Genomic DNA, 239,571 nt, shown 5'->3' with positions numbered 1-239,571 from the left:
CATTTTTAAGATAATTGTACTTACAGAAAACCTGCCATTTAAGAATGCAGGATGGCGATCACATGGCTAAAGGTGGGACCCCATCAAAAAGTCCCTGCTTGTGGAAAGTTAAAATTTCAGAATCAGTGTTTCCAACCTGTCCTTTTTCAATATATATGATTTCACTCTGTGCAGAGAGGTTGTTGCTGTTGTTTTTTTTGTTCTTTTATACATAGCAGTGCAACCTCCCCACAAGAAATCTGAAGTAGTACAGTCCTATTAAGCAATCAATTATGTGTAATTTGGCCTTACGTACTTTTTCTGTGGAGGATGGGAGGGATGCAGGCGATACATTCATGCCATGTTCACATGATCATCTGCCAATCACACCCGTCACTAAGAAATCTAGGACAGCAGGAATTTCTGACAAGGTTACAAGTCATTTCAGCTGTCCAGTGAAAATGATGGTTATGAAAATACACCCCCAGCTTGAACTGTACATTACTGAACATTACTCATTACTGTACATTACTGAACATACTCATAGCATCACTAAAAAGATATGTTTCTGCTATAACTGCCAAGCCTTTGTACACTTAATGATACTACAGTCCTGTAATAATAAAATAAATCTTAATGATAAAAAAATTTGAAGCTCAGTTAAAAAAATTGAAACCACATTCCCACCCCAACCCCAGATGCCAATAATTTATTCAGGTGTATCAAAAAATCAGTACACATCCTTCTTACATTTCCTGGTTTAAAAAGAGGGTAACAATAGTGGTGCATGAAACTGTTCCAGTGTGTAGTTCAATAACTGGAATAATGTAATATCTAATTTTTAAAGACATACTGCGGGAGCAGGTTTAGGGGTATGGGGTTGCAAGGGGGAGGCGGGCTCCATTCACCTTACATGCAGGCTCTGTGCATGGCCCCCTTGTTCGCGCCCCCATACCAACTGCCCAGTCCACCAGGGACTTGGCCTGCCCTGGGTGCCAGCAACCCACGCTACACTGCTGATCGCCAGCATCTCCAGTTCGGACTGAGAATGTGAAACCCTGGAGACCCATTGCCAGTCAGTGTTGATAAAAAGGCAGACCAATGGATTGAATTGGTATAAGGCAGTTTCCTATGTTCCAATGACATTAAGGTTTTTCAGAGATACACAAATGGCACATCGTAAGAGAACGCTGTGAACTGCAATCATATGTGGTCTTCAGCCAGCATCTTCCCTATAGTTGAGATCATGCTCTGCCACCAGAGGGAAGAAGGAAAAACCGATTGTATCCTCCACACCAAAGTTCGGGATATCATTCAAGAGCTGGCTAACATACAAATACAGTTAAATGGCATAGCAGGAAGATGGTGATGCAAATCCTGTTAGTGTTTATAGGAGACCATTTCTGCACATGTTCATTTCCTATCACTTCCCTTTGCCTCTCTCTCCTACCTACATGCTTTCTGTCATATTTGCATCAAACTCTTCCTGGTATTCAACTGGGTGTCTCCCTGTCCTTTGATTTCATCCTCCAGACCATCTTCTTTAACCTAGCCATACCTTGCTTCTGCTTCTACTGATACATGCAAAACTACTCCTTCCCTATGATGTGGTCCCTGTAAAGTCTTCTTGGCAGGGACTAGAACAGGTCTGTATTCTAAGGTGTTCCCAACATGTTGCAAGCGCCAAATACACATCAAGACATTCAACATGGTGTCCTGCTAGTACAGAGATCAGAACAACAGTCTTTTTGACCCATCCTAAATCAAAAAGTTATCAACCTGCTTGGAATAGACAACTTCTGTTGCTCTCCTGCCATTGGAAAATGACATAAATTCACAACGGAGAGCGTTGTTATATTTAGAAGTATGTCTCTTACTTAAGAACCCAAGGCTTTTTAGCCTCACTACAGCTATAAATAGAGAGTTCAGCAATATTCTCACATCTTTCTCACTTCAAAAAAAGAGAAAAAATTCCTTTGACCAGTAATAAATTAATCCCTTGCTTATATAGTGGTGTGGTTTTTTAAAAAAATGGATCTCGTATCAAGATTTCAGATCTTACAGAATCTAAGGAATGTAGCGATTTCAAAGCAAACGCTCAAAGTGACACACAAAATTGTTCTTTCTTTGACTTTTACATTATTCAGGTCCTCTATTAATATAGAGAACCCTGTTGTATCAAGCAGTATTCTCAGCTCAATTAACAACTTTGACTTACCAAATGAGATTTACAATTAACAAACTATTTTGACCCGTTAGTTTAAATGCCATTTCATTATACCACTGGGTGATTGCCAAAATATAAATTTCATGAAACGTATGAGAGGCAAAGTAGATTCTTCCTTCTCCCTTCTACCCCATGAAATTGCTCATAGGTCCCCACTCTTTTACCAATATTATCCATTCACCAAATTTAATGTTTGAGGGACAACAATGAGACATTCTTGCTAGCTCCTCTGCATTTATTGAACTCACCTCCACACAGTCCAAGTATACTGCCTACTATCTTAATTCACTGAGGACTATTTTGAATTATACGTTATCTTCCATGAAGTTCTGAAACTTAAACAAAGACTGAGAAATCTTATTTCAGTGAAGCTATTTGCCAAGTTCCCCATGACTACACTGAATTTCAATAGTTGAAAAACTTGGAAAGGTAGGTGCCACTCGCTGTTCCTGGACAAAATTCAACACAGCTTCCACAACAGAACATTTCCCCTCTTCTCCATGAAATCTGTTGTAGGGATTCCTCCAACCCTTTGGAACAGATCTGAGGAATGGTGTGGGGTGCCTGCCGGGGGAGATGGGGTGGAAGTCTAATTGTGAAAGCCTAAATCTTTGCGTTGATGGGACTCATTGGGAGCATACTGCCCACTGTCACTAATATATGAACTTCCTCTAAGAATTATATTATAGGTTGGTATTCTGAGTGCCCACACAACATTCTGCTTTCTTAGTTGATCTGCAGTGAGTCTCCAATGTTACCAAATTATTGCTGTCTGGAGGGGCACATACCAGGTGCTTCCACATCAGCCACATTCTCTGAATGCTTACTCACTTTTCCCAGAATACCCAGAAGACATCATCTGCAAAACATTGCCTTTCAGTGTTTATTCACCTCCTATCTTCACCCCTACTGACCTAATTTGTGATCATTCTTCTATAATAAAATGCAATTGATGTTCCAGCTCATCCAGTGTGAATAGACAAAGTCTCATCAAGGGTATTTTTATTTGTAGGCGGGGGCTCCTGTGCCTTCAAATGCAACATTTCCTTTTTTGCAAGGTCAGATGCCTTCATTTGTTCCTGTTCATTCTGGTTGGGGGATTAGTTGAGTAGATTATATGTGAATTGCCTCAGTTTATTTTTTCGTGGGGTGTTTAGTTACTGATTTTGATCATCATCATCCCCTCCCTGGAAATAAAATTACACGGGGCAATTTATAGAGAGGCTATTCAACGCTATTCACGAATCCTCCTGCGATTAATAAAGGTAAAGGTAAAGGTACCCCTGCCCGTACGGGCCAGTCTTGACAGACTCTGGGGTTGTGCGCCCATCTCACTTAAGAGGCCAGGGGCCAGCGCTGTCCGGAGACACTTCCGGGTCACGTGGCCAGCGTGACATCGCTGCTCTGGCAAGCCAGAGCCGCACACGGAAACGCCGTTTACCTTCCCGCTGGTAAGCGGTCCCTATTTATCTACTTGCACCCGGAGGTGCTTTCGAACTGCTAGGTTGGCAGGCGCTGGGACCGAGCAGCGGGAGCGCACCCCGCTGCAGGGATTCGAACCGCCGACCTTTCGATCGGCAAGTCCTAGGCGCTGAGGCTTTAACCCACAGTGCCACCTGCGTCCCTTCCTGCGATTAATAGGGAGCAATAAAACTGGCTGACCAAGCAAACAACAAACATTTATTTAAATTTGCTTTGCAGGCTACTTTTGAGTAGACATGAGTGATAGGCTTTGGCCATAGGGAAGAATAATGCTGCTAGTTAATATAGTTGTAATATACTATACTACATGCTGTGTGGAACCTCCATTCTAATTCCACCTCCACATAATTACAAAAAAACATTGCCTCCAGAGCACTCAGGGGCTGCAGTCTCAATCAGATCATCAGGAGTGGCACTGGTTATCTGTTCAGATGCTGAGAGTAGAGAGGTGGTGCTGAATCTAGTCTTTCACATTCTGCCTCCTCACAAATCAGTTAATAGCACTACCACCAATGGACATGGACATGGAGTCCTTTTCTAGAGAGTGTTTTTAAGGACTAGGAAATGAGTAGGAAGAGCCATGCTAAAGCCTGTCTGCCTCATACATAGGACACATGAAAAGCCATGGTGGCTGAAGGCCCATCTAGTCCAGCATCTTGTGGTCACATTGGCCAACCAAATGCCCATGGGGAGTCCACAAGATTGCAGCAGTACTCTTCCAACCCGCGATTACCAGCAGCTGGCATTCAGAGGCATACTGCCTCCAACAGTGGAGGCAGACACAGCCATTCTGGCTAGTAGCAAGCACATATGTCCTGACTGGATAGAGCAGTTATGTTCTGTATTTTATTATATTTTATCACAAATCTGAGTGAAAGGTTATGGAATGGAAAACAGTACAGATATGGAAATCAAATGGGGCCTCAGCCCTGTATACCTGAAGAAGTATCTCCACCCCCATCATTCAGCCCAGACACTGAGATCCAGCTCTGAGCACCTTCTGGCAGTTCCCTCACTGTGAGGTTACAGGGAACTAGACAGAGGACCTTCTGGGCAGTTGCACCCGCCCTGTAGAACACCTTCCCATCATAAGCAGATAAGTAACTACACAACCTTTAGATGACATCTGAAGGCAGCTCTGAAGAGGGGAGGTTTTTGGGGTTTTTTGTTTTTTAAAAAAAACAGTTTAATGATTTTTTTATGTTTTATATGTGTTGGATGCCACCCAAAGCATACCATCCAACAATTCTCTGGTGAAAATGGGGACATCCTATTTAACTACAGCAACAACTTTACTATTTATACCCCACCCATCTGACTGGGTTGCCACTCTAGGTGGCTTCCAACATATATAACACATAATAAAACATTAAAGCACTTCCCTATATAGGGCTGCCTTCAGATGGCTCAGGGGTCAGATAACTCCATGTCAGTATATGGAAACATCACCGCTGCAGACAGCCAGTTTGTTGACATCACATGATGCGCCTATCTGTGGGACAGAATAATTTCACAGGCTGGAGAAGTCTTTGTGAAGAGTGTAATTTGAAACCTTCCGTTTGCGCATGTTCAGGAAGTTTGTTACACGTGCTAGAAGAACTGAACTGAAAGGACGTGTTTTCCTCTAGTGCTGTAATGTCAGAAATAAACATCATGTAAATAGATTTCTGACTACTTTTCTTTCCCCTGCGGAAGCAGGAGGAGGGGTTGTGCATTTTACCCACGCTTGGGAAAATGTCGCCTATCAAAATCTCCCTGGTCTGTCTGGATATCAGCCAGAGGAGGTTACCGATAAGCAAGCTCCGAGGACAGTGAGAGGGGCCAGCCTCTATGGAGGGGGCTTGCAAACCAACACTCCATACCCTTCAACATTTCTCTGATGAAAATAGGGATGTCCTAAGGAAAAGTGGGACATTCTGGGATCAAATCAGAAACCGGGTTGGCTTCTCTAAATCAGGGGTGTCCTTGGGAAATAGGGACCCTTGTAGGGTCTGCCAATAATAAAATTGTTGCTGTTGTTGTTACAGCCCTGCCATTCATTATAAGTATAACAAACATAAAACAACAGTATTAATGTATGTTAAACACACAGACACATCTGATAAACATCTGATAAATACATCTTTGTATTTTGTCTTATGTAATCACAATCATAACTTTCTGGTTTTTGAAAACAACAAGAACAACTTTATCACACTGAGAATTGTGCACCATTCTGAACGTTTATGAAAAACTGGATTAGTTTTGTCACTTCAGCTATCCAAGGGAGATGCTGTTTTTCAGAGCCACAACACAATGTAAGGGGAGGTGGAAATGTATGTGCTAGAATGGCAGAGCTCTTACACAAGACTACAAAATAGATTTCATTATTCCCTTGTTAAGGTGTTTTGCAATGAGCTCCAAAAAAATAAAGTAAAAAGTACACACATTGAATTGCTTTATAAATCTCTCATAAAAGCACCTCTGGTTACTACTGTTATTGTCATGTTGCTCTTTTGCAGACTGGCTTAAGATGCCCTCAGGGCTTTGTCAGCAGCAAAAAAATCAAGAAGCTCCACAAAACGAAAAGAAAACCAATTATTACTCCACAGAAATTCTTCCCTGCTACAGAAAACACTGTCACGAAACAGAGAATGTTGACGGTGAGGCCTCATGAAGCATGGCATTGACAACTTGCGGTTCACATATCTGGGGACTATCTTCCTGATGAACTGGGGCTGGAATCAGAGGACAGTCGTCATGAGAACAGAAAGTGGTGAAACAAAGGCATTATTGTGTAGTGCACACACACATTTCTTTTGTCCAGCTCCAAGTACAAGTCCCTTGTGCTGCAAACTTAAGGAGAGAAGGAGGTAGTGGTTGTATTAACAAAAGTGGAGGTGTGCTAAGTAAAGGTGGATAGTGTTACTTAGTGATCAGAGGGTATGAAATCACCAAATATCAAGTCCCATCTTTAGATGGTGGAAGAACATTCATCTCTGGCTTTAAGTTCTATCTCATGGGAAAAGCTGAGGCTGAACTGGTGAAGTTGTGAGGGCCCCATTCTTTTCACCAGGGGTGGGGGAACTTTTTCAATCCAAGGGCCACATTCCAGGCAACCTTCCAGGGGCCACATGGTGGGCGGGCCAGAAGAAAAAGTGGGTGGAGTAATGAATATTCATTACTCCACCCAATGAATGAATATTCATTTTACTTTTGTGCAGTACCCTTTAGCACCTTGAATGGTAGATGGTAGAAAGGTAGTACCTATGGCCTTTGTAAAGAAACCAATGGATTGGGTGGGTGTTTCTGGGCTGGGAACACATAAAAGTTATGAGACAAACATTTAATGAAATTAGCCCACAAAGACTTCTGCATGGGGCATGCAGATGTGGTAATGATGATGATGATGATGATAATTAATAATAATATTCCATCCTTTCTCCCAAAGGACTGTAGAGTGACAAACACATCAACAGTAAAACAAGACAATTAAAAGCATCTTTAAAACATCTTAAAACTATGACAGAAGTAACCACCCATTCTCTCTATCCAACTGAATTACTTCAAAGCTGCTTTGGAATAATTGAATTGAGAATTGTTAATACCCAACATAAATCATCATAGCCACATATGATGGAATCAGTAATCTACAGAAAAATTGGCTTTGTTGACAGTGAATTTTGTGCTGATTAATTCACACAGTTCACTTGCTTTCAAGCAAACCAAGATCTCTTTCCAGTAGCACCTTAAAGACCAACTAAGTTAGTTCTTGGTATGAGCTTTCGTGTGCATGCACACTTCTTCAGATATACACGTGTGCATGCACACTTCTTCAGATACACACTTCTTCAGATACACACGTGCATGCACACGAAAGCTCATACCAAGAACTAACTTAGTTGGTCTTTAAGGTGCTACTGGAAGGAATTTTTTTTGTTTTGACTATGGCAGACCAACACGGCTACCTATCTGTAACAAGATCTCTTTGACAACCCAACATTAGCAAAACATATACCTCGCTCTGCAATTCTGTATGCTTTCTTCACCTGCTAATAAAAAAAATCCCTTTGTTTATTTTATTTTTTTACCAAAAGACAGAAGAAACTTAGACTGATATCACTGCCAACATTTTCAAAATGGAACAAAATCAGGAGATTTTGATTTCCAAGTTCAATTTCAGTCTACTGAACTATGTTGCATTTGAGCATTTATATTTCATTAGGTACCTTGGCTAGGCATGTATACAGCCCAGGAAGTAATTTGATGTATTTGGATGGAGAAGCAAAGGCTCTCTACATTCAGTAGATTCCTCATCCTTGCCAAAAGGACAGATAGACTCCTCAACCTCCCCCAACCTCTCCTGTAACAAGGGAATTAATCTCAAAACACCAGGAGTTTCCTAAGAGATAAGGTTAGTATCATTCTGCTAGCCTTTCTGAATAGGAAGCATAATGTGATAACCTATTGAAACCAATTTTGTATGCAGAATGAATAGCATTTAAGCTCATGAATCGTGCTCAAAGAGTTTAATTTACATGTTACATACACATGTAGGTAACAAAATAATAAAGTTGTTTATTGTAGGAAATACATAACTTGAATAGGAGTTTCCAGTTCTAGTCTAACTAGAGAAGAACAAGGCACTTATGCCTGCTCCTTTTGTTCTCTCAGAGGATTGTTAAAGGTGACCTCTCGTCTTGAGGTCCAAGAAAGAAGTGTGACAAGGAGGGATGCAATCTGAGGGATGCAATCTGAGGACAAGGAGGGATGCAATCTGAGGGATGCAATCTGAGAGTATCAGTCTAAACAACAAGGAGATAGAGAAGTAAGCTGACTGGGACCTTCAGATTCCCAGACTAACCTAACTCTGTCTATTTCAAACCATGCAACACCCTTCTTCTATAAGCTGAGTTGCACTCAAACATCCAACAGTTTGGTTTGAGAAGTTCCTGGGTACTTGTGCTCACCTGTAGAGGGAGATGAGAACTGCATACACAACACCAGCCAGTTCCAGAATCTCACAAGCCTGGGCAACCCTGAGGCAATAGGAGGCACCCTATCCACCTACTACCCAACGCCACAGAGATGGCAAGCAGAAGCACCATGTTTGTTCAGGCTTCAGATCTCCCAGGGCCAAGCATCTTTGTGGCTGAAGCCCAAGAACATAAGAAGATCCTGCTGACTCCTATCAAGTCCAGCATCCTCCTGCAGCTTCTGCCTCTAAGAGTAAAGACAGGACATAGACATTAGTCTATGGGCGCTTCTGCAATCTGATGGAAATTTTATTAAACCCCTGTATTTCAGTTCAAAACCCAGACTTTATGTATTCGCTCCCATATAGAGAGAGAGAGCGGGACCATAAAGAAGGCTGATCGCCGCAGAATTGATGCTTTTGAATTATGGTGCTGGAGGAGACTCTTGAGAGTCCCATGGACTGCAAGAAGATCAAACCTACCCATTCTTAAAGAAATCAGCCCTGAGTGCTCACTGGAAGGACAGATCATGAAGCTGAGGCTCTAATACTTTGGCCACCTCATGAGAAGAGAAGACTCCCTGGAGAAGACCCTGATGTTGGGAAAGATGGAGGGCACAAGGAGAAGGGGACGACAGAGGACGAGATGGTTGGACAGTGTTCTCAAAGCTACCAGCATGAGTCTGACCAAACTGCGGGAGTGCCTGGCATGCTCTGGTCCATGGAGTCACAAAGAGTCAGACACAACTAAATGACTAAACAACAACATATATATATAGATATCCTTATAAAGTGAAACTACCAATGAATCTGACTTTCCCCCCTCTCCATTATAGGCTTCCCGCAGCAACTCTTTTTGATCCTTCTTGCTATCCAAAAGTTGCATACAGGCCTCCCCTCTCTTTAACAATGCAACAGGACATCATGTTACAGGATGCTACTGGCTACTGCTAGCCAAAGCTTTAATCTCATTTGGTAGGCCTCCCATTTCGGAACACACTAATGTGCTAATCCCACTGCTCAGCTGTTTGAGCTGCAGATGGACAGGCATCTGATCTCATCCATTAGCCTTGCGCCAAGGAGTCATACAAAGCAGACATGCCTTGGTGCCTTGATCACAAATCAGGTGTAAGAGAGACAGGAGGTTGGCAGCAAGAGTATTTCAGTCCCCACAGCCTAATTACGCAGGAAAGGTTTTGCATAGTTAGCATCTAGTCTTATTGTGGATGCTTATTGTGTTTCACTAAAGGGAATCAACAATGACATAGGTCTGCTAATAAGTCAGCTTGTAAGGAAACTATAACATTGATTTTATTGGGTCAGGCTTAGTACAGCAGATCCAGCAAAAGCAGAGCTGCTTCTAATACAGTGCCTTTGCACCTGCAGATTTTTTGGGGGGGAGAATACTAGAACAAGTTCAAAATGAAAATAGCAGCTTCAGAGGGGGAGACAATTGGGGGGAAAGGGTTAAATCCCCTTCTCCTTGCATCAAAGTCCCACAGCTTCTTTTTCTAAGAAAAACACACTGCAGGTCCCAAGCATGTATCTATTTTGGATTTGCTTTGAGCAAGGTGTTATTGGAAAGTAACAGGGAAAGCCACATTGACTTAAGCAGTATGATAGCCCATAGCAGCAGCTACACATTGGACTGAGCAGTCACATGGACTACGGACTTGGTAGAAACCACTTAGTGGGCAGTATGTATGAACCAAGAGATTCACGGGCGGTCTTCTCCTTGCCCAGCTAGTACTCAGGTAGCAGTCTCAAACCTGGTGGGCTACTGACAGTTGAGAACGCATTTACAAGCAGAGCATGTGAGCTTCCTTTGAAGAATACTCAGAAACTTCAAGTGACTCAGAATGGCAGCTGTTAGATCGCTGACCAGAACTGGCCACACAAAACGTATCTTCTCACTTCTTAAGCAGCTTTGCTGGCTGCAACAACTGTTTTGAGGAACTATTCAAAGTACCATCTTTAACCTTTTAAAGCCATTGACTGTTTGGGTTTCTTAGGGGCCACCTTCACCCATATGAACTTGACCTGAACATTGCCTTTCTGAGGTCCCTCTCAGGCCGCCTCTGCCTTTTGATAGTTGGATGGGGACAAAGGAAAGGGGCTTCTCTGTTGTGTGCCCCAGTTATGCAACACACTATGGAAGGAACCTTACCCGGTGCTGAATTTGGCAGCAGTTGAGGAACTTTTTAAAAAAATTCATTGGCTAACTTTGTTTTAGGCTGCAACCTTTTATCCCTTTGCCTGTAACTAAGGCCCACTGAACTTAAAGAGGCTAACTTCTGAACAGACTCACAGCAGCACACTGTTAGTTGACATGTATGTTCCAGTTTCTCTCTGTTCCTTTTACCAATGCTTTATTTTTTAATCCTTTTTCATCTCTGGATTGTTAGCTGCCTTGGGACTTGTAAGACTGAAGGGCAGGGTAAATAATGTTTTTTTTAAAAAAATAATAATAACAAAGTTGTGGCTGACTTTTGGCTATTTGTTTTTCTGCAAAGTACACCCTTTATGCTAAGTCGACATTCACCAAGTTTCCAATCCTCCCAAGTTGCCCCATATGCCCATTGTTCTCTGGATAGAAGGAGGATCAAATGATGTAGCCCCATGCTGAGCATCTTGAGAGATGTGTTTCCTTGTTAAAAATTATGAATGTTTTGTGGTGTGGTGTGATTCACTGCAGGGGGGAGCAGAAAGTAGACTGGAATCTACTGGTAGATCTCTTGGTGATCTGCAAGCAGATTGTCAAGGGTTGTTGTTTTTTACTCCCAGTGGTTGAATGGTAGCAAACACAAACCAACTTTCCTCAGCTAAACTAGAACGCTAAGCAGGAATGGAGTTTTGTGTGAAAGGACTGTGATCCTAGTTTACTTCTGATCCTGGAAACAAATTGATAGGCTCAGAATGTGCTTCAGAGGCACTCTGTTATTTAATTCTAATTATATGTCATGTGTACTTGGCTCCGGTGGGTAGATCTTAAGAGTTGTAGTAAAAAAAGGAAAGAAAACTAAGCAGATCCAGCAAGCCTTGGATGACAGTCAGTTAGAATTCTAACTTATGTGTTGGTGTAGAGGAAAAAGCAGAAGGGAAGGAAGCTGAGGCAGTCATGTGGGGCTCAAGTCCAGTGTTTTAAACTGCCACCACCCCTTTTGCCATTTGGGTGTCCTTTGCTATTTTGCGTTATACCATGCCTCCATGGCAGCCATTTTGTGACTGGTGACCACAGCACCTTCTCAAAATTTAAAAGCTGCCGACTGGTCCATAAAGGCCAGTGCCCCCACTCCAGATGTTGTTGGACTCTTGCCTATCATCAGCCTCGGCCTGCAAAGCCAATGATAAGGAATGATGGGAGTTGTAGTCCAGCAATATCTGGAAGCCCACAGGCTCCCTGTTCCTGAGTTACAAATAGATAACCTGGAGAATTACTCCTCAGAGTGCCTACCTGACCAGTATTTTGACTCTCCTATTTATTGGCCCAAAACACAGATTTTTTTTTGGGGGGGGAACACTGGCTTTCTTGGCAACTTCCCATAGCCAAGTTATATATTCCTGACTCGACAGCTCAGTCGGTAGAGCATGAGAGTCTTAATCTCAGGGTTGTGGGTTCAAGCCCCACATTGGGCAAAAGATTCCAGCATGGCAGAGGTTGGGACTAGATGACCCCTGTGATCCTTCCAACTACAGTTTTATGATTCTATGATTTATAAGACCTTCATCATTCAACTTAACTTGGATAGAATCATCACCATAACTTGGACTTTGAACCTGAGTATGATTTCATATGGGATGGTAAACTGAGCAGAAGACAGCTTTCTGTCCTTCCTTTTGATTAGTATATCAATTGCAAATAGGAGTTTGTGATAAGAGTGACACATACAATACTTTCCTCCCCCGACACACTTATTTGGGAGTGTCCCATTGAAATCAGTAGCACTTACTTCTTAGTAGACGTATATAGGATTTGCTGTTAATATAATGTATGAAAAGGGCTGGTCACCAAAATCCACAGAACAGCTCCCTCACAACTACATTATGCCTTACTGAATTCAATGGGATTTCAGAATAGCATTCTGTGGATTGGGGGCCACTATTTTCTTTTTAGAGTTGCCACCTTTTTCATGACTTTTTTAATAGCAACCAGACGTACAGAAATTTAAGCCAATGAAACTTTTCTTGGCATAGAAATAAAGTGATGTGTCACTTTAATTCATGAGGAGTATCCAATATTATTTTCCATTCTCTCCTGAAACTGAGAATTGAGTGTAATGAGAGACTGATAAGAGTTAGCCAAATCTTCATATTGCCAGTATTTAAGTTCTACACTTCAAACTTTGAATACATTTTTGGTATACATGAAGGATTTCAGGACTGAGTCAGTAAATGCTTATGACAGTTCAGTAACAAGACAAAAGATGCATTTGAAGTATAGGATTCAAATGAAGCATAACTTTTTTTAAAGAAGTCAGTTTTTTTTATAAATGTTCACTTTAATTGGTTCTAAGTTCCATTTTAAAAATTAACTTTATTAATTAAAATAATTGAGGGTTTTTCTTTTATCAATGCAAAATCACTAAACATAGCTGTTTGTCAGGCACATTACATATGCACATGGATTCAGTGCTTTTTTTCTGGGGGGGAAGAATGCCCCTAAACATTTTGTGAATCTAAGTTTGGCCTCATTGCGGGGCAGTATTTCTTTTTTTCTTTATTCAAAATTAAAACAAAACATATTAACCAGAAACATATCATCCTTATCTTTCCCCCATTTCCCCCCACCCTCCCACACAAAACCCACCCACCCCCACCTCCCGACTTCCCATGATTTTAGTATGAGTAGAAAAATGAGAGTTTAACAATGTTTAGATTAACAATGTTTAGAAAAATAAGGATATGACAAGAATTTGTTTGTCTTTTCTGTTTGTGTTTTTTATGTGTTATAAAATGAATAAAAAAAAATTGAAAAGAAAAAAGAAAAGAAAAATGAGAGTACCCCTAAACATTTTTTTAGAAAAAAAGCACTGCATGGATTCATCCCCTTTCAGAGGAATTCATGTAAAAGAGAAATGGCAATGTATACAGGTCAGTGGCGGAGGAAGGGGATGCGGGGAGTGTGGACCGCCCCGGGTGTCATCACTGGGGGGGGGCGGTGTTGTGACAAAATGACAAAAATATGAGTTGTTTAAAAATGGGCTCACAAAACTTTTTAGTTCAGTCAACAAACATAATGAAATGCGGCTGGCACTGACCGTGGGGCCTGCAGCATGCCTAAGCCACGCATCTCTCCTGGGAGTGATGTTGTGGCTTGGGCGCCTGCAGGTTCCGCGCTGCCTGAAATGGCAGCATGGGGCTTGTGTCTGCCCACTGCCTCTCCCTCAGCCGCCCTACAGCTGAGGGGGAGGCTGCAGAGAGGCTCCACACAGTGTGCCCCGCCCCCATGGACGGCTCACCCTGCCCCTGGCTGCAGGCCGCACGGGCCGCACCCGGCACCCGAGTGGCTAGCTACTCCACTGATACAGGTTAGGGTGTAGCTCACAGGTGTGGCCGAACTACAGTGATAACTTCCTACCAATATAGTTGCTTCTGCTTACCAGCAGGAAGAAGAGTAAGGCAACAGCAGTATCAGGCCTATGTGGTGCATTGGCATGACTAGTGCAGCATGGAGCCCCCAAATGGCCACTACCTTCCCCCCCACACCCTGTTAAGTGGCGGTGCCACTGCTTCTGGGAAGCAATTGCCAAGGCTCTGCCTCATGGCTGCTCCTGGTAACATTTGCGTATGTTGATTTATAAGTATAGATGCAAATTTAGAAATTATGACTACAGTTTAAAACATAAAAATACAATGCATCTCGCTATAGTGGGGGAAGACTGTGATCGACTGACCTTCGTATCTCCTCAGTCTGCTGCCCAGGTGTTATCAGTGCGTAACTTCAAGGCCTCTGCACTCCCTTGTTAATTCTTTATTTTTAAACAGAGCTTGGAGCTAAGAAAGAGGACTTTGTCAAATAGAGGACTGTCCTCAGTAAAGCTAAACACATGACACTAAAATGCACTGAGCGAGACAGACCGGCACACGCACACACTCCTTTTCATCCCCAAATCCCATGAGAAGCAGAAGTGTTAAGTCTCATAAGGTATGAATGCCAAAAGCCCTTACTCTTTCATCATCGGGAGGCATTTTTAGCTGTCCACTCTACTGTCTGAGCTCCCTGCCGTCATCCCTCCACGCTCCCTCCCCCCACCTTGTTGTAGAGGTGCTTGGTAGGTCATTCCTTGCTTATGTCTACAGCACAGGGGAAAATAACAGGCATGCCACCCACTCACGGTGGAATGATCAGCTTCCCTTTCACAGTCAAGCTTCAGAGGGTGAGAAGAGAAGGGTGTGGCCAGCCTGTGGGTGTATTACTACTAGACTGCTGGTTCGAGGATTTTGGCCTGTCTCTATTTACGGCCCGGGCAGCCAGGAACACCTGCTACTCCCCTCCTTTCCCCAAAAAAAGAAAGACAAATTCTACACAATTATTATCCAAAAAGCAGCAGGCTGGATTGGACGAATGAGAGCCAGCCTCTCCTTCCCCTTCCCCTACCTCAGTAATCATAAGATTCACTACACAAGTTAGCCCTTTCACTGAGAATTTGGTTTCCCAGGGCCGCTCACACTTCTTCATACTGGCATTGAACACAGGTCAGGACCAAATGGATACATCCCTTAAGCCAGGGGTAAGGACCAAATGGATACGTCCCTTAAGCCAGGGGTAAGGGCCCTCAGGCCTGGGGGCTGAATGTAGCTATCCAGGCTTCTCTGTTCTCAGGATTCCCCCAATGCCATGCCCCTTCTCCTCTGGGCACACTCGACACCAGTCCTCCATGGGGTGCTCTGCTGTCCCTTGGGAGTACAGCAGTGCCAAGGAAACCATTGAGGAGCCTTGCAAGAAGAGGTAAGAGTAAAGATACCACTTCTCTCCAGCATCCCAAAGCCTGAGATTCAAAGGCTGCATGACATGACAGAATGACCAGCAGCAAAAGGCTAGTGTCAAAGCTGTGTCAAAGGCCCAGAAAATGGAGTGGGGGAAAAATACAACAGGAAAAAAATACCCACTTTTTAACAGATGGTAGGCAGAGTGGCAGCAACAACAAACAGGGTGTTGACAGGAGGTCTGGCTTGATACTTCAACTGGCTGAACTTGCCCCTTTGCCATTTTGAACCCTGCACAGTTCAGTGCCATATATACTGCTGTCAGGCAGGTGGCTTTCTGGGCTCTAAGAGCTGCCAGAATTGAGTGGCCCAACTGTGCTGCGGACAGGAGCACCAGACTCCCACTTGAATACCCTCACAATGGGTTATACTGTGGGGAAATTCAAATTGTGTGTGGTGGAGTGCAGCTGTACAAGCCCATTCCTCCCGTCAGTGCTGGGCAAAAAAGAAGAAGAGGGGAACAGATTTGTTGTCAATAGCAGAGGGCCCCAGGGCCCCAGCATTTACCTGAGGGTGCCATATTAGCTTTCAGCTGAGGGCACCAGGACTGCCTGGGAATCATATTTTTTGCTGGCATAATTTTCTCGGCATTCTCAAACACTGTTCTTCTCAGGGTTCCTGATTGCTGCTCTGACAAATATTATTTAAAATTGATCTACACCAGTACAGTATTATGAAGGTATTTTTATCAAATCCTATGTGACATGGTCAGAGTAGAGCCATTGATTCCAATGGACTTGTTACTTTACTTTATTGCTCTCAGTGAGTCATACTCTGAGTATGACCAACAATGATATCACCCTATTTAATGTTAGTTTTTAATTTCCCAGGAGACTTGATTAGGTCACTGTTGGGCCATTAGAAATTTGCATCACGAGTCTAGATCTTCCTAATTCAATCTAGGGCCAGCTAAAATTGTTTTGCTATACAGGCAGGGAAAGGTGTGAGCATGAACTGAGAGAGCAATGCAGAACCCTAAGCAATGTCACAGAAAATTCTGAGGCACACTTGGAATTTGTGTGCAGAAGTGGCAGTTCTGAAAGGCAAGAGTGGCATGCTGAAAATTCTGTCTGCATCTTCAAGCTGACCATGATTCTATCCTAAAAAGGAGAGGAAAAAAATACTCCAAGGCAAGGCCAGCCCTACTATTAGGCAGACAGTGCAGGCTGTTCCTAGCCATTCTCCTTCATTGTAGGAAAGGCATGTCTGCCATGAGGCCTTTCCTGGGACACCTAAACGTGCCTGTTGCCTCAGTAGAGAATGCTATCCCATTACTAGTGCTGAAGTAGGTTCCAATTCCCAGTCAGGGGAGGCAGCACCAACTTTTCTTCATCTCAAGCAGCAAATCATCCCTACTCCAAGCATACCTAACCTTCAGTCTTAAGGAGCAGCAAGATACCAAACATGACATGGAAATCAGCTAAGATACAGAAAGCACCAAGATACAGGTGCAGCTTGCCTTGAGAGAAAGGCAGCTTGGTTTCTTGTTCTTTTGTGAAAAGACCCACAGAATCAAGGCCGGTCATGTTTAGCCTGGCTTCTGACCTTTCTGAATGTGTCTTTTCATGCTCAGGCAATGCTGCAATGCAGGGGTGGGGAGCTTGTGGCCCTCTGGACTCCAACTCCCATCAAGCTCAGCCAACAGGGCCAATGGTCAGGGATGATGGGAGCTGTAGTCTGGCAACATTGAGGACCAATACGCTCAGAGCAGCTTACTGAGACACACTTACAATTTATTATTTATACCCCACCCATTTGGCTGGGTTTCCCTAGCCACTCTGGGCGGCTCCCAACAGAATATTTAAACACGATAAAATATCAAACATTAAAAACTTCCCTAAACAGGGCTGCCTTCAGATGTCTTCTAAAAGTAAGATAATTGTTTATTTCCTTGGCATCTGATGGGAGGGTGTTCCATAGGGTGGCGCCACCACCAAAAAGGCCCTGGTTCCCTGTAACCTCACTTCTCGCAGTGAGGGAACCACCAGAAGGCCCTCGGAGCTGGACCTCAATGTCTGGGCAGAACAATGTGGGTGCAGATGCTCCACAGTCATTGGACTGTGTTTTGCTTGATGGGTCCCAACTTGTGCAGGCTTGGTGGGGTAGCCTCTGCCTCATGCCGAGCCACAAGTGCTGGCAGGCCAAACTGAGTGCAATCCTCTAGTGGGCAAACGTGACATTTGACTGGAGCTCCCCTGTTAGCTTTTGCGCACATGTTGCAGCTATCAGGTTGCAGATGAGACAAATGGTGGCTCGGGGACTCCGTACTGGAATGCTTTTGTATCTCAGCCTCTCAGGGCTGCATCCAGGATTCCCACGCAGAATGCTCAGCGGAGATATTTTATGCAAAGCATAAAGCAAAGCTTGTTTCTGCCCTGATTGCTTTTGACACTATCTTGCAGGCGACTAAAGTTCAAACGAGAAACAAATTGGCTTGGGAAACAGGTGGTGGAGGAAGACAGTTTAGAGAAAGAAAGCCATAAACAAAGGTTGATTAGCGGGGAGGGAGGGATGGAGCCAGCACATCACAACAAGGTTACAGCCTCGCTCAAAATGTTTGGATTAAAAGGCTATCAAGCGCACAAGCAGAACAATTGCTGTGAAACGCGCCCTCATTCAGCAGCACTTGACAGCATCCATTATATTAGTAACAGAATTGCTCCCATTATTTAACGTCTATTTAGCTCTAATAAGGGTCAACGCGGCAGAGTCTCGGGGCTTTCGACAGAGGAGACACATAGACAGCAGAAAGAGAGAAGCAAACCAGCAAAGGCCAGACATCTGCCCCACCCTATCTGAATTACATACTATCTCCACGTGACAAGGATAGGGCAACCTGGGCAGAAAGCCCCAGGTGGGGGTTTAAAACTTTTTTCCCCAGCTCAGTATCTGGCATTTTCTAGAACAGAGATGAGGGGAGAAGCTGCCTCTGCCCTAGCATGAATACACAGGTGCTCTGTTCATGGTGATGTGGTGAACTATGAGGGCAATGAATCTCTTTATTTGCCTTTCATGCCACTGTTAAAGGTTGAGTCCTTTAAGCACAGTTGAAGTAAGTGTAAATATAATGGATAAATATAATGGATAAATATAGCCTTATAGTACACATTTGAATGTGTGCTATAAGGTTATACCGGTAAAAAAACAAAACACCCACAGATACACATCCAAAGTTACACCCATCTCCTTGCTTGTAGGCATTAAAAATACAGAGTTTGCTGAATTATATACTTAAGTCTCCATGTTTCAGAAATATACCTGTAGGCCCAATCTGAAGACAATATGGGGGCTCCAGAATCAGAAGTCAGTTATCAAATCTGCTGTGGGTGTGAAAGAGGAAAACTCCCATTTTGCTTTCTGATGACTTTGCAGATCTGCAGGTGTAAGAAAGTATTTTTGTCCCTCTGTATAGAAAGCCATTTTTATTAGGGTCCTTCTCTTAGTGTAGGCATAGTCTTTGATCAGGAGCCAAAGCTTTTGACTTACAGAGGAGGCAGGGGTGGTGGTAATCCTGTCTACATATCTGTGATTTGGATCACGCCCTTGAGAAAGGAGTAGCGTTAGGTGGGGGTGAATGGCAAAGAATACAAAATACTGAGCCTCCCTTTATAGAGCTTTGGGGAAGCTTCTGCAGGGTATTAAGTCCTCCGTGTTTCTGATCCAAAACAGTGATTGGGACATATTTATTTGGTAGACCTAGCCCCGGGTTCTGATATGATTCATGCTTTTAAGGTTAGGGTGTACAGAGCATGACTGTGGCAGAAAACATACACAAACTTTGGCAAAGACCCCATCCTTTTCTTCTCAACATGGCCAGGCTTGCCTCAAACATAAGAAGCCTGTTTTGTGCATCTTCTAATGGCCAGCAGGTGTTCCGTGGCTGCTTGTATGCCGAGCAGAACACAGTGTACAAAATGAAGTGCTTCCAGTAATGGATATCCCCACTGCAGTCTGGAAGACTCCAAGTTGAACTTTTAACAGAGCGTGGAATTGTCTGTTTGACAGGAGTCCTAATCAAGGTAGCAGAAAAATAAGAACAAGAAGGACTTTGACGGATCAGGCCAAAGGCCCGTCTGGTCCAGCAGCCTGTTCTCACAGTGGCCCATCAGGTGCCCATGGGAAACCTGCAAGTGGGACGTACTGCAAGTATCCTGAGACGTACTTCCTCTGACAGTAGAGGCAGTGCAGAGCCATCATGGCTAGTTGATAGTCTTTTCCTCTCTGAATAGGCAGCCTTTGGATAGCAACGCCACTTGTGTTTGATAAAAAGCCAAGGAAGCTGTATTCGTTTGTAAGAAGACTTCCAAAATCTAGAGCTGGGCAGTACCTGTATTAGGACCAACCAAAATGTCACAATATTGTGAGCAAGGTTCTGAGTTCTTTGAATTTATTTATTACTTGGTTGCTTACTACCCTGAAAAAGGCTTGCTACGGACAAAAAGGGTAGTATAGTATCATTTTATTTTATTTTTGCTATTTTCAGAATATGGATAGGTATCTTTTCAAGAGAGCAAGAGCATCAAGTGACACTGAGGACAACCCTAGTTTTCATCCAGAATCGCTGTTCAAACAGAGTACAGGAGAAGACTCATTTATTGTTATATTTTGGGAATGATTTGAGTTCTTATGTAGCTGCATTGTTTTGTACTTTCTCGTGATCATATTATAAAGTAGTTGTGTTTTATGTTATAAATCAAATCTTGCTAGGAGTTGTTTATTTTTGTTTTGTCCAATGTATTTCTTACCAATAAAAAATTCAGTGTGGCAATTTTTATTCTGAAAGTGTGACACAGAGAAAAATATATGAGAACCACTGACCTAGAGCATTGCTTCAGCTCTTTACGAAAGAGATTGCAAAATAAATATTTAATCAAATGAGCATGTCAGACACCTGAAGAAAGTAAGAAAAAAGCTAGAGGCCTGCCTGAAGCATGAAGAAAAGGGTGAAAACAGACACTGCATTCAGTGCCAGATCTATGTTTCCTGCAGCAGGAAAAACCCCATCTGGCTCCTGTAGTTAGTTAGGTACACCTGCACACACCCTAATGTTTGTTTCCTGAAGGCTATAGGAATTTCACCATTCCGCTTAAAATCAATTTCCAATTGTATAGCATATGAATCACATAAACATGCAAAAGGAACCCAAAAAAGTGCCCTCTGGCGAGAAAGGAGTGGACATTCATATGCAAAGAACACATGTATGGCCAGGTTCCATGGGGCTGTTTTACATAAGCCAAAGGCTATGTGCATGCCTAGAGGAATGTTTTCGTTTGAACAGCAGTGCATTTGCACACCTCACACATGCACGCTTGCATGCACGCAGCCTGCTCTTGGATCACAAGCCATTTTTCAAAGCGTGTCACCTTCAAAAGCACTTTGCCATGAGACATGCAGGACTGCTCTTTGGAAACACAGCTCCAAAATTTGCACCATGGGTGGACTTTGAAAGCAGAACTGGACTGCACTTGAAAGACAATTATACATTGACATTTTTTGCATTGTTTTTAACCACACAAGTCCAATTCAGTATACAGTACTGATGTATTTTTGCATTACTCTTAGAGTCACAGAATCATAGAATTGTAGAGTTGGAAGGGACCCCAAGGGTCATCTAGAACAACCTCCTGCAGTGCAGGAATCTCAGTTAGAGCATCTATGACAGATGGCCACAGTGGCGTAGCGCGGGGGGGACGTGCAGGGGGGCCCGGCTGCACTGGGCGCAACATCTGGGGGTTAGGGTTAGGGGCGCAAATCCACGGGTTAGGGGGCGCAAATCCACGGGTTAGGGGGCGCAAATCCACGGGTTAGGGGGCGCAAATTACTTGCCTTGCCCCGGGTGCTGACAACCCATGCTACGCCACTGGATGGCCATCCAACCTCTGCTTAAAATCCTCCAAGGAAGGAGAGCCCACCACCTTCTGAGGGAGTTGATTGCACTATCAAGCAGCTCTTACCATCAGAAAGGCTGAAAAATACATGCCAAAAGAAAACAGAGGGGAAAAATAAGGAGGAACAAATAGGTTACAGGTTCCCCATTCTTGGTTTAAAGAGCTCCTTTGAGTTCTCCCTGGAAAAAAGCCCTGCTTTTAACCCAATACAGTGGTACCTCAGGTTAAGAACTTAATTCATTCCGGAGGTCTGTTCTTAACCTGAAACTGTTCTTAACCTGAAGCACCACTTTAGCTAATGGGGCCTCCCGCTGCCACGATTTCTGTTCTCATCCTGAAGCAAAGTTCCTAACCCAAGGTAATATTTCTGGGTTAGCAGAGTCTGTAACCTGAAGCGTATGTAACCTGAGGTACCACTGTACTCTTCTTCTTGGGTCACCCTTCTGAAAAGAGTTTCAGGTTCATGTCGGGAAGACGTGCCGCTGTATTATTAATGAATAAATACGGACATATACAATATGTGGAAGAGCCACCTACAGAGATTCACTTTTGCTAGAGGCGTTTTTGCAGTGTGCTTACTCCCAAGTAAGAGTGCGTGAAGTTGCAGCCTGTGGATGCACGCAAATTCAGCAGGATATGCCACTAGCCAATCCATAATATATAGATGGGGGTTGGGGGAAATACACAGTTTCTTCCCCCACCCGTGAAGTTTTTACTGTGCACATCCATTAATTCATTATTGTAAATTATTTTTGAGCACAGAAAGTTCATTATTTGAAGCAGCTTGTTGCTTCTACACACAAGTCCATTAAGAAGCTTTTATTATGCTGCATCAATGATCTCCTTTAAGATGATCTATGATGGGTGAAAATGAAATCTGTGTCTTGCATAAATACCAGTAAATCGTTTGAGCTATGGGAAAAGAACAGGAAGCACCGTTGGCGTGTACTAAAATAAAGCTTACTCTCTTTGATTTCCTCATTATTTGCTCCTTGTGAGACTCAAGCATTACTTTATTTATTCCTATGTGTGATTTTATTTATAATTTATTTGGAAGCATTTACCCAAGTGCTTTGCAATATTGTGGCTCCTACTAACTATTCTGTATTGCTGCATTTTTGCTATTCAAAAAAAACCCACACAAATTCTACATGCTGCAGATCACTCACAAATCAAGCAGATATGAGCAGATGGAGCTACAGAAATATAACCTTTTCCCTTTAAAAAGAGAAAAGAAAAGAAAGGAAAATAAAAATTAACAGCCACCAAAACATCAGGTCAAACCTCCCTTGTGTTAATAATTCTAATATTCTGCTCAAAACTGGGACCATGGATTTTCTCTGCATCTTGGAGTGAATACAAATCGGAGCAGGTTTCACAATGCATAAGCCAGAACACATGTGAGTGGGCTCTATGATGCAGCATCACACCCCATGGAGTTGTTAGGCAAGGCAGAACACGATGCAAGATCATAGAATCATACTGTAGAGTCTTAAGAGTTGGAATGGACCCCAAGGGTCATCTAGTCCAGCCCCCTGCAATGCAGGAATCTCAGCTAAAGCAACCATGACAGATGGCCATCCAACCTCTGCTTAAAAACCTCCAAGGAAAAAGATCACTTTTGCATTTGGAGGCACAGCTCCTAGTAAGTGTGATGAGGGAAATATTTTCAGTGGTCTCTCCAGTGTGATATGTTTGAGCAGCTTTCCATAGGTAGAACAATAGACTGTATTCAAGCAGTCTTAAATACATTTCAGTTTTAAGTTCACTGCTATAATCTGCAGCCCAAGACTCAGCAAGTGTTTACTTCCTGTGGTGCTGGGGGGGCGGGGCGGGATGTGACATGTGAGCAAATCCTGAACCTTGAGCCATGTGTGTGTTTCCCTCTGATTAGATATATGGACTCCATTACGTAAAAATAACTGTGATTCATTTGTTCTGAGTTGTATGATTTCAAGTTGACTAGTCATAGTGAACCAACCAAGTTCCACGTTAGGAACTTGAAGACCTGTCTGTAGCACATGCCCATAGGTTAAATTGCCACTTAAATCTGGGAGCACCCTTTTCAGCCCAGCAGGCCAAATCCTAAACTCCTGACAACCCACTTTGACAAGTGGGTGGGGCTACCCACCTATCAGTCACCTGACATCATCATGACATCAGGTGACTCGTTTTTCCTTTTCAGTGTAGCCCAGAAATTCCAGAGTGTTGCAACGTCTTTACCTGCCCCACACCTGCTGGACCTAATTAGGCCCACAGGCCTGATGACGTCTTAGAGCATCTTCTCTTGCCTACCTGATGTAAGCTGTCTGTCATTTTACCATTCAGAATTAAGCATGTCAGTTAAAAGCTGCCTGCTATTATCACTTTAAATTCATCTATCAGTCCATAAGATGGCCAACCTAAACAGGTCTGAAAGCATCTATAGCCCTACTTACAGCCTGAACCCAACCATATTCACTCAGAAGAAAGTCTCCTTGATTTCTTTGGGCAAGTAAGTTTAGCACTACAGCTTTCCCAGCTTTAGACGGCTGGGAAAGTGATATCTGACAATCCAATCTAGTGATCTGATTATAAATGAGTGAAATCATTACTGGACCACTTTATCCCAGAATGGTAAAAGGATAGTTACAACAGACAGGTTTGTTTTAAGTTAAGGAATCATGGAAATATTGACCTGCGAGTTGCTCAGTATTTAAAAATATTCCCATCCCATTAGATCAGGGGTTGTCAACCTGGTCCCTATCACTCACTAGTGGGCATTTCAGGAGTCTAGATGGGCGGTAGGGGGTTCTACAGCACAAGCTGAATCCTCCTTCCACCGAGCACTGGTGGGTGGTAAGGAAATTTTACCATCAAGAAAGATGCATTAGTGGGCGGTAGGTATAAAAACATTGACTACCCCTGCATTAGATCAAATAGTAGTTTGCAGGACTGAGTTGGGTGCCAGAGATAGCCTGGAAAATCTGTGGATGTGGCTTTGCTTACATCACTTCAAATTGCAAGCAACGGTAACCCTCTCTTTTATCTGCTTATATGTTGATGCAAAATTCCACAGCCAGATAATTAGGATAAAATTTCAGAATCTATTATCAGCACCCACGTGGTGTCCAGAATTTAACTGGAAGATGGATTATTCACTAGATCTAAGTCCTACTATTCTGGGGTCTCCAACAAATAGTTAACCAGCCCTGATAGTCTACAGTCAAACAGTAGAATTTTGGTACTTGTTTGTTCACTTTAAAGGCCTGGAAACTGGGTTATATAAATAACCCAGAAATGGGTATATAAATAAATATATTTATTTATATACCCATTTCTGCATGGGTATAATCCAAAGCAGTTTACAACTAATAATAGCTACATTATTACAACAACACTTCTATCAATAGCAATCCATTGCAAAATATAAATAATAAACAAAAATGATCAAAGAAATCACAAAACAGTCAGTTTCAATAATCTGTGCAATACAAAATTTTTCTTCCTAAAAGGACACAAAATATTTTACTAGTAAAGGTCCCAACAGTAAAACAACATTAAATGAAAAATAAAACTTATACAAACTAGCAAAAAGAAGACTCTGGCACAAACACTGAGAGAAAATATACAAATATCCCTAGAGATCCAACAGAAATGTATTTTGCAAACTGATTGTTATTGCAATTGATCAAATACACTGCTTGTTTTTTTAGAGGTATTACAGACTCCCCCAGTGGCCAAGTTTCATATACTTTCACTGAAGCTACTATTTCAATACTGATTGCTGCAAAAGTGACTGTCAGTGAGTCTGTGTCTGCTCAGCAGGCTTTCTTGCACTAACAGACCCACCAGTAAGAATAGGCAATTTAAAATGGAGTACAAATTTAAGATTAGATTACAAATATCATAAATGTATATGAAGTATTTACACAATGTGACACCCTCCAGCTGATTACAGTAACAGGTATGTATGAGAGAGAGAGAGAGAATGAGCACATGGACACACTGAAATTTGGGTTGAAGCCTAGGGACTGCCAAAGTAGATACAGTATCTGGGGAGCTGCATTATAGGAATACCTATTTACTTCTACTTCCACTCTGCTTTAATAATTGTCAATCAATAAAATATGACAAAGCAGCCATGTCTTCAATAAGTTTTCATTCAAAGGAAACTAAACTCAGAAGTGTGGTCCCTAGAGCATCTTACCCAGGCTTCCTCAACCTCGGCCCTCCAGATGTTTTGAAACTACAGTTCCCATCATCCCTGACCACTGGTCCTGCTAGCTAGGGATCATGGGAGTTGTAGGCCAAAAACATCTGGAGGGCCAAGTTTGAAGAAGCCTGATCTCACCAATCAAAGAAGTGCACAACAATATCAAATTAAATAGAGTTGTAATAATGGCAGGAGCCTGTCTTGACTCCCAATATCAGCTGAAGTGTCACTGACCCAATTAAGTCCTTTTTTCTGCATTTTTTTTTTAAAAAAGAGTCAACATACATATACAAAAAGAAAAAGAAAAAAATGAGATGACACTACAAATACCACTACCAATAGCAATAATCAAAAGTTATAATAAAGTTATACCCAGCTCTCCCACCCCGTGTGTCTTCCCTCTACCAGTTCTCATCTGTACCTTATCCCATAAACTACGTTCTACGTTGCATATATTCCAATTCGAATCTATGAACTTAATTATCCGATCTTTACTCCTCTTCTCATTTGGGTTTGATTATACTGTGCAAACTTATTCCAAGCATATCAGCATGTTATTGTTTGAACAATGTTTATCGATATACTCCTCATAGTATTTCCATTGAGATCTTAGTTTCTGATTTGATTGATATCTTATTATCGCTGTTAGTCTTGCCAGTTCTATAAAATCTGATCACTTATTTAACCAGTCCTCTTTCGAGGGTATGTGAGCACTCATCCAATTTTTCACTAACGGTAACCTTGCCGCTGCTGTTGCGTAAAGCAATAAATTTCTTCTGTCTTGCGGGATCTCTTTGCCCAGCAAGTTTAGTAAATATATTTCTGGGGTTTTTCCCCCTCAAAGGAATTTTAAACTTTTTTTCCAACTCCTCATGCACACTATTCCAAGACACTTTCACTCTCCCTCAACCTCACCACATATGAATTAGTATGCCCTCAGCATATTTACATTTCCACCAGGGACTGGAGTTTGATTTATATACCTTGGAAAGTTTTACTGGCATTATATGCCATCTATGAAACATTGTCACAATATTCTCTTTAATTGCATTGGATGTTGTAAATCTGATATCAATCTTTAATCATCTTTCCCATGGTTCAAGTTGAATTTCATGCCCGATATCCTGTGCCCATCCCAATTAAGTCCTGATATACAGGGTAAGCTACTTGCATGACATCAGGAAAGGTAGGGGAGGGGGAAAGGCCAATAAAGGTGAACATCAGCAAGGGCCTTGGCTGGTCATAGTCTGGCCACAGTTACCTATTCTTCAGATTAGATTATTGTAATACGCTTCCTGTAGGGCTACCCTTGAAGACAGTCCAGAAGCTGCAACTAGTGCTCGATGCAGCTGCTTGGATATTAACTGGTACTTCTAGATGAGCCTACATAACACAGGTATTGAGGGAACTGCGTTGGCAGACTATATGCTTTGGAGGCCAAGTCACAGTGTTAATTTGACTTAGGTAAAAGGTAAAGGTACCCCTGCCCGTACGGGCCAGTCTTGACAGACTCTGGGGTTGTGCGCCCATCTCACTTAAGAGGCCAGGGGCCAGCGCTGTCCGGAGACACTTCCGGGTCACGTGGCCAGCGTGACATCGCTGCTCTGGCCAGAGCCAGAGCCAGAGCCGCACACGGAAACGCCGTTTACCTTCCCGCTGGTAAGCGGTCCCTATTTATCTACTTGCACCCGGAGGTGCTTTCGAACTGCTAGGTTGGCAGGCGCTGGGACCGAGCAGCGGGAGCGCACCCCGCCGCAGGGATTCGAACTGCCGACCTTTCGATCGGCAAGCCCTAGGCGCTGAGGCTTTAACCCACAGCGCCACCTGCGCTAAATGACTTGGGGCTGAAGGAATGCCTCACCCCATATCATGCTGCTCAGGAGGGGTTCTTACGGGTCACAGCCCCAGTTGAGGTACAAGGGAGAGAAAATTATCGATGGTGGCAACCCATCTCTGGAATAATCTAGCCCTAGAGGCACATCTTTCACTTCCTGATGGAAGCTGGGGGGGGGGGAGGTCTTTCTTTGCACAGGCATTCAGAAATGCTTAGTTTTATGCTGTTGCTATGTTCATGTTTATCTTTTATTGAAGCTCCTGGTTTATAGTGAAATTTTGATACCAGATTTTTCCTTCCAGGGACATTTCAAGGAAAGGTAGGGCCTATAAATGACGATTCAGGTTTAAGATACCCTGCTTCAGAGTGAATCTGGAGGGACATTGGCTTTGATTATCCACTGGCAGCCTCACAACTCTATGATCCTATAAATAAAGAGTTAAGAAACTACATGGTTGAAAGTGAAAGTTAATTAACATTCCCATCCAAAGTCTTTTAGAACCTTCTCCAAGGAATCGGCAAGTTCTTCTGTGTCAGTATTATCATACCAGTCATTTATCATATCAATCAGAGTTTTCATGTGCACAGAAGGGAGAAAAGCATCATAATGACATAAATTCCAACAGCTGATGCACAAAAAGGTCCTTCCATATGTCCGCTGTGCACTCCCACACTTGCCAGAAGTGAATGTGAAAACTCTCTAAATGAGCTTGTGCCAGTCAATCTCTGTGCAAAATTAATCAAGAGAAGCATTCTGTGGCATATAACAAAATGCTGGGTTCTTCTTACATGCAAATCAGTCGGCACTTCAGATTAATCATAAGGCATTTTCTCTGATGTGTACCAGTGCAGAAATCTGCTATGTGACGTGAGGCCAGGTGTCCACATGAACATATGCATGACAAATCCTTAAACACTTCCCAAAGCATGCACAAAACGGTGGCCTCTACTATGGGGTGTCATCAATTCATCTATGAGACTGTGCAAGCAAAGCGAGTGCTGAAACTTATTCTGGGTTCTGCCAATAAGTAAGGTTGTAAACAAAAACTGGGACCAAATTCCCAGAAGCCTGAGTTTGACTATGCTGTAGTAATTGTAAGACAGCTAAAAATAATAAAAAAGTGGGCTAAGCCGGGACAAAAATGAGTTGTAATGTAGGCAGGTTTTTAATTTTTTTAAAATAGCATTCATATCCACATACCCAAGATGGTATAAAAAAACAAAAAAACCTACCCCAAGATATCCCATCCAGTTCCCAACCATTTTCACCTGCCTGAATGAGCATTCTGCCAAACTTGAGTACAATGCCAACATTTCTTCTACATCAGGGGTGTCAAACTCAAATTCATCGGGGGCTGCATCCGCGATTCTCTTCGTCTAGCGGTTTTTTCGTCTTGCAAAGCAAGCCCATTGACCATTTTTTCGTCTTGCGAAGCAAGCCCATTTTAGCGGCTTATCAGCTTAGCGGATAAGCAGATAAGCAGCTTAGCGGCTTAGAAAAAGGGGGGGAAAGGAAAAAAAAGTCGGAAAAACTCACAAGACATTTCGTCTTGCGAAGCAAGCCCATAGGGAAATTCATTTTGCAAAGTGCCTCCAAAACGGAAAACCCTTTCGTCTAGCGGGTTTTTCGTCTTGCGAGGCATTCGTCTTGCGGGGCACCACTGTATTGCCAAACACTGTTTATTACACATATGGCAAACACAAGGCATTAACATCATATGTACTTACAGTACAGGAGAGAAGGGTTCAGGCAGCCGTTGGATCTGTCACATCACAGGATGGCATGCACTCAATATAAAAACAAGTGGAGGTTTCCTGAATGCATGTAAAGTGGAGGTTTCCTGTGTAGAACGGCCGGCGCCGCTAGAGGGCAGACGGTCTCTGGCTTGTAGGCTGCCGCGCATACGCTGAAGAGGCCACTTTCTTGTGTCAAAAAAAAAGAGCGAGAATAAAAGGTGAAGGCTGGCGGCCGGCGGCGGCTACACAGGCCACATGACGAGGTCTGGCGGGCCGGATCCGGCCCGCGGGCCTTGTGTTTGACACCCGTGTTCTACATTCTTTTACTCAGATCAGTGTATTCTGCTGGGGCATATGGAAGACTCCCTCTGTACTGGGGACGATCCCACAAAACTCTTGATTAACATTTCTGGAGGCACAGGATGACCTTTCAAGATCAATTAAATGTGTTTCAATCTAGTGAGAAGAGGCTCAAAATTTCTTCTTGGCATGACGCAAGCAAGTTGTAACTTCGGAAGAGTTCTTAACAGATTTAGCTGCATGTGCCTATGTGCCTCTTAACGAACAGTATGTTTTGTTTTCAACTCAAACCTGCATTGCTTCTGTTGTCTCAGAGCTGCCCCAAGTTGCTCAAGAGGCAGCACATTAAGGCTACACTCCTAAACACACTTACTAAGGAGTCCCTTTGAACTCAGTGGGATTTACTTTTGAGTAAACATACTGAATAAACATTCAGTATTTATTGCAATGTTCAGTATGGGTTCAGTTGCAAGATGACTGAATCAAGACACAATAACAGTAAGGTAAAAGTAAAGGACCCCTGACAGTTGAGTCCAGTCGCGAATGACTCTGGGGTTGTGGCGCTCATCTCGCTTTACCGGCTGAGGGAGCCGGCATTTGTCCACAGACAGTTTTTCCGGGTCACATGGCCAGCATGACTAAGCCACTTCTGGGGAAACCAGAGCAGTGCACGGAAACGCCGTTTACCTTCCTGCTGGAGTGGTACCTATTTATCTACTTGCACTTTGACATGCTTTTGAACTGCTAGGTTGGCAGAAGCTGGGACCAAGCAACGGGAGCTCATCCCATCGCGGGGATTCAAACTGCTGACCACCTGCTTGGTTTAGACCACAGTGCCACCCCCATGGCTGTATTATACAGTTATTTCTACATGAGTCAACTCAACATATATTTTTATCATACAGTTACCAGTATAGGTTATGGGGGCCACAGGAAAGAGGTAGAGAATCAAGCACCTGATTAATCTCAGCCATGTCAGCACAGAGAGATCATGTAGATCAGGCATAGGTAAACTCGGCCCTCCAGATGTTTTGGGACTACAACTCCCATCATCCCTAGCTAACAGGACCAGTGGTCAGGGATGATGGGAGTTGTAGTCCCAAAACATCTGGAGAGCCGAGTTTGCCTATGCCTGATGTAGATCACCTTAGAACACAGGAAGCTGCCTTCTACTGAGTCAGACCATTGGTCCATCTTGCTGGGCGTTGTTAACACTAACTCATAGCAGCTTTCTGCAGTTTCAGGCAGAAGTCCTCAGTCCTACCTGAAGATGTCAAGATCCAACCTGGGGCCTTTTGTATGCAAACTCTTCAAGCCCTTCCCCACTTTTTGACATGACAATACAAATATAGCTGCTGAAGCGCTTGCAGTAGCTTGTTAAAAGAGAACCTGTACTGAATTCAGCCCAGGATGGCATAGGAGCACACCTGCCTTGCTACTATGTGTTGCAGAGGTAGGGAGAACACTAAAGCGTTCATGAGAATGAATTCCTTGGTCATAAATTGGTCCTGTTGTAGCTTGTACTGTGATCTGCAGGAAACTACTCTGGCTTTGGTGGTTTGTGGATCACAATCCACACCATACATTTAAAGCACATCAAATGGACATTAAAATCACATGATTCCTGCACAGAATCCTGGGGACTGTAGTTTGCCCCTCACAGAGCTACAATTCCTAGTGCCAAACTACAGTGCCTAGGATCTGGGGAGGGGGGACCATGTGCTTTAAATATACATTGGAAGTGCTTTAAATGAGATGGCTCAGTTGGTAGAGCATGAGTCTCTTAATCTTAGGGGCGTGGGTTCGAACCCCAGATTGGGAAAAGATTCCTGCATTGCAGGTGGATAGACTAAATGACCCTCCTGGTCCCTTCCAACTCTACAGTTCTATGATTTTATGAAATGTATGGTGTAGAGGATGTACATATCTGGATTTTATACTACCAGCTAATTTTGTATGTCCACACATCAGCTGCAGGTTCCTAAAAAGGACACCATTGCCAAAGCAAACTGGCAGTTAGCTCATGGAACACCATAAAGTGCAAACATCTGGATTATATTACAGAAACATTTTATAGTGTTTTCAGCCCCAGCATGTCCCTGGCCGAAAACATGTTTGTGATTTGACTTTTGACATAAATTCCTTCACATTTGAATGTCTCATTGAAAGGCACATAGCAGAATGCTCCATCACACAACTGAAGGAGTGACAACCTTAAAATGAATCCCAGAAGCTGGGAATCCTCTGGGTGTATAAGGGCTAGTAGTGGGCATCTTGGTCGTGTCATTTATTAAGCCAAAGCATGTGCTTTCAAACAAGAGTTCAAATACTTTGGGATGAAATTAACAACACATAAGCACATGCCCTCCAGGCAGACCCTAGTCCACACCCATTTCTGGAAAGAAAGAAAAAAAGCTTTGGCATGCAATGGGTTTGTCCTTCTTGCACCCAATGCTTTGATCACTTTAACAACACAGAAGAAACTCGCCCCACACACTAAGATTAAATTGACGACAGATGAAGCACTCAGGGAAAAGTGCATCACACATACAGCCAACAGGCATAGTACTAAGGACATAGCCATGTGCATCAAGGAGGGATTGATTCAGTATTAGCAAAAAGCATCCCTTGTACAGGCAGCAGATGTGTAGCCAATCTTATGCACATTTACTCAGAACTTAGTCCAACAGAACTCAGTTCCAAGGACTTGGAAGGCTAATATGGTGACCTCCAGATGTTGTTGGACTCTACTTCCCATCATGCCCAACCACTGGCCAGGCTGGTGGAGGCTGATGTCAGCTTGAGTCCAGCAACATTGGGCAGTGGAGCCAGGCACCACATTGGCTACCCAGCTTCAGGAAGTAGGCATAGGATTGCCACTTTAAACATTCAGTATTTTTCGATAGTATGGTGATTTTTACTCCTGAAGAAAAATAGTTGAAAGGCATGGGGCGTATTGTGGAATATGAACTCAGATTACTCAAAGTTTAACTAATTCTCCACCCACAAGACCACACTGATCACATTTTTAGGATAGGCTGCACTTTGCAAATGTTATCTGGGCTGCCCTCACAACATCCTTGTGTTGTGTGTTAGGGCTTGGCACCATAATCCGTACTGAAGTTTACCTGTGTCATTATATTAGGGGCATGACATTTGCATGTTCCAAAAGCTAGTTTTATAGATGTCATTTATGTTGATTTTATGTAGATTTTTTGGATAAGAAATAAAGCTCCCTTTTCACACATCACACAGATGTTGGGGGCAAATAGAACACATGGCCACTTAATGGTGGGGCCAGCAAATGAGGTTCCCATCTCCATTCCACAAATTTACTGTACACAAGGATGTGACCCTCTGAACATGACTATTATCTCTAGGATGATGATTCCACTACTTTGGTTTCACAGGGAGAGGATGGCACTATAGTCTAAACCACTGAGTCTCTTGGGCTTGCTGATCAGAAGGTCAGCAGTTTGAATCCGTGTGACAAGGTGATCTGTTCCAGCTTCGGCCAACCTAGAAACGGCGTTTCCGTGCACTCTGGCTTCTGCCACAGTGTTCAGTTGCACTAGAAGCAGTTTAGTCATGCTGGCCACATGACCTGGAAAGCTGTCTGTGGACAAACACCAGCTCCCTCGGCCTGAAGCAAGATGAGTGCCACACTCCAGTCGCCTTTGACTGAACTGTCCAGGGGTCCTTTACCTTTTACTTTACCTCCACACTGAGACAGACATGCTGAAGGGGCACACACCTAGTGAGTCTAAAGACCTTTTGAAACCAGTATTTCAGTTTTCCAGGAAACAAAGAGTTCAAAGTTACCAAAGATTTCAAAGCGAGGCTGTGGAATAGAGTTGCTGGGTTGGACTTCACGGACAAGTTCCACACTATCATTTTGGGCAGGGGTACCAACTCGAATAAAATATAGGGGGGGCAGCCAGGGGGGCAACTGCCCCCCAAATCAAGTAAATAAATAAAAATACTTAATCAACTGACCAACTGCATTGCTGATAGTTCTGATCTGCTCCCCTAACATAAATACTGGCTATGCCCATGGGCCCTGGAAAGGTCCACCCTGCATCATCGATCACACTTTTTGAATGGCAAGGTCCATCAAATTTGGGGGCCCTCAAATATTTTACCGGGGGGCCAAAGGGACCTAAACCCCTAGGAGTTGGCTCCTCTGGTCTTGGGACTCGCCATGCAAAGCGTCGCCCTCAGCATACCAGTCTTGCACTCATGCCCTAAAGGCATCTGGCTCGAAACTGCGGGAGCCGAATTCTCTTTGCGTTGCCTGCCTATCTCACCCGGCAAGCGCGTCGCACCCGCCCTGGGAGGACCTCTCTGCTCTTCGGAGGGCACCTCCGTTTCCATCCGTGCTGGGCAAACATCTTGCTCGCACTTTCTCGGCCTTTGGACCCCACCTGGTAACCATTAACACACGCGCCCCATTTACTTCTCTCTCTCTCTCAGGCAGCTACCATTCCGCCCACTTGGGCTCCGGAATCCCGCCCGCCTACCTAAGAGGCAGAACGAGAGCACCCGACGCGCCACCCCCTCGCGCGCCTCGCTAGTTCCGGCGAGAGCCGGGGAAAGCCGCGGCCTTCGCCCCTCCTTCGCCTCGGCGCGTCCTGAAAGCAGCGCCGCCTCTTGCCCGGCGTCACTTCCCCGAGAGCAGCTGGAGAAGGAGAAGATGGCGGCGCTGGGGGAGCCGGTGCGGCTGGAGAGAGGTGAGAGCAAAGGCAGGCAGGCGGGCGGGGAACGGCTGCCCTCGGCTGCAGCCACTGGAGAGCCGGATCTACTGAGCGATGCCCTGCAGGGGCGAGGTGTGTCTTCGCCTTGGGGAGCAGGCAGGCTAAGCCCCAAAGCATTATTAGGTCCCGAGGCTGGTCAGGGTAGGCGCAACTACTTGCCCGCAGCAAGAGCCTCCGCCAGGAGTGGGGCGAGGGGGTGCCCTTGCCTCTCCCCTCCCCCCGCCGCTCCCACACCCAGAGATCCTCCGCAGCAGGGCTCCAGCTTAGGTGGCTTAAGAAGAGGATTAGAGAAGTGCCAGGCTTACTAGCTGGGATGGCCGGCGCCAGTGGGGAGCGCGCGGCTGCCGAGAGAGAACCAGATGGGGGCGTGGCGTCCGGCCCGGCGGGGATCTTCTTCGGTTCTTGGCTCCCTCCCTCCCTCCGCCCGTCTGTCAAAGCAGCCTCGGCTTCTTCTTTCTCTGCCTGGTCCGGGTCAGCTGGTGCTGAGCCCAGACCGTGGCTTGCGCGCTCCCCTGTGGGTCGGGGCGCGCGAGGAGGCTAATGGACAACACAAGGCCCCTGTGGAAGTTCAGGTTGGGCTGCTGCTCTCGGAAGGAGCCAGCCGGTTCTCTGGGTGACAATATTGGGTGTAAAGTTATGGAAGTTTTAAATCGGAGTTCTTAGGCCTCGGTGGAAAATGCACTGTGAGCTGCTACTAGGTATAGTTAGTTGGGAGGGTCTAATTTATGAGCCTAGAAGCATCTAGGCCTCCATCTGCACTATACATTTAAAGAGCATCATACTGCTTTAAACGATCATAAAGGTAAAGGTACCCCTGCCCGTACGGGCCAGTCTTGACAGACTCTGGGGTTGTGCGCCCATCTCACTTAAGAGGCCAGGGGCCAGCGCTGTCCGGAGACACTTCCGGGTCACGTGGCCAGCGTGACATCGCTGCTCTGGCGAGCCAGAGCCGCACACGGAAACGCCGTTTACCTTCCCGCTGGTAAGCGGTCCCTATTTATCTACTTGCACCCGGAGGTGCTTTCGAACTGCTAGGTTGGCAGGCGCTGGGACCGAGCAGCGGGAGCGCACCCCACTGCAGGGATTCGAACCGCCGACCTTTCGATCGGCAAGTCCTAGGCGCTGAGGCTTTAACCCACAGCGCCACCTGCGTCCCTGCTTAAACGATCATGGTTTCCCCCAAAGAATCCTGGGACTGGGAAGTGTCGTGGGCTAAGAGTGCTGAGTGCTTTTCGGATACCTCCTCTTCTCCTGAGGGACGTGCAGTTCTCAGAGTGGTTTAACAGTCAGTATGTCTTCCCTGGGAACTCGGGGAACTGTTGCTCTGTGAGGGGGAGAGGGTTCTCTGTGGCTGCATAATGCTAATGCAGACTGAAATAACAGATTCCTAGACACAGAATCAAATTTAGCGGGTTAAGTTTTTTACAGCGCTGCAGCAAAATGTTGTCACATTGAGTGCTCATAGCAAGGGGTTCTAGGAACCAGCCAGCTATACTCTGCTCCTACACACACACACACACCCTGCCTCCATTTGGTCAACATTCTGTGGTCACTGAATATGCTCATTCCTCACTGAGCTGAGTTTTACAGGAAAGGCTAGGTACTGAATCTTAAGAACTGCTGCATGTCCCCAAACTTTTAGGTGAACTGGTGTGATTAAACAGGATTTAGGCTTTTAGCTCTGAGTTATCCTGAACTGTAATGCACATATGTTACTTATAAATATATGGTATTTTGTGTGTGTGTATTCCTTAGAACTTGTGTGGTTCTTTAACTTGCACCTGGTAGATGAAGGTTCAAATATCTCATTAGGCATTAAATCACTGTTGGCCTTGTTGCCTTAGAAACTCAGATATATAAGCTAATCACTAAATGACACCTTAAACCTAGTTACGGCCACCAAAACAGAATACCTAGGTGTCTTTTTTTTGTTTACAATGATTTTTATTATTATTATCAGCAGCAGCAGCATTAGTCATTTCTATATCACTTTATATTTTAAAGAAAAAATCTCAAAGCACATTACAATATATTAAAACATCAAATAAAACAATCCAGAATAAAGCAAATTCAAGCTTCAGGGAAAATATTTCAAATCCTTCTCCAAATAACATTTTGCTTTCCTATATTTATTTACCCACTTAATTTGTATAGCTGCCTCATAGCAGAAGTACTTTAGGAAGCCAGTGTAGTGGTTAGATAGTCAGATTGGGAGATCAGGGTTCAAATCCCCTCTCAGTCATGAAGCTCACTGGGTGACCCTGGGCCGGTCACAGGCTCTTAACATACCTCCCAGGATTGTTGTGGGGATTAACTGAGGGGGTGAACCATGTACTCCTTAGAGAGAAAGGTGGGATATAAATGCAATTAAGTTTTTCTGCCTACCTGCTTAAGAAAGCTGGAGTGGGCAGCCAGATGGAGATGTCATTCGCCAACTTGGCATTCAGATATCCCCACATGGTCACATTTGGAGTTGCAAACATGCCTGACGCTTGGCGAATTTCTAGCACTGCTCATGAAGAAGGGTCTCAGTTGTTGATCACAGGGTTTGGGCAGGTTCGTAGAATTGCTGATACAAAGTTTTCATAGAATTGCTGATACAAATGATTACATTTTTAAGAAAACAGAATGATTGTTACTTTGCTGTTGAACAAATGTACATCGTATCTTAACAGTATTTCAGTAGAAACTAAACTTAGCAAATAATGACCAAGTCGGCTATTTTTGAGTCAATTGTCAAAGTCTCAAGCTCCCGGGGGTGGGGGGAATCCTGTGTTTTATGAGGGAACAGTTCAGATAAAGAAAAAGGAAATAGCAGGTTAAAATGTAGTGTCTGTGTAAAGCTATGACAGAGGACAAGATTTAGTATCACTGATGACTGACCTCTTCATTAGTTATGGAATGAAGTCAAACAGCATCACCCATGTAGCTTGCTGTATGTGCAACTTTAAGCACTGCACCCTGCATGACTTTGCTGCTCAAGCCCACCCCAAAAGTAGTGTTCGACATATGATGTTCAGCCTTTAAATCTCTTGCCACTCCCAGAAACATTTCCCCCCTTTGTACATGCATGATTCCAAACAGAACTGGGTCACCAGCTCACACTGAAAAAAGGATAGGGAATGTGCAAACACCTCTGGGAAATTCTTCTTGCCTAATTGAAATTCTTTTACTATCTTGGAGAGTACTGTTTTCAAAACGTCCATGCTAGGCAAAATTCAATAGGAACTCTTAAGTAACAATTGACCTTTTGGGTCTAACAACCCAGGAATTCTCAGAAATAGAAGGGAGGGTGTAATGAGCCTGTTAAAGTCATGATGATATTCTCCCATGAATGGATGTTGTGTAACCCATATAACTGACAATCAGTTGTCATGTTTTAGTTTTCCAAATATGGCTGGGTTTGTTTGTTTTCGAAACTTCTAACATTCATTATACAGTAGTGGCTTATTGTAACCATATTTGTTTTGAACAACATTTTATCCTTTGCTCCTCAGTCATTCAAGGAAAATTAAGTAATATTTGCAAATAAAAATAAAAATCGGATGCTTGGACTCAGCTGCTGGCTCTGCTCTTTGTCATGCAAAGGCTGTGTTTTTATTTCTAATCTTCAAAGACTAAGCTTTGGGAAGTACATTTTTTTTGCTAAGTTGTTGTTTTGATGGGTAACAGAGGCAACAACAGATGACTTAATTTTTTCATGCTCCGTAGTGAGTGAGTGCTTGGTTGTGGAAGCAAATATTTAAGGAAGATGTTAGAATTGATAGTGGAGAAAAAGTTAAAATGCCATGTGTTTCCATGAAGTTGAGATGGCAGATGTATCCGGCAGCAATAACATTTGTACTTAGCTTCCTGTCAACAGTTCATTGCATAATGGTCAGTGCCTGACTCTGTGTTCCAATGATCATCCTATGGAAATGTACTCTTTCAGAGGCTCTGGTTTCTATTCAAATGCAAGGGTATTATCAGTGCCGTCTGCTCCGTGAGCCACCCTTTAACTTAATCATTTGGGTAAAATGTTCTCTGTGGTCTTTCCCTCTACTCAAGCAGTTTCAAGTGTGTTTTGCTTGCAGGAGAGGGGCCCCAAGCTTGTTACAGCAACCATATTCACATTTTCTTCCCCGAGGGAACATTTTGCACAGAGCTCTCTGCTTTGGGAACCATGTGCATTGTCTGTTAGCGACTTCAGGAGTATGTTCTAATCTGGAGCATAGACGGTTCATGTATTAGACCTTGTCATCTAAGCATGTGAACATTGAACAGAGCCTAGAACAATATTTATTCTGCTGCTTTGGGATGGCATTTAATTCTCCATCTGCATATTACAAAGGAAGAATGGTAGAGGGAGTCCAGATTGTTTTTCATGAACGTTTGTCTGCCACTGAAATATTTGTAATAAAGAATCCCTAATAGGTATACATTGCAAGGAACAAGGTTTGCCTGAAACAGGAGAGCTGATGATCATCGGGATTCTGTCCTTGGGATTTTGTTGACAAGTATATTGGTCTGGTGCTCATTAGTCACAGAACAAACATTGAAGAGCAAGTTGGTACAAGATCTGTACTGGGTTTTTCCTGCTCCAGATGAATGGGAAGGAGTGCTTTCGAATGTTACTCTAGCTACGTGGGAGCCACATTTCTATGAGTGGCTCCCACACAGTTGAGGTATATAGGCTGATCACATGGTCTGATTCACTAGCCCAATTCAATGGTCAGAACCAATATCATTACCCTCTGAGTAGATTTTAGTAGTTCATATTCTTTCCTTGCCTTTCTTTTTGCAGACATCTGTCGGGCTATTGAGTTGTTGGAAAAGTTGCAAAGGAGCGGAGAAGTGCCCCCACAAAAACTACAGGCTTTGCAGAGGGTCCTTCAAAGTGAATTCTGTAATGCTGTGCGGGAGGTATGTTTTTGAGGAGTGTGTGGAGAAGGTATAGATCAGTGCCTTCTCATTAATATTTGGGAGCTACACTGGGAATTGCCTTCTGTTGAAGTGCAATTACAAGAAAAAAGATAATACAGTGGTATCTCTGGTTGCGAACGGGATCTGTTCTGGAGGACCGTTCGCAACATGAAAAGCCCGCAACCTGAAGTACTGTATCTGCACAGGTGCGCAGTGCAATTTGGCACTTGTGCGTATGCGCGAAGCATGATTTAGAGCTACTGCGCATGCGCGAGTGGTAAAACCTGGAAGTAACCCTTTCCGGTACTTCCGGGTCGCCGCGGGACGCAACCTGAAAAAACATAACATGAAGCAAACATAACATGAGGTATGACTGTAGTGAATGACAAACCAAGTTTCCTAATTCACAACTCAATGCATGCATGCAAAATTATAGTTAATCCGCACAGTTCATTTGGAAATATTATTAATGTGGTTTGATTTAGTCATCCCCTATCCAATAAACCACATACCTGATTTTTTTTCTTTCTAAAGGTATATGAGCATGTGTATGAGACTGTGGACATCAGCAGTAGCCCAGAAGTGAGAGCTAATGCCACAGCCAAGGTAAGACTCCTATTTAGGAAGGATTAATATGTGCCAGCTCAACTGGCAGCTCCGATCTATAAAAGCTGAAGTATTAGGCTATGAAAATATTGCAGTGAGCTGTGCTTTTGAGCTCAGTGGGTACATCCATGAAACAAACACTTTAAACAATTGTAGGCTTAAGATAAACTGGGAAGAATGAAAGAGCTCCTTACCAAAGACAAAGTTTTCCTATAGCAGTTCCCTATTTTAAAGTTGTTGTTTTTCTGTTAATGCACTGAAGCAGTTAATGTTCACTAATGCACTCTCATGCGGATGCTTTTTACATGTTTATTGACTGCCTTCCTACCCCAATGCATGGGATGCTAAAATAGCATTCTTGCTGAATAGTCAGTGCGTTGGATAAATACCTGGTGTCCCACAGTACAAGAATGTGGAGGGTTGGGATTGTCAGCACCTGTTACTATAAGGATGTTGAAGGGGGTTCAGGACAGGGTGATGAATACTGCCTCTGCTTAGAGAGCATTCTGTTGTGTAATATGACTCTCATTTGTACATTTGTTTACTTGATTCCAGTGACCAAGTTAAAAATGCATAGTAGTGCATCTGTTATGAGGAACTTGTGTGTATTTTCAAAATACTCACAAGGGGGAACGGAGGTCCTTTGGCTGGGTCGAGACGATATGGGATTGGGGGGGGGGTAACTCCCATCTCTTGCGGGGGCACAATTAGTGCCAGCGACATCCGTTAAGAGTTTGAGTGTAATCTTTGACACCTCCCTTTCCATGGAGGCACAGATTGCAGCTATAACAAAGGTGGCATTTTTTCATCTCCACCAAGCTAAGCAGTTGGCTCCTTACCTCTCTCACCCTGACCTAGCCACTGTGATCCACACGACGGTCACCTCCAGACTTGGTTATTGTAACTCACTCTAGGTGGGGCTGCCCTTGAGACTGACCCAGAAACTCCAGTGGGTGCAGAATGCCACGGCGAGACTCCTTGCAGGGTCCTTGTCGTGGGATCACATTCACCCGGTGCTATACCAGCTGCACTGGCTCCCGGTGGAGTACAGGATCAGGTTTAAGGTGCTGGTTTTAACCTTTAAAGCCCTATATGGCCTAGGACCCTCGTACCTACGGGACCGCCTCTCCTGGTATGTCCCACGGAGGACCTTACAGTCTTCAAATAAAAACATCTTGGAGATCCTGGGCCACAGGGAGGTTAGGCTGGCCTCAACCAGAGCCAGGGCTTTTTCAGCCGTGGCCCCGATCTGGTGGAACGCTCTGTCACAACAAACTAGGGCCCTGCGGGACTTGACATCTTTCTGCAGGGCCTGCAAGACGGAGCTGTCCCACCAGGCCTTTGGCCAAGGCACAGTCTGACCCCCTCCTTCTGTAATCCTCATAGAACTCTATCCCAATGGTTGCCATTAATTTGACTCTGAATTGATTTTAGAATGAATTGATTTTAGAATGTATTTCAATTAATTGATTGTGATTTTATGTAAACTGTGTTATTTTTACTGTTGTTAGCCGCTCTGAGCCTGGCTTCGGCTGGGGAGGGCAGGATATAAAAATATTATTATTATTATTATTATTATTATTATTATTCAGCTTTGTCCATGTATCATCAAAGAAAATGCAGTTATAAGTGAAACATTGAATATGTTTGGTTTATTTGCCTTTTGTTTTCCCATGGTTTGGAGTAAAAACCGTCTTCAGAACAGCAGCCCAGAGATTGAAAATACTCTGAAGTACATTTGCAGGGGATGTACTTGTATTGGCAGTATTTAGCTAGATGCTTTGAAATATTTGCCTTTGAGATAATACAGTGAATAAGATTCCAGACCTTGTGAACTATGGGGAGAAAAATGAGATTTCCATGTTTTGCAGGCCACTGTTGCTGCCTTTGCTGCCAGTGAGGGTCATTCCCATCCCAGAGTCGTTGAACTACCAAAAACAGAAGAAGGGCTCGGATTCAACATCATGGGCGGCAAAGAGCAAAATTCTCCAATCTATATATCCCGAATTATCCCAGGTGGTATTGCTGATAGACACGGGGGATTGAAGCGTGGAGACCAGCTTCTTTCTGTAAACGGAGTGGTAGGGATGGAATTTAACTTCCACTTGTAGTAGCTACCTGTGACCGCTTGAGGGCATTGAGGGGATGTTGATTGCTTGGTCTTGTGTGTATTATGCAGTATGAAAAAAACAGGTTTATATTTTCCTTTTGCAAATCATAATGGAGAGTAAAATATTATGGAGTATGTTTGAGATTTGCAATTCTAAGTTCACTAGCACTGATAGAAACCTGCTGTTATGCGAGGAAACATTTTTAATTAATAAAGCAGGGGGATACACATTTTAGAATTGGATCCCAAGTTTGTTGAAATAACATTAGCAAGATGTTAGTAAAATAGTTTATTACTAATAGTCTGTTAGTAAAATAGACATTGATGAGAAACTGCCCATATGCAGTTTCTCATCAATGACTATTTTACATACTATGCAACTTTAAATGAAAAAATATTTTCTACTCTTGAGACCTGTCAGCTATATTTTGGCTTAACCTACCTCACAGGATTTGTGAGGATAAAATGAGATAGCCTCATGCATACTACTTTGAGGTCCTTGCAGTCTAGGCAAGATACAAAAAAATTAATGAAGGCTGAAGGTATAGGGGCAAAATCCTGAAAGGATGAGGCTGTGCTTCAGTAATTTGATTTTGTGTGTGTGTGTGTGTGTGTGTGTGTGTGTGAGTGAATGAATTTGGATAGGAAAGGACCTAATCCACTGTGCTGAGTAGACTTCACCTCCCAGTTTTCACACTTCCCAAACGTGCCAAAAAATGTATCAAAATGCATTTTGAAATAATCTGTTTTTGGAGGGAACAGCATGATAAGCATGGATTGAATGAACCCATGTAAAAACGACACAGACTGGAACTAGAGATTCATCCCTTTCTAGTTGTGACTCCTTGAGTTCTCTCTGTCAAGTTACCTCAGAACACCTGAGGTAAAGCAGTTCTCCCCATACAACGCTACTTTGCATGCACATTTATTTTTTTCCTAAATGCGGTTAAAATGTAGCAACGGCCAGCAGCTCCTTGTTCCATTTTCCTAATAGGTAGCCACTGGAATAGCTCACAGCAACTCAAGTCCTCCCACAATGAACTGTTTTGGCGGCTGACTAAAGGAGTCATTGACACTCAGCTGACCAGTCCCCACACAGCCTTCTAGTTGGTGGGTGGCACTGAGACAATCCTTACCTTTCTATAGACTCATTCATTTGTCCTGGTAACTTCAGTTGGGGGAACTAACTTTGCCAGGCAATCTGGCTGTGGGAAAATCTTGGGAGTCTAGCAGTCTACCTAGGAACAAATCAGGACCCATTTACACACCATGACTGACATTTTGAGAAGCACTGTTGTAAGTGAAACCTAGAGCAACTGCCCTTTTCTTTCCCCCACCCTTAAATATGTGCTTAATTTTGAAAGCCACAAATTACCTAGAACAGATAACGTTATGATACAGCCAACATAAAATCTAGCTCTTCTGTGTGAGGTCATTCAGCTAGCCTTATAAATAACAATGTTGGAATATTAGAGTGCTTTTTTATATATATTTACTAACAGAATGGTTAATTTTTGAAATATTTGTTTCAGAGTGTTGAAGGGGAGCACCACGAGAAAGCCGTGGAACTGCTAAAAGCTGCTCAAGGAAAAGTTAAGCTGGTTGTACGATACACACCCAAAGTCCTGGAAGAGATGGAGTCACGATTTGAGAAAATGAGATCGGCAAAACGCAGGCAACAGAATTAATGTATTACATGTAACTTAAGGAAAAGCATGAACTTTGCTTGTCTGGAAACGTCAGACAAGCAACGTTAGAAAAGGATGTTAATTTTGTTAATGCTTTGTCTTTTACAAATAACTCTTGAACATCTTAATGCTTCTGAGAAGAAAAGTTTACATAGGCGTTTGTAGCTATGTGGTTTTACAGATCCTTTCTTTAAAATTCAAACCTGTAACCATCAGAACAAATTTGTAAAGTGTTTTTAAAATACATTTTAATAAGCTTTTTTCAGCATTTGTAACATCTGTTTTCTAGTACTTTTTTCCCATTTGGCATTACTTAAATTTGGAAATCTTTATTTTGGATACAGATATAAAACAAGTCTTACTCTTTTTGGCACTAAATTTAGTCTTCTACATACAGGTAGTCATAATTATGTGGTCAAGTACAATTAGTGCTTTTGATGAACAAGTTTCTATGCATGTTCTCAATCATAACTTTATATGGTTAATGACATCTTGGACACTTTCTTACCTCTTTTGTGAATAATTTGTAACAGGCAGTCTCTTATATTTAATGTTTCAGTGATTGACATCACTAGCAGCAATCATTCCTATAATTTAGATACTTTTGTACTAATTTCTGAATACTTGGAGAAAGTGGAAAGCATACCTGACTGTAGTTGTGTATTTATATTCAGTAAGGTAAAATTGCATGCAGTGCAGAAAAGATTGTATATGTACTCAAGACTTTCTTCTATTGTAAGTTACTTCTGCAACTGTGTCTACTTGTTCTCTTAACAGTGATGGATGTAACCCACATCAGGTACCTAAGTGGGTGGTGCGCTCTTCTTTCCTAGAGCATCAGAGTTCTTTCAGTATGCTGTTTGCAGTTGTCATAGTGACACAGAAAAGCTAACAGATACCGCAAATTCTATCAGAAAAGGCATTCCTTGCTTGTGTAAATCCATTGGGCATGCTTCCAACCCAAAGTGGTTGGTACATCACATATAGTTTCCCCACCCACCCACCCACCCAAAGTTGTCTATGAAGTAAGTACAAATCCACAACTGAAGTTTCAGCAGATGGCTTGTGCTAAGAGAGAGCTAGTATGTCTGGGGTGCTTAGAAAATATCCACATGGAGTGCAAAGAATCCTTTTCTAGAGTCTGGGAATCTCTATAAAGAGATTCATTTGGCTGGTGGTCTGCCAAAGTTATACTGTGGTGGGCTGTGCTTTGCAACTAAAGATTCCTGTTTATCCCTTACTACTGTGGATGAAAATGCCTGACCAACATAGTTCCTTCATCCAGATGCTCTACCTCAAAACTGCAAATCCTTGAAGCTCTGTTTAAGTTTAAAGTTGCCTCACTCTTTTAGCATAAGCTGCCAAGCCAAAACAAAGAACTTGCAGCAGCTGGATACACGTTATTTTCAGCCTAGCCCCACAACTGTACAAGTTCATCTTTCTGGGGTTTAGAAGATCAGTTAGCAAAGAGACTCTTTGCTTTTGCAAATGTTTTTTTTTTAAAAAATCTTCTCGTTGGTAGTGATGTGGTCACTAAGCTTGCTAGACCTGTGTGATAACTGTAGTGGCAGTGGAGAATGAGTTCCTGCAGACATTACTGACTTGCATCATAGATGCTTTCATTGCTGCTCATGTTACTGTACTGGGTTAAACCTTCCAACTTTATTTAAACAGAGCACTACTTAAACTTGCTTATAGACTGTATAGTTTAATCCTGGAAGCATTTGCACCACTTTCAGCTGTTCAGAAAGATGACACAAAGGACCAGTCTCTGATTCTCAAGTTAAATTTTTTGAGCCAAGAAACTATCTTGCTAATGCTTATCCAGAGAGAGAAAGTAGTTTGATCGATGGACATTGAAAACTACACTGAACCGTGTTGCTTCAGGAATAAGGATTTTATTGGGATTTATTTCTGAGTAAGCATGCCCAGGATGGCAAACCTTTTCTTGTTGAATTTCAGTGTGTTGCCTTCCCTCAATCACTTTGATTGAGCTTCAAGCCATTATGTTGACATCTTCAGCCTAGCAACGTTGCAGGAAAATCATTTTTGTGAGGGGTGTATGTAACAGAGAGTTATTCTGCTTTTCTTAGAACCCCTGTCTTGAAAGCTTCAGTTGTACAAGAGATGCATGGCGCCCTGCTTCCACCCTTTTCTCACTAATCTGCTGTCACTATTCCCTACTCTGCCTGAGATGAAAATAGCCAGTGGTTCAATCTCCTCCCTTAATAACGAACTAAAAAGGGGGTTACCTTGATGAAACTTGAACATTCCTGGCTTGGTATATCTAGCATTAGCCTGGTTATCCACTGGATGTCAGTGTTCAGCTGTAAATGCATCCAAGTGGATAGGAGTAAGTGTTCTGCAACATGTCTCCTCTGCGTGAACTACATGCAGTCAAATATAACTAGAGTGCCAATATAAAAGGTCAGGAGAGTAGATTTTTCATTCTAACGACAGCGTAAATCTTACACTTGTTTGGATGACCAGGGCGGGGGGTAGTCTAGCAAAATTGATTCAAGTAACCTTAAATCCTTTGAGCGTTTAGACAGCATAAGCCTACAGTAAATTGAAGATTTAGTGACTGAAGCCATGAAGCATGTATTATTATTATTATTATTTTGTCGTCTTTTTTGTCACTTTGGGCTTATCCACACTTACCTTTCCTCTGCTCTTCTCAGGCACGGTCCGCACTTTAAAGCTCCATGTATGAGCACCTTTTTTCCTTTTTGCCCCAAAGGTTTCCCTGTGAAAACCTGCTCTTTAAAGCTCAATCGGCGCAAACAGCAATCTGCAGGAAACACAAACTGACGTTTGATCCAATTGAGCACTAAAGAGCGGGTTTTTGCGGGGAAAGCTCTGGGGTAAAACAAACAAACATTTGGACACAGAGCTTTTATAAGCACGGATCTGTGCCTGGAAACTGCAGGGCAAAAGCTAAGTGTGGGTGAGCCTTTAGATAAGTGAGCACTGAATTGCACGGTTTAAATATGTAGCCAGCTGCAGAAGGCAACCAGCTGTACCATGTTGGTGGACTGTATATTTTTTATGGAGCAATTAATATTTAAAATAATGAGACCAAAAGAAGTAGTTGGGCCAATCAGGAAGTATTTTATTTTAATTATATATAATACTAGATTTGTGTTGGAGGTTTCTATAGTAAAAAGAATAGGGTCAAACAAATACTATAATAAAAATAGTTTAATCTACTTTTACTGAATATAGACATGTGTTTTGTTACTCTAGAAAGGGTTAGCTTGGGGTAGCCTGGGCTGCTGTTGAAAAGTGCTTATGGCTATAATCCTTTTGCCCACTTGCCTGGGATTGATTACCATTGAATTTGATGGGACTTGCTTCTAAGTAGACATGTATATGGTCGCACTGCTAGGGGGTTTCATTATCAAGCCTGGCATATGGATTCAGTAGGCTCCAGGCCTTTTGGATTAAAGTCTGGTGTGTAGCAAATAAGGGCCAGACAGTGGCAATATATATATTTGCCTCTTGTCTTTATTGGAATCAAAAGCACTGTGTAAAAGATGTGCTGCTAAACCCATCTCATATCCAAAATTTGGATCAGTAGAAACTGTGAAAGACGCACAAAGCCAGATAGATGTGTGTGTCTACTTAAAACTGGTCTCTCTTTTTCTTAGTCGCTGCAATACAAATGGGATCCTGAGCCCAGGTTGAAAGCCGGTTTTTAAAGTAAAGTTAGATTCGTTGGAGAATCAAGAAATGAACATATAAGATACTACTGAACAGGTGCAATGACTACATTGTATTGGTGTGTGCACATATGCAATAATTTAATAGCCAGCAAAAATTTAAACATAGACAATACTGTGTGTGTAGTCTTTATGTACTTAATTGCTGCTTGAGGGCCCTGTACATTTTTTAGGAACATGAAAATAAAGAATTGAAATTTCATATTTCTTGCTGTGTGAGTACTCTCTCTATTTCCTTATTGTCTTACTGATACAAATGAAACAAAGTTCATACTATCCTTATAAGACAGCCACCATGTTAGAGTATATTTATTTGGGAGACTCTTTTCAACACTCCTGGCTTCCCCCACAAAATACACTTCAGGGTTTATCCTTGCAAGTTCAGTAATACCTAGAGGACATGGGTGGCGCTGTGGGTTAAACCAGAGAGCCTAGGGCTTGCCGATCAGAAGGTCGGCGGTTCGAATCCCCACAAAGGGGTGAGCTCCCGTTGCTCTGTCCCTGCTCCTGCCAACCTAACAGTTTGAAAGTACGTCAAAGCAAGTAGATATATAGGTACCGCTCCGGCGGGAAGGTAAATGGTGTTTCCGTGTGCTGCTCTGGTTTGCCAGAAGTGGCTTAGTCATGCTGGCCACATGACCCAGAAGCTGTACGCCAGCTCCCTTAGCCATGAGGAGATGAGCACCCTCAGCCATGAGATGAGCGCCACAACCCCAGAGTCGTCCACGTCCCTTTACCCTTTACCTTACTAAGAAAGTATTAGGACTTCAAATTACAGTGGTTTTCTACTGAGATCATCTAATGCTCCTGTGATAATGACATGATTGGCAGCCATTATTTTTTCAGGTTTATTATGCTGAAGAGTGAAAGAACCAGATCCCGTTATGTGAGAAATGGGGTATGTTTGTCCTAAGCAAGCTTTTCTGTTTTGATTGAAGTGTACCTGGGAATACATGCCACGCAGTACTCAAGGTCTCCTCCTCATAAAAACAAATAACAGCCCAACAATTAAAATGGCATCAATAATAGTTTGTGTAGATGTGCATAGTGTGGCCTTTCTTTGCACAGTGGAAGTGAGTAAAGTGTGAAAGAAAGAAATTTGTAAAGACATACAACTCATTGAATGTGAGCAAGCTGACCAGGAAGGGGGGATGGGATTAAGACAACCTACATCTTTTACAGAGATTTTATAAGTCTCCAGTATGGTTTTTCATAGCAAGTGTGGCTAACCTGTGACCCTCCAAATTTGACTCCCAATTCCCATCATTCCCAGCTGGCATGACCAGCGGTAAGAAATGATGGAACAACAACTGGTCTCCCCTGTTTTCTAGGAGGCTGCCTTTTATAGAATCAGAGCATTGGTCCATCTAGTTGACTGGTACCTGTGTTGACAGGAGGCAGCTTTCCAAGGTTATAAACAAGAGTCTTGACTCTGCCTGGAGTTGAACTGTTGATCTTCTGCAGGCAACTCATTCTGCCACTGAGTTAAGCCCCTTCTCTTCTGAAGCTAAACTTCTGACTGATTGCTGCTGGCTAAGCAGGGCAGGTACAGGAAAGTACTTCTAGGAAGGAAAACATTAAGAACTGCAAGTGGCTACTTTTAAAAAAAGTTTTTAATTGGCTATAAAAGAGAAATATGGAGAGTAACAATAATACAAAAGTCCGTATGACCCTGCCAGTGGTGGGATATAGTATCCATAACTGTCTTCCTTGTTCCTCACAGGAAAAGAGTATACACCGAACACATCATCTGGCTGATATTTTTCTTAAAGATTTACCTTTATTTTCAAATCATTGTGGAACCACAGAGATAAATAAACAATAGCAAAAATTCAACCACATATCCAGCTAAAAGCAGGGCATACAAAACCTAAAGATATTAAATAACATCTGTTCTAAAACCATGGCAACTATATTTCTCCTGATGGTGTGGGAAGAGATGCCTGTAAATCTGAAACTAAACTACAGTATATGAAATAAAATCCCACCATACTGAATAGAAATGATCAGGATCTTCCTCTGTCCCTTAGTGACTCATAACGTGTGTGTGTTTGCTGAAAAAAAGTAACTAAATTCCAGATATTTTTATGCCATAAGGATATAATCAGATAAAAAAGAAAAAGAAAAAAAGATTTCCACTGTTGTACTATAGAGATCATGTCGTATGTTCCTTTTGGCAAAATGTCTTATTAGTATCTGCCCACACATTTAGTAGGGATAACTGGGGAGACATTTGAATAATCTTTGATATCTGCTGATAAATTTCATTCTAGAATAAAGCAACCGGTGAACATTCACACTATGGATGTGGAAAAGCCCCTTTATTCCTACAACCTCTCCAACAGTTCTGGACTGCATTGGAAGTAATATGAGATAGCTGAATGGGTATGCAGTACAATGCCATCAGTGTTGAATTTTTAAGGAACATTCTCACATGTGCAGATAATGATTTGCATAGCTTAGAAGTCCAAAGTGCTTTTCAGTCCATGTCCTCCTCTATACAAATATTTAAATCCTTTTCCTAAGAGGATTTTAAACCTGATAAACTGGCTGATAATTGCGTTATAATCCAGATAATGGCTTCTGCCTCACAGAGAACGAGACCTACTATGTCTGAGAACCATAATATCCAGATTTTTAGTGATGCCATGGGCAGCTTGTTCTTCAGCCCAATTTTGTCAGTACTTAATTTGCCACCATACTGCATAGAATGTGACTTTCTTCATTGCCTTTCAATACCTTAACATCATGTGTCTCTCCCCCCCCCCCCCGCTACAGCTAGTCGCAAGCCATTTTTGAAACATAAATCTAAGTTTTAAACTATGCAATTCCCTCCATATTTGGACATTGGAGAACCTTGTTGCAACTAATAGGAAAATTGGGGGGTGGGGGGTTGTCTTCATCTGTTTATCCCTTTAGTGACTGATAGAAAAGACAACTGAGGTGTGAAATCTATTGGTGCATGTATAATTCTTTTTACTATTGCAAGTGTTTATCTCCCCAGAAGGTCTGTGCTACTGAGCAACCCCACCATAAATGATGGCATGTCCCACTAGGATTGTAATCTTTCCAGGTAAACAATTCTGGAGATATCAGATGCCACCTAGGAAAGTTGGAATGGTGTCCTATGATTTGGATTGTATTTTCCCTAATATATGGAGAGATAGATCTGGCAAGTTTGGTTCACCAGACAGTTTCCCAATCTTGCTCACGTACATTGTGACGCAGTTCATTCTTCCATGTTTGCATCAGTCCTGACAAATTTCCCCCTAGTTCTCCATTATTTTGTTAAATCATCATTTAGCAACTGGGGCCAGTTGATCATACCATTTCTTCATACTGTGTGAAAGGCATACATGCATACCTTTTAATGGCTGGATCTTTCAGTAAGTGACAGAATTGGTATATTTGTACCTATGCTAATCCTAGGGCTCCTGTGTCTGCTTGAAGTTTTTCTTAGGAGGAACAGGACATAATTCTACAAAAGCCCACCACCTAACAACTAAAGTTAGCACACCAGAATCCTTGCTGGGATGACAACATATTACCCACATAAGCCTTTCCTGGAGATCCATTGTCTTCTTTCCACCCCCACCCCTGAACTTATTATTCCTATTGCACCCACCACAAAACAGTAAAACTCTATGAACCACTGCCAACTATCATTCAGAAATTTGACAGGTTTTGTCTATTCAGAAGGAATCACCATGCCTGGAAATTACATCAAAGTCTTGCAGAAAATAGTATACAAACCAACCACCAAACTTTAAAGGTGAATTGCAGGAAAACCCCTGGATGTATCTGCCTACAATTTGGCAGGAGGAGCTGCTATGCCTGCAAATTTCACCTACCTCTGTGGAAAGAGGAGGGGAATTTATAAACATTTTAAGGCTCTCCCATTATAGTGAAAACAGAGCAGCTCCGAAACAGATCAAGCTGCTGGTACACATCAGTATAATATACCACTAGGTGGTGTTAAAGTGCTTTTGTTTCATACAGAGTAGTTTCTTACAGAAGCAACAGCTCTAATGTACACAAAAGCTACCCCATTCATTCATTCATTCATTCCCATGTGGAATGAATTCCCAGTTGCCTCCACTGAAATGCACTAAGCAGCACCAAATCCTGCCCTTTGCCTAGCCTGGCTGTATTGGGTTTCCTTCCTCCACCTCTGAGGACTGCTTCTAGGAACATATCATCAGATGACTGGTCCGTCTAGTTCTGTACTGTATCTACTGACTGGCAGGATTTCATATAGGATTCTTTCCAGCCCAACCTGAAATGGGGGCGACTGAACCTGGGACATTTTGTAGACATACCGTAGCTCTTTCCACCTGAGCTACAGCCCTTCCAGGTGTTCTGAAGTAAGAGTGTTTCGTTTTGAAAACGTGTGCAGCTAAAAGTCCTTTCCATGCCAGATAGTTCAGATGTGAAAAAGCACTTCCACGATGGGAGGGAAATTCTATGTGAAATTTCCGTGATGTGACATAATGAATAAACAGTGGTTTAAGAATGTATGCTCCACTTTTCCCAAGCAAATCACCCAAGGTAGCTCATAGCAACAGCTGGATATAAAACAATTAAAACCCAGATGCATGAGAAACCACACAAATGGAAATGCATACAATAATTGCACATGATGACCTATAGTTTTGAGAACTTTTACAGATTTATGAGCCACCTCACGGCTTGAAGTTATTGACCAGACAGAACACATAAGGTACAAACTAAAACAAGAAGTGGTGACTTTAGGGTGACGTGTGGTTTAATCATCGTCGTCGTCGTCATCATCTGCAGTTTGGCATATAGCTTGAAGCCCAGAGTGCCTCTGTACACAATAATTTGCATGGTTGAAATTTCCCATCCCAATAATTAGGGTTTGTTTGTCTCCATTGAAACCAACTCTCTCTCTCCCCCGCCCCGTCTGCCAGGCTTAATGATGGGATGGAGGGAGTTGTCCTGGAATGCTGGGGAGGCAGAGCTTGCTTGATGGATGGAATGCCTGGGAAAGGTTTTTAGCTGGGCAAGAGAATTCCTGTGGGGTAATGTCAGGTGAGGGAGAACCCACAGGGGGCTTGTTCAGATAGAAGGAGGCTGCTAGGGAAAGAATATTCTCAAGGGTAAAGAACAGAGGGATAACCAGGGCTTTTTTCCCCCAGCCAAAACTTGGTGGAACTCAGTTCCAACACCTCTCAAGTGGGTGCCATCGCCATTCTAAGAGAATGAGAAAGGCATTCATGGTAAGTTCCAGCACCTCTTTTTCTAGAAAAATAGCACTGGGGGGAGCCATATTAATCTGTTAGAAAACCCAGAAATCTTTTGTGGCACCTTAAAGATTAACAGAAGAGATAGATTTTTGGGGGTGGGGTGTAGGGAGAAATGGAAAGACAACAGGAGTAGGGAGAGAGAGGGCAAAAGCAATTGTCCCACTGGCTCTTCTAAACGGTTCTTTCCCAAAGAGACCTCTCTAGGCTTATGTGGAGAGGCGCCTGAAGTAATACCAAATTTTAAATAAATCAAGCAGTACCAACCCTGTGCATTTTCAGCATTGTTTAGCTTATTAGAGGAGCAATTTTTAATTTCCAGAAATGTAATAAAATGTTGGCACTGAAGTAAAATCCCGCTTCTCTTTTTGTCGGCTACCATGATGCTGGTTTCTGTTTCCCTTCCGCTTCCTGGAGTGGAGCCTCTGTGTCTGCACTGCATAATTTCCTCTGTTCTTTAGACCTCCAGGTGATGTCTCCCCACCCCTTCTTTAGTCAAACTGATCTTTCATTTCACTCACAGAAACAGCAATGTACGGACCCACTTGTAAAAACATGCCATAAAACATATGGGTGAGTTCAGTATTTCCACAGCCTGGACAGAATTATTCTATGCTGCTGTTGAGGAGCTCATTGGTGTAACGGTCACAAACTATCGTAGCCCACGGGACTGCCAGCTTTCTAACCAGTGGACTTTCTGGTTCATTTGTTTCCTGGTTCTCAGCATCCCCTCCTGCCATCTAGATGAAGTTCTGGCAGGAAGCAGGACGTGTCTGGTTAGTTTAATAGTGCCCTAGGAAGAATGTGTTTCCAGTCCGTGGTGAAGGGTGTTCTAGCTTACCTCCTCTCTTCCTGCCTTGTTCATGCTGCAGACATTACCTTTCTGTCTGGCTCAGGCCTTCTGGCTGTTGACATGACTTCCTGACCTAATTACTGGCTCCGCTCCGCTTTCAATTCACGATGCTTTCCTAACTTTCAGCGTGCTGTGGCTCTTGGACACTGACTACAAGCCTGCCCTTTGCTCCTGTGCTGAGCCTGATCTCCTGTTTACTTCACTGGCTTCACCCCAACTTTGGCTGCAGACCCAGTTGAAGCCCTTCCTTATTTTTAAACCTCTGTAACATAATATGCTTTTAGCAGAAGTCTCTTTGCGCTTACCGCTTTGGTGATGTTTATGCTTCCAATAATGTTGCTTTTTCATCATTCTCTGCAAAGAAAAAATATTTCTCCCTCTACGTATTGTCTGGATTCAGTATTAGCATTGCTAGTGTCTAAAGTTAATAGGTTTCTTTCGGATATCTAAAACTGCAAATGCGTCTTTCTGTGCTCTCAGAATGAAGTGCTCTTTTAATAGATGTTGGGCACTTGCCCTGGCCAGTATTAAAACTAAGCTTGCTGAAAGACCTATGCTGAACATGACTCCTAGGGCTTTTTGATAGTACTTTTGAGCCAAGGAATTGGGGCAGGTTGTGGGGTTTTCCAAGGTGAGAGGGAGAGTAGTCTCACCATCTCCCTCTTCTGGGTTGTCAAAAGTTGATAGTTAAACAAAATGCTGAATAGTTGATCTCAGATGACACATTTATACTTTGCAAGGAAGAATGCCTCAGGAAGATTTTCACATTAAAGCAGGTATATGGAAACCAATAGAAATGCTTTTTGTGGCACTGGTAGTGGCCAGAAGGTGCAAAAAAAGCTTTACCACATGGAGAACTCCTTTTGAGAGCTTCTGTGCCAGCTACTGCTGTGGGAGATATTTAACAAGAGACGAATGGCTCCACCAGGGGAAATAATTTCCAAATGTGACAAGTGGGGTCTGCAGCAAGAGGCTGCAATTTGAAATGCTCCTGTGTAGTGATATGAGGTGAGAATATTCTATGCTAGAAAATTCTCCGGATAATATTCTCCACAAACTGTAAATTCTGTGTCGTCTACATGGCTGCTTTAAATGTACACACCTCATTAGAAGAAGAAGAGTTTGGATTCGATATCCCGCTTTATCACTACCCAAAGGAGTCTCAAAGGAGGCTAACATTCTCCTTTCCCTTCCTCCCCCACAACAAACACTCTGTGAGGTGAGTGAGGCTGAGAGACTTCAAAGAAGTGTGACTAGCCCATGGTCACCCAGCAGCTGCATGTGGAGGAGCGGAGACGCAAACCCGGTTCCCCAGATTATGAGTCTATCACTCTTAACCACTACACCACACCAGCTCTCTGCAAGAATATTCTCAAGAATATTCTCGAAAAGATTATTCTCAAGAATTTAACATCACTACTCCTGTGCAAAGATTCCAGCCAGCCAGTCATAGCCTCCCAAGCTGCTCAGTTTTGATTTTTTTTTATTGATTTCCCCGTCTAAAAACTAGGTGCGCCCTATGGTCCGGTGCGCCCTATGGTGCAAAAAATACGGTATGTGTGCAATTTTAACAGATTTAGTCAAGGTTCTTCTAGGAGGAAGCGACAGAGAAAATAACAACACCTGAGCCTGCTATCCCATTATTACGGTACTTTGTAGGCACAATCCAGTCAAACTTAAGCAGCTTTATTTCAGTGGGACAAAGTTAAGCATGTGTTTAACCCTTTCCTTGATGTGAATAGCTAGATCACATCCTGTGCGCTCACGCTGTGTGTGTGTGTGTGTGTGTGTGTGTGTTTGTGAGGCTGCAATTAACAGATGTACCATATCAATTTAAAGCTTTTTTCGAACATTTAAATTTGCTCATCTATTTATTTCATAGAATTGGTGCTGGATTTTAGGCTTCCTCAAGGACTTGCAACTGAGGTCTTACAGGTGTTATGATTTCCTTCTTCTGGCATCAGATTTGGCGAAAGAGAAACTGTTAGGTGGCTTCCTCACTCTCAATTTGCATCCCAAGTTAGTAGACCTTTGGGGAGGCAAAGCTATTGCAGGGTTCTGTCTGACAAAAGGAACTACAAGGAATTATGTATTTTATGAAGTTGCTTTAGTTCCATGTTTTAGGCTGCGATCTTAACCACACTTGTTAAGGAATGAGACCCACTGAACATAGTAGGAGTCATTTCTGAGTAGTGTTGGAGGAGACGTTCAATTCAGGGTGCATTTAAAGCCAAATCTGTCAAATTCCCACTTCTGAAACAATATGCAATCCAAAACACTACTAACTTCCAAAATTTGCAATTATCTGAAATTTGTGATGCAGTTCTCCATTCAAACAACGCTTACAAAAATACATATATTAGGGGAGAGTGTATTTAAGAATGAAGGAATTAGTGAAAGTAGCATACAAAGATGCATTATGTTAGGGGAAACTGCTTGCGAAAAATGTATGCATTAGCCAGAGCTGCATATAAAAATGATGAATACTAAAATGATGACTCTCCATGAGGATCTTAAAACTGGAAAAATGAGACATTGGGAGAACCAAAATTGGCAGTTCCTTCCATCCCTACTTCTGAGTAAACATGTGCAGGAAATATGGTGATGATTTAATAGTGAATGGCTCATATGTGTTGAAAAATAAAATATGTGGATTTTTCTTCTTATAATTTATGAAAAGCAGCTACTACTTATTCTAAGCCACTCACTTAAGAGAAACACTACCACTCCTTTAGGGAACTACCTTAACATAAGTTTTGCAATATGTGATCTTAAATTTAATAAAGTGCAATCTGATCCTCATTTGTATTTCCTTAGATGTAATAAAATGAGGGTTTCCAGAATTGAAAGCTATGAAAACAAAACTATTTAGAGGCAGTCACAACCTACGGCCACAACACATTACTAACTTGAAACACAGCTAGGCCATTCCTTTTCTCAAATAGGAAGCTAGTTTTGTGGGGATGCAGTATTTCATAAGGAACAACAGGATGGATGGAAAATAGATATGAATTGTGGTTACACCAATTCCCGAACCAGTGGTGAGAGTGTGTACACAGCTGAAGCGCAAAATCCAGCTAAACATAGGCACTTTAAAGTCCAATTTGATTTCAGCAGAATAAGCATGTGCTTAGATCAGTTACAACGTTTTTATCACTCACAAAAACCTTTTCGTTTTGTTACAATGCAACCAACTCAAAACCACACCCATTACTATCTGCACAGCCATGTCAACTGCATTCCTCATTAGCATCATTTTCTTTTTAATTATCTTTTTTGCAATATGCACAATATAAGACAAAGCAGGAAATAGTATGTGAGCACAATTATAAAATTGCAAGTGCCATTAGCCTATATTATTTAAAACATTCTGCTTAACTCAGGATAGTAAGTGAATGCTTATTCAGCAGTGAAAGTTTTCCATACCTCGCAATATGTGATTCTAAAAGAACAATTAAATTTAAAATGTTTTGCTCTGTTGTAGTTTCCAGGTATGGAATTCCTTTCCCTGAGAGTTAATCTATAGGCCCAAAGCCTATCTACATTATCTAACACTAAGGGATATACAAAATTAGCTGTGTATCAATTAAATGTTCAAAAGGGCAAAAGGAATAGCCACTTGTATTTTGGCAGACTGTTGACTTTGGGAGGTGAGGAGTCAATCCTGTGATGACATTATACTCACTGCTTTTTGTTTGTTAAATGGCTAGAGGTTCATCTATGCTTTGTATGAAAGTGAGCTCTAGAAGCCAAACAAAAGAACCTTTGGGATGATTGCAACAAACCACTTGGTGGTGAAGCTTATAAAAAACCTCTGTACTGCACACTTCATGGAAAAGATTCACAGTACGGAACATGCTTATGAGGGATTTGAAAGTGTTTGGGTGTCCCACCACAATGCTTCCAGACAGGTTTCAGAACTTACCTTTGTTGCTATTTGGTAGCTGGCTGGTTTGGCATGTCTTGAATCTTCCCAGAATGTTCCAGCAATACCTTCACAAAGTGATGTTACTACCCAAAGTAGTAGGGTTCAGCTACTTCTATTTGGAGAGCCACTGCCTTTCTTGAAATAAAGCTCAAAGGTCTGAAGGTCACCAAGGTAGAAAAATAATATTCTTGGGGGTAATGCATTTTGTGAACATCTAATAGCCAAGGCAAAAATATGGATCTAGTCTCTCTGAGTAAAATACTTTCCTGAATCATTCTGCTTCCAGGAATCCAGGTTAGCAACTTCCATATAATTTTTACAATAGTAAACAGGACTATAGTAAGGACTGAGTTAACTCTTTAATAACTACCCAGGTTGAAGCCACATCCAAGTTCCAATGCAAACCATTAGCTGGAGCAGCACACAGCCTTGATAAAACAAATATTTAACATTTGTATAGCCCTTTCAAGTGTTCAAAGCATGTCACATGCATTACTAGAGGTAATCCTTACAACAACTGTGTAAGGCAGGAGAGGGGAACTGGATCTGGCTTGCAGGCAAGCTCCTTTTATCCCCTTACACCAGGCCAAATTTGACAGGTGGGCTCGGCCGCCCTGCATGCTGCTTGGAGACATTGCTGATCACTTGGTCACTGGCACTTCAAAGCACTGAGCAGGGCTTTTTGCAAGGAGCAAGAGTCTTGCAAAGGGCCTTGCTTGGCTCTTGGTTTGTGGGAAATGAACTTGCAGGATAAATTGGGATCTGTGGCAGACCAAATGAGGCCCATGGGTCAGAGGTTCCCCACCCCTGCTGTAAGTTAAGTCTGTATTATTATCCTCTCTGTTGCAGATGGGGAAATGAGGCCAAGAGAGAAGTCATGGCAGGGTCAACTGAGGACTGCCTGAAGTACCAATAGCCACTATGTTAGTGTTATGATGTACCTAGTGTGGGATTCTCACACTAGAGAGTCCTCCCAGAGGCCCACACTGTTTCTAGAAGTTTCCTCACAACCTTTTTGTTTAAGTAGGGTTTCAGGGTTATTTCAGATGGAGGACCTTATATCTCGAACAGGTCTTGAAGATCCATTTATTCCTGTGTGTGGCAAGTTAACTGCTGAACATGCTCTCTTTTTCAGTCATAATATTCATTGCCATTTGTTCCTTTGCTATCCACACTAGTGGGTGGAGCTGGACAGAAAGCATCAGGACTGTTCTTTTCTGTCCTCACCTCGATCATTCCTCCCAGGTTCTCCATTAAGTTTGCCAGTTCTGCACACATTTTGTACCTGTGCACACACACTTCCAGGAAGTATGCAAGAGCAAAGGTTACCAGCTTTATCCAGCCAGTTAACCTGTTGCAAAATGAAGGCTTGTGTTTTTTGAGGGGGAGCGGGTGGGCAATATTCATCTTCTCTTTGTTTTGTAAGAGGTTTCGTGAAAGACCTTCATCATTAGCACCACCACCATCTTGTTTTAAAAGCCTGGTGTAGGTACTGTGATTTTGATCTCCCTAGAAATTTCCCACATATATCATGTGGAGATTTTGAAAGAACAGTTTTTCCCCCCTTTTTTTTGCTGGGCATGTGGCAATAAGTGGAAATAGGGTTCTTTCCTTTAATAATGGGAGCTGCTGGAAACAAAAGGGCCAGACCGAGCATATGAAAGTCAAGGCAAGCCCACTGAAACATATCCACACACCACACCCTCCCCCACCCCCAGCACTAATGACCTTCCGCACTAGCAGCCACTGCAAGTGTTCAGTGTGCTGCTTTTACTTCCCTGAGTATTTCACAATATGGAAAAGCTAGATTCAACATAAAAAAAAAAAATTAAAAGGCAGTGTTGGTGCTGCAGAAAGAAAATAAAACATCGGCGGGGAAACACCTATTTCACAATAAGCTTCCATCCAGAAGTGTCTGCAAACATTGTTTTATGCGTTGTACTTTTAATCGGATATACAATAGTCCGGAGAAAGCAGCCCATGCAGCACAAGCCCCTTTCCAATGAACCGGACAGCAGCTGCAGCTAACTTGGGCACCCCACTCCTCAGGAGGTGTCTGCCTTGGCAATGGGCAATGCCTGTCTTTCTCGGGATTGGGGCCATTCCGACGACTGCAGCTTCCGGGCCCTCCAGCTTGGACTCGGCCACTGGCGCGCCTTCTTAACTCCCCCAGCCTCCTTGCTGGACGTGGAGCCGCCGCTCTGCTCACCCGGAGCCTGCAGCCCAGGCCCGGGCGCAAGAGCAACCCTCTCCTCCTCGCGCCTCTCCCGGCGGAATCCCGGGCCAGCCGGAAGCTTCCGCGAGCAGCCGTGCGTCACGCAATGCGCACGCAGCGCACGGCTCTACCGTGGATCGAAGAAACCTAGCCTCCCCCCACCGGCTAGCCGGGGCAGCCCCGCTCTCTTCCCGAAGCCGCCCTCCGCCCCGCCTTCCTTGTCACTCAGCGCCTCTTTCCCCGCCCACCCACTGCTCCGCTTGCCAATGAAGGCCCGGTTTTTCCCCTCCCGGAGGACGTTGCCGAGATTTTTTTTTTTGGAAACGTGCGTGGAAATATTTGCATATTTATCAGGCCGAAGTTCTCTCTGCACCAATGCGGGCGGGCGGCAGCGTCCTCCTCATTAGCATACACACCTCGTCGTTCTGCATAGCGCAGCAGCAAGCAGCGGCAGGCGCCGGCGCCGGGGTTGGCGAGGAGCGCACGCAGTAGCCGTCCGCATTGTGTGCAACCCTAGAAGGCGAAAGAAGGCAGGCGGGCTGCTGGCCAGGCGAAGCGCAGCGCAGCGGGCGAGCGCTGGAATGGCTGCAAGGTCCACTTCCTAGCGGGGAGGCTGCGCTACACGCGGCGGCGGCGGCGGCGTCAGGAGGGGAGCTCGGCGAGGCTGCCATGGCAGAGCCCAGCGGGGCGCGTCCTTACCTGCTCGCTTGAGAAATGATTGACGACGAGCTGCCGCCTCTCCATGGAGCGGGAAGGAAGGGGAGCCGCTGAAGCGTCGGGGGGATTTTGCTGAGGGGAGGAGGAAGGGGAAAGGAAAGAAGACTCGGCTGCTGCTGACGCGGAGCGCTGAGGTGGGCAGCCAGGCAGCCAGCCGGCCGCGATAGCAAGGACTCGGCTCAGGCGAAGAAGGGCCGAGCGAGCGAGCGAGCGAGCGACTGACTGGACTTGGCCCTTTCGCCCTCGACGGGGAGACCCCATCTCGGCGGCTCCCCGGGTTGCCCGCGGGCAGGTCTTGGCGCCGAGGGCGGCTCTCGCGATGCGCTGCCTGCCGCTGCTCGGCTTCTTCGCCTGGGGCTTCGCGAGCTTGCCTGGGCCCAGCCGAGGAGCTTCCCCTCCTCCCTGCCCGCTTTCCTGCAGCTGCGATGGGGACGGCGGGGTGGACTGCTCCGGGAAAGGGCTGGCCGCCGTGCCCGAGAGACTCAGCGCCTTCACCCACACCTTGTAAGTCGGACGGGGAAGGCGACGGGGGGGGGGGAGTTGGTGGTTGCGCTTGCCTTCACCTTGCCAAACAGGTTGTGTGCGCTTTCGCAGCCTGGCCTGAGGGGGGGGGGCGGAGGCGGGAAGGAGCCTCTTTCTTTCTTCTTTGCCCCAGGCCTGGCTGCGAAGCTTTACCTGCGTGGAGATCGGCCCCGCTGCAGCGAACCGAGAGCTGCTGCGCGTACCCTTCGCCTACCTGGGAAGCGAGTCCCATTGAGTTCAACGGGACTTGCTTTCGCGGAAGCGCGCATGGTGTCGTGCAGATTAGATATGGGTTTCTTCCTTTCTTCTTTTTTTACACAGCCCTTTTCCTGTGAGTGCTCCTTCAAAGTAAATTAAGTGGGGCATCCTCGGAAGTAAGTGTACTTAGGATGCCAGTGCTTAAATTGTAATCCGGATTCCGATGTCCACTTTACTTGGTGTCAGGCAGCCTCCCTGAACACCTCGAGACTTAAAATCGGGGTGTCCTTTTCAGGATGGCTAAAAGGCTATTAAAAAAAAGTCAAACTTTTTCTACCACATCCGTGGGTATTCAGGTGGTAACGTTTCTGAGTGCTAAAGGGAAACGGTTGGTAGTTCACTAATTTTGCATTCATGAACATAGGCTACAAGGATGTCGTAACAAACACCTAGCGTAACTCAAATGTGTGTGTATGTGTGGTGTCAATCCTAGGCATCCTCTCTTATTGAACTTCCAAGTAAACATAGATATGACTGGGCTGTAAATTCCAAGCCCTGTTTTACAAACCAGCAGGGAAGTTTTAATTGAATTGAGCCTAGCTACTGATTTGCCACATTGCCCCCCTTTATTTTATTTTATTTTATTTTGAGGCTGTGTACACAATACTGACTTAAAGCGCAGGTGGGTCATTTTCTCTCTCAATTCAAATGGAATCTGTCACTTGGGGGGGGGGAATGCATCAAAACACAGTATTTCATAGGGAACCATAAGACTGATACTGGATAGATATGGATCATGGAGAACGTGTCGGGTGGGAGCACACTGTGGATGCAGAATGAGCGGGAGTGTAACCACAGCCTTAGCCTGATTCTCCAATTCTCATCCTTTTAGTTTTTCTAGCAGAACATAGGAAGTAGCCTTGTACAGACTCTGACCATTGGTCATTGAGTTTAGTATTCTCTACACTGACAGGCAGCAGCTCTCTGGGCTTTCAGACAGTTCTCTCAGCCTTACTTGGAGACACCAGGGATTTGACCTGGGGCCTTCATGCAAAGCAGATGCTCTACCACTGTGCTGTGGCTCTTGTGGAAAAGAGGGATGGCCCTTGCAGCAGTCCTTGTTGTTCTTCTGGTTAAGATCTATGTCCTGAAAAAAAAAAAGGGGGGGGGACAATAGCTCCTAGCTGCTAACTTTCTCACCCTCATATCTCTTGGAGAAAGGAAATACCAAGGGATTTATGGAGAGGTAAAAGTAGAGCTTAAGCACCTGATAGTGTCTGTGTCGCATGAACAAAAGCAGTCTGCTAAATTTACAGGTATGCTCCCAAGCAGACCTGGTTTGGTTAAGGCAGAGCCAACATACAAATATTTTGGTGCTGCAATATTCAGGCATGTTGACTAATGACACCTGCCTTTCTGTATAAATCAGTTGATCTTGACATGTTACTGGGGCTTGGATTTGAAAACAGATGCAGTAAAACTGAGATTCCAGTACAAATAATCCCAGCCTTTCTATCTAACAATGCCTTTATAAGAAAAACTAAATACCTCAGAAAACAATGCTAGGTGTGTACTGCATCTAGGATTTCAAGGGTGTGGTGTTCTAAGGTGTGTGTGTGTGTGTGGTTAATCACACCTGGTGCTGTGTATGCAGACTTGTCTTAAAAGCTCTGAGGAATTTCCTAAATTTTTTACGCTTTTGGTCCTAAAGCTTGCTTGAGCATTCAAGTATCCAGTGCTTTAAAGGAAATTATAAGATATTCAGGGAGCCCTGAAGCAAAGTCCTGTTTGGTTTCAAAGATAGTTGGAGGCTATATGCTGAATTTGTCAGATGAGAAGATTTGAGGCAGACAAGAAGAATCAATAATTAATTTTGAAATGGATTATGTAGCAGAGTTGCATTGTTTAAAGGCCAAGAGAAGGTGGTGGGGATTAACATTAAAAATAGCTGTGTATATGAAACCAAAGAGGATTAGGTAGGAGTGCATAAAATAAGGATTATAAATATGAGAATAGGTTTGGAGTAAGATGAGGTAGCTAGCGCAGGGCTGTGTCATTTTTAAAAAATCAGGAGTACTGTGTACTTTAAACATGGAGAGAGGGTACAGGTACTTGTGCAGATACTCTCCTTTTTCGTTATAATTATTACGGTTTTTCACTTAGTCACTGACTGCTATTTCCACAAAATAGAACAGATTAGGATAGGAAATCTAGGCAGGGATGCTTCAAGCATAAACACTTTTCCAACTGGATATTGGTGAAATATTAAAGGATAAGTATATGCTTGCTTAGTTTGGCTTGTGCATTTGAGATGTTGTGAGAGAGCTTGGATCTGTAATCCTATATACTAAGACAAAACTCATTCTGTGAGTGCCAGGTGATTTGAGTTATGCAGACCCAACAGTGCTACCCATAGGGGAAAATGTACACAAAAAGTTGGGGGAGGGAAAAACCCTAAAAGGGTGTTGGGATGGCAGAGCAGCTCAGTGGGGAGTGAGCATTCTCAGTTACTATGGAATATTTTTTGTCTATTGAATAAAAACAGAAAACTTGGACAGGAGGACAAAGTCCCGAGAATGGACATGTCTGGGTGGGTGGCATGCTGCAGAGGAGCACTCCACACTGTTGCATTTTGTTGTAGGTGCTGCTTGTACAGTTTGACACTGAAGTACTTGCAGCATGCAAGGGTCTCACAATCTGATGGTTTCAGAGTGATAGTATCTTGAAATGTCTGGCTTAGAAAGTTGCAGTGCTAAGCAAGGCTTCCCACAAATCTCATAATAGGGCATGTTGGGTGTGCCTCACCTTTCCATGAGGGGTTAACAGTGAAAAGCTATAATGAACGCTTGCTTTGAGCTGCAGTCAGGTCTCGTATTACTGAAATTTCACTTCTTTCCCCCCAAAGAATATTGTGGTATATACATTTAGATGTTGTCCGCACCAAGCAGGCAGTATAAACGTCGCTGCCCCATGGGAATTTTAAAATACTAATTTTCTTAGCAGCATATCCTTATCAATTTCTGGATTAATTTCTTTTCTAGCCCACTGCCACAGATTATTACTATTACAGTGGTACCTTGGGTTACATACGCTTCAGGTTACAGACGCTTCAAGTTACAGACTCCGCTAACCCAGAAATAGTACCGCGGGTTAAGAACTTTGCTTCAGGATGAGAACAAAGTCCGGTGGCATGACGGCAGTGCGAGGCCCCATTAGCTAAAGTGATGCTTCAGGTTAAGAACAATTTCAGGTTAAGAACAGACCCCCGGAACGAATTAACCCGAGGTACCACTGTATAACCCTTTTGCAGTGTTAGAACATTGACATTCACTTTTAGAAGTTTCACTAGGCCAGGTGTGATGCAACAGACTATATCCAAACCATGATTTGGAGATTCATGAGTGTGTCACAAGTTTGTGTTGTTTACTCGCCTACTTTCTTTTGTGAACTCCAGTTCCTTCTTGACATCCTCCTATTTAATCCCCTTTCCCCCACCAGCATAATGTTTGCCAAACTAACTATAGGTAGTACAAACTATAGCTATGGAAAACCAAGAAGTGGAGAAGGCGATCCTTAGGAGAGAGTGTAAGATCCTGCAGAACATGCCAGAGCCTTTAAAATATGGGTTTGAGGGGAAGGTTGCATTGTGTTTATGACATCTGAACTGGGCCAAACATTTATGTTGTGTTCAGAATGTATGCTGAACTTCGAACAAACATGGACACACATTGTTTTCTTTTTCTCTCTAGTCATAGGAATAACTTAAATGGCTGCAAAGGGAAATGAGGGAAAGTGAATTGCATGTTAAGGTTATTCTGAGCAAGTTGAGGGATTGAAAACCATTACATATTTAAATTAGCCTTGGAAATAAGGTCACAAAATTGCTACCAGCAAGAATTTTACCAGCCCATCTGCCCACACACATACGTTAATCATTTGTAGCATATCAGTGACCTAAAATAACAACTCTGATATTGCAATTGCTTATCTCCCAATTTACAAATGGCTCCCTGCCTTGAGGTGTTCCTTACTGGCCACAAATAACCAGGCAAATGGCTGTTTATAAACTGAATTATCTTAATATCTTATTGTAAATGAAGTTATTTTGTGATAATATAAATTAATATTTGAAAATCAGTATAAAGAAGGGAAGCATAATAGTTAAGATAGATAAAAGTCTTACAGGCTGGCTGGCACTGGTGTGGTAGGAAAGAGAACAGTTTAATGGGACATGAAGATGCATGACTGGCAGTTATAGCAGTTACTAAAAATACTGTATGTACCGAAGAATCTCCTGGATTGCATGGTTGCAGGAAACCTGGTTTCATTACCCAGAGTTTGTTCAGATTATGACATTGCATTGTTGCAAGATAGGTGATGTCCAGCACATTGACTATGCTAACACAGTCAATTGTGTCTTTTGCCACAATTTCGCTAGCTTATACTAATGAGCATGCTTGTTTTCTCTTGCTCTTGAGGGTAGGACTCGAGGCAAAGGCTTCAAGTTACAAGAAAGGAGATTCCAGCTAAACATTCAAAAAAACTTTCTGACATTCAGAGCTGTTTGGCAGTCGAACAGACTCCCATGAGATATGGTGGACTCTCCTTCTTTGGAGGTTTTAAAGCAGAGCTTGGATAGCCATCCGTCATGGATGCTGTAGCTGAGATTTCTGCATTGCAAGGGGTTGGACTAGATGAGCCTTGGGTCCCTTCCAACTCTTAGATTCTATAATTCTATTATCATAACTCAGTTGAATTGATCACTATGATCATAACTATTACCTAAGGCAAGGAAAGCTTCTCTTACTGTCTTTGTTTATTTTCTCCATGCTTTGCCTTGACCATGTTTTCCTTTTTATTCAGGTGAAAGGACAGAGTAATGGCTTAAAATATCACAGTTCTTTGATGCTCAGTTGATATAAAAAGGAGGTTGCCAACAATCTGATGTGCTTCACTGCAGGCACTTAGTGTTTATTGGTGTGTATTCACCATGCCATTGCTTGAAGTCCACCTAAAGAGAGTCAAATACATGGGAGACACCATAGCGAGAGAGCATCACCCAACAAGAGTTTTAGAGCCTTAGTGGAATTGATCCAATTCAACCTAGCATCTAGATACATTAGTTACCCTTTGAATAATAATAATAAAAAAAACAGGCGTGAGTAGCCTCATCTGGAAGCAAGGAATAAAATAATCCAGTTCTAGTAGACATTTTTCCTTGATAAGCATTATAGTAGGCTGCAGTTCTTTAACATTGTTCTTGCTTTCTTTAGTTTTTAGGATTCCTGTCAAACAAGATGTCCTGTGTGGTACTTCTAGTGCAGCTGTACAGGGCCTGGCCATGTTTATTTACATTGGTTTATATTTTCTCTCTCCTCATCCTATGTATAGTAAAACCACAATTGCTGTGTTCCATTTGGTTTGCTTCTTTCATACCAGTTGTCTTCATTTAGCTTCCCTCACTCTAGCCTCCATAATTTTCTTTCCGAAAATTGTACAAGAGGTTTATCTTTCAGAACATGGAAATCCAGAGTGCTATGCTCAGTTAAAATAGGTTAAATGCCAATTAGAAATGTTGGCTACTGCTTAATATAAAATAAGTGAAGTCTTCATGCTTGGTTTCTAATAATAGAAGAGACACTAACTTTGGGCAAAAGTGTTATTCTAAAGCAGCAATGCAGCAGCAAGCAAAGGCTATAGCAGCCAAGTCTGCTGCTTGTGGCTGCAAAGCCAGACAGGATGTATGTGACTGTTGCCATGGAAACAAAGGGGCAGTCCATTCTGTACTGAGCACCGGATGTTAGCTCAGTGTGTGTGTCATATGACCTGTACAGGATGTACATAGGTGGAGTTTGGAGTTTCACCTGAAATTAATTAGGCTTCCATTTAAACATTATTTGAAATAGAGTGGAAAAATTCTTCCTCCAATGAGACCTGTTTGTACAAGTTTTGTGTGTATTTGTTCTAGAGGGAATCTTAGTGGAGTATCTTCTTTGTAGAATGTCTTTCATCAAGCATTTTTGTAGATGCCCACTTAAATGAAAAGGAGTGTGCAAAAGAGAATGACATCTGTTTCATGATGTTGCACAAGAACAGAATTAAAAAGCCTTCTAGTGCAATATTTTTTCAATAAGGGAAGACTGGAGACTAAAACTGCCTCACTCTAGTCTTGGTTTGTGAAAAGGGTGGCATTACAGCCTTTATTTTCAGTAGATAAGCTTTAGAAAAGACTCATTAGCTGCGCTTTTTAATATGACCATTAATGTTTATATTGATTCTGAGGTTTGTTTATGTTTGAAATGTGTTTTTCAGTAACATGCAAGGCACTCTATCTTTAATAAATATTCTGTGTATTTCCAACATAGAACCATAAAGTTAGAGGGGTCCTGAGGATCATCTAGTCCAACCCCCTGCAATGCAAGAATATGCAGCTGTCCCATATGGGGATCAAACCTGTGATCATGGTGTTATCAGCAGCATGCTTTAACCAACTGCTTTAGTTCATGTGGGTCTCGGATCTTTTTTAACAAAACGGTAAGAATTTTCAAGTGATTTGCAGTTGAAGAAAACCTGTGGGTGTGGTTTGACGATTGCAGATCAGTGAGCAAATTAAATGAACAAACAGAACCCTTAATTTAGAATGGATTTGACACTTAGTTTTGCTTTCTTTCGGAGCTCATTTCTGCAGGAAAGTTTTCTTTCTGTTTGCTATGCGGAGGGTGTACTGAGACTGGTTTGCAGTGTGGAGTGGTCGTGTATTACATCTAGCATTCATCAGTCTTCTAGGAAGTACCTGTTGTAAAATAATCAGGTTTAGCATATCTAACTTGGGGCTTCATGACTGTTTTGGATAATAGAATAGGGATCCTTTCAGAAGAATAAAAGTGTGTGCTGACAAAGTTAGGAGAGGGCATTGGTCTGTACTTCAGAGATGGTGGTTGGTGGCTTTAGTTTTTAGGGGGAAAGCCCATGAAAGATGTTTGACAAGTTCACTAGTCCAATGACAGTCTGCAAGTGTTTTGTGCTCCTCGGCCAGCTTGGTCACCGCTGTGGCATTTGCTGCAAGAAAACTCTTGTTGCAGATATTCAACAATATTCTTGTTAGTTTCTCTGTAGCTAAATAGAACTCTGTAAAACCATGCCACTTCTACATTGTTACAGGGTATTAGATAAATGTTTTCCTAACCTGTGCCATTTCTGATCAGATATATTCATGGCAGCCTTCCTCAACTTGTTGCCCTTCACATGCTGTGGGACTCAATTAACTGTATTCTGCATGGCTAACGTCAGAGTCCAAAACATTTGGAGGATACTTGGTTGGGGTGAATTGATTTGTGGTATAAGTAAGTCTTGCTATAGTGTAGGGAGGGGTAGCGTGTGGGACTACAACTTACATCATCCTTGACCATTTACCATGCTGGCTGGGGCTGGTGGGATTTAGTCCAACATCAACAACATCTGGAGAGTCAGTTTAGTCACCCCACTTCTGTTATAGTGAGGAACTGTCTTGGTCTTTTTAGGGTGGCTTTACTACCTTTTTGTTTTTGTTTTGGAAAGACTTTAATATCTGAAGTGGCAGAATGATAGATATATTCTGCTTCCTTGCCTCCCACTATGCCCAAGGCTGAGCCAAACAGGTGAGGATTAATTATTCCTTAGTCTGTTCATCCAGGCAATATAAACTGCACTTCAGTCACCTTACTTTTGCTGAGTTGCCTGTGAATTCCTATTCAAAAGTAAGAAAACTATGTCTAGTCTGGATATGAGGGTGTCTTCGTTTCACTGCAGGAAAAATAGCCTTGTGTGTGGTGGTAAACGTGTGGTTGTGACCTGAAGAAAAAGTGCTTGGATGGCAAAGAATGGAAAAACATATCCCCAGTATATCTTTTAAATGGCAAAAGTTCCTGAAATGTTGAGTATTGGTGTAAGAAGTGGAGGGGTGAGGTGAGGTCCAAGTGGTTTCTAGTCAGTATATGCTTAGGTGGAATGGAGATTCTTACATGTTTAAATGCTTACATGTACATAAAGAAGAGGTAGTTTATTCTGTGATAAGCCATTTTAGCATATAAGCAGCATACAAATTAATAAATAACATTGCAAAAATTACAATCCATACAGAGTAACTGTACTCCAGTTTATGTAACTTGAGGACCTAGCTTTAATAGGGTTGCCATATTTCAAAAAGTTGTTGAGCTTTTTTTTTTTTTTTTGCTATTTCAGCTATTTCCAATGACCGAATTGCAGTCCACAGGATTCACGAATGTGCCTAGTTCTGTTATATTATATAGTTCAGCTAAAACATTTCAGTTCCTTTCATTCATGCATGCAGATGAAACTGGTTACTGATCAAGGAAGTATTTCTGATGGGTTGCCTTGGCATTTTGCATTTGAACATAGTTTGGTTTGTCATGTTGTTGGAGGTAGTAATTCTTGAATTGCACACTAGTTTGCATTAATTCAGTGACATGTACAGTGTGACTTGACAAAAGTTAATGTGAAAGTAGTTGGCAAAAGTCCGTGAAGTCCAGGCTGATTAAAAGTAGGTGCTATCTTGTGAACTATGCAATCACTAGGGATGTTTCATTAAGCAGCTATGTGAATTTAGTAATGAATAAAGGCCAGAGGTTAATGACCCATGACATGGCTTGTTTACTAATGTTGTTCTCGTTATGAAAATGTGTGAAACTGCCTGTTAGGAGAGCCTGATGCAGCTCTTGTTGGGTCATTGACCACACTTCTGAATCATCCTTATGTGGCTTAAGTTACGGTTCATTAAGTATATTAACATCTGACTGGAATAATTAAAACATGCTGAGATGGCCTGTGGTGTACATGGTAAATCAGCTGATGTGAGGTTTCATATGTGCTTGGATCCTACAACAAATATTAATTTATGTGGAAGTTACATATAACTCAACACTTTTGAACATCAGGCCTTCTGTGATGTTACAATTTGGTTATAGTATTTACACAGTTATGCGATCTCATCTGACAATTGGCTCACATTCAGTTCTCGCTGTGTTGATGCATGCACACTTAGACAGATCCTTTTGACAATAAGCTTTCCCTCTACTTTTAGTTGCCTTTGAAATAATGATATTTAAAAAACCTGAGGAAAATAATAGGAAAGATGCATGGTATTCCAGAATTCAAAACCACTTCTTATTTAGAACAACAACAAAACCCCATATTTTAAAAAGAACATAGCTTTAAATTGTTATGGTGTCATGGTAACATTGCAATATATAGTACAGACTACAGATGCATATCTGTGAGGCACATAACTTTGCTTTGACATATGTTTAAGGAAACAAAAAGAAAGGATCTGTTTTTGAACAGGTGATAGTGTCAGCATATTTCTCCCATTGATCTGAGCAAGGCATCTATGAAAGATGAACTTGTGTTTTTATTTTAATTTTTAAAAAAGTTGATCCCTTTTTGGAAATTTCCATTTGGTGTCTGTGTTTGTCTGCTGTGGATTATAGATCAATACCAGTTTGTTTTTAGTTGTGTCACAGTTGGCATGTCTTTGGTTATTCTGCATTCTGGTACTTAAGCAAACTCAAGTTATTCATGAACATTAATGGGCTACCGCGGAGCAATATTGTTTAATACATTTCAGCAGCTGAAATTCTAGCTGAACTGTTAAACATGACACTTAAAATGTTGTGGGCATTTTTTGATTTATAGACATGGTTGCATTTGGAAGCGAAAACGCTTTAAGCTTGTTAAGCACATCAGAGTATTTTTTATGTTGAGTCTGTGTAGATTTGTGCAAGGAATTATATATGCCACTTTAAAAATTGATTTTTGAGGTTGCGGTCTTGACATTAATGGCAAATTGATTTCACTGAACTCAGTGAAATTATGCACACTGGTTGCATGGTAACCCAAATATCCTTGTATGTATAATTATAAATCTGGGAATTAACTATTTTGAAATGTGCTTAAATAAGTATTTGGCTGAACTCTGATTTCACAGAGGGACAGGGCAAGCAGAAATGCCATTGGCTGAGCTGCTCCATTGTGGCTTGTATAAAAGATATTCCATATCTTTCTTCAGTCTAATACATCAACATGGCATCTTTTAAATTATGATTCAGTATTGGGAATGAATGGTTTTTGGAAGGAATGATCATACTTGGACAAAGACTCCCAAGATGGATATGCACCCAGGAACGAGGGGAATGAATTAACAAGGAGTCTTGAGAATGGGCAAAGGACTGGAGAAGTGGATGGATAGAGTGGTGATATATACATTATTTAGGAGCTCCATAAGAGGATAAGAGTTGGCATTGGGGTGAGATAACTAGCCAAAACAATGGCCATAGGCCTCTACTCTTGCTGTAGCATATTATTATTTGAATGATGCAATTTCTACAACTGTTTTGAGGAGCTCAGTATTTAATGCTCTGTACATTTTATCAGTAATGCTGATCTGCAGTTTGGATTTAAAGACAATGGATGAGCTGAAGTTTTTCATTTACTTCTGAAATGGTTTGTTTTAAAGGACTACAGTTGACTTAGGGGTTGGGTTTTTTTGTTGCATTCTGTGTCTAGAGAAATATTTCATAGTGTGAAAACTTGTGGACTTGTGTCTCCATGGGGGCTACAGAAAGGAAGCCAACCAATATTGTTATTGGGGAATTAATTTATATTGCCTTTCCATTAACACACACAAAGGGGCTAAGTAGGTATTGCACAATAGAAAATGGAAAGTGCAATACCTCCTCCTTGCTAACGTGCTTCCTTCTTGCTAATGCAACAAAATGGCATTGCTACCATAAACCCTTAACAAAATATTTGACCTGTCAAGATCCTTGTTGTTTCTTGTATAGGTTTTGTTTTGTTGTTTAACAAACTCATGAAGCAGGCCGAAACACGAGCATCATAGAACCAGAATTTTAACAGGTATAAATGGTATTTAATTATGTTTAGGATATATGTATACTTATTAAAGTTTAGCAATGTAAACATATGGTATAGGATCTGAAACGTATTCATGTACCTTGCTGATATAGATTTAAAGGTAAAGGTAAAGGTACCCTTGCCCGTACGGGCCAGTCTTGACAGACTCTAGGGTTGTGCGCTCATCTCATTCTATAGGCTGGGAGCCAGCGCTGTCCGTAGACACTTCCGGGTCACGTGGCCAGCATGACGAAGCTGCTGTGGCGAGCCAGAGCCACACACGGAAACGCCATTTACCTTCCCGCTAGTAAGCGGTCCCTATCTATCTACTTGCACCCGAGGGTGCTTTCGAACTGCTAGGTTGGCAGGCGCTGGGACCGAGCAATGGGACCGCACCCTGCCGCAGGGATTCGAACTGCTGACCATGCGATCGGCAAGTCCTAGGCACTGAGGTTTTACCCACAGCGCCACCCGCATCCCAATATAGATTTAAGTGCATATAAACCTGGAACTCTGCAGGCCAGATGTTTGGTACCAGAGTGAGATTTCTGTAGTTCACATCCTGCATTAATTGCAGAAAACGGGTCCACATGTTGAAAGACACCACCTCCCTGTGCCCCCCAGGATGTCTACATGTAAAGGTGTGGATGCTTTGAGCTGGGGAAGCCTGCAACAGCCCTGTATGGGAGCTGGAACCATGCACAATTGGGATCCCAACTTCCCTGGCTTAGGCATCCACACTCAATGGATGCATGTAAAAAGGTGCAATCATGGAGGTGGACCATGTGCATGGGTTCCTTTCACATGATTTAATGAATAAGGTGAACCTATGGGAAAGAAAGATGTATAATGAGCCACTGTGGTGCATTGGCTCCTATGTTAGGTTTCTTTGTGAGATACCAGATTCAAATCTCCCTTCATTCAGCTGTGAAACTCATTGTATGGTGAATGGAAAGTCTTCCAGTTTATCCATGCGTGTGAGGGACTAAGACTACTTACTAAGCTCCTTGGTAGAAGAGTATATGACAACGTAATAAATACAAATTTGTTCAAGACAGAACAGCTCTTAACTTTGCCTTTTGCATTTTGAAATATAAGCATGAGCATATGTGTGTGTGTGTGTGTGTGTGTGTGTGCGCGCGCGCACACACACACACACACACAAATAAAATGATATTGAATAAAAATAAATACAGCAAATACAGCAGGCGATATAAACCTGCAATGTATTCGCATTTTAGAAAATGCTGTGAAAAGATTGCATGATCATATAGTTAATATGTTCTCCATTATAACCAGAATGTACTCAGTGGGAGTTGGAATGGCACAGTACAGTTCTGGGCATTTGAGACTTGTGTTCTTTGAATTAATTTCAAATTCCTATGACCTCTATGGAGAATCTTGCCTGTTGAGATCATAATCTCATGCTTGGGTATTATGACGTGAAGTGAGGACACTATTCTAACTGAAGAATGCAGCAGCTGGCAACTTGGATGTGTTTCCTATCTCCCTTTATTTGGTCTCACTCCTGTTGGTGTTAACAAGTTTGATTTATTTTTTTATTAAGCTTGTGCTAATGTTGACTAAACTGTTAATATTTTACAGAACTAGCATTATGAGAGAGTTATGTTTGTACTAATCTGCTGATGTAACAGTGTTGAACATTGGTTCTAGATTCAAGTAGGTAGCCGTGTTGGTCTGACGCAGTTGAAATAATAATAATAAATGTCCAGTAGCACCTTAGAGACCAACTAAGTTTGTTCTGGGTATAAGCTTTCATGTGCATGCACACTTCTTCAGATACACTGAAACAGAAGTCACCAGACCCTTATATATAGTGGGAGGGTGCGGTGGAGTTTTTCTCAGAAAGGTAGTAGGAGATGGGTGATTGACTCAATGGGTATGGTAAACCTGTGACTGTTAACAACTGCAATTAGTCCTACAGTAAAAAGCAATGGATAGTATGCAGATGACCAAACACAGGTTTACCATGTGTAGTGAGACAAGTATCCAGTATCTCTATTAAAACCAGGTCTCTCCATACTTTTCAGTTTAGTAATAAGTTGTAATTCAGCAATGTTCAGTATTGCCCTGCTCCTGCCAACCTCGCAGTTCAAAAGCACGTCAAAGTGCAAGTAGATAAATTGTTTTACTTTTTACAGTGCATAGACCTGTTTTTTGAGCAGAAACCAGAAGATAAACTTGAGCCATCTCAAGATTCTTTTTGAATGGTATCTGGACACAGAACTAATGCGTGAACATTGCTCAATATACCTTTTAAAATTCTAGCTTTGCATCTGTGCACTTTTTGTTTGAAATCTTTCCTTTGACTTTAATGACAAATTAAGTTCCATCAACTAAAGACAATGAATACTAATAACTGAAAGAATAAAATGGGTGAAGGGGTTAAATTATTAACTATAATGCTACTAGCAGAAGACCTTCTTATAGACCTAATATTTTACAAGTTCAACTATAAAATATGAATTACTGCCCCTGAAATTAATCCGGTGGTGGAGGAGGATCTAAACTAGCAGTGACGGAGTAGGAATTGTCATCTCTGTGTTTGACAGTGGTGGAGAAGGCAAGGGAGTGAACCGGAAATTAAACAGCCAGCCTCACAGTGCCTTTGGACAGACCTATGGAGGAGCTACTCTGGATAAAATGTCACCCTGTCTCAAAAAGGATGTGTTAGAGCTGTGAAAGGCAGATTAAAATGGTGAAGGTGCTGTTGCTCCTTCCTTATAAACAAAACAAAAAGCTAAAGGATCTAGCTTTTTGTTTAGGGGAAAAAAAGACGAGTCCAGAGGTTTATAAAATTAGTGTGGAGTGAGCTGCCTCTCCCAGTGAGTTGTAACTTGAGGTCACTCAGTGAAACTGATTGGCAGTAGACTGAGGGCCATCAAAGCACTTCACACAAGACCTAACTCAGGTATTAAATTAGATGCTGCAATATGAGATTGCTGCTCACATTAGGTGATTTTAAAGAATGTTAGGACAAATTCATGGAGGATAGCTCTAATAGCTGGGAGAGTAAATAGAGAGAGCCTCCCTATTAAGAGGCAGTGAACTTCAGATTTTCAGTTAGCAGCAGTGGGGAGTAGAAAATAGTGGAAGATGGTTGGTGGCACTCATGTCCAGCTTGTGGAGAGGCTTATTGTTGGGGCACTGTTGGAAATAAGCTGCTGGACCCTTAAATTCTTAATCAGATGAATAAATATATGTTATTGTGAGTGTGAGAATTCTCTTCTGATCAGATTCCATGTCCTTTATTGGAGAAGAGTGCTTATGAGAAGGAATTGAAGTACTTAGAAAAAAATCAGGAAATCTGATGGAGTTCGTTCAGATGTGGTGGCAGTAAGGAAATAGGCAAATATTCATGCACTCTCACTGTAAAAACATAAAATGGTCTTTGTGGTTATTCGAACATTTGTTAGGGATACATCATTTCAGTGTTTCTGTTATCTGCATGTTTGGGTTATTTTTCTCTTGTGATAATGGTCCTCTTCTTGTTTTAATGTTCCACATGCATTTATCTGTGATACTGTATTCAGTGTTGCCCTTGTAGCCACTGAACATGCAGTTTACCTGCCATTGAAACAACAAAATGTATAAGCATAGGTTAGGAATTGGAAGGACAGGGAACCTAATTCCACGAGCCTGAAAGTGCATTAACTTGGTTTGTGTTCAACTACTCACTCCCCCATTGTCATGGCAAACCAATATTGAAACAGCGGAGTTTCAAGAGCCAGTTTGTGATATGTCATCGGAATTCAAAGAAAACAAAAATGTTGAGATGGCAGAAGTTCCCATTTAAAGCAGCACTTGGAATCCCAGCAATAGGTTTAAAACAAATTTTGAAGCCTGACCCTCCTCTTAGTAAAAGGCTATCTATTCATGCACTAAAATCTAAACTCCAGACATATTACTGTTAGCAATCTTTTAAGACCTGGCATTTTGCACTTTTCAGCTAGAGTTTGTCATATTTTATGTTATAAAAATTCCTTAGTGTCTGCACCACTAATGTGTATGTTTGTGTGCCAAATAAGGTTTCTCCTCAGGAGACCATAACAAGATTCTTCTCTCTCTCTCTCTCTTTCTCTCTCTTGTGTGTGTGTGTGTATAAACTTGCAGTGCATGTTCCTCTTGCTTTCAGCTTTGAGGTGAGCAGGCATTCTGATTATTTTCCGTTTCCTGTGACTGTGTGCCATTTTTCTTCTCAGCACTGCACTTAATATAAGATGCAGTGTACTTGGAATAGCTCTACACTCACTCTGATGATGATTTTCAGGAGCTAAAATGTAACAGTATTCCAGTTGCAAATACGTACACAAAAATAGTGTGTGCCAGTTTCAGAAATGTAGGCTTCTTTCCCCCTTTTAAATACAAGAAAACAGGCATGTAATGCCTCATTGAAAGATGCCAGTGGGGGGTGCTTTGTGTAGGTCTTAATTAAGGGCTTTGAAAGTTCCAACAAAAGGAAAAAGAAAATGCTGCAGGTTATTGTTATTCCACCCCATTGGCTCGGCTAGCTGACTACCCATTGGTGCATTTTGTCCATTTTGAAACCGAATGGCACTTTTGTTCATGGTTAACAGAGGTGAAAGAAGCCAATTATTGGCAGTCTTTTCCACAGGGAAGCTGCAGACTGATTTAACCAAAGGCAAGTATGCACTTTTCCACAAACCAGGCTGCTTGTCTTTCTTTGGCACTGGATGAAATGGGAGCTTTCCCTTAACTTACATGCAGCTATAGCTGGGTAAAACCATTTCAGTATTTCAGGTACCACTTTTTGTTCAGATAGAAACTGCTTGTTTTCCACTTGCTGCAGGTGCTTAGATAAACGCAGTTGGTTTTACCATAGGAGTCACACGATACATTCCACTCAATCTTTGCCCCTCCTGGCTCGTAACAGCTAGTCACAAGAGACTAACTGACTTTTATCAACAGGAATGTCAGTGCCATTTTGGGGGTCATGGTTTGGGGAAGTGATCATGTGGTCTCTGTTGAAGATGCTACCTTTAGACCCAGTTGAGTTTAATGCTAATAGGGGACTTTGTGGATCAGCTAGTTGCTGAAATGCCGTGTTGGCTGGGATCTCATATATTTCCCTACCCACTATAGTAGATTTGTAGCTTCGGGGTCCTCTTGGCCCCACAGCATTGATGCTATATCTTTGGTGGCAACTGCAGCCTGGAGTGCCTTCTGTCTGCTCTGTTGCTTCACCAGCAGTACCAACTAGTGGAAGTTATCCATGGTATTGTCATTTATGCCATGATAACCTCCAGATTGAATTACTGGAATGCATTGTATATGTACTGCCTTGAAAATGGTCCAGAAGCTTCAAAGGGCACAGAATGTCATCACACCATTCTAGGTAGTGTCCTAGGAAGAAAGGAAGGTCAACTGAAGCCAAATTGGGGGGTAGCATTACTTAACAGTTTGAATCCCTCAAAGAATAAAGTCCCATCTTCATTGATATAAGATCCTATGCCTCCGGTTTAGGAGCAACTTAAATCAACCATAATTAATCTCCAGCTTTAAGAAATACTAGGCAGTTTTTGTATTTATTCTTGTTTTTCACCTACTAAGAGACTTGTGCTTTTTGCCTAAGACTGAAGAGAGATCCTGGGCATCAGCTGGTCTTTATATTCCCATAGATGGTTGCAACCATGGCATGTTCCTGCTTCCTAACCTGAAACTTGCATAGCACATGACAGAGCCTCATTTGAATGCTCTGCCTCCTTCCACATTCTGTCTTCAGATTTTGATGAGATGCATACAGCATGGTTTCACCACTCACTAGGTCCCCTCACCCCATCTTACATTGGAGCGCCAGTGTGTTTATCTTTGGGGGGGGGGCAATAGGTGGAAGGGACCAAAGCCTATCAGAACAGTCCTAACCTCAGATGGGCAGCAGTGGGGTATGGTTGAATGGCACAGCCTCCAAAGCCTTGCTGCTCAAACCAGGTGGGTAAAACTCTGCTCCATGCTACACCAGCCTGCAACTGGACCTGATCCAGCAGATCCAATAACAGCATCCATACCCCTGCTTCTCTCATGGATCCAGGTATCTCCTTAGTTTATTAGGCATCTACTGAATGGGCATTTCTGAGTGCAACTTTTCAAGATGAGATATTGCTGCAGCTGCTTCAAACATGACTGTGGATTATTGGTTTGTGTTTAAGAGCAGCATTCAATGTTGGCCATATACTTCATTTTAGCTTGCTGTACTTTAGGCAGAAGGTGATTAATGTGTTGTTGTTGTTTGTTAGTAATGTACCTCAAAATAATCAGTGTAAAATTGTTAATTTGAGGTACATTGAGATTATATTCTAGTCTTTTGAGGCCTATCAAGTGCTTCAATGGGATCTATTTACTTCTTGGCATGTGGTTGCATGTTTTCAAGCTTGCACCCAACTATGTAATTATTTTTCAATTGTTGCTGCAAGAACAACATTTTGTCCTTGTTAGAAACTGTTTAGTAAGTTTAAAAAAATACTTTGGTATAAAATGTGCAGTAATACTTGAAACTATTTTTATGTAGAATTAGACAGTTTTGAACATGCTATTCTTGTTGGCTTAGTTACAGCTAAGGCTATATTTATAGTCCAATTTTGCTTTGGTTTTATTGCACTTTTTAAATATTAGCTTTCGAAATGTTAGGCTTACTTTAACTTTTAAGGCTCATATTGCTTTCTAAATATTGGGTGTGGCCAACAAGAGATCCAAAATAAACTGGATGAAAACTGAAGGAAATCTGAAATACTTAGTGTTTCTAAACTAGGCATTTGAAACTGGATTGTAGCTGTTGAAAACCCCCTGTGGAGGAGTTACTTAACAGAGTGAAGATGGTGACTTTATTTTGTGTGTGTGTTCAAAAATGCTGTGACTTTAGGTTGCATTCCTAGTCATACTTACTGATGAGTAAACTCCATCAAATTTAGTCAGCTTGCTTCTGAGTAGACATGCATAAGGAATATACTGTTAGGCATGTAAATATATAGTTTTTCTTTAGGGAATGAACACATTCTCAGTGGCTTCAGAGTTTCTATCTGTGAAGAAGGTTATTTACTTATGACGGGGTGGAGAAGCTATAGCTCTCCAACTCTAGTCAGCCCTGAGCCATCCTGACTTATGGCTGGGGATAATGAGAACTGTAGTTCAGCAACAGCTAGAGGGTCCTAGATTAGCAACACATAACTCAGAGATTTGTGTTCATCTTCATAACTGAGTGCTATTTCATTGTCCCTCCTCCAGTATGGGCTGGCTCCTAGGTTACAAGTCCCCATAGGATTCTATTGATACAATACCAGTTCTAGGGTACAAAAGATGAGTTGCTTTTGCCTTTCTTCACTTTTTGTACTTGATGACGGTAAAGGACTCAATCTTTGTTCCAACCATACATTTGCATTTCTCTGTATGTTTTGGCAACCCAGTACTGTTGTCCTTTCATGATTTAAATCTTAGGGTTGTATATGGGCTCTAGTGGAGCTCCAAAAAAGCATTCCAGGGTGTGGAGATAGTATGCCCATGCCTGTTAACAGCCCATCTAAAGCACACACATATTCATCAATAGATACCATAGTTACTGTTTATTTAAGACTTATTCAGACAATAGATGACTTCCTGTCATAGGGTGATGCAATGCAATACACTGAATGTGCTCACACTTCTTGTGTGTTGCTGGCTTACCATAGTTTATGCTAATGGTCCAGTGTTGGACCATTTCGATCGGATACTCCCTACTGATGTGGATAGATTCCTCCAAATTGGTAGGCCCACCACCTGCCTCCTTGATCCGTGCCCATCTTGGCTGATTAGGGAGTGTCCAGATGTTGTGCGGACCCCCCTGGTTGAAATTATCAATTTGTCCCTTGACACGGGGACATTCCCAGGGGAACTGAAGGAAGCAGTGGCGTGTCCACTCTTAAAGAAAACTTCATTAGATCCCTTAGACCTATCCAATTACCGCCCAGTTTCAAATCTTCCATACCTGGATAAGGTAATTGAGAGAGTGGTTGCTGAACAGCTTGGTAGGTTTCTGGAGGAAACATCGGCATTAGATCCATTTCAGTCCGGTTTCCGTCCTGGTTTTGGGACGGAGACGGCTCTGGTTGCCCTAAAAGATGATCTCCGTAGACAACTGGATCGAGGCGGGTCAGGACTGCTGATCCTTTTAGATTTGTCAGCAGCCTTTGACATGGTTGATCATGATCTTCTGGGCCACCGCCTCGCAGACGTGGGGATACAGGGCATAGCCCGTAACTGGTTGTGCTCTTTTATCTCTGGTCGGGGACAGAGGGTGGCACTAGGGAGGCAAATGTCGTTGCGCCACTCCTTGGTGTGTGGAGTGCCGCAGGGCGCAATTCTCTCCCCGATGCTTTTTAACATCTTTATGCGCCCCCTTGCCCAGATTATCCGGAGCTTTGGGCTGGGCTGTCATCAATATGCTGATGACACTCAGCTCTATCTGCTGATGGATGGCCACACCGACTTGGCCCCGAACACACTGACCAGATGCTTGGAAGCTGTGGCTGGATGGTTTCGTGGGAGCCGATTGAAACTAAATCCTTCGAAGACAGAGGTCCTATGGCTAGGTCGGGATGGCATGGGGATGAGGGACCAACTCCCTTCTCTTGTGGGGGCCCAATTAGTGCCATTGCCTTCCGTTAAGAGTTTGGGTGTAATCCTTGACGCCTCCGTTTCCATGGAGGCGCAAGTTACAGCAACAGCCAAGGCGACATTTTTTCACCTTTGCCGCATCAAGCAGTTGGTCCCTTACCTTTCCCGCCCCGACCTGGCCACAGTGATCCATGCGACGGTCATCTCCAGGCTTGACTACTGTAATTCGCTCTACGCGGGGCTGCCCTTGAAGCTGTCCCAGAAACTCCAGCGGGTACAGAATGCTGCAGCGAGGCTCCTCACGGCGTCTCTGCCATGGGAGCATATTCACCCAGTGCTTTTCAAGCTGCACTGGCTCCCGGTGGAGTACAGGGTCAGATTTAAGGTGCTGCTTTTGACCTTTAAAGCCCTTCACGGCCTAGGACCCTCGTACCTATGGGACCGCCTCTCCTGGTATGCCCCACGGAGAGCCTCAAGGTCCATAAATAACACCCTAGTGGTGCCGGGCCCTAAGGAAGTTAGATTGGCTTCAACCAGAGCCAGGGCCTTTTCAGCTCTGGCTCCGGCCTGGTGGAACGCTCTGCCTCATGAGACTAGGGCCCTGCAGGATCTGATTTCTTTCCGCAGGGCCTGTACGACAGAGCTGTTCCGCCTGGCTTTTGGCTTGGAGCCAATTTGATTCCCTACCTCCCTTTCTTTTTTCTTTACCTTCTCCTCCTGCGATGAGGCTACATTTTAATATTTTAATGTTCCATTATTTTAATGTTGTATTTTATTTTTGTTTTTAAGTTGTAATCATTCATCTTGTTTTTATTATTGCTTGTAAGCCGCTCTGAGCCCGGCCTTGGCTGGGGAGGGCGGGGTATAAATAAAAAAATTATTATTATTATTATTATTATTATTATTATTATTATTAATGCGTGCTGCCCAATTGTTCTCACTTCATTTTCCTCTGGGATAAACAAACCATGACACCACAGTTAAGCTTGGTTGCTTGTGACATCTGAATTCAGGATCCTGGCTTTTTGCTTCATAAGAAGCAGGTCTCATTAGCCATCTGTAAACCATAGTTTTGTTATTGGTTTATGAAACATGGCTTTTGAGGGATCAGTAAACCAGGTTTCTAGGCTCAGATGTTCTAGGAAGCACTGCATTGCGCAGAAATATAATACCACAACAGTCCCCCACTTACTGTATTGCACATTTCTTAGGTTCAAACTCTGGTGTTTTGAAGGAATGCTAGTTTTAAAATGTAAAACTGCCTAGTAGAATATATTTTTCTACTAGTACTAAGCAAGTGGAACCTCCAACTAAAAGGGGCACTGTGGGCTGCTCCTGTTCGGTGTTTATGCATATTGTTTTATTTTTTTTAATTGTGGATACTGTATGTCAGGGAACTGCCATCGGAGAGTCAGATGGTGGAGGGGCTCACGGAGGCTAGGAGACCCTCGGATGCAGAGGAAGGAACCAGCAGGGGGAGAGAGAGAGTTAATGGAGAAACTCAGTCGGAGGGATGGCTCCAGGAGACTTCCAGTGAGAACAGCGGGGAGGTCTCAGGGCCTCCTCTGGGTACACCTACCCCTCGCAGGAAGCTGTCACGCCGAGAATCCCGAAGGAGAGTTTCCGTTAAGGAACTCTGATGTTGGCGCAAATTCCGGAAACGCCCACTGACAGATTCTGCCAGCGATTGAGGGAGTCATGCTTTGAGGGCTCCCGTTAAGGCAGAGCTTTGAAACCTTGGCAAAGCTCTGAGGGATTCAGCTTTTACGCACAAGCAGCTCATTATCCCATCACACTGTATTTCCATTAATTAATTCCTTGAACATCTTTCATTTCTGTCCCTCGGGATGGTTGAAAATAGTTATTCGATATGAACCAAGAAGTGACCTGTCCTGGAAATTTGATGTTTCTCTCTACCCTCTTTATAGCTATGTGTGTCTTCTTCCATCCCACTTTTTGTTCCCTTCTTTCCATTCCACATGGTTTTCTGCCACCCCCATGCATGTTCTCTGTCCACTGAGGATACTCAGAACTTATTGAGCTAATGGGTAGGTGGGTATTTTATCCTGTTTCGGATTCTTTCCTAAATATTTTTTTTTGTACTTCTGCAAACCTTCGTGTGCGTGGCTGGCTTTCATTCGGGTTTACATAACTGTGAGCGCTGAATAGTCATTGGCCCGTGGCCTGTTTTTCCCTCCCCCCCCCTTTTTTGTTTCACTAGAAGGTCATGGCCCAAGTCTTCTGTAGGACTGTGTGTGTATATTCAAGAACTGGGCCCCAAGTTTCAAACTTAGCATGGGAAGAAAAGCTGCATATGCCACTGAATTTTCTCAGGAACATTGGCATCAGCCCCAAACCTCGAATGTATAATGCCCATGTTGTTTCCCTTCCCTAATGATCTGGCTTAATTTCAAGGTTTTTCCATGCATAATCAATGGAAAGAGAGATTTTCCACTTTGTTTTGGCACCTTTTTTTCTCTCTCTCTCCAAATGATCTCAAGCCTTCATACAAATGTTACAGATAACCTAGTACACCTGTTTGCTTGACACTCCAAACTTGGCTTGCAGAGTGTTCTGTTTTTCAGCACTTGTCCTAAGGAGCTGATATCCCAGCCAATATTTTAGTCCTGTTGGCAAGTAGGCATTAGTGTAAAAGAAACATGTGCATGAATACACACTGTTTAATTATCAATACAGTTGCAATTGGGACATAAAAACCCCCCTTCCATTTAAGTGTGCTGCTTGTTCCCATCTGTAGAACTCATGGTTCTCAGTGCGCATTTAAATCTAACGGTGAAATTGGCAAGAATTCTAGCAATATACTTTCCCAACAAGAGCGAGTTGCAAGACAGTTGTTATTCCAGAGATTTCTTTAAACATATTGGTGTTTCATATGTCTGTTTCAAAAAAGGAGGAAATGCTAGTCAGTTATATGAACTAGGCTGATGGTTCATGGGCTGCTCATGGTGTAAAATGTAGGCAGACAACCAGAAAACTACTGTGTAAATATATTACTATTACTATTATTATTACTATTATTGTTATGTATTTATTTATACCTGCCTTTTTCCCTGATGGGATTCAAAGTGGCTTATAGCTGCCGCGCCACCGGAGCATGATTTCTGTTCTCATCCTGAAGCAAAGTTCTTAACCTGAGGTACTATTTCTGGGTTAGCGGAGTCTGTAATCTGAAGCGTATGCAACCTGAAGCGTATGTAACCTGAGGTACCACTGCATTAATATAATATTCACATTGTTCACTTCTTCAGCATAAATAGGGGGGGGGGGGAGAGAGAAATCCCTGTGAAATACCAAACTCATTTCAACCCTTAGGTCATCATGCTCAATGCCTAGTAGTAAGAAATCACAAATCCTCAAAATTGCAACAAGTTCCTTTGAAGCATCCCAAATCTTCATACATACTAGAGCTTCCTGGGGATTTTGATGTGCGTTCAGTCATAGTGTCCAGATTACTTCTCCCTTTGCATAGGACAAACTTTGAAGCCACAGAGGCTGTTTCTTAGATGGTGTTAGATGAATTATGGCGCAGACGGGAGTGCCTCTTTCAGTTTTCCTGCAGTGCTCTCCTGTTGCAGCAGTTGGGATGATTGCAGGATACAGATTATGGCGTTTTGCACAAACCAAAATGTCTCCGTGGGTTTGTGGGATGCAGATTTTGAATGTTATGACTGAAATGCATTGTAATCCAGTGGGAGTTGTTGAGGTGGGGCATGGTAAATATCCAGATTAAATAAAATGATTTAATTAGGAATCAAATTTTGTGACATATGCAAATTTCTTCCTTTGGTTTCACCCCCCTCCTTGCAATTATAGCTACATGCTATGTAGTAACCTTAGGGTCAATGAGATGTGATATTAAATGAGACAGATGGATGCCAACAAGGCACAGAAAGCAGGGGCCCAAATTGGGAACTTGGTCAAGCTTTTAACACTTTCCCCCCTGCTTGCAAACTTGGTTTGAGGCCCATGGGCCTGATAACTACTTAAAAAAAATATCATGAAAATACTAATTCCATTAATGGCACCACATCTTGTTAGGCTTTTGCATCTCCTACTGGGAGAAAAGAGAAGTTGTTTCAGGAGTTGTGAGAAAAAGGTTCAGATAACCCCTTTGCTACCTTCCCCTTCTGATGCTTTCACCGCACATTCCTCTATACATGTCCAACAGTGTTTCTCAACCTTGGGTCCCCAGATGTTGAACTACAACTGCCATCATCCCTAGCCAGCAAGGCCAGAGCTCAGGGATGATGGGAGTTGTAGTCCAACAAAGGCTGGCTTAGAAGTACCGGTAAGTCCCATTGAGCTAAAATTGGTACAGGATTGTAACAATGATTTCTTTCATGCTTTATTGGAATTCTAATAAATGATTATTCATGTTTAGGCTGTCCAAATACACACAAAAATTACATTAACCTGATCTTGGCAATCTGTGTGCTATTGGTTTTTTTTGTTTTTGTTTTTTAACAAGATCTTTTTGAAATATTGGAGAGTTTGAAGTATTCTTTAAAACAACAAGACCACAGCTCAGTGCAGCTCATGGGAACTAGTGAACAGACCTTGTAAACAGGGACAAGGATTGCTGAAGGAGACGGAAGATAGTGAGCTTGTGTCTTTTGGAGTAAGGCTGCTTGCTTGCTTGCTTGCTTGCTTGCTTTTCTGAGCTTCTTAAAAGTTTGATAGATTGATAGCAGGCCTCAGGGACTGGCTGAGTGCTCTGTTAGAGGCTTGATTACTTTTCCTGATTACTTTTCTTTCATTGCAGACCTGAGGGAGTGTGTGGCTGATTGCTCTGTGGGAACTCAGGATCTGAGGGGGAGGAGTTATAGCGGAGAGGAAACCAGGCTGAGGGAGGAGTTAGCAACCAGCAGCAGTCAAACTTAGCTCAGTGCAGATCCTGGGAGCTCGTGAACAGACCTCACAAGCAGGGGCGTTTGCGAGGGAGTTTAAGGGAGAGTCCCAGAGTTCTGTCTCTTGGTGTGCATAGGACCAGTGACATGGAGGGTGAGGGAGCTACTGCAGTGACCTGTAACACCTGTGCCATGTTTATCATTCTGCCAGAGAACAAGCAACAGTACACTTGTAGCAAGTTCAAGCTGGTTGTCTTGCTGGAAGAGAAGGTGCAGCAACTTGAGGCCCACCTAGCCACAGGACAGAGTTAGTTGATAGAACTGAGTTGACTGAGATTGAGCACCAGATAGATGGGGTGCCTCCAGGGTGGAGAAATATTGTACATTGCAAGAGTCTAACCCCTGGAGGAATGTGACACATAAAAGTAGGACAGTCACAAACCACACTTCATCATTAGAGTTGCAAAATCGCTTCCACGCTCTCACCTTGGACACTGATTCTGGGCCAGAGAAGCTAAGACAGCAGTTGCCAACCTCAGAAGAGATGAAGGTGGCTGTGAAAGGTACAGTGCACAGAATGATTATTTCCACACACACCCCTCTCCCCCCCCCCAGGAGAAAGAGACAGGAGGAGATGGATTTGGAGGAGTCTTTTTCCATTCTTGATCTAACCCCATCAAATCCAAGGCTTCTGACCATGGATGAGTATGCTGATAATGTACTTGCTACATGGAGACATGGAGTACTCATTAATGGTTCATTGCCAAGTGACAAGTGGGATGCCGCAGGGTTCTGTCCTGGGCCCAGTGTTGTTCAATGTCTTTATAAATGACTTGGATGAAGGAATTGAGGGGATGCTCATCAAATTTGCAAATGACACCAAACTCTGAGGGGTTGCTAATGCCATAGAAAACAGAATCAGAATTCAAAATGGCCTTAACAGATTGGAGAACTGGGCACAAGCTAACAAAATGAATTTCAATAGGGACACCGGTAAGGTTTGCACTTAGGCAGAAAGAACCAGATAAAAAAATATAGGATGGGGGACACCTGTCTTACATGTGAAAAGGATCTCAGGGTCTTGGTGGACCACAAGCTTAACATGAGTCAACAGTGTGATGCAGCATAAAAAAAAGCTAATGTTATTCTAGGCTGCATCAACAGAAGTATAGTGTCCACATCAAGGGAAGTAATACCACCACTCTATTCTGCTTAGTCAGACCACACTTGGAATCCTGTGTCCAATTCTGGGCACCACGATTTAAGAAGGATGTTGACAAGCTGGAACATGTGCAGAGCAGGGCAACCAAGGTGATCAAGGGTCTGGAAACTAAGCCTTATGAGGAGCACCTGAAGGAGCTGGGCTTGTTTAGCCTGGAAAAGAGGATACTGAGAGGGGATCTGATAGCCATCTTCAAATATTTTAAGAGCTGTCACATGGCGGAGGCAGCATGTTTCCTTTCTCCTGCTCTGGAGGGTAGGATTCAAACCAATAGCTTCAATTTGCAAGAAAGGAGATTCTAACTAAACATTCGGAAAAAAAACTTTCTGGCAGTAAGAGCATCCTCTTCCTCAGGATGCTTATACAGAGAAGGCATCATTTGGTGGTCAATATACTGTGTAGTTAGAGTTCCAGTTCATTTACTGGAGATGTAGAGGATGAAAAATGATCCCATTGTTCAGATGAGAGAAATAGGCAGGATTCTTAACCTTTATCTAATTTTGTGTTGTGGATCTGTGGAAAGTTTGTTTATCGAATTCCAGGCTTTTATGTTTTCAAAGCCCTTTCAAAGCCCTGTTGTAAATTACTTCCGTAGTTACTGCTCTGAAAACCCTTATAAACTTGCAGTATATCTTTTGTGCAGTGATTCCTAAGGTCATGCAACTGATGTCTCCTCTTCCCCCTCCACAGCCTACTGTTTCTTATGCCATGCTATACTCTGCATCAGTGGAACGTTGAGCACATATGTGATTGCTAAATGGCTGGCATGCAGTAACACAAATACTAATAAGTCCTTTCACAATAGTGTTGCTCTGTGATCTTGTTGACGGCTTGACTGACACATGAATAGGGTACATTAGAGCTGGTTACTGTGTCCAAATGCAAGCTAAGACATTATGGCAGATAATAAAGAAGAATTGCATGGCATGTGAGTGAGGGGAAGCTGACATGTACCAAGAAACTTACTTCCTTTTGCATGAACAGACCTGAACTGTTTTTCTAAAGAAGCACACACCCTGCAAACCTTTCCAATGCTGTCTTAGTGATTCAGTAGACTATGAAAAGGAAGACTTTGCAGGCCTGGTGGTGCAATATTTGAATATACAAAGGCATTTATTATCATTGACAATGCATTGGTTTTGGAGAGCGGTGCCCTCAAAATGTTGGTGGACTACAGCTCCCATTATCCCTGACCCATTGGTAGTGCTAGCAAGGACTGGAGGGATCTGAGCAACTTCTGGAGGGCACGACATTGACTCAGAATGTGGTGTAATGGGTTACTGGACAGGGATTCATGAAAGGGGGCATGTCAGGGTGTCTTGGTGCTCAGTTCCTCTGAGTCCTCAGTTGCATTGTGGGAGCCCAAGCCTCTTAGAATAGTTCTTCCCAGGGTCTTGGTCAGGTGGGATCCTGAGAATAAAATGGCCTTTCCTCAGTGGAGAGACACCATTGGACCCAACACAGTGATAGGTAAAAGGTTTTTGGATTTTTTTCCTGGAGTGAGTGGTAGGTGAATTGGAAAGCAGATTTATTTAAAATATTTATAACCCACTTCTCCTAAAGAATAATCAAAGGTCATTAACAATATGATTATTAAAACAATGAAACATTAAAATCTGAATTACAAAGCCTGAGCGGCATAAAACAAGAAACCCAGAACATAATCAATAAAAAAGCAGGCTGCAGAGAGCAAAACAAATGCTATTCAATGCTGTTTGTATAAAAAAACACACCTTTAAAGTGATATTGCAGTATTTAAAAATAAATCTCATGGGTTTTCTTCTGCTTTGGATTTGTCCCTCATTCTTGTTTATAATTCCACCCCAGGGTTGGCGTCCTTGTGCTGGAACACACCCTCTCATTTTTGCTATATAACTTGCTTCACAGCCAAGGCAATTATGGCATAAAACAATAGCTTTGGAAGTGAAGTAATGTGTCTCTTAAAAGATAATTGCTGACCTCTTACTATCCAGAATGTAATACTTGTCTGCAGCCGGGGTTTTTTGTTTTGTTTTTAAGATGCTTGGCTGAAAACTTTGTCAGTATGTCTTGCAAGAAAATATTATTACAAGTGAGAAGTTTGGAGGCCGTGGTTGAAATGGGCACCAAATACTCCCTGTGTTCCCTTTATTACAGTTGCCTTATCCAGATGGAAGATGCATGGGAAAAGATTGTCTTTGAGATGGCATCAAAATGTTTGTGTGTATTTCATATTTATTAATTTATTCTGTTCCAATTTGCCCATCATTCTAATCCCTGGACAGTTCACCCCCCCCCAATGATTAAAGCAATAAAAATACTAATTTTTTTTACTATATATTAAATACAATGCGATATAGCCAATGAACTATCTTCAGTATTGATGGTGTTCATTGGGTAGGAAATCTTTTTGGCCTGGTGGGCAAGATCTGTATCTGTTTCCATCACTGTGGGCTAACTTTGACAGGTCAGCAAGACAACCCATCTTGATGTCAGGTGATTGACATGTGGGCTGTCCCAGTTGCTTGTGAAAGTTTCTTGCCCAGCACTTTTAAAGTGACTGACAAACCAGCTGGATGTCACGCACTTGGGAACCAATTTACAAGGGGCTTTGCCAGCCCTTTGCTTTCCAACTACCAAGCATAGGGTTGGCAAAGCGGCCGCCTTCTGTCCTCCCATGGGGAACTTGGAATCACAGTTGATCCATCAAGTTTACACTTCATCCCTGCGTTTCTGTACAGATCAGGTGCACAAGGAACCAGGTTGCGTAACTGATCACATACGAATCAGCTGTGAAGCAGGTGGCTGTGGTTTGCAGAAAATGGTCCGCAGCTCAGATGTTCCACATCCCTGCATTAATAGGTGGAGAGGTATATTTTTGTCAGCATTAAGAGGTTAATATCATTGGTGCTAGTCATATACCTTTGAGGGTAGGGATTTCCACTGACCAGGCACCACCACAGAGGTCTTGTTTGTTGTCGGATGAGAACAACTTTCTCAAATAAATTTTCTGTTCAGGCAATGCTTAATCAACATCTGATTTCTTTGCATGGTGTCTGCAATTGTTGATTTAGTCCACAGTTGGTACTGAGCAACAAGTTAAGTTAACCCACTATAAAGATCACGTTTGTGCTGTAAGTGACCTTATGGCTGTACAAATAGGACCTCAACAGTTGGTGATATGTGTCTCTTCCTGTTATTGTTGTCGTTTAGTCGTGTCCGACTCTTCGTGACCCCATGGACCAGAGCACGCCAGGCACTCCTGTCTTCCACTGCCGCCCGCCGTTTGGTCAAACTCATGTTCATAGCTTCAAGAACACTGTCCAACCATCTCGTCCCCTTCTCCTTGTGCCCTCAATCTTTCCCAACACCAGGGTCTTTTCCAGGGAGTCTTCTCTTCTCACAAGGTGGCCAAAGTATTGGAGCCTCAGCTTCACGATCTGTCCTTCCAGTGAGCACTCAGGGCTGATTTCCTTCAGAATGGAGAGGTTTGAGCTTCTTGCAGTTCATGGGATTCTCAAGAGTCTCCTCCAGTAGCATAATTCAAAAGCATCAATTCTTTGGCGATCAGCCTTCTTTATGGTCCAGCTCTCACTTCCATACATCACTAATGGGAAAACCATAGCTTTAACTATACAGACCTTTGTCGGCAAGGTAATGTCTCTGCTTTTTAAGATGCTGTCTAGGTTTGTCATTGCTTTTCTCCCAAGAAGCAGGCATCTTTTAGTTTCGTGACTGCTGTCACCATCTGCAGTGATCATGGAACCCAAGAAAGTAAAATCTCTCACTGCCTCCATTTCTTCCCCTTCTATTTCCCAGGAGGTGATGGCGCCAGTGGCCATGATCATAGTTTTTTTCATGATGAATTCTGCATATAAGTTAGATAAGCAGGGAGACAATATACATGTCGTACTCCTTTCCCAATTTTGAACCAATCAGTTATTCCATATCCAGTTCTAACTGTAGCTCCTTGTCCCACATAGAGATTTCTCAGGAGACAGATGAGGTGATCAGGCACTCCCGTTTCTTTAAGAAATTGCCCTAGTTTGCTGTTTCCTGTTATTAGAATGATTAATTTGATGCCGTGTGCAAATGGTTAATTTTACATGGGATAGATTCTGCCCAGAACTGTTAACTGTATTAATGTGTGACAGGCATATTTGACCTAATTTCATTCCAAATGGAAAGCACCTTAGATAGATTTGCTCCATTAAGTTTTGTAAAGTTTTGTTAGCATCATAACATCATAACAGAAATAGCAGCTTGTGTCCAGACCTGACTTTCATATGCAAGGTACTGTGTTAGTCCAATATTTCCCCCCCCTACTAGAGGATTTTATTCAAATGCAGACAACTGCCTAATTCATTTTGTAAATGTTATAATTAAATAAATCTGTGGCAGAGGGCCCAGATCTTGAAAATGGCTGAATGAAACTTGCAGTATTAATTTCTGTGATCAGACAGCAAACAGGTTAAGCTTGCTTAGAAAATTCTGTGCAGAGGTTTAAAGGTGCTTTGTTGAAACATGATGATCGTCAGCAAAAGCTTTTTTCTCTTTAAACGATCACACATACAGGAAATAAATTTAGATGATTAAGTGGGGAACACAATATTTGGACACTTTCTAAAATTTGAAGAGTTGGGGAAAAAAAGGTTTAAAGTTATGTGGGTTTTTTTAATACTTTCTGAAATCTGGCAGAAGCTGCTTTGGGCTTCTTTTTCCACACTTGCACAGACACTTATGTGCTTTTTACAGTTCCAGTCTCCTGCTTATGGCACGTTTTAGCAGGAAGGCATTGGTTCACAGTAGTATGTAAAAAAAATGGCTATATAATGCTAGCTCCACTGAAAGCTATCAAAGTTCCATTATTTTACTGGAGATGTTGTTATCAATTCATCTGGGCACTGGAGCAGAAACTGGGGCACACTTAATCATGCAGCCTTTTTATTTGAACCATCTAAATTATGAATATTGGATTGGTTGTGTGTGTGTGTGTGTATGCGCGCACACACACACACTAGATGGGGAACCTCAGCCCCAGGGACTGAATGTGGCCCTGGTCCTTGGAAGTCTCTCCAGGCCACACTCCTTACCAGCCTTGTTTTGTAACCTTCAGTGTTATTGCCTGACTGTAAGGTGTCCTTGAACTTTGTTAATGTCTCTTACTTGCATGGATGGGCGATAGAGAAGGGGTGTGGTGAGCATATGTACTAGCTACAGCCTACTGTATAAAGGTAACATTGTTGTTTCTTTTTCCATCCACTTCTACCTCTGGCCCTTCCCTTCACTAGTATGTGGCCCCTGGAAGATTTCCAAGAAGGGAATGCATCCTTCCCTTCCACAATGTGGAAAAAGGTTCCACACTGTGGCCCCACCAGTATTTCCCATTCCAGGAGTCAGCTTGTTCTCCAGCCAGTGTGTGGAATCTTTGTCCCTCCCTCCATATGCAGTGGGAGTAATTCATATTTCCCTGTGTAGTCTTGCATTTCCAGCAGTTTTCCCACTGCAGCTTCATGTTCTGGATGGTAAACTCCATTAAGCATCCTTGGCATGTGCTCAGTCTATAAAATGAAGTCAGTCTTGGCCACTGCTTCAACTGTTTTACTAGGATCATTTCAGGGCTGTGGAATCCCTAGCCAGTCTACAAACGAGATCAGCCAGGTGTTTCTAATTCTCATACTGAGTTTTAGAAAGTGTATGTGTGGGTGAAAGAACAAGCAAATTGATAGAGAAAATTCTTTTTGATTAGCATTTTTGGCAGGACTGGAACATTTTGTTGGGCTTTAAATGCTGATTTTCTCAAATAGAGCAGGTTAGACAAAATTTTAAATGCTAGTCAGGATTCAACAAATTTTGATTGGCCAGCCATTATTTGTCCTAATCACAAGTATTGTCCATCTCCTGCCTATGCTCCCTTTTTCCTCTGTGGCATTTGCATAGCCTTCTGATGGCTGTAATTGTGAGGGGGGAAGCAGAGTTCTGTTTGAAGAGTATCTCAACATGCACATGTTCTGTTGGAGAGCGTCACAGAGTTGTGATGAGGAATTTAAGCTTAGGCGGGCTGCAATAAATATTTTCATGTACTTTTCTGATCATATTTTTGTTGTATGCCTATGGCTGTGTCTTCTTTCCCTCACCTCAGGGGTGGAGAACCTGTGGCCATCCAGATCTCGTTAAACTACAACTCCTGTCATCCTTCACCATTAGCTGGGCTGATGGGATTTGGAATTCATCAAAAAATTTAGAGGGCCAACATTTGCCATTCTTGCCTACTGTAACCTTACCTTACCTAGGTAAGTTCATGGGCCAATCCAATGCCAAATGCTGAACTGAGATGCCATATCTGTTTCTAGCATTGGAGGACACCCATCACCAAGCTACCAAACCAGGTGGACAAGTTGGCAGTAATGTTCCAGTTATTCTTTAAAACTAAGCACCAGCGCTTAAAGAAGAGATAGAAGGAAAATATGCCATCATCCATTCTCTCCCAACACATGCAACATACCCCCCCCACTCCCACCTTTGAAATTATCCTGAAGAACAGCTAATGTCCTTCTGTGGACATTCAGTTTCTGTTCCCTACCTACTGTAGGTAATGATTACTGCTCAGTTGCTTAAGCACTCTTAAGTAATGACAGGTGCTTGTGTTGTACCATGTAGAATGATTCTTATGAAAGATTAAAAGCCCACAGGTGTTCATGCATAGCTCATGTGTTGTATACTGGCACCATGTAATTAAATGTAATTGCTGAACATTCTAAGCTAGATCTAGATATTTTTAAATAATGAACTGCAACTCAGTGTTGCTAAGCTTGCTCACTTATGAGCAATATAACAAATTCCATATTACTTGTGAATGTAGGACAGGACCATTTATTTTTCAGTTGTAATGATCTTATTTGTTAGTATTGCTTTTTGATCTTATCTAAGTAAATTATCACTTGTTGTTTAGAGAAAGTATGCCTCCACTCCTCATTCATTCCTTGGTCTTTTTGTCCCATGAAATGGTTTGCTATGTTTTTAAACTTCTCATTAAAAAGGACTAATGCTATTGACTGGGGGGTTGCTTTTTAAACCAGGCCCCTTACTTACCTAGGATCCATTAATAGGCTATACCAGCGACCTCAATAAACTAACATCATATCTTGAAAGCAGAGAATGTTATACATGAACTTAAGTGTTGAGATGATCTGCCCCTCAATTAATTCTGTGGAAAATAACACTGGTTTTGCTGTCTTGTTTAGACTTTGTTTCCTTTCATACTTTACACATACTTAATTTTTTACATATTTCACATATAGGAAACTATGTTTTAACATATGTTGAACTTCATGTGATTTTAAACATCTTTAAAACTCTACAAATTATGGTGATGTGGTCCTGGACTTACTGACCTTTGTTCAAGCTTTACTACTGATCTTATGTGGTGTTTAGATTTTATTATGAAACACTGGGGGAAAAAAGAGAAAAAAAAAAGAGAGAGGGTGCAAATAAGAGCCAGATAGTATTTAACACAATCTGGAGAGAGCAAGCAAACACTTCAGCTTGTGCAGAGCTTCTCCTTTCAATGTTATATAATTGCACATCTTTATGAAATGTTGTCCTTCATGGAGATTTTCCGGGTTTACAATGTGAACTGGTGGCATCTTGTATGCTCTCTTCTGCATTTTAGGAAACAGAATTCCAGTATGAAACTTAAACCTCCCATTTGCAAGACGACAGCTGAAAACATAGAACCCCTTTGAACAGTCATAATAAAGGAGACAGATAAATGTTTGTGCTTTTTCAACTGTTCCTATCCCATTGCAAAATAAGTAGCTGTTTTAGGTTTCTGGTTTTGTTTTAAAGTTAACATTTAGAGACAGGTGGTGTTAAAATAATGTGGAGACATAATACCAGTAAGGCATAAAGTACCAGCTTAAATACAGCTGCTAATCTCATACGTTGGTTTTTTAAGTAAAAATGAAGACCCTTTGATACCAGGCTTATCTGTGATTGTCCAGGGTGGTTGACTGGCTTTAATTTCGGTCTCCTTGGTGGGATGTTCAGTGCAGTCAAAAGAAAGGTCAGGATATAGTGGTAGATCTCAGGCTGATTTGCAGTAGATCACTGAGGATTTCTGACTCCTACTTTAAAGATAGCAAACCACCACCCCCGTCCCCATAAGGCTGCTGAAACTAAGCAAGCTTGAGAGGAAGTGAAGAATGGTTTTTTTGTGTGAAAGGACTGTGAGCTCACATCTGGAACTGAGAACAAAATCCCGGGCTAAGATACACACAAGAGGTGTCCTGTTCCTTAATTCTTGGTATACACCCACCCAGCCCCTTCCTATGCCACTTGGATACAGCTGGTGGACCCTTGGTTTTCTAGGGAAAAGACAAGTAGATCCCTTAAACTTGAAGTTCACCCACCCCTTCATTTGTGCATTCTTAAACAACACAGTGATAAACCCCCCACAAAAATTATTGCATGAAGGATGTGAGAAATATCCTGAGTTCTTATTACTTAAAAGAAAGTAATCTTCCAGCATTCCTAGAATCAGGAGCAAGGCAAATAATTTGCCAAACCATATAGTTTCAGGGAGTGTCCACCAAAGTGCACTCTTAATTTGTCGGATCAAGATAGCTGTTCCTGCGGTTGTGCTTCTTTTGTGTCGAGTTTGGTTTTATGAGATGTGGGTGCATCAGCACTGCTGCACCTCATACCATCCCAAGATAATTTGAATTATTTCCCACTTGAATCCAACCTAATCTTGCTCCAGCTACTGCTTTATAGTTGGAGAATATGTAGGATGGGAAGCTAGAGAAAGTCAGGCAACAGCACTTCTCAAAAGGGTGTGAACAAGTTGTACCTGATACAGTTGCTGGTGTGCTTGTTGCATTTGAGGGCAGTTGCTACCAGTATTTGGTCTGTGAACTCTAGAAAGAAAACGTGTCTCTGACCTGCTTGCAAAGTGTCAGTTGTCATTAGATTCACCAACCCACTTGTGGATAAGTTTTTCCCTCCCATGTTCAGTATAAGCCAGAAGGTAACAGCTGGCACTTTTCAGCAGTAAGGCAGGCCAACCAGTGTCAGCTATACTGTTAGTTCCAGCTTTAGCTGTCAAGACCAAAGATAGGATTCACACATATCTCCACCTCCCACTTACAAAATGGAGGTGCTGCTGCCTGCTTCACTTTCTTTCTTGAAATAGCACAGAGAAGGCAGAATATCCCCAGAACCATACTAGAGGGTCCTCAGGGCTGATGTAAGCTAAAGTGAGGGGGGAAGTATTTGACCCCCTGCTAAATTTGCCTGTTTGCCCCTGATGAAGAAATGACCAGTCCATAATTTTAATGGTAGGTTTATTGTAGCTCTGAGAGACAGAATAACAACAGGAAAACCGCCAGAAACCCAGAAGACATTTTGATCATTGGTCGATCCAGGATGTCCCTTTGTTTCAATTCAGGCTCATTGATGTTGGACCATCACATGAATAACAGCATGTTAGGCACATGATGTTGCTTGGCTTGAACCTTTTTATATTTTACTATGCACATCAATTCTAGTTTATTCTCACAGTAAGGCAGCTGCCATTTTCAGATGCTGATAAAAGAGCTTCTTGTTCTCTCAACTGTTGCCCTGGGGAACCCTTTAATGGAAGCCTGAATTAATTTTGAGGCTGTGTTCTAACATTTGCTCTAGGTGGTTGATTATATAGTTAATTGTACTTGGTTTAATAAAAGAAACAAGTAATTTAAAAGATAAGACTCTCCTGATTACCATTTTTATTGCCAACAATGTATTTTATTCAACCAAGAAATTTATTTAAAATTGTTAGGATTTTTTTATGGTCTGTGTTTAAGGGAATAGATTTATAAGATGAGTGAGTGAAGAATATTTCATTAGGCAAGGTACCTAGAATCAGGTCAGTGAATAGTATTAGCTTCTCTCTTGCCTCTGAGGTATTCCTATTAAAACTGCTACCATGACTCAATGTTGTGTGAACTGTTGCCTATTAATTTGAACCTTAAATCTCACAAACCAATCCTTTCAAAGTAGCTTTTCTTGAACCATGTGATAAATGGTATTTCAAACTACTTGCTCAATGGCGAGTATGGCCCACCAATCATTTATCAATGGACTAGCTCCACCATGTCACTTTCAAATGTTGGTTCCCCTCAATTACACTAAAATTTTGACTTTTTTCTGCTGCTCTATGGAATTATAGAGTGCCTTTTTACAATTATTCTGCTAAGCAGTTTTGTACTGTTTCTGTGAAAAAGCTGTTTGTATTCCACTCAAATTGGGGCTGCATTCCAATCTCCTGTGTGAGTTAGACATAGACTACAAAGGGTTTATGGAACCATCTAGTTGAGGAAGCAGTGCAGCCTGATGAGTGAAATTGCGTGTTCATGGCACTTGGAAGGAAGAGCTGAGTTGTGACTTTAGATGTACTTAGAACCATAGAATTGTAGAGGTGAATGAGACAACAAGGATCATCCAGTGCAACCCCCTGCAATGCAGGAATCTTTTGCCCACAGTGGGGCTCGAAACCACAACCCTGAGTCATTCTCTACCAACTGAGCTATCCCTCATGGACCTTTACTTAATGGGTTAAGTGTCTCGTAAATATGCTAAGAGTACAGCTTGTCAAGGAACTGATCACCTTTTTAAAAAATTGATTGAAACTGGTTGTTGCCTGAGACCGTTAAATAAACGATGAAGTTGCTATAAGCTTATTAATTGGTCATTCTGACATGAGGAAGGATCAGTTTATATAACATTGCAGAAGATTGCGGCTCCTATAATAGAAGTATAAAAGTCATGTGCGCAAGATGGACTGTGGTGATCAGGGCGGATTTTGGCACTGCTTTTTATGAGGTTAGGCATCCCTACAATAAAAATTGTGCATCCCTCACAACTGGTGATGCCCTGCATGTGTTTTGCCTTTGAGGCTCTGGTGCTTTTTGTACCAAATTTTCAAACGTAAAATATGACTCTGGCTTTATGGCTGTGACATAAAATTCCCAAAAGTTATAAGGATAGGTAAGGCAAGTAAGGTAATGTGTCTTTCTCCTCTCTCTTTTCTCTGTCGTTTCTTTCGGTTGCCTTTCTCGTTCCGCACCCACGCTAGAATCTTGGTGTCCAGCCAGTCCCAATCAAAGTTAGCCCAAACAATCCAGTTTGTAAACCCAGTGAGCTCTCCAGCTGCTCATTTATTTGTTGAAAATCAGGGCCAAACCTGCCACTTCAGATATTTTCTTGTTTGCTGTTCAGAAGTTATTTGCAATATTTGGCAAAGTATCTTCCATTCTTTACTGAATAAATTCCTTTGCAACTCTAGATACACTCTAAACATAGTGTTACAAAAGCCAAAATAAATGTCTCTTCTGGCTGATGAGCACCAGACAACTTATTCTGTTTGCTGATATGTCAAATTCTATCAGGCAACTTTAATACCTTTATATCTAAAGTATGAAACTGGCAGTAATATGGCAGATGGTATGTGTTTGTTTGAACCAGGCAGCTAGATAATTTGATTCTGTGTATGTAACTAGAGATTTTTTTGGGGGAAATTGTTTATTCCCTTGGATTTTATAATAAATACCACTGCTTCTGTGACAACTAGTTAAAACAAACCATCCTAAAGTAATAAAACTGAATTCTGGTAGTAAAGATGACACTGCCATGGCCAATACAAACTCTATTCTTCACAACAATAATTTTGTTTTGTATCACCCGATAAAAACATGGGAATAACTCTTGTACAGTATACACATCCACCGTAGTAATGTAAAAGGAGAAAGTGCACTAGAGGTATAGGTTAAGAAGTGAGCAGATGAGAGTAGATAAGAATTTTAAAAAATAAAATAGAAATAACTTTAAGTGGATTTGATTCTAACCAAACTTCTCATGTTCTTTTTTTTTAAGATTGAAGCAAAGCAGTGCATGGTTTTTGAGAAACATTTCACACCCAAAAGTAAATATTTTTGAAATGCTCTGGGTCATCATCCTTTTTCCTTTGTCTTCTCCACTTCAGCTGCTCTAATCAGACCTCTGATAGAGCAGGTAATGGTTCTGTATAAAGAAAAATACTCTGCAGAGTTGTGCTTTCAGCAAGCTGTAAGGGGAAACAAACAAATTGCCCTGCATACCTATCATGTAAGCACTTGCCTGCATTTGTTCATGGGCTGAAATTGAAATCTGCTTAAAACTATTACCTTGAGGACTTTTTTTATAGGTTTTGCAGGAACGTATGACTGTGGTAGAGCTGAGGCATGTTCCTGCTATTCTTGTCAGCTGTCCCAGAAGCCTCATTTGCCGGAGGGGTTTTATTTTATCAGGTCTGAATGCATTCATTGATAGTTGTGCTTTTCTCTCTCTCAAGCAGACAGTATGCTTGAATGCTGGGTGGTCACATTTGAATTTTTTATTTTTTTTACTACTGCTAGTAGTACAAGCTTTAATAGAATGCATAGAGTTTATGTGCACACTTGTTGTGACTACTGCCCAAAGAATACAAAGGGTGTTGTAGTTCTGTGAAGGGACAGAGAGTCCATATAGGCAACCATCTTGGGTACCCATTTAAGAAATAAAGGATGCATTTAACCACACATTTTACCCCACTTCTGCATCTGATGATGTTTGCCACTTGGCAGGAAGATACAAACAAGTTACCCAAGGATGAGTGAAATGTTTGGGCTCCAAGTATCTTCTCCATGTATTTATATACTACGTTTATATCTACCTTTCCTCGGAGGAGCTCGGGTACATGGTTCTTTTCGTATTTCCCCCTCTCAAATCCACCTGTGATCTGTAAGAGATGGTGACTGGCCCAAGGTCATCCAGTGAGCTTATTGGCTAAGTGAGGATTTGAACCCTGGTTTCACAGGTCCTACTCCAGCATTTGAACCACTACACCACACTGTCTTTCCACACCACACTGACTCTAACCTGTTCCCATATGATAGTGGGAACCAGCTTGTTTTCTGTTACAGGTGTGCTGAGTGCTGAGGTTTGAAAGCACCTTTTCATGGTGTCAGCTATGCCATGCCCTTTTTCAGGATACTCCATTCAGTTACCCCTCAGTTTTCCCTCACCTCCCCAATATTCCATGCCCAGTGAGCATGCTCAGTTCTTATTAGGTGGTTCTGTTTGGTGTTTTCGGGGTCCCCAAGCCTTCTGATCCATTCCTGCTGCTGTCTTATCTTTATAAACACTGGTACAGTGGTACCTCAGGTTACAAACACTTTGGGTTACAGACTCCACTAACCTGGAAGTAGAACCTTGGGTTAAGAACTTTACTTGAGGATGACAACAGAAATCGTGTTCTGGCGGTGCGGTGGCAGTGGGAGGCGCCATTAGCAAAAGTAGTACCTCAGGTTAAGAATGGTTTCAGGTTAAGAACGGACCTCTGGAAGGAATTAAGTTCATAACCAGAGGTACCACTGTACATGGAGAATGAGTTTGGCTATTGGTATATACAACTGGAGCATGACTTTTAATACAGGCATGACCTTTAATACAGGTTTAAATATTTAATAGGAAAAATTTGATTTTGTGTAATATACTAGATTCTCTCTTGAAACAATTTTCGCACTATCAAGTTTTGAAACATTTAGCTTTCATTTCTTTTCCCCATATGACCTTTTTATTCTCACAGTAGACTTAATTTGATTTGTGTTCTAGAAATGCTACTTACGGTAATTGGCACATTTTGTTCACACAGCAATGCTTTTTCTTCTCCTATTTTTTCTAGGGATATCAGTATGAACAATATAACAAGGTTACCAGAAGATGCATTCAAGAATTTTCCTTACCTTGAAGAGTTGTGAGTATTGAATCTGACTTGCTTTTGTGGCATGGGGAGTGAGTAAATGTTGCCTGAGAAATGCATGTAAAAGTAAATAGAGATATGTGAATCAACTGGGAACAAAGAAGGCATTGTACTTAATAGTTTTAAAAAATCCTATATGTGCTTCAAAGCCAGGATGCTATTTACATGGAACCTTTTTATAGTAATTATTTTAATTGTGATTGCAGTGATGACATAGGCTTAATTACAGTGCTATCCAAAGATAACACAGGGACTGTGCAATTACCACTGTTTTAAATGGAGCTATGCTAGACTGATTGCATAGCTTTTATAAAATGTGCTATAGTTACTGTGGTTCCCATCAGCCTAGGTTGGGACAAGTACTCTCTCTCTCTCTCTCTCTCTCTCTCTGTGTGTGTGTGTGTGTGTGTGTGCTGTGTAAAGGTTGGGAAGTGTTGAGAAAGTGAGACTTTGTGAGAAACAACCAGATGTGCTCATTAAATGCATCCCATTTCCTTAAATGTTTCATGTGAAAGGGTATTCCTCATTCATGGCCCTAACCGAACATAAATGAGAAGGGGTTTGAGATCGTGGACAGAACAGGCAATGAAGTAGCAAGAAAAAAATGCTTAAAGTAGAAAACCCTGTGACATATTGTAACTTCTTTCACCCCATTAAAATACAGCTCCCTTTTTAATAATTCCTCAACAGTGGTGTGGCACACTCAAAGCATACTGAGAGTGCTTTTCTTTTTCTTTTTAAAGACAAATTTAACTTGAAAACCCTCAACAAATAGCTTGGGAATCTCTCAGAGATTAGGGTAGTGCCTATATTCTTTTTCAGGCAGATGTGGTTAGCTTGTGCTCCTTCAGTCATTGTTGGGCTTGCTGGCTGGGGCTGCTGGGAGATGGAGTCCAACAACTTCTCGAGTTCTCCATCTGGAGGTCCAAAAGTTACCTACCCTGTTTTAAATGATTGCTTAAATATGACACAGTAGAACAGTTCCATGCAAGTTTATAGAATATTAATAGCACTACAAATTGATTCAGAATAATGCCATTTAATGCAAAAAAAACTTAAATATTGGTTGTAGCTGCTACTGTTTAATTGTAAACAGCCTCAAAATAAAATGCACAAGGGTGGTAATTGGCTACGTGAGAATGTGAGCAGGGAGATCCTTGATGCAAACATTGCTTTGGCAATGATTCGCAAGGTGGGTAGCCATAGACAAGCCATTGTCTTCAGTCCTAGTCCCTGTCCCAGAATATAGAGGAGATGATACTACCAAGCTGCCTTGCAGAGTGTTGCAACGTACCAGGAAAAAAATTAATAATATGTGGAACACTTCAAACATCCTAACAGCACTATATAATTGCTAAGTTAATAAATAATAGACATTTATTAATATTAAAGGAGGCAAGTTGTACCAGGTGCTTTATATAATAGATTGAAAACTGTGTTGCATGTTTTATTTTATATATAAATATTTCTATATAAATATTTGCTGTATAGTATGTTGGTGTCCATCTCCTCAGGTGTTTCTATATGTTTAAAATAAATAAGCAACTCTTTGAATGACTTGCATTCATCTCTCCCCACCCCCACCTCTGCCTATAAGTGCAAAGCAATAAAAACAAACTATGTGGGTGTTTCAGTCTTTATGTAACTTCTGTAAACTTGGGGTGTGTCTTGAGATGAGGAGCCGAAAGGCAGAACCTTTAGCCACTATATACTTGGAACTCCATTGCACAATACCCAAAGTATCTTTATTGCAAACTGTAATGATAGTGCTTAGGAAGAAGAAGAAGAAAAAGCATAGAAAAGTTTTCTATTTTATTATGGGACTGAGAAATCCTGATTTAATTTATTACTTGCCTTTCTGGTGCAACATTCTAACATATTTCTGTTCCCTTGCTACAAAAATGAAAAGAATTTAAGGTGTGTCTTTTTCATCATGCACATTATAAAGCTCGAAAAGCTATACAAGAGAAAAGAAACATACTCATACTCAGTATCCAAGTATACAAATGTGTGAATAGTATCACCATGACCTGGTTCACATGTAAAGCGAAGTTAAACTACGGCTTAGTGCAAACGTGTGGGTTCCTGTGCAAACGTGTGGGTTCCTGGAGAGGAGATTATGGTTGTTGTACTGCTGTGAGCTAATACATGGGTCATAGCCACATCATACATTTAAATCGCTCTTGTACTACTGTAGCACTAATGGCTTCCACCAAAAATATTGTAAACTGTAGTTTGTTAAGGGGGGTTGGAATTATAGTTCTATGAGGGCTCTTAACAACTCTCAGCACCCTAATAGGTTACCAGGGTTCTTTGGGGAAAGCCATGACAGTCAAAGTGGTATGAGTGACCCTGGCTTAGTGTGCTGTCCAAATCCAGGCTTGTAATTTGTCTTGCTACAAACAAGCAATGGGTGTATCCATGGTTTGTTCCTTGAGTTTACAGATCATGGTTTGTCTTGCTATGACTGCAGTCTTAAGCATAGTTTCCCAGGTGCGAACTCTTATGGCATTTGGCGATCCTTTCTTCTGACTGCATAGGTTCAATTAGTAAAACACAGTGTGACCTTTAGCAAAAGGTTTTCAGGTAGCTGAAATGCATCCTTTAGCGTTTCAAAATATGTCAAAGAAATGTTGCCATTTAAACTGCTAGCATGAGGAAGGGGACACCCGCCTAGCCAGCCAGATCAGCCGAATCAACCCTGGCGATCAATGGGGTGCCTAGCCTCTGCTTGGTTATTTCCTCCTTCTCTGACTTCCTATTGCAGACCTGTCTCAATAGCAAAACTTGAAAGTGTCATTATCACCTCAGTCACTTGCCAGATCAAGGAGTGTCTGTTAGTTAGTTACCCTAGTGCTTTGACACATGTCATAATTTCTCCTCAGAAAAAAAAGTTCTGTGCTCCCCATTCCTGTTTTTGCTGCACAATGCCACTGCTTCAACTACCAGATGCTTCAACAGTGCTGATTTCTTTAAGTGTTGTTGCTGCATGTTTATTTGGGGTTTTTTTTTAGGAGTGGTGGGGGAGATGTGTAAATAGTCAGTGGGTGGCATTGCACTTAATTGGGTCTGGGTGGAGTCAGGAATTTCCTGCTAATATTTTCTACTTCTTAGAAAAAAAGCAAGGAAGTTCTTAGCAGGCTTCTTCACTGGTCCTCTTAAGTCTTCTGTGACAACAGCTATTTTCTTCCCAGTGAGTAGTATTTTTCCAGCGTGGGAATTGGGAGGGAAGAATCTGAAATCCCCAGAAGCACAGAAACTAAAAAACTCACCAGCCTACTTTGTCCAAACTCTCTGATACAAAAAGGTTCCACCCACGAACAAGAGCCTCAAGGAAAGCAGCACAAAATAGCAGACATACTTCAACTACATATTTTGTTGACCTTTTTTTGATTCCGTGTGCTCTAGTTTTCTGACTTGGATTAGCAGGCAAACCTGAAACACCCTCTGCTAACTGTAATGAAAATAGGATGCATTTATTACGACAAAGAGTTACAATTTGTTGAGTTGCAACATCTAGTCCTATGATACGTTGGAATGGCTGCATGGTCATTTTAGTGCGTTTGCTTACACTGCTGGATAAATTTAGGTCTCATTCACAAAACAAAATGCATGAAAACAAATGCTACTGGGCATTGCAAATCTTACTACAACTGAATTCAAAAGGCTCTAGGCCTTTCAGTTCCCTGATGGTGTTAAAAATAAGTAGAGAACACTTTCATAAAAGGAATGTAAGCTTCCTGCCCCCCCCCCCAGTTAACAGACTTGGGATGCAATCCAAAAACCCAATCCTACATGCTAGGGTGGTACAGTGGTTTCCTTTCACCCAACTTGGAACAGGTTCACCAGCCTCCTCTGTTGAGTGACACCAGCACAGACATCCCTGTTCTACCACTGAAAGTGGACAGAACTATTACTGGTGGCAAGTCTGCAGAAAGCCCACAAATTGGGTGTTCTAGGGGAAGGGATTATCTGATCTGCAATCCAATGGATCCTGAGCCAGCCCCATTGTGATGCCAACTCTTAGACTGGTATAGCCCAGAGCAGGCTTTTGCCTGCCTCTGCCTTGACCTGCATGAATTACAGGGTGGTGGTACTGATGGTGGCAGCTCCATTACACCGTGCTGCTTACCAACTGGGGATTGTTCTCCATTGGTGAAAAGGGATCATGGAGCCTGATCCTGACCAGCTTCAGTCAAAGCAGGAGAGAGATGGCACACAGAAAGCCCATCTCTAAACTGCTTACTTTAAAAATGAGTTATAGGAGAATGGAGTTGATGGGACAGAGGACTCAGTATCCTAATCAGAAGGAAGAAAATGAAGTGTGTGAGTTTGCAGGAGAAGGCTGCTAAGACCTTTCAGGTGGTAGATAAATAAATGATTAAGTTAATTTGGAATATGCAGAAAATGTAAAAAATAAAATCAAGGAACTGCAGAAAGGGGGAAGGAAGTCGCATTTAGAAATGTTAAAATGATTGTAAAATTACTGAAGTGTACAAAATTGAAAATCATACATAAAAATTAAAAAAAAAATACCTCTCAGGTGTGTATTGGTAATTAAGATGATATTCCTACCTGCTTCACTTTCCACTGAAGGAGATTGGAGTCTGGTTCAAGAAAGGGTTTTCTTAAATAGGCAGGAGGAGAAGGTTTTTTTTAAAAAGGGGGGAGGGAGAAACAAAAGGGCAGGGGACTGGCACCTTCATTAGAAAGGGCAGTTTTGGGAATCAATGTTAAGTTATGCACATTCATTAAAAAAACCCAACATCCAAAAAGGAAATTAATTTCCAAAGCTTAATTAAGATAGATGAGACAGAAGGGATCTATATTAAACTGTGTCCAGGTGTTTCATGCTATCTGACTTGGTAAGCATCATTTTGCTTCTGTTGGGTCACAAAGGAGCCTTTTAGTATGCCACAAACTAAAGCAGGCATGCTTCACATTCTAATATATGTGATGGGATGATGAGCTGCTTGTGCGTAAAAGCTTAGTCCCTCAGGGTTTGCTCAGCTTAGCAAAACTCTGTCTTTAGCGGAGCCCTTAAGCATGGCTCCCTCAGTCGCTGGCAGAATCCGACAGTGGGCGTTTGCGGAATCTCTTCCAACATAAAAGCTCCTTAACGGAAACGCGTCTTCTGGACTCTCGGCGTGACAGTTTCCGGCGAGGTGTGGGTGTCCCTATAGGAGGTCCTGAAACCTCCTCACTGTTTTCGCTGGAAGTGTCCCAGAGCCCTTTTTCCGACTCCCTTTCCCTCGGAGCTCCTTCTCTCCCCCTGCTGGTTCCTTCCTCTGCTGTTAAGTCTCTCCTAACCTCCTTGAGCCCTTCCACCACCTGCTCTGATGGCAGTTCCCTGACAAATATATATATCTTTGTTTTCTATGGTTCATTTTGGCTTCTCCATGCCAGGTTACTATAATTAGCTTTGTTTAATCTCCCCTCCTCCCCCATGGCCTTTCGCAAAGTTTGTTGTTTACATGATGGTGACTTCTAATTATCACAAGGGCAGCCATAAATATGAGTGTCTCGGTTTATACACAGATGAAAAGCAGGGCATGGATTTGTATTATTCACTGCTCTGTTTTGCACTTAACAACTTTTAATTTTCTACGCCATCTCCATAGGAATCTTATAGTACTTAGGAATATAGTTGAAATTCTCTTGTCTTTCTCTATAACAGATACTTGTGTGAAAGTAATTTACAAATGACTGAAATGGAATTGATCAGTCTATAAAGAACAGCTGATCACCAAGGGCTTTGCCAGGTCATTTAATGAGGTGTGCTCTTTAAACAAACATAATATGAATATAAGGTAAAAGTAAAGGACCCCTGTAGGGTATAGTCCAGTCAAAGATGACTGTGGTATGCGGCGCTCATCTCACTTTTCAGGCTGAGGGAGCCAGTGTTTGTCCACAGACAGCTTTCTGGGTCATGTGGCCAGCATGACTAAACCACTACTGGTGCACGGAGGACCATGACAAGTGCCAGAGCGTACAGAAATGCCATTTACCTTCCTGCTGCAGCTGTACCTATTTATCTACTTGCACTGGTATGCTTTCGAACTGCTAGGTTGGCAGAAGCTGGGACAGAGCAGCAGGAGCTCAGCACCACCGCACAGATTTGAACTGACAACCTTCCAATCAGCAAGCCCAAGAGGCTCAGTGGTTTAGACCACAGTGGCACCTACGTACCTCAATATGAATATGCAACAGCCCTGCATGTGATACAAAAAATAAAATTCTTGTGAGTGTTTGCCTCCAATTTACCAGCCTTCCTTATGAAGGAATTTATTTTCTGCACAGGTCGTTGTGTTTCACTAAAAATAGGTATTTTAAAAACAAATGTAGCTTTGTTGGCCCATTGGAAAACACCCTGAAATCCAGTTGGACAATACCTTTATAATGCCACATAAGTGTTGCAAGCTTTTGAGTTCTCCATAACTACTTGTTTAGGTAAGATGCTACACAAACTGTGTAAGAAGTGAGGAAAATTTTAAAATAAATAAATACAAAAGGTAGGGTGGTGGTGTAACTGACGTCAGCATCTGTGATGCAGTCTTGCTCCAAGATTCCTTCTTTTTCATATAAAATAATTTATGCTGCCAAGATTTTGAGTTCTGTGTAACTCACAGGCTAGCACAGTACAGTAGTGCCTCGCAAGACGAAATTAATCCGTTCCGTGAGGCTCTTCGTATAGCGGTTTTTTCGTCTTGCAAAGCAAGCCCATTGACAGCTTAGTGGATTAGTGCTATTAGCGGTTTAGCGGCTTTTAGCGGATCAGCTGATAAGCGGCTTATCAGCGGATCAGCTCATAAGTGGCTTAGGGCTTAGGAAAAGGGGGGGGGGGGAAGGGAAAAAACCCCACAGGAACTTGCAAGACATTTTCGTCTTGCGAAGCAAGCCCATAGAGAAATTCGTTTTGCGAAGCGCCTCCAAAACGGAAAACCCTTTTGTCTAGCGGGTTTTCCGTCTTGCGAGGCGTTCGTCTTGCGGGGCACCACTGTAAATGACAGCATCACATCCAAAGCATCGTGTTCCATTAACAACACTAAAATATTGGCTATATTAGGTTCCAATGTGATTTAAGTCTTAATGTAACCCCTAAGTCCTATCTTCCCCCTTAAATTTTTTTATTGGATGTTTTATTTAAAAAGATAATACAGATTTGTGGAATAAATTAACAGCAAACCGGTGCCCCTCAGTCCTAAATTCATTTAGTTAAAAGCACAGAGCAGCTCACAAAAACCGGTAGGAGTGTGTGTACTTGCTACCTGTGCTTGTTGTTTCCATAATACTGAGCTTTGGTTTAGAGTTATGTCTGAACCAGACCTCTTTATGCCTATCTCTTTTTAAAAAATGACTCTCCAACCCCTTTGTGGTTGAAACTGTATAAGAAGCTACTCCCTAGAATTGTGTTGATGCGTCATGGGTGGAATGTGCCTTCCCAGAGGGGTTATGCCAACTGACACTAGGCTGGTATTTAGCACCCACTTCTCATTAGGTTTTTATTATTATTATTATTATTATTATTATGTGTTGATGTTGAACAGTATTGTGTTTGCCTTGTTTCTTGCTTTATTTTTATGCTACTGTGTTTTGGAAGTTACTGAGCTTTTTTCAGTTTGGCCCAAAGTTGTTGTGCGCTTTCTTTTTTGCAAAATCTCAAAAAAAAAAAGGAAGTTTTTGAGCTATTTTTAAGAAAATTCACCAAAATCTACACTTCTGACATGGGTTGCCATACATCTGGATTTTCCTGGGCATTTTAGTGATTTCGGCCTTGACACTGTTTCCAACTGCTGAATCCTGGCTGTGTCTGGACATATGGCAGCCCTAATCAGTGCCCTGCCTGAGGACTTGTGCTTGCACAATGGAACTTGCGCAGGATTTTTGTTAGGAGAGGGACAGAACCTCAGATTTGTATTTTTAAAATTGATTTAGGGGGCAGCTGCATCCCTTGGCTGTACCCCTACCTTGCACCCCCTGACATTGTCTTGGGGAACACAGGAGCACCTCCAGAACTGTGCAGGGGAGAAGAGAGGGAGTGTTCCATCTGGAAGCTACAGTGCTTGTGTTAATGTGATGTTCACCATGGGATGTTGAATTCCACTCTTTGTCTCCGCTATCAACATTAAGGTTTTTAGTTAACTTGCTTAAGATTGATTTCATAACCACTTTTTATGTGTTGCAATGAGCATAAATTTTCCAGTGGACCTTTCAGAGCATATGGGCTTATGAATAGTTCAAGTTATGTAGGTTTTAGCTCAACAATCTAGGTTTTTCCTCAATTTCAACACTTCTTAGCATGTTGTCATAATACTGGGTTTGTGTTGAGCCATTCACAATTATGCTTTTTTCAGTTCGCATGCATCTTCTGCTTGTTTCACATAGTTGAGCAGATTTGCCCTGAACTTGAGCTTCGCTAACTGTCAGAAAAGTCACGAAGTGGTTCTGCTTCTGCTGCTGGAGCATCACTAATATGGTTGTCAAGCAAGCCACCCAGAGCACCTTTTGTTATAGGCCTATAAATAGCCTAAGTCAATAAAGTGCCAAGACTATCCCTTTAATCTTTCGTTTAATCTTTGAGGAGATTGGTCAGTCATTCTACTTTAGGGTAGAAAATATTAATTGTTTCTCTATGGGAAAAATGTACAGTCAATCCACTTAAATGTCAGCTGTAGTAAATGTGGTTTTCAAACTTTCCTTGAACTTCAGGCATGATATTTGTACAGCTGCAGAGCTCATGGGTGCTTATAATAGCTATGGAGGAGGGCCATTTCATCCATATGTTCTAGTAAGAGGTCACCATGTTATCCGGTGCAGAGAAAGGGACTCCCAGGAGGTTGGTAATCTGTTGAAATAGAAGGAAATGAAGCACGGAGCCCTTTGTGTGACTTTAAAGACATATCACCTGTGTGTGGCATTTTCATTTTCTGCTGTGAACGAAGCAGTTTTGAATTGTTCTGCACTGCAAATCAGTTGAGTAAATAGGACACTTGTGTGTGTGTCTAACTGATCAGAAGAAACAAGCAATTAGAATAGCATACAAAAAAGAAGAAGTCATGTTGTATTTCTGAGCTTGGAAGTTTGGCTTGTTTTGTGGATGTCATTCTAACTGCTCTTTTCTCTTTTGATTGGAAATGGAGGTAGAAGGTATAAATGCTTCCCACAGTTGAAACAACCCTACTTATAAAAAACAGGCTTGTGGATGTGAAGGTTACCCTTCCTTCTGAACTTTGGCTTTACTTGGTAGCTTTCATCAGGCAAGGGTTGTGTGGTGTGTTGGAGTGCTGTGGGCCTCAGTTCATATTCTGTTTCCTTAGGTATTTGTTTGATACATGTTTGATGTATTACAGTATTTTAATATTTTTTTGGAAGCCGCCCAGAGTGGCTGGGGAAACCCAGCCAGATGGGCAGGGTATAAATAATAAATTATTATTAGTAGTAGTAGTAGTAGTAGTAGTAGTAGTAGTAGTAGAATCAACTGTATGCTCCAAATTTCCAAGTCCTGTCTTATCAGAAATGTCTAGCCATAACTCATCTTGAGGTTGTATTGGACCTTCTGATGTCTCACAGGTTCTTGCAAGCTTAGGTTAAGGCAGTTGACTGACTCACTACATAGAGGCACATAGGTCTGGAGCATACCTGTCAATATCTTTGGCAGAGGCCCAGGAGGAAATCAACAGAGTAAGAATAAATACATGAAGGAGTGAAGGGGTACAAATAAGGAATAAAATGAAACACTGCTTGCTCTCCTCAACCCTAGCAAGAGTTTAGGTAGTCAACAATGATGAGAATATATATGGTGCAACCAAAGTTATGCTATGTAACATTGTGTAATATGAAATGTGTCTTCTGTTTGGTGTGAATATGTTGGTTGATCTGCTTCAGGAAAAATGTTGTCTTACCCTTAACAGGGGAAATCAGTTTTGTGCTGCTACCAGTAGTTGTCTCTGGTCTTCATGTTCACATTGAAACTTTTTAGGCAAGTAAGAGGAGAAAGAAATCACATTTTTTATAAACACTACTGTCGTTCATGTTCTCTCTCTCTCTCTCTCTCTCTCTCTCTCGTGTGTGTGTGTGTGTGTGTGTGTGTGTTTAGGTAGTCTTACCTTGGTTTAGTTGATGATATTGTTCAGATGGATAGCAGAACTACTTTCTTATTCTGGTGATTCATATTACATAGTTATTCCTTGGTATTTATAGATAGTATCCAGTGAATTATTTGAGGTGTGTCCAAGGGAATGCATAGTAGAATGTTTTACTTTTTTCTCACTTAGACAGCAGCCTACCATGCTATATCACAAGCTGCTTTTGGAAGGTTCTCCCAGTTTCAGAATTGGCTTGCTATGTCGCATGGAAGACTACTGTTTTGAAAAACCCAAATTAAAGACTGAAAAGAGTGCTGCTTCAACTATATAGTTGCTCCTACTTCTGTATAATTATGCAAATTAAGAAAACCATACTGGTATTTACCTCCTCCCCCAATGCTATTTGGAGTGCAGAATTTGACATTCTTTGTTCTTTTTTATTCTGGCAATAATGTCTATAGCCCCTTAGGAATACATTTTAATAATATATTAATATAATAAAAATAACTTTTGTTAAATAGAAATACATTTAAACTCTGATTTTATGCAATTAGTGTTCTATAGCAACACTTTAGCCAAAATCTATTTCGTTATGGTGGTGTGCGACTGTTTTGATTCATGTGTTGTGATTTCCATATTCAAATATGAAAACAACTTGTGCCAATTAATTTTCCAGAAAATGATGGCAAATAGGTTTATTTGTGTGTTGGATTACGAACATTTTTAAGATGGGGGGCCTTGATCATTGGGTTCTTTCTAAAATGCTGGAAATAGTGGTAATGTAATTTTACAGTGATGATTAGTGTAATTCAACTCACTAATATCTTAATAGATATCATCAGCCAGACAAGACAGATGTGCTTAGTTTGAGTGTTGAATGCCTAAGACATGCAGAAGTGAATGTCCAATAAAATATCATGCACACCAAATTACAAAAATAAAATAAAAATCATATGGGGAAAAGTAAGAGGTTTTTATTCATATGAATTCTAACCAATCAGCAGAGAATATAAGGTTATAATGCTATACACACTCACCTGGGAGTAATCCCTGCTAAGCACAGGGATATTTAATTCCCAAGTACACAAGTATAGGATCAGGCTGCACTTCTTTGCTTAGAGGATGTCTGCTGTTCTAGCATTATAGCAGTTAATAAAGACCTGAGCAGGTAAGGGATTCAGTTTACATATTTTGCCAGCTATTTGAAGGCAGGCTAAAATTGCTTCTTTGTATGACAACTCTTTCATTCAGTCAGCATAATGAATAAAATGTAGTAACCTTTTTGTAAAATAAGGTGTAAGGGAGCTTGATAGAGGTTTATAAAATCAGGCATGGTGTGGAGGAAGTGGATAAAAATATGTTTGCTTTCCTCCCCTCTCATGTCATAATACTGAAACAAACGAAGCTTGCTATTTCTCCCCCTCTTCCTTATTACATATATTTCTTTTGAATACACTGCTGAATTGGATCTCTGGGCTGTACTGGTTTCTGAACACACTCATGGGCTAGTTGTCCTCCCATGCGACTTAGACTGCTAGAGCATCTTAGTTGTTGAGATGCCTGGGAAATGAAGGAGAGGAGATGGGTTGAAGTTGCTAAGCAGGAGACTTTGAATTTAGCTGGCTGTTTCCCTACTTCCAAGGAGACCACTGTAAGGCAGTGGGAGTCCTGTGCCCATTGCCCTCAGTAACACATGAGTGGATGGCGGCAGCAGCAGAGAGAACAAGGAATAGGACAGGACCTTGGTGCTACTAAGCTAAGCTACAAAGGTGGTGTTGGAGCAGGGCCTCTATCTCCATGAATTTGTCTAGTCTTTTAAAGCCATCCAAGTTGGTGACTATTACTGCCTCTTGTGTTTATCTAGGCACTGTGCAAATAAATACAGTAGGAGATAAGAGATGACAGGTGAGAACTAAGAAGCATGGAGAGGGGAATATGAAATAAAAAGTCTTCTCTACTTCTGCTTAGACTCTCTGGACGTGGCAAATTCTGCCTAAAATGGGGAGGATGTCTCACTCAGAGAGCCAAAGTCTGTACTTAACTTGAGGAACTATGGCACTCCTTACCACAAGGAAATAATTGTGGTGTAGAATTCAGCCATTTTTTAAGGAGGGGTTAAAATGATGACATTAATTGCTTTCCATTTTGTGTCTGGCTCCATCCTTACACCACCCTTTTGTGAATACTGGGCCTCAGTAACTTTCTCTGTCCTTTCAAGTGGGACCTGAGGGCAGAAAGTCTTTAAAATTCCCTGAAATGTAGAATTTGTGCCACAGAATGTGCAAAATAACCATAAACTTTCTGATGATGATTTCTAGCCATGATGTCAGTGTGCCTCTGTAGGGAAACTGTAACACTGAGAGAATTTCAAATGTGAAAATGTTTTATTTAAAGTGTTTGGTGTGTGTGGCAGGCAGTTTACTTCTAACCTAAGCCTGTGATTTACAGTGTATAGGGGGTTCTTCAGTTGGCCATCTTCCAGGAAGCAGTTAGGCTGACACATTTATTAAAGAGGTAACTGTACAACTTCCACCATTATGACATTTTGCAGTAGAATTCAGTTTTTGTATGGATCAGTAGAATCCAAAAAGAGCAATCTGTCATAGGTCCCTTAGCGGGACTTCCTATTTAAATTCATTGGTCTTCCGATAGAGTCCAGTGAGATGCTGAAATTCCTTAAGATTAGATGGTTCTGAGGGAATAGAATAATACGGCAGTCACAGCACTCTGAACAGTGTTGTCAGTGTTGTCAAGACTCATGAGCAGGGCCGGCCCATTCATGAGGCAGACTGAGGCAGCCACCGTAGGCAGCAGAATCCAAGGAGCACCTCCATGGGCATCTGCCCATCGCCACTGCTGTTTCACCTTCGGTGGCAAAACTAGATGGGCTGCCCCTGCTCAGAAGAGTCTGCAGCTGGGGGCTGAAAAGGTAGCAAGTGTGCTTCTGAGATCTGAGAGAGTATTCTGGCACCAGGCAGCTGTTCAACAGGAAGGTGCAAAGACAACTGTTATGTAGTGAAGTTTCACCCTGGGCCAGCAGGGGGATACTGTATATAGTTTTCACTCAGGTCTGTAGATAGTTTTCACTCAGGTCCACGTCAGTTATTTTAGGTGGGAAACGCTGGGCTGTTGTTGCTACAATGTTGACAGCCGGCTGCCTATAAAAGCAGGCCGGCTGAGCTGTTTGCAGTCAGTTTTATTCCAGCTTACAAAATAAAGAGCTACTTGGAGAAATCGCTGTGTCGTCTGCTATGTCAACCCACAACTTAACACTGGCGACGAGGATGGGATCGATGGACATCAGAGCATAGCCAGATGCGGCCAGCCTCTGAACTGAGCTGAATCACAGAGCGAAATCACTGAGCGAAATCACTGGACAGAACCAATTCAGAGCTGACTGTTCTGGCTAAGAGCACTGTGTTCCATTCATCGCCCTTCACGCCGGCATCAGAATCATGGCTTCACTTGTGCCTCTACCGCCATTTGCGCCAGCCTCTGAATCATGGGACTCCTACCTCGCTCGGTTCGACTGCTACCTCCAAGCCAACGAGCTGACAGCAGTATCAAAGGATCGGAAGCGGGGCCTATTCCTCAGCCTCTGTGGGCCTGAGGTGTTTGAGACGGCCCGAGCATTGGTTGCGCCTGAAGCAGTCCAGGCAACACCATGGGACACGATCCAAGAGAAGCTCCGCAACCACTACGCACCAAAGCCGTCCAAGATTGCTGCCCGCCATGCGTTCTACCACCGGAACCAGGCAGAGGGGGAGTCAATCAACAACTACACCACCGCCCTGCGACAGGCTGCAATGCACTGTGAGTTCCGAGACTTAGACGATGCCCTGATGGATCGAATCGTCTGCGGGGTCCGGGACATCCATCTGCAACGGCGTCTCCTCGCCAAGCCAGACCTCACGCTACAGAAAGCCATTGAGGAGGCTGTGGCCTCAGAAGCTGCTGAACGCTCCGCCCAGGAGATCTGCAAGTCCAGCAGCCCGCGTCTTGCTAGGGAGCCAGTTCCGGTGCATCATGAAGAGGCCAGCAGTGATGAGGCATCCTCCAGTGAAGATGATGACGTGCACCAGACAAAGCGGGAGCGCAGGAAGTTCCAACAGAAGTCCAAGGGCCAACCAGAATGTGCCGGCTGCGGAGGCAACCATTCCCGTGCCAAGTGTCGATTCAGAGACGCCATCTGTAGGAAGTGTTCCAGAAGGGGCCACATCGCTAAGGTCTGCCGATCGGCTCCGTCTGACACCCCCCCTTCTTCGACTCGCAAGTCCAAGTCTTCACTCCAGTCTGCCAAGGAAAGTTGTTTCGCTCTCACCAACTGCCGCTGCCCGTCTGGAACCACGATTGGCCAAACCGACTCGCCTACGCGACGCAAGCTGAACGTCACTGTGCTCATTGAAGGAGCTCCATGTGACATGGAGATCGACACCGGGTCTGCCCTGTCCATTGTGTCATGGAGCACCATCAAAAGACTGGTACCCAGAGTGTCCAAAAGGCAACTCGACTCTCACCGCGTACACCTGAGAGACTACCAGGGAAATGACATTCCCGTGGTAGGCGTTGGCCGGTTCCGGATTGCCTTCAAGGATTTTTCGGGCCTGCTCCGGTTGGTGGTGGTCGAAGGTCAGCGGCCAAGCCTCCTAGGGCTAGACTGGTTTGATGCCCTCGGCCTGGAAGTCACCGGCATCAACTGCATCTCTAACGCAGAGACTGAGGGTCTGGCAGAGTTTCCAAGCGCCCAACTTATTTAAAGGACTATGTTGTTGGACATGTATCACTGTTGGTCTAAGTATGGGAAATGTAACCGATATGCTTTTGTGCCTAATTGAACCATTACGCGTAGTGCTGTATATAAGGAAACCATTACAATTGTAACTAACGCCTTATCTCGGTGGGGAGGGGTGTTATGTAGTGAAGTTTCACCCTGGGCCAGCAGGGGGATACTGTATATAGTTTTCACTCAGGTCTGTAGATAGTTTTCACTCAGGTCCACGTCAGTTATTTTAGGCGGGAAACGCTGGGCTGTTGTTGCTACAATGTTGACAGCCGGCTGCCTATAAAAGCAGGCCGGCTGAGCTGTTTGCAGTCAGTTTTAGTCCAGCTTACAAAATAAAGAGCTACTTGGAGAAATCGCTGTGTCGTCTGCTATGTCAACCCACAACTTAACAACAACCAAGTTAAAATCACTGAAGGCTAAAGCTAGGAAGAGAGGCTCTACCTGCAGTTTTCCAAGACAACTGAATCCGGATTGTCAGTTGGTGGTGGTTGTCTCCACAAAAGCAATGAGTCCCTGATCAGAAACAAAACTTCAAATAGAACCTAGATGAAGCATGTAAATTAAGTGGGGTAAAGAGAATCCTGACAAAATCAAGACTTAAGGTGAAGTTGTCTGTGCAGCCTGTGAGTTAAGGAGAAGGAAAAGAGCAAATGCCTGTTGGTTTAGATTAGTAAAAAGAATTAGAGCAAGTAAGCAGCCTTATCTTCAAAGTAACTGTTATATCATAAAGTAAATAACTGCCCAAGCATCATTTCACATCTTTCCTCGTAATAGTATAAGTGTGGACCCAGCTATGGTGCATGGTAAAAGATGCATACAGTGGTACCTCTGGTTACAAACTTAATTCATTCTGGAGGTCCATTCTTAACCTGAAACTGTTCTTAACCTGAGGTACCACTTTAGCTAATGGGGCCTCCCGCTGCTGCCGTGCTGCCGCTACGTGATTTCTGTTCTCATCCTGAGATAAAGTTCTTAACCCAAGGTACTACTTCTGGGTTAGCGGAGTCTGTAACCTGAGGTGTTTGTAACCCAAGGTTCTACTGTAAAGGAATTACTTGGAATTATTTTTAATTTCCTTCCACACCCATCTCAAGGCGATGTACAAAATAAAATAAAAGCAACTTTTAAAAGTTAAAGACAACACAGATAAACTTTAAAACAATACAAGGTAGACATGTATAGTAGATACCTATTTATCCAGCTCAGAAAGCTTGTTGGAACAAAAATGCCTTAAATTGTTTCCAGAAAATGGCACCTGCCATATCTTGACAGGAATGGTTTCCCCTCAGAACAGGGACAGCCACATAAAAAGCTCTGCTCCAAATTACTGTGGAGCGGCCATCTGAGATCCTTAGAACTGTAACTCACAGCCATTCCAGCAAGCATGGGCAGTCGCCAGGGATGCTGGGAGTTGTAGTCCAATAACACCAGGAGGACACCACATTGGTTATCCCCGATCAAAGGAAAGAAGGAGAAACTCCCCCATCCGCACAGTTGACAGGCCTTTTCTCCCCAGAAATCCAGTGGATTGGAACCACTCACAGGGTTTATGATGTGTGAGCCTGTTCCATCCCGATTGACATGTGCACCATCTGTGTTTTCATGCTCGTTACAACTTTTCTACAAGAAAACACGTATCTTGGCTAAAAGTCAGTATTCTAAAGTATCACAAACTTTGTATTCCAAATTAATAAATAAAGCAAGTACCCCTCTGGCTGGAAAAATATGCACTTCTAATTCATAGACTTCAGCATCCACTTCTCAGATATCCAGAAGACTAAACATCTAGAACAGAGCTTTCCAAACTTTTCCTGTTGGTGACACACTTTTTAGACACGCATCATTTCGCGACACAGTAATTCAGTTTTACTGGCAAACCGAAGGTTAAACTAACCTCTTTCCAGTCCTGGGAAGAATGCAGGGGAGCATTCACGCAACACACCTACACACTGCAACTGACACACTAACATGTCATGACACACAGTTTGGAAAGCTCTGATCTAGAGATTTAGCAATGACTGCCGCTATCACTAGCTCAGTGTATGCTCTGCCCTGTTGGTTGCACCCATATGTATCAAGGCAATGTATGCAGTATAATAAGAACAACTAAAAAGAAAAGTTAAAGCAAATGAATTGAAAAACAACCTTTATGGTTTAACCAGATTTATTAATTAAATGGCAGGGGTGAGGAATCTATCTCACCTTGAGGGTTGCATTTTTCTGTGCCAATTTCCAGGGGCCGCATATCAGTAGTCAGGGGGACCAGAGGAAAAGGTGGATAAAGTGATGAAAATAAATGTTAGCTTTGTGCAGTAGGCTAGTTTCTGTATACACTCATCCAGCCCTCTCTGCATTAATCAAATTGAAATCAATGGGACAAGTTAGTCATCAGTAAGTTAACTTGCATTGATTGTGATGGTTTACCACTTTAAAAGCACCTACAATTTTCTACACACTGTTTATAGGTTAAAGCAGCCTAAAAATGTAATAGCCATGGTACAAAGACAAAAAAGGAACTGGTAGGGAACAGAATATATACAAACCGTTTTCAATTTCTAAGTGCAATAAGACTTATTTTGTACAAACATCCCTATTGTATTTTTCTCGGTGGCATTATTTAATCTGCACTAGCATCTTCAGATCTTAGCCGAGGCATTAAAGCAAACAAGGAAGCAACCAATTTGGCCGAAAATGATCTGTTGTTCGTGTTGGCAGCCAGGAATAACCAGGTGTTTGGCATTTTCTTATCGCTTTCCTAAATAAAACATCTAGTGTTACAAGCATCAGCAGTTGACAGGAATTGGACCATATAACAACAGACTTACTACTAAATAAATGTTTGAAGAGAACACATAAAAGATAAATGGGATAACTCCATCTCAAAGCTGTTTCTGTGATGGTTACTTGGGTGTGGTGGAGAGTCCTTTTTTCTTCTTGGGCATAAATACACATACATACATGTACAATAGCTCTTTTCAGAGAGAATGGAAAACCAAGGTTTTCTGCTTCACATACTACTTGAGCTGCACCTTTAGCTCCTCCTTGGTTATGCCTGTCAGGAGGAGATCCACTTTGGGTTTTCAACTAACAACAGTTCATTGTGAGGTTCAGACTTGAGGAACTTTGGTTTGTTTAATGGTTGAAACAGTATCTGGATCTACGGTGGATATTTACGAAGTTTGGAATTTGCTGGCCTATAGAATGGAGATTTTAAAAACCCATAATCTTCAAATAAACAGAGAGAGCTATGTATGGAGAGAGCAGTTGCTTCTAAGCATGCAGAAAAAAGATAAACAGATTGCAGTAAGGGATTTGAAATTTTCTGTTAGAATTAGACTGACACATCTAATGTGTCGCCTTAATTTTTTTTTTTTTTAAGAGGCAGCACCTGTTTGGCACAAAATTTCCCACCTCCTTTAGGCTAAGTTTAAATGTTTTAAAGAGTAAAATGAATATATCTAAAATTTAAGATATGACATTGGAAAATTAGATTGTAAGGTGGGGACAAGGTGATAAATTGCTGGTTTAATTTTTATAAATTTGGAACGCAGGAGCGGGAGATGTGAGGAAGTCCAAAGAGGACAAGAAAATATGTTATAAAATGTGATATTTCTGTATGTTTTGTTTTGTGTGTTGTAACTAAAAAACCCTTAATAAATATTATAAAAAAAAACACCAAAATTTCCCACCTCCACGCAGAATTGACATGAGTAACTTGGCTGGGCACCTTTATCCTACTGCTCAAAACCCTTTTAAGAGTGGATCCTTGGCCCCAATAGTTGAAGGCTGTGTTATCTAGAGTGGAATAGAAATGTGGTAGTAGGCTACAATTCATAATGTGGTAGTTGTGGCTTGACACTTGTAGTTTAAATGTTACTTGTAAACACCGACTCTGAGAACTCCACGCACAATGGTTACTTAAAAATGCACGAGTTGAGTGAGTGCTAGTGAAAGGAAATGTGGTACAATCGAATGCAGAGCACGCCGGTTGCTTGATGAATGTTTTGATGTCCTGATGATTTAATGCATTAGACACTTAGAAATATGCTGTATTTTTGTAGCCTATTATTATTACTGCAATCTTTTCCAGACGGCTGGCTGGCAATGACCTCGCTTTTATTCATCCGAAGGCCTTGTCTGGGTTGAAGGAGCTCAAAGTTCTGTAAGTAATCAAATTTCAGAGCTTCATGGGGTAATTCTTTACTTCTTTCTTGTCCAGTCAGCATATTCACTGACGGAATGAGCGGAATTGTGTATTTTGTTCTAGGATTTTTTTTGGACAGTGCAGAGGCAGTAACAGGAAAAGTTCTATTGCCTTGTCACTTTTTAAACAATTCCAGTGGAGGATTAAACTGTGGGTGGCTGGTTGCAACTTCGTTTAAATGTTTATTGCTTCATTTAATTGGGGGTCAATGTGTGGTTCTGAGGGCCATGCACGCATGCATAGAGCACTATGGTATTAGCTTGAATTAGAACTACGTGGGAGTTGCCCTGTATGAAATTGTTTGGGTGAAGCAGCTTGCAATGAAGTTGCTATCTTTTCCTTTTAACCAAAAATTCAAGTCCCACCACCACGACTGTAATGGCAAGCTGAACATCACCACAATTGTGTAGGGACTTCATACACCAAGTCCTTTTTGCATAGGTCAGCCTCCATAGGTTTTGTCTCAGTTGTTCACTATGAATGAAGCCTCAGAATTTAACGTGTAACAGGGAATCCTGTTTACATGTCTCAGAGCTTCTGATTATACTCCAGGCGTAGATGTTTTGAGGTGAAGAAACACTAATCAGTAGGCTAAAGGATGTGTTTCTGAACTCATTTTTTGGTGGCTTACTGGACCTCGTCTCTCTCGTCTCTCTCCCTTGTATGATCTCAAGAGAATATGGATTTTTTTTCCTCACTAGGCACAGGGCTCAGGCTATATTGAACTGTCATTTAGTTCAGAATTCCAGGGAGGGGACATAGACAAGAAGTACAATGGGAACAAACTGTACTGAATTTGTGAATGTCAGTTGAGAGACTTGTCCAATCTGTTTATTCTGTTCATGTTCTTATCCCCCCCCCCCACCTTTTCTTTTTACAGCACTCTGCAGAACAATCAGTTGAAAACCGTTCCCAATGAGGCCATCAGGGGACTCAGCGGACTACAGTCCTTGTAAGTTTCCTTGAGAATTCTCTGCTCCTGCATCTGTTTTCTTTCCTATTTTCACATCTCTCTGAACATACCTTGCATTCTGGAAGCTGGAAGCAGCTCATACAGCTCTGTACATGAATAACTCTTAATTATTCTAAATGCATTTGGAAGGGTATTGCTCATGCTGTTTGCAAATGCAAAACTTTCTAAAACAATCAGAAAAACTTCACAGTGAGTGAAAGGGTTTTTTAAATGGAATTGTTACAGGTGCTTTGTGCTCATGTGGGGATACATGATCATAATCAATTGGGGTTTTTCTCTCTCTAATGAGCAGGCAAATATATCTTTACAACTACCACAGTCCTGGAGTGGAGAAGAGCTGAAAATATTGTGTTTGTGTATTCATTGTGTGTCAGAGTGTATGGATATATGAGTGTGTGACTGTGTTTGTGTGAGGGAGAGAGTGTTGTGTGTCTGCGTGTCTGGTGCATGTGTTTGTGACAGTGATGTGTGTAGTTTTTGCTTCACCCATCGTTGGAATGCAGACTGTCAGGAGACTGACCAAGTTCAAATTGTTATCAGTACTACTACTACTGCCCTGGACCATCAGATCCCAGGGCAGTTTACAACACTTTAAAATTCAGTTTTAAAAACCAATAAAACAAATTTCCCTGCATCTGGCTGAAATAGGCCCCACCCTTGATCTATTGTGAAGATATTAAACATTTTTTCCATAGCACTTCAGTCTCAGCCCAGTTCTGAGTCTTTGGAAGGGGAATTTTCTCAAGTGCAATTCCTTTGTGATCCTACTAGGTCATTATTGAAGCACAGGACAAAAACGCAAAAAATGTCATTGAAAATGTATGGATTTGGCTTGAGAGAGAAAAATAATTCATGTTAATCCTTTTGACCTATAATTCAAGTCCTCCAGCACATTTGTTGATTCAGAATGGTCTAAGGAAGTTCAGAAATGCTTTCAGGTCTGCAAGCTGTTTTGCAAAAGAAATTCATTTGTATTCAACGACGTAACAGTCTCCAGTCACCCGCCACCAACAGAATGGCTACCATAGTTTAGGGCTTCCTTTATTGACAGAATTATGCTTCAGCTGCAAAGGCAAGTTTCTGTGTATATGTTCTTTAGTATTTATGCAATTTGTTGTGGCTAACATACTTTTGTCTTTGATTTCTGACTATAGAATGCATTAAAATTGTCCTAAAATCAACTAGTTAAAATCCACACAACAGATTATGTTATTGGAAGAAGTTGCCTTCAAGACAAGGGTGTTCAACATTTTCAAGCAAAAACTGAGAATACCTTATTGTATACTATTGCAATTGTATCTTGGTGCACAGCTGGTAAACACCAAAGACTCTTGCTATACAGTAGATCTGAAAGAAAAAGATAGGAACAAGGAAAGAGGCAGTTTCTGTTAAGGTGGAAGAAGGCTATTAATGATTTTATATCCATTGGAAGTATGCTGAACATACTTTGCCATGACGGACCAGCCTGTCCAAACAATAGAGCAGTCGTGTCAGTGTGCTCCTGGCAGCTCTGCTCTGTCTGCAGTTAGGGTGGCTTGTTATCTGCAGCTACTGAACAGCCATCAAGGGCAGCTTCTCATAGAATGTATTATAGAAGTCTAGCCTCAAGTTTACAAAGGCATGAATGATGGCGAGAGGAGATTCATTTTGGCAACAGCTGTCTCATCAGCTTGATTACTGTATACTGTGTGCTTGGAGGGTGTTCAAATATTGTCAGTTGTGGAGCCTGTACAGGTAAAGGTAAAGGGACCCCTGACCATTAGGTCCAGTCGTGGCCGACTCTGGGGTTGCGGCACTCATCTTGCTTTATTGGCAGAGGGAGCCGGCGTACAGCTTCTGGGTCATGTGGCCAGCATGACTAAGCCGCTTCTGGTGAACAAGAGCAGCACACGGAAACACCGTTTACCTTCCCGCCGGAGCGGTACCTATTTATCTACTTGCACTTTGATGTGCTTTCGAACTGCTAGGTTGGCAGGAGCAGGGACCGGGCAACGGGAGCTCACCCCGTCGCAGGGATTCTAACCGCCGGCCTTCTGATCGGCAAGTCCTAGGCTCTGTGGTTTAACCCACAGTGCCGCCCACGTCCCTGTAGGACTTGCCTAAAAAGAACTTTAAATGGTTTGATGCATGTAGTAGTACTATAGCATTATTAGAAACTGACCTTTTGGGTAAGGATTTGTTCCAGATAGAAATGTTTTGAAAGTATTTGAGGTGTGCAGTGTTAAAGCAGATAACGCTTTTACATGTAAAACACTAGAAAATTGCTGGTCTCACTCTGTTCTCCCTCCCTCCTTTTCTTTGAAAAAGATTTACGTAGCTGTCATCTCAGTCCAAAATCTTCAAGTTTAAACGTTACTTAGCTGGTTGCCTGGCAGTATTCCCAACTTTATAGGAAGGAAGCTTTAGGGGGATTTTTTCTTCGTGACAAAACGTATTTCACCACCTCAGAATTTCATGAGTATGGTTTGTGTATGTACAAACCATTTTGGTAGCCCTTGATGTACTGAGGTTCAGGTTGTCTGAAAAAGACAGATAACATTTTCATCCTATCTAAGCTTTTGTTAAAGAGTTTACCAGTTCTCAATATTGGCCCAATTGATGGGCAGTAAAAAATGAAAAACACAATAGCTGTTACTGGTCTGTCATTGCAAGGTATGTTCATCATATAAAACGCTGGTTATATCCCAGTGGATATAAAACCATTAACAATCTTCTTTCACCTAAACCGGAACTGCCTCTTTCCTTGTCCCTATCTCCTTCTTTCAGATCTATAATGGGAGAGAGTTCTGAAGGGTAGGGGGCATAATAACGGCCTTCTTCCTATATCATACAGAATAGACCCCCTGATAAAATTGTGTCTGCAGGAAGCCCTCTCATGCAGAGCGCAGTGATCTATTGAGTATCTAAGGGGTGAGACAATATTTTAGGTATATTGGCCTTACCAATTTCAGTGACAAGTGAGTAAAAGATTAATACATAACACAAATGCCAAGAAAGGTTTTGTGGCCCCTTTTAAAAGTGTAAAACTAAACGTGTGTAATCTGTGTTTGCACTCATGCACTTGGTCTCTTGTGACACAGTTGGTAACTCCAAGAAGGCCACAGAATTGATGTGTTTGCTTCATAAAGTCACTGCTCGACTGCCAGCTGTGGGTGTGCTAGCATTTATTAAATAGGCTGTATTGAGCTATGGCAAGGTCTGCTATACCTACAAGTAATACAGCTGGCATGCCATACCTACAAGTAATACAGCTGGGAAAGTGCTTGTTAACTCAAGAGTGGATTTGTTGTCCTTGCCATGATGCAATTTCTGTTGTATCCAGCCTTATCAGTGCTCCCCTCTTAAATCTAATAACTACTTTGCAGTCATTGGAGTGATTTCCTTGTGGTTTTTGAAGTAGCACTTAAAAAGAACAAAGTTCACTCCAGACGTCTGTTGTCCTGCAGCGGTTTTATCTCAAATGTACACTCTGAGATGACGGCTTGTGTCAATATCTCCTGTTTCACTGCTGGAATAATGCTATTAGATTTCCTGAGCCATGTAAATACTGTACCACAGCAGCAAAGCAAATGAAGAGAGTCATGAGAGATTAAATCGCAAGAGTGAACAGAACAATCTACTGAGAATAGAGAACACATACGTGATCTAAATGTACTCATTCCCCTCCATTGTACTCTATAACATCATTTACAACATCCTCCTAATTCTTTTGAGACAGAACTGGCAGGCTGTAGTGCTGCAGAAATGGAAATTGTGAAGTGTTATGCGTGCGTCATAATCTCATTCAGTTGTTGTGTTGTTTTAGTAGCTCTTGATTTTTATCTGCTGCTTTATATTTGCTGCTACTCGGTTTTGAGCAATAATACTTTAATATTTAAGTGTATTATTATTATTTGTTGTTGTTATATGCCTATATGCCAGTTTGGATACTCAAGTCCACAAGCCACTCATAAATTAGTATATTCCTATTGCTTCCTTTACTGCTTCAGAAAAACATCTTGCCAGTTGCTGCTGTTGTAACCTTCAGTGAACTTTCCTGATGTGTCATTCCCTGCTTTCTCCTTGCTGGCACGTGCTCTGGGGCGGGAGGAGCAGACTACTACCACAAGCTCCTAAATCTCAGTATCGGTGGTTACTAGCAATGATAACTATGTTCTACCTCCATTGTCTGAGTCAGTTTGCCTCTGAATAACAGCTGTTGGGAATCACAAGTGGAGGAGAGCACAGATACCCTCAGGTCTTGCCTACAAGATTCCCATAGGCATGTGGTTGGCCAACATAGGAACAGAATGCTGGACTGGGTAGCCTTTGGTCTGATCCAGCAGGATTCTTCTTATGTTCTCAGTACATTCAGGAATAATTTTAATGTTCTGTCTTCCATAAGAAATATATGATGCTTACTTTGTTCTTGCTCCACTGACCATTTTATGTGTTTGAACTAAAGTGTGAAATGAGACCTGATAAGTAAAAATAATAGTAATTAATATGAGTGTGTGCCCAGCAAGCATGAATTTATAGGCCAGAATTTGAAATAGATTTCTTATAAGCAAATATCCAAATGGGAAAGCTGGAGCCTGGAGCACTTCTTATGAAAAGAAGAATCTGTTTCCTCCTTAATGGATAACTAAAGCAGACATTTGTAAAACTGCTGCAACAGCAATGAGGAAATATTACTTGCTTGGTAACACTATATAGCAGGGACAAGGAACCCTTTTTGGTTTGATGGGCTCAGTCCTTATCAGGATCTCCCTTGCTGTCCAAATTTGTCAGGTGGGTGGCTTCACCCATCAGTTAACAGCACAATGATGTCAGCTACAAGATGTTTTGTAGTCCCAAAGACAATGTCGTTGCTAAAACGAATTGTGTCCCCCACCCTCCGTTTTAGAAGGTCTATGCAAGCCACTTCCTGAAGCATTGAAGTATATGATGTAGGTGTGCCCAGTGTTGCACTGTTTGGGGGCTATTGTCTGTATCAGTTTTGTACTTGCAAAATCCTTCATATTTGCAGATGTGCATGTACTTTTAAACTATATCCCTATAGTATGGAGATTTACAACAGGACAACGGAAGTGGATTTAGCAAGCCATTATGGTTGCTAAGATACTTTGAGCCTCGAAGGATAAACACCCACCATCTATTATGCAATCACTGTCATTGCTACATTGGAATTCATTTCCTATAAAGGGTCTGGAAACTTATGAGGAAGGGTTTATGAGGAATGGCCTTATGAGGAAGGGTTGAGGGAATTGGGCATATTTAACCTGGAAAAGAGGAGAGTGAGAGGAGATATGATAGCCATATTCAGACATCTAAAGGCCTGTCACCTGGAAGATGGAGCAAACTTTCCCCCCCTCCTACTCTGGAGGGTAGGACTCAAACCAATGAATTCAAGTTACAAGAAAGGAGATTCTGACTTAAAACATCAGGAAGAATTTTCTGACAGTAAGAGCTGTTCAGCAGTGAAACAGACTCTCTTGGGAGGTGGTGGGCTCTCCATTGGGGTTTTTTTAAGCAGAGGTGGATGGCCATCTGTCATAGATGCTTTAGTTGAGATTCTTTCATTGCAGGGGGTTGTACTAGATGACCGTCAGGGTTCATTCCAGCTATAATTATCTGATTCTATAATTCTATATGAATACTTATTTGGATATCTGGGTGACTCTTAACAACTTGCGTGTTGAATTTAAGATGGATGTAATGATTACTGCATCCTTAATGTGAGATGGCGGTGGTTTTTGTTTTTCTTTCTCCTTCACATCTTTATTTTTCTTTAGTTTATCAGAGCAGATTTAGTCAAAATATAGAACCTGCATTACTAGCTCTGGAGATGTGCTAAACTACTTCAGCAAAGAAGCATGCTAAATACATTAGTTTTGTAAGATTTTTGTTGTTGTTGTTCTTTGGCATTACGCATCTCTTATGTGCTGAGAAAATTTAAAAATAGAATCCCCCTAAAGTCAGTGTGGACTTTTGCCTGCTTGCACTGGGAAGAAGGGATGAGAGAGAAGAAGTGAAGCACCATCCACTCCTTCCTTTAAAATAGGCTAAATGCTAAGATGCTTTTCAGTCAGCTGTAATATAAGCTCATCCATATTAGCTCTTGCTAAGTACATAAGGGAAGCAGCTCTTTTTGTGTAGCACAATGCATTGGGCTTTAAGGAACCATTCCGTAATAACATAGTCATATTTTATCCAATTTTTTTTTATTGCTCACAATGGCTACTGCCTTCAAAATGAAGAATTCATGTGTCGTTGCTAAAATTGACCTGTTTTGGGAATAAAGTCTTTGATCCTTGAGAAGCAGTCACTACAGACCTCATCCATGCTACTAGACTAATACTGGTTTCACAACAGCTTACTATCATGGCTTCCATAAACAATCCTGGAAATGGTACTTTGCTAAAGGATTGACTGCCTACAGTTTAGCCATAGTTGAGCAGTAATTTTGCTGACAAACTCAACAGGGTTTCACATAGGAGTCTTATCCATCCCTACCTGGAGATGCTAGTAGATGAACCTGGCACCTTTTGCTTGCAAAGGACATGCTTTATCACTGAGCTATAGCCTTTCCTCAGTGTTGTGAATTTCTTAGCTCTCTTTTTACTTTATTGTGTGTTTCCATAATTTCTGGAATTATGAGATGGTCTTTCTCACCAAGATGACTTGTACCTGCCCCAAGGACTAAAACTGCATAAAAGATGTATAATAAAGATATTTTATGGTACTGCTGTAACAATAAATATAAATTAGCATAATGAAGCCTATACAATGCAAAGATAGAGCTTTCTCACTGAAATTATTTTCTGCTACCAGTTCAAGTTGTTTTTAGCAGAATATTATATGACAAAGTTCTAATATAGAAAATCGCTTTAAAAATTCTGTAAAGATACTATAACAACCATCTCATGTTCTTAAACCTAGAGCTACCTTGTTCTATTCATTTTCAAATTATGTTGAGAGACTGGAGACACAGAGCTCAGGTCAGCTTCTCTTTACAGTGAAGAAGAAGTGAAATTATTATGGAAGGTGGCCTTGCTACTGCATAGACTTAAACGTAGTGCCCAGTGAATCAGTAAATAGTTGTGCAACTACCCATTTGTAAATTCTAGGTGTATGCTGTTCAGCTGTTTCTACTGAGCAAAGGCGTTAGATGATAGATAACATGCACAATGTGCATAACTTATTCCCTTTTTTTCTGGGTTGTGCTGATTTGCATGTTCATTTGGCTCATGATGATCTATATTCAGTTTTAACTGATGCTCCCACAACTTTCATGCTCCCCCACCCTTAAAACTTTTAAAATACGTTGATGTGTATACTCTATATATTTTGCAAGGTGTTAAATATTCATATTCTTTTATCTTCAGGCGGTTAGATGCTAACCACATTACTGCTGTCCCAGAAGACAGTTTTGAGGGCCTCGTTCAACTGCGACACCTGTGGCTGGATGATAACAGTTTGACTGAAGTCCCTGTTGTTCCTCTCAGCAATCTTCCATCCCTGCAGGCCTTAACCTTGGCTCTCAACAAAATAACCAGCATCCCTGATTTTGCTTTTACAAATCTCTCAAGCCTCGTTGTCCTGTAAGAATTTGCAGCTTGTTATTTTGCTGAATACCTACAGATTTTGTTGTGCTATATTAAGTACTTTATTGCCATTCATATGGTAGAAAAATGGCTGCTGGAAAACATTAGCATGTATGATTGTGCTCATTTATAGCAGTGGTAGTATACACATGTGCTGTACATAGGATCTTGTTGCTTGAACCAAGTGGTCATCAGAACTGACTTTGATAGTACAACTCCCTTTTCTTTTATTCAGTGTGAGGGGACTGTGTCTTTAAATGTTGGTCTCCCCATCCCTGCCTTAGTGATCAACACTGACAATTTGGCACGTATATGGTACAGAAATGAATTGCGCACATTTCCCAGCTCTTGGGTGTGCGCCTTTGTGAAGCTTGCTTGCACTGGGTTGTGCATCCAAAATTCCAAATGAGTTTGCTATTGGGCTCTCTGCCAAGCTTTATTTATTTAGCATTTTTGAGAGAGAGAATTCCCAGAAGCTCTTTGGTTCAAGCACCAATGCAAAAGACAAAGAAAGGGAATCTCATTGGCTGTTTATGGTTCACATGATCAATCTGTTTCAGTGATGGGTAGCAAGGAAGCAGATGTGAATGAATTCTTGTAGATCTGTGATGTTTGCGTGGGTTGTGCAGGATCTTGTTATGTGTTACAATCTGCTTGGCTTCCATGGGTCCCACTACAAGACTGAGATGATTTAAGTGGGATGGGTGTGGGAGATAGCACCACTGCCATTCAAGGAGAAAAGACAAAATCTGGTCACTTTCTGTACAGTTCCCTGGTAAGAGTAAGGTGTGCACAAAAACCAGAACTTTTCTATTGTCAATTTCAGAATCTGAAGGTAACCTCTATCACTTAGGAACTGCATTCTTAAGATGGGGAATGCAGGGTGGGGTTCAAAATCATTAGCTTGCCAGTTCTGCTACCTTGCTCAACAACAAAAGGGGGTTTGTGTATTAGCAACCTATCAGCCTGGATGTTCCTTGTGAGTGCAACACATTTTTTGCTATCAAGTAAAGCTATTTTTGGAACCTTAGCTCTTACATAGTGATTCCTGTGGTTAATGGATTACCCCTTCTGCTTTTTTCCCCCAGGCATCTCCATAACAATAAAATAAAAACACTGGGACATCATTGTTTTTATGGATTAAACAACCTAGAAACCTTGTAAGTATCCTGCCTTTGGGGCTCTGTGATTGAATAAAGCACATTACAAAAGACTTGATGGCATTGAATATTGAGATTAAGATTTGTCAAGGTTTTGCTTTATAATTATGATGTTATGGTAATTAGTTGTATTTACTTACATATACAAATATGCTTAATGCTTTGTTGCACAACCCTGAGCTGGTCACATCACAACTTGCCTTTCTTTCCCAAGGTTTCCAGTGTGGGCAGAACTTTTGGCAGCAGAGCTGGGGGAAATTATCTTTTTTAAAAAAATAGTTTTCCAATATTATTCCAATAATAGCCCCATTATAACAATGCCAATTCATATCCAATTAATACAATTCTTAATACAAATTGATCAAATACCAGATTATAAATTTTAGTTAAAGTGGCCCCCATGTGCTAGATTTGATGGCTTCCTAATTTTTTTCTGTGTTCCAAAATCTTATTAATTTCAGTTACGTTCTAGTTAAAATTATAATCCTTTATAGAGCAGCTGCAACTTTGATGATTTATATTTGTGTTGTTACATTAAGTAATTTATAAAATACAATGTGTCTGTTTTAGATTGCTTTCAAATTGACTGTTATAAGTTTTTATAAATGTCTGATTATGAAGAAGCTCTGTGATTTCTCTAGCTCTGCTTTGAAAAAAATTGTACCAAAAGACTGGTTTGTTTTTGTTTTACTTTGAGGAAATAGATTAATACCAAGAACTTCATAATATTAAAGATGCTGTTCTTTTCAGAGACTTGAATTATAACAACATGGCAGAGTTCCCTGAAGCAGTAAAAGCACTTCCAAGCCTAAAAGAGCTGTGAGTATTATTGTGGCTTCCTTACGTATTTCGTTTTCTCTAACATAAAAACACAAAACAAAACTCCAGGTTTAAAGATGTTGTCTCTCTCACTTCCTGGCAATCTAAAATGGGGAACAGCTTGTTTGGGGATCTTCCAGGTACTTTCCCTGAAAGCTACATGTTTTGATGAAAGCCTCTTGTCTTCTTACTCATGAAGATAGAATGAAACAATGTGCATGCAGTTTTCTTTGCAGTTAGATGTAAGCCTGATCCTGGCTTGCAGCATCTTGGCCAGTGAGAGTTTCCATGTGGTGGGAGTCCACAGGATGCCACCAAACTTGCGTGGAAGTTGTCCTTCATGTGAACTAGCATCTTCACATGGATAGCCTGTAACAGCCACCTCAATGCCTGTGATTTCAGTCACACTTTGCCACTCTTTGTAAGACTCTGACCATTAAAGTGTTATTGTTCTTTCTCTAATTTTTGTTTTTAGGGGATTTCACAGTAATTACATTTCCGTGATCCCTGACAATGCGTTTGTAGGAAACCCACTTCTTCGTACTATGTAAGTTTTTTTGGTTTTTTTAAAAAAACAGTGATTACATTTTTTTGTTTAATGGATCAGGAAGTGATTATATGAACTGACAATTTGTCTTCTTAAATGTTTTCACTCTAGACATCTGTTTGATAACCCATTATCCTTTGTTGGGAACTCAGCTTTTCAAAACTTGTCAGATTTGCATTCCCTGTAAGTACCCTTTCACTATAGTATGATTGTATCCTTTGTCAGCTCCATTAAAAAGTAACTATAAAAATCTTTTAATTGTATTATTATTATTATTATTATTATTATTATTATTATTATTAGACTTATATACTGCCCTTCATCCAAAGACCACAAGGCTGTTTACAACATAAAACCACATATTATATAACATAACAACAAAGAACAAACAGAAACACACACCCCACAAAAAAATATAGGTGCCTTTCCCCTCAACTTACTGGGGGAGGGGGCTCATAGTGGACAGCGCCATCAACTCTTTTTCTGCTCTTGGCGTGTTCCTGTAACTATGTTATCTCTTGGAAGAGAAAAAGCCTGGAGCAAGACTAAAATAAGCACATTTTAAATCATTATAGTAAGTTCCAGTTTTGGTGGTTTGTTTAGTAGTCTTAGGGAGGCTATTACGGGAAAGCTGGTAAAGGTTTTGCTTACAGTGCAAAACCAGAAAACAACAAGAGCACTCCCAAATTTATAATTAACATCAACAGTGCTGATAATATCTGTTACACAAGAATGATGATGAAGAATTAGCAATGGAGTTGCAAGACTAAAGTTGTGCAGTAAAGACCACTGGGGAAAGCACCATCATGCAAGATACAGGGAGATCATGTTTATAGCATGGAGAAACATGTATGATTCTAAAAGATCTATAAGTTCTGTAGTTTAACTGCTATAGGGCATGGCTTAATAGAAGTTTGGCAAATACTTAATCACATAAATTGTTTGACAGCATCCTAATGTATATATTTTATACAAAAGCCATTGATTTCCCTGCTAAATTATTGTTTTTTATGGTTGATACCAAATACTGTAGGCAGGCAGTATTTAACAATTTCCAGCTAGGAGATCAGAAGAAGCTGCAGACCTAGTGCTAAGACCTTATAGACCAGGGGTCAGCAACCTTTTTTAGCCATGGGCCAGTCCGCCATCCCTCAGACCAGGTGGTGGGCCGGACTATATTTTGGAAAAAAAATATGAACAAATTCCTATGCCTCACAAATAACCCAGAGATGCATTTTAAATAAAAGGACACATTCTACTCATGTAAAAACACATTGATTCCTGGACCGTCCGCAGGCCAGATTGAGAAGGCGATTGGGCTGCATCCAGCCCACGAGCCTTAGGTTGCCTACCCCTGTTATAGAGCAATGTTAACTCATTATGTATTATGTGTACCAGAACCCTTTCAGACACTGTTTATGTTCATGACTAATGGTGGAAGCCGATGCTGCCATTCCATTTACGTAGTGGCTTTTAATCTGGCAGCCACCTCTGCTAATGTAAGAGAAGAGGAGGTGATTCCTCCCTCCTTGTTGCAGCCTCTGTGCCCCACTTTCCTGAAAAACTGTTCCCGGGGGATCCCCAGAACAGCATGGAAGCAGGAAGGAAGGGGAATCTGAGAAAGTCCTCTCTTCCCTTGTTACATTAGCAGAGGAACTTGCTGGATCAAAATCCTTTTTTGCAAGTAGAATTGAAGTATTGGATCCCCTTCCTTGAGCCATGCAATCAATCTATAGCAACTGGGGGGGGGGAATATTGTGCAATTGCTGTTCCTGTATATTACATTATGCCATTCTTCTGCGTCACTTGGTTTAACTGTACTTGACTATTACATCCACAACTCCATTGCTGCTACACTATTCTGTCTCTTCTGTGAACTGCATTTTATTGGCCACTGGTTATCATGATGATTAATTTATGGTGATGCCTTCATTGTTGTTTTCTTGTGCTTGCTTGTGAGCACTCTGTTTTCCCCTCTTCCCTTTTCCTTATTGTTCTTTCCCTTGCAAAACCCCACGGTTGTAAATCGGTCATATATTTTGGTATGTTTCCATAAGCTCATCTTGGTGCACACACCCTTTGAAAACATAAGCCTTGGAGATTTGATCAAACAAACCCTTGCAAGTCTTTGCTAAACTGAGAAATGCATTTCAATCACAGTGTGCTTTTTGTACTGCCACCTCAGAATGACTCCCAGCTTAGCGTAAAAATGGGATTGGCTTAGATGAGTCTCACAGCTTCACTTAATCTGAGACCTAATGTGTCTTGGTTGTATTACTTGGCAGTGACCATGGCACAAATGTGGTTATTCTTTAGAAGTGCTGTGCTCCGTTCGTAGGTTTCTTGTGTATTTATGAATAAAAGAAAAGCTCATCTTCCTCATTCCAGTATTAAATTCTCAGAAAGGATGTAGTAGGGCCTACACCAGAGGAAAAGGCAGAGTAGAGGTGGGGAATCTTTAGTCACAGAGGCCCACTTTCCCCTGGCAGGGATGGGAAGAATCCTTGGGGTCTGCACACTGCTGGTGGCTGCAGACATAGAATGCTTACACATATCATTCATTTTCTTTCTCACCCTCACACACACTCTGCATTACTTACTTACCACTTTCTCTTTCTGCTCTCTCACAAATCCACACATGGGAATTTAACATGTACGTCAGTGTCTTGACTGTGAGCAAGGAAGCTGTCTTGGCAACCAGACCATAGTATCAACGACAGAGCAGTCCATTGGCAAGAGTTCAGATTTTGAACATAATTCTGAGTAGATGACAAACACATTTTTCAATATTTTGTGTGGGTTGTTTCCCCCCCCCAAAAAAATAAAAGCCTTTGTAAACCATTTAATATTTCAAACATTTCTAAGCTGTGCTTAGAGATTTGTACATTGAGATGTGATGAAAATGTCACTAAATCTAGCATGGATAAATGTAAGTGGAAATGAGATTAGATTGGTATGAACCTTTAATGAAAACCTCTATTCACATAGCACATATCATTGGCTATGTATGACCTCCAGTGCTGTGCCTCTGTAGGCCTCTGAATACCAGTTGGTGGGAATCACAAATGAGGAGAGTACTATTATACTCAAGACCTAATTTTAGGCTTCCCAGAGGCATCTGGAAGGCCACTGAGAACAGGATACTGGACTTGATGGGCTTTTGTCCTGACCCAGCAGGGCTCTTCTTGTGTTCCTTCTATCCACTAAAGCAACAGTGTATGTCATCGTATTTCTTCTCCTTCAGGGTCATTCGTGGCGCCAGCATGGTACAGTGGTTTCCTAACTTAACAGGAACCACCAATCTGGAAAGCCTGTAAGTATCTTCTATCAAACTCTATTAATGAACAATAACTAATTCTAATGGTTAGATTCTCTTTTAAGGAGAACATTTAAAATTAATTTTATTACTGAGTTTTGGAGATTGGACTTCCTTATCTGTATGTTTATGTCACATGAGCCCATTTCAGGCTTGCTTCCTCCCCTCATGTGGGGAGCTTTCCTGTACAGAAAAGGTTCCCTGCTGCAGAAGTTCCTTTCCCAGCACATGAAAATCAAATGAAGCCAGGAACATGATGGAGATGGACGGGGCCAGTGAGTTCATTCTCACTCTCCTCATTGGATGAAGCTTGGAAACCTTAAGAAGGCTAAGCTTTATCTAAGCTTAGGGTATCCAGTTAGTTGGAGAGAAAGCAAAGCATATGTAATTCTTCCTAATGATGTAGGATATGCACATGGTTAAGCCTAACATCATTGTTTTTAAAATACTTTTCTGAAAGAGCAAATGAAAAAATGCTATCACTGTTTCTTTAACTATTCCCCTATTTTTAATCTGTTTCAGTTTTGTTGAATCAACACTGCTAGAGCATTAGTCAAAGGCACATGTATTTTTAAAATGTCCTTTACTGTGTTCAGAACTAAGTGATTGAGTCCTAACTTTCTAGGATAGTTGTGTCTTCATTTTAATAATTCTGGCAATTATTATGAATCAAAGTTCATTCACATGCTTCTGTTTTATTAAACAGGACTTTTACAGGCACCAAAATAAGCAGCATCCCCATTGATCTATGCCAAGAACAAAAACTGCTTCGGACTTTGTAAGTAGAAATCTCTTGGTCCTACCATAAAACCACAAAAGTAGAATATACAATTTATATCAATGTTTGTTAGCATATCCCTTATAAGGAGCAGTATGTTCTACAGATTTTATTTGAGGGAAATGGAGCATAATAACTCAAAAAGTCAGAATTGAGCATGTCAGTTTAAAACCATGCAGATCAGACATCCCTGCTATGAGTCATTTGTTTCGGTTGCCTTGTTTTCACATCACTCTAAGCCAAACTGGAGCTTACTGGGACTGCATGAATGGGCAGGCTCTTGTAGAGACTTGCTAACACCCTGGTCTGTGTGTTGCTGCATCCTCTTAGGGATGCAAATGCCCCCCCCCCCCCGCTCATCAGTTTGAGCCTCTGTTAAAAAAGGAGGGAGCAATAATCCTTCACTGCTGATCTGCAGAAATTAGCTCAGGATAGGTGGCCTGTGCATGTGTATATGGTGTGTGTGAATGCAAGAGTGTGGAGTGGCTAAACCCACTACTGATACACAGCTCCTGGAGAGTTGACTAATGGTGACTGCACCCCTTATGAATTTGAGACTTTAGTTTCAATTGCTTTTGTAAACTTCCTGATCACATCCCACATCTATACTATCTTTTAAGCTGAAGTTGTTCGAAAAACTTTAAAGAAGGCAGTCCACTTTCTTTGGAAAACAGCTAGTGGGGAAATAGATTGTTATAAGAATGTTGGGAGAGGAAGATTGACCATATATTTGTGACCCTGAATTAGAAGCAGTATACCTTCATACAAAATGATAAAAGTAACCTTTTCCTTTTGTTTCCTTTTTCAAGGGATTTATCTTATAACAACATAAAACAACTTCCAAGTTTTAAAGGTTGCAGTTCCCTGGAAGAAATGTGAGTATAGAGCACTCCCAGTCTAATCTGATTCCCTCCCCACCCCCACCCCCCGCGCCTGTGCCACCGAAAATGAAACTCTATAGTTTGTCTACAACTGATAGCAAGAGGACAGTATTTCAAAACAGGCATTCCTTGTTTTCGCCCTAAGTTAATGTTTTGTGACCATAGTGGGAAGTGTACAAAGTGGTGATAGATGTTAAGTCCTCTCATTACTTCATTGCCTTTTGGTGCATTTCTACTTCTCTTTTGTTATTCTTGCTTCCTCCTCACTCTCTATTTGCCCCAGTTGCTCCTAGACCTTGGCCTTTATTCAATTTTCAACTTGTGTGTGGGTGGTGTGTGTGTGTGGGTGTGAGTTTTAAGCAACTGTTAAGGCCCCTTCGTCTTGTGCTTCTTGCTACATTTACTGATGTTGTGGTGTCATAAGAGTTGGGGGGAACCTTGTAGGACATATAATATAAATGCCCTACCTCATGCACAAAATCCAGAGCTCAATGATCCCCAACAAATGTCCAAGCTCTGTTTGAAGATCTCCAGTAACAGAGAGCCCACCACCCCTCTATGTAAAATGGTTTCCATTGTCAAACTACTCTTACCACCAAATCTGTCCTCTTGAAATTTAAGCTGTTGGATGTAGTTCTGCCCTCTGCAGAAGCAGAGAATAAATCTTTATCCTTTATGGAGGTGCTTAAAAAAACACAAACCAACCTCACAGAACTTGTATTGTTACCTGTCTTCATTGATTTCCTCTGAACCCATTCAATTTGTCTACCTACTTCTTCAAGTCTGCTGCTCTGAGCAGGAGACACTACTCCAGTTGAGGTCTAACTAGTGTGGTTTTGCAATAAGCTCCAAGTCCACTTCATGCTATTACTGTGTTGCTAAATTAGGCTTTCACCTTGTATCTTGCTTTATGCTCTCTTCCTTGAACTCCTGTTTCCTTTTTCCCCTCCTGCCCTTCTTTCGGACTTCCACAGTGTCTTTCACTTAATCATTCATTAATAATTTGAGGTTAATAAGTTAAAAGTGGGGGTTGTTCCTGTCAGGATAGAATGCAGTGTCATGACTGTGCTGCCTTTTGGTGAAAATCCTCCTCTGTGTAACTAATTTCCATATTTCAGATCTTTGCAGCATAATCAAATTGAAGAAATCAAAGACGATATATTCCAGGGGCTGACTTCTCTACGTACCCTGTGAGTCTATTCTCTTTACAAATGCTTTTATTTTAAGTGAAGTGTTGGAAACTAACAGTGATATTCAATGTTGGTAGTCAACGTACAGTTAACCACAGCAAGGCAATCATTTGAAAAATAGCTCTCAGCCCAGCCGATCCAGTACTCCTCAAAATGTTTCATTTTATTTTGTCCCAGTGCTTAATTTAGGCATCTCCCACACATATGCACTCCTTTCTCCTCCAATTTAAAACCACATCCACAAATCAGTAAAGCCAGGTGGTTTGCTGAAATGTCACCATAGACAGGAGGCAGCCTTCAGTTGGGTTTTATCCACTTCTAGTTCTGAGCTCACATAAGTGCCATGGTTTATTTCCCCTTAAAAATAAATTAGAATGAGATTAGTATTTCATCCGTTATATTGTAAGCCACTTTGAATGCATGTTGCATATGTGGCAGTTACATACCAAAACAAACTTTATAAAATTTAAGTCAAGTGTTATGTGGGTGTATTGGTTTAAATTCACCCTAGAAAATTGGGGGAGAAGGAGGCTGTAGTATTGATGGCAGGACAGTGGCCAGGAAGTGAGTGCTGTAGGACTTGCAAAGATCACTGGGGTGAGAGCTTGCTTAGATAAGATACTGCACGTTTTTTATGAGAGAACACAGAAGTGGATCACTGTTTGAGAACAACAGATGCTGTATTGCAGAGTGCCCCATTCATTACACAGAATAACCTAAAACAATAAACAAGCAATACTAATCTTAAAACAATAAGGTAATCACAGTATTAGGCAGAAAAATGAATTGCAAAGGGTCCTCAGAGTTTCAAAGGGCCCTCTCCCACATCTTCACATAAAGTATAGATCCTGAAAGTGGGAGGGGAGCCTCTGTGACAGATCATAATCCAATAGGTCATACCAAACTGGGAGGGGGAGCTAATATCTCAGAAGACAGAATCAGGATTCAATATGACCTTAACTGATTGGAAAACTGGGCCGTAACAAAATGACTTTCAGTATGGAATGTAAGGTTATTCCTTATCAGATTCAAGAATTTGTCCCAGGTAAGAGAGGTAATGACATGCAGTCATCTGAAATCAAATTTAGGTAGCTGGTGCTGGCACCTGGAGAATAGAGAGCAAGTAGACCTTTATAGTGCCATACTGGAAGGCCATGGTCCACCACGCCTTGTTTCTTAGTTTTCCAGTGAATAAAATGCCCTTAAGAGAACTGTGTCAAGAAAATTGGTCATTATGACATTGTAAAATACAGTTAAGTTGCAAGTTATTTATGTTTGTTAGAAATTTAGTATGACCTGAAACACAAAGTAATCACTGAAGTGCAAACAATAGCCATTTAGGCATGTCAGTATAAATCACTAACACAATAGCACCTCTTTAAATTGCAGTGATCTCAGCAGAAATTTGATCCACCGAATTGACAAGGAAGCATTTACTATGCTGGGTGCTATTACCAACCTGTAAGTAGACCATTTTTAGAACAGTGCAAGTACCATTTCTCCTTCTCGAAAATATCCACTTCTATTTCCCATAATGCCTTAAACCCTCATTGAGCTGGCATCCTGAAAGAGCAAAAAGTACCATGTTCCTGCAGCATACAAGAAAACCAGCTACTCACATCACAGCTTGATGTGTGTTGGTGTCTTCTCTCTCTTCTTGATCCCCTATGTATGCAACTCCTGTATTTGCAAAAAAACATTGTCAGAGCTGCCCAAGGTCCCAGCTCACAAAGGACCAACGCCAGTCCGTTGTTATATATAAAAGTCTTTATTGAAAGGCAGTTTCGATTTCAAAGCCGCGGCGCGCAGCTCTACGTCTTAAACTCTAGACCGCTGAAGCTCCGTCTGAATCTCCTCCCCCCAGACACCAGTTTAAGACTCTAGCCTTGCTCCACCTCTTCCTTTGCTCTTTCCTCCTCTGGGTCCGCCTGTCCGCTGGGGTCTTGCCCTTTCTAGACTCTTCTGACGCTGAGTCCCCTGAGTCTTCCCCCTCCCTCCAGGGCTTTAGGACCTGGTTCCCAATCCGGGTTTCCTGCTGTGCTGCGCGCCTGTACATTCGAACTTGGCTCGCGCGCCCAGCCGGCAACCTTCCTTCTGACCGTTACACTGCTCCTGTCACTGCTTCCCCCTTCGGAGAGGCTAGCTGGACCTGACTTCCCCTCCGTTCCCTCACTCTGCGATGGAGGCGTGGCCAGCCCTGATTCATCTTCTCTCCCTGCTGGAGGAGAAGCTGGCCCTGATACATGGGACTCTTCCCCCCCACTACGCTCTGGTGGAGAAGCTGGTCCCGATCTCCCGCTGCTGCTTTGGGAGTCCCCGCTGGCCCCTTGCTTCTGGTGTGTCCCCCCTGGGACCCCCCTTGCCCTGGCCATAGGCGCCCCCCTCTGGGAATCTTCTGAATCGCTGGAGAAGCTCATGGAATCTCTCGGGCCACTTTCATACTCCCCTACGCTGCCCTCCGATTCTTCCCCTTCGCTCTCCATTTCCTCTCTCCCCTGTGCCTCTGCTCCTGAGCCCCTGACAAACACACACAAAAAACCAAAAACAGAAACAGTGAGTCATTTCCAGGGAACGTCCAAAGTCATTCAATATCTTGACTTTGCATATGGAACAACCAAGCAGAATATGATTTATAGTGGAGTTTTATACAAATATTAGTATGCATTCACATTTTTAGCAACCTGGAGAAATGAAGAGCATTTCTGTGACTGTTGCGTGCATAAGACCGGAAGGAGAGCCCTGCTGGATCAGACTAAAAGGTCCAACTAGTCCTGCACCCTCTTTCCTAATGTTGCTTCCCACATGGCTCTGGGAAGCTGACAAGCCGAGCATGAAGGCAATATCCCTCCCCTGTTGCTGCTTTCTCCCATCAGCTGGTTTTCAGGGCCACAAAGTTATTGAAACAAGAAGTTGTGCATACCATCTTGAATAATAGCCACTGATGGACCTTTCCGTGAATTTGTCTAATCTCCATTTCAAGCAGTTGAAGCTGGTGGCCATCACAACATCTTCTGGCAGCAAATTCCATAAATTATTTGCTATGAGAAATACTTCATTTTGTCTAGTGGGAGTTTCAGGATGATATTCTTTATTGGGTGACCCAAGTTTCAGTATTATCAGAAGGGAGAAAAATGTCTGCCTCCACATCATGCTTAATTAACTTCTGTCGTGCCCCTCCCCTTATGCTGCTACTCCTAGTTTTTTCTGTCTTCTGTTTACTGACTACTGCATCTAGACGAATACCTGCATCGGGCAGCTGTGCTTTGCTAGGCTGGCAACTTGGCTTGGCCTATAACAGCCATTCCCTTTTGAAATATCTGCATAGGAAGATAATAGATATTTAAAAGCCAGGTTCCAGATTCATCTGAAGATGGTGATGGCTGGGTTAACATCTGTTGACATTTGGAAAATCTAGAAAATGGTGCAACAAAGGGAAGAGCATTGTATCTCAAAGGAGGAGACCCAGGTTCAATTTCCTGCTCAGATATGAAGCTTACTGGGTGACCTTGGGCAGATCTCCATTTTTTTTTTAATTACTAGAACATTTATATCCAACCTTTCCTCCAAGGACCTCAAGGTGCTGTACTTTTCTCCTCCTCAGTCTGTTTTCACAACACCCACAAAGAGTAGGGTAGGCTTAGGAGACTGTAGGATTTTGAACCCTAGTCTCCCAGGTCATAGTCCAACACTCTAAGCACTATATCACTTTGCCTCTACTCCTCTCATCATCTCTCAGTTGAACTTGCTTCTCAGGATTGTTATGGGCTATCATCACTTATGATACCCTAAGGTTATTTTTGGAGGAAGGGAATATTGTTTGTACAATACTGCTTAGAGATCCAGTAGCAGAGTGTTCCACTCATCCAGCGAGCAAAATGGCTAGATATCTTTTTAATTTTAGATTTGCATATTCAATTATTTAAAATTTATGTGGTCTATTTCCCCCTCATACTTGGTTTTTCTGTCATCCTTTTAGAGATTTAAGTTTCAATGCATTGACTTCATTTCCAACTGGAGGCCTGGCTGGGTTAAACCAGCTTAAACTTGTAGGCAATACAGAACTGAAAGAAGCTCTGGTGGCAAAGGACTTTGTAAAACTCAGGTAAGTCAGTAACTGGGTCAATACACCCTGGATTAATCTTACTGCCCCAAAATAAAGTCAATCCAGCTGGCAATTGCTCTTGCATTTCTCATTAATAGGACTGTGCAGTAAACCAAATACATTTAACTTCCACATGGAAAACTATGGCTTATATATGATGACTAAATCCAGTGCTCACCTGGAGCAAAGATCTTTGTCCAATCTGCCATTATAGGAAGCTCTACTGCAAGCTACAATAGAACAAATCTACACTGGGCCTACCCACCTCTTCAGACTTTCATCAAAACAAATTGCCCATCATTGCTTTACAGGAAAAAAATACTGTTTTTTAAAAAATCTCTTCAGCTGCTCTTTATTCCTTTACACCCTTTTTCATGCCTCTTTTTTTTTTTTTAAAAAAAAAAAACTTTTTGTTCTAGCATTTTAGAAGAATGGCTGGCTGTAAATATTGACCATTGACATTTGCACACCATAGATTTGTGGATGTAAGCACAATTATTGGATGTGGTGAGGTTACATTATATTTGTCAAATGAAGGAAGTAGTTTCAAAGCCCGTTGTTTCTGCTTGGTGTACTATGGCAAGCAGCCTGTGTACCAGCCTACTATACATGAAGATAATCAGAATAAAAAAATTGTCCAGTAGCACCTTAGAGACCAACTAAGTTTGTTCAGGGTATAAGCTTTCGTGTGCATGCACACTTCTATAATCAGAATAGATATTGCTCTTAGTTCTTCCTTGACTGATGTTGGGTTGGTAGAGATGAGGAGCAGAATTCTTTGTAGTTATACCCTCATTTTAGAAGTCCCTTATCAGAGAAGTCTACCAGGCTTGGTTTTTCCACATCTTCTGAAAATTACCGAATGCTAGCAGGCATTCTGAGAGTAAAGCACATGCTCTTAAGCTGATCTAGTATCTCCCCAGCACCCCATCAATAGCAGTTTTATAGCTTTTATGGTGGTATAGCTTTAGTGGCAATATTTTTAATATTTTAATTAGTTTGCATTTTTATTTGGCATTAACTTTATAGTTGCAAGCAACTTTTAAAAATATGTCAGGACCCTTCATCTAAATACATGAATCTTTCTAGCACATCCTTAAGTTGGATGAGAGACAGGGGCAATGCAGGAAATCCAGACAGGCAAGCCAGAAGGATTTCATATAAACAAAATTAACAGTGAGGATGACAGGCGTGTGCTTAGTGCTGTGTTTGCCTGGGAATTCACTTGCGCAACAGTGTTGCTCTCCAGGCAGCTTGATGAATGTTCATTTCAGCATGCACAGGTAATAGCACGATCGCTTGTAACATCTTGCTTGCCTTAAGATGACAACATTTTAACATAATGTTGGACTACAACCAGAAAAACTTCTTAGATCAGAGCTCATATAGAAAATGAATTCTACAGTACTATAGCTGGAACTTTCATAATCTCTCTCTCTAATATAAAACGTATTCTTCAGGAAATCTTATAATTAGCTTTAATCTGAAGCACATCTTCCTTAGAAGGTATTTTGAAAAGGAAAGCAGTCTCCAGCTCTGAGAGATGTTGTTTTATAAAGAAAAACAAATGTCAGTTAAGAATTCCTGCTTGTATTTTCAGATCTCTTTCTGTTCCATATGCTTACCAATGCTGTGCTTTCTGGGGCTGTGACTCTTATTTAAATGCTAACACAGAAGATTCCAGTCACCAAGATTCAGTTGCACATGAGCGAGGTGAGTCCTCTGATACAGTAATAGTGTGTGAAAATGGTTCAAATTCTAGTGGGATTTAATGCTGCTAAGGGGAATATGTAGTATTTCGGTTTGCACAATTCTCACAGGGAGCTTTCGACCTGCTCCAGTCTTCAAGGCTGATGGGGATCAGCGTGGTTTATCCAATCATCACATCTTGCCTGCCACGATTTGGGTGTGTGTGAGTGTGATACTTCCTTTCTCCACTCCCAGCACCAAAGCACGAACACAAAACTGCTCAGTCATACCATGATCTTCTGTGCTTCAAACTATGGGGAAACATCCATTACATAACTTAATGAGAATTTGGAGTGCCATCTAAGAGGATTTTGCAGGCTTTCTCCCCACCCTCAAGTAGACTTAAGATATTTTAATTTAATATGAAGCAAAAGTGTCAATTACAGGAATGTATTTTTAAGAGTCTAAGAACCACCCAGTGGTTTCCTCTTTTAGTATTTCTCTAGGCCTAATCATCTGCCTCTTTAATCAAGGTGCACCGGAAGGAGATTACTTAAGCAGCGATAAGAATGAGGAACTTGGTCAGACAATAATTCACTGTACCCCCACAACAGGTAACTGGACTGTTCCCTACCTTATATTTATCATCTGAATGTTTGCATGAAAGGTAGACAGAATTCACCAGTCTGGTAAACAGTCTACTAATTGTGGTGAAATAATTCAGAAAAGATCTTCCTTCTCTTGTGTTGTGCACTGCTGTGTTATTTATTGTTTTGTGGTTTTATCTTATGATTTTAGCACCAATTATGCTTGTTTAAATTGAGGCACTTTTGTAGAAATATTCTGCCTTGGTCAGACCACAACTAGAGTACTGTGTCCAGTTCTGGGCACCACAATTTAAGGAGGATATTGATAAGCTGGAACGTGTGCAGTGGAGAGCAACCAAGATGATCAGGGGTCTGGAAACCAGGCCTTATGAGGAAAAGTTGAGGGAATTGGGTGTGTTTAAGCAGGATAAGAGGAGACTGAGAGGAGGTATGGTCACCATCTTCAAATATCGAAAGGGCTGTCACATGGAGGGTGGAGCCAAGCTTGTTTTCTCCTGCTCTGGAGAGTAGGACTCAGACCAATGGATTCAAGTTACAAGAAAAGAGATTCCGACTAAATATCATGATAAGACTTTTTGGCAGTATGAGCTGTTTAACAGTGGAACGGACTCCCATGAGATGTAGTGGACTGTTCCTGGGAGGTTTTTAAGAAGTTGAGATTTCTGCATTGCGGGGGGTTGGACCACATGACCCTTGGCGTCCCTTCAAACTCAACAATTCTATGATTGTATGATTCTAACTAATGCCTATCTTACAATAGTGTTCAAATATGTTAGCGCTGACAATCTGGTATTTCTCACCATATTTTTTCTTTGCTTTTTTTTAAGGTGCTTTCAAGCCCTGTGAATACTTACTAGGAAGCTGGATGATCCGTCTTACAGTCTGGTTTATATTTTTGGTTGCCTTGTTCTTCAACATGCTTGTCATGTTAACTATATTTGCTCCTTGTACTTCACTGCCTTCCTCCAAACTATTCATAGGCTTGATTTCTGTCTCTAACTTATTTATGGGGGTCTACACTGGCATATTAACTTTCCTGGATGCAGTTTCTTGGGGAAGGTTTGCTGAATTTGGTATCTGGTGGGAAACTGGCAGTGGCTGTAAAGTTGCTGGGTTTCTGGCCATCTTCTCTTCAGAAAGTGCCATTTTTTTCCTGATGCTAGCAGCCATTGAGCGGAGCTTATCTGCAAAGGAAATAATTAAAAAGGGTAAAAGCAATAATCAGAAACAATTTCGAATTGCAGCTATTTTTGCTTTCCTGTGTGCACTTGTAGCAGGATGCTTACCACTTTTCCATAAGGGAGAGTATTCTGCATCACCTCTCTGCCTGCCCTTTCCCACTGGAGAAACTCCTTCCCTAGGGTTCACCGTTACATTAGTTCTCCTAAACTCATTAGCCTTTTTGCTCATGGCTATTATTTATATCAAACTTTACTGCAACTTGGAAAAGGAAGACCTCTCTGAGAACTCGCAGGCTAGCATGATTAAACATGTTGCTTGGCTAATCTTCACCAACTGCATCTTTTTTTGCCCGGTTGCATTTTTCTCCTTTGCTCCGCTCATCACTGCAATTTCTATTAGCCCTGAAATCATGAAGTCTGTCACTCTAATATTTTTCCCATTGCCTGCTTGTTTGAATCCAGTTTTGTACATCTTCTTCAATCCCAAATTTAAAGAAGATTGGAAATTACTGAGATGGCACATCACCAAGAAAAGTGGGACTGGAACAGTTGCTGTCAATACTCAAGGTGGCTGTGGGGCGCAGGATTTTTACTATGACTGTGGCATGTACACACATCTGCAGGGCAACCTTACCATGTGTGAATGTTGTGAATCACTACTTATATCAAAGCCTGTGCCATGTAAACACTTAATAAAATCCCACAGTTGTCCAGCTCTGACAGTAGTGCCTTGCCAAAGGCAAGATGGCTATTGGTCAGATTGTGGTACCCAGTCTGCTCATTCTGATTACGCTGATGAAGAGGACTCTTTTGTGTCTGACAGTTCAGATCAAGTACAGGCCTGTGGACGTGCCTGTTTTTATCAAAGCAGAGGTTTCCCATTGGTTCGTTACGCCTACAACATCCCAAGGATTAAAGACTGAAAGACTTTACTGCAAAGCATGTGATTAAAGAGGAGGAAGTGTGATGCTTCAGAGACCATGGCTGTTCTGTCCTTTTACCTGGAAGCACTTTTATAACCATCACCTGATGTTAGTTAAAAACAAGGGATGTAGGCAGTGAATGTCTTGAACAATGTATTTTATATAAGAGCTGTTGCTCTTAATGTAAATAATTGGAAAACCAAAATTTATAATCCCATTGTTTTTTACTCTTTTTTCCAAGCAATTATGTATTACATTCTTAGGCTATTTTTCCATGTTGTTATCCAATTGTAACTTACTGCTCCTGTTGTGATGTGAATTCTGCCAACTTTTCTAGTTAAGCACAATACAACAGAAAGCAGTTAACACACACACACACACAAATATTTTTAAATGTGACTTTATTATAACAAGGGAAAAAATGTTGCTAACTTTTGTATAGCATTTCTGACTGAATCTCAGGACATTTTACTGCAGGGCCAAAAGAAGAGAGTACTCTTCCCAAATGCAACTGTGAGACAAATACGGGAAAAACATGCTATGTTTTCATAATGTAACCTGTAGCTAACTTTGTCTGGAATGAAAACGTTTATTTCGGTAAAATACTTTAAACCGCTCTTAATAGAATCTGAACAGTTTGGTTGAATAGCCTTTCAGCTCAGATACTGCTTGATAGCAAATGAGAACTTGGGCTTTCGCATGCTGGACAAACGTCAACATGTGTTTTGCCAAATTTGTGCTGTGTGGTCTCAAAGGGCTAGATCCAGACTTCACTGTCCAGAGATAGAAAGGCTGCTTGCATACACAGGCAGTTTTTTATCCAAGTGGCCCACTGGTAACGGCAGATTTTGCAGGTTTGTCTCCTCCACCTGAAGCCCCCAGTGCCAGCTTCCACACTATTCTGAAGGATCCCCTAACCCTTGGCACTACTGTGGAAAGTATTGCAGGGGGATGGGGGGAATTGGCAAAAGTCACCCCCTCCATACACCTGTTGCCCCAAATGCTGTCAGGAGCATCCCCTGAGCAAAACTCTGTTCAGAGGTTGCTTTTGCCATTGCTCTGACCTTACAACCTCTAGGGTGAATATAGCACTTGTCAAAAGTTGCGGAATAGTCTACATACATAATTGGGGGTTGCCTAATGCACACCCATAGCATTTTTGACATAGAAGACAACAGGATAACCACTATCACCTGAGAGAACCTCAGTTTTGGGATTGTGCCATGTGTCTCGAGAGAGCAAAAAATGTGTGACATGAACAGCCACTGAGAGGTAGAAATGAACATGCTCTTCAGGAAGGGAAATGTTGTTTGGGGTGAAATCATAGTACATAGTACTTTGCAATAATAATAATAATAATAATAATAATAATAATAATAAGGTTCTTTGGAGTAAAAGATTGGGATGTTCACAAACTTCGAAACAAGTCATGTAAGGAGTCCCACAACGCTAGGAATTTCTGCTTTGATGCTATTTTACAGTAATGTGGAAATGGATTGTCTTGCATTAAAGTGGGGGAGGGGCATGGCAAGTTGAATAATTGCATCTTTAGATGTGAGGCCCTGATTGTTTCATAATTATAAGGAGTGATCCTTGATATATGCCCTTAAACTGAAGTCTGAGCAGCATAATATGAATGCATAATCAAACTAAATCTTACATATTTTGGAAGAAAATGTTAAGTTGATTGCAATTCCATTGCCATACCAGTAATTCTGGCATAATTTTTACTAAATGATTAAAACTAGATTGCAGTTAGGAAAATTAAACTGTACATAATGTGCATAAAAGTCTTTTCTTTGTATTGTAAATTATTTGATAGAACACATGATGGGAAACATGGCTTCAGTGCATTTTGTTAATTAAGGCTACCTCCTGAAATATAACAGCTGCCAGTAGCAGAATGTTTAAATTGTGGTTTATATACTTTTTTGCATTGTAAATAAACATTGGTTGTACATTGTTGTTGTAATAAAACCAGAAGCTTTGTATATCGAAATTATTTAGCTTGTACAAAATATGGGATGCTATCAATCTCGTATACTGTAATTTTTGTAAGCCTAAATCATTCATAGTAAAATCAAAGAAAATCAAAAAGCAAGAGAGAAGTATCCTAGAGTTTTGTGTGTTTATACTTTATACCTCTTAAATTCAACTTACAGGTTTAAAATGAAAATTCCTGCTGGAAATATTTAATTTATGGTGTGCATGAGTAGTGCTAACTTTGTAATGTTGCTGTTGGTTAGGAAACAAACAAAACTAGCCCACAGATGCCCAAATCAACCAGTGTGATAAATATTCACCCTAACCCAGAGTGCTGTCTGTGCTAAGATGCATAGAATTGTAATGTTTGCTTTCCTGGCCATTACTACAGATATATTTGGTACATGTAGAACTGCTATCTCTATTAGAGTGACTGAGGAAGCCTGTTTTGTGCAATAGCTCTACATGTGTGTTGAAATCTCTTCTAACTGCAAGAATTAGTTTCTGCTACAGAAAAGTAGCATTTGAAAATGATATTGCCAACTGAAATGAGGCTCAGTTGTGAAACTACCAAATCATTTTTAAGTTTAAATTCTTAGTTTATAACAGGATGTTATGAATATGCCCTGAATATGTTGCTGAAAAGTATTTTTGTGGAATTCATGAGTTACAACTTTTATACAGCTATTTATGCCAGTGATGTTCGTGTGAAAAGAAATCAGTTTCTTCATCAGTATTTGACAAATTGCATATTTTGGTTTATAGGTATTCGATGTTCTGCATTTCAAAGGAAACTCTAAATTTCACAAAATACATAGCCCTGTTTGACAAAGGTGTTTCTATTTATAAATGTGCCTACATTAATAGGCTATTGCATAAAACTTGTTTCAAAATAGAGTTCCCTCAACTATTACTGAAAATATTGCTTTAGGTAGCTGTTGTTACACAGAGAAAATATTAAAATGACATTTTCACGTTCTCACATTTTATATTCAAAACATTTTAAAAACAAAATTCTCTTGTATACTCTGATATTTAAGGCTTTAGTTGTTGTCACTGAAAATATCTGAGATCACAAGTAACTCCTCAAGGACTTTAAATGTTTAAAAAATGGTTCACCAGGATCTTGTCATATTCTCTCCTACTTGTGTAGAAAAACTTTTTTACTGGGTTGTAATCACATTGTTGCATAATAGATGGCTAGATGTTCTGTGAATGAAATCCTTAACAACAATCTTCTCAACAGCACTTTAAAATGTTTCTGCTTGTACATTGATACACTACAGGTTGCACTGCTTAAAAAAGCAGGCTTTTCATGATTCCCATAACAAGGCAGTGCATAATGTTAAAACCACAATCCACTCAAAACAAAAGTTGCAATCAGTTGAGCTCTAAGTAAATGAAGTGAAATCATTGTGGAAGAATAGGATAATCATATGGGGAATTTGTATAACACAAGAGTTTATCCACTTATCAGATTTTAATATAAAATATGATGCTTATGATCATCAAAATAGTGCATATGACAAAATGAAGGGAGGATTTGCAGGGCATGTTGTTGCATGGGTGGTGCCAGTGGGGGCAGGGGGCAAGCACTTTGCAAACAAGAAGCTTGCCTCTCCCATTTTTAGACTCATGTCATTAACATGTTGGGATAGCTCAGTTGGTAGAGCTGTGACTCGGTCTCAGGGTCTTGGGTTTGAACCCCATGTTGGGCCAAAGATTCCTGCACTGCAGGGGGTTGGACTAGGATGACCCTCGTGACCCCTTTCACCTCTTACAAATCTGATTCTAAATACACTGGCTATTTTTCTTTTGGATAACTTAACATTTAGGACACAACTTGCCCATCTAGAAATATACTTTGACTTCTGTGTGCCACCATGGGTGGGGGTTTTGTAGTTTTAGTTTTGTACTACACTGCCATAGATAAGAGATCTGCTTCCCTCTATCACTGCACTTGTGTAGTCTTGAATGGGGTCTGAATATGCCTGGACAGGGCATAGTAGCTGCCTAGCAGTATGACTTCCTTTGTCCTAGTAAATTGTCAGACCAGGGCCACAACACTGACAGAATAGCTAGTTCCCAAATTGCATCCTTTTCCATTTGCCTGCTTTATCTCTAGCATTTAAAGCTCATTTTACATGTGACACGGACTGTGTAATAAAACTTACCCATGCAGCCTTCTATTCAGCTACTGACTTGTTCAAAGGAGATCTCCTCCAATAGGTGTACATCATTATTACTGCAGAGGATGATGGCCTAGGCCGGTGGCATGATGGTGGGTTAAGTCATACCCCTACCTGCTGAAGACCTAGAAGATTAACCAGATGCTGTCTAAGGAAGTCTCTCGCTGTTGCTACAATTAAATCTGGACGAAGGGTGATTTCTGCTTAGGCAAACATAAAATCAAATACTGATGGGTTCCCAAATTGGGGACTCCATGCATTAGTTACTTATTCCTGAACTGAACATACCTATTGATTTCTATTATAAGCAGAGATTGTGAAGCAGAAGTTGTACTTGTTCCCACAGCTATTGGTAGGCACTACTGCCATTGCATGATGGCTGCTGATTTCTCAATGCTCACTATAATTTTCTATACAACATCATAGCCTCCAACATTTCTCTGATGAAAATTGGGATGTCCTATTTTATTTATTTATTTACTTACTTACTTACTTACACCACCCATCTGACTGGGTTACCACAGCCACTCCAGGCTTTTTACTGTATTATATTGTCGGTTCCATAATCCATTGTACCAGTTATGTCCTGAGATAGTGCTGAAAGGAATTCTGAGCCTGTGTTTTTATTTATGGATAAAAGGCAGCATACAAATTTAAACAATAGGTGGTGGAGCTGGAAAGTGACACCTGTTGCCCTGGAAGATGGTCTTAATTTAAGTTTCCCAACTGCAGTAAAACCCACCCAGCATAGCCGCCAGTGCTGAGGGTCCCACCCCTCCACATCCCCTGGGTAGATGCAAACAGTGGTCAAGCTTTGAGAAAGATCTATTTAAAAATCCAGCGTTACTCGGTTTTATTCCTTACTAATATGTTCCACTGAATGGTGTGTTTTTTTTAAAAAAAAAAATATGCATCTGTTTTTTATGGATGGGTATCTTGGCTTAGCATATGCCGATTTCCCCCTCTGTTAATCAGGGCCGGATTTAGGTTTGATGAAGCCCTAAGCTACTGAAGGTAATGGTGCCCTTTATATGTCCAGCTGTCCTTTGTCAGCAATATATGCTATATGGTAATTTATGGACCTAATAGGTATCTAAAGCCGTTTGCAGGTAACAAATAGGAGCCTACACAACACAAAACACTGTTGCTGTATGTAGGTTTTATTCTATTCTATTTTTTATCTTACATTTTGGAAATGTACATCGTTTGCTTTTTTCCTTTAATTTTTTTGAGGGCCCCCAAGAGAGTGGGGCCCTAAGCTATAGCTTGTTTAGCTTATACGTAAATAAGCATAGTCATTTTATTGCGCTGCTGGTGGCTTGTCCACCGGGACAAGAGGCAGCCCTACACGCGCTCCTTATGGTTCCGCATATTCTGAGCGCTCAGCCCTCCTTCTACTAAAAAGAGCTGCTCGGGCCGAGGCCCGCGCGTGGCTGAGGGCGGGGGCGTTTCTGAAGGAACAAACTATAGTGACGGAGGCGGCGGGCATTGTTGAGGTAATTCAACCAAGCGACGTGGGGCGGGGCTGTGGAGGGGAGGCCGTTTTGGTGTTTCGTTTTGTTTTACTAATTTCGGGAAAGCGAAAAGGGAAGAGGAGACGCGGGAGGAGTAGCCGGGCCCGACTCCCCTCTCTTTCTGAGGACAACAGAGCGGCGAAAGAGGCCCTGAAGGCGGGCAAGCGGGCCGCCGGCGTCGCCGTTGCCATGGCGCCCATTGCGCGTAGCGGTTGGCGGAGTGGGCCGCGCCGCGGGGACCGCTGGGAGCAGAGCAGGCGCTGCGAGTTTCAAAGCGGCGGCCTCAGGTAGAACGGCCGCTCTCCCGGCGTCGCTGTCCTCGGGGCGGTTGGGGAGGGAGCGCGGCGGCAGCGGCGGCGCCGCCTTGGGGGTGGGAGGTGCGACCAAAGGCCGGGGGGCCTCGGAGGGATGGAGGGCGGGACGAGCAAGGCCTAGTAGTTGGTCCCTGGGGAGCTGAGGAGGTGGGAACAAAGAGGCTGAGTCCGGAGCTCCCTCAGGTGCGGAAGGCGGTCTTTGAGAAATGCCCGCCGCTCATTCTCACGTTCCTTCCTAGCAGGTCCGTGTCAGCGCCATGCCCACCTCCGTGCCCCCAAGTAGCAGGCGGGGGGCAGCCTATTCCACCCCACCCTCCCCTGCTAGCTCCGACGACGAGGGGGCCGGCAAGTCTTCCTCTTTCTCCCTGATCTCTCCAAGTTTCCACCGAGCGAGGCAGGAGGAAGAGGCAACATCAGCTAGCAGGGGATCAGGCATCCCTCAAAGGATTAAACAGCATAGGTAACGTGTCGACCACCCGTGCTGCAGCTCTTAGGCCCTGCTCAAGCGGCCTTGGATTATTTTGTTGCTCAGTATGTTTACATACAGTAGACCTGCAATTTACACACGTTTCGCTTGTGCACTTTCAGCTGTAGGCGCTTGAGGAAAAAATTAGAAAGGGGGCGGCCGCCCAGGGGGAAATTTGGCAGTCCCACCTGCTATTGCACCCAATGTGTTTTGACTATATTGATTTTGGCGTTATGCACTATTGTCAAAACATAACCCCCCCGTGTTATTCACGGGTCTGCTGTACTTACTGCTTAATACCGAAGACAGTCCCTGCGTGTTTACTAAACAGCAAATGCAATCTGTGCAGCAATGAAACTGAGATACTACAGTGTAATATGGTGCATTATCACATAAAACTACAGTACTGTGCAATAAATCAATACAAGCCTTTAAAAAATATCTCTGCCTTGAACCCACTGGAATAGCAACCCCTTCAAACTGTATATCATACTGGCATCATCTTGTTCTTTTAGTGTTAGTGCAGACCTCTCTTGTTGTTATTCATGACAATAAGGAAAGCAGCCTGAAACAGATGTGAGCTGTGAGAAAGCATGTGTGAGTAGAAGTAGATTTGGATTGCTGAGGCTTAAATTCAAGCCCATGCTTCTTTTGGTTCTTATGGACCTCTCATAAAATAAGACGAATGCCTATTACTTCAAAATTATAAGAAGCAGTAACTGAAAAAGGATTCAGTCTTTACTTCTGAGTAAGGAATATGCACCAATTTTGATGCATTCATGCCCTTCACATTTGACAAGCGGTGTATTTGTTTAATACTTTAGCATTCATAACCAGGTGCAAATGTAAAGCTCACTTGAATTTAGGCAAGTTGTGATCTCTCAGCCTAATCAACTTCAGGAGGCTGTTAAGAATTGTAGAACAGCAAAGAAAATACTGTAACGGAAAAATACATATAAATTAAACGTGGATAGTTTTGTTTGTTACACTTTTGGTTATACAGTGGTACCTCTGTTCTTAACCAGAAACTGTTCTTAACCTAAAGCACCACTTTAGCTAATGGGGCCTCCCGCTGCCGCCACACCACCACCACGTGATTTCTGGTCTCATCCTGAAGCAAAGTTCTTAACCCGAGGTACTATTTCTGGGTTAGTGGAGGCTGTAACCTGAAGTGTATGTAACCTGAAGCGTATGTAACCCAAGGTACCACTGTATACCTGTTTGGGTTCTTATTAAGCCACAGAAAGCCTGGGTATTAAAATAATAGAAAGCAACAAGACCTCCATTCAAGGCTGGCATGAAGAAATAGTGAACCTGGCATCTTATTTTAATTTATTTCCCCACATTTATATACCACTTGATTGTAATGAAACTTGAGTTGACAAAAACAGTAAAAGTATCAGTAAAAATAAATATTTAAAATATTCAAAGAATGATTAAAATCAGCCTAAGATAAAACCAGATTAAAACACCCAGCTAGTATGTTACCTGCAAATAGTAATATTTAGTAATTCTTTCTCTTATCCTCCCTCCAAAAAACCCTGTAGGAAATATTGCTAAAGATATCTGAGTGTTCCTGGTCTAAGTTCCATTACATATTAACACCATACCCCTAAGGACATTTGCTTAGAAGTAATCTCAGTGAAAGATGGACTAAGATCTTTTAAAATTTTAAAATGCTATGAGACACCAGTGCCTCATTTTTCCCTATTTAAAAACTAAGCTAAAATAGTAAATATTTGTTTAACTCTTCCAGTATATTGGTATTAGAAAGTCTGTCAAAATGAATCTTTGTCCGAGCATTAGTGAGAGTATTCTATTTTCTATGGCATGTTTATATCGGAGGTAATAGCTTTGATCTTCGACACAGAATAGCTTTGATCTTGAACATGTTTCTCATACTTCTGAAATATTGGTTCAGTGTACAGTGTATGTTAAATGGGTAATACAATATGTTGCTGATTTGTAGACCTCATTAAGTAGTTTGTCTAGTTGACTAATTATTAAATAAATTAGATTGGAAAAATAAATTCATAAATAGTGACTCTTTTAGAAAACACTGGAATATGAATACACTAGCTATTTCAAAAAGAGCCCAATGACTTTCAGTAACGTTTTGATGTTGAAACCTTGCCAAGCAATGCTACATTATGTAGACATAGCCCACCTTGCTATGTCACAAAGCCCCCAGTTAGTACGTTATAGCTCAGATAATCCTGAGTATTGTATGTGTGTGTAGCTTGTCACATAAAACTGAATTTAGTTATTTAAGAACTATATTCATAAATTGAAAGTCTTTATATGTGAGATTATACCATAGATGTAATTATTTAATGATATCTGATTCCCACCTATCCCCTTAATGGTTAATTATCTGGTTTAGTGAACAGGTTGCAGTCCTGAAATGCATTTTTCTGTGCTGCTTTTGATAGGCTTTCCTCACTGTGCCTACCAGTGTCAAATAGCTTCTTAGGTTCAAGCTACACCTTAACAACTATGCAAGTCAATTTCGGTCTGTTTGTATAAGTGAAATGAGGCTCTGTGATTACAATTTTCAACAGAGGAATATAGTTCCCTTCTTACTGCTCAAGTTGTTCTTCAGCTGCTTTTCTCCCCTTGGGGAGAGGATTATAAACAGAAACACAGCAGAGAGGATTAATCAGTGTCTTTCTTTCCACCTTCCCATTTTGCTCCTCCCCAGCCTGTAATTGTGGCCTTTAATATAAAAGTCAAGAGACCAGTTGCATTTCCATACTGTATTTTACTTTGGTTTTATGGTTTTATTTTGTACTTTAATATTATTGTATGCCATTTAGAGAGCTTTGCTATTGTGCATCATAAACATGCTTTTAACTAAGAATAATATTGATACAGTTTTTAAAATAATGTTAAACTGTACACTCTAGATGGTGCTGCCTTTGATAATGGTTTGGAAACTGTAGTTAGTACAAGCTCGGAATGTGGTATTTAGATTATTAACTAAGACTTTGTGTTATGATACTTGTAGGCAAGTATTAATCAGGTTGTATTGTTTACTGGTCCATATCTGGGCCCAGTTTTTGGTACTGGTCTTGACTTTTGAAGCTCTTCACAACTTAGGATCAGGATCAGACTGATTGAAAACTATATTGTCTCCATGTGGACTGTTTACTTGTGCTTTAAGATCTTCAGTAGATGGTATTATGTCAGTGTCCAGCTGTCTGAGGCATAGTGATGGCTATCAGGAGATGGCCTTCTTTGTAGTGGGTCCATAATCTAATGGTCTCCTCAAAGAAGCTCACCTAGTGCCTACTTCTTTGTCGTTTCAGCATGAGGCCAAAGTCCTTTTATTTTTCTAAAACTTCTAGTCAAAACCATAGTCCTTCAGATGTTTTTTTACTTGGTACCTTTTAATTCTACTGTTTTTCCACTGCTGGAATACTTTGTAGGTTAACTGTTTTTGTGTTTTTAAATATAAACTTTCAGACATTTTTATTGAAGGACATTATAAAAGTATCTTAAATATTATACTTTGGTCCTTGTACTTCAATGAATTTTGAAAGTAGTTTGTCAGTTTTAGGAATTGCTTCCAAGCATACTGTACAAAAGAGGAAGATGTACATAATAAGACATCTTTGATACCATTAGCTAGAAAATGGCATTCCCATAAAACACTGTCTAATTTTGTACCTGTCACTTCACAGTGCAGACCATTTTAAAGATACAAAAAGGAAAAATCGGCCAATTGTGGAAGAAAATCTCTCGCCATGGGAAGAGTGGTTCCTTTCCAAAGAGAAAGAGTTACGTGCTCGACTACAAGAACGAGCTATGAAGGTGAATACTTATATAATTTACATTTGACAGCAGATTGCCAGGCACCAAAATGTACATTTCCCGTATTATTTGTGAAAAACAGATTTGGATAATTTATATTGCTAACTGAAGCCATTTACTGGGTGTTGCCACTGTCACATGCTGACAGCTTCTAGGAGCCACAGCTGAGAACTGATTGCGGGGTGGGGTGGATGGGGACCAATGATGGACAAACTACTCAGAAAAAGCACGACATGTCTCCCACCAGAGATACCACTGTTAAAGACAACTTCGGCCCTTTATACATGAAGAAGTGTCTCCAGCCCCATCATTCCCCCTGTGGAATTCCCTCTCATCAGATGTCAAGGAAATAAAAAGCTATCTGACTTTTAAAAGACACCTGAAGGCAGCCCTGTATGGAGAAGGGCTGTTTGATGTTTTATTGTGTTTGATATTTTAATTTATTGGAAGCTGCCCAGAGTGGCTGGGGCAAACCAGTCAGATGGGTGGAATAATAAAAATAGTAGTAGTAGTAATGTTTTGTTGTTGTTATTATAGGAGGTGAATCAGGAAAAGGAGAAAAGGAGGGAAAAACAGGAACGCGAAATAAAAAAAAAGCTGGCTGAAGAGAAGCACAAAGAATGGGTCCAGAAAAAAAATGAAGAGGTGAAAAGGGTGAAGAATTCCATAGCTTTTTTCTTAAATAATGTCTTACATTTTTACATAGCCAGTTATTTCCTTTTTATGTGTACTTGGCCTGGTCTAGGAATAACATAAATTACCAAGCTATCATAAACACTGTTGGATTTCATGCTAATACAGATATTTTTTCCACATTTTTTTCATAGTTCAACAGGAATGAATCGCTTACTTAGTCTCCAGGGGTCTGTGCTTAAAGCTTGACACCTATAATGTCAGTGGCAGTAATTAATACGAGTTTATTAAATGGCAGAATATCTGAGCAATCCTACAAATGTCTATTCAAAAGAAAGTTCCATTAAATGGTGCTAATTCCCAAGACTGGGTTGAGGACTGTAGCCTTAGTATTCTTCTAGCTATTTTTAATATCAGTAGGCACATCAGTCCTATTCCATTCTGTCCTCTTTCAGCATGGAAGCAGACTTAAGTCTACTCCATCCTGTTTCTATACAGAAAACAAAACTACTCATAGGGTGACCCAGGGGCTACCTCTGAGTCTGTTTTCAATTTTAAGGGTAATTCCATGTAGGGAAACCATTATTTATACAGTCTCCCTGAGAGTGATGGCATGTCATAAATTCTGATGACTCCCAGTTTTGCTATTTGCAATGCACAACAGCAGGAGAGGATGCTCATGTTCCAGATGCTATTCAGGTGGCTGGAATTACCATTAAAAAATGAAAATAGACTCGGAAGCAACCCTCAAACCCATCTTGTTGTGGAACCTGTAAGAATGTTGATTCCAAAGTGGACTGCAAATCTAGTCTGCTTATTGGTCCAGGTGGTTCACATCAGGTGAGTCTGCTTCAAAACCAGTTTGTCAATTCCACTCCATACCTCCTTTTGAATAATGAAAAGTTATATTAGACTGGTATTGTGTCTGGTTGAGATTCAGAGTAGTCTTACTGTAGATATTCAAAATAGATTAAAAGCATACTGGTTTTGAGAATATGTATGCTAATACTAAATCATCACCAGGTCACAAACTTTATTTTAGTACATACTTTATTCTATAGATATGCAGAGCTAAAGGAACATTTGTCCTTTCAGTCCACCACTTCCTCACCATATGCAAGAACAAACAGGTTTTGGCATAACATTATTTAAATAAATTATAAGCTTGCCCTTTGAAGCAAAGTGTGGTAGTTTGAGACTAGAATCAATTAGACTGACCAAGTGAAAAATGTTAACTCTTACGGGGTAAAGTCCAGGGTAAAAAATTAGTTCAGTTTGAAAGTAGATGAGCTTAGGTTAATATACTCTTTGCATGTTGTATTTTATCTTGGTGGCTAGCCATTTCAGGCAACATTGTGTGGAAATGTGGGATATACATTTAAATAATAAATCAGTAGTAATACCTACAGCAGCACAAGTACAGAAATGTTTGTAAAGAAGCACCTTTTGCATAGGTGCACCAATTTTATTGCTTCCTAAGCTGCCATCACCAGCTCACAGAGGAGGTTGACAGTGATGTGGGAAGTAACCACTGCTCCTTCAGGGTTGCATGTGGTACTCCTTTACAATGATTCACTAATGGCATGTGATTGGACCATGCTACAGCAGATCCCAGCAGATCTGCATACCAGTTGTTGGAAACCACAGGAGGGGAGGTTGCTCTTGTGCTCTGGTCCTGCTTGTGGGCTTCCCATGGGCATCTGGGTGGCCACTGTGAGAACAGGATACTGCACTAGATACTTTTTCCCACAGACTCTCCATATGTTCTTACATGTACTTACTAGTATCATAGAACAGTGACATCTGTTTAAACCATAGTAGAATAAACACTTCAAGCCCTGATTTAATTATTGTCAAGTTGGAGAAGCTGATACTAGCAGATGAGGTGTACAGTGCGTGTTCAAACAGGGAAGGACAGCTGAATGAATTAGAATTTCCTCATGACATAGAATGGCATCTGAATAAATGCCAAGCAAAATGGTTAGCAGGATCATAGAAAAGGGATAATGACAAAGGTATTTGGTTTATGCATTGCTTCAAATCACATTAGAGGGTGGGGTAAGTTTTGTAAAGGTTTTTCTTAAGAGAAGAATCTTAATACAGTCTGCTCACCCTTGAATATCTTGGCCGAAACTACTTTCATTTATAATATAACCACCTCTCTGAGAACTCGGAGTAGCATACATGGTGTCATCCCTCTCCAGCATTGCTTGTGCATCAATTGGCTAGGTTGACAGCTATTAACTCAATGTATCTTGGGGAGGTTCAAGGCTGAACCTGTGATTTAGCAGTTGAAGTGCCAACACTCCAGCCACTACACCAAACTTAACTCTTCTTTTCGTTTTGTATAAAGAACACTAGTAGGCACAGGAAAATAAATGAAAGCGTTCTTAGTGCAGTGTTGAAATTCTTTAAAACAGTAATGTGTAAGTCAATGGAATCATTACTGTTTTATTAATCTGATCTTTTTTTATTTTCCTTATTTATTAAATTTCTATACCACCCTTCAAGAATCACAGGGTGTTTACAATATAAAAATACATGCAATAATAACAAACTAGCCTGGTATGCATTGCTGTTGTTTGCAAGTACCACTGTTTGCAGTAATGAATGTTTGTAAAGGGTAGAAGATATTGTAAAGGTATTGCATTATCCCTCTATTCCTTTTAAGTTTTTGATTGAAATAAATTTGAAAAGGGGTATGCCTGCAAGCTTCATTTGTTTGTTCCAGTAGCACCTTAAAGACCAACTAATTTAGTTCTTGGTATGAGCTTTCGTGTGCATGCACACTTCTTCAGATACTTCTTCAGATCTGAAGAAGTGTGCATGCACACGAAAGCTCATACCAAGAACTAAATTAGTTGGTCTTTAAGGTGCTACTGGAAGGAATTTTTTTATTTTGTTTTGACTATGGCAGACCAACACGGCTACCTATCTGTAACTGTCATTTGTTTGTGTTATCTCTAATAACATTCTTGGATGGAGTAGTGGGAACTGAAGTCTTTCATCCTAAAAATAACTGGTATTTTTAGAATTAATTTGATAGAACTCTGTGATTGTCAGTGGCATTAAAGGGTATATAAACTCATCAGTAATTTAAAAAATAGATCATATCACTAATGAAGACAAGATCAAAGCATTTTTTCTGAGAAGCAGACTGAAAACACATATGTATTTTGAAGTGTAGACATGACAAATATGTGGCTTTCTAGCTCTTTTTATCAGGACCAAAAGCTCACTGAGGTAATGGACTGTCTATACAAGTCGTATTTTTCTCTTAACTAATAAATTGTGGAACAAATAAAACTTTAAACAACATTTAATATGATATTAATCATAGAAATAAATAGGCAGAATTGAACCAGGGTCTCCATGCCAATCACTCTGAAACAAGCCTGAGCAGTGGGAAGAACTTGATTTAGGGCCTGACACACCCTTTTATGTTCCAGCCTGTGTTCTGGGTTCCCCTTAGCTAATCCGGGCATAAGGCCCTTTTCCAAGAAAATGTGAAGCCAAGCAATCTAGGCGGTCTCTTTCATGAAGCATGAGTACATTGGCAAATACTTATTTCCCAAACCAGTTTATTAATTTACAGGGAACATAAAAACTCACAGCATAAAAAAAAAAAATGCTTACACTTTTATTGTAGATTGTCAAAGGCAGCTAGAGCTTTCCGTTATTTAACTGGTCCTTTTGTTTATAGTGTCCAGAGGTTGCTGCATGGAGTTATCTGTAGCTGTCCATGCTTGGCCTAGCTGCAGGTAACTCATCTCTTCATCTGGATAACCATCTACAAACTGGTCATATCTCTTTCACTGTAAAAAAAACCCCACAAAACACACACAAAGAAATCACCAACTTGAGTAATCATATCAAGACTTTCATACCACCTGTGCAACATTCATGTGAATCAGTAGTGTCAGTACAATGGGAAAGCACAGTGTTTCCAGATACCAGGGGCTATTCACATTTGAGCTGAATGCTGCAAGAAGAATGACAGAAGCGACCTATCTGGACCAGTGAATAACCTTAATCTGGGTTTTACCACTTCAGTAGGTCAGGATGCCCATAAATACTTAGTGTACAAGAAGAAAAAAATCTACAAATAGAGAACAAGGATATGAGGGGAAAGGGTTCTAGTCTAGTCATCTTTTTGTAGGAGTTGTTATTACTGCTCTCTCTTATATGTTTTCTATTATTATCTACAGGAAAAACGGGAAAGGGAACTTAAGCTCAGCAAAGAGATGGCAGAAAAAGCAGCCAAAGAACTTGAGAGAGCACAATCAAAGGAAAAGTCGCGAGAGATGTATCAGGAATGGCTAAAGAAAAAGAAAATGGAAGAAGGTCAGAAGAAGAAGGAAGAGAAGGTAACTTTTATCCCAGTTTTTCATTTGAAGAGATGCTGATCTGGTTTTGGTTGCTCTTAGAGGTGTAACCCACTCATAGTTCTCATCTGGAATGAGTTCCCGTTTTGAGGATTTTTCTTATCCTCTACTTTGCAGCTTGGCTTACTTGATGAATTTATATGTATAGCTTTGTTGATTAAGTTAGTCTTGGAATCATAGAGAAATTTATAGCATACTGCATGTGCAATATTGTAATCGAGATGTCTTTCAGAGGGATTAATGGGTGATGAAGATGTATGCTAATGTGAGGAGTAATCAGTTTTTGTTGCAGAAAAGGGACTGGGGCACAGTGAAGCTTGTGAACATTGCAGTGTTGTCGAAGTTTATTAAATGCACACTTCATTTTCTAGCTCCCCTTCATGGTATAACTGTTATTCACAGGATTTCTAAAAGAATTGTGTTTTTCTTCAACTGGCACCAGTTTGTAGATTTTGCAGATATACGGATATACCATTCTCTGAAAGTTGTATTTTTAAACCAACAACATATCTTGTTGGACTGATATTGTGATGCAACTGAAACATGTTACTCCATAACAATAGTAATAACAAAATTTATATAGTGTTTTTTGATTGTTCACAGCCTTCCACCCATGTATCATGTCAGTAATCTGGACGCAATGCAAGGGGTTGGTTTTGACCTTTAAGGTCCTTCACGGCTTGGGACCAGGCTAGCTGAAGGACTGCCCTTTTCCACATGTACTTACCTGGACCCTGAGATCTTCAAACATCCTTCTCCAAGTGCGCCCACTGAGTGAGGTGTGGCAGGTGGCTATGGGAGAGGGAACCTGCTTGGTGGTAGCACCCTAGATGTGGGATGTTCTACCCAGAAAGGCTCACCTGGCACCTGGTTTATTCTCATTTTGGCACCAGGTGAAAATCTTTTTTTTATTTTCCCAAGCCTTTTAATCTCTTTTGGCATTAAGGTGTTTTAACTCTACAACTCATTTCTTTAAGCTGTATTTATACTTCTAGTATCTTATTACTGAATTTTAAATTGATTTCTTTCTCGATTTATGCCTCCCTGAGAACTTTGTTATAGGGTGTCCTCTAAATACTGTAAATAAACTCTTCTTTAAGGTAGGTCAGTAACATCTCCATATTACAGATTGTAGGACTTAAATAATAGTGTTCACCTGGTGAATTCATTGCTGAGATTACATTTGAATTAGGGAGAGGATGCTTCACTACACTGTGTCCTGATAGTACATTGGTGGCCTTGTTTTGTAAATCATGAAAACATACATGAAACTTTTGAAACACCAAATGCATCAACCAGCCAAAATTAGAGACTTTAAAATCTTGTTTATGTCAGTGTTGGAATTAGAACATAAGTTTAAATCTTTCAAATTCAAATCAGTAGGACTTACAGGTGCTTAACTATAATTGGATTGTACCCAGAGTAATTGGTTACAGTGGTGAAGTAATACATCTGGAAGAAGACAGTTGTATTAAGACATTTTGGCATTCTTGGCTCTTTTCCTTTTGTAGGAGAAGGAAAAACAACGGGAAGCTGAACTACAAGAGAAAAAAGAAAAATCAGAGCAGATGTTCAAAGAATGGCTGCAAAATTCCAAAACTAAGCCCCGCCAAGCATCAGCTGGCTGTGCCTTTGCAGATGGGAAAGATACTGGTTTGTATCTGTACTAGACAGACTAATACAGTCTTCATAACTTGTGTAGCAGGAGCAGTTTTCTGATACTTTTACTATTTATTTTTGAATATTTTGTTTTAAATGTTCATCTGCTAGAATTCCTTAGCCATAGATGTGGATACAGACAGGCCACAAACAGTAGATGTTGCCCCACATAAAGGAATGTGTATATTTGGTCCCATTCCACACCCCAAATAACTTAAGATTATATCATTGGAAATCTACTTTTGAAAGCATTCATTTTGGTCAGTAGAGTTCAGTAAAATATACTGGCACATACATTCTTGTTCTTTGCAGTGCCTATTCTTCCAAGAATGCTCTTCTATTCATATATTTATTAAATGTTTAATCTGCCTTTATACTGATTAACATCTTCCAGAGTTGATGGCAGCCTCCTCAATTAGAGAAGACTCCTTGCTGCAGAAGTTTAAGCTAAACTTGTGAGCATCTGGCAGAAGCCATGCAGTGCTGATGGGAGCAAAAAGCAGTTCCATAGTTTCATTGCACTCACTTTTCCTCTTCACATGAGTAATGACTGAAGGGGGCTAAAGATTATGGTTTCTGCCTGCACCTAAAACATTGGGCCTTATCGTCAGACCTTTCAAGGCAAATGTAGCCACCACCTTTGAGACAGACTCATAAGTTTGGACCTCAGCTCATGATAGGCCTATTGAAGGTTTTACCAATAAAGAAAATCGGCCTCTCTCTTATATCGGTCCAGAGCTAATTTTTGTGCAGTGTAGAAGTTGTCTTTGGGTAGATATAATCCTGAGTCAAGTTATGCAGGCTTATGCCCTTTTGAAATCAGTTGGCCTGACACCATGTGCATGACTCCAGCCTGCCTACCCACCCTTGATCCTATTTTCAATAAAACACATCCTGTTACAGCCAGAAAAGCATATTTGTTGTTTCTGGCCTTATTTTTTTTCCTAGAAAAAAATAAGCATACTTGTCATTTAAACGACATTTCTTTCATAGTTATTTGCCAAATGTGTTGCACTTATAAATATGTTAACCTAAACTACTTGCTGGGAGAGGCTGCTGTTCCTTTTGAACACTAAACAGCACACCAGGCACAAAAACAGTTGCTGTTTTGCTTTGGTTTGATTATAGATAGTGGTGCATACTTCTTTCATGCTTTGTCTTGGGACATTGTTACAGTATTTGCAGACAGCTGCTGTCACTTGTCTAAGTAATTTATTAAAAATATTCTTCCCAGTTTTGTTCACAGTAGAGAACATATTCCAGACTTTGTTTTGACCACTCCAATGAAATGTATTTACATTTCTTTCCAGACAAATAGGATTGTTATGGCAAAGGCACCACATTCCTGCTGCCATAATTTAGGTATAGCCCATGCAGCACACTCTCCTTCTCTGATAAACAGTGATAAAAATTAAGCAATAATGAAAATAAACTGACCTTTAACATTGGCAGTTTGGGTAGCAAATTCAGTACTCTCACACTGGTGAATGGAAGGAAATTGACAGAAGAGGAGTTTTGTGTCTCTTCCTGTGCCCCTGAAATTGTCTCTGGAGGGTTGGAGCATGACGTAGATCGCTTGGGGAGGGAGGTCACCTAAAATTGGGCAATGCACCTTGCTCAAACCAAGCTCTACTCACACGTGATGCCTCCACCCAGTTTTGTGTGACTCCCCCCTGCTCCCACTGGCAGCCTCCTGTGCCTCATGTCACTGTTTAGGAAAGTTTCCTTACCCTCCAGGGAGTGATGACAGCAAAGTTCCCTTCCATGAACTTTCTTAAATTCATGGGATATCAGGATCCGAGACGCTGTTCATTATACTGCTGAGATCTACAGAGTGGAAGTATATTTGTGTATTTATTGTCCTGTAAATTGCCCAGGGATGTGTTAAAGACATCCTTACAGGCCATTGTAAGGTATCGTGAGATCTCAGTTGATCTTTCAGGTGAAGAAAGTTAAATAGGATACAATATAGGCCAGCTGATCCCTTATTTGTTACAGACTATAAAATTGTATATAAAGTATAAGCTCTGAAAGTGAAAACAAATCCTGGTTCATTAAAGGAACTATGCAGACTATAACTGCTGGAAGGATTTGTAGTCTTAGGTAGATGGTACATTTAAAAAAACCCAAAAAACTTTTGTGTAAAATTTCATTAAAGTGGCAGAGTTCTTGGGCAGAACAATCATAAGCTGCTGATGGGTGATGCTGTGCAGAGAGAGAAATCACTACTTCCAAAGTGCTGGCAACTTCTGCAAGCCACGGGGGGGGGGGGGGAGAGAGAGATATGGCTTATTTATTTATATCTATTTTGCATTTCAATGACACTAATGAAATAAGCCAACTCTGCAGATAGTGTTCTTTCTCACTTTGGGTGGAGGTGTCAGGAGACAATGGAACTTTAGACAGCTCCAAGGTCTCCCTGATACAATGCTGACATCTCTCCCTGTGTCTGGTTCTGCTGTGCTTGGATAACCACTTTCAGTAAAGCAGTAGCCGAGCTTTCCACTCCTGCACATAGCAAAGCTCTGCCTGCACAACTCCCTCTTTGCCTGTAGAGAGGTGGATCTACAGCATCTTCCAGCCCCTCCCATGAAGCATAGAATGATCCCTGAATCTTAACTTAGAATGACTAACCCTGCAGTCTTGTCTACTCAGAGGCGAGCCTTTCTTTGTTCATTGGGTTTTGTTCTTGGGTAAGTGTGTAGGATTGCACCCTAAGAAACAATATTATTGCTAATAGTTTAGATTGAAACACTGTGCTTCTTTAAACATTCCAGGCTATCCAGAAGGAAGTACATATCCAGCTCCAGCCTTTTACAATCCAGTCCCTTGGAAACCAGTTCATGTGCCTCCTCCCAAGGAAGAGAAGTATGTTTCAGTGAAGAAAAATAAGAGGCCTAAATCCAGTCACACATATAGACCTTCAATGCCTTTTCATAAATCCAAAAGCAGTCTTTATATTGGGTCATTGTGCAGAATCCAGAGATAGTTCAGGGCTTATTATTTTTATTTTAACTTGGCCTTATAGTGTAATTTATGATATATTACTGACAACATTTTGTGAACAGCTATCCTTAATTGTAGGCAAATGTTTTTGATTTTCTTGTTAAAATAAGGCACGCAGGACAAAATCAGTGTCATTTTAATGTATTATATGTAATGCATTGTGAGCCATATTTTAAACAATAAAAAGTAATTATTTTCAACCTTTCCCTAATATTCTTCTACTTTAGGTACTGTATTTGCAGATGCAACTTCTAGTGCTCCTGTGCTTAGCGTTGAGATTGTTGCTTTAGAAGTTTATAGTAATGTCAGAGTAAAAAGGCACATCTTTTCTAAGAGTGAGATTTTGGATTTAAGCTCATTTGGGCCTGTTAACAGCGGTGGGACTATGTGTGCTTTAATCTAACTGTGTTTATGTAACCAGTTTGCAGAGTGTGACGTCAAGGAACTTTCTGATACCACTTCTGTTAAATGATTTGTGAAATGTTCCCCTTTGCTCTACTATAACCTGCTATGTAATAATCAAACAGTATTTATTTTATGTAGCACTGTTGTAGCTTTCCAGAGTGTACTACATTTTCTGCTCCTCTTGGCTCTTTTCCAGTGAATTTTAAATACTAACTACTTCTTTGTGGATTTTTAATAAGTATATAGTGGTTTAAAAAAGGGAAGGACCCCTGACAGTTAAGTCCAGTCGCAAACGACTCTAGGGTTGAGGCACTCGTCTCGCTTTTGTGGCCAAGGGAGCCAACGTTTGTCCACAGTTTTTCCAGGTCATGTGGCCAGCATGACTAAGCCGCTTCTGGCGAAACCAGAGCAGCACACGGAAATGCCGTTTACCTTCCCACCGGAGCGGTACCTATTTCTCTATTTGCACTTTGACATGCTTTCGAACTACGAAGTTGGCAGGAGCTGGGACTGAGCAACAGGAGCTCACCCCGTTGCGGGGATTCGAACCACCAACCTTCTGTTCGGCAAGCCCTAGGCACTGTGGTTTAGACCACAGTGCCACCCATGTGTGGCTTATTTAACAGTTTTGAATACATCTTCAGTGCAGTGTTTTGACAAGCATTTTTTAAAAAAATTATTTACTTTAAATATAAAAGTAAAGAATTTTTTTAAAAAAGGCTTGTCACAATAATATAACAAAAACAATTACTAGAAAATGCAATTAGTATTCTTTCTGAAACTTTTTGGCTGCTATTTCTGTAACTATGGTGCTACCTCGCCTCCTGTATATTGTGAACTATATTCCAGTCAGATTTAATATTCTTATTCAGGCTAAACCCCTCTCCAAGTGGCTTGTATCTTGTTGCATCTTGTTGCATCTTTTAGAACCATAATCTGTTGTCTATTAATTAACAACAAAAATGTCTTCCCCAAAACTTTAAAAAGTGGTTAAAACATCTGTAGGCTTATTTAGTTGTTATTGTACAGATTGTTACTGCTCATTCAATCCTAAATGCAGAAAAAGCAAGCCATTTCATCAGATTCTGTTCCAAACAAATAACCAGGCCTGGAGATTTTGGGTGGAAGTCAGCATTGTGCTGAGGAGATCATTGCCAGCACAAGTATTTCAGCTTGCCAGATGGGAACAATCTCTTCTTGCTACATGCACTGTTCTGGGGTTTCTCTTGACCCCCCCCCCCAAGCAGCTACAGGGAGAACACATATGGATGAGAGGATGGCATGTCTCTTGCACTAGCAGAACTTACTGTGCTGTCTTCCACTAGCTCTACAATTTAGTTGAATCTGGTGCATTAGCTCTTCTGTTCCTTTAAATGTGAGATGATAATCCGCCTGTAATGCCTGCTTATTCCTTTTAACACTGGGATGGGGAACCTTAGGCCTGGGGGCTAAATATGACCCTTCATGCCTCTGTCTGGTCCTCAGATTCACCCAAGCAACACCTCTCATCAGCCCTGTTTTGCACCATCAAGCACTTTTGCTTGGTAGGAGTGCGTCTTTCAACTCTCAATGCTTCTTGCCTACCTGGTTGGAGGGATAGGTGGGTGTGAAGAATAGTAGCCTCCTGTACGAGGGTAAAATTCACATTTATTGCTCTGTTCACTTTTGCCTCCATCCCATGCACCACTGGCATTTGACTCCCAGAAGGGAATGTAGCCCTTGAGCTGAAAGATTACGCACTCTTGCCATAACTTTATATCATACATTTCTGCAGTTTTGATCCATTTCTTATTTTGATTCATTTGTGTGTAATAAAGGGCGGGGGGAGAAGAAAGATGCATTTTCCAGAAAGCAAAGTTTATAAACATCTAAATCTTTTTACCAACTAGTATATTTTTATGTTTTTACAGTTGTTATTGTAGTACTTGGATTTTATGTTGTACTTTGCGTGTTATTTTTTCCATAAATGCAAAATTTATAGATATCTAAAAGTAGAAAAACTAAACTAGAATATTTGTAAAATATAGTCAGAGTAACCATTTTAAAAACAACAGTAAATAATTTCATGCGACTTCACAAAATTACCTCTATTTAAAAAACTAACCAACAATATAATTCATTTATCATTTTCTAAGCAGTCATTTCAAAGAATATAAAGTTGCATAACTCAGTTACAATTTGCAGTTATGAATATATAATCCGTACTATAAGCATCAAAATTAATGCTTTAAATTTAAACATGACTTTTTTTTACATTTATTATTTCATTTCATTGTCTTCTGCAGTTCATATAGCTCTGATTCGGCAACCCACCAAATAAGCAGTTCACAAGTTCTAATGCTTGTTTTCCAAGAAAGATGAGTCATAAAGAATTCTTAAATCATAGTCCTGGGTCTCCTCCAGCTTGGAGGGAGGCCTAGGCAAAATGCCTTTTCATAGGCGTCCCGCCTCTCAGTCAGCCCTGGCAAGCTTACCTGGCAATGGGCAGCAGTACGTACTTCAAAGTGTGATCAGCAATTAGGCCAACCTGACATTTAATGCTTCCAACAAAACATTGCTTTCAGGAATTATTGAAAACACTTAACTAGTATTGTTTGGGGCACCAGGTCAGAAATCTTTTTGGGGGTGGGCGGCAAGGGGCTGGGGCTGGCAGGGCATTTTCAAGAAGGGACCCTGATAAGAGTGCTGGGCCACTGGCATCTGCCCAAGGATGCTGGATGCTAACATTCGCTCTGAGCAGGGATGTGCATTACTTTCCATCCTTTACTCCATTTCACTGACTTTTAAATCACTATTGAACTGATAGTCTTCCACAAATATCTGCATAAGGAATACTGTATTTTCAAGATCATGGAGACAGAAGATAACTGCTAAACAAGTAGCCGTGTAATCTCTTATTTGTATCATGCCAGTATTCAGAGAAAGGCTTCTGTTTGGGTAGTGTTTAGCTGCCTTTTAGGGATTAGTTTAAATGACTGTTGAAAGCTTATTTTTAGTATGTATATTAAGCAGGGATCATTGCACTGGTTCTCATAGCTCATTGTTTACCTGGTCTTTGTAATTGCAGAGTTTCAGTCTCAACCAAAGTTCGCCTGTTTGGGAACGATGAAGACGCGCATCGGACATAAGGCTGTTAGTCACTAACTCCTCTGCTTCCCACAGCATAGCATGCATCAAATAAAAAGAAGGCATAGCACAGCATTACAGTGAGTGGTAGCATTGATGGGGATGTGTAGACATAGGCTACTGTATATAGAGACCTGTTTACATTATTTTTCTGATAAGTAGATTCAATAAACACCTGGTCTTCGCCTCACATTGCTCACTCCCTGTGGCTCATATGCCACGAACGTCTCCCTCGTCTCTTTGCTGATGCTCCTGAGCCAAGGAGAAAGCAAAGTAATTGTGTTGTGTGATTAAGCAGTATCACATAATATACCTCATAAAATATCCATGTACTTGCCTTATGTGGTGATTGTTCTGGACATATTTTCTGCTATGCATAAAGTGGAATTTTCCATTGTCTCTTAAAAGTTCTGTTTAGATCAATCAAAAACTCACAAGGGTGCAGGCATGTGGCAAGCTCTACAATACCCTGAAAAAGAAGGGCAGCTTGCATTCAAATGCTACTATTGGTGTTGAAGGTCCTTTCCTGAAATCCTTTCTTAGTTATATTATCACACTATTTTTGCTGTAAATGCACACAGAATTATTTTTTGGGCACTACCATTGATGATCTCCAGCAGGCTAGGGACAAAGGTGAAAGCTGTTTCCTAGTTCTGGATCTCTCAGCGGCCTTTGATACCACTGACCACGACATCCTTCTGGACTAGCTAGAGGGGCTGGGAGTTGGGGTTACTGTTATACAGTGGTGCCTCGCAAGTCAGAAATAATTCGGTCCGCGAGTTTTTTCGTCTAGCGAATTTTTTGTCTTGCGAAGTACGAAATCCCATAGGAATGCATTGAAAATCAATTAATGCGTTCCTATGGTCAAAAAAAGTCCAAACAAAGCCAAATTTGGTACAAAAAGAGTTTATTAACTGCTCTTTAAAGTCACACATACTGTAAAGAGCATTTCAAAAATTGAAGGAACAATAAATTAAGTTTCTAAACATGACAGAAAAACATTTAAAAATCAACAAAGTGTACAGTACATTTTCTAACACTCTGGGGGACCACTCGAAGAAGGTTCCTCTTCCACTCTTTGCTTCTTGCTGAAGAACCTGTCCATGGTCTGCTGCTTCATCCGCCTTTTCAGCACCTCCCTGAAAGGCGACATGACCGTCGTATCAAAAGTGTTCGCAAGGTCATGTGCCACGTGCTTGTCAGGGTGGTGCCGCTGTGCAAAAGCCTGCACATCCTTCCAGGCAAATGTCCCTCAGTTCTTTGGAGGACCGCCGTTCCTCAGTTGCTTCCTCCTCTTCCAGCGAGGCCCGCTCCTGCGCAGCCTCTGCCTGCAGTTCGACCAGCTCCTGGGTGGTCAGCTCATGGTCGTGCTCCTCCACCAGCTCGCAGACGTCCTCCTCTGTGACCTCCAGGCCCATGGTCCTTCCCAAGGCAACAATGTCCTGCACCACTGTTGTCTCTGGTGCATCATAGTCACTTGGTGCCACACAGTCCGGCCACAGGCTGCGCCAAGCGCAATTCAAATTTCTCTGGCTGAGCCCGTTCCAGGCCGTGGTGATCATCTTCAAGCAGCTGATGATGTCGAAGTGGTCCTTCCAGAATTCCTGCAGGGTGATGGTGGTGCAATCAGTCACCTCGAAGCATCGCCTGAAAAGCTCCTTGGTGTAGAGTTTTTTGAAATTGGCGATGACCTGCTGATCCATCGGCTGGAGCAGTGGCGTGGTGTTAGGCGGCAGGAACATGATGTTGATGAAGCTGAACTCCTCCAACAAGTCCACCTCAAGGCCTTTAGGATGAGCAGGAGCATTGTCCATCAGAAGCAAAGCCTTCAGCGGCAGGTCGTTGTCCAGCAGGTACTGTTTGACAGCAGGGCCAAAAGCAAAATTGACCCAGTCCACAAACAGCACACGTGTGACCCAAGCCTTACTGTTGGATCGCCACATGACACTCAGCTGCTCCTTGTCGACCTTGTGTCTCTTGAAGGCCCGTGGGTTCTCCGAGTGGTACACCAGCAGGGGCTTGATCTTCAGGTCGCCGTTTGCGTTGGCACAGAAGAGCAGGGTCAGATGGTCCTTCATGGGCTTGTGGCCAGGCAACTTGGCCTCCTCCTGTGTGATGAAAGTCCTTTTGGGCATCCTCTTCCAAAACAGGCCGGTCTCGTCGCAGTTGAAGACCTGCTGTGGAACGTAGCCCTCCGTCTTCACAACCTCCAGGAACTTCGCTGCAAAGTCTTCAGCCGCAGGAACATCAGAACTGGCAGCCTCCATGCCTGACCACGCTGTGGATTCCAGATCTTGCCTTGAACCGGTCAAACCAACCTCTGCTTGCCTTGAAGACTTCTGGCTCGCCTGAGGTTCCCGGCTGTTCCCGGACGAGGTCTGCGTGCAAGGCCTTGGCCTTCTCACAAATGACGGCCTCAGTCACTGTGTCGCCTGCACGCTGCTTCTCTTCTAACCAGATGAGCAGCAACTTCTCCACCTCCTCCAGAACAGCTGGGCGGTTCTTCACGATCCTGGTGACTCCCTTGGCTGCATCAGTCGCCATGATCTTCTCCCTCATCTTCAGGATGGTCCCGATGGTCGATGGATTCCTCCCGTACTCCCTGGCGAGGTCCGTCACACGCATTCCACCGTCGTGCTTCCGGATGATCTCCTTCATTTCCAGTGTCACCTTCTCCTTCTTCCTCTTGCCGGCCTCTGCAGCAGAAGTCTTCTTGGGTCCCATGGCAGCACAGCTCCTACCTTCGTAAACACACACACACACACACACACAAATCAGTGCTTCACTTCCAAAAAATTCAAAAGCACCCAGCCACCCACCACACAGAAATTCAAACCCAGAACCAAGTCCCAACCAACCCCAACCCAAAATCCAAAACCCCCAAAAAAAGTTTTAAAAGTTTAACTTACCAAATGGGTGCAAAAGAAGTTTTGGAAAAGCTTCAAAAATCACCAAAGTCTTCAAAAACCTCAACTGTTCCCCCAGCCACCCACCCACGACACAGAAATTGCAAACCCCTCCCCAACTGTTGCAAACCCCTCCCCAACTGTTCCTCCAGCCACCCACCACACAGAAATTCAAACTCAGATTTTTTTTTAAAAAAAACAACATGGCCCAATGGTCACAGAAAATCAGAAAAATTCAAAAAAACAAACAAACCCCAAGCTCCCAGATTCCTGCAAACCCCTCCTCAACTGTTCCCCCAGCCACCCACCACACAGAAATTCAAACTCAGAATTTTTTTTTAAGAAAACAACATGGCTGAATGTTCACAGAAAATCAGAAAAATTAAAAAAAAAAACCCCACAAGCTCCAAGATTCTTGCAAACCCCCCCCAACACCAAGTCCTTGAATTCCAAACACCCCAACCCAAAATCCAAACCCCCCCAAAAAAGTTTTAAAAGTTTAACTTACCAAATGGATGCAAAAGAAGTTTTGGAAAAGCTTCAAAAATCAGCAAAGTCCTCAAAAACCTGAAAAAAGGATACCAAACCACATGCTAACAGTTGCTCCTCAAAGTCAAGTCGCAACTGCAGCTGTTCAAGCAATGCACCCTTGGTTTTAACGGTTTTAAGACAAAGGAAACAAAGTTGCTAGACATTTTCGTCTTGCGAAGCAAGCCCATAGGGAAATTCGTCTTGCGAAGCAACTCGAAAACGGAAAACTCTTTCGTCTAGCGAGTTTTTCGTCTTGCGAGGCATTCGTCTTGTGGGGCACCACTGTACAGTGGTTCTGCTCCTTCTGGGCCATGTTCAGAAAGTAGTGTTGGGGGAATGAGTGTTCAGACCCTTGCACTCTCACTTGTGGGGTGCTCGGGGTTCTGTCCTCTCGCCCATGCTTTTTAACATCTATATGAAGCCGCATCAGGGGGGTTGGGCTGGGTGTTCATCAGTATGTGGATGCTCTACATCTCTCTTAAATCAGAACCAGTGAAGGTCCTGTGTGAGTGCCTGGAGGCAGTTGGAGGATGGATGGCCACTAAGGGATTGAGGTTGAATCCTGTCAAGACAGAAATGATGTTTTGGGGGGACAGGGGGGCTGGTGTGGAGGACTTGCTGGTCCTGTAACTGTGCCCCTGAAGGACCAGGTGGCAGCCTGGGAGTCATTTTGGACTCACAGCTGTCCATGGAGGCGCAGGTCAATTCTGTGTCCTGGGTAGCTGTCTACCTGCCCACAGACCGTCTCGCCAGAGTGGTGCATGCTCTAGTTATCTCCCGCTTGGACTACTGTGATAAGCTCAATGTGGGGCTACCTTTGAAGGTGACCCGGAAACTACAACTAATCCAGAATGCGGCAGCTAGACTGGTGACTCAGAGCGGCCGCTGAGATCACATAACACCGGTCCTGAAAGAGCTACATTGACTCCCAGTACATTTCCAAGCACAATTCCAAGTGTTGGCCTCTGCCCAGTATACCTGAAGGAGCGTCTCCACCCCAATCGTTCTGCCCGCACACTGAGGTCCAGCTCCGAGGTCCTTCTGGCGGTTCCCTCACTACGTGATGTGAGGTTACAGGAAACCAGGCAGATGGCCTTCTCAGTGGTGGCGCCCACTCTGTGGAACGCCTTCCCATCAGATGTCAAGGAAATAAACAACTATCTGACTTTTATAAGACATCTAAGACAGCCTTGTTTAGGGAAGTTTTTAATATTTGTTTTAATCTGTTGGGAGCTGCCTAGAGTGCCTGGGGAAACCCAGCCAGATGGGCGGGGTATAAATTTATTATTATCATTATTATTACAAATGGTAAAAAGCGTAGATGTTAACAGTAAGTAGGTGGTCACTGGCATTTAGCCACCCTCTCATAATGCCTTCAGTCTATGCAGCTTTTCCATAATAATTCAGCTTACAACATACTTAAAACAACTATAAAAAGAATTAATAGCATATCAAGGATCAAAGCATGGGGGATAAACTTATCAGTGGCTTCTCATCATGACAGATCTATACATTACCTCCTATATCAGACGGTTAAGGTTCTAAATACCAGTTACCAAGAAACATGAGCCACAGAGTGCTTTTTTGCTCATGTCTCACTTGTGGGCTTCCCATAGGCCAATGTGGGAACAAAATGCTGGACTAGATGGATCTTCAATCTGACCCAGCAGGGCTGCTCTTAGGTTTTTAAAGTCATCTCATTAAAAGAGCATAAATGTTCAACTGTAGTAAAGGCTACCGAATGTCCAAGAAAACATGTATTTTTATGTGGCATCTAAAATTGAGTAGTACATTATTCTTGCACTAAAATACAGCTCAGTTGATGCAAGCACATCCTGAAATGAAAGAAGGTGGTGCTCAGATACCACCATCTGGGCTTCCCTGCTCCTCCCAATACTTGTAAGTGTGTGACTTAATTCTGTCTTCTCCCTCAGATTTCCTGAGGAGACAGGTATTCTATCTTATCTGTAGAAGTGTTGCATCTGGAAAGAGGCCTGTGTAAATCTCTAAAAACTGCAGCTTCAGAACGAAAGCTCTTGCACAATCTAATCTGTAGCATCACAAATGCAATTTTGTTCCCTCCTGAATAAAGTTTTAGACAAGATTGGTCATGAGTGTGCATGTTGGCTTCAGTTCAATCAACATAATGGTTTTGCTGAGCAGAGAAGAAGGAAAGTATTGTTTGGCTGGCTTCCAAGAGGATATAAAGCATGAAGAAAAATATTGCAGTTTTGAAGCTTAATTTTAAGGTTGCACACTGAAAAGTATTTGTGTGGCCTTGGTTTAAAAAAACAATCACCACAGTTCAGTACAGAGAAGTATTCATAAAATCTTAGTGTAAAGAAGTTGTGTGTAAATGTAAAGGGTAGGGATTGTATAGGAGCTGCACTTTTGGGATATAGTGATGTAGGAAAGTATATTTGAATGTATGTGCTGCTGTAAGGTCTTTTGAATTCCTTTACCCAATTTCCTTTTTCTGCATACTTAAAATGTTTCTGGTCTTAAAGATAGGTATCAAAACAATAGCGAGGTGAGTGAGTGATGCAAAGTTTTAGGATAAAAGCAGGAAAGGGAGTATTCAGACATCCTCAGTTTTAGTGTGATGCTTAGCTGTTATATACAATGCCTTCCTCACCTATTACTTGCTCATCTGAAACTTCTACCACTTGCTGTGCCCTATCAGATCAGTTCCAGCATGTTCAAGCATTCTGAATCCCACTTTACTTTGGCTTCTAACACTAGACTTTGGGTGTCTAAGCTCCAGATGCACGTGTGGTGCTTTTCTGTCTTGCCTGCTAAGGCCCAGCTAATGTTGCAATGCAGGCCTCATATTTTGTGTTCCAGCTTTTCTTGCAATTCAGTTTTGAGGGTGGTAGGGCAAGACCCTCTTCTCCCTGGATCTTCAACTTTTAGCCTACCTATCAATTTCTAGAGGTGGAACTTCACCTGATCTCGAATGCCCTCCTGCCACCAGAGAGAAGAAACAGAGGTAAGTCACTCCCTCCCTCTCACACATTGCCTTGAGACCATTCAACTGATCTCCTTTAGCACTGTCACCCCAGCTTAGTTCATGAGTCATTTTACAAATAGATCACCTTCCAATGTGGGGTTCAGTTACCTAGTAGCATGCATTGTGCCTATTGCTGAGGAACTTGTAGACTACCCTTTCTCTGATACAGAGGCAACTGCTATACAAATATGTACATGGGAGGATGTGAGTGGTATGCACATGCCCCACCCCAAGGTAGAGACTGAAAAACCAGTGAAGAAGCATAATCCCCAGCTGCCAGTATCACATAGTTTAATTTTTAAAACCTTGGATGTTGGGTGCTTTCATTGTAACTGAAGGCCAAAGTAGACAACATTACATGCATGATCATATTTTGTGTGTCTAGTTGTTTTATCTTCTAAAGAATTGCAGGAGGTAGGAACAGGATGGTGACCATAGGAAGTTGCCTTATACCAAGTCAGGTCATTTGTCCATCTAGTCCATTCCAACTGGCAATGACCGAGGTCTTTTCCTATCGTCTGCTATATCATCCTTTGAACTAGCATGCAAAGCAGATGCTTGTACCATTAAGTTATGCTCCCGTTCATGAGCCCGGCCTTGGCTTGGGAGGGTGGGCGGGGTATAAATAAAAAATTAATAATAATAATAATAATAATAATAATAATATTTGCAGCAATAGTGGTTTCCCTACTGGGCCTAACAGCAGCTTTAAGGGCATTCATTCAGTCTTTTTATTTGTATGCTGCTTTTCCACACACACACACAGAAAAATCACACTCAAAGAAGCTTACAGCAAAGAAAACAGAAATGTGTTTCAAAGCCAAATTGCAAAAACAATTCCATAATAACATAGCAAAACAACACAACATCAAATATAGTAACATACAAAAAACAATGTTTCAGTACTATATAACAAGTTTACACAAACAACATCCATTATCCAATAGCAAAAATAACAAGGGAGCTTTACAGTTTCACTTTGGTCCTAGAAACAGCCTTCCCATGATTCTGCAGACAGTCTCTCTCTTGCAGCAGGTTCTTACAGGGTTTCCAAGGGCAGTGGGTGAGGTAGCTGGAAGTACCTCCCCCATCTTTTACAGGGGTGTGGTTTTCTTTGTGACCAAGATGGAGGGTGAGGGGGATTAATTCACCTTCCCACTTGCCATGATCCTTACTGCAATTGCCTCTGCAGCTTTTTTAAATGAGCATGTCTGATTTGACCTTGAGCAAGAGTTTATCTGTTCCTTTGCATTTTTGTATGGATCTTTTTAAACATACTGAATTTACCTGCAGCTGCTTAGGTAAGGCACACAGTGAAGTTATGTGTGCCTTACTTCATGCAGATGTGCAGACTTCTGGTCAATTTTAATGGCTGTTGAAATTTCAATTAGAATTGCCATATACTTCAAGATGATCCTAGCATCAGCAAAACTTACTTGGCAATTTTCCAATTTAATAGCCTGGCTGAAGACAGATTAAATGTTGGCAGCATTTTATGTCTTTACAGCTAGTGTTGTGGATGGTATCAGATTTGAACCAGGGAGATTTTATTTCCACTCAGCCTTGAAGTTTACTAAGTGATTGTAGACCAGTCACTATTTCTCAGTTTAACCTGCCTCACAGGGTGGTTGTGAGAATATCCTGGGATAAACCCAGTCTGAACTCCTTAGAGTGGTGTAGAATCCAGATGTGATTCATAAAATATTTCTAAGTAACAGTTACTTATTTTATATTTTTTATTAATTCCAAATTATTAAAGCAAGTTAAATAATAAAGATATGTTTTTCATGTAACACCATGGTTCATAGTACTAGACGCAAAACCAGACAATATTTCAGTGGAACACATGCATTGTGAACAGAGGTGGCCTCTTGCAATTATTAAACAAGAACAAATCCACCATCTTTCCTTGTTTTAAAGCATATCCTACAGCACAAATGGTGCCAAGTGTATTGCTCTGATTTCCTTTGGGCCACATCAGCGAAGCTGAGAAGGAGGTCTTGTCACTTGGACGGCCCAGGACCTCGTTACACACTGTCCAAGCTTGCACACTAGAATGCCAGTTCAGGTCTGCTAACAGTGGTTTGACCTCTCCCCCAGAGGCAGGCTCCATTGTCTTTAGAGACAGATGGATTCCAACAAAAAAAGCTCACCCAAAGTCCTAAATTTGATATAACAAGCTGGTTGGGGGCCATGGTACAAGGAGAAGGACCTGACCCCTTTCTACTACATGGAGACTTTGGTCTAGATCGTCTCCTCCTGAGATGTTAGCCATGGAGGAGAAAACATACAGACACCCATATGAAACCTGGAACAGCCATTTCAACAGGCTGCCACAGAGGCTAGAAGAGAAAGGACTCTATTGTTACTTTTGTTATTTTTTTTTTTGTTTTTTTTTTAAATGATATTTTATTAAGTTTTACAAAAGAGAAACATTACACAAAAAACAAAACATCAAAACTCAAAAATACAAACAATCAACATACAATGAAAAAGAGAAATCAAAAAGTTAACAAACAAAAAAGAAAAAAGACCCTCTTTTCAAGTTATTAACATTCATGAACTTATTTTCCTGACTTCCTCACACCTCCCTTTCTTGTATTCCAATTTAAAATTGGTTAGCAAATTCATTCTTATTAGTTTCATCCTTGATTACTTTCCCTCACATAGTTTATTTCTCAAAATTTTCATTTAATATCTAGCCCTTCTTTTATACTCTTATTTTACCTTATTTACTAGAACCCCTTCATTTCATTTCAGTGTCATCAACATTCAAGAATTTTACAGTGTTTTTGTAGATAGGTTTTAAATTTCTTCCAGTCTGCTTCCACCAGCTCTTCTCCTTGATCTCGAATTCTACTGGTCATTTCTGCCATTTCCATGTAGTCCATTACTTGCATCTGCCATTCTTCCAAGGTGGGTAGATCTTGTGTCTTCCAATGCTTTGCAATGAGTATTCTTGCTGCAGCTGTGGCATACATAAAAAAAGTTCTATCCTTCTTTGGCACCAATTGGCCGACCATGCCCAGGAGAAAGGCCTCTGGTTTCTTCAAGAAGGTATATTTAAATACCTTTTTCATTTCGTTATAGATCATTTCCCAGAAAGCCTCTCTATTGTTACTTTTGATGGCTCCTCTCCTTGATTCCCCTCCCCATCTCAGCTGGCTGTTAGAATAACTAGTTACTAAGAATCTGAATCTGAGTTTGTTTATTTCATCTTTTCCTGATCAGTTTTCCTTTTGTGTCACATCTCTTTGTAAGCCTGTGAGAGAGAGCGAGAAAGAGTACTGCAAGCCACTCAGAGGCTTTTTTGGGCTGAAGAGCAGAATGAAAACAAATAAAAGTAAAATAATACCAGTTGGGGGGGATTTCCAGTGGAGATCCAGTGGAGAAGGAGTTAAAGCCACCACTACTTATATCACAGCTTGTTCTCCCACCAAAGCTTGTGGCTGCCTTGTCAGGATAGCCAGTCACAGCTGTAACATCTATGGGGTTTTCTGTGGATTGAGGTTTATTCTGATTCAGCATTAAACGGCTTTCCTGGTGAAAGCAGCAGACCAAAAGAAAAACCTCTCACACCTGTGTTTAGAAATCATGGGACAAACAGAAGGGTGAATGAGCCCCTAGTTGGACCGTCAGAAAGAGGGGAAGAGGAAACGGCAGCAAGGTGTCCACTGCTGGGAACTTGAGAGCTAGACTTGATGTCTGTCCTAAACCCCTGGCTTACCTGGCAGCAAGTCAGTATGTCAAGTCCCCAGTCCAGGGTCAATCCACATGTCCAAAGTCCACAATGAAGCACAGTCCCACAGAGATCCAGGAGCACCCAAGCTGAGCCCCATTAACATGGACAGTTGAGCAAACACAGCACCTCGGCTCTGCTGCCCTTTTATACACTGCATGCTGATTGCAGCATCTGGGCTTGATGAGGCATGTGACCCTCACCTGTTCCAAGCCTACTCCAGCTGAGGAATCACACACCAAGCCCCAGCTGGGGAGCTGGGCTCTGGGCCCTTGCCCGCCTCAGCCTCCTAGAGTATCCCATCCGCTGCTCCCTCTGCCTCAGAGCCTGTTGTGTTTGTGAAGACAGGGCCCCTCTGGCTCTGGTGATGGGTCCTGCTGCTCTGGTTCCTGTGCACTGACCCTCATCCCCTTGTCATCCTCAATCACCCCGTGAGTACTGCCTACACCAACCTTCCCTTCCCCATCCCCAGCTTGCCCCAGCGTGTCCCAGTCCTGGCTACATCTCTCACCAGGATCCTCTTCCTCCTCCCTGTAGTCCTGCCAGATCATGACAATGGCCTTTGTCTGCTTCTGCAAAACAGTAAGTGTCAATGTCTATAAATTTCTGAGTGGTCTTGCTACACTGACCCTAAAGACATCTCTACTTAGAAGCAAGTCCCATTGTTTTCCATGAAAGTAAACACACTTAGGATAATTGCTTAAGAACTTCAGGCTTTGGTCTATGCTGCCGCTGCCGCTGTACATAATGACATATCTACTGGAAAAATGTCTTTCTAGACGTAGATTAGCCTTGTGGTTTAAAATGATAGCTTTAGAACTGATGAGGTCACGCTAATCCTCTGTAAACCTAATAAAAATATTGTTACCAACAAAAGGGGGTAACCCAAATAGTGCTTCGCTCACTCTCACACACATTCCATGAATGTTACATGTACATATCGGCCTGGGCACATTTGGCGGCAGGGCAAGAAATATGGAGGAATGTTTGGAACTTTTTAAAAAAATTCTGTGATACTTCTGAAAAGGGCTGCTTTTGCCCATATAAGTAAATGGAGTCTGACTGTGACCCCATTTAAATTTATTCCAAATGGTGATGTCATTTCTGGCATCTAAAGCAGGTTCCTGCAGTTTTAAAACAAGCTCTGTAACAACGCCTTTCCCAATCTGGTGCCCTCCAGTTGTTTTAGACTGCAATTCCCACAAGCTTCAGCCAGCCTAGCTGTGCTACTTGAGACTAATGGGAGTTGTAGTATGAAATATCTAGAAGGCAGGCACCAGGTTGGGGGAGGCTATTCTATAAACTCTGTTTTGTACATTCTAAATAAACCTTTCTGCTGTTTTCACAAGTGAAACTTTAATCATTGTATGCATGTACCAATGCCTCCACGTGGAATACAAGAATTGCAAGATGGTGTAATGGATGAAGATATCACTGTTCCAAAGTTTCTTGCAGCCTCTGTCTTTAGCTCTAGCTCAGGCTTCCTCAACCCTCCAGATGTTTTTGGCCCACAACTCCCATGATCCCTAGCTAGCAGGACCAGTGGTCAGGGATGATGGGAATTGTAGTCTCAAAACCTCTGGAGGGCTGAGGTTGAGGAAGCCTGCTCTAGCTTATATGCTCAGCAGAATCAAGTGGCTGAATTTTATGTGTGGACTCACGGTTTCATGCTTCAGGTTCTGTCTGTGAACTTTTCATAGGCATCTATTTGGCTGCTGTGAGGGGACAGACTAGAGGGAGCTTATCCAGTGGATTTATTCTTATGTTCTTAGATGGGAGAATCACATTATTGAATGCACCCCTGAAGAAGAAGAAAAAACACAGGAAAAATTCTCCTTGAACATAGATAGCGTTATAGGATTTGGGGGGGTTGGTCTGGAAGATATATAAGGGTATCTTCCAAACCTATGATTCTGCATTTGTGAAGTTAGACTCTAGTAAGAGAGAACCTGCTGAACTGGACCATCCAGTCTGTTTGTAAAGTAATGGCCTTAGCTGGCCAATTAAGTGCTCTCCTCCATATAGTAAAGAATGAACCATGTTGCCATAGCAACAACTAAGTGATGGTGCTCTTCAGGAGAATGTGGCTTTCCCCACTTTTCCTGACTGGATGCCATGCCATTCTAGGGAGAACAACAGGCCAGGTGATCTGGTTTTTGGCATGTGAGTTTTTGACTGCAAGCTGGACAGAGAGGCTTGATTTTTCTCTGAGTGGAATGCAATACTATGGGTTTGGATGAGCCCCTGGCCCTAGGATGTCTAAAGGGTAAGCAGGATCTGCAAGCCCTTCCATCCTAGGCTCAGGTTGTATACATGTATGTGCAAATAGAGCCATACATCCTAAAGATACCATAATCTCCACTGACCTTCATTCTAAGGAAGCTGAACCCTGGGTAAGCGCAGGGACGCCTGGGGTCTCTTGCTGCTCGGAGATTGGGGAGCATGCAACCATGGATAAGTTGCAGCCATACTTTTGTCTTATGTGGCAGGAGTTGCTTTCTTTCATTAGCAAGCGTTCAGAAATGTGAGCTCCAAATGCTATAAACCTGGAAAAGCTTTATTGCTCGATTCTACTGCATGTATCAGCTCAGTGGCTCTCAGAGTCACTTGTGAAAACGAGCCTTATGTGCACTGGTTAGGAATGAATGCAGGCTGTTTTGTTGCATCCCAACCATATGTGTGGTTCAGAAGGTCAGGCATTACCACAATCGCTCTCCTGTTATTTTAGGACTTCCATGTGTTATGGTTGGCCTCGGTGACATGGCATTTGGTTTCAGTTATTTTTTTCTCAGGGTTTGGCTTTTAAGAATAGAAAAGCACATTTCAAGCAAAATCCAGCAAGTTGTAAAGTTTGTGGCAATTCAGGACTGAGATTGGTTTCAGGCTGGAAACACTGAAGAATAGCCAGGCTTCTCTCTCCATCACTTTTTTGAAAGTATGGTGGCAATTTATCGTAAAAATGATGATTCCAAATTATTATAGAGCGGGAAACCAAAACATAACTGGCATTAACAATGCAATTATTTTAATCTTCTAGGAGCCTCATAATTTGATAAGTGCAGCCAATTGTTTCTCAAAACAGTCTGTTTTATAATGGATGGAATTCATTACCAAGCAAGAATGCAGTGCCTCTTTGTTGACATATAATCTATAAATTGTTGGCTAAATCTAAAGGCAGGGAGGTGGATGGGAAAGGGGTTGGTCTGTTTTGTTTAAAATGGTGTCCCTTTGAATCTCAGCTGCAGCACATAAATTGAAATTGTTCCAGTTAGATAAGCTCTTAGAATTGTAGAATACAGTGGTACCTCGGGTTAAGAACTTAATTCATTCTGGAGGTCTATTTTTAACCTGAAACTGTTCTTAACCTGAGGTACCACTTTAGCTAATGGGGCCTCCCTCTGCTGCCACGCCACCGGAGCACGATTTCTGTTCTTAACCCAAGGTACTATTTCTGGGTTAGCGGAGTCTGTAACCTGAAGCGTCTGTAACCTGAAGCGTCTGTAACCCAAGATACCACTGTACTGGAGTTGGAGAGACTCATCTCATCCAGCCCCCTGCAATGCAGATGGCCACCTAACCTCTCTTTAAAGAACTCCAAGGAAGGAGAGTCCACAATCTCCCAAGGGAATCTGTTCCACTATCAAACAGCTCTTACTGTCAGAAAGTTTGACCTGAAATTTCATCGGAATCTCATTTCTTGTAACCTGAAGCCATTGGTTCGAGTCCTACCCTCAAGAGCAGGAGAAAACAATCTTGCTCCATCTTCCATGTGACAACCCTTTAGATATTTGAAGAAGGCTATCATATCTCATCCCGGTCTCCTCTTTTCCAGGCTAAACATACCCAACTCTCTTAATCATTCCTCATAAGGCTTGGTTTCCAAACCCTTTAGCATCTTGGTTGCCCTTCTCTGCACACATTCCAGCTTGTCAATATCCTTCTTAAATTGTGGTGCCCAGAACTGGACACAGTATTCCAGGTGTGGTCTGACCATGGCAGAAGAGAGTGGAACTATTACTTCCCTTGACCTAGACACTATACTTTTGTTGATGCAGCCTTCTAAGCATCAATAGGCACATGTATCCTTTCGTTCTTTGATGGCAAACCTTTAACAGCAGTCTCTCAAGGATGTAGATCAGAAGAGTCAAGACCACAAGGTTAGAGAGCATGTAATCTTTATTTTTATTAATTGTATTAGTAATAAAGCTTGTTTAAAATTATGTCTTCTTATACCCCACCTTGGGATTAACAAGTTATAAATGGTCATTATAAATAAATCCATTGTGTTACTTATTGTCGAGAAGGCAAACGAAGGACAACAATTTGTCATACTTATGTGAACTACTTCCAGACCTTAGACAAAGCTTAAAGAGCCATTAAAACCTCTCACAGCAGCTTACTAGTCTTTAAATCTTGGAAGAATAGCCCTAGACTTATGTGGTTGGTGGCTGGTTAAGACCTGGATGTAAGTAGCGTATTTTTCGCTCTATAACATGCACCCGACCATAACACGCACGTAGTTTTTAGAGGAGGAAAACAAGAAAAAAAATATTCTAAATGAAACAGTGGATGTATGATTTTTGTGGTTCATGCTGTGGCCACAGACATGTGATCTGACAGTGAGTTTGGAGTAGCCCAATGCAAAAATCCTGAGGATCCATGTGGATCCGTGCTTTGTAACCACGTTTTAAGTGGGGAGGGAAGGAAAAGCACTCAAGGGACAAGGAGCATGCGTGGGGTGGGTGGAGAAGGATGCTGCTAATAATGCAGAAGAGGGGTATAAGGGGAGAAGGCTCCTCTCCTCTCCCGCTTTGCTCCTTTAAAGCAAGCAGGCTCTGCTTTTCTCCCTCCTCCCCGCTCAACCCTGGCTTAGCGAGCTGAAAAACTTTGCTGCTATTTAGCGAGCTGAGTGGGGAGGAGAGAGGGACAGAGAGCCTGCTTGCTTTAAAGGAACCAACCGGACAGTGTAAGTGAGTGTAAGCGGCTCCTCTCCTCTCCCGCTTTGCTCCTTTAAAGAAGCAGGCTTTCTGTCCCTCTCTCCTCCCCACTCAGCGGCTCTTCTCCCGCTTTGCTGTTTCGAAGTGAGCCATGGAGGAGGGAAGGAAGGGGAACCAAGGATCCTCTGCTCACGACTGCAGCAGATGCCCCCGCCACCAGCAGGCATTCCCTCCATAACACGCACAGACATTTCCCCTTACTTTCTAGGAGGAAAAAAGTGAGTGTTATGGTGCAAAAAATACGGTAGTTGAACTCTTATCAACTGGTGACTACAGTCACTGAGTTGTGTCTCCAACTACCGCTACCACCCTACTCCAATCAGCTTTATTCCTTTTCCTTAAATTCTTTCAGCTTCATTTAAATTTTCTCATATCAAATTTGAGGGGGAAGTGGCAGCAATACTCTCCTAACAGCTTGTAGAGATCTTGCCAAAATTCTTGACTTCCTTCAGAAATTCAACCCAGGCAGGAATCTCGATTTCCTTTCTTATTAATGTAAGATATGGTGGTGATTCCATTCACATACACCTCAAACTATTCCTGCTTCCCCATTCAGCTTGTTGAGTTCTATCACTTTGTTTAGTCGTATGAATGAGTTACACATTGGCTGAATGCGAGTGTGGGAGCATTCCACCTTTTCAGCAATTTTATTAGACGATAATCTGGCCAGCTACAGAACTGGCCACACAATATTCAAAAATACATTTTAAGCATGACCCAGCCAAAATGAAGCACTACGGTCACCTTCAGACAACCAGTTTATTAGACATTTGTCTTGATTTGCTTGCTCAAAATTTGTGCAGGTGTTATGGTTGGGTGATAGTTGTCACATCCTCTATCGTGCTTTTCTTCATAATGCTGCAAAAAGTAAAACAAAAATGAAAGTGGATTTGTTGTGCAAGAGCACTGTGCCATTGCTACATCACAATGTACCTGCTATCTTGGGGGTGGGTGGTTATGAGATGCACTTTATTGCACTGTGAACATATGCTGGTGTCTACCTGAATGAGTGCTGAAGTCTGAAACCAGCCTAAATCCTGCTGATAGCAGATGCATTAAGTTTGATAAGGCTGCAATTCTAAATGAACTTACCATGAGAGCAAATCCTATTGAACTCAATGGGACTTACTTCTGAGCAGACAAACATAGGGACACACTGCTCAGTGGTCTTTAAAAGTGTTTGTGCTCCAGGTTATTTACTGGATGCAGGCCAATCCAGTGGAGGAAGATTTAGCCAGTTAACTTTTTCAATGAGGATTAGGCATGATTAAAAAACAACAACACTTCCTCTCTGCAATAGCCTAAGGATGATAAAATGTGACTCCAAACTCTAAAGAGAAAACAAGAATGTGTGCTTTGGGTTGGGGGGTGGGGGGAAGAGCTCTGCATTCTGTTGCCCAGTTAAACAAAGGCTCAGTTGACTTGTTTAACTGAGGCCCCATTAAAACAGATTTCACTGTGGGTCACCTGGAGTTTAAAAAGTCCAGGAAGAGTGCAGAGGAAATATTTTGTTATGCGCTGCTAGCAGGGGCTCAGGAGTAAATGAGCTATTGTACACGGAGGGCTGGACTTCTTGGATACAACCACTGATATGGGGGAGACTTTGAAGCAAATCGGAACAAATCTGTTCTTTATTGTCTCGCTCAGACAGGGCTGCAAAGAATATTTAAGGCTCCTGGGGGAATTGAGAAGCAGAAGTAGGTCATTTTATGCCATAGTTTGAGCAGTTTAACCAAGAAAAACCTGGACATTTTTAAACACACACACACACACACACACACACACACACACACACACTATCCTGCCTTTCCTCCAATGTGTTAAGGAAGTGCATGCTCCATTTGTATTCTCCAGGTAACTCTGAGATGGTTAGGTTAGGACAGGAGTCAGCAACCTTTTTCAGCCATGGGCCGGTCCACTGTCCCTCAGACCATGTGGTGGGCCAGACTATATTGGGGGGGGGGGGTGAACGAATTCCTATGCCCCACAAATAACCCAGAGATGCATTTTAAAAAGGACACATTCTACTCATGTAAAAACATGCTGATTCCCGGACCGTCCGTGGGCCGGATTGAGAAGGCGATTGGGCTGCATCTGGCCCCTGGGCCTTAGGTTGCCGAACCCTGGGTTAGGAGATGGCAACCAAGTGAGCATTTGTGGAGATTTCAACTTTGGTGTCCTTGTTCCATCCACCAGCCTCACCTCTGTCCCACACTGGTTTCTATCTTGTCCTTTAGTGCAATATCAGCCAATCACCCATTCCTACCACCCTTCTGAGTAATACCCCTCCCCACCCTCTCACTATATATAAGGGTCTGGTGACTTCTGTTTCAGTGTCTCTGAAGACGTGTGCATGCACATGAAAGCTCATACCAGTAACAAACTTAGTTGGTCTCTAAGGTGCTACTGGAAGGAATTTATTTATTTATTTTATTTTGTTTCGACATGTAGCATAATTAAACTATGGATTTTGCTAGCTTGGATGGCTTAGAAAGTGGATTAGACAAAATCTTGGAGGATAAAGCTATGATAGAGGCAATATGCCACAGTTCCTCATCCACCTAGAGATGGTTCCATGCACATTATATTGATTGATTGATTGATTGATATGATTTATATACCGCCCTATACCCAGCGGTCTCAGGGCGGTTCACAGAACAATATCAACATGAAAACCCCAATATATATAATCAAAATAAAAACAACAACCCAATCACATGCACACACACAACCTTAATGGTCAAGATACAGGAGCAGTTCACCCGTATTGACTTTGTTTTCCTTTGCCAAGTGTTAGGATGAGTTCAGCTGGTTTCTGCACCAGACAGAATGCCAAATACACCCATTTGTCCCATGATATCTCTCCTTCCCCAGTGTTTGATCAAAACCCCTCAAATGTGAAATTGCCTTATGAAATATAATTTGTCATTCAGCATTCTGTAAAGCTGTGTGCATTTCCAGTATACTATCTTCATGCCTTTCCTTAGCAGGAGTCTGGTTCAGAACTGAAAGAGTCCTTGGAAAATGGGCAGCACTTCTTCCAACTTTTTCCAGTGGAAAACCTCTCTGCCTTTAATGGCCTGCAACACACTCAAATGCAGGCGAGGGGAGGGAGGCAATTTCCTGACCATTGGTCCCCACAGTTCAATCTTGTGAGGAATGTTGAAACCCTGCTGAAAGTTGCTGCCATAGAAATCTGTATATTGACATGGCAGGACTCATTAAAAGGGCTTACTTACACTTCTGTTTCAGAGTGACTTGAATACAAAAGAATAGCAATGATGCTGATTATAATAGGGCTCTGTAAATAAATCCCTGCCCTGTCGTGTGTGTCTGGATTCTGTCACCAGTGATAGCCTCTCATTTTCATGACCACTAACATTCACAAAGGTTTGATGCAAATAGCAGTGCTGCATTTAGTGGGCTGGGATCAGCCCAAAATTCATGGCTGTTGTGAAGTGGGGAGGGGGGGAGTCTTTATACACACACACACACACACACACACACACACACACACACACAATTTTATGTCATTAGAAGATTTAAATGATGAAGGGGTCCTCGGTGTTTTCCTTTGGCCAGTTACAGAGTAGATATTGATACTAATTGACTAGTTAATTAAGCTAAACTTTTCTCTCCCTCTGAAGGAAAATAGTTAATCAAATGAGATTCAAAGAATGAATGGAGGCCACACATATCGTTAATATGTCTGGATATTTCTGGGTATGGCATTTCTTAAATTTCTCTAAATTACATTATGGTTGGGTAGAGAGAGTGGTAGGAAAGAAGGGAAGCACACTACCTCCACCCATAAGCTCCAGGAAATATTTAACAATGCACTATTTCTATGAGTGGAGGAGAAAAGGAAGCGGGTAGTATTCAACACTAGTCCTACTCAGAGTAGATCCACTGAAATTAATGGCTATTACTAACTTGGATTTGTTAATTTCAGTGGGTCTACTCTGAACAGGACCTTGTTGAATCCAGCCCAAGGTGTTTCTTAGAGAATTTGCTTGTTTACCCTCTTCAGTGACCTGCAATGCCTTGGTGTGTATCCTGTTTTCCAAATCTGCTGACCACCTGCAGCAACATCCCTGCCATTTTTTATACCAAGACAAGCTTTTTGCTAATTCAGTGTCCTGGATAAATTTAGGCAACATACAAAATTGCTAGGCAAACATCTAGTACTCTCCCAACAAGCCAATATAGCCAGACTCTGGAACACCACATGTCTGCATTTATAGACCATAATTAGTCTTTTTTTCTTTCTTTTCTTCTTCTGCTGAGGCAATTGGAAAAGAGAAAACTCTTGGAATTAAACCACTACCACCTCTCCTGGCTCTCACACTCATATGCTATTAGCAATGTTTGTCAGAATATAGTTTTCCAGATTATTTCCTTCAAGAGGAAAGGACTGATAGAAGGTATACTTCTGTTGAGAAGGAAGCAGATGATCTTTCTGGCTCTGAATCATGACCACAGCAGCAAGGGTGTACTTCGTTTCACCTCTTCACCAACCCCCAACCTATCCACTGTTTTATCACTGCTTCCCTTCTCATGGGTTTAAAATTTCTGTCAGAGTCTTGAATATAGAGTTAAGAACGTAAGATCCTGCTGAATCGGGTCAAAGGCCCATCTAGTCCAGCATCTTGTTCTCAAGGTTTCCTCCCAGATGCTTATAGGAAGTCCACAAGCAGGATATGAGCACAACCACAGCTAGAATTCAAAGGTGTGTTGCCTCGGACAGTAGAACATAGCCATTGTGGCTGGTTCTCTGAGAGGAAGGAGTTGTGATTCTGATGCCATAGTCACAACAATGCATGCTGAAATTCTAACTGCGCCATATATTTCAGATGGTGACCTTCAGCACATCTCTCTGTGCCGTGGTCAACTATGAAATGACTGAAACAGCTGCACCATATGTTATGGAGTCATAGTCAGGCCTGGGCCAGCCTAGTTATTGTGGTTCCTGTAGGGAGGAAATAGAAATTGGGTGTGGCGACAGGTTCAAGCCAAAAGACATTCTCTCTCCCCTAAAATATATGATAGCAGATGTAAGAAAAATGTTCCTTCCAACCTAATCTTCTGCGTACAACAGGAGCCACACGCTGTGCCTGGGGTGGTCTCCAAGGTCTGAGTTAACCATCAGATCACGTCTTGTAATGTAATCCTGGACTCTGCCACAGGCTCCAGCTGTGCATGCATTTCCCATAAGCAGGGTGTCATAATTCATAAGCTAATAACTAATGAAACTGTCCTGCATTTGTTCAAGGGAGATTTCCAGGCAACACATTGTATAATGCCTCTGTCCAGCCATTGGTGGAATGTAGCCCCCCCCCCCCCGCAAAGGGACAACAGCAGCTGTTTGAGTACAGCATCGCACCAGCTTCCGACAGGAAGTAGAGATACACAGCACTTCCAATAAGAGAAGAAAACAGACTGGAAAAATCTGATTAGAGTTAACTGGAAGCGGGTCAAAACAGCTGGAAGAAAATGCCTGCATTTGTGGAAGAAACTTCTCCATACGCTAGGGATCTCAGGATGTGATCTTAGTTTCAGAGGGCACATATTGATGGTCTACTCTCTGAAGGCCATATATATGTGAGGTGTGCTTTGTACATTCCCATGCAGGATAGGATCCTTCCTCTTTCCCACCTGCCTGCTGCTGGGTGTGATGCACTGACTATTCTACTGGTCTAGAAGAAAACAGCATCGTGAGCATACTTGAATTTGACCATCCACACAGTATACTATCACTCCAGCTCAGGCATCATCAACCTGGTGCCTTCAAGGTGGTTTGGATAGCACATTCTGGCTGGGGTTGATGGAGGCTATAGCTGAAAATACCTGGAGGCCACCAGGTTGCCCAAGGATGCCCAAGTTGATCTTAGTAGCACAGCCATGGAGCTTGTGCTCTCACAGGAGTTTTGATCTACTAACTGGGTGAGTTGAAATACTTGGTGCTTAAAGGTAAAGGGACCCCTTACCTTTAGGCCCAGTTGCGGACAACACTGGGGTTGCGGCACTCATCTCACTTTACTGGCCGAGGGAGCCAGCATTTGTCCTCAGACAGCTTCCAGGTCATGTGGTCAGCATGGCTAAGCTGCTTCTGGCAAACCAGAGCAACGCATGGAAATACCTTTTACCTTCCCGCTGGAAGGTATTTATCTACTTGCCCTTTGACGTGCTTTTGAACTGCTAGGTTGGCAGGAGCAGGGACGGAGCAATGGGAGCTCACCCCGTCGCGGGGATTAGAACCGCTGACCTTCTGATCGGCAAGCCCTAGGCTCTGTGGTTTAACTACCATAAATCTTGGTGTTGCGCTCCATCTTAATTGATTTGTTGAATACTCCTGACCACCAGCTTCTCTTCATAGGACCACGGATAGCTTTCAAACCAGATAGCAATATAAGACATGATACAGTTGAAAGAGTTCACTGTCTCCTAATCTCCAGCAAAGGCTGTTAAAGAATCCAAAACTGAACATTGTGATCCCTCTCTGTGGGTTTCAACAGGCTGTTGATCTATCAGATAATACATTCATGGAGCTGAAAACAAGTATTTATGCAATGACGTTGAACCAAATGAAATTTATTATCACTCCCCAAGATTACTCATTTCCCAAAACCTCTGTCTTTTGACGCACACTAGCTCATCCTAACTCCCCATTTTCCTGCAGCCTTGTCCTCAAATTAACAAACAACCTTCTTTTCTTAACTCTTTTTCTTGCATCACATGTTACTCCTAAAAAAAAAAAAAAGGCCCAGTTTTGTTTCAAAGTGCCAAAGCTGTGATGTTGGAATTAGTTCAGGATCAGAGATACAGTTGGGTTAAGACTCTGCATTTCCTAAACTCTCTTAGGTAATAGCAATCACTCTTCAACCTGAGGCAGCTCTTCTTCAGTGCTCTGAAAAATGTGTAGCTTGAGCCAGTAACATTTGTAATCTCTGGGAATCATGTGGGTGAATGGTACTATCCCAAAGTGAGCTCATTCTGCGAACTGTGCTCTCCTGGATAAAATGCACTTATTGCCACACTTGCAATTGCTGGCTTAGAGTCGCTTTGCATATTGCTCTTTTTTTCTTTTTAATATTTAAACTTCATATGTTTTAAGTGTACCCCTAAAAATGTGAAATGCAAATATACATACATTATACATCATTATGGAGCAGCGAGTGGCTCCAGTGCCCTGTTGTCATTTTACAGTAAATCCAACTTGGCCTGTGCAGAATGTGTGAAATAGCACAGAGTCTTCTGTTCTGATAGGTTATATTTCTAAAAAATAAAATCCTGGTGTATAAGAAGGTGAGAGGAGATTTTTTTTTTTTACCTTGCAGACTGCATTCATTCATCCTTGGCCAATCCTGGCTTTGGAAACGGCAGTTCAGTCGCCTTCAGTTCCTGCCACCCACATACTTTAGAATTTCATCCTTAAATTTTTAAAATGCTACCTATTTGCACACCTTTTAGCTGACCTGATATCTGCTATTTACTTTATTCAGTAAAAATTTGGTAGGCGTGGACAGAATGCAGAATTAGTAGAGTCTATAAGAGAACAAGGGACACAGGTGGCGCTGTGGGTTAAAGCCTCAGCGCCTAGGGCTTGCCGATCGAAAGGTTGGCGGTTCGAATCCCTGCGGCGGGGTGCGCTCCCGCTGCTCGGTCCCAGCGCCTGCCAACCTAGCAGTTCGAAAGCACCTCCGGGTGCAAGTAGATAAATAGGGACCGCTTACCAGCAGGAAGGTAAACGGCGTTTCCGTGTGCGGCTCTGGCTCTGGCTCTGGCTCTGGCTCTGGGCAGAGCAGCGATGTCACGCTGGCCACGTGACCCGGAAGTGTCTCCGGACAGCGCTGGCCCCTGGCCTCTTAAGTGAGATGGGCGCACAACCCCAGAGTCTGTCAAGACTGGCCCGTACGGGCAGGGGTACCTTTACCTTTACCTTTTATAAGAGAACAACTATCAGATATACAGAACTCAGAAGCCACCCCCTCAAATGCTGAAGCTTTCAGAAGCCCTTTTCAAGACATTATCTGATGAAACACCACAATAACGATGGGTCAGCCAACTTCCAATCTGTGTCAATTTAATTTGCATTTATTCATAACTTTGTTCCATCCCATTTTGCCTGCTTTAATTGGTGGATTAAAAAAACCCTCTACGAAAATGTGCATTTAAATATGTATTCTTAAATGCATATTTAAACACAAAACATGCATTTAAATGCTATTTTATCCATTTGTGCATTTCTAAAGGTATTTTATGCTAAAATATGTTTTCCAAAAATCAAAGCAGGGCTTCTACTGAAGGGGTTCCTGAGATGTATCCTGACTGCAATTCCTGTCTGAAACCCTGCAAAGCTGTTGACAGAATCGGAATAGGCAGTACAGTACTGAGCTGGATTGACCACATGTCTGGCTTGATATTAATTAATTAATTAATTAATTAATTGTCTCATAAATTAAATTAATGAAATGAAATGAAATAATTATCTATGTGGCATACAAGTTTTTTTTTTAAAAAAGGCAGCTTCATGTGTTCAAAAGAGAGAGAGAGAAAGAGAGAGGACAGTTGATGCATTGACTATTGATTACAGTGGTACCTCGGATTAAGTACTTAATTCGTTCCGGAGGTCCGTACTTAACCTGAAACTGTTCTTAACCTGAAGCACCACTTTAGCTAATGGGGCCTCCTGCTGCTGCTGTGCCGCTGCACAATTTCTGTTCTCATCCTGAAGCAAAGTTCTTAACCTGAAGCACTATTTCTGGATTAGCGGAGTCTGTAACCTGAAGCGTATGTAACCCGAGGTACCACTGTACTAAGGAACTCAGGAACTTGACTTGAGGGCTGGATGCGGCCCTCCCAGACTTCAGCCAGCTTCTGAGAAGGTATCAGATAATGGAGAGATACATGCAATTCCTATTGCAAGTAAGCAGCCCCAGAAGAGAATCTACCAGAGCCAAACAATTGCGCAGATTCTCCATTCTATTTTCCTATTTACACAGTGCTAATTTATTTGACTGGGGACTTCTGTGGACAATTAATTGTGGGGAAAGTGCTAACATGTTAGCTGCCCTCCAATATCCTATACTGCTGCAATGGATTTCCTGCCTTTTCGCAGTCAAGGGAAGCTGAGCACTGTGTCTCTAATTAGTAAACAGAAATTAGTCTTAAATGGAAATTAGCTCCTCGCATGCTGCTGTTTTACCTTTCAACCCCTGTATGTGTTTTCCTTTGGTCGTCTTCTTCTTCTTCTTTATATGGAACTCTAGTCAGTTAGCACCAGATTAGTGGTAATTTTATTAACTGCAAAACCATCCAGTTTTATTTGGATGAATCTGCCTCATTTTTCTTCCCCACATCTGCTCAGCAGCTGCAGGCACACCGTTCCCAGGGGCTTGGCCTAATTTGTAGAATTACAGGGGTTGTGCCTGGCAATAGAGAAGGTCTATTAGTGCTGCTCATGTTAAAAATTGCAAGCTTGATGCCTTCCACATGCTTCTGTTTTATTTTCGTAAGCCTATGCATGCTGGAACCATAATTAACCTTCCAGAGCAATTTCTCAATGTGCATAACTTACTTACTCATTAACAGTTGCTAGTTGCTTATAATGTTTTCTCATGAATCATGCAAATACTGTGGGATTGATTCTTCAAAAAATAAATAAATGTGAATGCTAAATTTCCATTCATCTGAATCGCAAGATTTGCTCAAGCATTCAAGAACTGGGTTCAGTGAATATGTATATATGTGCATGTGTGTGTGTGTGTGGGGGGGGGTTCAGTTTCAGGCTTAGTTCCTGGCATAAGAACTTGCTGGATCAGGCCAGTTGCCCATCTAGTCCAGCATCCTGTTCCCACACTGGCCAGCCAGATGCCTGTGGAAAACCAGCAAGTAGCATCAAGTAGCATCTCTCTTTCTGCAGCTTCCAGAAACTCAGAAGCATTACTGCCTCTGCCCTCCAGATGTTTTGGGACTACAACTCCCATCATCCCTAGCTAACAGGGCCAGTGGTCAGGGATGATGGGAGTTGTAGTCCCAAAACATCTGGAGGGCTGAGTTTGCCTATGCCTGCTGTAGGGGCAGAGCAGTTACCATGGCTATGCTCTCTCCCTTATGCTCTTCTTATCGTTTATGCTCTTCTTATCCCTTATGAATATTGAAGGCCTCAACCAAGTCCAGATATACAGTTGTATGTGCGGGGCTCTGTTCATGCATTCAGGTGAAGAACTGAGGTTAGGGATTAGTGCCTACCATCCCCCATGGATGTTCAAATCACTGTGTACATTGAGCAACCAAAAGTGACTCCAGTTGAGCCACTATGGGGCAAGTCCACTGAAGTGAGAGAAAGAGAGATATTGGTCACCAACAAAGTTTGCACAAGACCCATAGTCAAGGTCTGGTTGAAATGGTTTGATTCCCAAAGCATTAAATCAAAATGGTGTCCTTCCTACTAATCAACCTGGGTCACAGTCTGCTAGGAAGTTTTTATGTGGAAGCCTCATTGAAATGAAGGGAGGTTTGCAGTATTTCTGTTGCCAAGTGGTCAAACACTTTTCATTGTCCTGAGTATTTTTATTCTGTCTTTTCCGCATATCTATTTTAGAGACTAATGTACAGAACTCTGGTTGGAGACTATGAGTGGACAAGATAGGCCTTTGGCCTGACCCCCCTGTTGGCAAATGTTCTTTGATGAAGTTCAGTTGGGGAGAAATTCTCACTAGGAGTTGGAAATAATTTATTGTGCTGGATGCTAATGCACAATTGGGCATTAGTAAACAGATTGTGTCTCCTGGCCTTGGGTCACATATTTACCATCTGGTTGATTATTCCATTCCATTCTGATTCTTAATTAATTTTATGTCAATATCTGTATCTGTCTATTGCCTAGATTTTAAATCAGCAGAATGGCTATTTATAGACAGATCTTCGGGGGAGGCGGGGAGAGGAAATGAATGATTGATGACTTTTTAATAACTTGCAAGCAGGACTCTTAGCCTTGGTTGTCATCTTTGTTTAACCAAGTTGATATATTATATGTGCAGAAATGAATGTGAAGTAATGGGAACAAGCCCAAACCAGTCACAAGATGTTTGGAAATGTTAATGCGTTAGGCAGAAGTCTGAACAAATTAGCAGTCGTGAGAAACATCCAAAATGTGTTTGGGGAGGTGTGGGGTGTGTGGAGAGAAAGTAGCATCCTTTGATCTAAGTTATTTTAGTTCTTCCATTTCAAATACTAACTATGCAATATGAAATAAGTACAGTGGTACCTCGGGTTACGTACGCTTCAGGTTACAGACGCTTCAGGTTACAGACTCCACTAACCCAGAAATATTATCTCGGGTTAAGAACTTTGCTTCATGATAAGAACAGAAATTGTGCTTTGGCAGCGCAGCGGCAGCAGGAGGCCCCATTAGCTAAAGTGGTGCTTCAGGCTAAGAACAGTTTCAGGTTAAGAACAGACCTCCAGAATGAATTAAGTTCTTAACCTGAGGTACCACTGTACTGTATAAACCTAATCCACAGCCTTGTGCTGCTGCACTGGGATGTGTGCATGCAATGGATGTGTAGCAGGAAACCCCCCCCCCCCATCATTCAGTTTGTACAAACTTCACACACACTCACACTCACACACTACATACGCTATGCTTCTGTTATAAATTCATAGAAAATCAACCATACATTGGTTTTGCACTGTTCCACCTTTATTTTACTCCATGAAGGAAGGACTACAAAATGGGGAAGGTTTGATACAGGGCAGCCATAATCCCTTCACCATCCCAGCACATCCACAGGAGCCCTGCCCAGTTGCTATGCCAACCCTGATGGTCCTAGACAGAAGACAATCAAGATCACAAAGAACTTGCATATGGGAGTGGATTCAGCATGGACTGAAACAAAGGACAATGATCAGATCTTCCCTCTGGGGGAAGGAAACTGCCAACTCCCCTTTGTCTCCTGGAAGTGACTCATGGGGAGGAGGAGAAGGGAACCAGCCAGGTGACAGGACACTCAGGTTACCACTGCAACTCCTCCCTCAACCCCTCCTTTCTGTAATGTATGCATGATGTTTCTGGCGGTGGGCTTGACCTACAGGATGGGAATTTCAAAAGTTTTTATAAGACCTTGCACACCATTTTTCTGTGTCTTTCCTCTCACCTACAAGTGAGGGGAGCACCCTGTTGCAACAGTCAATAAAGGCCAAGCCTACAGGCTGCTGATTTGCTCCAATTTACTCTGGTTGGTGTCTTTACTTTTTGTCCAAGGGAGCCCTCGGATTTTTCCGGTAACAGATGGCTTACCGTCCCTGTGGGTGACTGAGGAAATGGGAACCAAACTGGGGAGAGGGAGAGCTCTGGGCATACTTCATTGTGCCCGCGCTGGTGAAGGATTGTCTGATTGGGTTCACTCCATACAATAACTATAAACCTGCTGCAATAACTTTTTCCCCCCTAAAGCTAAGGCTAGTTTAGGGACGCAGGTGGTGCTGTGGGTAAAACCTCAGTGCCTAGGACTTGCCAATAGTATCGTCGGTGGTTCGAATCCCTGCGGCAGGGTGAGTTCCCACCTTTAGTCCCAGCTCCTGCCCACCTAGCAGTTTGAAAGCACCCTTAAGTGCAAGTAGATAAATAGGTACCGCTTTATAGCGGGAAGGTAAACGGCGTTTCCGTGTGCTGCGCTGGTGCCGGTTCGCCAGAGCAGCTTCGTCACGCTGGCCACGTGACCCGGAAGTGTCTTCGGATGGCGCTGGCTCCCGGCCTCTTGAGCGAGATGAGCGCGCAACCCTAGAGTCGGACACGACTGGCCCGTACGGGCAGGGGTACCTTTACCTTTACCTTTAAGGCTAGTTTAAACTTGAAACAGCACCATCGATTTGAACAGAGCTATTGGGAGATGTGACTCTTGTCCTGCCAAGATAAGCACGGTTAGTTTCAGATAGATAGGGAGGTAAGAATGGGATAAAAAGAGGAGCTCCAAAGTAGGGTGCTATTCATTTCCTCAGAAGCACACTTACTGTCACTAGCCTTTCAAAAAAAGATTACAAAATACGTCAAATGCATCATCAGGTTTTAATCCTCTGATTTTATGTTGTTGTTTTTTGAATGACATTGTGGCAGCATCTCTACTTTCAGTATTTTCCCAGTAGTGTCTAAACCATGGGTAGGCAAACTAAGGCCTGGGAGCCGGATGAGGCCCAATCGCCTTCTCAATCCGGCCCTTGGACGGTCCAGGAATCAGTGTGTTTTTACATGAGTAGAATGTGTGCTTTTATTTAAAATACATATCTGGGTTATTTGTGGGGCATAGGAATTCGTTCATTTCTCCCCCCCCCCCCAATATAGTCTGGTCCCCCACAAGGTCTGAGGGACAGTGATGAAAAACGTTCCCTGATGAAAAGGTTTTCTGACTCATGTGACTTCTTTGTTTGCCTTACATAAAGGAAAGGTCCAAACAATGATGATGAGACCCTGAAGCAAAGAGCATTTCCTTTGCGAGTGTTGTTCTCCAGAATTTGTGATGGATGGCAACACTGAGTTTGGGAAGGTAATCTAATCTCTACGAATAAGTAACAAGGAAAAACAGAATTGTTTGCAATTTGGCAGCACCTAACACCAGCAATCTCTATTGTTATTGAAGGATTTCTTTTTCCCCTTCTTTCAGAGAACCCTATTAACCAGAATAATTCAGTTTAGGAGAACCTAGTTTTCCATGTTTGTTTGTTATTTTATTCCATTTAAGAACGGCTCTGTGTGAAACACCTCAGAGTGATTTAACCATAGAAACACATATTAAACAATTTCATATTTTTAAGTGTGTGTGTGTAAACAAAACATACAAAGCAGCAATTTTAAATCCATTACAGACATAGGCTGGGATAAACTTTTTATAAATGTTTGTTATAATGTAATTACTGGACTCCAACTCCCACCAGTGCCAGCTATGTTGGGCAGCAGTTGGAGATTATAGGAACTGCATTGTTGTAAATTTGTGGGATGCCAGGACCTCCCTTCTAATTCCTCTGTGCCAGATACTGCTGTCTCCTTCAACATTGAAATTCGCTTGAAGAGTGCTTAAAACTGTGGGGAAAATTCAGAGAAAAGCAACAATTATCATAAAACTGATGCACAGAAATATGTTTAGATAAAGACACAAGTGTGGATAGCTTATCCAAAGGACAAGGTTGAGAAGTCATTACACAAGTACCCAAATGACATACATGATTTCGGAAGCGAACTATAGTTATGTGTAGTAAGGGTGATTTACAAAAGTGCTGGTATGAAGTTCAGAACCACAAAAATATTCTGGAGACTGATTGCATTAAAGCTACTGTGACTAGAGAATGATGGATATCCAACCAGAGCTAAACGGTGAACAGTGTTTCCCTTTGTAGGAGTTAACTTTGGCCAGCTAGATAAGGTCAGCTTTGTTAGAGATGTAGTTGTAACAAACCACTTGAATAAGTCAGACTTTTCTCAGCTCTCTTAATGGTACCAGAAATGGCTAAATCCTGCCATTAACCTCTCTACAGAACCAGATTCTGCAAGCTTGAAGCAAGCAGAGTACCTCTTAAATGCTCAGGTGCTCAGTAAATGCCAGGAAGAGCACAGAAGCAGGGAGTATATACTGAGGCCCAGGAAAGGGGAAACAAGAAAAAGGAAGAGGCATTCAAAAGGAATGAAACTAGAATGACAGAACAAGCTGTTTCAGGCCCTGACACTGCATCACAACACACTCCAGGCTCAGTCAGAATGGAACCATTAAAGACTGCCTCACCAGAACAATTTAATTTCCAGTCCTTTGGAATGTAGTCTAAGTGGATTAGGCCCTTCAACCAATTTGGAGAAGTCTCTGGTTAACATACAAAACCTAGTACTTTAATCTATTCAATCAGGGATCAGGCTGATGAAATCCTGATGTCACTATTATGAAGAAAAAAAACCCTCAGTATACTGAAGTGGTAGAAGTCATTTCATGGGGAAGAAGAAAGAGGATTTATGAGGAGACTCGATGTAATCGCTGCAGTCAAAGACCCTGGGAACCTGGAATTAGCTTTATCACATCTTTTCTGACACTTGCTGAATCCTATGGTTATGGTGTTCTTTTAAAAAAAATCTAATCAGAGACCATCCTGTTGTATGGCCTTCCTCAACTTGATATGCTTGGAGGGCTAATGGGAGTAGTAGTCCAAACATCTGGAGGGCATCAGATAGGGAAAGGCTGCTGCAGTAGGCCTCCACGAAGAAAAATTGTCACAACAATAATCATTGGATTCTGGTTTGACTCTTCAAAAGGCCATTAGACAAGCTCATTAATCTAGGTTGGTCAATGAGCAACAAAGATAAATTGAAAAGGCTCTCAAGCCCAGTCAACAGATGCCAGACATAGACACTCTGCATACTTAGAAGGTTACAAAAAACTAAACATGGACAACCATATAAGCAAGCATGAGTGGCTTCCACTGCTTTCAGCTGGCCAGGGAAGCAATTTGGCAAAAATGCACAAAGAAAAGTCACTTTGGTAGCATGTTGGTTCCTTGCTGGAGCCCACAAAGGTACAAAACAAAACTATTCTGAAGAAATTTCATTCCTAGAAGAACGCAACAAACCCTCATCTTTCATAGATGTCTTGATGAAAGAGAAACATATCAGTCATCTGAGTTACCTTCAAAATAGATACAGGAATAGTTACAGCTGCACCAGAAAATTGCTACAATTTTTGGGTGGAGTCCAGCGAAGTTGCTCATGAGTCGATGACTGTACAACCCTGCCAACCACTACAGCTGATTTGACCCAAAAGCTGTGAATATAAAATAATTTCACTGGAAAGATAAACGGATAAAATATCGCCAAAGGCACAATTTTTGCACAGGAGGAGGCTTGTATTCCAGATATGGGAGCTCAAAGAACTGCCCAGACTGGTGCAGGGACTCCTCATTCCTTGTGCAGCGGAGACAATGAATTCTTCATCCTAAGGGCATGCTTCAATTTCACACAAAAAATATTAGATTTGTAGAACATTTAGATGCTAAAACCTCCTTTGGAAGAAAGAAAGAAAGAAAGAAAGAAAGAAAGAATTGAATACAGTTTCCATTATATTTTTGAAATGTTTTCAGAGAAAGGGAGATGTAGTAGAAAAAGTTACGTTCTGTCAAGCTGGGTGATGTCATCAGGTAGGGACAGCTTTGTATATGGAGTTAAGTTAGTTGTAATAAAGCACTTGAACAAATCGGACCTGTCTCAGCTCTCTTAATAATGCACACTTCAGTTTAAATGAAGCTGCGTTTTCTCCCCAGGATAAACAGAGTAACAGGAGGAACACGAGACTCTATATGTCCAGTATGGAGATTCCTGTAGGTTTAAAACTAACAATTAGATATTGCAATTAGTGGAATATAAATATGGCTCTAAGATGTAATAGGCAAAAGTTAGGCAGGAAGTAAAGAGTTTGTTGGGTTGTGAGAGGCAAATAGAGAGAAGGGGTTTAGTTTATGCTCAGTCAAGTATGGAAATAATGACACCTTGTTTCATCATATGTGCTTAATTTCTGAATTTGGAAGAAATCAGAGCTCCAGAATAGTGGCAGTACTTTGTAAACCAGATTGCAATATAAATTTAAAATATCAACCGGCAATCCTCCCTTGAAACAATGTAGTATGTTTTAGCAGGTAGCCATATTTAACTTTGTCAGTCATTCACCTTGGTTCTTCTCTAATTAATTCATTTAAAATTCCATAGATTGACCTTGATTAGGTCTGTACGGAAGGAGGTGGGCTTTCATGTATTTGGGGCCTGAGTCACTGAGGGCTTTGGACACCAATGGGAGCACCTTGAATTGGGCCCAGAAATGAACTGGCAACAAGTATAGACGTTTTAAAGCAAAGGTTATGTGAGATCTAAATGGAACCCCAGTCAGCAATCTAGCTGCTCCATTTTGGACTGAATCATCTTCAAGGGCAGCCCCATTACAATAATCATCTTCTAGGGCAGCGCATTACAATAATCCAGTCCCAATGTTACCAGAGCATGGATTATAGTGGCCAAGTTATCTCTGTCGAAAAGGGGCTGTAGCTGGCAAATCGGCCAGAGTTGGGGAAAAAGGCACTCCTAGCCACCAAGGCCATCTGAGGAATTGTCTTTTTTAAAAAAATAATATTTATTAACATTTTAAAGACTACAAAAGAAAGAAAAAGAATTAAACAAAACAATACAAAACGAAACAAAAACACCACACAACACCAACCCCAAAACATTAAATTAACAAAACCAAACAAACACAATTTAAAACACATCTAATAAGTTCAATATCTTAACTTTCATTTACTTGTTTCAATGACCTCCTCATACCTCCCTTTTTGTATTCCACTTTAATTAACTGTTTCAGCAATTCCTTTCCATCTTCCTGTTTTCTGTCCTGTAATTTATCTTAATATATTCTAATCTTATTTTCCCCTTTAATATATAATTGTCTTAACATATTTTAACCTTATTTTCCCTTTAATACTCTAATTTGTCTATTTGTACTTAATTCCTTGTAACATTTCTACTAAAGCCATATAACTCCTTTCCAACATTTTTCTAGCACTCATTAATTTTACAATACTTTTATAAATAATCTTTAAACTTTTTCCAATCTTCTTCCGCCGACTCTTCTCCCTGGTCCCGGGTTCTGCCACTCATATCTGCCAATTCCCTATAGTCCATCAACCTGGTGATCTTCTGTCCAATGCTCTTAACTCTTTTCCATGTCCCTTCTGCGAGTCTTCTTCATATTTATACATGAGCTTTACTTTGTCTTCCACTGATCTTATTTTCATTTTCCTTCCTTTGAGGCTGAAGAGTAGATCTCGGGGAATCTCCCACCTACAGATGATTTTGTTCCTTCTCAAGAGGGCAACCAAATCTCCGTAGTTAAACCCAAAATCCAAAAGATATTTCGGGACGTCTTTCAAAATTTCCACTATTGACTGTTGTTCTTCTAGGTTCTTCTGGTAGTTCCAACAGTCTCTTATTTTCTTCTTCTCTTTTTCCCCTCCTCTTCCAAGTCCGAAGGCCCTCACGGTTTTAATCTCTTCTTGACCCAAGTCCTGGTCCCAAAAATCATCAAATTCCTGTGTGAGGAAATCTATCAAACTTTCCTTCTCCAGTTCAGGTAGGGCTCTGATCCTCAAAGTCTGATTTTCTTTAAACTCAATCCTAGCAGGCATCAATTTATGGTCATCAAATTGCATCTGTAAGGCTGGGACTCTCTCTCTCTCCAATTGTGTTACTTTAGGTTCAACGGCAATAACTTTCTCCCTAGCCTTCTCCGCAGTTTGCCATGTCAAAGTAGATTCCTGTGTCAGTTTCTGAAAAGTTTCTGTAGTGGTGTTCACTTTTTGTCCCACATTGTCGGTTTTGGTAATTACCACATCCACCTTTTTGTGAAGCTGTTCCAATGAGTCACTTATCTTACATAAAACATCCACTAAGGCCTCTTCTGTCAACATTCTTAACCGATTCAACGTCCCCAGAATCTCACAGGTTTTTATCTTGCAGCTGGAAATTCCCCCAGCTCAACTCTTGTGACAGTTTCAAAGGCTTCCTCTAGAGGGAAACAGTTCCTCTAGAGGGAAACAGTTTCTATTTGTATTAGTCCTTTTAAACTCAATTCAAACAATAAAGTTAGTTTCAATTTTCTGTTACTTTTACTCCTTTTTAAACGCAGACGGAGACAGTGGGAACAATGTATTCCTCTTATTTAACTAACTGTCAGTGAATGTTCTAATCACGGTCAATGAGCCTTCCAGAACACGTCAGTCCTGTTGGCAGCCCGTTTCCAGGATCGGAGCGGTGGTATATTAACTCTGTTCACTCTCTCCTGCAGGTATACTCAGTCCAAAACTTTCCCCCCTCTTCTCCTGCCACCAAGGGGGGTTTAGTATTTTTTACTGATGGAAATTTAGTCCTTTACAATAGGCTTTCCAAGACTTCAGCTAGCATCCTCATTGCTTGATTCTATTTACAAAAGGAGAAGGTGGACTTCCTGTTTTAGACCTCCCCATTTCGGCACCAAATTAAGACATTTAAAAATCCAATTCTCCGCTCTACTCACGGGTAGTTGCTTTAAGATCAAATTGTCCACAGGAAAAAGTCAGCGCTCTCCTGCAACAGCTATGCGGCTTCGCTCCGTGGAAGAAGCAGTCAATTCGAAGCACCGCGCCACTCACGCCATGTCGCTCTGGATCCCCAAAACCGGGTCTCCCCACGAGAAGGGGAGGCACAAAAGGTGCCAGCCGAATCCCACGTTCACAGGCTTCACCCGCCTGTGATTTCTAGTGGGTCTCCGTCTTCGCCGTGGCGGCCAGACCCGGATTCCCACGAAGCAAATTCCTCCCGATCAGAGGAATTCCGCCATTACCGGAGGCGCTAACCCGGAAGTCCGACCATCTGAGGAATTGTCAACAGTACTGAAAGCCACCAAGAGAACAAGGAGAACAAGCAGGGTCACACTCCCCCATCTCACTCCCAATAAATGACACCAACAAGGGCCACCAGGGCAGTTTCAGTGCCATGATCAGCCCTGAAGCCAAACTGGAATGGATTCTGGAAATGACATTCCACAGCTCAATGAGTAATGTGTTAGAATTCCTGCTCCATGATTGCAGTCATGGGATTGTTGTCTATCACATGACAGTATATGTTTTGACTCCACAGAGTGGGAAGTGACGGAGACAGGATGTTTGTGTTACTGTGTTCCGTGAAGTGGGACTATTGTCCTTTGTCTTTTTCTCTTTGCTGTCTGATGCTAGAGAGAGAGGGAGCTATGTTGCAGTGCTCCGTGTGTGTTTATATGTAAATAAAGTAGATTAGCCAAAATGCTCAGTTGCTGAGGTCTGTTACGCAAGCTGCGCGAACTCTGTGGATGCCTAAGTGTGCCGGTGTCTGTTGGCATTGGTCGCTGTGATGTTTGGGCTGAAGAAAGCTTTTGAAGCTCCTGAACGATTGACCAGGAGGGAGAGAACATGCCAGTCGGGCATGTGTCTTTACCAGGCTCCTACTCAAGTGTAGGCCTGAGCTCCTGACAACATGAACGTAACAGTCAAATTATGTAAATATTAAATTTATGTAAACATTAAACATAGCTTCCCCACCTCTCTCTGTGCCCCCACAATTGGCTCACAGTAGAGGATCAGGAGACCTGTTAGAGCAGTACGGGGTGAGGAAGAGAGGGGAAGCATGCTATCAGGCAAGCTGAGACAGCAAGATCCTGAATTTCACCCATAGAAATGGGTGTCATCAGCACACTGATCAAATGGGGTGTGTGCATGGGAGCTTCAGTGGGGAGGAGAAGACAAAGTCCTATTGTATGTGCAAAGGTTTGCTCCTTGCATGGCTCCTTGGGTATGATCCAAAGTGAGATGTTTGATATAAATGGTGGATGGTCTATTAGTGGTATCATTGTGGTACTGATATTCAGAGTGTGTGTGTGTGTGTGTGTGTCACCCATCCATAACATACAATTCATGGTTGAAGAACTATAATGAATCTATATTATGACCATTTTCCTGTGATGGCTTGATAGGAATCAGTGATATGGTACTTGGGCAACACTAGGATAATTTCTCTGCCTCTGTGGGTTTATGCCTCCACATTTTCACTGTTTTGACTAAGCTTAGAGGTTTCATTTTATGTAATACTTGATGGCACGGTGCAAGTTCTATGGAAAATAAACATAATTAAATACAATGTTATTTCTTCACTGCAGCCCACCCTTGGGTAAATTTAAACATCACTGTAAGCAATTACAAAATTTGGAATCAATTGTAGGTGGAAAAACCCTTCACCAGCAGTGGGACACATTTGTTCCCAGTGAAAGTTTCTTCAAGTTAATGATGTCTTGGAAACTGCCTTTTGGGAGAAAAAAAAACACCTCAGTTTGCATGACAGGATTGATTGATTGTGATTGTTTTATTCTATTCATCAGTTCTGGCCTCTTGCAACACCATTTATTTCAGGAAGATTTGCACTGATTAAACTTAGATTCATAAGAACAGCCTAATCAAGCTCACGATGAGTCTGAGCATGTAGAGGGAGATGTTTGACTGACCCTCCCCAGTGTAGCCTGGTGCCCAGTAAATGTGCCATTTTCCTCCCATTTGGAAGAAACGTGTTATGAGTACCACATTATTTGCTTTCTTTCCCTGCAAGCAGCAGGTTTGTAGCCTGGGGACACTTCTGGGTCCAACATTGTTACTTGAGGCCCTTGGTGGCTGGGAGTGCCTATTTCCAGTTATGGCCACAGCCCCTTTGTACAGAAATGACTTGGTCATGATATTCCATGATCTAGCAACTTCCACACTGGACTCTTGCAGTGCACTCTATGTGGGGCTGCCCTTAAAGATGACTTGGAAGCTTCAGTTAGTAGGAGGGGATATTCTCTATGGCAGCCCTTGAGTTGTGGAACTGCCTCCCCACAGAGGCGTTTCTGGTTTCTTCGCCATACAGCATCTGGCAAATGCTGAAGAGACAACCTCTTTAGCCTGGCCTTTGACACCTGAGATGTGAGTTTTCATTGTCCACCTTATTCCTCTGTATGTAATCTATTTTAACTGTTTTTAATCTTGAATTTTAAATTGTTGTAACCTGCCCTGGGACTTGTTGGTGAAGGGTGGGCAACAAATGTAATTATGGTAATGATGGTGCTGATAACAATGATCATATAGGGTGAATTAACATGAAAAAAATTGTGATCTATATCTTTCAGGAATTTCAACTATAGCTTTTCTCATCCTTGTATGCAGGGTCAAAATTAGCATCTCCTATCATCTGATAGCAGCCATAGCAATGCTACTCCATCAACCCTCTTTTTCAAAGAGACCCAACACGCCGAGTAATGCCAATTAGTTATATCTAATTTCCCATAATGCCTCTAATCTAGCATCTCTCTGAGGAATTGTGGGAAATTTAAAGGATGGCTTAATCCAGCTGTGCAGCAGTGCTTAGCCTTAGAGGGTTGCCATCACAGCCAGGCCCACCTGCCCAGATTCTCTCATTGGCACAACTATTAAAGGTATGTTAGTTATTTTCTCCTTTGTATCTGATCACCTTGTGAATCACAAAACATAAGTGAAGAGGGCAGCACCAGAAGAAGCAAAAAAAGAAGTAGTGAGCCTTGTTCAGCAAGTACCAAGGAGACATTTTTTAATTTGGCCTGCCAACACGTTTTTATAAAATCTTGGTTAGGGATAGGGCTGGATAAATCTGTCAATTCCAATTCTCTCAATTTCTCATTTTCCCAATCAGTATTTTAGTGCGATCACCACCAGAAATTCACCAGCATTTTATTGTGAATTTCTGCTAATAAACATATGTTTGTATGCCGTTTTGACAAAGGTATACATTTTTGCAAGCAATTTTGCTTTATTATAATGCTTTTTGTATGCTATTTTCATGAATATATTCAGTTTTATGTATGCTTTCCCTCAATATATGCAAAGGTTGTTTGGTTGGGGGATCTGTGTCACAAAATTTGGATGTGTGCAGGTTTTGAAGGGAGGCTATGTTTTGGCTCTCCTTGTTTTTGAAATTGTGATTTTAGGTAGGTCTGCCTTTGAATCCAAACTGAATTAAATTTGTTCATAATCCCTAGTTAGGGATGTCTGGAAATTTGATGAGGTGGTAACATTATTACAAGGACAAAACAACACTTTGTATGATATACTCTCATGTTGTTTAAAAATATGTAAATCTGAACCAAAAACAAACCTAGAATACATAATTATTTCAATAGTAACATGAATGCATATAAAAACCTTTTGCGGAAAAAGCAAATAAACAATTAGCTACAGATTTAGAAGATGAGGCTTGTCAAAGCCACATTTATATCCAGTTTATACATGATGTTCAGATGTTTCCCTTTGTAACAAATTTTATGTGCTTTGCTTCCAGAAGAAGAAATCCATGGCCTTCTTGAATGGGACAGCCTACATAATGACGATCACATCCCCCCTACAGGTATGCAAGCTTCCTTTAACTTTATGCTTTTGAGTTATTCCATGGTTGGTATGACTCCTCCTCACAGGTGTTATGCTTTAAAAGAACCACACACAGCGACATTGCTCATACTAGGTGGAGAATTATGGTGATGTCGTGGTGAGAAGTTCTCTTCAAAAGGTCTTTGCTACTGAGCTTCCACAAGGCCACATCCCCAAACAGGTTACTTTCCAGCCAATGGCTTACTGGTGAATGTGCTTACAAAGAGTTAAAAGTGAGTAGCCCTTTTCCCCTTAAGGAAAGGGTCTGTGGTACCTGATTAGTTTATTTTTCCTGTTGAGTTTTCCCCTCTCCTATGACGCCAACTTGGCGGGGCAGGGCTCCATTGGCAGAAGGTTCATTTACAGTGGCATGCTAGCAGCTGCGCTCTGAGCTCTATTTTGGTTATGTTGTGATTGATGACTTGAATGAGAGATGTGAGGAGTGAATTAACAGCTTTAGTAAAAACACATGGGATTGTCCCTCAGTTTGCTTTTCTAGCAGAGAGCCCCGTCATGCTGTGGTGCCTATTTTGGGATCATTTTTGGTCTACTCTACCTGGGCTAGGCTCACTTTTTTCTTTTGCCTTTCTTGTTCAAGGAGCTGCCTTGAAAATTATGTGCTTGTTCCATTTTAAAAGAAAGAAAGTGGCGGGAGGATAAGAGGAAACTGCTCTTTTTTAAAAACCCACATTGCAGGGAATGACTAAATACAAGGCAATTTATCAACCATGCTGGACCACAGGAAGCAGTTAGAGAGAGAAGCTGCAAGGAGGAAGGTTATTGTCAAGGCACAGTAGCCCCAAATAGCCTCATTTGTGCTTTGCTAGTCCACAGTGGATATAACGGTGCTGCAATTGCATTTTAAGCAAATGTGTGTACATGTGCAATACAAATCAGGTTCAGGGGGAAAGATCCCAATAGAAAACCCTGGAATGCAATGGGTTGCCAACAGTATCATCCAAATTCTCTACGGGAAAACAGAGAGTGGGCAATCTCAGACAAAACACCTGGGGTAGAGCCAATCTCTGAATGAGAGAGGCTTCTCTCGGAGCAGGTAGAGTTTTCTTCTGTTTTCTTTCTGTTTGTCTGAGGGACAAACAAGACCCACATTCAAGTTCTTACTCAGCCACGATTAGTGTGACAGACAGAATAGCTATGAGGACACAATGTGAAGGAAAGAATCTCTACTTCCTTGAGCTCCGCAGAGGAAAGGTAGGATATAAATGCAATAAATAAATAAATCTGTGATCTAATCTTCTGATGCCAAAGCAGATCTGGATTGGGGCTGAGGAAGGGGGGCTGGAGTGACATCATCTTGTAGGTAGGACAATAATAGCAGAGTTGGCCAGAGTCTGTGTGTAAGTTTGGCTGGGCTGGAAGCTAGGGAGAAAGAGACTTGTTTTTCTCTGTGGGTTGAATTCAAAGCTATGGCCTTTGGGAACCTCCCTGGAATCTAATGGGGATGCAAGATCTGTTGGGAGTGTTAATGCTGTGAGCTGTTCAATCCATTTCTCGGGCTGTATATATGTGTAAATAAAACCATGTGTTCTAAAGACACCACAGTCTCCATTGACCTTCATTGCAAAGAAATGGAACCCTGGGTAAGTGCTGGGACCCCTGTAGTCTCTCACTGCCCAGGTATTAGGGTGAACACAACAGTGTTAATAGTTTGTCTCCTAGTTCAAGAAGTGTAATCCATTGTTTTCACATAGTGCCCTGGCGGATGGGCGGTGGTAAAACTGAGACAGAGTAGTTTACAATCCGTGAAGAGAAATGCCCTCTGGGACAAACATCTTGGGGGACTGGTGGTTTTAATCTGGAAAATAGCACTGTGGAAAAAAAGTAAAATGAAACAAAGCAAATTGCCTTCTCCACCCATCGCTGTATTTCATTTAAAGAGAAAAAAATTGGGCAGTCCAGTCATGGGTTTCTCTCGTAATGTGTAGTTTGGCCCTATGTCTAAAGAAATCCTTTCATTGTTTACTTTTTTGTTTTTTCTTGTTCTTGTTGTAAGTTTTATCTTGAAGAAAAACTCCAACCTCTGAAATGTAAAAATCTACCTACGAGCTGTATCTGCTAATTATTAATAGTGTCCTCATTTGCCTTGTGGATTCAGGGAAATCCACAAGGTGAGACCACACTGTATATCCAAGGCTAAACCAATGTTATGGGTTAAGGGGCTGCTTGTGCGTAAATGGTTGAGTTCTCAACTCATGCAATCAGTTTCTAAAAAAAAACCTCTCCCAGACCGCGGAGCCATGGGTGCATGGCTACCTCAATCGCTGGCAGAATCCGTCAGTGGGCACTTCCGGAATTTATGCCAACATAAGAGTTCCTTAACGGAAACTCTCCTTCTGGATTCTCTGCATGTCAGTTTCCTGCGCGGAGTAGGCATCCCCAGCGGAGGTCCTGAGACTTCTCCGCTGTTCTCACTGGAAGTATCTTGGAGCCCTCCCTCCGACTGAGTTTCTGCAGGAACTCTCTCTCTCACCCTGCTGGTTCCTTCCTCAGCATCCGAGGGTCTCCTAGCCTCCTTGAGCCCTTCCACCACCTGACTCTCCAATGGCAGTTCCCTGACATCCACCTCCCCTCCAGGACCCCCCTCACCCCCCGTTTTCCCCTCTTCTCTAGGTGGTGAGGCTGGGAACCCCCTGAAAGAATCCTCCTCATCTTTGGATGACTCGAAAACCGCCCTCCACCTACTACTGTCCCTTCTTCCCGAATACTCTTCCCCATCTGATTCTTCTTCCTCTTCCTGTCCTGATTCTGGGAACCCCTCAAACTCCTCTTCCTCATCAGTAGTGCCGAAGTGTTCCTCCCAGAACCTAGCCAAGGGCTGAGGCTTCCTTGGGAACCAGCGATGAAACATTCCTGCTAAAACCTCATCATCGACTGTTTCTGCCGGTACCCAGGTATTTTCGGACTCCGGTTCCCCTTCCCATGCCACTAAGTACTCCACCTGCTTACCCTTCCACCGAGAGTCGAGTATTTCTGCTACATGACTGCTGCGCTCCCTCTCTTCTACTTCCGGTGCCGCGGGAACCTCACCTTCACGTCCCAAAAATTCCCGCCCCTCCCGGTATGGTGACAGTAATGACCTATGGAATACTGGATGCAGTTTCATGTTGTCTGGCAACCTGAGTCTGAAGGCCACCGGATTGACTAAAAATTTTTCAAAAGTAAAGCCTGTAAAGGAGAATATGAAAGAAAAACTCTCATCACAGGAAGATGGTTTAACATCTGATATGGGGGAGTTCCCTAGTAGTGAGCAGTTACACTTAGTAATTAAGACCCTTCACTGTATTTTTAAAAGGCTGGATTATCCAATTATCACAATTATCCAATATCCTGCTGAAAGTCGAAAAACTTGAATCAACAACACAATCTTCAGTTTGTGAGGTCAAAAAATTATTGCCTCACCCCAATTCAGACAAAATAAAGGCGACTAAAATTAAATATGTCTTAAATTCCAAATTGAATAATCAGATATTAACTCTGCAACCCAAGAAAAGTTGCCTTTCTGTCAGGTTGGAAATAGGAAGATGGTCAACGCTAGAAGGGGCTAAAGACTGTTTAAGCAAACTTTTAAAAATTAAGAAACACCAGATTGACTTATATGCTGTGATGCCCCTATTCCGGCAGACCAACTTCTTGAAGGTGATACTTGCATTCCACTCTGAAAAGATACCATCTATTATTGTTAGGCGGAAAACGCTTTTGACCATGTCCGACATCGTAGCAACGAGGGTCTTTGCAGATAGCAAGATCAAACCTCTTCTAAATAGGTGCCCTGGCGGTGAGGACAATAGGACAAGAGACTCTGCCTTACTTCAAAATACTGTCAGGCCCCACTGCGATGACTCTGCAGCGTGCCATTCTCGACCAAACTCAATACCCTCTCAAACAGCCATATATGAGGACGAAAATATGCAGTCTGCCCTTGATGAAAGGGAACTTATTGATTCGTTCAGAGCCCTCCCACCGAAAGAACAGTCGGTGATGATGCAAAGATTTGACACGCTTAAATCTCAGCTTTTGCAAGTCCAACACAGAGGGGAAGATACTAACGATGTTTCAAATAACCCCACTTGGGCTCACCGGACAGAAGTGGTTGACCTTCTTCAGCTCAGCCCCACTTTGAAAACAAAAACCATCCTGCAAGACTCAAATCTTCAAGTTGTTTCTGCCCCGTGTGCTACATCACGAGACGACCAGGCTCTGCCATCCTCACTGAACCTTCATCTACATCCATCGACCAACACACCTAAGGACGAAATTCTGATTTCCCTGCTTGACTCAAACCTCTCTTTAACTCATTCATCTATGCCAGAGCTAGAATCTTCTCCAGTTTTGACCAGCTATAGAAGTAGTCCACAAGTGATGCCCCCGAGAGTGTCTTCCGCAATTCCCGCCCCCGTGATGTCCCCTCAATTACCTTCTTCAAAGGAAAGTGCGAATGTTACACTTCGGGACCCGCCGTCGGAAACGATTGAAGACCCGATGGGACACATCAATAAAATCATCCTAATGTCTGATGATAAATCTGCCAGAGGGTTTCCTCCGACGGACTTAACTTCTCCCTCCCTGGGTATTTCTCTGTCAAGTTGTACAAAGAATTTCAAAATGAAGAGACTTCCTGTTCAGGGATCTACCTTTAGTAGATCATCCACGGTGTTCCAACAGTCGAACCAAATTGTTAAAAATTTTAATTCGGAGGACTCCTCACAGTTACCATCTTCCCAAAGTAAAATAACTGATTTTTTTGTTACATCTTCCGTCCTTTCCAGAGAGTCCACCCCTCCTCCGTTTTGACTGTTAAAAGAACAACACAGAAGTCCCCAGCTAGCAGTCCTAAGTTGGAACATTGCTGGCTGGAAAATGAAAAGATTAGATCCCGAATTTCTGTCCTATATAAATTCTTTTCAGATAATCCTTTTGCAAGAAACATGGGAAGAAGATAAAATAGATATAAATGGCTTTGAACTGATATCACTTCCAGCTAGTCCCTCCCAGACAGGCGGCCGGTCCAGAGGCGGTCTTGCAATCGCCATATTGCTTAAAATGAGTGCTAAACTTTCGCTAGTTCAGACCTTTCCTCCTTTTGCTTTTACAGGTCTGATTTCAAGCGAAAAATTCTCACTATTAGTCACCAATGTTTATCTTCCTCCAGGTGGTCTTATATCAGACCTCCATTATAGATGGGATTCTCTGGAAGATCATTTATTGGCATGCTATGTTATGTACCCTAATATTCCATCGATAATGGGTGGTGACTTTAATGCACGCACAGCCGCCAACTGGGATGGGATAATTAAGGCCAAGTGGTGGGTATCTCCCCCCTACCCAAAATCTGATTTAATCTCTTTTACATCAAGAAGATCCAAGGATAACAGAGTGAATGAGGCGGGAGTCCTTCTTTATCAATTGGCCATTCGTATGAATTTGAACATTTTGAATGGCAACTGCCCTCCGGACGTGCCAGGAGAATTCACTCATTTGGGCACAACATCAAATAGTGTCCTAGATTACCTTCTAGTTTCAGAAGACCTGTTTTCAAACTTCTTTTATTTCAAAGTAGACAATGTACAATCCAGTGACCACCTACCTCTAGCAGCCAAGCTTACGCTTGACTGGCACCCGGGTAGCGGTTCACACCCAATCCATGTAGGTTTAAATGCCGCAGCTCAAGTAAGAGGCATTAAATGGTCTATGAAACAGGCCCCAAAATATGCAGAATTCTTCCAGAGGAATATCTCCGAATCCCTTATTGTTTCAGTGGCGGAGTTGTCTGAACCAAATAGGATACTGGAGTGGTTCTCCCACTTCTCTGTAGATTTAACTAGCTTCTTTACGATGCCGGCTCACCTGGCTAACCGAGATCAATCCAGGTTTGGTGCACCTTGGTTTGACTCCAAATGTAAGCAAGCTAGACTCTCTCTCAGTTGTATCTACAACAGATATAAATCTTCTGGAGCTGAAACTCTCCCCCCAGAGTACTTGCAGGCCAAAATTGCTTACAAACAGGCACAGAAGTCAGCCAAGCATGAGTGGCAGCTAAGACGTTGGCAAGCGCTGATTGCTGCCTCTAAGCTTCGCAGCTCTCGTGGTTTTTGGAATTTAATCAACAAAAGATCGAGGAAATACCCATTGACTGTTATACCAGCCCCGACATGGGAACAATTTCTAAGAAAATATTTCTCCCAGACAGATATCTCTAACATTCATTCTGATACTCTTTCAAGTCACTTGCCCATATGGCCAGATACTGACCCGGAGGAAATAGTAGATTTAATTGCTAAACTGAAAACTGATAAAGCCCCAGGGCCCGATCTGATCCCAGCGGAAGCTATTAAACAACACCCAGCATGGTGGGCCAAAATTCTTGCAAAAATCTTTGATGCAATCAATGCCACGGGCCAGATACCTAGATCATGGAAGGAGTCCATCATAATTCCTATATATAAAAAAGGACCACCAGAGGACCCAGGAAACTATCGTAATATTAGTTTATTATCAATCATCGGGAAAATCTATACTCGCTTCCTGCTAACCAGACTAACCCAATGGGCCGAAGATTCCAATCTGATAGGCCATGAACAGGCCGGGTTTAGACCAAATCGTGCTTCTATTGACCATGCAATAATTCTATATCATTTGGCGCGGAAGTATTCTTCCCCCACTCATGGTCTTCTATGTGCCGCTTTTATAGACCTGAAGGCGGCTTTTGACAGTATCTCTAGAGAGCTGTTATGGGAAAAACTGGCTCAGTGGGGCATAGATAAAAGGCTGTTGTGGCTTATGATTAAATTACATGAAGGGACGGCCGCTAGGGTGAGGTTAACACCTGAGGGTGATCTCACAAACTCTGTACCAATAAATAAGGGGGTACGACAAGGGTGCATCCTTGCCCCCTATCTCTTTAACCTCTATATTAGTGACATGAGAACTCCCCTAGCTGAGGCCCAAACCACCATTCATGCACCCAGGCTTGCAGACTATCGCTGCCCCTTATTATTGTACGCTGACGATGCTGTGATCCTCTCATATTCAAGAATCTGTTTGAGGAGGGCCCTTAAGATTTTTGCGTTATATTGCCAAACAAATTTACTTACTATTAACCATTCCAAATCTAAAGTCTTAATTTTTTCCAGGAGTCGTAAACTGTATAGGTGGGAACTCGAGGGGAAGCCAATTGAACAAGTCTACAAATTTCAATATCTAGGAATTTACTTCCAGTATAATATGGGATGGAAAGCGCATATCACATATCTACAAAATAAGGTTAAAGCCCTTATCTACGCTCTATTACGCTTCTTCTTTACTGAGGGGGCTATGCATGTTCCATCCGCCTTAAAAGTTTATAGTGCAAAAGTGGTTGCAACTATGGCCTATGCGGTCCCTTTATGGGGCGCCTTTGTAAACCTCATGCCTCTGGTGACATTGCAAAATCTTTTTCTCAGACGCCTTTTGAAATTACCCCCCTGTGTAAGCAACTCTGCCATTCGACTAGAACTTAAGACCCCCTCCTTAGAGATTCTGATGTGGAGACATGCCTTTAATTATTGGCTGTCCCTCTGGCATAAATTGCCATATTACCATCTTATTCAGTGTCTTTGGAGAGATGAATTCACCAGCCCATGGGCAACAAAAATCCATTCCAAACTGTTGTCTTATGGAATCTCTCCTTCCAATATACTAAATTTAGATCTAATTACAGCTAAAAAGGTCATCAAACAAAGATTGGAGGAGGTTGATTTGCAACAAAATCTTACTACAGGTGGAGGTACATGTTCTCCGATAAATCAGGGCATTACATCTATGCCCCAGATACCTCGATATCTGTCTACCCTATCGGTTGCGTCGCATAGATTCGCATTTGTTAGAGCCAGATTTAATGTGTTCCCCTCAAATGTGCTGAGCAATAGATTTTCTAACGGTAAAACCTCTGTGTTATGCGCATGTGACAACAAATCAATAGAATCCCTTTATCATATATTGTTGAATTGCCCTTTATACATTGTCCCCCGATCAAGGACTCTGAGTTCAATCATTCTGAAAATTGCTGCTAAACCACCTGAATTACATCTAGCTTATCTACTCCAGGACATTGACTCTTATAGAACATTACAGGTTGCCAGATTCCTGTGTTCAGTTCTTTCATATAAAAGACTTCATGGAATGCTGCATGACTATTAAAAATCTAGTAAATTCTATGCACCATCTTTATCTTCAAGGCCATAATACGGTACATCTAGAGATTGTAAGTAATGTGAAGGAGATTATGCGTTGAAATATTTTAGTTGATATTTTAGAATGTAAAATGCTATTGTATTTATTGATTTGTTTTACCTTGTGGGCTTATAGCCGAATAAAGTATTATCTATCTTTCTGTTCTCAGGGCTCATTTGAGAGGGCAGGAAATTATTGAGTCATATCATTTAAAAGAGTGGCTCAGTGCAGAGCCAGTCACACAGTGACAGCTGGTGGCAAAGCCAATCACAAAATGGCTTTGCAAGTGCAGATCCCAGCATGAGAAACATGGGGCAGAACCAGTGATAAAAAGATTACATAGGGTGGAGTCAGTGATAAACAAGCAGCTGGGGCAGTCATAAAAATGGGGTGCATAGGATGGAGCCAGTCATAGAATGGTGGTGCAGCAGAATGACTCATAAAATTGAAGACAGAACTCCAACATCAGTTCAGACATAGTGCTTTTTCCCTGGAGCCAATTCATGCACTTAGCTTCAAGTCACCCAGTTTACAGTTATGTAATCAAGTAGTGCATATCAAATAATGAATATAATATGTGACCCAGACTAAAACCACATGCAAGGTTGGGATTTAGAACCAAGGTATAACAACAACAACAACAACAACAACAACAACAACAACAACAACAACAACAACAACAACAGATAATGATGATTTTATTATCTATACATTATCTATATTCCCCCAGCCACTCTGGGTGGCTTCCAACAAATTAAAACAGGTCAAAGAGATGTCCAAACCTCTGTCACATTCATACCATACATTTAAAGCACTATGATACCTCTTTAAACAGCCATGGCCTCCTCCCACAGAATTCTGGACACTGTACTTTTATAAAACATGCTGAGAATTGTTAGGAGACCCTTTTCCCCCTCACAAAGGTACAGTTCCCAGAGTGTTTTGATAATCTCTCTTCAGAAGGAATTACAGAAACTGTGGCTCTGTGGGGGGAATAGGGGTCTCCCAACAACTCTCAGCACACTTAAACTACAGCTCCCATAATTCTTTGGGGTAAGCCATGACTGTATGATAGTGCATTACAAGTACAGTGTGAATGTGTCCCTCCTCTAAAAAGAACTTGTGCCTCTGTTAGATTATCACTCTAAAGCAGGAGTGGCCTTCCAGATAATCTTCGTCTACAGCTTTCATCACAGCTGACCATGGGTCACATACTCGGGGACCGAATGGATTTGAAGCCTGACAACATGTAGAGACAGCCACAGGTTAGGCACTCCTGGTCCACAGCTTTGAGAACCTTTGCTACAGAATATGACAGTGTCCCTCTGGCTCCATATTTTAAAATTAAATATTGATCTGGCAACTCTGATCAGACCTTGCATGCCAGGCAAAATGGTTCACCAGGGAGAGCTGGTAAAGAATGCCTTGAACACTTCCCACAGCCATTCCTGGAATGGATAGGGAGATGCGTAGCAATTAAAGGAATAAGAAGCCTGTTCCTGGAAGAAAACATGTTTCAAATCAAGGTTCTGTTCTCTGGTTACTATTTGTATGTTGGCAATTTCAAGTTCCAAATTTGTGCTTAACTGATATTTCCTCCCCTCAGTGCTCCTTGGCGCTGTTTGAGGCACACAGAGACTTGTCCCAGAGAATGACTTAGTACTCCTTGTAAACTACCTGATGGAGAAAGAATTTTCTCATACAACGAGGAGCCAAACAGTCTGGGGAGGGTGTGTGTGTGTGTGTGTGTGTGTGTGTGTGTGTAGAAAGGATAGTAGGCCTTGATGTTCACTAAACTCCACAAAGTGGAAAGAGGAATGTGAGGTTATCGGCGAAGGAGAAGATATACATGGTTCCAGTGTGACCTCAGCAAATGCTGAAGCACAACAGCACACAACCTTTGTGCCCGTGGTGAGTTTGTGTGGAGACCGCTTGTTTTCCATCTGGCCTTGAAAGGAACTTGTACTAAGCAGGGTTTGTGTGCAGTTCATCACAGATGTTAGCAGTCGGATCCAGCAATCTGCATGCAGAAGCAGGCTTCCATGCACGAATACCTTTTTAGTTGTGTCCAACATATGCAAGAGAATCTGAATAAAACCCCACACCCCACACCCACATGCTGCCAAAGAGATGATTAATTTTGACAGCACTTGCTATTAATAATAATAATAATAATAATACCCTGCCCACAAGAAAACATCAAACATTAAAAACCTCCCTATACAGGGTTGCATTCAAATGTCTTCTAATGCCCAGATAGTTGTTTATTTCCTTGACATCTGATGGGAGGGCATTCCACAGGGTGGGTGCCACCACCAAGAAGGCCCTCTTCCTGGTTCCCTGTAACCTCACTTCTCACAGTGAGGGAACCGCCAGAAGGCCCTCGGTGCTGGACCTAGTGTCTGGGCAGAACGATGGGGGTGGAGACGCTCCTTCAGGTACACTGGGGTGAGGTCATTTAGGGCTTTAAAGGTCAGCACCAACACTTTGAATTGTGCTCAGAAACATACTGGGAGCCAATGTAGGTCCTTCAGGACCGGTGTTATATGGTCTCAGCGGCCACCCCCAGTCACCAGTCTAACTGCCGCATTCTGGATTAGTTGTAGTTTCCAGGTCACCTTCAAAGGTAGCCCCAGGTAGAGCGCATTGCAGTAGTCCAAGTGGGAACATAAGAATATCCCTGCTGGATGAAACCAGTGGCCCATCTAGTCTAGTACTCTGTCACAGTGGCCAACCAGATGTCTATGGGAATTGGGCAAGCAGGAACCGAATGCCGCTAAAACAAAAACAGACTATTAGGAAAGTGAATTTGGTGCTCGTCACATTCTGTACTTGTGTGGAATTCCATAATCCAAATAAAGCTAATCATAGGAGTGTTTTCGGAGGCATAAAAACAGTGGTCCAAAAGACATGATGAATCGCTTTTATGTTAGTGGTTAGTTCACCAAGTGCACATTTTACATCTCTAGTCTGAAAAAGAGTTCCTCTCAGCAAGGTTTCTTGTGGACACTAGTAGCATAGGATTTGGGCAGGTTTCCTCCTGCCAATCAAATCGGTACCACTGCTATGAGGGAGTGGCCAGCTCCCTTGCTCTGCCGGAATTCCCACCCAGTCATTTGGTCAGCTGGGCTGCCTGCTCAGTTGGACCCCGGTCTTCCCTCTCCCTGTTGTGCATGCATGCAGGCGGGTGGTGGCAGCAGCAGCAGCAGCTGGGAAGGCCCATCTGGGCCTCTTGCTTGCTCACTCTGCCAGTCAGCTTACTTGCACCACCAGTCTGCCTGTTTCACTCACCCTGCTGTTGTCACACTGAAGTTTGTGAGGCTGTAGCATAACTTTTTTCTTACAAAAATAATATATAGTAAGACAATGCATCTAAAATACTGCTTGTACAGAAATTTAAAAACAACAACACAATCTCTCAATCTAAAAGACATGATACGAAAGGAAAAGGCAATGGTGTGGGAAGAGGAAAACAAATTCATAAAACTCAAATTGGGGTTGGCATAGCCAATTTCATTTTTTTAAAAAAGAAGTTAATTTTTTTTACCATGTATATCTGAGGGTACATCCTGAATTAATGTTATGCCTCATGGGAACGATCCAGGAAATGTTTGTAGATACTTGAATTTCTGCTTACGCCTTCGTCCTTGCTTTTTAACCTTTTGCCTCTTGCGTGATTGTTGACAGTCTACATAAAATATCCATCAATCTACTTAGGTGACGTAGGCAAAGTTTACAAGGCAGATGAGATGACAGAATTTGGAGGACTTGCCCTGACCTTATATTCTTTTTTCTTTGGCAATCATTGAGATCAGTTCTTTCACGAAAGGAGCACTAATAAATCTTAGGCCACAATGCCATAAAGAGTTTATCTAACAAATATAACCAGAGTTATATGCCAATGTTCCATCTTGCTCTCATCATCGGCTTAGTGCACAGTACATCTTCCTAACAATTCAACGTCTGAAATACTCTCTTCCAAGAGATTTCTCCTTAACCTTTCAAATCAAATGATGCCTCCTTTCTCTCTCTTTTTTTTTATAATAATTTTTATTAATTTTCCAAACAGATAATAAAAACAGTATAGAACAGTATAACTTCAAGCTCATCAGTTCATACCCTTCTTTCTTTGACTCCCCCATACCTCCCCATCCCTGCATCCTTGTTTAATAATTCTTTAGCAACCCTTAGGTCCATTGTCTTAATTCCCTTTCATAAAAATTTCTTAAGTTTTTTTGTTTACTGCTGCAATTCTTTACTTCTTACCCCCTGACATCTTAACATTCCTCAATTTTGCAATTATTTTTAAGATATATTTTGAATTTCTTCCAGTCCTCTTCCACTGTCTCTTTCCCCTGGTCCCGGATTCTGCCCGTCATCTCGGCCAGTCCCATAAAGTCAATCACCTTTGTTTGCCATTCTTCCAGAGTAGGTAGTTCTTGCGTCTTCCAATACTTTGCCAGTAGAATTCTTGCTGCTGTAGTGGCATACATAAAGAAAATCCTATCCTTCCTTGACACCACTTGGCCCACCATGCCCAAGAGGAAAGCCTCTGGTTTCTTAGGAAAAGTCCACTTAAGGACCTTCTTAATTTCATTATAGATCATTTCCCAGAAAGCTTTAACCTTTGGGCAGGTCCACCAAAGGTGGTAGAAAGTACCTTCAGTCTCATTACATTTCCAACACTTATTATTAGGCAAATGATAAATTTTTGCAAGCTTGACTGGGGTCATGTACCACCGGTAGATCATTTTCATAATATTTTCTTTTAAGGCATTACATGCAGTAAATTTAATACCGGTGGTCCATAACTGTTCCCAGTCAGCAAACATAATATCATGACCGATATCTTGTGCCCATTTAATCATAGCTGATTTCACTGTTTCATCCTGTGTATTCCATTTTAACAGCAAGTTATACATTTTTGATAAGTTCTTAGTATTGGGTTCCAACAATTCTGTTTCTAGTTTTGACTTCTCTTTCTGAAATCCTATTTTCCTGTCCTGTTTAAACGTCTCATTTATCTGATGGTAATGCAACCAGTCTCGAACCTTAGGCTTTAGTTTCTCATAACTCTGAAGTTTCACCCTTTCGCCATCATATTCTAAAATCTCATGATATTTTGGCCATTTAGAATCCATATTAAGCTTTTTTACTTCCCTAGCTTCCATTGGTGACACCCACCTAGGGGTTTTACTTTCCAACAAATCTTTGTATCTAATCCAAACGTTATACAATGCTTTCCTTACAATATGGTTTTTAAAGCTTTTATACACCTTTACCTTGTCATACCATAAGTATGCATGCCAACCAAAACTATTGTCGTACCCTTCCAGATCCAAAATGTCGGTGTTCTCAAGAAGTAGCCAGTGTTTCAACCAGCAGAAAGCTGCTGATTCATAATAAAGTCTTAAGTCCGGCAGGGCAAACCCCCCTCTATCCTTTGCATCAGTTAAAATCTTAAATTTAATTCTGGGCTTTTTGCCCTGCCAGACAAATTTTGATATGTCTTTCTGCCACTTCTTGAAACAGTCCATCTTGTCCACAATCTGCAACGTCTGGAATAAAAACAGCATTCTAGGCAATACATTCATCTTAATAGTAGCAATTCGGCCTAACAAGGAAAGTTTCAACCTTGACCATATTTCCAGATCCTTTTTAACATCTGACCAACATTTTTCATAATTATCCTTAAATAGGTTCACATTCTTGGATGTTAAGTTTACCCCCAGGTATTTTACCCTTTTTGTTATTTCCAAGCCTGTTTCATTCTGAAAACTCTCTCTTTCTTCCATTGTTAAATTTTTTTCCAACACTTTCGTTTTTTGTTTATTCAATTTAAAACCTGCTACTCGACCAAATATTTCAATTAGTTCTAATACTCTTTTAGTACTAGTGTCTGGCTGTTGCAAGGTCAATACTAGGTCGTCTGCAAATGCTCTTAATTTGTAATGTCTAACTCCGACCTGAACTCCTTTAACCAACTGGTCCTTTCTAATCATGTTTAACAAAACCTCCAGGACTGATATAAAAAGCAAGGGGGATATTGGGCATCCCTGCCGTGTACCTTTTTCTATGGGTATTTCTTCTGTTACCACATTGTTTACAATTAACTTGGCCTTTTGTTGGGAATATATTGCACCTATACCGTTTTCAAACCCTTGACCTACCCCCATCCCTTGGAGATTCTTTTTCATAAAAGTCCAACAGATATTGTCAAAGGCTTTCTCCGCATCCACAAAAATCAAAACTGCTTTCCTGTTAATGTCAACATCTAACAACTCCAAAATGTCTATAATGTTCCTCACATTGTCTGACATATGTCTACCTGGGAGAAAGCCTGTTTGGTCCTTATGAATCTCTTCTATCAACACTCTTTTCAATCTTTTTGCCAAAATGTCTGCAAAAATTTTGTAATCCACATTGAGTAAAGATATAGGGCGGTAGTTTTTGACCTGATTCTTCTCAGTCTCTGTTTTCGGTATAAGTGAGATGAAAGCCTCTTTCCACGATTCAGGTGCCTTTTTCCCCTTCAAAATTTCATTGCAAACTTCCTTCAATGGTTGTATCAGCCATTCTTTCAGCATTTTGTAGTATTTGGCCGTCAGGCCATCTGGTCCTGGTGATTTTCCCAATTTCATATTCTGGATGGCACCCTCTATTTCTTGTTCTGTTATTTCCTCATTTAAGATCCTTTTACTTTGTTCTGGAATTTTTGGTAGACCGTATTTTCTGATGAATTCTTCTATTTCCTGTTCATTGATTGGCCCTTGTGCATACAATTTCTTAAAAAAACTTTGAAAACAATTGTTTATCTCATTGGGTTTGTGGATAATTTTTCCATCCATTTCTAGACTTGTTACCGTGTTCATTCTCTGCCTTTTTTTCAGTTGCCATGACAGAAGTTTCCCACATTTATCCGCTGATTCAAAAGTTCTTTGTCTCATTTGCTTTATCTTCCATTCTATTTGTTGGTTCATGAGCTCCATGTACTGCATCTGGTAAAACTTTATTTCTCTCAAAATCTCATGGGACTTTGGTTTGGACCTCAGCTTCTTCTCTCCTTCTTTTATTTTTTCTAAAAAATTTTCCTTCTTCTCATTTTGTTGCTTCCTCTTTATAGAATTCTGTTGAATTAGGAAACCTCGCATCACGGCTTTGCTTGCGTCCCAAATTATTCTTTTTTCCACATCTGTTTTCCTGTTGATCTCAAAGTAATCTTTTAATGTTTTAAGGGCCTTCTTATGGATCTCTTCATCCTTAAATAGGGTGTCATTCATTCTCCATCTAAAGGATCCAGTTGTTGTTAGTTTCATCTCCATCTTCACCGCATTATGGTCGGAGCACGTTTTTGGACATATTTCTACTTTTTTTGTTCTTAACGCCAGACTGCTAGAAATCCAAATTTGGTCTATTCTTGTCCATGTCATTTTTGCTTCAGAGAAGAAAGTTCCCTCTCTCTCTAGAGGATTCCTTGTTCTCCAAATATCAATCAAGTCCATTGTTTCAGTCATTTCAAAAAAGGTCTTTGGTAGTCTCCCTTCTTTTGAGATCACTTGTCTCTGTGCTTTATCCATGTTTGTTGAGACAACTCCATTCATATCTCCCATCATTAGGATTTTATAGTCTAAAAAGTCAACTAATGTCTCATGCAACTTCCTAAAGAATTTGGCCTTCCCCTCATTTGGGGCATATACTCCAACAATCAAAATCTTTTCTCCTTGAATTTGTATTTCAATTGCCAGGTATCTTCCTTGTTCATCTTTAAATATCAATTTTGGAGCCAATTTTTCCTTTGCATAGATCACCACACCTCTTTTCTTCACTTTGTCTGATGAGATAAATTCTTGACCAAGTCTCTTATTTATCAGTAATTTCCTATGTATCCTGGCAATATGGGTTTCTTGCAAACATATTATATCTAATTGTTCTCTCTTCAAAATGTGAAAAACTTGTCGTCTTTTCCGAGGAAGGTTCAAGCCGTTACAATTCCAACTAAGGAGTTGCAGAGACATTTTGTATTTAAGTAGCTGTTCCTCCAATTGCTCCAAGCTTCTGTTCTTCCTCCGATGGTGGTGGTAAAAGTCCAAATGATAGATTTGCTATATCAGGTGGTTCTTTCTCCTCTACAGTTCCTTTCTGCAAATCCTCCAGGTATCTCTCCAGAAATTGTTCTTTGTCCTGAATTGTTTTTATTTTGATCTTTCTTCCTTTAAAGTTAAAGGACAGTCCTTGTGGGAACTCCCATCTGAATGGTATGGTGTTTTTCTTCAGCAGATCTGCTAGGCTTTTGTAATATGTTCTCACCTCTAAAATATATTTGGGAATGTCCTTAAAAATCTGTATTTGACAGTTTTGGATCACCAGTGCCTTTTGATTGTGCAAGTTCAATATTTTATCTCTTTCTTCTTTTGATCTCAATGTAATTAGACAATCCCTTGGTTTTTTATCCTGCCTTCTGCCCAGTCGAAAGGCTGTTGTTATCTCAAATTCATCATCTTCATCCCATTCCTCTTGCCAAAAAGCTACAATGTTCTCTGTAAGGAATTGCACAAGGTTGTCCCCTTCCCCTTCAGGAACCAATCTAAATTTTAAATTCTTCTCTTTCCGCTGAAGTTCCAATAAGGAGAGGGCTGCATCATGCTCATTCACTTTTTTAATAATAGGCCCAAACTTTTCCCTTGTCTCTTCAGCCGTTGTTTTTGCACTTTCTGCAATCTTTCGTGTTTCTGAACTCTCCTGGATTAATCTATTTATAGAATCTGTGTTAGATTTTACACTAGCTGTATTCACGTCCAGTCTTGTTGTCAACTCTGTTAATTTTTTAGAATTCTCTGTCGATAGCTTTGTCAGTGCTTCCAGGGATTGATTTATCTTAAGTAGTGCCTGAGTCATAGGATCCATAGAAGCTGGTGTTTTTTCCTGTGCAGCTGGTACAGTTCCTGATATAGAGCCCCTTTTCTTGTGGGATTGTTTTGCTTTCTGCCTTGTTACTATCTCTTCTGTAGGGGCACTCATATCCTCAAGGTCGTTTTCACAGGGTTGATTTCCAAGTGGAAAATCCCACTGTTACTTTTCCAAGTGCAACAGTTTCACTTAAGCCCCTCTAGAGGGAGCATTCATTTGTATCCAAATGGCAAGGAAAAAGAAAAACAAAGAAGCAAGGAAGTATAACAGTAGCCAGTAGTTTCCAATATCCAATCCGTAACGTCTCTATCTTCTATGTAGCCAAAATGCAACAGGGTAAATCTAAGGTCCAGTAACTTTGTTACAAACAAACCCCCACTTTGCAGAGTTTGACAGTTCACATCCCATTGTCTTATTTGGGTAGCCCGACCTGGGGGGGTTTGGCAATGGAAGGTCTTAATTTTCCAGTAATTTTCCAGCAGGTTAACAATATCCCAATCCCTTCCCCCCTTCTCCTGCCTATCGGGGGGGGGGGGGAGTTTATCTAACAAATATAACCCTTCTCCTGCCTATCGGGGGGGAGTTTATCTAACAAATATAACCAGAGTTATATGCCAATGTTCCATCTTGCTCTAATCATCGGCTTAGTGCACAGTACATCTTCCTAACAATTCAACGTCTGAAATACTCTCTTCCAAGAGATTTCTCCTTAACCTTTCAAATCAAATGATGCCTCCTTTCTCGAGTTGTACACAACATTAAATCACCTGTGAAGACTGAGCAATAAAGATGCTGGAGAGATTAGGGTGACTGAGGTGGGGGAGAGACTTTATGTGCCCAAAACATGCACTGTTTGGATCCTCACTGATGAAATGCCCTCTAGCTATGCCACTACACATGACATGAGAAGGGGCCCTAATATGCATGACAACATATGATATGACCATGAAGCTCTTTCATGGTACAGATACAGATTGTCCCAGAATCCCCCCTTGCACGAACAAGCTCTACGCACATATGTCAGTATGCCTGCGGCATCCCTTTGAGTGTGGGAGCAGAGGGGCTGTGGCCAAGGGGTATGGTGGCAGGGGATGAGGCTAACCTACATGACCCAGTGATTACAGGGGAAATTGCTAATATGAGGCAAACCTATGGACAAAAATGTATATCGTTTAATAAATTTGCATTGAAATTGTTGAATTTTTGCAAAGACTTAAAAATAGATATATTCACAAACCGGTGTGGCAGATATGGAGAAGAATGAAGTTGAGACTGGAAAAATGAGAAAGTAAGAGAAGCCAAAACTGACAGACTTGTCCATCCTTCCTTCAGACTGTGAGGCAAGGGGCTGGAGCGCCATCTTTACTCTGCATTTAAAGCAGGATGCGTCTGATTTTTTAAAATGAAGATAAATAAATTGGGGTTTTACCAAAAGGGGTAGAGCCGCCACCACCCCAACCAAATTGAAGTGCTTACTCTAATTAATGGATATGTTGTTTCACCTTTTATATGGTTTTTAATTGTTTTTAAATGTTGTAAGGCACTATGGAAAAATAGTATGTTTTCTTTGTTTGGAAAGAGGGCTATTGAGACTTTCCTTAAACATTACAATCCCCCCCAACATAAAAAGGAGAGTCCTTTCTCCCAAGTAAATCTTAACTCTTATCCCACACAGAGAGTGATGAACATACCCAACTCTCACTTGGGAGCTTCCCTTTCTTCTTCCAGCCTCTTACCCTGGGAGATCTTAACTTCCTTGCCTCTCACACAGGGTCCTTTATCCTTTCAATACCAGCATATACCTTCATAAAAGTAGAAGTAGTAGTAAAGATAATTGGGGAAGAGACCTTAGCATAGGGACTGGGGACCCTGTTTCATGCCAAGCACCACATTTCCTCATGGGAAACCTTCCAGGGCTGCATAGCAGTAGTGGGTGTGGCCAGGCAAGCTACAGATATTAGAACAGGTAAAATGGCTAATGGAGGGTGCAGGCCTGGGGTGTGTGGCCTGGGTAGAGTCTCTAGGGCTGGGTAGAGAAACCTGCAGGGGCACATTCAGCCCTGCACCTGAGGCTCCCTACTCCTGTAGTAGCAGCTATGGTGATCCATAGTAAAAATAATGAGAATTATGCAAATAGCAGTTGGATGTTTAGAATCATAGAATCACAGAATCATAGAGTTGGAAGAGACCACAAGGGATATCGAGTCCAACCCCCTGCCAAGCAGTAAACACCATCAGAACACTCCTGACATATGGTTGTCAAGCCTCTGCTTAAAGACCTCCAAAGAAGGAGACTCCACCACACTCCTTGGCAGCAAATTCCACTGTCGAACAGCTCTTACTGTCAGGAAGTTCTTCCTAATGTTTAGGTGGAATCTTCTTTCTTGTAGTTTGGATCCACTGCTCCGTGTCCACTTCTCTGGAGCAGCAGAAAACAACCTTTCCCCCTCCTCTATGTGACATCCTTTTATATATTTGAACATGGCTATCATATCACCCCTTAACCTCCTCTTCTCCAGGCTAAACATGCCCAGCTCCCTTAGCCGTTCCTCATAAGGCATCGTTTCCAGGCCTTTGACCATTTTGGTTGCCCTCCTCTGGACACGTTCCAGTTTGTCAGTGTCCTTCTTGAACTGTGGTGCCCAGAACTGGACACAGTACTCCAGGTGAGGTCTGACCAGAGCAGAATACAGTGGCACTATTACTTCCCTTGATCTAGATGCTATACTCCTATTGATGCAGCCCAGAATTGCATTGGCTTTTTTAGCTGCCGCGTCACACTGTTGGCTCATGTCAAGTTTGTGGTCAACCAAGACTCCTAGATCCTTTTCACATGTACTGCTCTCAAGTCAGGTGTCACCCATCTTGTATTTGTGCCTCTCATTTTTTTTGCCCAAGTGCAATACTTTACATTTCTCCCTGTTAAAATTCATCTTGTTTGTTTTGGCCCAGTTCTCTAATCTGTCAAGGTCGTTTTGAAGTGTGATCCTGTCCTCTGGGGTGTTAGCCACCCCTCCCAGTTTGGTGTCATCTGCAAATTTGATCAGGATGCCCTTGAGTCCATCATCCAAGTCATTGATAAAGATGTTGAATAAGACCGGGCCCAAGACAGAACCCTGTGGCACCCCACTAGTCACTCTTCTCCAGGATGAAGAGGAACCATTGATGAGACCCTTTGGGTTCGGTCAGTCAGCCAGTTACAAATCCACTGAGTGGTAGCATAGTCAAGACTGCATTTTACCAGCTTCTTTACAAGAATATCATGGGGCACCTTGTCAAATGCCTTGCTGAAATCAAGGTAGGCTACATCCACTGCATTCCCTTCATCTACCAGGCTTGTAATTCTGTCAAAAAACGAGATCAGGTTAGTCTGACATGACTTATTTTTCAGAAATCCATGCTGACTATTGGTGATCACAGTATTTCTTTCTAGGTGCTCCAGAATCTTCCCTGGTATTGATGTCAGACTGACTGGGCGGTAATTATTTGGGTCCTCTCTTTCCCCCTTTTTGAAAATAGGGACAACATTTGCCCTCCTCCAGTCTGCTGGGACTTCACCTGTTCTCCAGGAATTCTCAAAGATGACAGCCAGTGGTTCTGAGATCACATCTGCCAGTTCTTTTAATACTCTTGGATGCAGTTCATCTAGCCCTGGAGACTTGAATACATCTAAACTAGCCAAGTATTCTTGTACTATCTTCTTAGTTATTCTGGGCTGTGTTTCCTCTGCTGAATCATTTGCTCCAAATTCTTCAGGTCGGGCATTGTTTTCTTTATCGGAGAAGACTGAGGCAAAGAAGACATTGAGGAGTTCAGCCCTTTCTGTGTCCCCTGTTTGCATTTCACCATCTTCTCCTCTGAGTGACCCCACTGTTTCTTTGTTCTTCCTTTTGCTATGAACATACCCATAAAAGCCTTTTTTGTTGCTTTTAACCTCTCTAGCAAGCCTGAGTTCATTCTGTGCTTTAGCTTTTCTGACTTTGTGTCTACACGTGCTGGCTATTTGTTTGAATTCCTCTTTGGTGGTTTCCCCCCTTTTCCATTTTTTGTACACATCCTTTTTTAATCTTAACTCAGTTAAAAGTTCTTTAGATAGCCACCCTGGCTTCTTTAGGCACCTTCCATGTTTCCGTCTCATTGGTATTACCTGAAGTTGTGCTTTTACTATCTCCCTCTTAACAAACTCCCAGCCATCATGAACTCCCTTTCCTTTTAGTATTACTGTCCATGGGAACTCACCCAGCACTTCCCTTAGTTTTATGAAGTCGGCTTTCTTAAAGTCAAGAAATTGAGTCCTAGTATGCTTGGCTGCTCCGTTCCGCTGTATAGTAAACTTCAGAAGAGCATGATCACTCGTGCCTAATGATCCTTCCACTTCTACCCCACTAACCAGGTCATCAACATTGCTTAGGACCAGATCTAAAATGGCTGTTCCTCTTGTTGCTTCTCCCACTTTCTGGACAACAAAGTTGTCTGCAAGGCCAGTGAGGAATCTGTTTGACCTTATGCTCTTGGCTGAGTTTGACATCCAGCAAATATCCGGGTAATTGAAGTCCCCCATTACTACTATCTCCTTTCCTTTTGTATGCTTGGCCATCTGTTCCAGGAAGGCATCATCTATGTCCTCTGTTTGGCTTGGGGATCTATAGTAAACTCCCACAATGAGTTACAGATAGGTAGCCGTGTTGGTCTGCCATAGTCAAAACAAAAAAAAATTATCTGAAGAATTATCTGGTATCTGAAGAAGTGTGCATGCACACGAAAGCTCATACCAAGAACTAACTTAGTTGGTCTTTAACGTGCTACTGGAAGGAATTTTTTTTGTTCCCACAATGAGGTCACTGTTATTCTTCTCTCCCTTAATTTTGACCCAAATGCTCTCACTTTGGCTTTGAGGTTCTAAATCTTGGATCTCTTCACAGGTAAACACATCCCTGACATATAACGCCACTCCTCCTCCTTTCTTGTCTGGTCTGTTTCTCTGAAATAGATTGTATCCCTCCATTATTACATTCCAATCGTGGGACTTATCCCACCAGGTTTCAGTGATGCCTATTATGTCATATTTAGTTTGCTGTACCAAGAGCTCAAGCTCATCTTGTTTATTTCCATTGCTTTGTGCATTAGTGTACAGACATTGAAGTCCATTAATCATTGCCCCGTGTCTCTTATTTAAGGATTTTTTCCTCCCACCACTAGGTCTGCGTGCTGTTTGCTCCATTTGGTCTATGACATTTGGATGATCATCTTCATCAATTGATAGACTCCTACCTTCAGGAGCACTGTCTCCCTCCCCCACATTAGTCAGTTTAAAGCCCTCCTGATGAGGTTTCTGAGATTTTTGGCAAAAACATTCCTCCCAACCGTTGTGAGGTGCAGCCCATCGCTTGCCAGAAGTCCATCTTCAAGAAACTGCAGTCCGTGATCTAAGAATCCAAACTGTTCCTGTTTACACCATTTGCGAAGCCAGCTGTTCACTTCCACTATTTTTCCCTCTCTCCCTGGGCCACGTCGTTCAACTGGGAGGACAGATGAGATGACAATTTGTGCATTTAATTGCTTCAATTTCCTGCCCAGAGCCTCATAGTCTCTTTTGATCTTATGGAGACTATTGCTTGCAGTGTCATTGGTTCCCACATGTACCAAGAGGAAGGGGTATTTGTCAGTGGGTTTTATGATTCCTTGCAGTCGTTCAGTTACATCTTGGATCTTAGCCCCGGGGAGACAGCACACTTCCCGAGACATCTTGTCAGGCCCACAGATCACTGCTTCTGTTCCCCTCAGTAGGGAATCCCCTATCACCACTACATGCCTCCTCTTAGGTCTGGTCGGGGTTCTTCAGTGAGCTGTCCGTTCCAAGGTCGCCTGCACATTCCCTGAGGACTGACTTTGCTGCTCGTCTTCATATACCTGATCGACTGTAATGAGGGAGAGATCCTCAAATGGAGTCTGCTCTTCGTCTTCCATGCTAGGGGAGAGGACCTCAAAGCGATTGTGTATTTCTAAACAATCAGAGCGAACCCTGGGCCTCCTACTTCTTTGGGTCACGTTTCTCCATATATCTGGCTCCTGTGTTGGTGAACTAGCCTCCTTCTCAGGGGAGTCCCCTGTCTCCTCCTTGGTGGAGACGGTGTGCTCTGTTGCTTCCAAGAAGAGCTCCAGCTCTCTAATTCTTTGGAGCGTAGCTACACATTCCTCCAGTTGCTGGACTTTGTCTTCTAAGAGGGCAATCAACATGCAATTGCTGCAGGTAAAGCTGCCTGCAACCTTTGGCAAGATGGCAAACATTGCGCAGGAACCGCAGGCGACTGCAGCTGTTCCCTCACTCTCCATCTTGAGAACGTGTTGTTGGGGGTGGCTACAGCGGTCCTCCATCATAAAAAGCGTGAAGACAGGACAAATAACTCCCCCCCAAAAAACCTAGGTCTCCCCCAACAAATGTTTGAGACTAGCTCCCCTAAATCTAAAAGATGGATCAAACTGCGCGCACCGCTAGGCACGCACCGCTGCCCTACAAGCTCTGATAAGCTCCTCCCACAGCTAATCACCTGCCTCAACAGAGACCCTGCCCCCTCTGACCTTTGCACAGGGAGAGCAGCTAATCAGCCACAAAGAAAAACACACACAAGAAAACCCTTTTTGCTCCTTCTTCAGCTGCTGCCCTGCAAGCTCTGATAAGGGGAGCCCCATTCTGGATCCAGACTATAGGAATAGCAAAGGGCTCAAGCCTCTCCCCACCACTGTGGTCCAATCCTGTTTCACATTGGTGATAGCTGTGCATTGTATTGTTCTGGTTATACATTTGGGCTTTGTTTATTTGTTTTGTTTATGCAATCAATGGAAAGTACACTGCAATGTTGTGCTGTCTGTTTCTGAAAATAAACAGCAATCATTAAAAAAGTCAATGACATAGATTTACTTTGGAGTGATCCCGGGCTCCTAACATTTAGCCCAGACCCTCCTCTTAACAAAATACTGTACTCATTTTTAAATTAGTTTAGCTAATTTACATCCTTCAATTTTAAAGTAAACACTGGAATGATAAAATTGGCTCCCCTCCCCTTAGTATTGTTCCCTCTTTGCATTGTTCAGTTTTCATCCGAAAGATCTTCTCACCATGATTCAACAAGACACGTCTTCATCATCCAGGCATCTGAATTTATTGCACTCTTATTCAGTACTGCATATGGTACTGTTTATAATAACTGCATATTAGCACGGAGGGCTACACATTTCCCATCCCCGATTTAGAGGTTCAGATGTATTTTTCCACTGCTTCCCTTTTCCACTGGGTGAAGGGTGAGGAGGGGGAGGGGAGAGATGATTTGCTTGAGCAAAAAAGAGGACAACTGCTGCAACCCATTGGAGAGGCTCACCTACAAAAGGAGGGGATCCACTGGATTCCACTCATATTCTCCTGTAGACTAGTGCTTAGTGCTGTAGACTAGGGACACAGTTGGGGCAGAGTCCTGAGCCAAACTGCTGTTGTAGGAATTGGGGCAGCCGTATATGAACCACCCACAATAGGTTCACACAAACAGTGTTTTTATGTGACGTGAGTCTGATTGCAAACTCAGCCATGTTCCTATTGTGTATGCAAGGGTTCAAAGCAGCCATCAGTCCTGAGCTTCACACATACTCTTTCGTGAAAGGAGCTGCTCCATTCTCTTCACTAGTGGAAGTACCGTATTTTTCGCTCTATAACACGCACCTGACCATAACACACACATCGTTTTTAGAGGAGGAAAACAAGGGAAAAAACATTCTGAATGAAACAGTGGATGTATCATTTTTGGGCTTCATGCTGTGGCCACAGACATGTGATCTGATGGTGAATTTGGGGTGACCCAATGCAAAAATCCTGAGAATTCCTGTGGATCCATGCTTTGTAACCACGTTTTTGCACCATTGCAGCCTGAGGCAACAGTGGGTGCGTGATTTTTTTGGTGCAGGCTGTAGCCATGGACATGCTATGTGATCTGATGGTGAATTTGGGGTGACCCAATGCAAAGATCCTGAGAATCCCTGTGGATCCATGCTTTGTAACCACGTTTTTGCACCATTGCAGCCCCAGGCAACAGTGGGTGCGTGATTTTTTTGGTGCAGGCTGTAGCCATGGACATGCTATGTGATCTGATGGTGAATTTGGGGTGACCCAATGCAAAGATCCTGAGGATCCATGTGGATCCATGCTTTTTAACCACATTTTTGCACCATTGCAGCCCCAGGCAGCAGTGGGTGCGTGATTTGGGGGGGGGGGGCAGGCTGTAGCCATGGACATGCTATGTGATCTGATGGTGAATTTGGGGTGACCCAATGCAAAGATCCTGAGGATCCATGTGGATCTATGCTTTGTAACCACATTTTAAGTGGGGAGCGAAGGAAAAACAAAGAAGGGACATGAGAGGGGTGTGCAGAGAAGCAGCTGGCTAAGAATGCAGGAGAGGGATTTAACGGGAGGGAGGAAAGGCAAAAGTTTCCCCCCACCCAAGCCAGCCATCTCTCTCTCTCTCTCTCTCTCTCTCTCTCTCTCTCTCTCCCTCCCTCCCTCCCTCCCTCCCTCCCTCCCTCCCCCTCTCTCTCCCTCCCCCCCCTCTCTCTCCCTCCCCCTCCCCCCTCTCTCTCCCTCTCCCCAGCACAGAGAGGAATTCCCCTCTGCTTGCCTGGAGGGGAGGGGCTTTCCCTGCTCTTTGTTCGTTTCAGCAAACACAGCAACGAAACAGAGGAGGGTGGGCAGTAAGACCCTGAGGCAGAATGCAGGAAAGCAGCCACTTCCTCTTTTCATGTTTCCCTTCTCCGTGAAGCACCGCGATTTGATTTTTGCCTGATTTTTCGGCTCCAGGGACCACACATTCGCTCTATAACACGCACAGACATTTCCCCTTCCTTTTTAGGAGAAAAAATCTGCGTGTTATAGAGGGAAAAATACGGTAGCTCTTCACATGCAGCCAGGGCCAACCCAATATATTTTCCTGCCTGAGGTAAGAATGAGATGGCATCTCCATTCTACAACCCAGCCAATGAATCTTTCTACAGTGCTGGCAACAGGATGGTGACCTCCACCATGCCTGAGGGTAGCAGAGTAGCTTAGGGGGCTAGGTGAGAAAAGTAGGGACTTGCCACTGTCACCCCTCTTTCCAGTTTCCACCATCTGAGGATACTGAGGACCTATCTATGCCACAGCCCTAATTGACTTAGGCCCCAAATACAGTGGTGCCTCGCAAGACGAAATTAATTCGTTCCGCAAGTCTTTTCGTCTTGCGAGTTTTTCGTCTTGCGAAGCACAGTTTCCCATAGGAATGCATTGAAAATCAATCAATGCGTTCCTATGGAAACCGCCTTCAGACCAGGTCCGGGGACAGTCTGTCCCCCGACCTCTTCTGAAGGCCGGCGGGGGGGCGAAAGGCTTTGCTTCCCCCCGCCTGCCTTCCCGGGACAGCGGAGACTTCTCCGCTGTCCCGGGGCGATTTAAAAGCCCCCGGGAAGGCAGGCAGGGGGGACAAAGACTTTTGCCCCCCGCCCGCCTTCAGAAGAGGTCCAGAGGGCTCTCCAAGCTGCGGATAGCAGCCTGCTGCCCCACGCGAGGGGCACTCTTAAGCAGAGCGCTCCTCGCGCGGGGCAGACATTCGCAGCTTGGGGAGCCCTGAAGGACTTGCCCTGCAGGGCTCCCCAAGCGGCGAATGTCTGCCCCGCGCGAGGGGCGCTCTGCTTAAGAGCGCCCCTCGCGCGGGGCAGCAGGCTGCTATCCGCAGCCTAGGCGGGAACTCTTCTGAAGGCTGGCGGGGGAGAAGGGCTTTTCTTCCCACCGCCAGCCTTCAGAACAGCCTTCTGAATGTTGGCGGTGGGGAGGAAAACCTTCCTCCCACCGCAAGTCTTCAAGACAGGTCTGGGAACAGAGGAGAAGCGCTGCGCACCTTCCCCTCTGTTCCCGGACCTGTCCTGAAGGCTTGCGGTGGGAGGAGGGCTTTCCTCCCCACCGCCAACATTCAGAATGCTGTTCTGAATGTTGGCGGTGGGGAGGAAAAACCCTCCTCCCACCGCAAGCCCCGGGAACAGAGGAGAAGCCCTTCACGCCTTGTCCTCTGTTCCCGGACCTCCCACCGCAAGCCTTAGGACAGGTCCGGGAACAGAGGAGAAGGCGCGCTGCGCTTCCCCGCTGTCTCCGGAGATTTCCCTATGGGCTTTCGTCTTGCGAAGCAAGCCCATAGGGAAATTCGTCTTGCGAAGCCGCTAAAAAATCGGAAAACCCTTTCGTCTTGCAGGTTTTTCGTTTAGCGAGGCATTCGTCTTGCGGGGCACCACTGTATGCCTCCCTACAGACCTTTTCTAGCATTAAGATCAACAGAGAGGGCCCTCTTGGTAGTTCTACTGCCCTCAGAAGTGTTGGGGGTAGCAGTCCAGGAGAGGGCATTCAGTGTGGCCACTCCTAAGCTATGGAATTTCTGCCCCTCAGAGGTGAATTTGGCACATTCACCTGTCATATGCACCTCTTTGCCCTGGTTTTTGACACCTGAGATGTATTTTTAAGGACCTACCCTATTCTTCTGACTGTAATTTGTTTTAAGTGGTTTTCATATTGTCCCTGGGACCTCATAGTAGAGAGTGGGCAAGAAATCTAATAAAAACACATGATTCGTTAACTCATGTGAGGAGAGGAGTCTTGTGGGCCTATTTTTTCTCACCTGCAAGAAATCACTGGGTCTGGTTGCATTTTGTGGTGTTATTATTTTTTAAGAAAACAGATATCCTCCAATTCCTAATATATAAAGTGGGCTAAATGTTGGCTTGATATTATCAGCCCTGTTGCCTCCTGAGGAGGCTGGAGTTGATCTTCCTGCCTGCTTGCTTTGTGCTTTCCCAGTTTACATGATGGGGAATAGCAACATCCTGCAACGAACATGTGCATCACATTTTCTTAATAATGAAAAAGCACTTTTAAGGCAGCTTAACATTGTGCTCTTCAGGTGTTGTTTCATGAAATCAGAGAACTGTGGTGACACATTTCCACCCCACCCTCCTCCTCATGCACTGACAAATAATTGAGCACTTCAGAATTCATCAGGCTAAAACTGTATCATTGTTTAAAGCTGTTCCATCAGTATCATGGTTCTACATTTGGAGCCAGACGGGGTTTCTGTTTTTTTTAACCCCCTAATGTGGCTTTTAATGGAGACTAGAATTGTTTTTTGAACCCTGCCCAATTCCATTATGATACCATGTAGTCAGTATTCAGTTCAGGTAATCAGAACATAGGAAGATCCCTACTCAGCTCATTGTGGAATTCCTCAACTGTGGAATTCCATCCCCACAGAGGTGTATCTGACATCTTGATTACACAGTTTCTATTGCATTCTGAAGACATATCTCTATACTTTGAGACATGTCTCTGAGATATATATTGTGGCTCGCCACTCCAACCTCCAAGCAGTGTGAGATTCCAGAGGTTCCAGGCACTTACCGTATATACTCGAGTATAAGCTGACTTTTTCAGAACATTTTTAATGCTGAAAATGCCCCCCTTGGCTTATACTCGTGAGGCGGGTGGCGGCGATGGAGGGACGAGCGGCCCGAAAGGAGCCCTTTCTTGTCACTGGTCCTGCCGCCGCCTGCCTCTTGCAAGGGCAGGCACAGGAGCTGCAGTTGGGAGAGGCGCTGCGCTCCGAGCAGCAGAGGTGGCGGCAGACGGACGAGCGGCCTGAAAGGAGCCCTTTCAGACTGCTCCTTCCTCTGCCTTTGCCACTGTCGGCGGTGGTGGAGGAGGAATGAGCAGCCTGAAAGCAGCCCTTTCGGGCTGCTTGTTCTTCCTCCGCCGCTGCTGCCACCACCAGGTTTGTGGTGTGGTGAACCGGCTTATACTCGAGTCAATAAGTTTTCCCAGTTTTTTGGTGCTAAAATTAGGTGCCTTGGCTTATATTCGGGTGGGCTTATACTCGAGTATATACTGTACCCAGGATTCGTGTTTCCTTTGAAAATAAGGCACAGAGGAGACTGTGGTGTCTTTATGATATATGGCTTATTTATACATACATACAACCTGAGCCTATGATAGAGGGGCTTCCAGCATTCCAGAAGATCATGATTCTTCCATGGCTGCTGCCTTTGATTTGCTCTAACCCTGCTTTCTCCAGTTTTCCGCCGCTTGCAAACTGTAACTAACTTTTCCTGCAGCTTACACTATCCCAACTGCAATCCCGAAAACAACTGCCCTCCTTCCAACTCTGCCTCCAGCTCTACTTCTGAGTTGGGAGAGGGGCCCCTCCCATTTGCCCTCTGGCACAGTGCCACTCCCTTTGTCCCAGCTAATGACCCATCTTTAGCGGGCCATCGCCGGGCTGGCTCCTGGCTTATATTTTTAACATGCTAACTTCAGCATCTGGCACCAAGGAATTAGAAGAGGAAGTCCAGGTACCCCAGGAACTTATAATGGTATTTTTAGAACCCACCCTATTTTTGTGACTGTAATTTGTTTTAAACGGTTTTAAACATTGTATCTAATGTTGTTGTAATCTACCCTGGGACCTTATGGTGAGAGGCAAGTAATAAATTGAAATAATAATAGTCCAGCATTCTATTCTCATAGCAGCCAATCTGATGCCTATAGGAAGCAGAACTTGAGTGCAAAAGTCCTCTTTCCACTTGTGATTCAAAGGCATTCCACCTCCAGCAGAACATAGCCTTATATTCCATTAATTACTCTAATATTATTTTTAAGCCCTCCAAGTGGGTGGCCATTTCTACCTCTTATGGGAGCAAATGCCATAATTTAATGATGATGCTGATAGCTGCTCTAAAGATGGGCCTGGTGTGTCTAAACTCTTGACACCCAGGGGAACTTTCTGAATAGTGCCTACTTCTCTTCAATTATAAAATGCACCTCAGGCTTGAGTAGTAAATCCATTTGGGCATGAGAGAAGAGGGTTCAGCTCCTAGCTCAGTCTGTCAACCAGGAACATTATGGCAGTGTAGTGCAGATAAGTGGATATATATATATATTTGAACAAAAGATTGTAGCACACCTTGCACATAAAACGTGATGTGGAAATGAGGAGCAATTATCATTTGCAATTAAACTTTACCTTCTTGGTAACACAGGTAATAAAGGAGTGTCATCTTTTCAAAAGATCTCTGCTGTAGATCTCATCAAACTTAAAGGAGTATTCTTTTTTGTGAAAGACCAGAGAGAAATACATAAATATGTATTTTATGAAACATCAGAGTAATCCCACTTCATACAAATCTTGCACAAAAGTGGCAAAAGCTATATACCCTCCTCCAATTATATGCAAAGGACATAAATCATCCAGAGAATTGCTGGTATGAAATGCTATGGTGTATGTATTAAGAAATTCTCTCCATATATAAATTCCATAGAAGAAGAGGAGGAGGAGGAGGAGGAGTTTGGATTTGATATCCCGCTTTATCACAACCTGAAGGAGTCTCAAAGCGGCTAACATTCTCCTTTCCCTTCCTCCCCCACAACAAACACTCTGTGAGGTGAGTGAGGCTGAGAGACTTCAGAGAAGTGTGACTGGCCCAAGGTCACCCAGCAGCTGCATGTGGAGGAGCGGAGACGCGAACCTGGTTCCCCAGATTACGAGACTACCGCTCTTAACCACTACACTACAATGGCTCTCTCCATAGCTTCCTTTGTACTGATTATGAGAGAGAATCAAGGAATGATTTGTTATATGCATGTCTCTGCTACCACATTCGGCAGGAGGAACACAGGGGAAGTCATTGGCAAGGTAGATGGATGTTTCTGAATGCTAAGCAATATCAGCTGCATGCAACTTCTCACTAATTCTCTGTTTACCCACTGAGAAATGAATACTAGGGGTTGGTAATCAGGTTAATAGTGAATTGTTAACAACAGCTCCTCAGTGCTGATTTAATTTGCTCTGGAACACCTGTAATACCTGAAATCTGAGCATCTCTTCACCAAAAATGGCCTCTGGATTTCGCTGCTCAGTTTGTGACGTGAGCCTGTTTGTTAACTACCGTATTTATCATGCTTATACTTGCAGTACTGAAGAAGGCCCCAACATAGCACTCATACTGGAAAATGGAGAATCAGAACCGACCTGAGGCAAGATTTCTTGTTTTTTGTGGAAATAGTACAAAGGCTGTTAATTGCCCAGTGCTGTGCAAGAAGACCTTGGGGAGCAATACTACTCTTGTGCCCATTCTGTGGTTAGTGCCAACCTGTTGTTCTGTAATGGTTTCTTAGGGATGCACACTGTTAAATAATATAAAAACTTACTGTGGTTTCTTAATTTGGCTAAGCTAAAGTAGGCAGAAGTCAAGCTAAATTTCCTCATAATTACCACATAAAATTCATGCCTTCTTGCATGGTGTCTTTGAGTTTTGGGAATCAGCCAATGATTGTTATTAAGATTATATATTTATATATACCTTGCCTTTTTCCTTGATAGGGATTCAAGGCAGCTAAAAAAATAGGAAAAAAGCAATCCTTTAAAAAGTAAACATTAATAGAATACACAGAGTAAAAACAGCATGGCACCAGCCCTTTCATTAAAAGCAGTCAGTTTCCCAGAGTCAGCTGGAATAAGAAAGTCTTTATCTGGCACCAGAAAGACAACAAGGAGGGAGCCAGTCTAACTTCTCTAGGGAGGGAATTCAAAAATCTGGGAGCAGCCACTGAATTCTGGTGACTTACACAGACACACCAAAGTTGAGCTGTTGTCTTCCCTTAATTTAGCCTTGCTTTTTTAACGACTTAGTAATCTTTGATGGATTAGATCATAGGCCTGTTCAGCATCCTATTCTCCCAGTGGCCAATCACATGCCTATGGGAATCTCATGAGGAAGGCATGCATCATCTCCTCCACCCCCAATTTTAAGACTCTCTCTATTTTATCTAGGATTTACTACTAGTTCATTATCTCCCCGTTTCACTGAATCTATTGGAATTTATTACATTGTTTTCCCTTTGCTTTGCCTCACAGACCTTAAAAGAGAAGGTGGTTCATTTTCTTAAGGCTGCTTAGTAAATATCTCAGGAAGTGTGTCTTACAATGCACTCTTATTAAAGTCTACTCAGAAGTAAGTCTCAATTCTCATTGATATATCTCCATGCAATCACATCTCCGAATATAGTTGGGAGCATTTGTGTCAAAATAAAAAGCAGCTGTTCACTTTTGGTTGTGATAAAAGGTTTTGAAATTAACTTTCCTGCATATTTTAATCAGGAGAATAATTTAATCCCCCCCCCCAGATCAGAACATCCATTACTACTCAATAATAATCTTAGTCCTGAAGAAAAATTGCATTTTTGCATTATCTTGAGTATTCCACACTTGTTGGCTCCTTTTTTTTTAAAGTACATGTGCTATTTCCCATGTGAAGAAATTTACCTGGTTTGGTTGCATTCCTCTGATACAGTTCCATGCACAAATTTGGTGTATGTGTGGAGGAGGG

At 42.1% G+C, this 239,571-nt stretch overlaps 3 protein-coding genes and 1 long non-coding RNA gene across 8 annotated transcripts; all 4 read left to right on the top strand.

Annotated features, from left to right (window-relative positions):
- The first annotated feature begins 34,153 nt into the window (after positions 1-34,153).
- LIN7C (lin-7 homolog C, crumbs cell polarity complex component) lies at positions 34,154-47,567 on the top strand. The gene is made up of 5 exons (XM_079974079.1): positions 34,154-34,313; positions 39,121-39,239; positions 39,774-39,845; positions 41,717-41,926; positions 43,488-47,567. Exons 1-5 carry the CDS (start codon positions 34,277-34,279, stop codon positions 43,641-43,643), a joined length of 594 nt encoding a protein of 197 aa, XP_079830205.1. The 5' UTR covers positions 34,154-34,276; the 3' UTR covers positions 43,644-47,567.
- Positions 47,568-60,008: 12,441 nt separating this feature from the next.
- LGR4 (leucine rich repeat containing G protein-coupled receptor 4) lies at positions 60,009-147,307 on the top strand. Its single transcript, XM_079965163.1, has 18 exons — positions 60,009-60,846; positions 100,406-100,477; positions 119,442-119,513; positions 120,436-120,507; positions 127,896-128,111; positions 129,203-129,274; positions 130,025-130,093; positions 130,569-130,640; positions 130,752-130,823; positions 133,885-133,953; positions 134,663-134,734; positions 135,544-135,609; positions 136,734-136,805; positions 138,195-138,266; positions 140,782-140,907; positions 142,508-142,620; positions 143,130-143,210; positions 144,032-147,307. The coding sequence occupies exons 1-18, from the start codon at positions 60,662-60,664 to the stop codon at positions 145,306-145,308; spliced, it is 2,850 nt and encodes a 949-aa protein (XP_079821289.1). The 5' UTR covers positions 60,009-60,661; the 3' UTR covers positions 145,309-147,307.
- Positions 147,308-150,928: 3,621 nt separating this feature from the next.
- CCDC34 (coiled-coil domain containing 34) lies at positions 150,929-168,876 on the top strand. 5 transcript variants are annotated; one of them, XM_079971286.1, is made up of 7 exons: positions 150,929-150,976; positions 151,548-151,768; positions 155,458-155,587; positions 156,125-156,241; positions 160,429-160,587; positions 162,117-162,258; positions 165,042-165,470. In XM_079971286.1, the coding sequence occupies exons 2-7, from the start codon at positions 151,566-151,568 to the stop codon at positions 165,251-165,253; spliced, it is 963 nt and encodes a 320-aa protein (XP_079827412.1). In that variant the 5' UTR covers positions 150,929-150,976; positions 151,548-151,565; the 3' UTR covers positions 165,254-165,470. The 5 variants fall into 5 exon arrangements, with proteins under 5 accessions (XP_079827412.1, XP_079827410.1, XP_079827411.1 ...); XM_079971284.1 differs by lacking the exon at positions 150,929-150,976 and adding an exon at positions 151,138-151,281; XM_079971285.1 differs by lacking the exon at positions 150,929-150,976 and adding an exon at positions 151,179-151,281 and having other exon boundaries at positions 151,551-151,768.
- Positions 168,877-175,045: 6,169 nt separating this feature from the next.
- On the top strand, positions 175,046-236,370 carry LOC307217038. Its single transcript, XR_013839380.1, has 3 exons — positions 175,046-175,227; positions 206,912-206,977; positions 236,302-236,370. It is a non-coding gene; the product is annotated as an uncharacterized lncRNA (long non-coding RNA).
- The last annotated feature ends 3,201 nt before the right edge of the window (positions 236,371-239,571 follow it).

This window comes from Podarcis cretensis (genome assembly GCF_951804945.1).
Source record: "Podarcis cretensis genome assembly, chromosome: 1".
Taxonomy (NCBI): Eukaryota; Metazoa; Chordata; class Lepidosauria; order Squamata; family Lacertidae; genus Podarcis; species Podarcis cretensis.
Note: the sequence above shows the minus strand (reverse complement) of the source record. Positions and strands in the feature narration are given on the sequence as shown.

Bases quoted from the DNA above. Each gene is read 5' to 3' on its own strand.
- LIN7C (XM_079974079.1), top strand. From the start codon at position 34,277: ATGGCGGCGCTGGGGGAGCCGGTGCGGCTGGAGAGAG. The intron at 34,314-39,120 runs GTGAGAGCAAAG...TTCTTTTTGCAG, and splicing joins GCCGGTGCGGCTGGAGAGAG to ACATCTGTCGGGCTATTGAG. The intron at 39,240-39,773 runs GTATGTTTTTGA...TTCTTTCTAAAG, and splicing joins TCTGTAATGCTGTGCGGGAG to GTATATGAGCATGTGTATGA.
- LGR4 (XM_079965163.1), top strand. From the start codon at position 60,662: ATGCGCTGCCTGCCGCTGCTCGGCTTCTTCGCCTGGGGCTTCGCGAGC. The intron at 100,478-119,441 runs GTGAGTATTGAA...AATCTTTTCCAG, and splicing joins TTTCCTTACCTTGAAGAGTT to ACGGCTGGCTGGCAATGACC. The intron at 143,211-144,031 runs GTAACTGGACTG...CTTTTTTTTAAG, and splicing joins TCACTGTACCCCCACAACAG to GTGCTTTCAAGCCCTGTGAA.
- CCDC34 (XM_079971286.1), top strand. From the start codon at position 151,566: ATGCCCACCTCCGTGCCCCCAAGTAGCAGGCGGGGGGCAGCCTATTCC. The intron at 156,242-160,428 runs GTGAAGAATTCC...TATTATCTACAG, and splicing joins AAAATGAAGAGGTGAAAAGG to GAAAAACGGGAAAGGGAACT. The intron at 160,588-162,116 runs GTAACTTTTATC...TTCCTTTTGTAG, and splicing joins AGAAGAAGAAGGAAGAGAAG to GAGAAGGAAAAACAACGGGA.